Here is a 244,000-nt window from a genome sequence, read left to right as displayed (position 1 = left end):
GTTGTGTCATACATGTGACCCTCTTTGCTGTGTCATACATGTGACCCTCTTTGTTGTGTCATACATGTGACCCTCTTTGTTGTGTCATACATGTGACCCTCTTTGCTGTGTCATACATGTGACCCTCTTTGTTGTGTCATACATGTGACCCTCTTTGTTGTGTCATACATGTGACCCTCTTTGCTCTGTCATACATGTGACCCTCTTTGCTCTGTCATACATGTGACCCTCTTTGTTGTGTCATACATGTGACCCTCTTTGCTGTGTCATACATGTGACCCTCTTTGCTGTGTCATACATGTGACCCTCTTTGTTGTGTCATACATGTGACCCTCTTTGTTGTGTCATACATGTGACCCTCTTTGCTCTGTCATACATGTGACCCTCTTTGTTGTGTCATACATGTGACCCTCTTTGCTCTGTCATACATGTGACCCTCTTTGCTCTGTCATACATGTGACCCTCTTTGTTGTGTCATACATGTGACCCTCTTTGCTGTGTCATACATGTGACCCTCTTTGTTGTGTCATACATGTGACCCTCTTTGCTGTGTCATACATGTGACCCTCTTTGCTCTGTCATACATGTGACCCTCTTTGTTGTGTCATACATGTGACCCTCTTTGTTGTGTCATACATGTGACCCTCTTTGCTCTGTCATACATGTGACCCTCTTTGCTGTGTCATACATGTGACTCTCTTTGTTGTGTCATACATGTGACCCTCTTTGCTGTGTCATACATGTGACCCTCTTTCTCTGTCATACATGTGACCCTCTTTGCTGTGTCATACATGTGACCCTCTTTCTCTGTCATACATGTGACCGTCTTTGCTGTGTCATACATGTGACCCTCTTTGCTGTGTCATACATGTGACCCTCTTTCTCTGTCATACATGTGACCCTCTTTGCACAATCATCTTTAAGCAGTCAGCAGGCTGCTGGGGAATTTGCAGAGCCTGTAAGCCCTGGGATTTGGGGCTCTGTAAGCAGATGTGACCTCCTGCAGGTCAGGTCTCCTTTCCCACACTCAGGATGGCTGTGAGGTCTTTTTTGGTTGCTGTTCTTCACAGACATAGCAGGGGACAAGTGACCCTTGGGCATGACCTGTAGGTTCCCACCAGCAGAAGGAGAGGCCTCCTGAGTAGCTCTTGAAGCCTTCTCAACTGTTAGTTGGGATAACACTAGGTGTCATCAGTGAGGTTTCTAGTTCCAGCAAGAACATCTGCATTTGAGAACCCACAGCAGTGCTGAGGACAGAGAGTTTGCCCAGGACATGGATGATGTTTTCACAAAGTCAGGAAAAGGCTCTGAAATCCCCATCCCAGACAAGTCTAGCCAAGGGTTCATGCTGTCCAGCAAAATCCATGTCAGGATTAGGTTTAATTTTTTTAAGTGCAGAGAAGGCTGTTCCTTAAAGCCTACTTTTATGAAGAACAGAAAGATGATTAAAATGCCAAATGAAATGGATTTTTTTTCCCTGTAGTTGCTCTTCAGCTGTCAGCTGGATCTTATGGAATTTTCCTCTTTTTTTCCCCTTTTCTGTTTCCTGTTCTTTCTTCTCTCTGCACCAATCTCTCCTTGTTGTAGCACTCTGTTCCTAAAATGAAAGAGGAATTGCCTTGTTGCTCAAAGAGGATATTTGCTGTCATCAAGGCATGAACAGCATTGCAGTCCTCAGCTCAGCCTCCTGGTAGGAGAGGAACTTTCCGTCCCCAAAGAGAGCAGGGAACGCAAAAGACAATTTTTAAACCCCAGCAAACCCAAGATAAAGGTTACAAGGAGAACACAGACAAAAGCAAGGAGCTAAAGCTGCCCCTAAGATTTTTTTAGAGAGGTTAATAAATAATAAATAAATTCTTCCTTTGCCTCTGCTCTAACTTTACTCTCCTCTGCTGTGTCCTCCAAACCTCACATAAGAAAAAGGGCTGCTTCTTTTGTGATCACAAAGAAGTGGCATCCAGAGGGACCTGGACAGGCTGGAGAGCTGGACCCAAGCCAACCCAAGTGCAAGGTCCTGCAGCTGGGCCAGGGCAATCCCAAGCACAAATCCAGGCTGGTCAGGGACTGGCTTGAGAGCAGCCCTGAAGGAAAGGCCTTGGGGGTGCTGGGGGATGAGAAGCTCAACAGGAGCCAGCAGTGAGCACTTGCAGCCCAGAGAGCCAAGCAGAGCCTGGGCTGCAGCAAGAGAAGTGTGGCCAGCAGGGCCAGGGAGGGGATTCTCCCCCTCTGCTCCACTCTGCTGAGACCACACCTGGAGCTCTGTGTCCAGTTCTGGAGCCTCTGTTCCAAGAGGGATCTGGAGGTGCTGGAAGGTGTCCAGAGAAGGGCCATGAGGATGAGCAGAGGGCTGGAGCTGCTCTGCTCTGGAGACAGACTGAGAGAGTTGGGGCTGTTCAGTCTGGAGAAGAGAAGGCTCTGAGGAGACCTTCTTGTGGCCTTCCAGGATCTGAAGGGGGCTCCAAGAAAGCTGGGGAGGGACTTTTGAGGGTGTCAGGGAGTGATAGGAGTGGGGGGAATGGAGCAAAACTAGAAATGGGGAGATTCAGATTGGATGTTAGGAAGAAATTCTTCCCCATGAGGGTGGTGAGACACTGGAAGAGGTTGCCCAGGGAGGTGGTGGAAGCCTCACCCCTGGAGGTTTTTGCAGCCAGGCTGGATGTGGCTGTGAGCAACCTGCTGTGGTGTGAGGTGTCCCTGCCCATGGCAGGGGGGTTGGGACTGGATGACCCTTGAGGTCCCTTCCAACCTTGACAATTCTGTAATTCTATGATTCTATAATGATGCTTGCTCTTTTCCTCTCCTTCCTCATCATCTCTACTGCCAAGATGCATGTGGCAGCCAGGAAGAGACAAACTCCAGAAAGATAGAAAGTAATATTATCTGTTTTCTAGGTGTTTGTTTGTTTGTTTGTTTGTTTTTGAGATCCACTCTAAGAGCTGCTAGGGATCTGTTTGTGTTTGAGAATTAAACACACCACATATGCTCCAAATCTTTCAATTCAGCTTTTGCAGATGGCAGCTGGAGTAGTGCTAGAGCCTTTCAGATTCTGGCATCCACACAGTGCAGCTGTAATTTAGGTTCAAAAGCCTCTGTAACATCACAGTGCTACTGGAAACAGAAACTGGCAAAACAAAGCTCAGACACCTGCAAGTGATGAAATGCTGCAGTTCTGCTGAGAAGCAAGTTCTGAGCTGACCCTTTTAGAATCATAGAATGGCCTGGGCCAGAAGGGACCTCCACAGCTCATCCAGTCTGACCTCCCTGCAGTCAGCAGGGACATCCCCAACTAGATCAGGTTGCCCAGGGCCTCATCCAGCCTCACCTTGAGTGTCTCCAGGGAAGGAGCCTCAACCACCTCCCTGGGCAACCTCTTCCAGTCTTCCACCACCCTCATAGTGAAGAACTTGTTCCTCACATCCAATCTCAATCTGCTCTGCTCTAGTTTGAAGCCATTGCTAGCTGGCATGATCCTGTCTCACGTTCTGAAGTTGTCATCCAGATTCTGTAGCTACTTCCTGACTGAAATCTTTTACAAACAGAGCAAGTTTTCCTCCCCACTGGGTGAAGAAAGAGATTTTTCTTCCAAGCCTTCTTCAATTCCCCAGCCTGAATGTCCCTAGCTGGTAATTCTCAGCCATGCATGGTGCTGAGCACTGGCTGTGCTTCCCAGAGCCAGAGTGGGAGGTGGGCAATGCCATCAGGAAGATGACTAAACCTAAACACTGAGTAAATGTTGGGAGGAGGTCAGCACTGCTGGGGAAGGAGGGATTGCAAAAGATCATGTTTCTCTGTTTGTACTTTGTCCTCTGTTGTCCAGCTACAACAGAGGGTTGTGGAGCATCCAGAAGGTGATGCTCAATGGCTTAAAGTCCAGATGGAGAGCAGTGACAGTGGTGTTCCTCAGGGGTCTGTACTGGGACCTGAGCTGTTTAATACTTGTAGCAATGACACAGACAGTGAGATTGAGGCACCATCAGCAGTGTGCAGATGGCACCAAGCTGAGTGGTGCTGTTGATATAACAGAGGGACAGGATGGCATCCAGAGGGACCTGGACAGGATGGAGAGGTGGTGCCCAGGTGAACCTCATGAGGTTCAACAAGAGCAAGTGCAGGGCTCTGCACCTGGGCCAGAACAATCCTCACTGTCAATACAGGCTGGGGGAGGAGGGGAGAGAAAGCAGCCCTGAGGAAAAGGACTTGGGGGAGCTGCTGGATGAGAAGCTGGCCAGGAGCAGGCAGTGTGAGCTTGCAGCACAGAAGGCAAATCCCAGCCTGGGCTGCATCCAAAGCAGCATTGCCAGCAGAGCCAGAGAGGTGATTCTGCCACTTTGCTCTGCTCTGCTGAGACCTCACCTGCAGTGCTGTGTGCAGCTCTGGAGCCCTCAATACAGGAAGGACATGGACCTGATGGAGAGGGTCCAGAGGATGCCACAAAAATGCTCAGGGGGTTGGAGCAGCTCTGCTACCAGGACAGGCTGAGGGAGCTGGGGGTGTTCAGCCTGGAGAAGAGAAGGCTCCAGGGAGACCTAAGAGCAGCCTGCCAGGACCTGAAGGGGGCTCCAGGCAGGCTGCAGAGAGACTGTTTGCAAAGGGCTGCAGGGACAGGACGAGGGACAATGGCTTCAAAGTAGAGCAGAGCAGATTGAGATTGGATGTGAGGAACAAGTTCTGCACCATGTGGGTGGTGGAAGATTGGAAGAGGTTGCCCATGGAGGTGGTTGAGGCTCCTTCCCTGGATATATCCAAGGTGAGGCTGGATGAAGCCCTGGGCAACCTGATCTAGTTGGGGATGTCCCTGCTGAGTGTGGGGAGGTTGGACTGGATGAGCTTTGAGGTCTCTTCCAGCCTGGACCATTCTATGATTTTTCCAGTTCTTTGTCCCTATCTCTGCTTCTGCTTCAGCTCTCCAAGTAGTCCTTAACTAACAGCTCTCTCTTAAAACAAGAGGTGCACAAAAACTGTTGTGGACCTACAGGATGCAGTAGCTCAGCCTTTTCTCAACTGGTTTGCTTTTGAGGTTTGGTTTTGGGTTGGGTTGGGCATTTTTATGGTTGTTTTTTGATATTTGAATTTATTTGGAGTAAACTTTTAAACAACTGCTATTGCTCTTAACTCTCCACCCACAGGGCTGTCTCCTGGAGGCACCAGCCAGAGAATAACAGACAACAGAGTGACCAACAACAACAATTTCACCTACAAACACCAGGATGTTTCCCTCTCCACACTCAGCACACAGGTACAGGCTTTGTTTCTCTGGTTCTCATCTGCTTCCCCATCTTCAGGCTGTTCCCCTTTCCCCCCCCTTGTGTTGTTTCCACCCTTGCAAAACTGCTCTCTCTAGCATTTCAAGAACAGAAAAAGAAGGCAAGCTAAAACCCCTGTGGCATGATCCTCCTTCTTTTTCACCTTTATTTTTTTGTCTAATAAGCCAATGAGGAAGTGTTTGTGTTCAGCCTCTGCACCTGCTGAGATATGCTGTGGCTGTGCCTTTGGGTGTAGCTCTGCTCATCTGCAGAAGGAAGAAAGCAGTCAGCTGCCTTTAAAGATGCTCAAGAGCCATTTTTTCAGGAACATCTATGAGGAAAGGGAGGAATTTGTTCCATACCTTTTATTTTTTTTTTTTTTTCACCAGAATCTGGGGGCTGGCAGTGAAGCTTGGGAAGGGACATTGTCCTTTGGGAGGGGGCTCAAAACTTAATGTCAGCAGAGTAACTCCACCCAGTCCACTTCATATCTTAAAATTGATACTTCACCCCACCACCTCTTTTACTGTGAGCCTCAGGGAATTTATGGAATTGAAAGGTAAAGACAGGCAAAGAGATAAACACTCAGAGCCTAGGAGAGGTTTTTTAAAGCACCAAGAGTCTACAGTTCTTTTCCCATCAAAACTCTCTTGTCACTTGGATAGGCCATTGTTAGGATAAAGGTACACAAAGTCTTCTGCATCCATTACAGGGGACTGCTAATAAATCTGGTTTGATTCCTGCTGACCAGTGCCAGTATCTGAAAGGGGCTCCAAGAAAGCTGGGGAGGGACTTTTGAGAGTGTCAGGGAGTGACAGGAGTGTGGGGAATGGAGCAAAACTAGAAATGGGGAGATTCAGATTGGATGTTAGGAAGAAATTCTTCCCCATGAGGGTGGTGAGACACTGGCACAGGTTGCCCAGGGAGGTGGTGGAAGCCTCATCCCTGGAGGTTTTTGCAGCCAGGCTGGATGTGGCTGTGAGCAACCTGCTGTAGTGTGAGGTGCCCCTGCTCATGGCAGGGGGGTTGGAACTGGCTGAGCCTTGAGGTCCCTTCCAGCCCTGACAATTCTATGATTTCACAGCAGAGCAATTTCCTCTCACTGTGTCTCTGGCAGTCTGAAGCAAGAGTGGCATTCACTGTGGGGATGTGTCCAAATGAACATGCAAGAAGCAAAGGGACACTCACACCCCCTGCCTACACACCACCTCACATCCAGAAGCAAAACTTCCCCCCACCCTCCCCTGTTTGTTTATAAATAGAATTGCATATAAAACCCCAACACTGTGAGCTTGCACAAATTGTCTATGCCAATCATTCTAAAAATTCTTTCCAGGCAAGCAAATCCCTCCCTAAATCCAAGAGATGAGCAAACACAATGTCTTGTGGTATCTTTACACCTTTGGTGACTTCATCAAAGCATACCAGGGCTTTGCAAAAAAATTCATGACTCTGTTTGCAAACTTTAACTCTTCCAGAAAGTTGGGGGCACCTGTTCCAGTTGGAAGGGGGAACTTGAGCCCTGTCCCTGACTGCAAAGACTGAAAGGAAAAGAAATTACCATTGGATGCAAAAGGAAAATCAGGCTGAGGTCTATAGAATTCATTGGGTTGCTAATAGGGATATGGAGCAGAGGCAGAAACAGCTCTTGCTCTCTTTTCTTCTTCTGTCCCTTCTGCTTGCAACTTCTCTCTCTTTCTCTTCTGTAGCATTGCCAGGGGATCTCTGTTTTCACTTCTGTATGAGGTAACAGGAAGGAGGGAAGGAGTGAGGGAAGAGGTGAACAGTCCCCCCTGGATCCATCCATCTGAGGAGTTTCTGTGTTGTTTCTAACTTGTCAATATTTATCTGTTGTACATCTGTTGGAGACTTTGTCCATATTCATTGCATTTCCTATTTCTGGATTGTAGTTTGCTTGTAAATAGAGCTTCACCTGCTTCCATCCCCAACTCAGCTGGTCTGTCAATTTGATTTTGGGGGTAGTTTTCTCTTAATTAGTGGGGAGGGGGGAGTAATTTCAACCCACCACAGCACCTGATGCAATGTCACTTTTATTAGCACTGCTGCTTGGTTTAATTTTGACCTTTGGATTTTAGCTAGGGGATTAAAAATGATGTCCCATAGCACAAATTTTTAAGACAAAGTGCCAGTGTAAAAAAAAAAAAAAATATTCAGAGGTCATACTCCCCTGAAAATAGCTGCACACCAAAACAGATCACTGTGTGGAAAGGACAAGTGTGCATTAGGAGTCCTGATAAGGCATACAATAGGTTTTAGTCTTATCAATGCCTGCAGCCTGAATGGTATCCAAGCACCTCATGAGGTTTTTGCCAGACTCTTTATCCTGGCTTTAACAACTCCTATTCACCAATGAGTAATTGTCACTTTCCCATGGGAAGGTGCAAGACTGTGTGAGAAGAAGGTCTTCTGGGTTTGTACCTGCAGAGCAAACCCACATCACAGTTGTCAGGAGACCCCCCACCTTCTCTGTCTCAATCCAGAGAGGTGTTAAAGACATCAAAATGCTCCCTAGGGATGAAAGGACCAAGTCACTATTCACATCCAGCCATAGGATCATAGAACTGTCAAGGTTGGAAGGGACCTCAAGGATCAGCCAGTTCCAACCCCCCTGCCATGGGCAGGGACACCTCACACCACAGCAGGTTGCTCACAGCCACATCCAGCCTGGCTGCAAAAACCTCCAGGGATGAGGCTTCTACCACCTCCCTGGGCAACCTGTGCCAATATCTCACCACCCTCCTGGGGAAGAACTTCTTCCTAACATCCCATCTGAATCTACCCACTTCTAGTTTTGCTCCATTCCCCCGAGTCCTGTCACTCCATGACATCCTAAAAAGTCCCTCCCCAGCTTTCTTGGAGCCCCCTTCAGATCCTGGAAGGCCACAAGCGGGAGCTCCAACCCTCTGCTCATCCTCATGGCCCTTCTCTGGACACCTTCCAGCCCCTCCAGATCCTTCTTGTAACAGAGGCTCCAGAACTGGACCCAGAGCTCCAGGTGTGGTCTCAGCAGAGTGGAGCAGAGGGGGAGAATCCCCTCCCTGCCCTGCTGGCCACACTTCTCTTGCTGCAGCCCAGGCTCTGCTTGGCTCTCTGGGCTGCAAGTGCTCACTGCTGGCTCCTGGTGAGCTTCTCATCCCCCAGCACTCCCAAGGCCTTTTCTTCAGGACTGCTCTCAAGCCACCATGAAGAGGGGGTCCCACAGTCACCAATGGTGCAGGCTAAAATGACCACCCAAAACTCCTTTTCCAGGCTCAGGAGTTTCTGTTTCTTATTAAGAATGAGGAGGTAGCAGTCAGTGTGATGAGCCAGGCTGCTCCTGTTAAGAGAATGCCTGGAATGTTTCAGAAACTACACTTGAGCCAAGAATTTTGTCTGTGGGTGACAGGAGGGTTTACCTGGATTCAAGCAGGTGGAGAATGACAAAACATTTTTTCCCTGTGAGGGTGACAGAAGACTGGAAGAGGCTGCCCAGGAGGGTTGTAGAGTCTCCCTCTCTGGAGATATTCAAAACCCACCTGGATGTGTTCCTGTGTGATCTGCTCTAGGTGCTCCTGCTCTGGCAGGGGGGTTGGACTGGATGAGCTTTGGAGGTCCCTTCCAGCCCCTCACATTCTGTGATTCTGTGAACTCAAAATGCCTTTCCTTCAAACTGGACTTCTACAGCAAGCCAAATTGTGTTGCACAACCTTGTCCACTGCTTTCCTTGTCCTGCTCATACCTTACAGTCTTTTGTAAAGAGATCAAACACCACCCAGAAAAAAAAAAAAAATCTGAGGTTGTCTTGTCCAGGCTGCTCTGTTTCACTCCAAGCTTTCAGTTCTGCAAGGCTTGCCAACACACAGCCTTAATTGATTCCATTCTCTCTGTGAGTTAAGGATACCCAACCTAGGCATTTAACATCAAAAAAAAAAAAAAATCAGAAAGAGAAGAAAATAGCTTTGGTTGGTTGGTTGTGTTGGGCACTAGCACAGCCAAGGGCATAGGTAACACTTTGTGTTTCCAAACTCACCCTGAGGAAGTGCACAAAGGCTTCCTGCAGCCCCCGTGTGTCTGTTCAGACAGCTCTTTGAAATGGCTCATTTGGGAGTTTCTTACCAGCTTCCCCCTTTTTGGTGAACTTCCCCATTTGCTGCAGTTTGTGTAACAACTTCCCAAGCACTCCTCCACCTGATGCTCACCTCAAGTGCTTGGAATTTCACAGAAGCACAGAATGGTAGGGGCTGGGACGCTCCAAAGCTCAGCCAGTCCAACCCCCCTGCCAGAGCAGGAGCACCTAGAGCAGATCACACAGGAACACAGCCAGGTGGGTCTTGAATATCTCCAGAGAGGGAGACTCCACAACCCACCCTGATAAAGCATCATAAAACCTGCTAAGGACAGGGAAAAATGTGGAAGTACAGGATTCAAGTGAGGAACAGCCATGGGCCATCACTGCCATTAAAGAAGGTCCCAGGCTTTGCTTGAGCTGGGTGCCTTTAAAAAGGAACCACAAAGCTGCAGACCTCCAGAAAGTGCAGAGTGTCCAGGAGGTATACTGGAAAATTGTAATCTGTGTATTCCCTCCCACAAATCCTGCATCTCTATACATCTGGCTGCAAAGTTATTGTTTTTCTTTTTCTTCCCTTTCTCCTGCCTGGATGTAGTGAGCTCCCTTATCTGGTGTGTGGGGGGGGGAGGATGGTTCCAGTCTTATCTGTGGCTTTCAAGGCAAAGCTAATTTTTACTGTGCAATCCTGGCCTGTTTCGGTTTAATGCCAGGGACCAAGGAGAGGCAGTTTCAGACCTGCCCAGCCTGAATCCAGCCTAGCAATGGAGGAGAAGCTTTGGGGCAAATGGTAAACCCCAGGTGGGGAGAAAACAACATTGGCCACAACAACCTCATGCAGCACTACAGGCTGGGGTCAGAGTGGCTGAGAGCAGCCAGGCAGAGAGGGACCTGGGGGTGCTGGGTGACAGCAGCTGAACATGAGCCAGCAGTGTGCCCAGGTGGCCAAGAGGGCCAATGGCATCCTGGCCTGCATCAGGAAGAGTGTGGCCAGCAGGAGCAGGGAAGTCATCCTGCCCTGTGCTCAGCACTGCTTAGACCACACCTTGAGTGCTCTGTGCAGTTCTGGGCTCCTCAATTTAAGAAGGACATTGAGAGACTTGAATGTGTCCAGAGAAGGGCAAGAAGGCTGGGGAGGGGTCTGGAGCACAGCCCTGTGAGGAGAGGCTGAGGGAGCTGGGGGTGTTTAGCCTGGAGAAGAGGAGGCTCAGGGCAGACCTCATTGCTGTCTACAACTCCCTGAAGGGAGGTTGTAGCCAGGTGGGGGTTGGGCTCTTCTCCCAGGCAACCAGCACCAGAACGAGAGGACACAGTCTCAAGCTGTGCAAGGGGAAGTTTAGGCTTAATCTTAGAAGGAAGTTCTTCCCAGAAAAAGAGATTGGCCATTGGAATGTGCTGCCCAGGGAGGTGGTGGGGTCAGTGTCCCTGGAGGTGTTTAAGCAAAGCCTGGATGAAGCACTCAGTGCCATGGTCTGGTTGATTAGTTAGGGTTGGCTGATCAGTTGGACTTGGTGATCTCCAACCTGGTTGATTCTGTCATTGTGTGTGATTCTGTAAAAGGAGTACAGGGGTTTTGGTCTGATTTGGAGGAGGTTTTGTGTGAAGCCTGATGAGCTTCTCACCCAGACCATGCACTCCTGTGTATTTTATATGCTTTGCAATGCTCACCACTATGCACTGTAACACTGTAGTAGGGTAGCTGGTGAATAGATTTTCCATTTAATCTTTCCAGTACTCCAATCCTGTGTGTGGAGCAGTTTGATTTTGCCCCAGGGGCAGCTGGAGCAACAAAACAACAGTTTTGTGTATTTCTGGATTTACCATACCCATACATGGGAGGTTTAAACTCTCTGCTCTTCATGAAGTCAGGCCTTGGTTGTCACCTCAAGTGACAGATTGCAGTCCCCCACCTGCTAGAGATGCCCACAGTGTAGGTAGCTATGGTTTGGCATGTCCATCTTCTTAGAATCCTAGCTCAGGTTGGAAAGGACCTCTGAGATCATCTGCTCCAACCTCCCTGCCATGGGCAGGGACACCTCTCAACTAGACTCAACTGCTCAAGGTCTCATCCAGCCTGCCCTTGAACACCCCCAGGCAGGAGGCATCCATAACCTCTCTGGGCAGCCTCTTTCAGTGTCTCACCACCCTCACTGTAGATATCTAATCCCTCTTTAGATGTCTGTTGCCAAGCTGAACCATATTCTATGCAAGGTGTGATTCCAGAACAATGGATTCCTTCTTTTTCTCAGCAGAAATTTCTGTCTTTTGCTGTTATTCCAACATTTTCCATGCTCTCCACCCAAAAATTTCACAGAATCACAGAATCAATGAAGTTGGAAAAGACCTCAAGGATCATCAAAGTCCAGCCTGTCACCCAAGACCTCATGACTGCTAAACCATGGCACCAAGTGCCACGTCCAATTCCCTCTTGAACACCTCCAGGGATGAATTAGTGCTGAAAAAGATTTCTGTGCTCACTCTGAGGCTCTTTTTGTGATCTTTTCGAGACTCTTTTTAAGGTTATTAGAAAATATCTCTCAAATCTCCTGTGCTGTCTTTGAAGCTGGTTAAAAAGATGAAGACTTCCATACACAGGCTGCAGCCAAAATCCCTGGCTGCAGGAGATCCCTGATCCTGTCTTTGCTCCACCACTGGGTAAGAAACATCTTCTTGTGGCATCAGCAGAGCAGATTCTGCATCTACCTTTATACAGAACCATCACCAACTTCTCCAAGCTGTTAGAGGCAATGGTTTGATACTAGAGCAGGGTAGATGTAGGCTGGACCTGAGGAGGAAGTTCTGCACAGTGAGGGTGGTGAGACACTGGAACAGGCTCTCCAGGGAGGTGGTGGATGCCCCATCCCTGAAGATGTCAAAGCTCAGACCCAAGGCTGCTTTTGCCCCAGCAGATGGCTCTGATGATGAGAGCTGTCCCTAGCACTGTGGGGGCCTGCCCCAGCCCCTGGACCAGTGGTGCATCCAGGCATGGATTAAGGCACTCCTAACACAGCTAATTTCATAGGAAATCACATCACAGAAACATTCAGGTTGGAAAAGCCCCTCAGGATCACCAAGTCCAACCCAGAACCCTACTCTACAAGGGTCACTCCTAAACCATAGCCCCAAGCACCACATCCAAACCACCTTCAAACACAGCCAGGCTTGGGGACTCCACCACCTCCCTGGGCAGCACATTCCAATGCCTGACCACTCTTGATGGGAAAAAATTCTTCCTAATGTCCTCAACCTACCCAGTGGCATCCTGAGGCCATTCCCTCTTGTTCTATGGCTGATTACCTAGGAGAAGAGACCAGCACCAACCTCTCTACAATCACTCATCAAGTTAGCCAGAACATGGGAGCTGTGGAGATGAACTGCCCACGCCACGCAGAGATCAGCAGGGCAGGGTGGGGGAAGTTATGCAAAAGTCTGACTAGACAGACCCAAAAAAAAAAAAAAAAGGAAAACAGTACAAGCCCACACCCTCTGTCTGGTGATCCTGATGAGTGAACAACAGTGGAAACATCTTTATCTGCCAAAGAGAGCGTCTCTCTTCCTTACAAGGAGCTGTGTACGTTCGTCCTTGGCTTTGTGGTCCTCTCAAGTGAAATGAAAGGCTGGTCAAAATTTGTCACTGGAGTGAAATGTTGAGTTTCCTGCCATGGCTCATCTCTTACCTCTTCCTTTCTGGCTGAACAGATAAGGAGGTGGCTCACTGCAGAAGGCTTTGTTTGCTTTAAGAGGCATTTCAAGCATAGTGCCCCAGGCTGTGAAGGTTAACACTGTGGGACAGGGCATAATGTTCCACATAGTCATGTTCTGATTTGTGCAAGAAGGAAAAAAAGTCATTTCTCATGCTGTTTTCCCTCTCTTAAACAGAGATGGATAAAAGCTTTTTAATTTTTTTTTTTTTGCAAAGGTTTTGGTTTGCTGCCTCCTCTCATCTCTTTTTTTCTTTGGTTTGGTTTGTTTTTTTTTTCCTCCTTCTAACAGCAGTCATTTCAAAATAACTCTGATCAGCCTGTTCCTAGTACCTATTTAGGCTTATAGCATTTGAAAGTGGTTTATGAGATGTATGTTCTGCACACACAATGTTTTATTTTCTTAACTCTGTCACCTCTTTTTTTTTTTTTTAATTAATTTTTTTTCTTCTGTTCTTCCTGTCAGCTCAACAGAGATAATTGAATCTAGATGTAAATTTTATGGGTGGAGAGGAAAGGAAAAGAGGAGGAGGAGGGGGAGTCAGGGAAGGAGCAGCAAATTGTTTTGCAAAAAGCCCCTGGGCTGGAGCCATGCTTTTGTTTGAAAACTTAGATATCTACCCAGTGACTGCTAGTGTTAAAAATAACATAATGGTCACAATCTATGAGAACTCTGTCATCTCTTGGGGTTGGTCTCTTCTCCCAGGGAACTAGTGACAGAAAGAGAGGACATACTCTCAAGCTGCACCAGGGGAGCTTTGGGCTGGATGTGAGGAAGAAATTCTTCCCAGATAGAGAGATCGACCTTTGGGATGTGCTGCCCAGGGAGGTGGTGGAGTCACCATCCCTGGAAGTGTTTGAAACCAGCCTGGATGAGGCACTCAGTGCCATGGGTTAGTTGGGTTAGTTGGGTTAGTTAGATGGTGTTGGGTGATAGGTTGGAGTGGAAGATGTCTGAGGTCTTTTCCAACCTGGTTGATTCTGTGATTCTGTGAAACTTGAACATAGAAGGTTTCAGCTCAACATGAGAGAAAACTTCTTTACTGTGAGGGTGATGGAGCAGTGGAGCAGGCTGCCCAGAGAAGTTGTGGAGTCTCCTGGTCTGGAGACTTTCCAAACCCACCTGGATGTGTTCCAGTGTGATCTGCTCTAGGTGATCCTGCTTTGACAAGGGGGTTGGACCTGATGATCTCTGGAGGTCCCTTCCAACCTCTAATATACTGTGTGATACTGTGATAGAAGGACTATTAATCACAGAATCACAGAGTGTTAGGGGCTGGAAGGGACCTCAAAAGCTCATCCAGTCCAACCCCCCTGCCAGAGCAGGAGCACCTAGAGCAGATCACACAGGAACACAGCCAGGTGGGTTTGGAATATCTCCAGAGAGGGAGATTCCACAACCCCCCTGGGCAGCCTCTTCCAGCCTTCTGTCACCCTCACAGGGAAAAAAATAATTCTTCCTCCTGTTTCCATGGAACTTCCTATGCCTCAGCTTCCACCACTGCCCCTTGTGCTGGCATTGGGCATCACCCAGCAGAGCCTGGCTCCAGCCTCTGGGCACTCCCCCTGCACATCTTTATCAACAGCAATGAGGTCACCTCTCAGGCTCCTCCTCTCCAAGCTCCAGAGCCCTCAGCTCCCTCAGGCTCTCCTCATAAGGAAGATGTTCCACTCCCTTCAGCATTTTTGTGGCTCTGTGCTGGACTCTCTCAAGCAGTTCTCTGAGATCCTTCTTGACCTGAGGGGCCCAGAACTGGATATAATATTCCAGATGCAGCCTCACCAGGGAAGAGTAGAAGGGAAGGAGAACCTCTCTCCACCTACTTAACCACACCCCAGGGTGGCCTTGGCCTTCTTGGCCACAAGGGCACATTAATGAAGAGCTCTTAGGGCGATATGCTTGGTCCGTGTTGCCTCAGTCCACACCATTTGATGGATGAGGAACTCCAGCCCATAAAGGCCAATCTGATAATTCTTGTACATGCCTCTGTCTCCCCAGAAAATTGTCATTAATCCCCTAGCTAGTCCACTGAAAACCAGGAATTGATTAAGTGAGCATTGCTGCCCTGCCAGAGCTACGCTGGGAGCAGGCTGGGTTGGGAACAGGAGAACAGTCTGGCTTGGGGATGCTCAGGGGCTGTGTTGTACCCCACAAGAGGGAAGCTTTTTGAGGAGATTTCCCCCCCACACCCACCCCCGCTAGGTTAGGAGTGGTGGAAACCCTGCCCACGACAGGGAGGTGAATTTTTTCTGTAGCCACTTGTCTTGCCCTTCTCTGGATGATTTCAGATACTGCACCGCTGAGTGGGGTTAGTAACTACGAGTTCCTCAGCTCCCATGGTGTTGCAAGCTAGATGAGGTAATACAGAAGTATTTCATTCATTTCCAGGGGCTGCTTTGCTGGCCTTTCTCCACCAGGGCTGTAAACTTGTAAAACTGATGGATCAGTTTCCCAAGGGTCTTTATTAACAAGACTTCTGACTTCTCAGCGACTGGAACAGCCCTTGTAAACTATTCGGACCACGCAAGATGCTTAAAATAAGCTTACAATGAGCGTTCCCTCGGGGGTTATGCTGGGCTGCTTCTCCCAAAGACTCCTTTCTGTCGTATTTAGCACGGGAGAATCGGATGAGACTCCTTGGCTTATCTCTGTCAGCAGGAAAAGGGCAATTCTGAGCGCAGTTACAGCGCTGCCGCTCCCGTCCCCAGAGGCAACCCACACTGCGGTAAGAGGTAGGTTATGTCTTGGGTCAGCCTCACAAATAACCTCGGGGATGACTCGGATCTGGTTCCAAGGAGACGAGGCATAAATACGAATGTACAACTACGTTTTGAACCTAGTTCTGTGAGTATTGAATTCACCTCTGTGAAACGCTGCTGATGTGCCTTTTGTCACGTCGGTGCCATGGACGGAGGCATTGAGTGCACCCTCAGCAAGTGTGCTGATGACACCAAGCTGTGTGGTGCAGCTGACAGCTGGAGGGAAGGGATCCATCCAGAGGGACCTGGACAGGCTGGAGAGCTGGGCACAAGCCAACCTCAGGAGGTTCAACAAGACCAAGTGCAGGGTCCTGCAGCTGGGTCGAGGCAATCCCAAGCACAAATCCAGGTTGGGCAGGGACTGGCTGGAGAGCAGCCCTGAGGAGAGGGACTTGGGGGTGCTGGGGGGATGAGAAGCTCAACAGGAGCCAGCAGTGAGCACTTGCAGCCCAGAGAGCCAAGCAGAGCCTGGGCTGCAGCAAGAGAAGTGTGGCCAGCAGGGCAGGGAGGGGATTCTCCCCCTCTGCTCCACTCTGCTGAGACCACACCTGGAGCTCTGGGTCCAGTTCTGGAGCCTCTGTTCCAAGAAGGATCTGGAGGTGCTGGAAGGTGTCCAGAGAAGGGCCACGAGGATGAGCAGAGGGCTGGAGCTGCTCTGCTCTGGAGACAGACTGAGAGAGTTGGGGCTGTTCAGTCTGGAGAAGAGAAGGCTCTGAGGAGACCTTCTTGTGGCCTTCCAGGATCTGAAGGGGGCTCCAAGAAAGCTGGGGAGGGACTTTTTAGGCTATCAGGTAGTGACAGGACTGGGGGGAAATGGAATAAAGCTGGAAGTGGGGAGATTCAGGCTGGACGTGAGGAAGAAATTCTTCCCCATGAGAGTGGTGAGAGCCTGGAATGGGTTGTGCAGGGAGGTGGTTGAGGCCCCATCCCTGGAGGTGTTTGCAGCCAGGCTGGATGAGGCTCTGGCCAGCCTGATGTAGTGTGAGGTGTCCCTGGGCATGGCAGGGGGGTTGGAACTGGATGATCCTTGTGGTCCCTTCCAACCCTGACTGATTCTCTGGTTCTATGTGAAATCAGAGCCTGGGACTGCCTCCTGTCCCTCACCTGTTCTGCTTCCCTACCTCTGTCCCTCTGCTGTCATTCGGGCAGCCAGCTCCTGACTGAAGCCTTCTTCTCTTTGCTGATGTACAGAGCATAGATAAGGCATCTACATGGGATTTATGTGGGATACGTGACCTCCATTACATGTGGGATACAGGACACATATTTCCTTTTTACACAGGGTTGCCTTCAGGGTTATTTTGGTTTTGAAAGAATAGCTAATATATAATAATAATGTGCACATATAATTTTTTTAACCCAAAAAGGAAAACAAACAAAAGTACAACAACAACAAAAAAACTTGCCCATGCATGCTTCTGGATGATACAAACTGTGCCCTTCCCCTTTATTTTCAGGCAAATAAAAATAAAATGGGAGCAGGAGGACCACTTATTTCACCAGCCCTGCCTCTGAGTGTATAAATAGCAGGCAGCCCTGCACCCAAGGGCTGGTGGAGTGCTTCTCATTCCAGACATCTTTGGCCACCCTCTTATCAAAACAGAAAGGCTGACTTCAAGCCTGCTCTCCCCTGATGGATTTCATGTTACAAACAGGTAACAGGACAGCTTCCATTGTCCTTAAATTAGCCACGTACTTCCAGAGGTCAAAGCGACAGGCTGAGGGCTCAGAAACTCACTTCAGCTAATTGCTGCCAAAATTCCTTCTCCCCAAAACAAGCAGGGGATGGAACAGTCCCGGGTGACAAATGTTCTGCAGAGAGGTGGACAGAAACCATGCCGGGAGGGCTAACTAGGGGTATCGAGCTACAGGGCTGGGGAAGAGCTGAAATGCGAGACAGAGCCCGGGGCCAATTTTAAACCTAGGAGCTGGAGCCACAGAAAGTTTCCTATTAAGAGGTTTTGAGGTTTCAGTCGAGCTGGTGGTGGAGCTGAGCAGTAGCGTTAGGACATGGCTGGCTGATTCCATCCTGCTTAGGAGACTCAGTTTTGTGGCATTGACTCAGTTTTGTGGCATTGAGTGCACCCTCAGCAAGTGTGCTGATGACACCAAGCTGTGAGGTGCAGCTGACAGCTGGAGGGAAGGGATCCATCCAGAGGGACCTGGACAGGCTGGAGAGCTGGGCACAAGCCAACCTCATGAGGTTCAACAAGACCAAGTGCAAGGTCCTGCAGCTGGGTCGAGGCAATTCTAAGCACAAATCCAGGCTGGGAAGGGACTGGCTGGAGAGCAGCCCTGAGGAGAGGGACTTGGGGTGCTGGTGGATGAGAAGCTCACCAGGAGCTGTCAATGTGCAGTTGCAGCCCAGAGAGCCAAGCAGAGCCTGGGCTGCAGCAAGAGAAGTGTGGCCAGCAGGGCCAGGGAGGGGATTCTGCCCCTCTGCTCCACTCTGGTGAGACCCCACCTGGAGCTCTGTGTCCAGTTCTGGAGCCTCTGTTACAAGAGGGATATGGACATGCTGGAAGGTGTCCAGAGAAGGGCCATGAGGATGAGCAGAGGGCTGGAGCACCTCTCCTATGAGGACAGACTGAAAGAGTTGGGGCTGTTCAGTGTGGAGAAGAGAAGGCTCTGAGGTGACCTTCTTGTGGCCTTGCAGGATCTGAAGGGGCTACAAGAAAGCTGGGGAGGGTCTTTTTAGGCTATCAGGTAGTGACAGGACTGAGGGGAATGGAACAAAGCTGGAAGTGGGGAGATTCAGACTGGGCATGAGGAAGAAGTTCTTCCCCATGAGAGTGGTGAGAGCCTGGAATGGGTTGCCCAGGGAGGTGCTTGAGGCCCCATCCCTGGAGGTGTTTAAGGCCAGGCTGGATGAGGCTCTGGCCAGCCTGATGTAGTGTGAGGTGCCCCTGCCCATGGCAGGGGCGTTGGAACTGGATGATCCTTGTGGTCCCTTCCAACCCTGACTGATTCTATGATTATGCTGGGCACCAGCACAGCCCTTTATTTGCTGGAAGTTCTCTGCTGGCATCATTTCCTACCAGCTTTCTTCTTCTGTATTTTTAGAAATAACATGAATTCAGAGGAAAGAGGTGATGGCTAAAAGTTTTCACTTTTTCCCCTCTCACTTTCCTTTTTTCTTTTTTTTTTCCCCAGCTTCCACCAGCCTTCCAGCTGTTGCTTTATTTAGTCTCTAATATAAGCTTCTCTCATGTAGCACAGACACTGCAGCTACTGCTGTGCAGCTTGGGGCATGCATTTAACATGCACACCATGCCCAAGGTGATTGATGTCACCCTCCTGTCACTATCATATTGGCTTTAAAATGAAAGCTTAGAGAAGGAGGAGATTGTATCACTGTGCTTTGCAGGGTTGTCCTCATACAAAGAGCCTGGCTAATACATTGCAGGCACTCCAGGCTCCTCCAAAGTACTGTCAGCTCCTCTTTATCCCTGGATTGATTAATATGACCACATGTCCCACCTGTAGCTGCACAGATGCTGTGAACTGCACAAGGCAGCACTTTGAGCCACTTGCATTCAGTCCTGCTCCACTTGCCATCGTTTATACATTGCCCATCCTCTACAGGAACTGGATGATATATTTTTTCTATAGGTGGGTATAGAATCATAGAATTGTCAGGGTTGGAAGGGACCTCAAGGATCAGCCAGTCCCAACCCCCCTGCCATGGGCAGGGACACCTCACACTAGAGCAGGTTGCTCACAGCCACATCCAGCCTGCCCTTAAAAACCTCCAGGGATGAGGCTTCCACCACCTCCCTGGACAACCTCTTCCAGTGTCTCACCACCCTCATGGGGAAGAATTTCTTCCTAACATCCAATCTGAATCTCCCCATTTCTAGTTTTGCTCCATTCCCCCCAGTCCTATCACTCCCTGACACCCTCAAAAGTCCCTCCCCAGCTTTCTTGAAGCCACCTTCAGATCCTGGAAGGCCACAAGAAGGTCTCCTCAGAGCCTTCTCTTCTCCACACTGAACAGCCCCAACTCTCTCAGTCTGTCTCCAGAGCAGAGCAGCTCCAGCCCTCTGCTCATCCTCATGGCCCTTCTCTGGACACCTTCCAGCACCTCCAGATCCTTCTTGGAACAGAGGCTCCAGAACTGGACACAGAGCTCCAGGTGTGGTCTCAGCAGAGTGGAGCAGAGGGGGAGAATCCCCTCCCTGGCCCTGCTGGCCACACTTCTCTTGCTGCAGCCCAGGATAGTTCTTGGAATCATTCCCACTCAGTGCTTTCATCAGTAAACTAGGTACAAAGACTCCAAGCTTGCTGCTGACATGTATGGGTGACAAAAAGTCAGTAGGCACTGTCAGGAAAATTTAATCCATGCTAGGAGTTCATGTTCACAACAGAGACAGAGCAGTCCTGTAGGACTTCATTCAAAGAAAGGGAGAGTGCACAGGGCAGTGCCTTGGGGGGGTCTCACCAATTGCTGGAAGGTGCAGCTTCCCTTTTATCCTACATTTCCAACCACAAATTTCCCTCTCCCTTTCCCCACTGGCTGAGGTACTTGGAATTGACAGACTTCCTGATACACCTAACACACGTTCCCCTTCACATGTAACCCCCACCCTGATGCATCACACATCCTATGTTCATTTGAGTTAGGTTTTTCATTTCTCTGAGTGGAGAAGTTAATATTCAGTAGCCTATTAAGCCTGGGCTCTGTCCTAAAAGTTCAGAAGTCCAGGCTGTGTTCAGGGTCTGCTAATTTACAGCAAGGTGAAGCACCTAGCAGAAGCCCTTTGTCACTGTCACAGTCATAGGCTGATGCCTAGGAAATTTCTGGAGCCCTTGAGTAGAAAATAGTAGAAAGTAAGTAAAATTACCATTGGGTGTGCAAGGAAAAATAAAGGTAAGGTGTAAATAATTCCCTTGGCTTGCTAATAGGGATAAAAGTTAGTTGCATAAAGAATTCTGTCTCTTTTTTGCTTCTTTTCTTGCTCCCTTCTCTCTCTGGCCTTGCATGCCAGCAGCCCCTTGCACTTTTCCAGAGGGGGTCTTTGTGTTACTTATAAATTGGAAATATATGTAAATATATATCTATATTGTAGATATTCATTGCATTTCATCTTTCTAGATTGTAGTTTGCTTGTAACTAGAGCTTCATTTGCTTCCAAATCCTTCTGAGCTAGTCTGGTGATTTATTTGGAGGATAATTCACCAAATTTATATCTGGGGGGGGAAATTCCCAAACCCATCAGAGTGATTTCCATATAAGATAGATAAAAGTGGGCTGTCTGGTTCTTTCTTTGTTATGCCAACTCCCTCTAACTGACTCTTCACTTGTAATGACACCAACCCACCTTAATCCTATCAGCACCATCAGGAGGAGAGAATATCTGAAGAACCTTATGGGAAGAACAAAAATGCAGTATGGCAAAGGCAACACACAGGGAAGTGATTTATCACTGAGCTGAAAAGAGAAGAAAAGCAGGGGGGAAAAATCAACTGGGTAAATTTAGTACCTCTGGAGCATCCATACAAATTTGGTTGGTTGGTTGGTTGGTTTGGTTTGGTTTGGTTTTTTAAGAGGAGGAAATATTCTGGGACACATCCAAGGAAATGTTTCCAGTGGAAACACTAAATCTATCGCAAAAGATGGTAAGAGCAACACTACAGCATTTCCTCAGTACAGGAAGGACATGGACCTGATGGAGAGGGTCCAGAGGAGGGTCACAAAAATGCTCAGGGGGTTGGAGCAGCTCTGCTCTGAGGACAGGCTGAGGGAGCTGGGGGTGTTCAGCCTGGAGAAGAGAAGGCTCCAGGGAGACCTAAGAGCAGCCTGCCAGGACCTGAAGGGGGCTCCAGGAAGGCTGCACAGAGACTGTGTGCAAAGGGCTGCAGGGACAGGATGAGGGACAATGGCTTCAAAGTAGAGCAGAGCAGATTGAGATTGGATGTGAGGAACAAGTTCTGCACAATGAGGGTGGTGGAACAGTGGAAGAAGTTGCCCAGGGAGGTGGTTGAGGCTCCTTCCCTGGAGGAGGCTCCAGGAGACGTTTAGGCTCAAGGTGAGGAGAGAAAGTTCCTCATGGAGAGAGTTGTTAGATGTTGGAATGTGCTGCCCAGGGAGGTGATGGAGTCCCCATCCCTGCAGGTGTTCAAGAGGAGATTGGACATGGCACTTGGTGACATGGTTTAGTGCTCATGAGGTCTTGGGTGACAGGTTGGACTTTGATGATCCTTAAGGTCTTTTCCAACTTTATTGATTCTGTGAGATATTCAAGGTGAGGCTGGATGAGGCCCTGGGCAACCTGATCTAGTTGGGGATGTCCCTGCTGACTGCAGGGAGGTCAGACTGGATGACCTTTGAACGTCCCTTCCAGCCTGGACTGTTCTGTGATTCTGATGTCTCATGTCCAAGGAAATTACAAATCTCAACAGGTGTAAAGAAAGGCTGCTGAGATCACCAGAAGTGCCATGATATTGCCTTTCAAATGGAGGCAAAGCAAGTTCGAGTAGTTCAGCCCAGGAAAAAGAAGGTTGACAGGGGATATGGTTTCCATCTAAAAATACCCAGAAGTGAAAAAGCAGAGAGGAAGAAAAAGAAACTATTTAAATTTGTCTGTGACTAAACTTAGTCTGGAAAGAATTACAGAATCACAGAACCACAGAAGCATTCAGGGTGGAAAAGACCCTCAGGATCACCAAGTCCAACCACTAACTCTACTCTACAAGGCTCACCCCTAAACCATAGCCCCAAGCACCACATCCAAACCACCTTGAAACACAGCCAGGCTTGGGGACTCCACCACCTCCCTGGGCAGCACATTCCAATGCCTGACCACTGACGCTGGGAAAAAATTCTTCCTCATGTCCAGTCTAAACTTACCTGTCACAGTTTGAGGCCATTCCCTCCTGTCCTATCACTAATTACCTGTGAGAAGAGACCAGCACTAACCTCTCCACAAGGTCCTTTCAGGGAGTTGCAGACAGCAATGAGGTCTCCTCTCAGCCTCCTCTTTTCCTAATTCACCATCCCCAGCTCCTTCAGTTGCTCTTCGTCAGATTTATTCTCCAGACCCTTCCCCATCTTCCTTGCCCTCCTCTGCAGATATGGCTCACTGGCAATGAAAACAAAGAGAGGCAGGACAGCCTTCTGATGGGAACAGCTAGGACCAGAAATGTCCAAGCACCTTTAAGATGTAAATTTGCTTGGGAAGAAACACTACAGCACTTCAGAGGTAAAGGTTTAAGCTTGGGGTTTGGTACCTCTTCACGTTTGGATGACTCCTGGATCCACACAGGGAGGGCACTGAGAGATGAAGGATGCTTTTAGGTGCCTGTGGTCTCTTCTGCTTGTCTTGATTTATTTATAGTGTTTCAGAGAGAAATCTTGGCACGATGCAGGTTTCATTCTTCTGCTAGCAATGCTCAGGTCAGTGTGGCAGCCAGCCTTGAAAGCCCAGCAAGGAGCAGGTATTTTCACAAACACACACAGCCATAGAACCATAAAATTGTCAGGGTTGGAAGGGACCTCAAGGATCAGCCAGTTCCAACCTCCTGCCATGGGCAGGGACACCTCACACTACAGCAGGTTGCTCACAGCCACATCCAGCCTGGCTGCAAAAACCTCCAGGGATGAGGCTTCCACCACCTCCCTGGGCAACCTCTTCCAGTGTCTCACCACCCTCATGGGGAAGAATTTTTTCCTCAGATCCAATCTGAATCTCCCCATTTCTAGTTTTGCTCCATTCCCCCCACTCCTATCACTCCATGACACCCTCAAAAGTCCCTCCCCAGCTTTTTTGGAGCCTCTTCAGATGCTGGAAGTTCACAAGAAGGTCTCCTCAGAGCCTTCTCTTCTCCAGACTGAACAGCCCCAACTCTCTCAGTCTGTCTCCAGAGCAGAGCAGCTCCAGCCCTCTGCTCATCCTCATGGCCCTTCTCTGGACACCTTCCAGCACCTCCAGATCCTTCTTGTAACAGAGGCTCCAGAACTGGACACAGGTGAGGTAATAGCTGTAATGGAATTCATAAATAAATGTGCTGCCAGTCCAAATGTTTAAAATGTGTAACTGTAAACTGCTCTGGTGGACTTGGTTTGTTTTCTTTCTCCCCAATATATATTAGCTGTCTTTTATTTACTGTGGGAATAGCTATTAGCTATTTTTGTGGGCAGGAACTAAAATAAGATTTCCTTGATATGTTCTCAGGTCTTACTGCTTGCATGGTTGGCTTCATTATTTATTTATTTTCTTTTTCTCCCATAGAAATAGAGTTCTAGAAGTGGTTACAAAGGCCTGGAGAGATTTCTTTTACATTGATTTACTTCAATGGTTATAAAATCCAGGTCAGTTAAGTCAATGCAAAAGGAAAGCTATGTTGGATTGTTTGTTTTTTGTTTTTTACTTTGTGTTTTTAGATTTATTTCATAGAATCCTAGAATGCACTGGGTTGGAAGGGATCTCTAGAGATCATCCAGTCCCTGCAGTTGTAGATGTGTTCTTTGCTGTATCTGTTCATGCACTGAGATTTGGCTAGTTTAGACCACATCCATTTTTTCCCCAGGTCAGTGACATGAGCAGGCTGATGTGATTTGACTTGCTGACAGCGACATGGAGTCACAGAATCACAGAATGGTCTGGGTTGGAAGGGACATCCAAAGCTCATCCAGTCCAACCTCCCTGCAGTCAGCAGGGACATCCCCAACTAGATCAGGTTGCCCAGGACCTCATCCAGCCTCACCTTGAATATCTCCAGGGAAGGAGCCTCAACCACCTCCCTGGGCAACCTGCAGCTGTGGTGGCCAAGCCCCAAACAGCATCTCCAGGGTGCACATGCTTGATCTGCAGAACAGCCCTAGTGAAAAGGCTGTGTGAATTAGAGGTGCCAGTAGGAGTAAGGCAGGAGAAGCTGCTGGCTCCCCTCCTGTGATGTCTTTCCGAAGCTGTGTGCCAGGCTGCTCCCGACCTGCCTGTCAAAGTGCTCCTCATGCCATGGCTTGCACCAACACTCTCCCTTGCTAAGGTAATATATCACCTAGAACATTACAGGGGAGGCTGCACCTCTTCTCCCATGACACTGATTAGTGTAAGTAAGTGTAGGGATGACTCTGGAAGCTTGGCTGCCAGCCCGCCAAACCTCACTAAACTGGGGTGTGCTGAGTGCCTCAAACAGAGCTCAGAGACACCACTCAGCAAGCCTGTCCTCCACGACTGATGGTGTGCTGGGTTGAAAATTACCCTCCCCCCAACATTAAAATTGCCAGAGCAGCTCAGTTGGAAGCAAAGGAAGCTCTATTTACAAGCAAAACTACAGTCCAAAATGAAATGCAATGAATATGTACAAACTGTACAATACTTACATCTATTTATAGGGATTTATAGGCATATCATTTTTGTTGGTGACATGGACAGTGGCATTGAGTTCACCCTCAGCAAGTGTGCTGATGACACCAAGCTGTGTGGTGCAGCTGACAGCTGGAGGGAAGGGATCCATCCAGAGAGACCTGGACAGGCTGCAGAGGTGAGACCATGGCAACCTCAGGAGGTTCAACAAGACCAAGTGCAAGGTCCTGCAGCTGGGTCGAGGCAATTCTAAGCACAAATCCAGGCTGGGCAGGGACTGGCTTGAAAGCAGCCCTGAGGAGAGGGACTTGGGGGTGCTGGGGGATGAGAAGCTCAACAGGAGCCAGCAGTGAGCACTTGCAGCCCAGAGAGCCAAGCAGAGCCTGGGCTGCAGCAAGAGAAGTGTGGCCAGCAGGGCCAGGGAGGGGATTCTCCCCCTCTGCTCCACTCTGCTGAGACCACACCTGGAGCTCTGGGTCCAGTTCTAGAGCCTCTGTTATAAGAGGGATATGGACATGCTGGAACATGTCCAGAGAAGGGCCACGAGGATGATCAGAGGGCTGGAGCACCTCTCCTATGAGGACAGAATGAAAGAGTTGGTGCTGTTCAGTCTGGAGAAGAGAAGGCTCTGAGGAGACCTTCTTGTGGCCTTCCAGGATCTGAAGGGGGCTACAAGAAAGCTGGGGAGGGACTTTTTAGGCTATCAGGTAGTGACAGGACTGGGGGGAATGGAATAAAGCTGGAAGTGGGGAGATTCAGACTGGAGTTCAGGAAGAAGTTCTTCCCCATGAGAGTGGTGAGAGCCTGGAATGGGTTGTGCAGGGAGGTGGTTGAGGTCCCATCCCTGGAGGTGTTTAAGGCCAGGCTGGATGAGGCTCTGGCCAGCCTGCTGTAGTGTGAGGTGTCCCTGCCCATGGCAGGGGGGTTGGAACTGGCTGATCCTTGTGGTCCCTTCCAACCCTGACTGATTCTATGATTCTATTTACAATTGATAAACAGCATAAGAACCACCCTGGGCAAACCAGGGGAGAGCTAATAGCTTCCCCTTCCCTGCTCCCTTCCTTACCCCCCCTGTAGACAAGGGACAAGAGAAAGAGCAGAGAGTTGTTTAAGATGCTCAGCCACAACAAAGAACACAGCTAAGGTCAGCAAAGCCAAGCAGAAACCCAAGTTAGTGTCTCCCAGAGCAAGGAAGCTGAAAAGAGAAAGTTAGTTTACATATCTAAGTTTGATGGAAGATACCACACAGTCTCAAGCTGCACCAGGGGAGGTTTAGGCTGCATGTGAGGAAGAAATTCTTCCCAGAAAGAGAGATTGGTCATTGGAATGTGCTGCCCAGGAAGGTGGTGGAGTTACCCTCCCTGAAAGTGTTTAAAACCAGCCTGGATGAGGCACTTAGTGCCATGGTTTAGTTGATTAGATGGTGTTGGGTGATGGGTTGGACTGGATGATCTTTGAAGGTCTTTTCCAACCTGGTTAATTCTGTGATTCTGTGATCTGTCCAATGGGATTGTTTAGAACTTATCATCATTTTCCTTCTCACACCCAATGGTGATTTATCTACCACTTTCTGTTCAAGATCTGTTCAAGAAACTACCACAGATGGGCTGCCATTAAACCACACCAAGCCACAGAGCTCTGCACTAAGGAGGAGGAAATTCAAGCAGGCAGCTTGTGTTTCAAGAGGTAAGAGTGTGGATGATGGAAGATGTGACTCCTGTAAGATGCTTGGCTCAGTCAAGTATGGTAAAGGCAGAGTCTGATGTTGTTTAGTTTTTGGGGTTTTTTTTCCTTCCCATGCACTGCTGTGGTTTGAAGAAGCAGAAGGGGCTATGTTAGTCTGAGCTAGGGTAATCCCAGTGATTAGGAGCTGCACAGGAATTTGGAATAACTGGTTTCAGTTCTTTATCTGGCAGTTTCTCCCATGTGTAAATGTTTATTGCCTCTGATCACCATCTGTAAAAGGAGGGTGACGCTTCACAGCAGGGCTGAGGATGAAGCTGTGCAGGCTGTGAGGTACTGAGAAGCTTCAGATTGGTGTCAGCCCTTGAAACAAGCCCTGTTTAATGTGATAAGTATGTAACCTGCAGTTCCTCAAAAGGCTTCTTGCATTCCCTGTTATGAAACTATTTAGTTGCTGTTTCGTTGATTTGGACTCGTGGAGAGGAAATGTTTACCCTGTAGCACACAAGCTTGTCCCCCACACTCCCTGTGTAGGTGGTCCTTCTTTAACCTAAAACAGAGGGAATAATCCAGACTTCAGTAGTGTGCAGGTTCTCAGGGAACAAGCAGGCTCCAGATGTGTTCACTCAGCCACTACAAAGGAGTCCAGTAAGCACAGAATTGTCAGGGTTGGAAGGGACCTCAAGGACCATCCAGTTCCAACCCCCCTGCCATAGGCAGGGACACCTTGAGGACACTTCCAGGGATGGAGCATCTCCATTTCTCTGAGCCAGCCTGTTCTAGTGCCTCATCACCCTCATAGTGAAGAATTAATTAACTGTGATCTTTCCAAATGCCTTGAAAGGAGCTGCTCCTGGCAATCAGGTGATCACCTGATACACAATCAGGACACCTTGAGTGATGTGTCCAGTTCTGGGCTCCTCAATTCAAGAGAGATGTTGAGGGACTGGAAGGTGTCCAGAGAAGGGCAATGAAGCTGGGGAGGGGTCTGGAGCACAGCCCTGTGAGGAGAGGCTGAGGGAGCTGGGGGTGTTTAGCCTGGAGAAGAGGAGGCTCATGGGGAGACCTCATTGCTCTCTACAACTACCTGAAGGGAGGTTGTAGCCAGGTGGGGGTTGGGCTCTTCTCCCAGGCAACCGAACAAGGGGACACAGTCTCAAGCTGTGCCAGGGGAGGTACAGGCTGGATATTAGGAGGAAGATCTTTACAGAGAGAGATTTGCCATTGGAATGTGCTGCCCAGGGAGGTGGTGGAGTCACCATCCCTGGAGATGTTCAAGAGAAGCCTGGATGAGGCACTTAGTGCCATGGTCTGGTTGATTGGAGAGGGCTGGGTGATAGGTTGGACTGGATGAGCTTGGAGGTCTCTTCCAACCTCTATGATTTTATGACCTCACACTACAGCAGGTTGCTCACAGCCACATCCAGCCTGGCTGCAAAAACCTCCAGGGATGAGGCTTCCGCCACCTCCCTGGGCAATCTGTGCCAGTGTCTCACCAGCCTCATAACAAAGAACTTCTTCCTAACATCCAATCTGAATCTCCCCATTTCTAGTTTTGCTCCATTCCCCCCAGTCCTATCACTACCTGACACCCTAAAAAGTAATACCATGCACTTATCCTGTGCAGACTCCCCTGGGTGATCCTGCTTTGGCAGGGGGGGTTTGACCCAATGATCTCTGGAGGTCCCTTCCAACCTCCAACGTCCTGTGATTCTGTGGTCTCTTTTGTTGACACAATTCACCTGGATTCTTTGGGACATTATAAATAATGAGTATTTTATTAGAAAATATCACTTGAAAAAGAAAAGAACCAATAAAGAAACATTAGGTGGTAGAGTTACCACCAAGGTGGTGGAGTCACCGTCACTGGAAGTCTTCCAGAAAAGCTTCGATGTGGCACTTGGTGCCATGGTTTAGCTGATGTGGTTTTAGGCCATAGGCTGGACTTGATGATCTCAGAGGTCTTTTCCAGCCTCACTAATTCTGTGATTCTGTAATCCTGTAGTTTTTTAATCAAGAAGGCTCCACATGCTAAAATCAAGAAGAAATGAGGATACAGCGAATAAAAGGCCACAAATCCATTTGCAATATTAAGAGCTTTAATGGCTGCCCATCTGGAGTGGGAAGACAAATGCTGTTCATTTCTTCATCAGAGGAGAGCCACAGGCTTCAAAACTGCCCTGACCACTGCCATAGAGCAGGAACTGCAGGCAGAATGGACAACAGCTACAGAAGCAGCAGTGTGAGAAAACATGCCTGGTGCTGGAGGCAGTGGAGAGGAGGGCAAGGAAGCTGGGGAACAGCCTGGAGAATAAATCTGATGAAGAGCAACTGAAGGAGCTGGAGATGGTTAGTGTGAAACAGAGGAGGCTGAGGGAGACCTCACTGCTGTCTGCAACTACCTGAAAGGACCTTGTGGAGAGGTTGGTGCTGGTCTCTTCTCACAGGTAATTAGTGATAGAACAAGAGAGAATGGCCTCAAGCTGTAGGTTTAGACTGGACATAAGGAAGAATTTTTTTCCCATCAAGAGTGGTCAGGCATTGGAATGTGCTGCCCAGGGAGGTGGTGGAGTCCCCAAGCCTGGCTGTGTTTGAAGGTGGTTTGGCTGTGGTGCTTGGGGCTATGGTTTAGGGGTGACCCTTGTAGAGTAGGGTTCTGGGTTGAACTTGGTGATCCTGAGGGTCTTTTCCAACCTGAATGTTTCTGTGATTCTGTGAAAAATGGGGTGCTGAAAAGTGAAGGTGGTTGACACAGCTGGAGGAAGAGCAGGTTTCTACGAGGTGACAAGCAAGAGTAAACTTGTCAGGGTTGTTTTGTTTTGATTTGGTTTTTTGGCTGACAAAGCTGACTTGAAGTGAATAACAGAATGGGTGTAGCTGCCCAGATGGCCGGATTCTGACCCCCTGGCTGGCCGCTCGGTGCCCCATCACTGGCTCCTCCCATGCGGGGAAGTCTTTTGGCTAAGTGGAGTTCCTGTGATGGACAGGATGTGTGTGAGAGAGGATGTAAGCAGCCCCGCGTAGCTTTCCAAACAACAACGGGCAGGAAAAAGAAAACAACAACTCCTCCTTACCCTTGGTCCCCCCCCACCCCCGCAAAAAAAAAAAAAAAAAAAACAAAAACAACGAAAAACAACCCAGACCCACCAAAAAAAAAAAAAAAAACCAAAAAACACAACGCCCCTCCCCCAAATTAAAAATCAAAACTCCCAAACTCACAAAAGACCCAAAGCACCCCCCAAATTAAAAATTAAAAAACCCAACCACACAAAAAAACCCCAACGACCCCCCAACAAATAAACAACCCCCCCCAAAAAAAAGAAAAAAATACAACTCCCCCAAAAAAACAATAAACCAATGGAAAAATAATACAACAATGGGGGAAAAAAATTCCACAAAACACCAAACAGAAAAATAAAAGCCCTTAAATCATAGCAGTTTGAGGCTGTGTGTCTTCACCATGGCCAAAGGGTAACAGCTTGCCCTGTCAAACGTTGACTGCAGCCCCTGCTTCTCAGAAACACTTGGAAAATACCTAATTTATTTCGTTGTTTGACTAGAGCGCTATCTCGGCACTGGCGATTGGCCGTCAGGCTGCAGACGGGGCTGGCATTAACCCCTCTTTAGGGAACAGGGTGACTTTAGGCTTCGCTTTAACGCGGTCCCAGCTACGTGTGGACTGTAAATAACTCGAATTACCTTTACCTCTGGATGGAAAACAAACCCGAAAGCGGCAGGGCAGTAAAAGCACAGCTCGCAGCTGAGTGCCTCAGCGCACGGAAAGCTAATAGAAGATTAACTGCTGCTTAATTGAGAATCATTTCACCGCGCGGTGTTAATCTGCTGATAATTCATGGGCTTGTTTTTACCACTTTACGAGGGCCTTTTTTGTGCTTCAGGACCGCGGGTGATAGTCTCCGCTGGAGTTTTGCGGTGCCCCCATTATTTGGCACCTGAGGCATTTCATTAGCATTTAAACAAGACGTAAACGCCTGAGTGATTTTGAGATAGGCTCTAGCTGCGTGGTTAGCTGACTACTGCATTTAATTAATTTCCAGACTTCTTCCTTCCTTGTTCAGAGAGGAAAATGCAAAGCTCTGTCTGAAATCTGGTGGTAGTAAGAACAGTCAAGCTACAGTTCTGGCTGCTTGCTGAAGTTTCTTGTTCAACGTGCTCTCTCTCATTTCGCTATTCACCTCTAATCAAAAGCTTTTGGGTTTTGGGGTTTGTTTTTTGTTTTTTTTTTGTTTTTTTTTGGTGCTCAAAGAGAAGAATAGTGACCAAGAATGGGGAGATCTCAAACTAATGAGTTGCCTCTAATTGCTGTGCCCTGTCCAAGGGAGGCAAAGAGATTGATTTATCACAAGCACATCATGCTATGGAAAAACGATGGTGGACTTCAAGAGGAAAGCTGCCAGCTTTGAGCTGGGAGTGGCACTGGCCCGAGGTGCCATGGGTGGGTGAGGTGCAATGGGTGGGTAATGTGCATAGTGCCTGCAGACTCACCCAGGGTGAAACTTCCTTCAGTGCCTGCCAGCAGAAGCCTCTCTGCAAGTTCCCCTTTGCTCCTAATCAATTAATGTGATGTGGTCTTCAGATGCTGCACATGCGGATAGCTTGGCCAAGCTATGTCTCCAACAAGAAAAGCTGGAGGCTTTTGGTGGATGAGAAGCTCAACAAGAGCCACCAGTGTTGCACTTGCAGCCCAGAAAGCCAAGCAGAGCCTGGGCTGCATCAAGAGAAGTGTGGCCAGCAGGACCAGGGAGGGGATTCTCCCCCTTTATGCTGCTCTCATGAGACCCCCACCTGGAGTACTGTGTCCAGTTCTGGAGCCCATGTTACAGGAAGAATCTGGAGGTGCTAGAGGGTGTCCAGAGAAGGACCACGAGGATGAGCAGAGGGTGAAACACCTCTCCTGTGAGGACAGACTGAGAGAGTTGGGGCTGTTCAGTCTGGAGAAGTCTCTGAGGAGACCTTCTTATGGCCTTCCAGTACCTGAAGGGGGCTACAAGAAAGCTGTGGAGGGACTTTTTAGGGTGGGAGGTAGTGATAGGAGTGGGGGGAATGGAGCAAAACTAGAAATGGGTAGATTCAGATTGGATGTCAGGAAGAAATTCTTCCCCATGAGGGTGGTGAGGCACTGGAAGAGGTTGCCCAGGGACGTGGTGGAAGCCTCATCCCTGGAGGTTTTTAAGGGCAGGCTGGATGTGGCTGTGAGCAACCTGCTGTAGTGTGAGGTGTGGGACTGGCTGATCCTTTCTGTCCCTTCCAACCCTGACAATTCTACAATTCAAACTGAAATAGAAAAGGATTGTTTGTGCCAATTGTGACTAACCAGCATGGGGCAGGCTAAGTGCAGCATCAACCAGGACCAGAGGCTCTGTACTCTGGAGAGCTGAGAGCAGATTGCTACCCTAGCAGTCAGCACGGGGACACTCTGACCTTGGAGATGTCACATGAGTCATGTTGGGGAGTGGGGTGCTGAAGCTTTTTCTACTCAAAAAAATACAAAAGCATGGGAGTGATCTAAGGGCCTTGTGACATGAAGAAAAATCGCTATGTTGGGGAATTTTTACCTCCACGAATTCAAATCACATGAGAGTTTGTGTGTGTAATGGGGGATTTTCAGTTTTGCCTGATTAGAGATTACTTAACAGGAAAAGAGCAAAGTAAAGAAGGCTTCTAGAAGAGTGGTTGGGACTGCATTAGTGTGGGGTCTAGATGCTTTTATTTTTGAGATGTGGTTTGAGATGGTTTTGTCTCAGTCACAACAACTGAGAAGACAGTTGTCAGTGGGACAATGTTAAAATAGCCCTGTTAAGGTTCCCATAATAGGGGCTTGGGGGACTAGGTAGGCCCTGGTTTCATGTATACCCAGGCACCAGGGGTTTTGGTCCCCTACCCCACCCAGCACTACCTCCAGCCCAGGAGCTCATATGCAAGATAACCTCTGTGGGCATGGGCACAGCAGGGCCAACTTGGTGACCAGCAAAGCAAGGGACAGTGCCTCCTTCCTAAGGAAGGGGCAAGGCAGGGCCATCCCATGATAAGTGCTGCATGTTGTGTTGGCTGGTGATAAGTGGTGATTCAAAGCTTTCTTCTGCACTCTTGCTCCCCAGCAAATCCACCTTTGAAGAGAGGATTGAAATCCTTTGAGTTGCAGTGCTAACGATGCTGTTAATTAGATGCATGTTTCTTTCACTGCCATTTTCACTTGTCATGACTTTTAATGCCTTGTGAAGTGTGACAGCAACCTGTAGCCTCACCTAGCTGTGAGCCTAGCTCTCTCCCACAGCCTGTGGATAATCACACTGAGAGTCTCCGTGGTAAGCAATTGGTTTGCTTGCAGGCAGTAAATGGCATTGCATAATCTGATCGACCTTAGAACCAGTCCGGGTCCTTGCACCCATTCCTGCTCACAGGCTGAAGTGCCAGGAACCCCCCTGGTGGACCCCTTCTCATTTCTAAGCTGAATTTATTCACAGCCACTTGATGTCCCTGTGTCAGCGCTGTCTTTTAGCTCCCTGCTTCACTGCTCTTCCCCACTTTGAGGCAAGTATATCCCTATCAGTCATAGAATTATCAGGGTTGGAAGGGGCCCCCTGGATCATCTAGTTCCAACCTCCCTGCCATGGGCAGGGACACCAGTCCTCACTTCACTCCAAGTGAGGTAAACCAAACTCCCTCTTTTTTTGTGAGTCTCCTGCTTCACCACAGGATGCTCCTGTAGCTGTACTGAAGAGACTGTACATGAGACACGGGGGGGCTACCTAGAGGTTGTGGAGTCTCCTTCTCTGGAGACTTTCAAGACCCATTTCGATGCATTCCTGTGTGACCTGCACTAGATTCTATGGTCCTGATCTGGGAGGGGGCTTGGACTGGTTAGGCCACACCTAGAGTACTGTGCCCAGTTCTGGGCTCTTCAGTTTAAGAAGGATAATGAGATACTTGAACGTTTCCAGAGAAGGGCAACGAGGTTGATGAGAGGCCTGGAGCACAGCCCTATGAGGAGAGGTTGAGGGAACTTGGAGTGTTTAGCCTGGAGGAGACTCAGGGGAGACCTCATTGCTGTCTACAACTACCTGAAGGGAGGTTGTAGCCAGGTGGGGGTTGGTCTCTTCTCCCAGGCAACCAGCACCAGAACATGAGGACACAGTCTCAAGCTGCACCAGGGCAAATTTAGGCTTGATCTTAGAAAGAAGTTCTTCCCAGAAAGAGTAATTGGCCATTGGAATGTGCTGCCCAGGGAGGTGGTGGAGTCACCGTCCCTGGAGGTGTTCAAAAAAAGATTGGATGTGGCACTTGGAGTCATGGTTTATTTGTCAGGAGGTGTTAGGTATTAGGTAATAAGTTGGACTTGATGATCTCTGAGGTCTTTTCCAACCTGGTTGATTCTGTGGACTTGATCTTCGGAGGTCCCATCCAACTCCTGACATCCTGTGAGCCTGTGAGGAGACACTGTGGGGATGCAGTCCTGTTGCATCCCCTGCCCTCCCTCACCCCGGCCCAGCATAGCAGGGCATTCCCTCAGGGACTGCAGCGGCAGGCAAGGACTCAGCAACCCCTCATCGCTAGCCGGTGTAGTCCACAGGTCTGCCTTGAATTATTTGTATGGAAAGCCAAGTGGGGAGAGGAGGGAAGTGTGTGTGTCCCTCTTCAAAAACACAAAACCACCACCACCAACAAAAGAAACAAACAAAAAAGAAACAAAAAAAAAAAAAGAGAAACGAAACAGTCAAAAAAAGGAAACAAACAAAAAGAAAACAAACAAAGAAAAAAACAAAACCAAAACAAAAAAACCCCAACCAAACAAAACAACAACACAACCCGACAACAAAAAATCCCCAACCTAAAATAAGTCGGAGACGTCCGGGAAAGATGCTATTGCGCCTTTCCCACCCCTGCTCCGCTACTCACCCCCGTGCCGTCCCGTCCCGCCGGCGGGCTGGGCAGGGCCGGGCCGGGCAGGGGAGGGGAGGAGCGACGGGAGACGGAAGTGAAAACAAGAGCGGGGAGCCGGAGCCGCCGCCTCGCAGACGAGCTGCGGGTGTCCATTGCCTCTCCGCGCCCTGCGCCGTGTCGCTCTGCCGGGGTGAGTGACAGGGCCGACCGCGGCGTGCGGCGGGGGAGCGCGGAAGCAGGAAAGGGGAGGGTAAGGCAGCCAGCAAGTGGTCGGCAGGTTGGACGGAGTTTTTGGAAGCTTCGCGGTGCTTATTTGAGTTGGTTTCCCTTTTTTAATGTAAATTTTGAAGCGGGACTTGCGGGATGTCGTGGGCTGAGAAGCGGCGGAGCGGGGCTGCCGGCGGTGCCCCGCTGGCCGTGGGCAGCAGGGAGCGCGGTGGGCAGCTCACGGTCCCGGGGCAGCGCCTCGGAGTGCCTGTGGGTGGTTGTCCTGCGGGGCTCCTTACCCTGGGCTTAGCGTGCTAGGGTGCCCGTGGGGCTGCGGGGTGCTTGGTCCCCAGGCTCTGGGGCACCTGTGGGGCTCTTTTGGGCTTGGGGCTGTGCGGGCGCCTTTGACACAGACCCAGCGCTCCGTGGGACTGCCTGGTCTCCCAGCTTGCGGTAGCCGTGGGGTTCCTTGTTCCGGGGCACCTAGAGGATTTCGGTGGAGCTGGGCGAAGGGGGTGCCGAGGCGTGCAGGAGCTTGTGTGGGACTTTGTGCCGATGTTCCTCTCTCTCCCGGCGCAGCCACCCCTCCTGCCCCCCGGCTCCTGCGGCTTTGTGCCCTGGCAGGCAGCAGTGAAAGGCGAGCGTGTCTGCCAGGGTTTTGAAGTTCCCCCTTCCAGAAGTAGATCCACTGAGCTGTTGACCATCTAAGTGAACGTTGCACAACTTCACCTTTAGATGGTTTGTTTGCGTAATGCTTCTCCCCACGTGAAGCCGGCTTGGTGGGTTTGAGATCCTTTCTCCTGAGCGTTGTGCTAGAGTATCTTAAGAAACGCGTTAAATTAAACCTTGACTGGATCTCCTTTACTTGCCTTTCGTTCCTGGTGTTGTCGATAAGCCTGGGGATGCAGACACGGCAGAATCGATGGGGTGAGGTGGGGAATATGGGCGATGCTGCGTGTGAGGCGTTTCAGCATGCAGTCACTTCCCTCCTGTTTGCTGTTGCCACAAAGGAAAAAAGAGCAGCGTCCTTCCAGATATGATTTAATCTTTCTCTAGGTCTGTTATTGCAACTAGCTGTTACTCAGTTAAAAAGAAAAAGCAACCAAAAAAACTAAACCCAACAACAAACTATTTAAGTGCTTCAGTTTTAACTGATTGTTAAAACCCTCTGCCTGTGTCTGTGAACTCCACTTGTGCTGGTCACTAGATGCAGTTTGCTTTTCTGCAGTCTCTTTAATTTATAGTGCCCTGTCACTTTAGTAGGTCTCGTTTAGAGGAAACAAAAGAGAATTTGTATTACTAGGACAGAAATAGGCATTCGGTGCACGGAGGAATTAAAGGGCTTATAATTCTTGCTTTAGTGATGAGTATTAAAGAGTCTAAAGAGTCCTAGCTCGAACTTGGTGGAGGCTTTTTGTTTCTTTTCTTCCTCTTCAGCCACACCAAAGCTCAGCGGTGTTTGTTTTCCCCTCTGTAGCTTGGTGCTTGTGGAGATTTTTAAGAGTGAATTGTGTTAGTGCCTGGGATCAGAGCTGCTCGTGGCTGGATGCCAACAGGCAGGGGTGCGTCAGGAACTGCCCAGATACTCGGGCACCTCTGTTGCCAGCTCTGGCTTCTGCTTCCTAATATATATCTTGTTCTGCCCAGTGCCAGCAGCCCTGTTCTTGTTACCTGAGCGGCTGCCAGCGTGAACAAAATTTGCTGTTTGGTTTAGAAAGGAGTCTCAGCAGTGGAACTCTGAAATTCTGGGGACTGAGCCCAGAAACGTGTTACTTACAGCTCTCTCGGGGCCTGACACTAAACGTCCCTGCAGCCACGGGGGCTGTGCAGCAGCCCAACTCTGATAGTCCGTGAGGGTGGGTTGCGTTTGCAGAAATCCACTGCCTCCACTGAAATCCCGTGGCCTCCCTGCAAAAAACACAAGGGCTCTGCAGAGCTCAGTGGGGTTTGCAGATTTCTGCTTGCCTCAAGGTCCACCTTAAATGTCCCTATGTGAGTATGGAATCTGTCTGTGCCTCGGTGTAGTCTTACACCAGTCCACCCTAGTGTGCTCCTGCCTGGCTTCCACCATACAAAAATAGATGGCATCCACTACCTAAGATGTCATTATAACCTAACTTATCTGAGGTGAAACTGATGCCCTTATCTTTGATGCTAAACGGTGATTAAGTGCCTCTTACTGCCTTTTAAAGGTAATTTGTTGCCCACGTTCACGGGGAAGGAGATTCTTGGTTTTTACATGCTCAGCAGCTGAGTTCTGGCTGTGGGTATTTCACTTTATTTCGCAGCTTTCATTTGAGGGTTGGTTTTAATGTCTGTTTTGTCTGTAGCATTGTTCTACCAATATGAAGCTGTGCTATAAAAATGAAAGAAAAAAAAAGTCCCAGGGATTTTATTTTCTGCTGACTGAGTTCAAAGTTGTTATGTTTTTTGGGGCTGTCAAGACATAACGTGTTTAAGGACGAGTTTTGAGCTGAAGACAGGGCAGCATATGATAATAATTTTGTTAGAAATAAATGTGCCAGGCTTCAATTGAAGGGACACTGTTAATTCATGCTCTCATCTGAACACTTCACTTTTAATAAGATGGGCTATGGTGTTTGTTGGCTTGTGGTTTGTGGGTTTGGTTTGTTTTTGTTTTGGGTTTGTCTGCCCCCTCTTTCCCCCACCCCCCCACACCCCTTAGTGTTTTGTTAGTAAGAGCTAGATGTCAAACCTTTCAGCACCAGAAATTCTCCAAGTCTGAAGTCTGAGTGTATGTTATCAGTTCACCACTTATTTTCCATCCCAAGCTACGTGGGGAATAAAAGCAGTAATGAGAGGCTGCTGGTTTTGTGCTGTGGAAGGGAACGCAGACGCTTTTGGATAGTAGAAAGTGCTGTTTGGGTTTTTCTTTTTAATCATCTTTTAAATGAAAATTTTCATCCTCTTCTGCAGGCATCAGTTGTTTGGATTTGATCCTTGAACACTAGACACAATGAGCAACTACAGCGTGTCTTTGGTCGGCCCAGCTCCTTGGGGTTTCCGACTTCAAGGAGGCAAGGATTTCAACATGCCTCTCTCTATCTCCCGGGTAAGTGCGTTTGCTTCTTGGGGTATTTTAGGCTGTGGCCAACTTGCAGCCTTCAGAGAGGAGTATACAAAGCCATGAATTACAGATGCTGGGGCTTAGACTTGCTCTGTGGCATGGGAGAGCTGGTTGGTAAGCTGGAAAAAGGAATCTTTGTTGTCTGCAGACTCCCAAGGCAATCGTTTTAGGAAGAACGTGTTAATTTGAAATGGTTGTTTTCATCTGCATTTATGTATGCAACAAAAAAAAGAAAGTGCCCAATCTCTTCTCCCACCCAGATGACAAGAGATGCAGAAGCTGGAGCCTGGCAGGATAGGAGCAGGTTTCTGTGCAGGGATGAGTCTGTGCACTCCAAATGATAGGCAGGAGGGAGGGCAAAAAAAAAATCATTCATGTTGCGTTCATTCATCAGTTCTTAGCAGCTTTGAGGATCTTCTGGTGTCTGTTCTTGCACATTCCGCTATTTACAATCCAAAGGGCAGTTGTAACCAGTGGTTCATCAATACCAAGTGCCCAAGTGAACAGGCCAGTTCCTCCCATGCCAGTTTCTCACCAGTGTTACAGAGTGTGTGCTCTGAACTGGTGTCTCCCGGGTAAGTGCATTTGCCTCTTGGGATATTTTAGGCTGTGGCCAACTTGCAGCCTTCAGAGAGGAGTATACAAAGCCATAAATTACAGATGCTGGGGCTCAAACTTGCTCTGTGGCATGGGAGGGCTGGTTGGTAAGCTGGAAAAAGGAATCTTTGTTGTCTGCAGACTCCCAAGGCAATCGTTTTAGGAAGAACGTGTTAATTTGAAATGGTTGTTTTCATCTGCATTTATGTATGCAACAAAAAAAAGAAAGTGCCCAATCTCTTCTCCCACCCAGATGACAGAGATGCAGAAGCTGGAGCCTGGCAGGATAGGAGCAGGTTTCTGTGCAGGGATGAGTCTGTGCACTCCAAATGATAGGCAGGAGGGAGGGCAAAAAAAAAAATCATTCATGTTGCATTCATTCATCAGTTCCTTGCAGCTTTGAGGATCTTCTGGTGGAAAAAGGGGTGGTTGGGTTTGTTTCATAGTTTAAGGACTGCATGAGGAAAACACTTCATATGTGTGCTTAACATCTGTCTTATTTAAGGAATTACTTATTTTTACCTGGACTGCTGTGTCCACCTCTGGGGCACTCAACCCAAGAAGGATAAGCACCTGATGGAGAGGCTCCAGAGAAGGGCCACAAAACTGATTGGAGGGCTGGAGCACCTCTCCTGTGAGGACAGGCTGGGACAGTTGGTGGTGTTCAGCCTGGAGAGGAGAGGGCTCTGGGGAGACTTAGTAGTGGTCTTGCAGTGCCTGAAGGGGTCTGTAGCACTAGGCCAGGGGGCAATGGTTTTAAACTAGGGAAGGGTAGATTTAGTTTGGGCATGAGGAAGAAGTTCTGTAAGATGTGAGTGGTAGGACACTGGAACAGGTTGTCCAGGAAGGTGGTGGAGACCCCATCCCTAGAGGCATTCAAGGTCAGGCTTGATGGAGCTGTGAGCAACCTAATCTGGTTAGGGATGTCCCTTCAGGGGTGTTGGACTAGGGGATCTTGAGAGGTCTCTTCCAACCCTGTGCGTTCTGTGATTCTGTCTGTTCTTGAACATCCCACTATTTATAATCAAAAGTGCTTAAACCAGGGCAGTTGTAACTAATAGTTCCTCAATACCAAGTGCTTAAGTGAACAGGCCAGTTCCTCCCCTGCCAGGTTCTCCCCAGTGTTACAGAGTGTGTGCTCTGAGCTGGTATTCAAACCATTTGAGGAACTAAGTCAAAACAAATGTGATCTTTGTACCCAAGCACTATCTAATTAGCTTCCTGCTTCAAACCCCTGTTTTCAGGAAAGGCTTGTCTTTCAGTGTGGGCTGAGTTTCAAAGCATTCCTGGCATGGCTAAAACATTTTGCATAGAAAATACAGGACAAACTTTGGGGTCCTGAGTTTGGAGGAACATTGGAAATCTCTGGATGAGGAAACTGGCTTCTGATGGCTCTGTACTTGGGCACCTATAAAACTGACTCTCAGCATTTGGAGCCTCTTCTTTGTGACACCTCTTCTCACAGTATATCAGAGGTAGGCAGGGACCTCAAGAGATCGTTGAGTCCAACCTCCCTGCCAGAGCAGGGTCACTTGGGGTAGTCTGCACAGGAGCACATCCAGGTGGGTTTGGAAGGTCTCCAGAGAAGGAGACTCCACAACCTCCCTGGGGAGCCTGTTCCAGTGCTCTGTCACCCTCACTGGAAAGAAGTTTCTCCTCATATTGAGGTGGAATCTTCTATGTTCAAGTTTGAACCCATTGTTCCTGGTCTTATCACTGTGCACCACCCAAAAGAGCCTGGCCCCCTCCACTTGACACCCACCCCTCAGCTATTTATAGACGTTGATCAGATCCCCTCTCAGATCCCTTCTCCTCCTCCTCTTGCATATTCATCAGGTTTGGTGACAAAGATGAATTATTTTTTACACCTGTTGGGACTGCAGAACTGATACTGCCCTGGGAGATGGAGCAGGTTTCTATTTAGGTTGATGCATCACAGGAATATTTTTAGCTAATCTTAACTGGCGGTTCGGCCCTTGCTGGCTCATTTAGACTTGGCTTATCCTATCTGCCTGTGGATTAGGCTGGTGGAGTTAAAATATGGTTTGGCTCTGCAAAAGAGAATTCCATGCTGGTGAAGTTTGGCTCTGCAAAAGAGAATTCCATGTGGCTAACATGGACCCAAGAGCCGTAGAAATGCCTGCACGCAGATGAACACAGCTCCTATCGGAGCTGAAAAAGAGAAGCAGTTGGTTTGCAGACTCCAAGCGGTTTCAAGCAAAACTGGAATTCAGTTGCTTCTTCAGTAGCTGGGTACCCTACACTAATAGAAATTTGAGCTGGTGAGTGCAGATACTGCCCTTCTGATGTGATGGAAGATGTGCTCCCACGATAAGGAATTGCACAAGCAGAGGCTTTTGGCTGTGTAGGGTACTTGGGCATGGTACTGATGAGCAATTAAGTGCTGTAGGCAGGAAACCACAGTAAACAAAGAGTTTTAGGAAAGGGTGGTGACTTTTTTTTTTTTTTTTTAAGCAGCCTCTGCTGCCCTGAAGATCCAGAATGCAGTCTAACTGCAAGTAGGCTTCCCATCTAGAAGTTTCTAAAGGGGAAACCTATGTTGAAATCAGCCTAGACTGCTACTTTATTGCAGGAATCAAATACTCTGTCACATGGAGTAGCCCTAGGGGAATTGGTCTGAATAGCTAAGTATAAAAGCCTCACTTAAGAGATTCCCTAATGGCAAATGTCAGCACCTCCAATAACAGAAGAAAGTGAAAGATGGGGACCAGGGGTGGTTTTAGGACATGAATATCCAATCTATTATACCTCAATGCTGCTGCTTATTTGCAGTTAAGTGAATGGGGCGTTGGTTTTGTTGGTGTTGTGATTTTGTTTGTTTGGTTTTTGCTTGGTTGTGGTGTTGTTGTTGTTGTTTGTCCTTCCCCCTTTGGATCAAAAAAAAAAAAAAGTGCTTAGCTCTGGTATGCCAATCCAGCTTTGGCCTGATAGCTGGAAGAGTTCCATGCCGTGTTCCTGGTGTGCTTAGAACAGCATGTACCATTTACCTCCCCAGCCCTGCTTTTCCTGATGAGGCACAAATGCCTTCCTGCCTACAAGGACTGCTAATGAAATTATTTTAGCAAAATGGTAATGAGACAGCAGATTTGTGTCCTTGGGCAAGGAGGACTTTTATCAGTTTGGTTTGGGTTTGTTTTTGTTTTTTTTTTTTTTTTTTAATTTGTCCTCTAGATGCTCAGGATGAATCTGGCTGCTCTGCTGAGGACTAATTTCTTCCTTGAAACTCCTTGAAATTAAGTTCAACTGAAGTGCAGTTTATGGAGCATGGAAAACACACTGGTTTCTAAAGATGTTTATCTGAAAAGCTAATTCTTCTAAACAATGAACAAATTAAGAGCTTGGATGGGTTCTTGGAGAAAACATGTAGTAAGTCATTCAGCTCTGTATAGAATGCAGTTGACAAACTTTTTTTTTTTCTTTTTTTTTTCTTCCCCCAATAATCACGGAATCACAGAATGTTAGGGAGTGGAGGGGACCTCCAAAGCTCATCCAGTCTAACCCCCCTGCCAGAGCAGGAGCACCTAGAGCAGATCACACAGGAACACAGCCAGGTGGGGGTTTGAATCTCTCCAGAGAGGGAGACTCCACAACCCCCCTGGGCAGCCTCTTCCAGTGTTCTGTCACCCTCACAGCGAAAACGTTTTTCCTCCTGTTTCCATGGAACTTCCTATGCCTCATCTTCCACCACTGCCCCTTGTGCTGGCATTGGGCATCACCCAGCAGAGCCTGGCTCCAGCCTCTGGGCACTCCCCCTGCACATCTTTAGCAACAGCAATGAGGTCACCTCTCAGGCTCCTCCTCTCCAAGCTCCAGAGCCCTCAGCTCCCTCAGGTTCTCCTCATAAGGAAGATGTTCCACTCCCTTCAGCATCTTTGTGGCTCTGTGCTGGACTCTTTCAAGCAGTTCCCTGAGGTCCTTCTTGAACTGAGGAACCCAGAACTGGGCACAATATTCCAGATGCAGCCTCAGCAAGGCAGAGTAGAGGAGGAGGAGAACCTCTCTTGACCTACTAACCACAGCCCTTCTAATCCCCCCCAGGATGCCATTGGCCTTCTTGGCCACCAGAGCACATTGCTGGCTCATGGTCAACCTCCCATCCACTGTAGGACCCCCAGGTCCTTTTCCCCTTCACTGCTCTCCAACAGGTCACTCCCCAACCTCTCCTGCTCCATGGAATTGTTCTTTCCCAGGCACAAGACACTACTCTTGCCCTTGTTGAATTTAATTCAATTTCTCCCTGCCCAGCTCTGCAGCCTCCCTGAATGGCAGCACAACCCTCTGGTGTGTCAGCCATTCCACTCAGTTTGGTGTCATCAGATCTGCATCTTTTATTGAAAGCCAAGCATTAAGATGGCTCAGGTCATGTAACTGTACTGTAAGGCTTCCAGCTGGTTCATTCCGTAGTGGTACTTGTGTAATGAGGTCACTGGCAGAGGAGTTATTTCCTGTGTCCCACTTTCCTTCCTTCCAGTCCAGGTCCCCATCTAGTGAGTTGTCCACATGGATGGAGCATTTGGGACTGGTTTTGCACAGTGTTTGCTTTTTGAGGAATTTGGCATTTTGAACATTGAGAAGCAAGCAAGCTATTTTCCAAGTCATTAATATCTGTGAAAACCATGTTAGTTTGGTGAGAATAAAGGAAAATGATGCTTTGAATGGGCCTGGAGCATGTCAGCTTTGGGTAGAGTCTAGCTGAGCCTTTTGCCCTTGTGCTTTGTTGAGCCCTATGTGTCATGTGAAACGTGGGTTTGATGGATGGACCACGAGATGGATAAAGAACTGGCTTGATGGCTGCACCCAAAGAGTGGCTGTCAATGGCTCCATGTCCCAGTGGAGGCCTTTGACAAGCAGAGTCCCTCAGGGATCAGTCCTGGGACCAGGCTTGTTCAACATCTTTGTTGGTGACATGGACAGAGGCATTGAGTGCACCCGCAGCAAGGTTGCTGATGGCACCAAGCTGTGTGGTGCAGCAGACAGATGGAGGGAAGGGATCCATCCAGAGGGACCTGGACAGGCTGCACAGGTGAGCACAAGCCAACCTCATGAGGTTCAACAAGACCAAGTGCAAGGTCCTGCAGCTGGGTCAGGGCAATCCCAGCCACTGATATAGGCTGGGCAGGGACTGGCTGGAGAGCAGCCCTGAAGAAAAGGCCTTGGGGGTGCTGGGGGATGAGAAGCTCAACAGGAGCCAGCAGTGAGCACTTGCAGCCCAGAGAGCCAAGCAGAGCCTGGGCTGCAGCAAGAGAAGTGTGGCCAGCAGGGCCAGGGAGGGGATTCTCCCCCTCTGCTCCACTCTGCTGAGACCACACCTGGAGCTCTGTGTCCAGTTCTGGAGCCTCTGTTCCAAGAAGGATCTGGAGGTGCTGGAAGGTGTCCAGAGAAGGGCCATGAGGATGAGCAGAGGGCTGGAGCTGCTCTGCTCTGGAGACAGACTGAGAGAGTTGGGGCTGTTCAGTCTGGAGAAGAGAAGGCTCTGAGGAGACCTTCTTGTGGCCTTCCAGGATCTGAAGGGGGCTCCAAGAAAGCTGGGGAGGGACTTTTGAGGGTGTCAGGTAGTGACAGGACTGGGGGGAATGGAACAAAGCTGGAAGTGGGGAGATGCAGATTGGATGTTAGGAAGAAGTTCTTCCCCATGAGAGTGGTGAGAGCCTGGAATGGGTTGTCCAGGGAGGTGGTGGAAGCCTCATCCCTGGAGGTTTTTGCAGCCAGGCTGGATGAGGCTCTGGCATCCTGCTGTAGTGTGAGGTGTCCCTGCCCATGGCAGGGGGGTTGGAACTGGCTGAGCCTTGTGGTCCCTTCCAACCCTGACTGATTCTATGATTTCCAGTGAAATCAAGTCTGGTGTGAGTATGAAAGAAGTTACTGCCGTGGGGGCCTAGGGAAGTGGTCTTTTCAATCAGGCATGTGGGGTTGGGGAGAAGCAGCAGAGAAACTGCTGGCCAGTGCTTACCCTGTGGGTGACTTTGTGCTTCTTCCTGCAAGCTGCCGAGAGCCGGCAGTCGCTGGCGTGGCTCTGCTGCTTTGCTTTGCTGCCACGTTGGGAGGCTTTGCCCCAGATGCAGCTGTTTTTGAAATAGATCTATTAAACAGATGTATCAATATTGAAAGGTGCATTCCACTACTTTGGGCTTCCTGGCACAGGGGGAGAGAGAGTGGCTGAGGTTGCTACGTTTGCTGTCTGCTCCTGCGTGTTGCAGGAGCTACCAGGGCTTAGGAAATGGCTGGGATCAGCCAAGACCCAGCCCAGAGGAACACTTCTGGCTTTGTTTTCATTCTGTTTATGAGATGTACTTTGCTGAGGATGACAAATGAGCTCCCAGTGCCAGAGTCTGTATCCTTTCCATTCCTGAAGCAGCAGCAGTTTTTTTTTTTTCCCTTTGGGAAGTAAGTGGAATGTGGACAGCTCTAAAGCTCCCAGCTGCCCAAGTGGCTTAATGTGAGCAAGTTGCCTGAGAATCCTGAAAGTACTGCTTAGTGCTTCAGGATTTGCATAGTTGCTTGCAAGCAATGTCTTCCTTTAGATGGGAAAGAGGCATCAGTTGATGCAGACATGATTGCCCAATTGCCTCTTTTACCACAGAATGGTCCAGACCAGAAGGGGCCTCCAAAGCTCATCCAGTCCGACTGCCCCGCAGTCAGCAGGGACATCCCCAACTAGATCAAGTTGCCCAGGGCCTCATCCAGCCTCACCTTGAATATCTCCAGGGAAGGAGCCTCAACCACCTCCCTGGGCAACCTCTTCCACTGTTCCACCATCCACATGGTGCAGAACTTGTTCCTCACATCCAATCTCAATCTGCTCTGCTCTAGTTTGAAGCCATTGTCCCTGGTCCTGTCCATGCAGCCCTTTGCAAACAGTCTCTCTCCAACTCTCTTTTAGCCCCCTTCAGGTCCTGGCAGGCTGCTCTTAGGTCTCCCTGGAGCCTCCTCTTCTCCAGGCTGAACACCCCCAGCTCCCTCAGCCTGTCCTCAGAGCAGAGCTGCTCCAACCCCCTGAGCATTTTTGTGTCCCTCCTCTGGATCTGCTCCATCAGGTCAATGTCAAAGGAGGGGACTCCAGAGCTGCACACAGCACTGCAGGTGAGGTCTCAGCAGAGCAGAGCAAAGTGGCAGAATCACCTCTCTGGCTCTGCTGGCAATGCTGCTTTGGATGCAGCCCAGGCTGGGATTTGCCTTCTGTGCTGCAAGCTCACACTGCCTGCTCCTGGCCAGCTTCTCATCCAGCAGCACCCCCAAGTCCTTTTCCTCAGGGCTGCTTTCTCTCCCCTCCTCCCCCAGCCTGTATTGACAGTGAGGATTGCTCTGGCCCAGGTGCAGAACCCTGCACTTGCTCTTGTTGAACCTCATGAGGTTCACCTGGGCACCACCTCTCCATCCTGTCCAGGTCCCCCTGGATGCCATCCTGTCCCTCTGGTGTATCCACAACACCACTTAGCTGGGTGTCATCTGCACACTTGCTGATGGTGCCTCAATCTCACTGTCATTGATAAAAATATTAAACTTCCTTGTGCTGAAAACTGGGAGAAAGGGCTGTGTGTCTTCTGATCATTTCCTTCCCTTGTCTACCCTGCTATGCAGTTTAAAGCAAAATAGGCCATTGATTGAGTGAGGTTGGGAAGAAGGGAAGGCAAGGGAGAAGAAGCAGAAGAAAACTGTCTGCATCCTGTCTGTTCATGACCTTATTTCTCAGACAACCTTCTCAGACCAAGTAGGAATCTACCATATTTTAAAATACTGTGTCTACTGAAGTCATTCCTCCAGAAGTGAAGCTGGCTGTATTGAGGGGAAGGGAAAAAAGGAACCAGAGAGCTTGTAAGCTGAGGGATGTCTGATGGGTACAGATTCTTTTTTACATTAAAAAACTGCTGGTAACTCTTTTTTTTTTTTTTTTTTTTTTTTCCTTTCTAGGTGACAGTTAAGTTACAGGAGGAGTAGTATAAGCTAAATATTGAATGATGGCAAAACTAAAATATTTTTTTGTGATGTCCACTTCTCAGAGACAGATGTAGTGTGAGGGGGAGAAAAACCTAAACCAAATCCCCCAAAAAACTCTTGATTAGATGTTTAGAGCAGATGAAAAATTGGCAGTCCTTCCAGAGGCCAAAAAGCAGAGCCATTTAGTGAATAGTAACTGCAAAAAGAAGTTAGACATGGGTTTTTTTGGTTTTTTTTTTGTTTTTTTTTTTTTTGTTTTTTGTTAGTATCTGGCCCTGGAGGTCTGACAACTTCTGTCAACTTCCTCACCATTCTGAGATGCTATTTTTAGTCTAGCTGTGTTTTTTCTCATCATTCATTGGCTGCTGGCTATCAGAAGGCATTGTGAGGAGAGACGTGGTGTTGAAAGGTTGGTTTGTTTGGCTTTGGTATTGAGCCAGGAGATAACATTGTTGGCTTCCCCCCCTCCCCTCTTCCCCATTTGTTTGGACTTTTTAAGAATAAATTTCATAAGGGAAAGTGTGAAAGAAAAAATAGACTCAGACTCTTTTGTGTCTGAAGCAGTGGAAATGTGGAAAAGGTGATATTCCTCTTGCCGGTGGACAAAAAGCAACTGAAAAAAAAAAAAGGGCTATGCTTTTTTTTTTTTTTTTTTTAACAAATCTGAGAAATGAAAATATAGCAGTGGGTCCAGTTTGGTTCAATATCTTTATCAATGACCTGGCTGAGGGCATGGAGAGTACCCTCAGCAAGTTCTGATGATACCAAACTGGGGGAGAGGCTGACACCTGTCAGGTGTGCTGACATCCAACCAGAGCTGGACAGGCTGAGAGCTGGGGGCAGGAACACCTCAGGAAGGTCAAGAAGGACAAGGGCAGGGTCCTGCAGCTGGGGAGGAATAACAGCAGGCACCAGGACAGGTTAGAGGCTGCCCTGCTGGAAAGCAGCTCCACAGAGAAAGACCTTGGAGTGCTGGTGGGCAGCAAGTTCTGCATGGGACAGCAATGTGCCCTTGTGGCCAAGAGAGCCAATGGGAGCCTGGGGGGCAGCAAGAAAAGTGTGGCCAGCAGGGCTAGGGAGGTTCTGCTCCCCCTCTGCTCTGCCCTGCTGAGACCACAGCTGCAATCCTGTGTCCAGTTTGGGGCTCCCCAGGTCAAGAGAGACAGAGACCTGCTGGAGAGAGTCCAAGGGAGAGCAGGATGCTTAGGGGACTTGAGCATCTCCCCTGGGAAGAGAGCCTGAGAGCCCTGGGGCTGTTTAGTGTGGAGAAGAGAAGGCTGAGAGGGGATCTGATCAATGTCTATCAATAGCTGAGGGGTGGGGGTCAAGTGGAGGGGGCCAGGCTCTTTTGGGTGGTGCACAGCAATAAGCCAAGGAACAAGGGGTTCAAACTTGACCAGAGAAGGTTTCAGCTCAACATGAGGAGAAACTTCTTTGCAGTGAGGGTGACAGAGCCCTGGAGCAGGCTGCCCAGAGAGGTTGTGGAGTCTCCTTCTCTGGAGACTTTCCAACCCCACCTGGATGCATTCCTGTGCAGACTCCCCTGGGTGATGCTGTTTGACAGGGGACTGGATGATCTCTGGAGGTCCCTCCCAACCTCTAATGCACCCTGATACTGTGATATGTTCACTTCCACAGGTGGCCTTTATAAGAAGAGGGACTTTATAAGAAGGGGTGCCCAGGGCTAAGGCTGCTATCACATGAGTCATTGAATGGCTCAAATCCTCAGGGCTGTAAGATTAAGGAAAAATATAACAGAAGTGTCTGTTCAGGTTTTCTTAATGTAAGATGTCCTTAATCTGAATTTGTGGAAAGGGGAAGTCCCTTTTCTAAAAAGGAGTTGACAAGAGTAGAAAGCAAAGTCTATGAACTTTGGGCATAGAGTCCTTTGAGGTGCCAGCAGCTTCAGCTCCCACATTGACTTCAGGCTTGCTTGTATGAAGGTTTTTATGCTGTCCTGCTGCCCTTACGTGTGGTGCTGAAGGGTAAGAGGTTGAGTGTCACAAGCCTGTTTTAAATGCAAACAAGCTACTGCTGTATGTGTGTGGGTGGGTGGTGGTGGGCTGTATGGGTCTAGACTGGGACTATTATGGTCTCGTGACTATGTTTACTTCCAGGAAACAATCTTGAAAGGGTTTTCTTTCAGGAGCATGCTCATGCTGGTAGTGCTGTGGCAATTGAGTCTTACCCTCTTAAAAGAGAGGCATTAGGATAATCATAGAATGGTCCAGGCCAGAAGGGACCTCCAAAGCTCATCCAGTCCAACCTCCCTGCAGTCAGCAGGGACATCCCCAACTAGATCAGGTTGCCCAGGGCCTCATCCAGCCTCACCTTGAATATCTCCAGGGAAGGAGCCTCAACCACCTCCCTGGGAAACCTCTTCCAGTGTTCCACCACTCTCATGGTGCAGAACTTGTTCCTCACATCCAATCTCAATCTGCTCTGCTCTAGTTTGAAGCCATTGTCCCTCATCCTGTCCGTGCAGCCCTTTGCAAACAGTCTCTCTGCAGCCTTCCTGGAGCCCCCTTCAGGTCCTGGCAGGCTGCTCTTAGGTCTCCCTGGAGCCTTCTCTTCTGCAGGCTGCACGCCCCCAGCTCCCTCAGCCTGTCCTTGTAGCAAAACTTCTCCAACCCCCTGAGCATTTTTGTGTCCCTCCTCTGGACCCTCTCCATCAGTCCCATGTCCTTCCTATCTTGTGCTGTGTTTGTGCTGTAAGAACAGCCTCTCTAATGACTTGCTTAACACTAGACATAGATGGAAATGAAGTCCAGGGAGAAGTAGAAAGAGGCAGCAGAGGGAGAGAGAGAAATAAACTGTGGGTAGTGTCAGGTTTCGTACAGCTGTGAGGAGGGGCAGGTGCTACCCTGTGACTGAGTGTACTCAAACCCCCGCCAGCTGTGTGTGCTAAGCACTTCAAAGCAGACCTGAGGTTTGAAGGTGGGGAGTGGAGGCCACCCTTACTGGACAGGCTGGAAGAAGTCTGATTTGAATGACTTGTGTAACCCTGACCAGGGGCATTCCCATCCTCATTTTTCCATTTCCCTGCTTCATTCATCACTCTGCTCTCAATCAATGCTGTTGGTTGATGTGTCCTGCCACATTGCAGCTTTCCATCCTCTGTCACTGAGACACCAGTGCAGTTCCCATCACATGTGGAGAGAGGTAGTAGAGGGACAAAACGCCCTGTTAGAAATTGAAGACTCTGTTGTGATGCACACCATCAAGGCAGCTGAGCAAGGGTGGAATACACTCAGGAGTTTTGCTGTATAGTTAGCAGCTGCAGAGCACAAGGAGATTCTTAGTCACAGAATGGTCTGGGTTGGAAGGGACCTCCAAGGGTCATCTAGTCCAATCCCCTCTGCAGTAAGCAGGCACTAGATCAGGTTGCCCAGAGCCCTGTCAAGCTCTTCTTTTATTCTTGCTCCTCCTTCAAGGAGCATTTCTTGATCACCTAACGCTGGAATGCTGTGAGACTTAGCCATCACAGTCTCACAGTATTATCAGAGGTAGGAAGGGACCTCAAGAGATCATTGGTCCAAACCCCTGCCAAAGCAGCATCACCCAGGGGAGTCTGCACAGGAATGCATCCAGGTGGGTTTGGAAAGTCTCCAGAGAAGGAGACTCCACAGCCTCTCTGGGCAGCCTGCTCCAGGGCTCTGTCACCCTCACTGGAAAGAAGTTCCTCCTCATGTTGAACTGAAACCTTCTCTGTTCAAGTTTGAACCCCTTGTTCCTTGGTTTATCACTGTGTACCACCCAAAAGAGCCTGGCCCCCTCCCCTTGACCCCCACCCCTCAGCTATTGATAGACATTGATCAGATCCCTCTCAGCCTTCTCTTCTCCAGACTAAACAGCCCCAGGGCTCTCAGGCTCTCTTCCCAGGGGAGATGCTCAAGTCCCCTAAGCATCCTCCTGGCTCTCCCCTGGACTCTCTGCAGCAGGTCTCTGTCTCTCTTGACCTGGGGAGAGCCCTGGACCAGGCTGCCCAGAGAGGTTGTGGAGTCTCCTTCTCTGGAGACTTTCCCAACCCCACCTGGATGCATTCCTGTGCAGACTCCCCTCGGTGATGCTGCTCTGGCAGGGGGGTTGGACCTGATGATCTCTGGAAGTCCCTTCCAGCCTCTGATATACTGTGAGACTGTGATACAGTTTCTCTCTCATTCTGAGTTAGTCTTGCATTAGAAAGCTCAGTTCTAAGCAGCTAAGCTTTGTAAAAGTAAAAGCAAGAGAAAATGATATCTGGCAGTTGGAAGCATTTGGAAGTATCTGAGCTCTCCTACAGTTTTGAGAGCCATGTGAGCTCTCACAATGGCTGTCAGCTGTGCCTGTAACAAAAGCCCTGAAGTAACATCTAATGCCTTGTGTGAAGCCTCAGAGGCTGAAAAGTGGCTCTTGCCAGGTCTTTAGTGGTCCTGTTGGAAAGGTCAAATGGTTTGCATGTTAACTGGATATGAAAGAGGCTTGGCTTACCCTGGCCTATATTAAGGGATGACCTAATCTGTTATCTAGTTCTTCTCCTAGCAAGTGATTGAACACTGTGAAGTACTTAACCATTAGAAGGCAACAGAAAGAGCTATCTTGTGTCAATTATTTCATGGTTCTGGTGAAGCCTTGAATGATGACGCCAGGATGCTAGTCCTGGTTTAATCTAGAGGGTAGCAGTTTCAGGAGGGTAAAACTCTTTGCTTGTAAAGGTTTTGTGCTTATGAGTTGTAGAATCATAGAACTGTCAGGTTTGGAAGGGACCTCAAGGATCAGCCAGTTTCATCCCCCCTGCCATGGGCAGGGACACCTCACACTACAGCAGGTTGCTCACAGCCACATCCAGCCTGGCCATAAAAAACCTCCAGGGATGAGGCTTCCACCACCTCCCTGGGCAACCTCTTCCAGTGTCTCACCACCCTCATGGGGAAGAATTTCTTCCTAACATCCAATCTGAATCTCCCCATTTCTAGTTTTGCTCCATTCCCCCCAGTCCTATCACTCCCTGACACCCTCAAAAGTCCCTCCCCAGCTTTCTTGCAGCCCTCTTCAGATGCTGGAAGGCCACAAGAAGGTCTCCTCAGAGCCTTCTCTTCTCCAGACTGAACAGCCCCAACTCTCTCAGTCTGTCTCCATAGGAGAGGAGCTCCAGCCCTCTGCTCATGCTGGTGTTGTGGGGAAAATGATGGCTGTCTCTGTTCAGTGTGATCTTTGGTGGGTAACAGCCCTTGAGGTTTTTCAAAACGAATTCTGTAGAGCAAAGACAAACTGCTGTAAATGGGGGGGGGATTGGTGGAGGGGATGAAGCAGATACAAAGATGTTTTTGGTATTAAAAACTACTCTATCACATTATGGAAACTTGAAACTCTAGCTCTAGAACACTTTTGTATAGAAGCCTTTAAGGAGGGGAAAAAAAAAAAATAAAGGCAGCTTAGCTGTGCAAACATTTCCTCCACCAGACAGACCAGATTAATCTTCAAGTTTATAACACATCTGCTCTTACAGCTTTTGGGTGGGGTTTTTTTTTTTTTCCTTGTCTTAGAAGTGACAAACCAGGCATAGTTCCAAGTGCAGTGCAGCTCAGCTAGCAAGTGAAACTTTTCTTTCTTTGCTCTGAAGTAAGAGGCCAAAGTTATTTGGCTTTTTGGGGTGGTTTTTTTTTGTTTTTTTTTTTTTTTTTTTTTAGGAGAGGTTGAGGTTCCCTTGCCAGTGATGTCTACCTCTTCTCTGTGGTTCTGGGCTTAGCTTGGCATATTCAAAGACCTGGAGATGTCTACCTCTTCTCTGTGGTTCTGGGCTTAGCTTGGCATATTCAAAGACCTGGAGATGTCTACCTCTTCTCTCTGGTTCTGGGCTTAGCTTGGCATATTCAAAGACCTGGAGATGTCTACCTCTTCTCTCTGGTTCTAGGCTTAGCTTGGCATATTGCAAGACATGGAGATATATCTCACAGTATATCAGAGGTTGGGAGGGACCTCAAGAGATCATCAGGTCCAACCCCCCTGCCAGAGCAGCATCACTTAGGGTAGCCTGTACAGGAATGCATCCAGGTGGGGTTGGAAAGTCTCCAGAGAAGGAAACTCCACAACCTCTTCTCTCTGGTTTTAGACTTAGCTTGGCATATTGAAGGCCATGGAGATGTGTCTCACAGTATATCAGAGGTTGGAGGGGACCTCAAGAGATCATCAGGTCCAATCCCCCTGCCAGAGCAGGAGCACTTAGGGTAGTCTGCATAGGAATGCATCCAAGTGGGACTGGAAAGTCTCCAGAGAAGAAGACTCCACAACCTCTTCTCTGTGGTTCCAGACTCAGCTTGGCATATTGAAAGGCATGGAGATGTCTACCTCTGTGGTTCTAGACTCAGCTTGGCATATTGAAAGATATGGAGAAGTAGGCTAGTGGGGTGGTCTCCAACTTGCTCATGCATGCTGGCAATTTCTTCAGTGCTGCCTGCAATGTTGGCAGCTCATTAAACTGAGGGTTAGTTTGTGTCATGCTTCACACTTCTGTATGTGAACTGGCCTCCACCCCTCTGTCAGTGGTAATCACTGGCTGAAGAAGGTTGGCAGCAGCAGAGAACCCCTGGTTGCATTTCCATGTTGGAGCTCAGAGCCAACTCCATGGATGAATCTCTTCTTTCTAAGCAGGGATCGAAAGAGCAGTGGAGGCTCACTCAGCCCAGCAGGCTTGGCTGCAGGCAGTGATGGTGGCAGCTACCTGAGAACAGTGGAGTCTAGAGGTGCCAAACCCAGACTGCTAGGACATGTCTGTCAGTGTCCTAAGCTGTGAAAACTGCCACTGAATGCTGATTAAATTACAGCTTTTGTCAGCTATGGATGCAATCTGTTCTCTCCACTTTCCAGCTGTCATATTTTGGCAACTGGCTCTGAGCAAAAGTCATTGTAGCAGTGGCTTGTATGACTCTCTTTTGAAAGCATGCTCAATTTGTAAATTAAATCATTTTGCTGTTGGGCAGGTCAGGTGTAATCCTGTACATGCTGAGAACCCAAGCCTTGGCACTGCAAAAAAAGAAAAAAACAAAAAACCACCACCAAACTCTGAAGCAGAAGTGTGGTTTGGAGTATGTGAATTGTCTCCATGAGTTGACTCCTGCTGAAGTCCACTGCTGCTCAGCACCCTGCAATGTTCAGTCTGCAGTCTCACAGTTACCAGATGGAAAGAAAGACTCAGTTGCTTGGAGGAGACAACCTTTCCCAGCCAACTTGCTGTTTTTTCACAAGGATGTGCTAGGCAGTGATTGGCAGCCATAACAGGGCTGGCCAGCAGAGATGCTTGCAGGACATCCTCAAAGCCTGACTAGGAACAGACTTTTAATCAGCCACTCAATCTCCATCACTGCACCTGCAGGGTTTAGGAGCATTTGGGCATGAGAAGTCTTTGCACATTACACTTCAGGTGGGATTTTACTATCATAGACCATAGAATGGTTCAGGCCAGAAGGGACCTCCAAAGCTCATCCAGTCCAACCTCCCTGCGGTCAGCAGGGACATCCCCAACTAGATCAGGTTGCCCAGGGCCTCACTGAGCCTCAACTTGAATATCTCCAGGGAAGGAGCCTCAACCACCTCCCTGGGCAACCTCTTGCACTGTTCCACCACTCTCATGGTGCAGAACTTGTTCCTCACATCCAATCTCAATCTGCTCTGCTCTAGTTTGAAGCCATTGTCCCTCATCCTGTCCGTGCAGCCTTCCTGGAGCCCCCTTCAGGTCCTGGCAGGCTGCTCTTAGGTCTCCCTGGAGCCTTCTCTTCTCCAGGCTGAACACCCCCAGCTGCCTCAGCCTGTCCTCAAAGCAGAGCTGCTCCAACCCCCTGAGCATTTTTGTGTCCCTCCTCTGGACCCTCTCCATCAGGTCCATGTCCTTCCTGTATTGAGGAAATGTTGTAGTGTTGCTCTTATCCTCTTACCTCTTTTTGCAGTATGCAGTTGTTGCACTGTTAAGCTGGAATTCAGTACCTCAGGGCAGGTCCTTTTTTGGGACAGTGTTGTAAGATTTTAATCTTCTGAGCTATTGATGGAGAGAATTGATCTTATCAACAAAACATATGTGGGTATCTTTTTTTTTTTTAAGAAAAAAAGCCAACTTTTTTTCTCTATCTCTATAAATGTAAAATTCCTTTTCAGTGTGAAAATATTGATGCTTGAGGTTTGTACTTTAATCTTCTGGGAATATCTGCCTGGATAGATGTAGCCCCATCTCTTTTGTGTCAGAGAGAATGTGGCTGGTTGAGTAGCTCCTCTGTGAGAGCTTTTTCTTCCATTGACACATCCACATACACTTGAACCTTTCAAGTGTGGACACTGCTGAGTATTGCAACTTCCAGTGACATTAATTTGTTTTGATAGCTGACCTGAATGAACACTGCAGCTCAGAGCAGTTTATGACTCTGTCCTGAATGGGGTGGGATTAAATAGCTGGAAATTGCTTGAGTAAGGGTTTAGGGCAAAGCAGGCTGTGTTGGTGCATTACTTTGCAACCTCCTGCTGTTGGAGAAGACTAAACTGCTGGGGTTTTGCTTGTGCAAACATAAAGGCACACTTTTGGCATGGTGGTGGAGACTGATGGGTGTAAATAACAGTGTTTGGGAGCTGTAGTCACTGATTTCAGCTGGTCCCAAACCTCAGCAACAGGATATGGTGTCTCAAGTGCTTCTGGGAACTCTGAATGCCTCCTGTGTCACTTGCTTTGCAGTGTGTGCAGCTCTGGACTTGATTTTCTTGCACATCTTAATCTATGCCTGTTGGGTTAGCTCAGTCCTCACCATTCCTGCTCCCTGACTGCTGTGGCTCTCTTTAGCAAAGAGATTATGGCCAGAGGACCAAATAAGGCTTTGCAGACACTCTCCTGTCCTCCTTTGTCTTGATAATGATTACCTAGGACAAGACAGCCTTTACCTTCCAGCATGGGCTCTTTCACTTGAAAGAAACTCCTGTGTGACTTCAGGTGGGGGCTGCAAAGAAGGGCACTGGTGAGACCTCACAAGAGGGGATTCCTCATGAAGGAAAAAAAAAAACCCAACCAAACTAGTACGTGGAATAAGGTGATTAGAAAAAGAGCTCTGTGGAGTGTGTAACTGCTGTGATTATGGTGAAGTGTGGTGGAAGAGTGGTGACATGCAGATAGTTTAGACACAGAGGCAATGACAGTTCCCAGAACTGAGACTAATATTACCTAAATGTAATGGGCAGTCTGAGCTGGGAAGTGCCTGACTTTGGCATTTCACATTGCTGACCACTCAAACTGCAGCAGGACAGGTTGGGAGGGGATCTGCTGGAGAGCAGCCCTGGGGAGAAGGACCTGGGAGTGCTGGGGGACAACAAGTTCTGCATGGGACAGCAATGTGCCCTGGGGGCCAAGAAGGCCAATGGGGTCCTGGGGTGCATTCAGAGGAGTGTGTCCAGCAGATCCAGGGAGGTTCTCCTCCCCCTCTACTCTGCCCTGCTGAGACCTCACCTGGAATATTGCATCCAGTTCTGGGCTCCCCAGTTCAGGAGGGACAGGGATCTGCTGGAGAGAGTCCAAGGGAGGGCTTGAAGGATGCTGAAGGGACTGGAGCACTGCCTGGTGAGGAGAGGCTGAGAGCCCTGGGGCTGTTTAGTCTGGAGAGGAGAAGGCTGAGAGGGGATTTAATAAATGTTTCTAAATATCTGAGGGCTGGAGGTCAGGAGGGAGGGGACAGGGACAGGCTCTGCTCAGTTGCACCCTGGGCTAGGACAAGGGGCAATGGATATAAACTCCAGCACTGGAGGTTCCACCTCACCATGAGGAGGAACTTCTTCATTGTGAGGGTCCCAGAGCACTGGAACAGGCTGCCCAGAGAGTTTGTGGAGTCTCCTTCTCTGGAGACCTTCCAGCCCTGTCTGGATGTGTTCCTGTGTGACCTGTGCTGGATTCTCTGGTCCTGCTCTGGCAGGGAGGTAGGACTCGATGATCTCCAGAGGTCCCTTCCAACCCCTAACACCCTGTGAGCCTGTGAATCAGAGTTGACTTTCCAGTGCCATTTTTTTTTTTTTTTTTGAGTTTCTGCCAAGGAAGTTTGATTCTTTCAATTTATCACCTGTTTTAGCATAAAGAGGAAGAGAGTTTTGCAAGGACGCAATTTGTACTACCTTTGTTTTTGTGATTTTTTTTTTTTTTTTACCCCCACCTTGCTTTTCTTAGCCTGAGGACATCTATCCTAGCACTGAAATGAGTCTGCCAGGTGTTTTTGCTGCTAGTTGTCACTTAAGACGTGCCATTCAGAAGCCTTTATTATAATTAATTGTGACATTAACAGGGTTTATGGTTCAGAAAAGTGTCTGATGGGATAGACATGAAAGGAATGATAAGATCTAAGGACGAGAAGAAGTGAACCCCACACTGCAAACCCCCAGAAATCTGTTAAAACCAAATGTATGGAATGTTTGTCAGGAAGCTCCACAGGATGAAAGCTTTGGACTGTGTCTACCTAGATGATGTGATATTTGCAGGGATATCTTGCCTCAGCTTGGAATTGCATAATTCCTGCTTTCGGAGTCTGTCACCATCCTTTTTTCCCCCTGATATTTTCTTCCCATGCCAATCCTTGCCAGACTGTGGAACATATCCTGGCTTTACTGTGCACTGGGCTTCTGTGTAATGAGAAAAGCCAGGTCTTTTGGTACAATTGCAGGGAATGTTTCAGCATCAAGAAGCAAACTCCTCTTTTGTATGCAGCAGAGAGCCCTCGGGTACCAGTTGATTCCTGAACAGGCACGCTTTGGGTTGCCAGCTTAAAAAGCACTTCTGACTCCTTCTTCAGGACAAATTCTGTAGCTGCTGTTACATGGGAGGTAGTCAGATTGGTCTAGGGGTGGCTTCTGACATTTAAGCTGCTGACAGACGTGTGACTACCTACCCTGGGCATGCAGACTCAACTAGGTATTTCAGTTTCTTGCTACTCCATTCATGGGGCTGTTCTTTGGACCCTGCCAGAAGGTCCCTGCTGCTCTCCCAGCTTGGTGGTAACAGTAGCAGCTCTTCTCTCTTGGCCAGTTCAGGCTGTTCTGATTCAGAGGAGCACAGAAAGTTTGTTTCATTTGCCCATAAGGCTGTTATAATACAACAGAATCATGGAGGTCCCTTCCAGCCTGGACTATTCTAAAGCTCATCCAGTCCAACCTCCCTGCACTCAGCAGGGACATCCCCAACCAGATCAGGTTGCCCAGGGCCTCATCCAGCTTCACCTTGAATATCTCCAGAGAAGGAGCCTCAACCACCTCCCTGGGCAACCTTGGTTCCAGTGTTCCACCACCCTCATGGTGCAGAACTTGTTCCTCACATCCAATCTCAATCTGCTCTGCTCTACTTTGAAGCCATTGTCCCTCGTCCTGTCCCTGCAGCCCTTTGCAAAGACTCTCTCCAGCCTTCTTGTAGGTTCTCTTCAGGTCCTGGCAGGCTGCTCTAAGGTCTCCCTGGAGCCTTCTCTTCTGCAGGCTGAACACCCCCAGCTCCCTCAGCCTGTCCTCAGAGCAGAGCTGCTCCAACCCCCTGATCAATTTTGTAGCCCTCCTCTGGACCCTCTCCATCAGGTTACAGTCTCACAGTGTATCAGAGGTTCGAAGGGACCTCAAGAGATCATCAGGTCCAACCCCCCTGCCAGAGCAGGATCACTTAGGGTAGTCTGCACAGGAAGGCATCCAGATGGGTCTGGAAAGTCTCCAGAGAAGGAGATTCCACAACCTCCCTGGGCAGGCTGTTCCAGTGCTCTGTCACCCTCACTGTAAAGAAGTTTCTCCTCGTGTTGAGGTGAGGGCTCCAGAGCTGCACACAGTACTCCAGACGAGGTCTCAGCAGAGCAGAGTCAAGTGGCAGAATCACCTCTCTGGATGTGCTGTGTCGATGCGCTGGTGTCAGACTCTGGATTGGGTTGAAATTGTTGCAAGAATCCCTGAATGCTGCATTGAAGATTCCAGAAAAGCAAGTTGAAAGACCCAGGAGAACTTCAGAGTGTACCTTGGCATTGAGATGGTGAGATTAAATACAAAACACTACTCCTTTCTAGGGCCTGACTCATGGGTTTTGAATGTGTGAGGGTGTCACTGCTAGCTCCTGTGGTCAAGTAGCATCACCAATGCTTCAGGACTTCTGGGCACAGAGCTGTGCCAAATATTTCTTTTATGTTTAGTGGGTTTTTCCCCTTCTTTGTTTTCCTAATACCCCAAACCATTTTTTTTTTTGCCTACCTGGCATGCCATGGGTTGCACATGTGTTAATGTGTTAAACCTCCAAATTCATAATGGTGCACCAGATCCAAGAATGTAAAGGATGTGGCCAAGGTGTTGCTGACTGGCTAGAAAGCTCTTTTAGTGGGACCTTGCATGTGTGTGAAACTGCAGCTGCTGAGAAGTGAATTGCAGAGCTGTTGGCTTGCTCAGAGACCTTCAGAAATAAATAGGAGGTGGCATGTGTAGTAGAATTTGACCCTGGCAGGAAAATAGGTAGGGCGGAGCAAACAGTTATCAGCGGTGGCTCTGGCTTCTGGTGGCAGCAGAGGCAAAGAAAAAGAAGGAAGAGGGGCTTGGGAATCATGAGGGATTTGAATAATTCTTCCTGCCTGACAGGAAGCCCTTGATCATAAATGAATTCTTCTCTGACAGCCTGCTCTCTGGGGGAAGTTTCTATTAATGTTGGTGAAGCATTGTGAGTTGAGGCATAGGAAGGTCCATGGAAACAGGAGGAAAGGAGGAAGAATTACTGCACTGTGAGGGTGACAGAAGGCTGGAACAGGCTGTCCAGGGGGTTGTGGAGCCTTCTTATCTGGAGATATTCAGCACCTGCCTGGATCTGTTCCTGTGTCACCTGTTCTAGGTGATCCTGCTCTGGTAGGGGAGTTGCACTGGATGATCTCTTGAGGTCCCTTCTAGCCCCTAACACTCTGTGATTCCGTGTCCCCCGAGGCTCCGTGTCCCGAGCATTGAAGAGCAAAGGTGTTGGGGAATTGCCTTCACTGGGACTTGATGGGATGCTGGGCTGTGAGGAGCTGGCACATCACCCTCTGTGCTGCACAGCACACTGGTGGTGTGGGGAGGAGTGGGCAGCTGGGAGCCTTGGCCTCGTGAATACCTTGGCCATGACTCGCCAGAAGTGCTGAACAAGGTCCCTTTGTGCCTTCAAATGAGAACCTGAACTGCTAAATACCTTTCTCTCCTTACTGAGTGTGCAGGTGTGAACAAGTTGCTCAGTGCCCTGTTCTGTGGGGTGGTGAAATCAGGAGGTTGAGTGCTGTCGCCAGCAAGCAGTGGGTGGTGATTCTCTCCTGCCTGCAGTACCTCCAGATGAACAAGATGGAGGGTGGATAGAATCATAGAATTGTCAGTGTTGGAAGGGACCTCAAGGCTCAGCCAGTTCCAACCCCCCTGCCATGGCAGGGACACCTCACACTACAGCAGGTTGCTCACAGCCTCATCCAGCCTGGCTGCAAAAACCTCCAGGGATGAGGCTTCCACCACCTCCCTGGGAAACCTCTGCCAGAGTCTCACCACCCTCCTGGGGAAGAATTTCTTCCTAACATCCAATCTGCATCTCCCCATTTCTAGTTTTGCTCCATTCCCCCCACTCCTATCACTCCCTGACACCCTCAAAGTCCCTCCCCAGCTTTCTTGGAGCCCCCTTCAGATCCTGGAAGGCCACAAGAAGGTCTCCTCAGAGCCTTCTCTTCTCCAGACTGCACAGCCCCAACTCTCTCAGTCTGTCTCCAGAGCAGAGCAGCTCCAGCCCTCTGCTCATGCTGGTGGTGTGGGGAAAATGATGGCTGTCTCTGTTCAGTGTGATGTTTTGGTGGTAACAGCTCTTGAGATTTTTTCAAAAGGAATTCTGTAGAGGTTGAGCACTGTCACAAGCAAGCAGTGGGTGGTGGTTCTCTCCTGCCTGCAGTACTTCCAGATGAAAAAGATGGAGGGTGGAAAGAATCACAGAATTGTCAGGGTTGGAAGGGACCTCAAGGATCATCCATTTCCAACCCCCCTGCCATGGGCAGGGACACCTCACACTACAGCAGGTTGCTCACAGCCACATCCAGCCTGGCTGCAAAAACCTCCAGGGATGAGGCTTCCACCACCTCCCTGGGCAACCTGTGCCAGTCTCTCACCACCCTCATATATACATTTACTTCTGAAATTTATCTGTTGTGACTGTGCTGAATCCAAACTGCTGTGCTGTGTGGAATCAGCTCTTCAATGAATCAAGCCTTGAGCTTCCTATTTGTCCTTCAGGAATTCCTGAACCAGCTTCCCTGGTTTCTTGTGGTTATGGGGGAGGCAAGTCTTTAGACAGTGAAAAATATGGATTGCTCTAGAAAGCTGCTTTGCTTGTTGTGTTTACTGCTGTCTTAACACGTGTTGTGTGGGAAGTCCTTGGAAGTAGGAGATAGATCATGGCAAGCAAGATCCTGAGGAAATGTCAGAGGAAGTAGATATGTGGAAAAAAGCAACCTGAATCTCTCCTAAAGATCACAGGATGTTAGGGGCTGGAAGGGACCTTCAGAGATCATTGAGTCTAGCCCCCCTGCCAGAGCAGGACCATAGAGTCCAGCACAGATCACAGAGGAATGCATCCAGATGGGTCTGGAAAGTCTCCAGAGAAGGAGACTCCACAACCCCCTGGGCAGCCTGTTCCAGGGCTCTGTCACCCTCACTGGAAAGAAGTCTCTCCTCATGTTGAGCTGAAACCTTCCCTGGTCAAGTTTGTCTCCATTGTTCCTTGGCTTATCACTGTGCACCACCCAAAAGAGCCTGGCCCCCTCCACTTGACCCCCACCCCTCAGCTATTGATAGACATTGATCAGATCCCCTCTCAGCCTTCTCTTCTCCAGACTAAACAGCCCCAGGGCTCTCAGGCTCTCTTCCCAGGGGAGATGCTCAAGTCCCCTAAGCATCCTCCTGGCTCTCCCTTGGACTCTCTCCAGCAGGTCTCTGTCTCTCTTGACCTGGGGAGCCCCAAACTGGACACAGGATTGCAGCTGTGGTCTGAGCAGGGCAGAGCAGAGGGGAGCAGAACCTCCCTAGCCCTGCTGGCCACACTTTTCTTGCTGCCCCCCAGGCTCCCATTGGCTCTCTTGGCCACAAGGGCACATTGCTGTCCCATGCAGAACTTGCTGCCCACCAGCACTCCAAGGTCTTTCTCTGTGGAGCTGCTTTCCAGCAGGGCAGCCTCTAACCTGTCCTGGTGCCTGCTCTTATTCGTCCCCAGATGGAGCAAAGGTGCAAGCACCCTGCTCCTGTTACCACTGGGGCTGCTTTCCCATTGAAAAGTGAGTTTGAGTGTCAGAGTGGACTTTATACCACAAGGTAGACTAGCTTTTGGATTTTAAATGACCACATTGTGGGGGAAAAAAAGTATTTGAATGAATACCTTCCCAGTAAGTTATACTCTTACCTTAATATATTTTCCTTTCTTCATGGGGTTTGCTCTCTGTATACATGAAGATGACAACTGACATGATGCCTCCTTTCTGAACTGTGCTGCTCAGCAGTTCTGGCAGCTCTGTATGTGTGGAAAGCTGTACAGTGACAAATCTATTTCTCATACCTTTTGCAGTCTGCTTTCTGTCAAATGGAAAAATGTAATGCCCCCTGAACTTTCCTCCTGTGGCTCACTCAGGCAGTAATTTACTTGAGCATTTCCTGTGCACTGTCTCTGGGTACAGAGCTCTTGCTTTCCATTTTGCTGTGTTTCAGAGCTCCACTAGGGTGTTACCTCATTAATTCCCAAGCTCCTTTGGGCATTTCCTGGGATACCCCAGACTTCTATGCTGTGCCCCTAGTTGGGATGGTGCAAACTTGTGGAAGGGAATTTATTTGGGATCTGAAACAAAATCTGGCAGGGAGAAATTGAATGAAGTTCAATAAGGGCTAAGGTAGAGTCTTGCACCTGGGAAAGAACAACCTCATGGAGCAGGAGAGGTTGGGGAGTGACCTCTTGGAGAGCAGTGAAGGGGAAAGGACCTGGGGGTCCTAGTGGATGGGAGGTTGACCATGAGCCAGCAATGTGCTCTGGTGACCAAGAAGGCCAATGGCATCCTGGGGTGGATTAGAAGGGCTGTGGTGAGTAGGTGGAGAGAGGTTCTCCTCCTCTTCTACTCTGCCCTGCTGAGGCTGCATCTGGAATATTGTGTCCAGTTCTGGGCCCCTCAGTTCAGGATGGACCTCAAGGAACTGCTTGAAAGAGTCCAGCACAGAGCCACAAAAATGCTGAAGGGAGTGGAACATCTTCCTTATGAGGAGAGCCTGAGGGAGCTGAGGGCTCTGGAGGTTGGAGAGGAGGAGCCTGAGAGGTGACCTCATTGCTGGTGATAAAGATGTGCAGGGGGAGTGCCCAGAGGCTGGAGCCAGGCTCTGCTGGGTGATGCCCAATGCCAGCACAAGGGGCAGTGGTGGAAGCTGAGGCAGAGGAAGTTCCATGGAAACAGGAGGAACAATTTATTCCCTGTGAGGGTGATGGAGTACTTGAACAGGCTGCCCAGGGGGGTTGTGGAGTCTCCCTCTCTGGAGATATTCAAAACCCACCTGGATGTGTTTCTGTGTGATCTGCTCTAGGTGCTCCTGCTCTGGAAGGGGGGTTGGACTGGATGACTCTTCAAGGTCCCTTCCAGCCCCTAACATTCTATGTTTCTGTGGAAAATCTAAAGCCAAACTTGGAAGCATGCTTCACACTGTGTATTTGTTTTGCAATGCTGCTGATGTTTCCTGTGTATCTTAACAGTTTCATGATTTTCCTGCTTACACAGAAGTCTGCCTACAAAGAGTTACAGCTTAGAAAAGAAAAGCTGAGACAATCCTGGTGTTTTTTTTTTTTTTTTCCCCACATATTTAAAATATATTTTGATTCTAGTAAATGAATGTTTTCATAAGTGATGAATAGAAACTTTGTTTTCAGCAGACATTTCCTGGCTTTTATTAATGTGTGTTGGCTTCAGAAAACTACAGACAAATGAAGAGTATGGCAGGGAGCTGATTTGTCTGTTGAGTGAATAGTTGGCTTTACTTCAGGCTGCATGAAGAGCTTTTTGTTGTTGTTTGTGAGCAAATCCCCAATTCTAGTTCACTTCTCTCCATTGTCCTTTAACATATAAGCAGGGGCTCAGCCCTGAGCTCTTGGACATGCAGGTACTGGGCTCCTTACAGTTTGCAACCAAGATAATGATTTCTGCCTTCTCCTCATTTTCTTCTTCACTTGGGGACTTAATACTAATTATGCAAGCCTAAGTAATTCAGCTCAGCACATTACAGTTCCAGCTGTAAACTGGATATAGACTCCAGCACAGGAGGTTCCACCTCACCATGAGGAGGAACTTCTCCACTGTGAGGGTCCCAGAGCACTGGAACAGGCTGCCCAGAGAGGTTGTGGAGTCTCCTTCTCTGCAGACTTTCCAGACCCATCTGGATGTGTTCCTGTGTGACCTGTGCTGGATTCTGTGGTCCTGCTCTGGCAGGGGGCTTGGACTCAATCTCTGGAGGTTCCTTCCAACCCCTAACATCCTGTGAGCCTGCTTCAGTGTGCCAATATGCAGCCTTGCTGCAATGCAAAGGGCTTTTGTGGAGGCAGAGCAGAAAGAAGTGCTGAAACACTGCTGAGATGTCATAGAATGATAAAATTGTCAGGGTTGGAAGGGACCTCAAGGATCATCCAGTTCCAACCCCCTGCCATGGGCAGGGACACCTCACACCACAGCAGGTTGCTCACAGCCACATCCAACCTGGCTGCAAAAACCTCCAGGGATGAGGCTTCCACCACCTCCCTGGGCAACCTCTTCCAGGGCCTCACCACCCTCCTGGGGAAGAATTTCTTCCTAACATCCAGTCTGAATCTACCCATTTCTAGTTTTGCTCCATCCCCCCCAGTCCCACCTTCAAAAGTCCCTCCCCAGCTTTCTTGTAGCCCTCTTCAGATCCTGGAAGGCCACAAGAAGGTCTCCTCAGAGCCTTCTCTTCTCCAGACTGAACAGCCCCAACTCTCTCAGTCTGTCTCCAGAGCAGAGCAGCTCCAGCCCTCTGCTCATCCTCATGGCCCTTCTCTGGACACCTTCCAGCACCTCCAGATCCTTCCTGGAACAGAGGCTCCAGAACTGGACCCAGAGCTCCAGGTGTGGTCTCAGCAGAGTGGAGCAGAGGGGGAGAATCCCCTCCCTGGCCCTGCTGGCCACACTTCTCTTGCTGCAGCCCAGGCTCTGCTTGGCTCTCTGGGCTGCCATGCAAGGTCCCACCTTTGGTGCATGGAGGACAGTACAGTGATGACAGCACCTGAAGAAAATAACCCTTCTTTTCTCTCAGCATGAAAACCTTCTTTTCTGACAGCAAAGCTAGAGTCTTGTCTAAATATTTTTCCTGGCTAGCCTGCTTTCAGAAATTTATTTTAGAAAGGTGATGTTGAGCCCAGAACTTCAATATTTTGACATCTTTTACTTGGTTAATGTTTCTTTACTGCAGCCACTTGAAAAGTTCCTATTTTTTTTCTCTCCTTTATAGAAAGGTGAAATAAGTAGGTAGTATTATCCTTGCAAGTAAACCTTCCCCTTCCATTTCACTGCTGGTTTTAATGCTGATTAAATGAATTTGTTTCTCCTGTCTCTTCTCCTTCAATTGTTGTGAAAATTTGATCTCTCCTCAGACCTGAAATAGTTTTGCAGTGGGGGAACAAAAAAAGGGGGAAAAGAGGAAGGGGAAAGGAAAAGAGGAAGGGGAAAGGAAAAGAGGAAGGGGAAAGGAAAAGAGGAAGGGGAAAGGAAAAGAGGAAGGGGAAAGGAAAAGAGGAAGGGGAAAGGAAAAGAGGAAGGGGAAAGGAAAAGAGGAAGGGGAAAGGAAAAGAGGAAGGGGAAAGGAAAAGAGGAAGGGGAAAGGAAAAGAGGAAGGGGAAAGGAAAAGAGGAAGGGGAAAGGAAAAGAGGAAGGGGAAAGGAAAAGAGGAAGGGGAAAGGAAAAGAGGAAGGGGAAAGGAAAAGAGGAAGGGGAAAGGAAAAGAGGAAGGGGAAAGGAAAAGAGGAAGGGGAAAGGAAAAGAGGAAGGGGAAAGGAAAAGAGGAAGGGGAAAGGAAAAGAGGAAGGGGAAAGGAAAAGAGGAAGGGGAAAGGAAAAGAGGAAGGGGAAAGGAAAAGAGGAAGGGGAAAGGAAAAGAGGAAGGGGAAAGGAAAAGAGGAAGGGGAAAGGAAAAGAGGAAGGGGAAAGGAAAAGAGGAAGGGGAAAGGAAAAGAGGAAGGGAAAGGAAAGAGGAAGGGAAAGGAAAAGAGGAAGGGGAAAGGAAAAGAGGAAGGGGAAAGGAAAAGAGGAAGGGGAAAGGAAAAGAGGAAGGGGAAAGGAAAAGAGGAAGGGGAAAGGAAAAGAGGAAGGGGAAAGGAAAGAGGAAGGGGAAAGGAAAAGAGGAAGGGGAAAGGAAAAGAGGAAGGGGAAAGGAAAAGAGGAAGGGGAAAGGAAAAGAGGAAGGGGAAAGGAAAAGAGGAAGGGGAAAGGAAAAGAGGAAGGGGAAAGGAAAAGAGGAAGGGAAAGGAAAGAGGAAGGGGAAAGGAAAAGAGGAAGGGGAAAGGAAAAGAGGAAGGGGAAAGGAAAAGAGGAAGGGGAAAGGAAAAGAGGAAGGGGAAAGGAAAAGAGGAAGGGGAAAGGAAAGAGGAAGGGAAAGGAAAAGAGGAAGGGGAAAGGAAAAGAGGAAGGGGAAAGGAAAAGAGGAAGGGGAAAGGAAAAGAGGAAGGGGAAAGGAAAAGAGGAAGGGGAAAGGAAAAGAGGAAGGGGAAAGGAAAAGAGGAAGGGGAAAGGAAAAGAGGAAGGGGAAAGGAAAAGAGGAAGGGGAAAGGAAAAGAGGAAGGGGAAAGGAAAAGAGGAAGGGGAAAGGAAAAGAGGAAGGGGAAAGGAAAAGAGGAAGGGGAAAGGAAAAGAGGAAGGGGAAAGGAAAAGAGGAAGGGGAAAGGAAAAGAGGAAGGGGAAAGGAAAAGAGGAAGGGGAAAGGAAAAGAGGAAGGGGAAAGGAAAAGAGGAAGGGGAAAGGAAAAGAGGAAGGGGAAAGGGCAAATAAGACTTAGATTTAGCCAGGATACAAAAAAAATAATAATAATAAAAAAGGCAAGGACCAAAACATAAGCATTCATACCCTTAAGGATGTCTTTCAACAAGCTCTTCCTTATCACCAGTTTGCTGCAAAATTTACTTTGCTTCTCCTTAGAAAATATTTTGAGTTATTAATGGACTTTTAAACTTTATTTAAGACACCTTTTATTTCTTTCCTTTTGTCAAGAATGTCTTGACCTTCTTGGAGGCCAATTTGTAAGTCGCTGCAAGGATTAAGCAGGCTCATGTTGACATAAGTAGGCTTTGACATTCATTTGGTTTCAGTGTAGGCATTAAAAATGTGGAGGTGCCTGTGTCTGCATGCTTTTAGTGCTGCAGAATGATGAAGGGAGAGATGTTGCAACACTGAGGTTTTGTTGGGGTTTTTTTGTTTTGTTTGTTTGTTTTTTTGTTCAAAGTACAAGCTGACCTGCTGCCTGCGAGCACTGGAAAGCTGTCATGCAAGACCTTGCTGAAGGCGAAGTCAGAGGTGGTTTCACAGGCTCACAGGGGTTGGAAGGGACCTCTGGAGATCTTTCCAACCCCTCTGCCAGAGCAGGACCACAGAATCTAGTGCAGGTGGCACAGGAATGCATCCAGACAGGGCTTGAAAGTCTGCAGAGAAGGAGACTCCACAACCTCTCTGGGCAGCCTGTTCCAGTGCTCTGGGACCCTCACAGTGAGGAAGTTCCTCCTCATGTTGAGGTGGAACCTCCTGTGCTGGAGTTTATATTCATCGCCCCTTGTCCTGTCACAGGGTGCAACTGAGCAGAGCCTGTCCCCTCCCTCTTGACCCCCCCCAGCCCTCAGATAGTTATAGACATTTATTAAATCCACTCTCAGTCTTATCTTCTCCACACTAAACAGCCCCAGGGTTGTTTAGCCTCTTAGCCTCTCCTCACCAGGCAGTGCTCCAGTCCCTTCAAGCATCCTTGTAGCCCTCCCTTGGACTCTCTCCAGCAGATCTCTGTCTCTCTTGAACTGGGAAGCCCAGAACTGGATGCAGTATTCCAGGTGGGGCCTCACTAGGGCAGAGTTAGAGGGGCAGGAGAACCTCCCTTGAGTTTCCTTAGTACAGCTTTTTTATTCATGCATACCAGCTCTGAAACAGAGATGGTAACAAATATCTGCAGAGGTCAGCCCTATAAAAACTTTTCAGCACAGCACCCTTACCACAGCCTTCAGAAGCAGTATATATTTATAGATAGCTGAGCTGTTCAGTTTAGGGCAGAGTTTTGTCTCTGCAGGCACCCAGTGCAACCCTTGGCCCAGGATCAGAAACTTGCTCTCAAGCAAAGAAGCCTCTGTGCTGGCACTTGCCCAGGGAAGGGATGGCTCAGGCCATGGGGTGTGGGGCACCTTCATTTATGCCATGGCTCACTATAGCCTGACCCTTTTCCTGCCTTACAGCCTTGCAAAAAGTGGGAATCACTAAACTCTGCTTGAAGCTTTCCCTATCTTACAGCCTTTCAAAAAGTGAGGATCACCAAACTCTTCTTGAAGCTTTCCCTGCCTTACAGCCTTTCAAAAAGTGAGGATCACCAAACTCTTCTTGAAGCTTTCCCTGCCTTACAGCCTTTCAAAAAGTGAGGATCACCAAACTCTTCTTGAAGCTTTCCCTGCCTTACAGCCTTTCAAAAAGTGAGGATCACCAAACTCTTCTTGAAGTTACCATGAAAACCAACCTCCTTTGTGTGTTTTCAAGTTCCTTCCATCAGCAGGGTCTCAAGCAAGGAGTGATTAGTTTTGCTGTCAAATACAACTTAAAGAGTTGTCAGGTCCTAATTTTTCTGCTTTTGGCTCTAATATTCTATGAAGCCTAAGGACGCACAGAATTTGTTAACCCCCCACCATGAAGCAGCAATGGCCTGCAGTTGTTGTTTTGCTATTTGGTTGTCACATTGCCCTTTAATGTCAAATCTGTGTGCAGGCAATGCCACTGCTATGGGAAAATCCCTCCCTCCTCCTGCCTGACCCAGGTTTCTGCCCCTGGTAGGGATGTCCCCAGTCCTCCAGGCACAGCACTGGCACTGTTCCTGCCCTGTCTCTTCTGCCTTCTCATGTTTTCTTGTATTGCCTGCTGTGGCTGGCCCTGAGGAAGCACCTGAACCCTTCAGATTGCACCAAGTATTCATATTTCTGCCTTGAAATGAAGCTTTTGTTCACACACACACAGCAGTGAAGCCCAAAGCTGGAAATCACAGTTAACTTCAGCTGTAAGTTCGATTTGTTTCACTTACTGTCAACTTGATCTCTGGTCAACCTGAGACCCTTTGCAAAGCATCTGTGGCATTTTTTGTTTTTCACTGCCATGATCCCATTCCTGCACATCTGGGTTTGGCAGAAGCATCAATTAAATCCTTTAATTCTTAAAACCCTGCAGCTGTGGCCTTCTGGTAGCTCCATTTCACTGGAGAGCCGGGGCTGAAGCTTGAAGGTTCATTCTAAAGCAGAGCTGTAAGATAATCTGTAGGCACAGTATCAAAGTGACGTGCTGGGTTGATGTGCTCTGGTTTTAAATAACTTGCATTCATCTCCCTTGAGTACTAGATGAAAGCTGAGACCCTCAGTCAGCAGCCCACAGCACAGTTGGAGCTTGCTGTACAACACGTAGGCTCTGGAGTGCCTGTGTCCATTTTTGTCACTTGTTCCTTTTCTTTCTTTTTTAAGCAAGAAGTCACCAAATTGAAGTTCTAACTGGAGACAAAGCTCTTATTTCCTACACCATATCCATCTAGATGACAGACTGTGAGCCTTTTCATTCCTGTTCCTTGCCACCCTGTGGTCTTTTGTAGAATCATAGAATTGTCAGGGTTGGAAGGGACCTCAAGGCTCAGCCAGTTCCAACCCTCCTGCCATGGGCAGGGACACCTCACACTACAGCAGGTTGCTCACAGCCACATCTAACCTGCCTTAAAAACCTCCAGGGATGAGGCTTCCACCACCTCCCTGGGCAACCTGTGCCAGTGTCTCACCACCCTCATGGGGAAGAATTTCTTCCTAACATCCAATCTGAATCTACCCATTTCTAGTTTTGCTCCATTCCCCCCACTCCTATCCCTCCCTGACACACTCAAAAGTCCCTCCCCAGCTTTCTTGGAGCCCCCTTCAAATCCTGGAAGGCCACAGTAAGGTCTCCTGGGAGCCTTCTCTTCTCCAGACTGAACAGCCCCAACTCTCTCAGTCTGTCTCCAGAGCAGAGCAGCTCCAGCCCTCTGCTCATCCTCATGGCCCTTCTCTGGACACCTTCCAGCACCTCCAGATCCTTCTTGTAACAGAGGCTCCAGAACTGGACACAGAGCTCCAAGTGTGGTCTCAGCAGAGTGGAGTTGCAGTCAGTATTTTCTCACCCCTGCCACTGACCTGACTGCATATACCACCCTCAGCCCCTGTGCTACTGCCACTGCTCAGCCCTTCACATACTGTGCTAAAAGAGCACAAAATCTTCTTTGTTTCCATTTCTGGTTTGTTAATGCTCCCAGTTTTCAATTAGTGTCAGGGGTATGTGTGTCCTAAACCTTTCTAAGGCTGGAACAATCCTCACTATCAATACAGATTGGGGGAGGAGGTGTTAGAAAGCAAAAGGATTTGGGGGTGCTGCTGGATGAGAAGCTGGCCAGGAGCAGGCAGTGTGAGCTTGCAGCACAGAAGGCAAATCCCAGCCTGGGCTGCATCCAAAGCAGCATTGCCAGCAGAGCCAGAGAGGTGATTCTGCCACTTTGCTCTGCTCTGCTGAGACCTCACCTGCAGTGCTGTGTGCAGCTCTGGAGCCCTCAATACAGGAAGGACATGGACCTGATGGAGAGGGTCCAGAGGAGGGCCATGAAAATGCTCAGGGGGTTGGAGCAGCTCTGCTCTGAGGACAGCCTGCAGAAGAGAAGGCTCCAGGGAGACCTAAGAGCAGCCAGCCAGGACCTGAAGGGGGTACAGGAAGGCTGGAGAGAGACTGTTTGTTTGCAAAGGGCTGCAGGGACAGGATGAGGGACAATGGCTTCAAACTAGAGCAGAGCAGATTGAGATTGGATTCTAGGAACAGGCAGTTTGCTATGAGGGTGATGGAACACTGGAACAGGTTTCCCAGGGAGGTGGCTGAGGTTCCTTCCCTGGAGATATTCAAGGTGAGGCTGGATGAGTCCCTGGGCAGTCTGATCTAGTTGGGGATGTCCCTGCTGACTGCTCCTGGATGAGCTTTGGAGGTCCCTTCCAGCCTGGACCATGCTAAGATTCTAAGTACCTATAACTGCAGGGGGTTGTGTTAATGGAGTGTCAAATGCAGCTGCATAAACTGGAAGTTAGAGCACATTGTTCTTCTGGTGAGCTTTGCATGATTCCACCACAGGGATGTAAGAGTTTCCCCCACCTATTCTGGGAAGTACTTTGCCTTTTTATTGCTACTATTAGACTTGATGATGTCCTGGGAGGTGCTGCACATGCTATCTGCCCAGGAACACTTCACCTCAGGAATCCTTGGTTCCTCTGATATCTTCCTTTCCTTATCTCCCTGTGCTTCCTTTTACTGTGCTGATGTCTTTTTTTTTTTTGCCTAGCTTTCCCCTGAACTGTAATCAGCAGACTGAAGGTTGTGACAAGTTCTTTTGTTTTCCAGCAGATTGTGCTTGATCGCTGGCGTTTCCAACCTGCCACTTCTGCTTCTTGAGTTACTACATCAGGCTTGCACTGCTCAGGATGATGAAAACCAGCCTGCCCTTGTCTTCTCTGCACCAGGGGGAGGAATAATAACAGCTCTGTTCTGCTCAGTGAGCGGTGTGGTTAGTGTTTAGGAAGTGCACGTGGCAGTAAAGCAGCAGCAGGGAGGTCTGCTGTGTAACCTCAGGCAGGTTAATCACTACACATGGTGATATTTCAGCTTCACTGGGTATTAATCAACCTGCTTGGGCTTTCATTCATTATATATATATATATATTTTTTTTTTTGCATTTGTATCTTAGGCTGGACTGGAAAAGAACATTTAAAAAAGAAAGATGACAGTACCACAGTACATTAGAGGTTGGATGGGACCTCCAGAGATCATCCAGCCCAAACCCCCTGCCAAAGCAGGCTCACCCAGGGGAGTCTGCACAGGAATGTTGGACTGGATGACCTCAAAGGTCTTTTCCAACCTGTGTGATTCTCTGTGTGTATGTTGTGACCCATGTGTCTTGCTAACATCTAGCCCAAACTTTGTCTAACATCAGCTGGAGTTCTCCGTAGGCATCTGCAGTCTAGCATCATGGTCTCCTGGAGGGTACCCAAACCTGTGCACTTTATTTCTGTAATCAGATCCTTCCCTTGGATAGAGGCTGAGAGATTTCTTGTGGTAAAGAACTGACCTGTGAATGCCAAGTCTGTTTGAGCTCCAAGTAGTATATGTGTTGTAAGAAGGAACTTTGGTGTCTTCATTTGACTTCATAATCGTCCCCCAAGGTCACAGGAGAAGGGGCAAAAAGGAGAATGTGTAAAGCTCTGCCAGCCTAGTGTTTCCCTCACCTCATTTGTAAGGGAAAACGAAGGCTAGGTTTCTGAGAAGATGTTTTAGTTACAAGGTTTCTGGCTTTATTAATTTTCCTGGTTTGGTCATGCTTGCAGTTCCCTCTCTTTTTCTTCTAGGGTTTGCTTTTGTTTAGTTGATGAGATGATTTGGTTTAGTTGATGAGATGGTGTTGGGTGATAGGTTGGACTTGATGGTCTCAAAGGCCTTTTCTGACCTGGTTGATTCATTGATTCTGTGATGAATATCTGCACTATAAGAGCAATGCAAAAGGTACTTCTGTGACCTGAAAGACTTGAGAACCAACTCTTTTTTGAGAGGCTGTTTTATCTAAGGTTAATTATTTACAAGCAGCTGAATAGGAGCCAGCAGTGTGCCCAGGTGGCCAAGAAAGCCAAAGGCATCCTGGCTGGGATCAGCAATGCTGTGTCCAGCAGGAGCAGGGAGGGGATTGTCCCCTGGGACTCAGCTCTGCTCAGGCCACACCTGGAGTGTTGTGTCCAGTTTTGGGCACCTGAATCCAAGAGAGATGTGGAGGTGGTGGAGAGAGTGCAGAGGAGGGCAAGGAAGCTGTGAAGGGTCTGGAGAATAAATCTGATGAAGAGAGACTGAAGGAGCTGGGAATGGTTAGTGTGGAAAAGAGGAGGCTGAGGGGAGACCTCATTGCTGTCTACAACTCCCTGAAAGGAGCTTGTGGAGAGGTTGGTGCTGGTCTCTTCTCACAGGTAATTAGTGATAGAACAAGAGGGAAGGGCCTCAAGCTGTGACTGGATAGGTTTACAGCGACATTAGGAAGGCATTTTTCCCAGCAAGAGTGGTCAGGCATTGGAATGTGCTGCCCAGGGAGGTGGTGGAGTCCCCAAGCCTGGCTGTGTTTGAAGGTGGTTTGGATGTGGTGCTTAGGGCTCTGGTTTAGGAGTGACCCTTGTAGAGTAGGGTTCTGGGTTGGACTTGGTGATCCTGAGGGGCTTTTCCAGCCTGAATGTTTCTTTGATTGGCATTGTTGAACTGCTAAATAGTAACTTTGTTAATGCATTCTTCATTTTTGCTCAGAAAGAGATTGTGCTGAAGATGTTTGTCTCTTCATTCAGTTCTTGTGCCTGTATGACTTGACCTGGTGCCACGTAGCGTAGTGCACAGGGATGAGAATACCATGGGGTACAAAAAGATACCACATTCTTCTTAAGGTCATGCCTGAAGAGGTTTAAGGACAATCTCACTGGGAAGTTGGAGGGATAAAAAAAATGCATCTCCCAGCTATATGTTGCAGGACTTTCTATCTCACGGTTCATTTCTTAGCCCCTCCCAAATATTGTAGCCAAAAATCAGTGTCTTCTGTCTTGAAGATCTGTTTAGCAAACATTCACAGCATCACAGTATATCAGAGGTTGGAAGGGACCTCCAGAGATCATCAGGTCCAACTCCCCTTCCAGAGCAGCATCACCCAGGGCAGTCTGCACAGGAATGCATCCAGGTGGGGTTGGAAAGGCTCCAGAGAAGGAGACTCCACAACCTCCCTGGGCAGCCTGCTCCAGGGCTCTGTCACCCTCACTGCAAAGAAGTTTCTCCTCATGTTGAACTGAAACCTTCTCTGGTCAAGTTTGTCTCCATTGTTCCTTGGCTTATCACTGTGCACCACCCAAAAGAGCCTGGCCCCCTCCACTTGACCCCCACCCCTCAGCTATTGATAGACATTGATCAGATCCCCTCTCAGCCTTCTCTTCTCCAGACTAAACAGCCCCAGGGCTCTCAGGCTCTCTTCCCAGGGGAGATGCTCAAGTCCCCTAAGCATCCTCCTGGCTCTCCCTTGGACTCTCTCCAGCAGGTCTCTGTCTCTCTTGACCTGGGGAGCCCCAAACTGGACACAGGATTGCAGCTGTGGTCTCAGCAGGGCAGAGATTCAGTGCATCACTGCTCAATGAAGTCCTAACTCACTTCAGGAGGACATAATGTGTCCTGTTAAATTATAGCTCTAAAAGCATGAATGTTAGTCAGAGGTGCTGGATGCATCTTGCTGTTACCTGTGGGGAGAGAGCAGATACTGTGGAGGCTTGCAGGAAGGCTTGGTTTGCCATCTTCCTCACCCTGGGCAGTAGGTGCTGGCATCTATGTGTTTGCACTTGATGATGTTGCAGGTATCTTCCAACCTGGTTGATTCTGTGATCTCCTGCATGATGATACTGGCTTTGCCAGCAATCCCATCTGTGGTAAGCTTCCAAATGGGAAGAAGACATGAAGGCGGAGTGACCCTGCCAGGATAGTTCTCCTGCACTGCTTTCCAGTATCTTTCTTGGCTATTGGTATTTCACTTTTTCTTTTAGCCCACCCTGAGTAGATGAAGAGGTTTCCTTTGGTTTTGAGAGGCTGGATTAGTTGTGTAAGTGTGTGGGATTTGGACTGACATGGAGAGTATCTTTTGAGGACAAGCTTTTGGCATTGGACAACACCCCTGATGATTTATTCTGAATACCTTTTCAATTTGAAAATAGCTTTCCCATATTTCTTTTGCCACAGGGTACAGAATCAGCTCCAGACTCGCAGCTGTCAGCAGAGCCTTGCTTGGGAGTGGCCTACACAGACCTGAGATACACAAAATTCAGTAGCATTCATGGTAGCACAGTGACACAGAAGAAAGAAGTTGTGATGGCTGCAAGTTCTGGGGGGGAGAGGGTGGCTGACACCTGTCAGGTGTGCTGACATCCAACCAGAGCTGGACAGGCTGAGAGCTGGGGGCAGGAACACCTCAGAAAGATCAAGAAGGACAAGGGCAGGGTCCTGCAGCTGGGGAGGAATAACAGCAGGCTCCAGGACAGGTTAGAGGCTGCCCTGCTGGAAAGCAGCTCCACAGAGAAAGACCTTGGAGTGCTGGTGGGCAGCAAGTTCTGCATGGGACAGCAATGTGCCCTTGTGGCCAAGAGAGCCAATGGGAGCCTGGGGGGCAGCAAGAAAAGTGTGGCCAGCAGGGCTAGGGAGGTTCTGCTCCCCCTCTGCTCTGCCCTGCTGAGACCACAGCTGCAATCCTGTGTCCAGTTTGGGGCTCCCCAGTTCAAGAGAGGCAGAGACCATAGAGTCCTTCAGAGCAACAAGTCTGCTAACACCTTCCTGTTTGGAGCTGCAGTAGGGAAGTTTTGCAGGGAGTTTACATTCAGTCTGAAATGTCTGTGACGCCTTTGTTAATCAAATGGGAAGAAGAATTTACTTTAAATGAGGCTCTTCATGTTGCAGTCAGAGTATTAGTCCTGAAGAGCTTCCTATAGTCTCTGGACAGCTGTTTTTTGTCATCTGCTGACTGGAAAAAAAAAACAATGAAAAAAAAGATATTTTCTATGTGGTCCTTTCATACAGGTTCCCAGCAGAAAAGAAAAATGCCTTTTTATTTATACAGATGTTTGTGTGTGTATAAAACAAATATTTATGCACTGGATAAAAACCTGGCTGATGGCTGTGCCCAAAGGGTGCTGGTGGATGGGGTTAGGTCTGGTTGGTGCCCAGTCACCAGTGGTGTCCCCCAGGGTTCAGTCACTGGGGCCTGTCCTCTTGAATGTCTTTATCAATGATCTGGATGAGGGCATTGAGTGCACCCTCAGTAAATCTGCAGATGGCACCAAGCTGGGTGGCTTTGTCCATCTGCTAGAGGGTAGGGAGGCTTTGCAGCAGGACCTGGGCAGATTAGACCCAAGGGCCAAGGCTAATTGTATGAAGTTTAACAAGGCCAAGTGCCAGGTCCTGAGCCTGGGTCACAACAACCCCATGGTGAGCTACAGGCTTGGGGATGTGTGGTTGGAAAGCTGAGACTCAGAGAGGGACCTGAGGGGTTCTGGTTGGCAGTGGATTAAATATGAGGCAGCAGTGCCCAGGTGGCCAAGAAAGCCAATGGCATCCTGGCTGGGATCAGAGCCAGGGTGGGCAGCAGGGACAGGAGGTGATCATCCCCCTGTGCCCAGCACTGCTGAGGCCACACCTCGAGTGCTGGCTTCAGTTCTGGGCCCCTCACTACCAGAGGGACAGTGAGGGGCTGGAGAGTGTCCAGAGAAGGGCAACGAGGCTGGAGAAGGGCCTGGAGCCCCTGGGCTGTGAGGAGGGGCTGAGGGAGCTGGGGGTGTTGAGTGTGGAGAAGAGGAGGCTGAGGGAGACCTCCTTGCTCTCTGCAGCTCCCTGAAGGGAGGTTGGAGTGAGGAGGGGACAGCCTCTGCTCCTTGGGGCAAGGGACAGGAGCAGAGGCAATGGTTCCAAGCTGCTGCCAGGGGAGGTTGAGGCTGGCTGCTAGGAAATATTTGTTCCCAGAGAGGGATCTCAGCCATTGGAATGGTCTGCCCAGGGCAGTGCTGGAGTCCCCATCCCTGGAGGTGTTTCAGCAGTGTGTGGAGCTGGTGCTTAGGGACATGGTTTAGTGCTGACCCTGCAGTGCTGGGTGGAAGGTTGCACTGGATGAGCCTGGAGGTCTCTTCCAACTGGATGTTTCCTGTGGTATTTATTTAAAAGAATGTGTGGCTAAAACCATCTGTAGTAATATAGCCACTGTTTTACATGCATCCATAAATAAAACCACTGTTCCAGGTGTGGGGTTTATATAATATATATTTTTATGTATATATATATATATATAAATCCTGTAAAAGTGGTGTTTAAATGCAAGCAAACTGCAACAGTGTGGGGGGTGTGTAGATCTCTTAAGTTCAAAATGGAAAATCAAATTTGAAATTATTCTAGGTTCCCATGACCTTTATTAGCCTGTGGCATTGATTTTTGTGCCTTAGCTATAAAAAAACTGGTATGAATTTATTAAAACAGTGTTTAAAATGTGTTTCTTGTTTGCTGAGGGGTTTTATTGGACTTTTTTTTTTTTTGTCTGCAATATTTTATACTTTGGGGTTTAAGCCAACAAATGTCTGGCTGAAAACAAATGTCTGCTGGAATATTCCCTTGGCATATAAAAGGCAAGATATCCTCTAGGACTTAACTAATCTCTCCTATTTCTGTTTCATTTCTTTGTGCCTAGAAGTTTGTGTTGGACTAATCTTGAGGAGTTCTCTCTCTATTGTGTTAAATAAAGGCCTGTTCATGTAGGAGTCTGCTTTCATTCATCTGCATTAAAAATCTCATCAGCATATTAGAAATTATTAGAATTATTAGAAATAATTGGTTGGATTGTTTTGTTTCGTGCACTTCAGGGCATGCTTGTCACAGGGTGTTAGGGGTTGGAAGGGACCTCTGGAGATCATTGAGTCCAACCCCCCTGCCAGAGCAGGACCAGAGAATCCAGCACAGGTCACACAGGAACACATCCAGACAGGGCTGGAAAGTCTCCAGAGAAGGAGACTCCACAACCTCTCTGGGCAGCCTGTTCCAGTGCTCTGGGACCCTCACAGTGAAGTTCTTCCTCATGGTGAGGTGGAACCTCCTGTGCTGCAGTTTCTATCCATTGCCCCTTGTCCTATCACAGGGCACAACTGAGCAGAGGCTGTCCCCTCCCTCTTGACCCCCAGCCCTCAGATATTTATAGACGTTTATTAAATCCCCTCTTAGTCTTATCTTCTCCACACTAACCAGCCCCAGGGCTCTCAGCCTCTCCTCACCAGGCAGTGCTCCAGTCCCTTCAGCATCCCTGGAGTCCTCCCTTGGACTCTCTCCTGCAGATCCCTGTCCCTCCTGAACTGGAGAGCCCAGAACTGGATGCAATATTCCAGGTGAGGTCTCCTCAAGGCAGAGTAGAGGGGGAGGAGAACCTCCCTGGATCTGCTGGACACACTCCTCTGAATGCACCCCAGGACCCCATTGGCCTTCTTGGCCACCAGGGCACATTGCTGTCCCATGCACAACTTGTCCCCCAGCACTCCCAGGTCCTTCTCAACAGGAGAAGTTGCTGGAGAGAATCCAAGGGAGAGCCACAAGGATGCTTGGGGGACTTGAGCTTCTCCCCTGTAAAGAGAGACAGTCTCACAGTTTATCAGAGGTTGGAAGGGACCTCCAGAGATCATTAGGTCCAACCCCCCTGCCAGAGCAGCATCACCCAGGGTAGTCTGCACAGGAATGCATCCAGGTGGGTTTGGAAAGTCTCCAGAGAAGGAGACTCCACAACCCCCTGGGCAGCCTGCTCCAGGGCTCTGTCACCCTCACTGTGAGGAAGTTTCTCCTCATGTTGAGCTGAAACCTTCTCTGTTCAAGTTTGTCTCCATTGTCCCTTGGCTTATCACTGTGCACCACCCAAAAGAGCCTGGCCCCCTCCCCTTGACCCCCACCCCTCAGCTATTGATAGACATTGGTCAGATCCCCTCTCAGCCTTCTCTTCTCCAGACTAAACAGCCCCAGGGCTCTCAGGCTCTCTTCCCAGGGGAGATGCTCAAGTCCCTTAAGCATCCTTGTGGCTGTCCTTTAGATTCTCTCCAGTGCCATGGTTTAGTTGATTGGATGGTGTTGGGTGATAGGTTGGACTTGATGATCTCAAAGGTCTTTTCCAGCCTGGTTCATTCTGTGATGCTAAATGTGGCAAAACTTTCTGTGAAGAGTGGATGTGGTGGCTCTCGTTGCTGGGCCTGTGTTTCACCTTGAAGGTGAACTTCTGCAATTTTTGGAGATTGCCAGTTGAGGATGGCATTCAGGTGAGCTGTGCTCCTTGGACAGATGATTGGGTCAATAAGCAATACTCAGTGTCTGAAAATGCCTTCTTTTTCCTTTCTTGTGGTGTGACTTACTGTGTCTTGTTTTGAAGCAAGTTGGTGGTTTCCTTTATGTTTATGGATGCCTCGTGTTTATGAATGGGAGAATCACAGGGTTGGAAGGGACCTCAAGGATCATCCAGTTTCAATCCCTCTGCTTTCAGGAGACCCCTAAGAAGAGTGGTTGTCTATCCCCAAACTGCCATACATGGGTCAGATTTGGGCTCATCAGAGATGTGAATCACAGAATTGTCAGGGTTGGAAGGGACCTCAAGGCTCAGTCAGTTCCAACCTCCTGCCATGGGCAGGGGCACCTCACACTACAGCAGGTTGCTCACAGCCACATCCAGCCTGGCTGCAAAAACCTCCAGGGATGAGGCTTCCACCACCTCCCTGGGCAACCTGTGCCAGTGTCTCACCACCCTCATGGGGAAGAACTTCCTAATATCCAATCTGTATCTCCCCATTTCTAGTTTTGCTCCATTCCCCCCAGTCCTATCACTCCCTGACACCCTCAAAAGTTCCTCCCCAGCTTTCTTGTAGCCCTCTTCAGGTACTGGAAGGCCACAGTGAGGTAGCAGAACGTTGCAGAAAAAAACTTCATAGAAGATGCCTTCAGCTTTTTCTTTTTGACATAGCATCATGATGAGGCTTCCACCACCTCCCTGGCAACCTCATCCAGCATCTCACCACCCTCATGGTGAAGAATTTCTTCCTAACATCCAATCTGAATCTCCCCATTTCCAGTTTTGCTTCATCCCCCCCAGTTCTATCAGTCCCTAACATCCTAAAAAGTCCCTCCCCAGCTTTCTTGTAGCTCCCTTCAGATCCTGGAAGGCTACAATGAGGTGTCCTGGGATGCTTCTCTTCTACAAGGACTGGTGTATGATGATGGATTCAGTTTGTAGTAGTGTTTTCTTGCCACTGGCTGTCAGTTTTTGTCAGATGAGGTTTTTGGTTCATGCTTTCCTGCTTTTAACTCTCTCTCTGCTTTGCTTTCCTTCGTGGGACAGCTTCATTTGGTTTATTTCCTTCTTACTACTGCCAACTCTGAGGCTTGTCTTTATCCTATGAGAGGAACTCCTGGGGGAAAATAAAAAAAAACTGAAAAAAAAAATAATCAGAATACATTTAAATTTTACAGTATAACATCTTAATCTGTTTGTATTTCTAAACTGGGTGTTCTGGAAAGCGTGGGGTGACTGCATCCTGTTTGAAGCAGGGAAAGATACATCCCACGGAGAGGCACTAAATCATAGGTCATGAAAACAATATGGTACATGTTGGGCTGCTAGGGCTGTTAAGGAGATGGATATTCAGTTAGCTGGACTAACTTTATCTGTAAATGAACATCAATAACCCTGTTTGGGAATTGAGGGAGTGCATACAGTAGTATATGCTCTGCAGACATCTTCCTGTGTATGGCCTTTGCAGCATGGAATAAATCTCTTCTTTGGCTAGAAGCTGAGCGCAGTGGCTTATGCCACTTTGCACTTCAGCTCTGTTGGAGAAAAAAAGAGTTGCTTTGTGTTTTGAGTTTGTTCAGGAGGGCCCCCACCAAGAAAACTTGCTAAGTAGCTTTCCAAAAGGTTTCTTCCAAACGAGCCAGGCTTCTGTTCCTGATCCAAATCCCACAACTCCTGAGGTGATGCCTGGTCAGCAGTCCCTGGTTCATTGTGTCATTTTGTTGTGGAGCTAATTTGTCTTGGCCATCCAAAAAAAAAAAATAAAAAAAAAAATCCAAACAATTCCACAACTGGATGGGAGAGCCTCTACAGACTTGCAGCTCCCAAAAGCTCAAACAGCCATGCAAAGTTTACGTCTAGCTACGTTTTCATTCCATTTCCTCTTTCTGTCTCTAAGAAATTAAGTAGGCAATAATTTTTACCCACTGGCATCTATTCTCCTAGGGGAAAATATCTGGATTACTTCTGTAAACTCTCTGAAAAGAAGAATAACCTCCAGAGAGAAGACAGCCAGCTGAAATATAGAGAGCTCTGAGGCATGCTGGCAGCATGAGAACATCACTGAGCTCCTTGTCAGAAGGCTTAGTGAGAGTTACTTACTTAGAGTCCTAAATATCTGCAGACATTCTGGCACTTGACTGTAGATCATTTTCCATCATTTAAGTATTTGGAAAGCATTTTTTTTTTTTTTTTTGTAATTGCTCTTCTTGTGAATACAATTTTAGCCATGAGGACTGAATGATTTTTTCCTTCATCTTTTGACAACTTGATTTTCAGGTACTGTGCCCTTATTTCTTCTCCAAATCACAACATTGGTTGTCTCCTGTAAATCAGGAAATGTTGCCCATCCCATCTCAGTGACAAGCTTTTGTTCTTATTGATACTTAAGTGGCTTGGAGAAGTAAGACCAGATGCTTAGTTTTATTAGATGCTGATAGAGCTAAAGTTTCAGAGAGTAGTTCCCTTATTCCTCTGGGGAAGTAAGTGTGAACTGTGACTAATTTTAGTAATCCTTTGAATTCCAGTGGCTCTTTGCACATTTGGAGTGTCAATACCTGACTAAAATCAGAAATCACAAACATTGATCACACCCTCAGGATCACCAAGTCTGACCTTTAACCCTGCTCTACCAGGGTCACCCCTAAACCATATCCCCAAGCACCACATCCAAACCACCTTTAGACACATCCAGGCTTGGGGACTGCACTACCTCCCTGGGCAGCACATTCCATCCTGGGCTGCAGCAAGAGAAGTGTGGCCAGCAGGGCCAGGGAGGGGATTCTCCCCCTCTGCTCCACTCTGCTGAGACCACACCTGGAGCTCTGGGTCCAGTTCTGGAGTGTCTATTACAGGAAGAATCTGGAGGTGCTGGAAGGTGTCCAGAGAAGGGCCATGAGGATGAGCAGAGGGCTGGAGCTGCTCTGCTCTGGAGACAGACTGAGAGAGTTGGGGCTGTGCAGTTTGGAGAAGAGAAGGCTCTGAGGAGACCTTCTTGTGGCCTTCCAGGATCTGAAGAGGGCTCCAAGAAAGCTGGGGAGGGACTTTTGAGGGTGCCAGGGAGTGATAGGAGTGGGGGGAATGGAGCAAAACTAGAAGTGGGTAGATTCAGATTGGATGTTAGGAAGAAGTTCTTCCCCATGAGGGTGGTGAGACACTGGCAGAGGTTGCCCAGGGAGGTGGTGGAAGCTTCATCATGATGTCAAAAAGAAAAAAAAGCTGAAGGCATCTTCTATGAAGTTTTCTGCAACTCCAGCACAGGAGGTTCCACCTCAACATGAGGAGGAACTTCTTCACTGTGAGGGTCCCAGAGCACTGGAGCAGGCTCCTCAGAGAGGTTGTGGAGTCTTCTTCTCTGGAGACTTTCCAGCCCCATCTGGATGTGTTCCTGTGTGACCTGTGCTGGATTCTGTGGTCCTGCTCTGGTCCCCAGTGTGGAGTCTCCTTCTTTGGAGACTTTCAAGTCCTGTCTGGGTTTGGTCCTGCCTGACCTGCTCTAGATTCTATGGTCCTGCTCTGGCAGGGAGGTTGGACTCGAAGCTCCCCAGAGGTCCCTTCCACCCCCTAACATCCTGTGATTCTCTGCTTCCTTATGTCCTGCAGTGACTTGGCTGTTTGAAGGGAAGGGGAAGAGAGGGCAAAGGTAAAACCTGCTTATGGAAGAGCAGAGGTGCAAGGAAACAGTGAGCAGTCAAGCCACTACAAGTTAGAGGTGGCAACACCTACTAAACCTTCCCACCTGTGGATACTGTTCCTTCCTGTTAACAACCTGTCCTAGGGCAAGTGAGAGGGACTGAGGACTGCTGCCCTGGCATTCAGACTGGTGTTAGCTGATTGACAAAGAGAAGAGCACACATCCAAAAAAGGCCTGTGTGCAGTTAGCCAATGTTGTGAATTGGTAGTTTGGGATCCTTTTCTTCATCAACTGGGTGAAAAGTGAGGTTGAGGCTATGTGGGGCCTCTGCTGGTTTTAGCAGCTGATATCCTCTTGTACTCTGAAGCCACACAGCTCTGCATTTGGTGTGTGCAAGGATGGATAGTGATGTGTGTGTGTGCATGCAGCAGCTCCTTTGAAGTGCAAAAGCAAGGGGTGGGTGGTTGGCTTAGTTGGTTGTTTGTTTTGGGTTGTTTGGGATTTTTTTGTTTGTTTGGGGTTTGTTTTGGTGTGTGCCAAAGATTGAAATGTAGTAAGAGGAGAAAGGTTTCAAACCATTTTGTCTTTTCCTTAAAATGTGAGCTCACAGGCATGCTGAGCTATCACAGTGTCACAGAACATTAGAGGTTAGAAGGGACCTCCAGAGATCATCCAGTCCAATCCCCCTGCCAGAGCAGGACCACCTAGGGCAGGTCATATAGGAATGCATCCAGGTGGGGTTGGAAAGTCTCCAGAGAAGGAGACTCCACAACCTCTCTGGGCAGCCTGCTCCAGGGCTCTGTCACCCTCACTGGAAAGAAGTTTCTCCTCATGTTGAGCTGAAACCTTCTCTGATCAAGTTTGTCTCCATTGTTCCTTGGTTTATTGCTGTGCACCACCCAAAAGAGCCTGGCCCCCTCCACTTGACCCCCACCCCTCAGCGATTGATAGACATTGATAAGATCCCGCTCAGCCGTCTCTTCTCCAGACTAAACAGCCCCAGGGCTCTCAGGCTCTCTTCCCAGGGGAGATGCTCAAGTCCCCTAAGCATCCTCCTGGCTCTCCCTTGGACTCTCTGCAGCAGGTCTCTGTCTCTCTTGAACTGGGGAGCCCACACTGGACACAGGATTGCAGCTGTGGTCTCAGCAGGGCAGAGCAGAGGGAGAAGCTCTGTTTGTGTAGAGGGAAAAGTGAAACTCTCTTAGTTTTTGTTTTATGTAATTTCTGAATGTGGGACTGCAGTGGTGCACCACTCACATTAAAATAGATGTTGCTGTCAGGATTGCTGCTGAGGAGAAGTAAGGGAGCTGGAATTGCCATGTAAGAGATGGTTTTGGGGCTTCTTTGCTGGCAAAATGGCTCAATGCCTGTGGGCTCTTCCCATTCATTTCCTATGTGCTACAACGAGTCCAAGGTCTTTTTTGGGTTGGCTTCTGCCAAGCCACTGCTGCTCTGTGGTGAGGGAGCTGCTGTGTGTGGAGGGAAGAGGATGAAGGAAAGCTGGAATTCTTGGGAGGACAGGCTAGGAGGCATGGGTAGCCCTCTTGCCAGGGCTGAGGTGGTGTCTGCTGTTGGAGTCCACAGCCAGACTAAGGGCTGTGGTTGATACTTTGCCCTATACCATTTTTCTTCCTCTTAGACATGTTTTCTCCCTTAGACATGATCTTTAATGATTATTGGTGGTGTTTTCTCCCTTAGACATTCTCCAATGATTATTGGTGGTGTTTCCTCCCTTATATGTTATCTCCAATGATTATTGGTGGTGTTTTCTCCCTTAGATGTTATCTCCAATGATTATTGGTGGTGTTTTCTCCCTTAGATGTTATCTCCAATGATTGTTGGTGGTGTTTTCTCCCTTAGATGTTATCTCCAATGATTGTTGGTGGTGTTTTCTCCCTTATATGTTATCTCCAATGATTATTGGTGGTGTTTTCTCCCTTATATGTTATCTCCAATGATTATTGGTGGTGTTTTCTCCCTTAGATGTTATCTCCAATGATTATTGGTGGTGTTTTCTCCCTTAGATGTTATCTCCAATGATTGTTGGTGGTGTTTTCTCCCTTAGATATTATCTCCAATGATTATTGGTGGTGTTTTCTCCCTTAGATGTTATCTCCAATGATTATTGGTGGTGTTTTCTCCCTTAGATATTATCTCCAATGATTATTGGTGGTGTTTTCTCCCTTAGATGTTATCTCCAATGATTGTTGGTGGTGTTTTCTCCCTTAGATATTATCTCCAATGATTGTTGGTGGTGTTTTCTCCCTTAGATATTATCTCCAATGATTGTTGGTGGTGTTTTCTCCCTTAGATATTATCTCCAATGATTGTTGGTGGTGTTTTCTCCCTTAGATATTATCTCCAATGATTGTTGGTGGTGTTTTCTCCCTTAGATATTATCTCCAATGATTATTGGTGGTGTTTTCTCCCTTAGATATTATCTCCAATGATTATTGGTGGTGTTTTCTCCATTAGATATTATCTCCAATGATTGTTGGTGGTGTTTTCTCCCTTAGATATTATCTCCAATGATTGTTGGTGGTGTTTTCTCCCTTAGATATTATCTCCAATGATTGTTGGTGGTGTTTTCTCCCTTAGATATTATCTTCAATGATTGTTGGTGGTGTATTCTCCCTTGGACATGATCTTTAATGATTGTTGGTGTGCTGTGTATGGCTGTGGTGGGTTGGAAATTCCCCCCAAGGTTAACTTTGCCAGACTTTACCTTTAAAGGCATAGCCCTAAAACCAGTGCAATGGCTTAGGTTGTACCTTTATAAATCAGTCTGGAAGCCTCTTTACAGTTATGGGGAGAAGAAGGATAGAAATGGAAAAATAGAGGAACAAGGACAGCCTTGTGGAGAGAGGTGAGTTCAGGGTTTCCTGTCAGTGTTACAAAACAGTTGGTTAATCAAAAGGGTTTTTGGATCTAAGGTAATTTTTATTCCTAGCTGGTTTGGAGAAAAGCTTTGGCTTGTTTGTAGGGCTTCACCACAGCCCCTTTTTATAGCTGGTTGTGTCAGTGGTTTCCTCTGCAAAGCCTGCATTAGGGTTCTTATAAGCCAGCTGTATGAATTTGATCTGGACTTCAGTGTGGACATTCTTGATTTGGAAGTGAGTAGGGAGGCTGCCTGGCTAATCTGTTGGCTATGTGAATAGTGTGGCTGTAGTAAAGGCTGTGAGGAATATGATACAGCTCTTGCTTTCCATTGAGCACAGGGGAAGCTTATTTGCCACAAAGAGCAGGTGTTCCCAGAGCTCTTTTTATTTTATTTATTTATTTTTGTTTCCAATGCAGAAGTGGTAAGCTAGACCCTGTGTCCCAAACCTGTCAGGAGTCTGGAGTGTAAAGTGTGCTGGAGGCAGTGCAGAGGAGGGCAAGGAAGCTGTGAAGGGCCTGGAGAATAAATCTGATGGAGAGAGACTGAAGGAGCTGGGGATGGTTAGTGTGGAAAAGAGGAGGCTGAGGAGAGACCTCATTGCTGTCTACAACTACCTGAAAGGAGGTTGTGGAGAGGTTGGTGCTGGTCTCTTCTCACAGGTAATTAGTGGTAGAACAAGAGGGAATTACCTCAAGCTGTAGGTTTAAACTGGACATGAGGAAGAATTTTTTCCCATCAAGAGTGGTCAGGCATTGGAATGTGCTGCCCAGGGAGGTGGTGGAGTCCCCAAGCCTGGCTGTGTTTGAAGGTGGTTTGGATGTGGTGCTTGGGGCTATGGTTTAGGAGTGAGCCTTGTAGAGCAGGGTTAATGGTTGGACTTGGTGATGCTGAGGGGCTTTTCCATCCTGAATGATGCTGAGATGCTGAGATTTGGTTTTGCTTCCTTCCCAGGAGGGAAGGATGAGAGGAAAGGCTTTAGTGAGCTGCACCATTAGGTAAGAGCAGAGCAATACTCTGTTTGTGCTCTTGGTGTTCAGGTGTCACAGCTGAGTATGCTGACCTGCTGTGGATGGTGTGGGGCTGGGGCCACCCCTCAGGATTCACCTTGGATGTGCACAATTCATGTGAAGGAGCTGGTGCCACTGCAGAATCATCATGGAATCATAGAATTGTCAGGGTTGGAAGGGACCTCAAGGATCATCTAGTTCCAACCCTCCCCTTGGGCTTTGGGGCAAGATTGTGTGTCCTCCAAAAATGCAGTAAGGGCTCTTGTCTTGCAGTGACTCACCAGGGGGCTTCCAGTGTACTTTGAGCTCTTGTTTGAGAGCAGGTTGTTAACGTGCTGATTGTTGGTGCAAAGTGTACTTTGGTCAGGTGAAATGAGGCTAGGGATAGACTGGGTAGTGGCAGGTGATGAGTGTAAATATTGGAACAGTTTATTGCAGCAGGGAGGTAGAGCCCCTGTGGTTTGGATGTCTGTGTGAAAAGGCAGTGCTCTGTGATTAGAGAGGTGGTCTGCTTGTTCTGGGATTCTGCAAAGGTTGGGGTTTTTTACCTATTTAAAACATTCTTTTATAGGGAAGGATGTAGACTGACTTCTGCTTCCAATATGCAGTACCTGAAGAGATCCTACAGGAAGGCTGGAAAGGGACTACTCACAAGGGTTTATAGTGATAGGACAAGAGGGAATGGTTTGAAGCTGAGAAAGAGTAGGCTCAGACTGGATTTTAGGAAGAAACTCTGCAGTATGAGAGTGGATGATCAGAGGGCAGGAGCACCTCTCCTGTGAGGACAGACTGAGAGAGTTGGGGCTGTTCAGTCTGGAGAAGAGAAGGCTCCGAGGAGACCTTCTTGTGGCCTTGCAGTATCTGGAGGGGGCTCCAAGAAAGCTGGGGAGGGACTTTTGAGGGTGTCAGGGAGTGATAGGAATGGGGGCAATGGAATAAAGCTGGAAGTGGAGAGATTCAGACTGGACATGTGGAAGAAGTTCTTCCCCATGAGAGTGGTGAGAGCCTGGAATGGGTTGTCCAGGGAGGTGGTTGAGGCCCCATCCCTGGAGGTGTTTGCAGGCCAGGCTGGATGTGGCTGTGGCCAGCCTGATCTGGTGTGAGGTGTCCCTGCCCATGGCAGGGGGGTTGGAACTGGCTGATCCTTGAGGTCCCTTCCAACCCTGACTGATTCTATGATGAGACTCTGTTATAGGATGTCCAGGGAGGCTGTGGATGCCTCCTCTCTGGGGGTGTTCAAGGCCAGGTTGGATGAGGCTCTTGAGCAGCTGAGTCTAGTTGAGAGGTGTCCCTGCCTGTGGCAGAGAGGTTAGAACTGGATGATCCTTGAGGTCCCTTCCAACCCTAACAATTCCATGATTCTTTGTCTTTAAACTGAATTACTGTAGCCAACCTAAAATATTAGAGGGGTAAAAGTCAAGCTGGAGGGATGTCAGCCTATTGGGAGCAATGAATTGTCTGCAGCTTTCTGCATAGAACACTGAAGGATGTTTGTGTGATGGGGGTGATGTTATTTACTGTAAGGCTATGAAGGAGCTTATTTGGGACAGTGGTTGTGGTGCACTCTCACCCAAGCTGGTTGCAGCTGGCATCTGATTCAAGGCAGGCAGTGTGGAAAAGATAAAAGGCAGCTTCCAAGGTCCTGCAGCTGGGTCAGGGCAATCCCAGGCACTGATATAAGCTGGGCAGGGACTGGCTGGAGAGCAGCCCTGAAGAAAAGGCCTTGGGGGTGCTGGGGGATGAGAAGCTCAACAGGAGCCAGCAGTGAGCACTTGCAGCCCAGAGAGCCAAGCAGAGCCTGGGCTGCTGCAAGAGAAGTGTGGCCAGCAGGGCCAGGGAGGGGATTCTCCCCCTCTGCTCCACTCTGCTGAGACCACACCTGGAGCTCTGTGTCCAGTTCTGGAGCCTCTGTTCCAAGAAGGATCTGGAGGTGCTGGAAGGTGTCCAGAGAAGGGCCATGAGGATGAGCAGAGGGCTGGAGCTGCTCTGCTCTGGAGACAGACTGAGAGAGTTGGGGCTGTTCAGTCTGGAGAGGAGAAGGCTCCCAGGAGACCTTCTTGTGGCCTTCCAGGATCTGAAGGGGGCTCCAAGAAAGCTGGGGAGGGACTGTAGGAGTGATTTACCTCAGCAGGTGCCTGATCATGAAATGTCTCTGCTGCTTGCCTCCCCCTCTGTTTCCAAATGAGCTTCCCAGAGTGCAGAGGCATGAAACTACGTAGGAGGAAACATTTCTGGTTCAGCAGATTTGTAGCTTGTAAGTGTGCTGTGTAACATCAAAAAGAAGTGTGAGTGTGTGTCCCTTTTTCTTTTCCTGTAGGTATAATTCATGCTTGATTTAAAAAACTTGCCTTGTATTGTAAATACAGAACTAGTAGAGCTCCATCAGGGATTGGAAGAATAGTTATCCTGCTTAGAAGTCAGTTTGGCAGGTAGCCAGGTTTTGAATTTTAATGCTGTACTCCTCTCTGCATAGGTATTGTTGCAGTGGTTCCATTAGTTTGCATATGTTCATTAACTAAAGCTATCTTTTAAGGCTGAGCTTTTTTTGCTGTTATAAATGAAGTGTTAGGGGGAGTTGGTTGGTTTGGTTTGCTTTTTACTTTTGCCCATCAGGCTGAAACAAGGAGATTACACTTGCTGGCCAATAATGTTTATCCAGTTGGTATTATTTCCACAGAATCATTGAGACTGGAACAGACCTCTGAGATCATCCAGCCCAGCCTATGACCTAACACCACCACACTGACCAGACCATGGCACCAAGTGCCACATCCAAGCTTGCCTTAAACACCTCCAGGGATGGTGACTCCACCACCTCCCTGGGCAGTTCATTCCAGTCTCTAATCTCCCTTTCCATCAGGAAGTGCTTCCTAACATCCAACCTAACCCTCCCCTGGCACAGCTTCAGGCCATGCCCTCTTGCCCTGGCACAAGTTGCCTGGGAGCAGAGCCTGACCCCCACCTGACTACAGCTTCCCTTCAGGTGGTTGTAGAGAGTGATAAGGTCCCCCCTGAGTCTCCTCTTCTGCAGGCTGAACACCCCCAGCTCCCTCAGCCTCTCCTCATCAGCCTTTCCCTCTCCAGTCCCTTCCCCAGTCTGGTTGCTCTCCTCTGGACCTGCTCCAGCACCTCAAGATCTCTCTTGCAGTGTTGCTCAGAGCTGCACACAGTGCTGGAGGTGAGACCTCAGCAATGCTGAGCACAGGGCAGAATTCCATCCCTGCTCCTGCTGCCCACACCATTCCTGATCCAGGCCAGGATGCCCTTGGCCTTCCATGCCCCCTGGGCACACTGCTGGCTCCTGTCCAGCTGCTGTCCCCCAGCACTGCCAGGTCCCTCTCTGCCAGGCTGCTCTCCAGCCACTCACCCCCAGTCTGTAGCTCTGCATGGGGTTGGTGTGACTAAAGTGCAGGACCAGCCCTTGGCTTTGTTAAACCTGATTCTGTTGGCCTCAGCCCAGCCTGCCCAGGTCTCTCTGGAGAGTCTTCCTACCCTCCAGCAGATTGACTTTCCCCCCAGCTTGGTGTCAGCTGTGAATGTACTAATGGTAGACTCAATGTCCTCATCCAAGTCATCAGTGAGGATGTTGAATGGACCTGGGCCCAGTACTGGTCCCTGGGGCACACCACTGCTCACCAGACACCAACTGGAGGCAGTGCTGGGGTACACCAGAATCTTTTCCAAGGTGTGCTCTGCTGAATCCATGAACCCAGGAGTTTCTATAGCATATAAACTTTCACCAGTTGTCCTAGAATCCACTATCCTAACCCTGCCTATACCTAATGCTCATACAGTAGCTATGGATAATATAACTCCAGGGTCACTTGGCTTTATTTGTTGTCCATGGCCCTCCAAATGGCTGGTGATTGCATCTTCTCTGGTGCTTATATCTTCTCAGGCACCTTCAGACGTGTGCCCCCCACGTCACTTATCAGATTCTCAGCTTCATCTGACTCTTTGTTTGTCAAGCAAAAGCAGTATCATCCAGCAGCCAGCTCCACAAGTTTTGCCAGGGGCTGAGCAAAGAGTTCTTACTTGCTCAGTGTGGTGGTGTTAGGTCATAGGATGGATTGGATGATCTCAGAGCTCTATTCCAGCCTCAATAATTCTATGAGAAGAATACCAATTGGATAAACATTACTGGCCAGCAAGTGTAACCTCCTTGTTCCAGCCTGATGGGCAAAAGTCATAGAATCATAGAATCAGTCAGGGTTGGAAGGGACCACAAGGATCAGCCAGTTCCAAGACCCCTGCCATGGGCAGGGACACCTCACACTACAGCAGGCTGGCCAGAGCCTCATCCAGCCTGGCCTTAAACACCTCCAGGGATGGAGCCTCAACCACCTCCCTGGACAACCCATTCCAGGCTCTCACCACTCTCATGGGGAAGAACTTCTTCCTCATGTCCAGCCAAGTAAAAACTTCTATTTAAAAAAAAAAAAAAATCACTTACCTCCACAAAACTATTTGGAATCACATTTACAAAACTGCAGCAGTTCTCTGGGAAAAAAAGCAAACAACACTCTTGTGGGTTGAGTTGAATCTGCTGCTGTTATCCACACTGTGCTCTTTTCATGCCAGCTTCAAAGAATGAAAGTCCTGGCTGGAGCAAAGTACTGAGGGGCTTTGAAGTTCAGAATTGAAACATGGGAGGCTTCCTGCTCTGGTTGCTGCTTCTGGGCTGTCAGGTGTGGGCTCTTTTCTGCTGGGATAGGTGGGAGTGGGTTGGCCTCAGTGGTTTTGGTTTTCTCTTTTTTTTTTTTTTTTTTTTTTTTTGTTTTTTTTTGTTTTTTTTTTCCTCCCATGTATTTCACTGTGCTGCTTCTGCAAATAGGCTAAGATAAGGTAATCATTGTATTATGGGATTAATTAGATTATTAGCTAAGGTAATTATGCATTGTGATTGTGGTAGCTTAGCTAATATTAAACTCTCATCTTTTTATCTCAACCTTGTGTGTTACCTTCCCCCCTCCCTTTTGTGTGGGGGAGCAGGCAGAGGTTAGAGCTTGTGCTAAGCCATTACAAATACCAACAGGTTTGAAGTTTCCCTCTTTGGAGTCTTTTGGTGTTGAAGCTTAGGTAATATTGTAGTTCACTGATGACTGATGCCAGATAATTTTACTAAGCTGAGATTACATTTGCAGTTGAAGAACAACATCATTCATCCAGGAGAAAAGAAAACAAAAACATCCTTCTGCTGTGTTCAGTGTAGATGTTTATTTTTATATTCTTGCTCTTATAATTAAAATCTTCCTGCATCTGTAGTAAAATTCTGCCCTTGCAGCTTCAGTTCCACTTCATTAGGAGTAGTTCACAAGCCAAAGATGCTGGCTGGTACTCTCAGGGAAGACTTTTGCTCTGGATGAGATTTCCTGGAAGTCTCATCCTCACCTGTCTTGGTTAGATCTCATATCTGAAATCACAGGAAACATCCAGTTGGAAGAGACCTCCAAGCTCACCCAGTCCAACCTTCCACCCAGCACTGCAGGGTCAGCACTAAACCATGTCCCTAAGCACCAGCTCCACACACTGCTGAAACACCTCCAGGGATGGGGACTCCAGCACTGCCCTGGGCAGACCATTCCAATGGCTGTCTCCCATATGTTGCTTGCAAAGAGTTTTTCACCCCCAGCAGGAAACAGTTTAAAGAGTGAACTCTACAAAGTCAGGTGATTCATTGTGAGTTGTGGTGTGTTGGCTACCAGAATCAATGGAAAATGTTTGTGATTTGGTGGATTTTTTTTTTTGGGGGGGAATGGGGGGGTATTATTGTTTTGTTTTGTTGTTAGGGTGTCAGGGAGTGATAGGACTGGAGGCAATGGAACAAAACTAGAAATGGGTAGATTCAGATTGGATGTTAGGAAGAAATTCTTCCCCATGAGGGTGGTGAGAGACTGGCAGAGGTTGCCCAGGGAGGTGGTGGAAGCCTCATCCCTGGAGGTTTTTGCAGCCAGGCTGGATGTGGCTGTGAGCAACCTGCTGTAGTGTGAGGTGTCCCTGCCCATGGCAGGGGGGTTGGAAGTGGCTGAGCCTTGAGGTCCCTTCCAACCCTGGCAATACTATGATTCTATAATCTCTGTTTTGACTACTGTATGAGGTACAGGGAAGGAGAAGGGGGTGGGGAAAAGGAAGGTTGTGAGCAGCGCCCCCCCGGGCTGCCCAGAGGCATCTGGGAACAATTCAAGGAGGGGTGGGGGTCCTTGTGTTGCTTCTTACTTGTAAATCTATGTAAACATATTTGGTATCTATTCATTGCATTTGATATTTCTGGGTTTTGCTTGCTTTGCAAATGCAGCTTCATTCTGCTTTTCAAACCAGCTGAGCTACTCTTGGTGACTTAGTTTTGGGGGTGATTCTCTGAAATTTGGTTGGGGGGTGTAGTCTCAAACCCCCCCACACCTACTTTCAAAGTCTTCCTGCTGGACATTTGTGGATTGCTTTTTCTTCATCACAATTACAACTTGGGAGCATCATGGACATGCATGTCTGTTCAGAGAAAGCTTGATTTTATTCACTGGAGGAGTCCAATCACTGAACACAGTGATCCACTTGACCTTTAGCTTTTAGTGCCCTTAATGTTCCTTTCCCTTTTCCAAGCTTGCTGGCAAATGTCAGCATGCTGTCAGAACCCATTTTTAGGGATCTGTTTATGGCAGGTTCCACCCCTTAGCCAAAGGTTTGAGGAACTTCCCTATTAATAGCTATGCTGGGCATAGCTTTCCATATGCTTGTGGGATTCCCTGGTGTGTGTGCTTTATAGTAAGAAGGTCTCTTAGCTCAGAATTTGAGTATCAGCACCAAAATTTTGGAGGGATTTTGGCTTTGCTTTGGAGGAGAAGGCTGCACTCTACAGGTAGCAATTCTGAACCAATTTAGCTAATCAAGAAGCTTTGCTGAAATTAGTGCCACCTCCTTTTTCCTCTCTCTTCTACTTTTCTTCTTCACATGGGACTTGCTCTGCTTTCTCTCGTTAGCACCCTTCAGTTTCAATTCTGAGAAACTCAGCAATCTGAGTTTCTCCCCCCAGGATGGGGAGTTACCTCCAGGATAAATTGCCAGACTAGCTCAGAAAAGGCTTGGAAGCAGAATGAAGCTGTATTTACAAAAGAGTGAGCTGAATATGAAATTATCTAAGGTGATAAGACATCTACAGACTATATTTACATATATTTGACAGGCAGAAGTACCCCTCTGGGCTCAGAAAATATTTGGAATGCAGAATGGAGCTGTGTTTACAACAAGTGAGCTAAATCTGAATGAAATGAAACAAGGTGATAAGACATACACAAAATGTATTTACATAGGGCCATGATGATGACCAGAGGGCTGGAGCATCTCTCCTATGAGCACAGGCTGAAAGAGTTGGCCTCATGAGAACTCTGATACAGGCTGGGCAGGGACTGGCTGGAGAGCAGCCCTGAAGAAAAGGCCTTGGGGGTGCTGGGGGGATGAGAAGCTCAACAGGAGCCAGCAGTGAGCACTTACAGCCCAGAGAGCCAAGCAGAGCCTGGGCTGCAGCAAGAGAAGTGTGGCCAGCAGGGCCAGGGAGGGGATTCTCCCCCTCTGCTCCACTCTGCTGAGACCACACCTGGAGCTACTGGATCCAGTTCTGGAGCCTCTATTACAAGGAGGATCTGGAGGTGCTGGAAGGTGTCCAGAGAAGGGCCATGAGGATGAGCAGAGGGCTGGAGCTGCTCTGCTCTGGAGACAGACTGAGAGAGTTGGGGCTGTTCAGTCTGGAGAGGAGAAGGCTCTGAGGAGACCTTCTTGTGGCCTTCCAGGATCTGAAGGGGGCTCCAAGAAATCTGGGGAGAGACTTTTGAGGGTGTCAGGGAGTGATAGGACTGGGGGGAATGGAGCAAAACTAGAAATGGGGAAATTCAGATTGGGTGTTAGGAAGAAATTCTTCCCCATGAGGGTGGTGAGACACTGGAAGAGGTTGCCCAGGGAGGTGGTGGAAGCCTCATCCCTGGAGGTTTTTGCAGCCAGGCTGGATGTGGCTGTGAGCAACCTGCTGTAGTGTGAGGTGTCCCTGCCCATGGCAGGGGGTTGGAACTGACTGAGCCTTGAGGTCCCTTCCAACCCTGACAATTCTATGATTCTGTAGTATTGAGGGACCAGCTGCCATTTGGAATCTGAAGAGCTGACAAGTTTTTCTACATCTCAGGCCTCCCCTTTCACCAGAAGAATGTGTTGACATATACTGAACACCAAATGGAAGGATTTTACTGTGGGGTTTTTTTATATGTTGGGGATTTTTTTTCTTTGCTACGGTTGCTAAAAATTGCTACTTGTGGAACATAGACTGATCTTGACTAATGCCAGCTGTGGTCCACTGAATGTGACATTTCCTGCTTTCAGCCTGTATGTTTTCAAGTGGTGTGCTTTTGGAGTGTTGAATTTGCATTTGTCTTTAGCATCAGGCAGTACATTTTCCTCAGTTGAAGTATTTGTCCTCAGATGCTGTCCAACATATATGTCATCATCTCTGAGGCTTTAGAAAGCCTTTAACCATATTGTACTTCTTTTGCCCAGGGAGGTGGTAGAAGCCCCAGCCTTGGAGGCTTTTAAGGCCAAGCTGGATCCTTGGGAAGAAATTCTTCCCCACGAGGGTGGTGAGACACTGGCAGAGGTTGCCCAGGGAGGTGGTGGAAGCCTCATCCCTGGAGGTTTTTGCAGCCAGGCTGGATGTGGCTGTGAGCAACCTGCTGTAGTGTGAGGTGTCCCTGGCCATGGCAGGGGGTTGGGACTGGCTGATCCTTGAGGTCCCTTCCAACCCTGACAATTCTGTGAGTCTGTGAAAATAGAAGAATGAACTAATAAATATTGCTTGGTACAGCAACTTTCACAAGGACATATTCACAAAGGAGAAAACATAGATAGCTAGATGTGTGTGTATATATGTGTGTGTATATATATATATATATATATACACACACACACATATATAAGGGGCCTCCAAAGCTCATCCAGTCCAATCCCTCTGCAGTCAGCAGGGACATCCCCAACTAGATCAGGTTGCCCAGGGCCTCATCCAGGCTCACCTTGAATATCTCCAGAGAAGGAGCCTCAACCACCTCCGCTGGAAACTTATTCCAGTGTTCCACCACCCTCATAGTGCAGAACTTGTTCCTCACATCCAATCTCAATCTGCTCTGCTCTAGTTTGAAGCCATTGTCCCTCATCCTGTCCCTGCAGCCCTTTGCAAACAGTCTCTCTGCAGCCTTCCTGGAGCCCCTTCAGGTCCTGGCAGGCTGCCCTTAGGTCTCCCTGGCGCCTTCTCTTCTGCAGGCTGAACACCCCCAGCTCCCTCAGCCTGTCCTCAGAGCAGAGCTGCTCCAACCCCCCGAGCATTTTCATGTCCCTCCTCTGGACCCTCTCCATCAGGTCCATGTCCTTCCTGTGCTGAGGGCTGCAGCCCTGCACACAGCACTGCAGGTGAGGTCTTGTGGGAGCAGAGGAAAGTGTCATATCCATATCTACCAGTTTCTCTGTATGAAGCTGCACTGTGAATAAAATGCTGTGGTGCTGTGTTCAGAGGATGTAAGGACAATCAGCCAGGTTTCTGAGCTGTCACTCTGCTGCTGTTTCAGCTGAACGACGGCGGGAAGGCAGCCCAGGCCAACGTGGGCATAGGCGACGTGGTCCTGACCATCGACGGGATAAGCACGGAGGGCATGACTCATCTAGAAGCACAGAACAAGATCAAGGCGTGCACAGGCAATCTGAACATGACCCTCCAAAGGTAAGAGACCTTTCCATTGAGTTATTTAAGGGAGTTAATCATCCTTGGCAGCATAAAAACCTGGAGGTGATGTGGTGAAGCACCTGGGGTCCGGTCGCCACGGTTGTGAGGTGTGCTGCTGGAGCCTGAGATGCATCTTGGGTTTTATGGCATTTAAAAGAAAACTTCACAGTGTGAATCAACAAAGATATTTTTAGGAGGTGGCTTGTGGCACCTGTTGTGTGCTGGATGGAGCCTAGCTTCCCTTCTTTTTGAGTTTCAGTTTTGTGAAGGTGTGGAATTAAAAACAGGTCCTCTGCAGGCTCTTCTCTCTCCCCCTCCCCAGCTGAGTAGGGCACTTGGGGTTTGGGTCATGTCCTACATCCCCCTGTTTCTTGACATACACAATGATGTTTCTGAAGAGTTTGCCCTGAGTTTTATGGATAAAAATACAGCTCCTCAGAGGCACAAAGAGAGGTTTCCTGAAGGGATAATACTGTTGCAGAATAGCAGCATCCCTTTGCTAATTACAGCATCTGCTGTAGAACCTTACAGAATCACACACAGAAAACATCCACTTGGAAGAGACCTCCAGGCTCACCCAGTGCAACCTTCCACCCAGCACTGCAGGGTCAGCACTAAACCAGGATGCCATTGGCTTTCTTGGCCACCTGGGCACTGCTGCCTCATAGTTAATCCACTGCCAACCAGAACCCCTCAGGTCCCTCTCTGAGTCTCAGCTTTCCAACCACACATCCCCAAGCCTGTAGCTCACCATGGGGTTGCTGTGACCCAGGCTCAGGACCTGGCACTTGGCCTTGTTAAACTTCATACAATTAGCCTTGGCCCTTGGGTCTAACCTGTCCAGGTCCTGCTGCAAAGCCTCCCGACCCTCAGGCAGATGGACAAAGCCACCCAGCTTGGTGCCATCTGCAGATTTACTGAGGGTGCACTCAATGCCCTCATCCAGATCATTGATAAAGATGTGTTTGCGAATCTTTGAGGAGGATTTGCCTTTGAAGCCATCACATAATGAGTATAATATTTTTTTTGTTGTTGTGCCAAATTACACAGTGGCAGAGTTCCTTGAGGAGTGTTGGTTGGGGGACATAAATGTTCTCTTTAAACAATTTGCTACTTTTTGGTAAATTCTTTTGCCCTTAATGAAAGGATCACCTCTCTCTGAGAGTTCATGAGTATAAGAATAAAAGAGATGATGTGGCTGTAGGTCTGAGAGATGTCCAGCTCTCCAGGGTGGTGGTACTTGTTTCCAGCCCTAGGGGATGTGTGGTTATCATAGAATCACAGAATTGTCAGGGTTGGAAGGGACCTCAAGGATCAGCCAGTTCCAACCCCCCTGCCATGGGCAGGGACACCTCACACTACAGCAGGTTGCTCACAGCCACATCCAGCCTGGCTGCAAAAACCTCCAGGGATGAGGCTTCCACCACCTCCCTGGGCAACCTCTGCCAGTGTCTCACCACCCTCATGGGGAAGAATTTCTTCCTAACATCCAATCTGAATCTCCCCATTTCTAGTTTTGCTCCATTCCCCCCATTCCTATCACTCCCTGACACCCTCAAAAGTCCCTCCCCAGCTTTCTTGTAGCTCCCTTCAGATACTGGAAGGCCACAAGAAGGTCTCCTCAGAGCCTTCTCTTCTCCAGACTGCACAACCCCAACTCTCTCAGTCTGTCTCCATAGAAGAGCAGCTCCAGCCCTCTGCTCATCCTGATGGCCCTTCTCTGGACACCTTCCAGCACCTCCAGATCCTTCTTGTAACAGAGGCTCCAGAACTGGACACAGAGCTCCAGGTGTGGTCTCAGCAGAGTGGAGCAGAGGGGGAGAATCCCCTCCCTGGCCCTGCTGGCCACACTTCTCTTGCTGCAGCCCAGGCTCTGCTTGGCTCTCTGGGCTGCAAGTGCTCACTGCTGGCTCCTGTTGAGCTTCTCCTCCCCCAGCACTCTCAAGGCCTTTTCTTCAGGGCTGCTCTCAGGTCCCTCCCTGCCCAGCCTATATCAGTGCTTGGATTGCAAATCTCATGAGGCCCAAGAACCAAATTGCTTTGGGGGAAGGAGGAAACGTTTTGAACGCAATTGGTAAAAAAAAAGAAATGAAAAAAGAAAAGGAGAACAGGTGTTCCTGTTCTTCTTGGACTAGATAATCTTTTGAGGTCCCTTCCAACCCCCTACCCAGCCTATATCAGTGCTTGGGATTGCCCTGACCCAGATGAAGGATCCTGCACTTTGTTTTGTTGAACCTCCTGAGGTTGTCATGGTCTCACCTCTGCAGCCTGTCCAGGTCCCTCTGGATGGATCCCTTCCCTCCAGCTGTCTGCTGCACCACACAGCTTGGTGTCATCAGCAAACTTGCTGAGGGTGCCTCAATACCATTGTCCATGGCACCAACAAAGATGTTAAACAAGCCTGGTCCCAGGACTGAGCCCTGAGGGACTCCCCTTGTCACTGGCTGTGTGAGTGCTTTTCTTTCTTAAGCTCAGCACTTTTTCCTGTGTCTTGTCTTAGTCTTCTGTAGTTTGGTGCTCAGCTGTCATTTGCTCAGTCTCTGAGGTAAGGAGTATTTTGTGGTGTGGTTCATGCCTAGGGCACCTTCTCATGTGAAACATGCTGTAAATGCAGCATGAAAAGTTTCTTGGTGGCAGGGGAGTACTATTGCAGGTGATCAGAAGAGTCACACACTGGCTGCTGGGTCAGTTGCTTTTCTGCCTAGCACGGAGGCAGCAGGCAGGTTGTGTAGAAATGCACTTTCCAGGAGCCCACTGAGTCACTCCAGCAGGCAGCTGGGGTTGTGAGGCTTTGACACACTTACTTATGTGGCTGGGAATGGATGGGCAGGGTTAATGGCAGGTACAGGAAAGCAATAGCAGGTGTGTCTCTGTCAGGCAATAACTTGTCTGAGGCTGCTTCTTGTTGGCTGCAGGGATGAGTAGCTTGAGAATGGAATTAATCATGAGTTAGACCAGTTCCCTCCTGCTCTCACCCTTCCTAGCTAGTGAGGCATCTGACTCACCAGGGTCAGCTACCTGACAGCTGAAGGCTAAGATAGGATCAGACTAGCAGACATCAAAGGAATAGCTTCTGTCCCAGCATCTGGGGGTGGGACAGATGTCCTCTCTTGTGGCTCTGCTCATCTGTGGTCTCCTGGTCTCAGCTGTTTGGAATTCTTCCCAGATCTCATGAATCCCAAGCCACAGATGGTATCACAGTACATTAGAGGTTGGAAGGGACCTCCAGAGACCATCCAGTCCAGACCCCCTGCCAAAGCAGGGGAGTCTGCACAGGAATGCATCCAGGTGGGGTTGGAAAGTCTCCAGAGAAGGAGATTCCACAACCTCTCTGGGCAGCCTGCTCCAGGGCTCTGTCACCCTCACTGCAAAGAACTTTCTCCTCATGTTGAGCTGAAACCTTCTCTGGTCAAGTTTGTCTCCATTGTCCCTTGGCTTATCACTGTGTACCACCCAAAAGAGCCTGGCCCCCTCCCCTTGACCCCCACCCCTTAGCTATTGATAGACATTGATCAGATCCCTCTCAGCCTTCTCTTCTCCACACTAAACAACCCCAGGGCTCTCAGGCTCTCTTCCCAGGGGAGATGCTCAAGTCCCCTAAGCATCCTCCTGGCTCTCCCTTGGACTCTCTCCAGCAGGTCTCTGCCTCTCTTGAACTGGGGAGCCCCAAACTGGACACAGGATTGCAGCTGTGGTCTCAGCAGGGCAGAGCAGAGGGGGAGCAGAACCTCCCTAGCCCTGCTGGCCACACTTTTCCTGCTGCCCCCCAGGATCCCATTGGCTCTCTTGGCCACAAGGGCACATTGCTGTCCCATGCAGAACTTGCTGCCCACCAGCTCTCCAACGTCTTAGTACTGTCTTAGTTCTGGCTCCTCTGCTTGTGAAAACTTCTTTGCTCTGATTGCTGTTTAGGAAGTGATTTGCTTGGATTGTTTATTTGTTCTTTATAGCCTGGGTGGAAGTGCTTCTTGAGAGTCAGATTGGCTCATGCCAACTGCAGATGCTGGCTGCCCATGGGAAGGACAGCTTGAAGAGTATGAACAGGGTGGCAAGATAAGCCATTACAAAACTGAGGGAATCTCCATGATTCTATTCTTATGTTCCTTCCTCTTCTCCCAGCATAAAACCAAATTAACTAAAACATTTTGAGCTCTTGTTGTTCAGATGAAGGATTGAAGAGATGCTGTCAATGTGAAACAACCTTGGTGCTATAGATAGGAATGTCTAAGACATGTCTCACTTTGGTTTTTACCCAGGGAGGTGGTGGAGTCCCCAAGCCTGGCTGTGTTTGAAGGTGGTTTGGATGTGGTGCTTGGGTCTCTGGTTTAGGGGTGACCCTTGTAGAGTAGGGTTCTGGGTTGGACTTGGTGATGCTGAGGATCTTTTCCTGAATGATTGTGTGTCAGAGGCAGGGCTGGCTGTGTTGTTAGGGAGTGACTAACCAAAATAAATGGTAGTCATTTGAAAAGGAAAGGAGGTCTTGCTTTGGCTGTTTGCAGGGGCTTTTGTGTGTGTGTGTGGTGAAGATCCAGATGATAGTTGGTTAGGAAAGTGGTGGTGTACCCTATGGGTTAGACACCCACTGAACCCAAGTTTGGCTCCAGCTGAGGTTGATGGCTTGCAGCATTGCAGCTTGCTGGCTGCAGTGGCAGCTTGCCTTTTAAAAGCCATCAAGGAGACTCACTCTGAGTCTGCATGGCAAAGAGAGGAAACTTCATCATCAGCTTCCTTATTATGAATATTTGGAGTTGATAAGCTTTTGTACTGCTGGTTAGGTTTTCACTTCCTCTGTGCTTCATGTGGAAAAATAAAATTAAAAGGACCAAAATAAGGGGCAAGTAGTAGCTTTCCTGGGAGATTGGAAGGGATACTTTAAAGCCATGCCTTCAAAGACTTGACTTTCATGTCCAAAGCAATATATCCCATAGCAAACTCCTGGAGAAGTTGGCAGCCCATGGCCTGGGCAGGTGCACACTGTGCTGGGTTAAGAACTGGCTGGTGCCCATGACCAGAGAGTGGTGGTGAATGGTGCCACTGCCAGCTGGCAGCCAGGCACTAGTGGTGTCCCCCAGGGATTGCTGTTGGGCCCCATCCTGTTTAATATCACAGAAGCACAGAATCAAGAAGGTTGGAAGAGACCTCAAGGATCTTCAAGTCCAACCTGTCACCCATGACCTCATGACTACTAAACCATGGCACCAAGTGCCACGTCCAATCCCCTCTTGAACACCTCCAGGGATGGTGACTCCACCACCTCCCTGGGCAGCACATTCCAATGGCCAACCACTCTCTCTGGGAAGAACTTTCTCCTCACCTCCAGCCTAAACCTCCCCTGGCACAGCTTGAGACTGTGTCCTCTTGTTCTGGTGCTGGTTGCCTGGGAGAAGAGACCAAACCCCTCCTGGCTACAACCTCCCTTCAGGTAGTTGTAGAGAGCAATGAGGTCTGCCCTGAGCCTCCTCTTCTCCAGGCTAAACACCCCCAGCTCCCTCAGCCTCTCCTCACAGGGCTGTGCTCCAGACCCCTCCCCAGCCTTGCTGCCCTTCTCTGGACATGTTCAAGAGTCTAATGTTTCAAGAGTCTTTATTGATGATCTGGATGAGGGGATAGAGTCCACCACTAGTAAGGTAACTTGTGGCAGGACAAGAGGGCATGGCCTGAAGCTGCCCCAGGGGAGGGTTAGGTTGGATGTTAGGAAGCAATTCCTCCCAGCAAGGCTGATCAGGCACTGGGATGGACTGCCCAGGGAGGTGGTGGAGTCACCATCACTGGAGGGAGGTGTTTAAGGAAAGCTTGGCTGTGGCACTTGGTGCATGGTTTAGCTGGTGCCACAGTGTTGGGTCATAGGCTGGACTTGATGGTCTCAGATTTCCAGCCTCAATAATTCTGTGACTGCTTGTTTCCCCCCTGATCATTTTAAAACCACAGGGTTTCCCAGGCATGTGCTAGTTTAACTATCTTTGACTTACAACACAGAAGCGTGAGGGAGTAGCACAGAGTAGCACACCCCCCCTCCCCAAAAAACAAGTGATATGAATAGCAGCAAATTCAAACTCTCAACCTATGACACTGGAAATGTTTGGTGATGTGCTGATAGGACTCGGAACCAAAGTTCAGGTGAGCCCTAAGGCTGGGTTGTGTGGTTGGAAAATTCAAGCATTAAAACCTGGGACACTTATTTTATCTCCCTGTCTGCCTGAATCTTTATCATACTCTCTTCTTCCCTGATCTATCTGTTTTTTTTCTTTTTTATTTTTTACTTTCAGGAAGTGTAAAGTCTAGACTTCTAACTTAAAACCAGCTGAAATTCTCATGATTTGAGATGCAGTGATAGGGGGGAGAGGGGGAAACCATTATGGATCATTTGCTTTCTGTTCTCTAAGTTCATTTTTCAAGTGATCCAATGCAGAAAGAGTTTTCTCTAGCAACTTCTAGTTCAGCTTTTTTACTCTACTATTTGTATTGCTCCTAGTTTTGCTTTTATTAGAGAACAGTATGCCATTTATGATATTACCATATGATTTCAGTATGATATTACTATTTATTGTCTGGAGAGTCCCACTCTGCTTTGGGGATGCCCAGGGGAAAGAAAGCTTTGCTGTGTTGAGGAATGTGTGTTCTGGAAAAGCAGGGCCACAAGGATGAGCTCCTCTCTTATGGAGACAGGCTGAGAGAGTTGGGGCTGTTCATTCTGGAGAAGAGAAGGCTCTGAGGAGACCTTCTTGTGGCCTTCCAGTGTGGTGGAAACAAAGAAGATTTTGTGCTCTTTTAGCACAGTATGTGAAGGGCTGAGCAGTGGCAGTAGCACAGGGGCTGAGGGTGGTATATGCAGTCAGGTCAGTGGCAGGGGTGAGAAAATACTGACTGCAACTCCACTCTGCTGAGACCACACTTGGAGCTCTGTGTCCAGTTCTGGAGCCTCTGTTACAAGAAGGATCTGGAGGTGCTGGAAGGTGTCCAGAGAAGGGCCATGAGGATGAGCAGAGGGCTGGAGCTGCTCTGCTATGAGGACAGACTGAGAGAGTTGGGGTTGTTCAGTCTGGAGAAGAGAAGGCTCTGAGGAGACCTTCTTGTGGTGTTCCAGTCTCTGAAGGGGTCTCCAAGAAAGCTGGGGAGGGACTTTTGAGGGTGTCAGGGAGTGATAGGACTGGGGGGAATGGAGCAAAACTAGAAATGGGTAGATTCAGATTGGATGTGAGGAAGAAATTCTTCCCCAGGAGGGTGGTGAGACACTGGCAGAGGTTGCCCAGGGAGGTGGTGGAAGCCTCATCCCTGGAGGTTTTTGCAGCCAGGCTGGATGTGGCTGTGAGCAACCTGCTGTAGTGTGAGGTGTCCCTGCCCATGGCAGGGGGCTTGGGACTGGCTGAACCTGGAGGTCCCTTCTAACCCTAGCAATTCTGTGATTCTATATTACCATTTGTTGTGTGGAGAGTGCCATTCTGCTTTGGAAGTGCCCAGAGGAAAAGAGAGCTTTGCTATGTGAGGAATGTGTGTTCTGGAAAAGCAGGTGGATAAATGGCTGGGGGTTTGTGCCCACTGTGAAGACAGGGAAGGGAAGCACTTTGATGTAGACCAGGTTTTAAAAGACTTGAGTCCTTTGCTCTTCAGGTATTGATGAAACATGCTTCTGGCTTATGGGGTAACTGTAGTTATGAAATTTCATAAAAATAAAACCCAGCAGTGTGGGGAATGGCACTGTGGATCCCAGGAGACAGCCTTGGCCACTGTAGCAGGGGGATCTGAAGTCCTGAAGTTGAGAATTTCTGAACTTTCTCCATAGAAAGATGAGAAAATAATAGAACTGCTAAACCAAATGTCAGGAGAGGCTGTTAGACTAAAACCAAAAGGAGCACAAGTGTGGAAAGGGCTTTGAAGAATCAACAACAGAGGCTTCCCTTGAAATGATGGTTAAGTCATGCTTTCAGATTTATGAGTCATGGTTTCCTTGGAGTGGGTGTTTTGTTTCCATAAACCATATAAGGATGAGCTTTAAGGAAGCTATGCTAAGAATGCTCTCAGAAGTCTTCTTTTTTCTCCAGCTTTGGTTTACTGGCCGTGGTTATTTCCCTTACATAGGCATTTTGACTTCAGTTTGGTTCCTCAGTGATTTGCTGCCATAGCATAGAAGAAGGTTAATTGTCCTGTGGCAGTTGTAGAGAGGCAAAAAATGGATTCCAAGCATAACAGCTTCAGAGTAATTTTATATTAAATCCAAAATCAATTTTTTGTTCGAATTTTTAATTTTTTTTTCTGTTACTTCTTGCATAACTCTTATTTCAAGGATGTCAGAAACTGAATGTTGGGAGATTAATCACAGAATCACAGAAACATTCAGGTTGGAAAAGACCTTCAGGATCACCAAGTCCAACCATTAACCCTACTCTACAAGGGTCAGCCCCAAACCATAGCCCCAAGCACCACATCCAAACCACCTTGAAACACAGCCAGGCTTGGGGACTCCACCACCTCCCTGGGCAGCACATTCCAATGCCTGACCACTCTGGATGGGAAAAATGCCTTCCTAATGTCCCTGTAAACCTATCCAGTCACAGCTTGAGGCCATTCCCTCTTGTTCTATCACTAATTACCTGTGAGAAGAGACCAGCACCAACCTCTCCACAAGCTCCTTTCAGGTAGTTGCAGACAGCAATGAGGTCTCTCCTCAGCCTCCTCTTTTCCACACTAACCATTCCCAGCTCCTTCAGTCTCTCTTCATCAGATTTATTCTCCAGGCCCTTCACAGCTTCCTTGCCCTCCTCTGCACTCCCTCCATCACCTCCACATCTCTCTTGGATTCAGGTGCCCAAAACTGGACACAACACTCCAGGTGTGGCCTGAGCAGAGCTGAGTGCCAGGGGACAATCCCCTCCCTGCTCCTGCTGGACACAGCATTGCTGATCCCAGCCAGGATGCCTTTGGCTTTAGCTGTTTCAGTTATCTGAGAGTTCATCACTGAAAATGGAGGGACAAAGTATTGCATCCCAGAAGTTCCCATGTGTTTGCAGTGACTCAAGTGACAACTAAAGATTCAGTTGCTGAAACAAATACTACATTGTGCAAAAGACACAGGAGGTGCAAAAGCAGGTTTACCCAAGCATATAATGTGCTTCTGCTGTAAGCAAGAACTAGCAAGATGAAATTCAACACAGAAATATGTCCAGATGGTAACTACTGTTACTGGGAGTCTGACCATTCCCTAGCAGCAACCTGCAGGTTGCAGACTCCTCAAGTGAGTTGTGTGTTAGCTTTAAACTTAGGTGATCTTTGTGGTCCCTTCCAACCCTGACTGATACTATGATTCTAAGTTGATTTATGTTCTCGGTCTTGAAAAGCCTTTTTATTGCTGTTATGGGTGGAAGCAGAACGTGGGATACATGCTCAAGCTTCTCCCCTTTGAAGAAGTGCTACAGGGGGCTACAAGGGTGCTGAGGGAACTGAAACACATCTCTTTTAGGAGGAAGGACTGAGAGAATTGGGGCTCTTTAGTCTGAAAAGGGGGAGTGGAACATCTTCCTTGTGAGGAGAGCCTGAGGGAGCTGAGGGCTCTGGAGCTTGGAGAGGAGGAGCCTGAGAGGTGACCTCATTGCTGTTGATAAAGATGTGCAGGGGGAGTGCCCAGAGGCTGGAGCCAGGCTCTGCTGGGTGATGCCCAATGCCAGCACAAGGGGCAGTGGTGGAAGGTGAGGCATAGGAAATTCTATGGGAAACAGGAGGAAAAATATTTTCCCTGTGAGGGTGACAGAAGACTGGAAGAGGCTGCCCAGGGGGATTTTGGAGTCTCCCTCTCTGGAGATATTCAAACCCCACCTGGATGTGTTGCTGTGATCTGCTCTAGGTGCTCTGCTCTGGCAGGGGGGTTGGACTGAATGAGCTTTTGACGTCCCTTCCAGCCCCTAACATTCTGTGATTCTCTGAAAAGGAGTAGACTGAGGGGGGGGAATCTCATAGAATCATAGAATTGTCAGGGTTGGAAGGGACCTCAAGGATCATCCAGTTCCAACCCCCCTGCCATGGGCAGGGACACCTCACACTACAGCAGGTTGCTCACAGCCACATCCAGCCTGGCTGCAAAAACCTCCAGGGATGAGGCTTCCACCACCTCCCTGGGCAACCTCTGCCAGTGTCTCACCACCCTCCTGGGGAAGAATTTCTTCCTAACATCCAATCTGAATCTCCCCATTTCTAATTTTGCTCCATTCCCCCCAGTCCTATCACTGCCTGACACCTTCAAAAGTCCCTCCCCAGTTTTCTTGGAGCCCCCTTCAGATCCTGGAAGGCCACAAGAAGGTCTCCTCAGAGCCTTCTCTTCTCCAGACTGCACAACCCCAACTCTCTCAGGCTGTCTCCAGAGCAGAGCAGCTCCAGCCCTCTGCTCATCCTCGTGGCCCTTCTCTGGACACCTTCCTGCATGTCCATATCCCTGTTGTAACAGAGTCTCCAGAACTGGACACAGAGCTCCAGGTGGGGTCTTAGCAGAGTAGAGTAGAGGGGGAGAATCCCCTCTCTCACCCTGCTGGCTGTGCTAATTTCATCAGTGTGGATCAATGCTGAAAGGTTTGGGTGTCAGGAGGATAAGACCAGTCCTTTTTAAGTGCTGCCAGTCACAGGAGAAAGGTTACAGATACAAAGTTGAACATAAGAAATTCCATCTAAACATGAGGAGGAACTTGTTTAATGTAAGGGTGATGAAGCACTGGAATAATCTGCCCACACAGGTGGTGGAGTCTCCATCTCTGTAGACATTCCAAACCCCTCTGGGCATATTCATGTGTGACCTTCTCCTGGTAACTCTGCTTTGGCAGAGGGGTTGGACTGGAGGCTTTCTGGAGGTCCCTTCCAACCCCTACCATTCTGTGCAACTCTTCCTAAGTAATCTTTAACAGCATAGATGCTTCCAAGTTGTAGACTGAATTAATTTTCACAAGTACATATAATTTAGGAATACAGGAACAAAAACGAAACAAATCTTCATTGTGGAACTCTAAAGAAATCTCTGGAAAACTGCAGGAGTTGATTTTGCTGACTGTGGATATCAGTGTGATGTGCAATAAAGCTTCTGTTTAACAGGCAGCAGTGCCAGCTTCCTGCATGAGGGCAAAGTGCTTGCTCTCTGCTGACAGAGTGATACCAAAGCAACCTTGCTGAGGTAAGTGATCATAGAATCAGTCAGGGTTGGAAGGGACCACAAGGATCAGCCGGTTCCAACCCCCCTTCCATGGACAGGGACACCTCTCACTAGATCAGGCTGGCCAGAGCCTCATCCAGGGCTAAACACCTCCAGGGATGGGACCTTAACCACCTCCCTGGACAACCTATTCCAGGCTCTCACCACTCTCATGGTGGAGAATTTCTTCCTCATGTCCAGTCTGAATCTCCCCACTTCCAGCTTTATTCCATTCCCCGCAGTCCTATCACTCCCTGACACCCTCAAAAGTCCCTCCCCAGCTTTCTTGGAGCCCCCTTCAGATCCTGGAAGGCCACAAGAAGGTCTCCTCAGAGCCTTCTCTTCTCCACACTGAACAGCCCCAACTCTCTCAGTCTGTCTCCAGAGCAGAGCAGCTCCAACCCTCTGCTCATCCTCATGACCCTTCTCTGGACACCTTCCAGCACCTCCAGATCCTTCTTGTAACAGAGGCTCCAGACCTGGACCCAGAGCTCCAGGTGTGGTCTCAGCAGAGTGGAGCAAAGGGGAGAATCACTTCCCTGGCCCTGCTGGCCACACTTCTCTTGCTCAGCCATTCCATGGTTCTATGAATCATACCCCAGGTAATCTGGGCTGCAGCACTCTTTTCCAGATCTGTAGTGGCCATAAAAGTTTGCTCCATGCACTTTTTACCTTCTCTCCCCCCACCTCTTCTCACACAGATGATGTTGAGAGGCATAATACTTATTTGTTTTTTTTCCCCTCTTTGGGCAGGAGTTGCTGTTTGGCTTAGGTTCCTTTCTAAAAAAGGCAGAAATTCAGCCATGGACAGGTTAACATTGCTTTGCCCATCAGCCATCAAAATCTTATTTCCCAGTTAAGTCCTGCTTTATAATTATTCCAAGGAAAGGTTCATAGCTGTGTTTCAGGAAGCTCTTTTGGTAACTGTTTTCCTGGCATTTATATACAATCCTCACAGCATGCTGTAGGGTGCCTTTTTTTTTTCCTTCCTTTGAGTTCCAGCAAGCCATCATCAAAATGATGTAGGTAGGATTTTGTTATTTTGTTTCATTTGAAGCAATCTTCTCAGAGTATCATTCGTCAAGTGGCCTTTGATACAATTCTGTCTTTCATTCCCTTATATAAATAAATAAAATTCAATAAGGACAAGGTCAGGGTCCTGCATCTGGGGAGGAATAACAGCAGGCACCAGGACAGGTTAGAGGCTGCCCTGCTGGAAAGCAGCTCCACAGAGAAAGACCTTGGAGTGCTGGTGGGCAGCAAGTTCTGCATGGGACAGCAATGTGCCCTTGTGGCCAAGAGAGCCAATGGGAGCCTGGGGGGCAGCAAGAAAAGTGTGGCCAGCAGGGCTAGGGAGGTTCTGCTCCCCCTCTGCTCTGCCCTGCTGAGACCACAGCTGCAATCCTGTGTCCAGTTTGGGGCTCCCCAGGTCAAGAGAGACAGAGACCTGCTGGAGAGAGTCCAAGGGAGAGCCAGGAGGATGCTTAGGGAACTTGAGCATCTCCCCTGGGAAGAGAGCCTGAGAGCCCTGGGGCTGTTTAGTCTGGAGAAGAGAAGGCTGAGAGGGGATCTGATCAATGTCTCTCAATAGCTGAGGGGTGGGGGTCAAGGGGAGGGGGCCAGGCTCTTTTGGGTGGTGCACAGTGATAAGCCAAGGAACAATGGAGACAAACTTGAACACTGAAGTTTCAACATGTGGTGCTTGGGGATGTGGTTTAGGGATGACCCTTTTAGAGCAGGGTTCTGGGTTGGACTTGGTGATCCTGAAGGTCTTTTCCACCCTGAATGTTTCTGTGATTCTCTGGTGCAAAACACAGTGTAGGCTTTAGAGTTTCATCCTATAATGCTGTTGTTATTCCAAATTCTAGGAAGTGAAATCCAGCTTTGTCTAATGGCTGAGTAACAAAGCACTATGTATATATGTTGATCTTTACATCCCCACCTCACAGTTTCCCATAGGACATGTTTGGGCCTGATAGTGCCTGGGATTTGTGTAGTGAATGCTAACCCTGAAAAAGAAGAGAAATGAGTGGATAACAAAAAAATAAAAAAAGAAGGTATGGTTGGCTTTGTCTTAGAGGAAGGTATTGGCTCAGGGAACCTGTCAGTCTGGTATCCAGCCCTGTTGTGACTGGTATCTGGTGACTCAGCAGATGAAGGGAGATGAGAAGTGAGCCATGCCTTTGAAACCCTGGCATGGTGGAAACTTGGGTGCTTCCACACAAGATGTGGGCTTGATTAGCATAAAGGCTTGCAACTGCTAATTAAATTGGGGTCTTATGGGCGTTGGTTCGTAGGTCTCTCAACAGGACTCTCGTCCCACACAGCCTTACAACAGCAGGGTGCACTGTGCAGGTGGAAAGTGTTTGTCACACTGATTTCTTTTTTTTTTTTTTTTTTTTTTTATTTCACTTGAACATTCACAGAATCATAAAATCATAGAATGTTCCAGGCCAGAAGGGACTTCCCTGCAGTCAGCAGGAACATCCCTGACTAGATCAGGTTGCCCAGGGCCTCCTCAAGAATCAGCTTGAATATCTCCAGGGAAGAAGACTCAGCCACCTCCCTGGGCAACCTCTTCCAGTGTTCCTCCAGCTTTATGCACAGGGTGGGCCCACTTTCACCTAATGCATGGTGAACTTTTCAGAAAAAAATTGTCAGTGTTCACAGAATCACAGAATGTTAGGGGCTGGAAGGGACCTCCAAAGCTCATCCAGTCCAACCCCCCTGCCAGAGCAGGATCACCTAGAGCAGATCACACAGGAACACAGCCAGGTGGGTCTTGAATATCTCCAGAGAGGGAGACTCCACAACCCCCCTGGGCAGCCTGTTCCAGTCTTCCTCTCACAGGGAAAAAATTCTTCCCCCTGTTTCCATGGAACTTCCTATGCCTCAACTTCCACCACTGCCCCTTGTGCTGGCATTGGGCATCACCCAGCAGAGCCTGGCTCCAGCCTCTGGGCACTCCCCCTGCACATCTTTATCAACAGCAATGAGGTCACCTCTCAGGCTCCTTCTCTTAAAGTGTATTACAGATTTGAGGAATCCAAAATGTTAATGAGCACAGTGGCTCCAGAGGGATCTAGTACTTCTCGATCATTAACAGACTACTTTTCCTTTGCAAGGAAAGCCACTTGACATCAGCAGACTTTTAAGTCTCAGTGAGATGTGGAGCCACTAAAACAGATGTACTGGGCTCTTAGCATAAGGAATAACAGTTTTTGCAAGTGTGAAAATGTGTAATGTTTTCCATTCCAGGCCTCTCCAGTACTGAAATTTGTAAGTGTGCCTGCTGTTACTAGTGATGATGGAGTCCCTGGGCCAAAATAGTTTCCAGTTATCTCTGTTCCAAGTTTGGAAAGGAAGGTGATGGCTGCTTGAGGAGTCATTTTCAACACAGTCTTGTTAACCCCTAAGAGAGCACCCCATTAGCATGATGGTTAAGTGAATGCTGGGGCTGATGTTATTTGTGCTGCATCTGGATTAGATGGTGTTGGGTGATAGGTTGGACTGGAGGAGCTTGGAGGTCTTTTCCAACCTGGTTAATTCTGTGATTCTGTGTTATTTTTTTTTTTTTTTTTTGCTATAGAATAGAATCAACCAGGTTGGAAGAGACCTCCAAGATCCTCCAGTCCAACCTATCACCCAGCCCTATCCAATCAACCAGACCATGGCACTAAGTGCCTCATCCAGGCTTCTCTTGAACATCTCCAGGGATGGTGACTCCACCACCTCCCTGGGCAGCACATTCCAATGGCAAATCTCTCTCTGTGAAGAACTTCCTCCTAACCTCCAGCCTAGACCTCCCCTGGCACAGCTTGAGACTGTGTCCCCTCTGTTCTGGTGCTGGTTGCCTGGGAGAAGAGCCCAACCCCCACCTGGCTACAACCTCCCTTCAGGAGTTGTAGACAGCAATGAGGTCTGCCCTGAGCCTCCTCTTCTCCAGGCTAAACACCCCCAGCTCCCTCAGCCTCTCCTCACAGGGCTGTGCTCCAGACCCCTCCCCAGCTTCATTGCCCTTCTCTGGACACCTTCCAGTCCCTCAACATCTCTCTTGAATTGAGGAGCCCAGAACTGGACACAGGACTCAAGGTGTGGCCTGACCAGTGCTGAGTACAGGGGAAGAATAACCTCCCTGCTCCTGCTGGCCACACTATTGCTGATCCAGGCCAGGATGCCATTGGCTCTCCTAGTTGCCTGGATTCTTGGAGCTGCCTGCAAAGGATCAACCTGGAATAACTTAATTAGAAAGAGAATATTGCTGTGAGATTTTTGTGCCTCTTACACTTGGCTGAAGGAAGCTTTCCTGGAGGGAAGACCTCATTGCTCTTTGCAGCTACCTGATGGGAGGTTGAAGTAAGGAGGAGGCAACCTCTCCTTTGCAGTGTCAAGCAACAGGACCAGAGGAAGTGGTTCCAAGTTGCACAGGGGAGGTTGAGGCTGGCTGCTAGGAAATATTTGTTCCCAGAGAGGGATCTCAGCCTTTGGAATGGTCTGCCCAGGGCAGTGCTGGAGTCCCCATCCCTGGAGGTGTTTCAGCAGTGTGTGGAGCTGGTGCTTAGGGACATGGTTTAGTGCTGACCCTGCAGTGCTGGGTGGAAGGTTGGACTGGCTGAGCTTGGAGGTCTCTTCCAACCAGATATATTCTGTGATTCTCTAGTGCAATTTAAGCAAGTTGGAGGAAGGGCAACCTAAAGTTGTCCTAGTGGCAGGGCTGCTAGACTAAGGTGGCACAGTGCTGTGAACTGGTATCTTGGACTTCTGTGGAAGTTGGGATGAAATAAAGTTTCTGGCTGTCCATCTGCCTTTCTTTCCAAAAGAGAAATGGAGAAGGGTTGCAGCTTGCTCTGTGGCTTTGTCTTAGGGTGTAATTTTATAGCTTTGCCTTTACTTGTAATTGTGGACACTTTTCTTGGTTGAAGTAGAGTTTTTCCATCCCTCCTCATTTATTAGCACTAGAGAATGGCTCCTTGTTGGCTGGAGGGCTGTGCCCAGAGAGTGGTGGTGAATGGTGCCACGTCCAGCTGGCAGCCTGTCACTAGTGGTGTCCCCCAGGGATCAGTGCTGGGCCCCATCCTGTTCAATATCTTTATTGATGATCTGGATGAGGAGATAGAGTCCACCATTAGGAAGTTTGCAGATGACAGCAAGTTGGGGGCAGGAGTTGATCTGTTGGAGGGTAGGAGGGGTCTGCAGAGGGACCTTGACAGGCTGGACAGATGGGCAGAGTCCAGGGGCATGAGATTTAACAAGTTTGAGTGCCAGGTTCTACACTTTGGCCACAACAACCTCATGCAGTGCTACAGGCTGGGGATAGAGTGGCTGAGAGCAGCCAGGCAGAGAGGGACCTGGGGGTGCTGGGTGACAGCAGCTGAACATGAGCCAGCAGTGTGCCCAGGTGGCCAAGAGAGCCAATGGCATCCTGGCCTGCATCAGGAATAGTGTGGCCAGCAGGAGCAGGGAGGTTATTCTTCCCCTGTACTCAGCACTGGTCAGGCCACACCTTGAGTACTGTGTCCAGTTCTGGGCTCCTCAATTCAAGAAGGACATTGAGAGACTTGAACATGTCCAGAGAAGGGCAACAAGGCTGGGGAGGGGTCTGGAGCACAGCCCTGTGAGGAGAAGCTGAGAGAGCTGGGGGTGTTTAGCCTGGAGAAGAGGAGGCTCAGGGCAGACCTCATTGCTGTCTACAACTACCTGAAGGGAGGCTGTAGCCAGGTGGGGGTTGGGCTCTTCTCCCAGGCAAGCAGTGACAGAACAAGAGGACACAGTCTCAAGCTGTGCCAGGGGAAGTTTAGGCTGGATACTAGGAAGAAATTCTTTCCAGAGAGAGAGATTGGCCATTGGGATGTGCTGCCCAGGGAGGTGTTGGAGTCACCATCCCTGGAGGTGTTCAAAAAAAGCTTGGATGTGGCACTTGGAGCCATGGGTTAGTTGTCAGGAGGTGTTAGGTTTTAGGTAATAGGCTGGACTTGATCTCTGAGGTCTTTTCCAACCCTGTTGATTCTGTGACTCTGTGAGATACCCTCAATAGCTGCATGCTGTAGGTGAGGCCAAAAGGAAGTAATGAGGGTGAAGTGTGGAGTAACCACAAGCATCAGATATTTTTTTTCCCTCACCATCCTTTTCCTTGTATAATTTGCCCAAATGAGTTCAACCTTAAAAAATCCTAAGAATTCATCTGAGCCTTCTCATGATGCACAGTGCTGTTGCTGTTTGTGTTTTTAAGCACCATAAAAGACTCATCTCGTGGTGAGTCACCAAGTTAAGCTACCTCTTGACATATTCAGGATTTTTTCCTTTTTAGTCTATTTGTCTCTCAATCTGCATGGCTTTTTTGTGTTTGAGGTTTTTTTGTTTGGCAGGCTGGGCTTGGTTTTGTTTTTTTTCTTTCTCTCTTTCTTTTGTTTTTTCTTTTTCCCAAACTACTTTTCCTGAACAGGATCTGTCAGACTGTGCTGCTAATACTTAAACAAAAATGTGCAAATCACAGAAAACATCTGGTTGGAGGAGACCTCCAAGCTCAGCCAGTCCAACCTTCCACCCAGCACTGCAGGGTCAGCACTAAACCATGTCCCTAAGCACCAGCTCCACACACTGCTGAAACACCTCCAGGGATGGGGACTCCAGCACTGCCCTGGGCAGACCATTCCAATGGCTGAGATCCCTCTCTGGGAACAAATATTTCCTAGCAGCCAGCCTCAACCTCCCCTGGCTGCAGCTTGGAACCATTTCCTCTGCTCCTGTCCCTTGCCCCCAAGGAGCAGAGGCTGTCCCCTCCTCACTCCAACCTCCCTTCAGGGAGCTGGAGAGAGCAAGGAGGTCTCCCTCAGCCTCCTCTTCTCCACACTCAACACCCCCAGCTCCCTCAGCCCCTCCTCACAGCCCAGGGGCTCCAGGCCCTTCTCCAGCCTCATTGCCCTTCTCTGGACACTCTCCAGCCCCTCACTGTCCCTCTGGTAGTGAGGGGCCCAGAACTGAAGCCAGCACTCGAGGTGTGGCCTCAGCAGTGCTGGGCACAGGGGGATGATCACCTCCTGTCCCTGCTGCCCACCCTGGCTCTGATCCCAGCCAGGATGCCATTGGCTTTCTTGGCCACCTGGGCACTGCTGCCTCATATTTAATCCACTGTCAACTCCCAGGTCCCTCTCTGAGTCTCAGCTTTCCAACCACACATCCCCAGGTCTGTAGCTCAACTTGGGGTTGTCATTACCCAGGTGGATACAGAATGTGCTATTGATGGTCTAATACTTTCTCCTGGTTTAGGTTGCTGTAGATTGCTGATGGTCAGGAAGGGAGGCAAATGGGAAAAGTGATAGAAATGGGCAGGACCCAGGTGATGGTTGGGCTCTGTGATGGTAGATTTGGAAGTCTTTCAGTATGTGATTAGAAGTTCTTGTTGCAGGCATTTCAAACTCTCTGCACCTCTGGGGCTGGTCAAGCCTGGAGGGAAGGCTTGGAGAGGCAACCAAGCTTTGTGTAATTACAGAGAATATTTTTCAGGACTGTGAAGAAATTCTTCCTTACTGTTTGCATCAGTCTGTAAAAATCTTAAACCTTCTACAGGTCCTTGGTGGATTTTTCTCCTTCTTCACAGATGTTTTCTCTTGGAGAGAGCTGTTGGCCCAAGAAAAATGCTTTTGGTCCCTGAATTTTCCTTGGCCCAGGAAAAATGCTATTGGTCCCTGAATTTTCCTTGGCCCAGGAAAATTACTATTGATCCCAGAATTGTACTTGGCCCAGGAAAAATACTATTGGCCCCAGAATTGTACTTGGCCCAGGAAAAATACTATTGGCCCCTGAATTGTACTTGGCCCAGGTAAAATACTATTGATCCCAGAATTGTATTTGGCCCAGGAAAAATACTATTGATCCCAGAATTGTACTTTTCTCCTCATCATGGCTTACCAGGACAGTATATTTTAGTAAGCCAGCATCCCTGTAATGACAGTTTGCAGGCTTGTGTTGACTTGCAGCTGTTAATAATGAGCATTTCCTGCAGTCAGTGAGCCAGTGCTTTCAGAGTTCTTGTGTTTCAGGTAAAGAATTTAAATGTTTCCCCCCCCCCCCAACTCAGCTCTCCAAATCCAGACTTCTGTGCTAATAACCTTGACAGAGTGTGTAGGTTCTTCTCTGGGACTGCTGGCAATTTGGCATTCCCAGTCTCAGGTGAAACTGGCCAGGAGCAGGCAGTGCGATCTTGCAGCACAGAAGGCAAATCCCAGCCTGGGCTGCATCCAAAGCAGCATTGCCAGCAGAGCCAGAGAGGTGATTCTGCCACTTTGCTCTGCTCTGCTGAGACCTCACCTGCAGTGCTGTGTGCAGCTCTGGAGCCCTCAGTACAGGAAGGACATGGACCTGATGGAGAGGGACCAGAGGAGGGACACAGAAATGCTCAGGGGGTTGGAGCAGCTCTGCTCTGAGGACAGGCTGAGGGAGCTGGGGGTGTTCAGCCTGCAGAAGAGGAGGCTCCAGGGAGACCTAAGAGCAGCCTGCCAGGACCTGAAGGAGGCTACAGGAAGGCTGCAGAGAGACTGTTTGCAAAGGGCTGCAGGGACAGGACGAGGGACAATGGCTTCAAAGTAGAGCAGAGCAGATTGAGATTGGATGTGAGGAACAAGTTCTGCACCATGAGGGTGGAGGATCACTGGAAACAGGTTTCCCAGGGAGGTGGTTCAGGTTCCCTCCCTGAAGATATCCAAGGTGAGGCTGGATGAGTCCCTGGGCAACCTGATCTAGTTGGGGATGTCCCTGCTGACTGCAGGGAGGTCGGACTGGATGAGATTTGGAGGTCCCTTCTGGCCTGGACTGTTCTATGATTTCTGGTTTGACCTGTGCAACCCCTCCGCTACCTGTTTGGAAGTTGAGGGGCTTGTTAGCTAGGATGTCAGTTTTGGTGTCATTGACCTTCCACATTTATTTTAAGCTGTGCCTATAGTTAACTGAGTGAGTGATTCGAGGAAACAATGTGAAGTTGGCCACAGTTTATCTTCCCTCCTTAAAATAACACAGATATCTCCAAAAAGTGGCAGGGTCTGGAGTGGCATTCTAATTCTGCTGGCACACATTGGAATAGCCAGCTTGGGGTATCACAGGCAGGCTTCAGTTTTGAAGCCTTGCAGAAGCCTGATAAATAGAGGCTGGGCAGTGACTGGGTGGAAAGCAGCCCTGAGGAGAGGGACTTGGGGGTGCTGGGGGATGAGAAGCTCAACAGGAGCCAGCAGTGAGCACTTGCAGCCCAGAGAGCCAAGCAGAGCCTGGGCTGCAGCAGGAGAAGTGTGGCCAGCAGGGCCAGGGAGGTGATTCTCCCCCTCTGCTCCACTCTGCTGAGACCACACCTGGAGCTCTGTGTCCAGTTCTGGAGCCTCTGTTACAAGAGAGATCTGGAGGTGCTGGAAGGTGTACAGAGAAGGGCCATGAGGATGAGCAGAGGGCTGGAGCTGCTCTGCTCTGGAGACAGACTGAGAGAGTTGGGGCTGTTCAGTCTGGAGAGGAGAAGGCTCTGAGGTGACCTTCTTGTGGCCTTCCAGGATCTGAAGGGGGCTCCAAGAAAGCTGGGGAGGGACTTTTTAGGCTATCAGGTAGTGACAGGACTGGGGGGAATGGAACAAAGCTGGAAGTGGGGAGATTCAGACTGGACATGAGGAGGAAGTTCTTCCCCATGAGAGTGGTGAGAGCCTGGAATGGGTTGTCCAGGGAGGTGGTTGAGGCTCCATCCCTGGAGGTTTTTGCAGCCAGGCTGGATGAGGCTCTGGCCAGCCTGCTGTAGTGTGAGGTGTCCCTGCCCATGGCAGGGGGGTTGGAACTGGATGATCCCTGTGGTCCCTTCCAACCCTGACTGATTCTATGCCAAGCTTTTGAGTAGCAAAGTAATGGGCTTATATATAAACAGGCAGTCATCAGAAGTGCCTCACAACCCATGCCAGCCATTGTGAGCAGCTGCCCTAGGGAAATGTAGCTGTTAAAACTCCTCCACGCTCCAGAATCACAGAATGGTTTGGATTGGAAAGGACCTTTAAAGGTCATCTAGTTACCCCCCCACCTGCAGTCAGCAGGGACACCTTCCACTAGATCAGGTTGCTCAGAGTCCCATCCAACCTGATCTGAAATGGTTCCAGGGATGGGACATCTACCACCTCTCTGGGAAACGTGGGCCAGTGTCTCACCCCTCTCTGTGTAAGAAATGTCTTCCTTGGATCCAGTCTAAATTTCTCTCTTTTAGTTTCAAACCATCTCCCCTTGTCCTGTCACATCAGGCCCTGCTAAAAAGTCTGTCCCCAGCTTTCTTAACAGCCTCTTTAAGTACTCAGAGGCCACAAGAAGGTCTCTTTGGAGCCTTCTATTCCCCAGCCTGAACAACCCCCACTCTCTCATGTATTTGTCTGTTGCAAATGTTACTCATGGTATCCTGCGGTGCGTTAAAATAAGTGTGGCCAGCAGGGCTAGGGAGGTTCTTCTCCCCCTCTGCTCTGCTCTGCTGAGACCACAGCTGCAATCCTGTGTCCAGTTTGGGGCTCCCCAGTTCCAGAGAGACAGAGACCTGCTGGAGAGAGTCCAAGGGAGAGCCAGGAGGATGCTCCCTAGCCCTGCTGGCCACACCTTTATTGATGCACCCCAGGATCCCATTGGCCTTCTTGGCCACAAGGGCACATTGCTGTCCCATGCAGAACTTGCTGTCATTAAGTTACAGCAAACCTGGCCTGTGTGAGTCACTGAAAAAAAAACCCCAAACCCAAACAAAAACCCCTTTTAAGTTGTTTGTACCAGAAACTGGAAAGGATTTCACAGGGTATGAGAGTGTGAAACACTCAGTCCTCCTGTCCAAGTGATTGAAGTCAAGGCTGAGGGTCATTAGTTGCCAAAATCTTTCTAGTGACTGGGGCAGCATATTTTTTATTAAATCCATAGCCCTGCAGCCTGCATGAAGCACATAAAATTCTTCACATCACAGATGACAAGAAGTAGTTTAATTCATCACTTTGTATGTTCCTTTTCTTTACAAATTGCTTCTCTTGGCATTTCTTTATGTAGCTGAGAGGTTGTTTGGTTTCTGCTTGTTAACATGGATTTAAAAGCATTAAGCAGAGGATGATTTAGTCAAGACAAAGATGGGAATATTGACTTAATCAAGCCAGTGGCAAAAGGGAGACAAGAATCCTGGGGGTGCTCTAACCTTTTCTAACATGCTGGTGTGTAGCTGTAAAGATAATTGGCAGCAACAGCTAATGTTCTCCTGTGCCTGTTGCTGAGGCATGTTTTGTGCCTGGGAGCATTGGAGGGCTGGAACACCAAGCTGAAGAAATTCTTTCCCTGTGATGCCAACCAGCCTTGTCATCATCATTGTCATCATGCTGCCTGTGTCTTGTTTGCCACTTGGGTTTTTTATTAGAGGAAGCCCTTCAGCAGCCTCTGATTCAACTGCAGAAAGCTGAAGGAGACTGAGGGCAAAGCTGTCAAATTGTCAAGTTAGGAAGGAAGGGGAAGCCTGCACTTCTGAGTGAGGGCTTTCCTAGTGGAAGTCTACTGTGCTTTGTGTGCACTGTAATTTCCTGGAGGAAGACAGTAGCACAGATCTCATTCTGCCTGCATTACCAATTAACAAACAGCCAATAACATCCAGAGGCTGGCATGACTGTAGTGCATTGGGGCACTGAGCAGGACTTCTGGGGTTTTGTTCCTTATAACAGTGACATGAAGCAAGTCCATAGTAGGAAGCTACAGACCTGGGGATGTGTGGCTGGAAAGCTGCAACTCTGAGAGGGACCTGGGTGTTGACAGTGGATTAAATACGAGGCAGCAGTGCCCAGGTGGCCAAGAAAGCCAATGGCATCCTGGCTGGGATCAGAGCCAGGGTGGGCAGCAGGGACAGGAGGTGATCATCCCCCTGTGCCCAGCACTGCTGAGGCCACACCTCGAGTGCTGGCTTCAGTTCTGGGCCCCTCACTACCAGAGGGACATTGAGGGGCTGGAGAGTGTCCAGAGAAGGGCAATGAGGCTGGAGAAGGGCCTGGAGCCCCTGGGCTGTGAGGAGGGGCTGAGGGAGCTGGGGGTGTTGAGTGTGGAGAAGAGGAGGCTGAGGGAGACCTCCTTGCTCTCTGCAGCTCCCTGAAGGGAGGTTGGAGTGAGGAGGGGACAGCCTCTGCTCCTTGGGGGCAAGGGACAGGAGCAGAGGAAATGGTTCCAAGCTGCAGCAGGGGAGGTTGAGGCTGGCTGCTAGGAAATATTTGTTCCCAGAGAGGGATCTCAGCCATTGGAATGGTCTGCCCAGGGCAGTGCTGGAGTCCCCATCCCTGGAGGTGTTTCAGCAGTGTGTGGAGCTGGTGCTTAGGGACATGGTTTAGTGCTGACCCTGCAGTGCTGGGTGGAAGGTTGGACTGGGTGAGCTTGGAGGTCTCTTCCAACTGGATGTTCTCTGTGAATCTGAAAATAACAGAAAGTCAAGGAAACAGTGATTCTCTGCAAACACTTGCTGCTGCTTTTGAGTCTCCAGTGCTAGTGCAGTCCATTGCATTCAACAGTTTAATGAGACTGCCAGAAAGCCAGCAAGCATGAAGAATAGCCATTGGACCCTGGTCCAAAAGTCTCCTGATCAAAAAGTTTCTAAAGCCCTGTTGGTTTGCTTCCCAGAATCTGAAGTAGCCTTGGGATTTGGCAGTGGCTCCACAGTCATGTGTGAGCAGTGGTGCTTCCTGTGCTCCTGGCCAAGTCTAGATAAATGGAAAAGCTTGCAGTCTGGAAACTTGAAACAATTCTCAGAGCAGGATTTTCCTACCTGGGAATTTGGAGTAGGGTGTGAAGATAGAACTGAGAGTGAAACTTTTGGCCTCTTTGTCAGAAAACAGTCTGGAGAAGAGAAGGCTGAGAGGAGATCTGATCAATGTCTATCAAGAGCTGAGGGCTGGGGGTCAAGTGGAGGGGGCCAGGCTCTTTTGGGTGGTGCACAGCAATAAGCCAAGGAACAATGGAGACAAACTTGACCAGAGAAGGTTTGGGCTCAACATGAGGAGAAACTTCTTTCCAGTGAGGGTGACAGAGCCCTGGAGCAGGCTGCCCAGAGAGGTTGTGGAGTCTCCTTCTCTGGAGTCTTTCCCAACCCTCTGGATGCATTCCTGTGCAGACTCCCCTGGGTGATGCTGCTCTGGCAGGGGGGTTGGACCTGATGATCTCTGCAAGTCCCTTCCAACCTCTAATGTACTGTGATGCTGTGAATGCTGGGGGGCAGGGGGTTGTGTTTGATCTATTGCCTGGGTTGTGTGACATGCTTCATGCTGTTTGTTCCGAATCCTCTTTGGAAAATCAATTCAATCTTGCTCCTGTTATCCCGGTGTTAAGAATGGGAAAACAATATTTTTTTACTTTTCTCTCTGCTGTGGCTTCTCTATGGCTCAAAATCTGGTCATGTACTGGCAGTTTACCTGCCCCAGTGATGTCCAAGTCACAGGATCACAGAAATATTCAGGTTGGAAAAGCCTCAGGAACGCCAAGTCCAACCCAGAACCCTACTCTGCAAGGCTCACCCCTAAACCATAGCCCCAAGCACCACATCCAAACCACCTTCAAACACAGCCAGGCTTGGGGACTCCACCACCTCCCTGGGCAGCACATTCCAATGCCTGACCACTCTTGATGGGAAAAAGTTCTTCCTAATGTCCAGCCTAAGCCTACCCAGTCATAGCTTGAGGCTGTTCCCTCTTGTTCTAACCACTGTCCATCCTATCTGAGGGCACCGTGTAAATCTGTTGTTGTTTTCCTTCATAAACACTCATCTCCTTGTTTGGGTTCCACAGATGATGTTGCTTTGTCTCTATTATTGACACTTTTGCTTTTCAAGCATAGAATGTGCCTCCCACCTGTTGCTTTCCTTTGGGAAAGCACATTTCCATTACATGCCTGGTTTGTGATGCTAACTTGCAGGCATTCTTTAATTATAAAAAGGGCTATGTGATGATCTGCCAAGGGACAGTTGTCTCTAAATGGATTAAAAGAAGCTTGCACAGTTTGAATGTGGGCTGTGCCCTTCTGGTGCTGAATATAGTTCAAGTCAGCTTGACCTGGCTAACCAGTGTGATTTTATGCAGGTTAGTGTGTATTTTCTAGGTTTCAGGTAGCTTGGTTTTTGCACCTCTGTGAATGTGGAATGGAAAGAATAGGAAATAAACTAAGGGGTATCTGTGAGATTTGAGGCATAGGAAGTCCCATGGAAACATGAGGAAAAATTATTTCACTGGGAGAGTGACAGAGCACTGGAAGAGGCAGCCCAGGGGGATTTTGGAGTCTCCCTCTCCGGAGGGATTCAAACCCCCACCTGGCTGTGTTCCTGTGTGATCTGCTCTAGGTGCTCCTGCTCTGGCAGGGGGGTTGGACTGGATGAGCTTTGGAGGTCCCTTCCAGCCCCTAACATTCTGTCATTCTGTGAAGTGACCTTTTGTGGCATATTAAGGGCACGGACCCCCAAAGGAAAAGTGATTAACTCATTTTCTTCAACCCCCCCACGACCAGTGTTGTCAGATAAACTGTTCCTAAGCATCAGCCCAGAGGAAAAACTGAGGCTCTCTTTAAATAAAACCTGTCCTCTGCCATGCAAGATCAGCTGTTGAGAATCAAAATTGTGGTGTCCTGACTCATCGAGCAGGCTCCTGTTACCCTCCTCTAGTGAAGAGTGGGATGAGAATAAATGGATGGTGATTGACAGGAAAATAAATGCCTTCCTGAAAGGTAATGGTAGTATCATGAGTGTGCCACAGCCTAAGGAAGGTGGTGATGGTTTGGGAATGCTGGGAAGAGCAGAGGGGGTTTTAGGTATACAGGATTTTCTAGAGGGGTTGGAAAAAAAGAGGAATAGAAGTTGAGAGGCACTGATGCAAGTTTAACTAGATGGATCTCTGTTACATCACCTAATAGAAAGCTTAGTTGCAGCTTGTGGTGGGTTGAAATTATCCCCCCCAGCCCCAAAATAAATCACTCAGAGCAGCTCAGTTTGGGATGGAAGCAGATGAAGCTCTGTTTACAAGCAAACTACAATCTAGAAATAGGAAATGCAATGAATAGGGACAAACTATACAACAGATGTACAATAGATAGATATTGACAGTTTATAAACAGCACACAAACTCCTCAGACCCCCCTGGATGGATCCAGGGGGACTGTTCACCTTCTCCCTCACTCCCTCCCTCCTTCCTGTTACCTCACACAGAAGTCAAAACAGCGATCCCCTGGCAAGGGCACAGAAGAGAAAGAGAAGTTGCAAGCAGAAGTGAGAGAAGAAGAAAAGAGAGCAAGAACTGTTTGTGCCTCTGCTCTGTATGCCATTAGCAATCCCAATGACTTCTATAGACCTTGGCATTATTTTCCTTTTGTATCCAATGGTAATTTTATTTCATTTTCAGCCTTTGCAGTCAGGGACTAGGCTGAAGTTCCCCCTTCAAACTGTAACACAGCTGCAGAGTCAAGTGCCTATTAATAGCTGCATTGCACAGCTGCACTGCCTTCTGGGCTTTTCTGCTCCTTTGTTTTCCAAGCTTTTGAGAAATGCCTGCCTTGGGAGAAGCCCAGGGGCTTGTCAGTGGAAAGCCCAGCCCGTGGCACAGAACCACAAGACCCCATGAGGGTAATAAAAATACCTCCTGGGGCCTGTCCCCTGTTTGCTTGGTACAGCTGGAGGCGTGTGTGCAGCGTTGTGAAGAAACCTCAGCAGGTTTGGGGGCTGGCAGATGTTTTGCATCTGGTTTTGCATCAGTGCTCACTTGCCCACAAAATCAGTTCATTGCTTCATGTGCTCTGAGTGTGCTCTGAATGTTATCCCAAAGTTATTCTGAGCTGAAAAGAATGAAAGTTTTCTTTTTTTTTTTTTTTTCCTGGAGTTGGACTGTTGGAAGGGGAAGCTCTTTAATTTAACTGGATCCATCAGGGTCAGATGGGGGATTATTAATTTTTCTCTTCTTTCACAGTTGTTGCACCTTTATAGTATCATAGAATGGTCCAGGCCATCAGTTGATGCAGACATAATTTCCCAATTGCCTCTTTTATCATAGAGGGGTCCAGGCTGGAAGGGACATTGAAAGCTCATCCAGTCTGACCTCCCCACAGTCAGCAGGGACATCCCCAACTAGATCAGGTTGCCCAGGGCCTCGTCCAGCCTCACCTTCAATATCTCCAGGGATGGAGCCTCAACCACCTCCCTGGGCAACCTCTTCCAGTGTTCCACCACCCTCATGGTGCAGAACTTGCTCCTCACATCCAATCTCAATCTGCTCTGCTCTAGTTTGAAGCCATTGTCCCTCATCCTGTCCCTGCAGCCCTTTGCAAGCAGTCTCTCTGCAGCCTTCCTGTAGCCCCCTTCAGGTCCTGGCAGGCTGCTCTTAGGTCTCCCTGGAGCCTCTTCTTGCTTCTGGAGTGTTAGAGTTTCCAGTACAATCGATTCCTTGGCCAGTGGATTTACGACAGCAATGAAGTGTTTCAGATCTCTGCTGCTTTTCCTTAGCTTTTGCAGTGAAGAAAGTATTTTCCAGCTACAGCTCGTACTCTGGTGGTTGCTCCTTTGAGTTCCCTTTCCCTTAGCAGTGTGGTAAGACCTGTTGGCAGGCTAGCTTCAGGTTTTCTAGATGCAGTAGATGGAGGTTTCCTCATAAGACTGCTTTCAAGTTCAAGTTGTGAGCTATCTAAAGCTGTAGTAGACAGCTGTGTCCAGATGTGCAGGGCTTTTCTCAGCACGTTAGACATGCTGGTAAGGCAGTGAGCTTAGATGTGTCACACAATCACAGAGTGTTAGGGGCTGGAAGGGACCTCAAATGCCCATCCAGTCCAACCCCCCTGCCAGAGCAGGAGCACCTAGAGCAGATCACACAGGAACACAGCCAGGAGGGTTTGGAATATCTCCAGAGAGGGAGACTCCACAACCCCCCTGGGCAGCCTCTTCCAATCTTCTGTCACCCTCACAGGGAAAAAAAAAAATTTCTCTTGTTTCCATGGAACTTCCTATGCCTCAACTTCCACCACTGCCCCTTGTGCTGGCATTGGGCATCACCCAGCAGAGCCTGGCTCCAGCCTCTGGGCACTCCCCCTGCACATCTTTAGCAACAGCAATGAAGTGTGGTAGTTTTATGCAATGCCTTTAAAAATTTTCACAGGTCTTGAACAGAAAGTGGTAAAATATAAATAAATCACTATTGGGTGTAAAAAGAAAAATAAAGATCACAGTATATCAGTGGCTGGAAGGGCCCTCCAGAGATCATCAGGTCCAACCCCCCTGCCAGAGCAGCATCACCCAGGGGAGTCTGCACAGGAATGCATCCAGGTGGGTTGGGAAAGTCTCCAGAGAAGGAGACTCCACAACCTCTCTGGGCAGCCTGCTCCAGGGCTCTGTCACCCTCACTGCAAAGAAGTTTCTCCTCATGTTGAACTGAAACCTTCTCTGTTCAAGTTTGTCTCCACTGTTCCTTGGCTTATTGCTGTGCACCACCCAAAAGAGCCTGGCCCCCTCCACTTGACCCCCACCCCTCAGCTATTGATAGACATTGATCAGATCCCCTCTCAGCCTTCTCTTCTCCACACTAAACAGCCCCAGGGCTCTCAGGCTCTCTTCCCAGGGGAGATGCTCAAGTCCCCTAAGCATCCTCCTGGCTCTCCCTTGGACTCTCTCCAGCAGGTCTCTGTCTCTCTTGACCTGGGGAGCCCCAAACTGGACACAGGATTGCAGCTGTGCTCTCAGCAGGGCAGAGCAGAGGGGGAGCAGAACCTCCCTAGCCCTGCTGGCCACACTTTTCTTGCTGCCCCCCAGGCTCCCATTGGCTCTCTTGGCCACAAGGGCACATTGCTGTCCCATGCAGAACTTGCTGCCCACCAGCACTCCAAGGTCTGTCTCTGTGGAGCTGCTTTCCAGCAGGGCAGCCTCTAACCTGTCCTGGTGCCTGCTGTTATTCCTCCCCAGCTGCAGGACCCTGCCCTTGTCCTTCTTGACCTTCCTGAGGTGTTCCTGCCCCCAGCTCTCAGCCTGTCCAGCTCTGGTTGGATGTCAGCACACCTGACAGGTGTCAGCCTCTCCCCCAGTTTGGTATCATCAGAACTTGCTGAGGGTACTCTCCATGCCCTCAGCCAGGTTGTTGATAAAGATATTGAACCAAACTGGACCCAGTACTGATCCCTGGGGGACACCACTGGCCACAGGCCTCCAAGATGAGTCTAAACAATCCCATTGGAGAGATACCTACCATAAGATTTGTTTCCCAAAACAATTTATCTCTTCTCCCTTTTTTGGGTTGGGAGATACTAACTTTGTGCTTCTGCTGGCTTCTGCTTGACCTTGGCTGCATTGTTTTCACTGTTACTAATTTCTCTGTTTCTGACTCTTGTCCCTTGTGTGCAGGGGGGTAAGGAGGAGGCAGGGAAGGGAGAAGCTGTTGCAGTTTCCCCTGGTCTTTGCCCAGGAGGGTCCTTGTGCTGTTCATTAAGTATAAATCCCTGGAAAAATTGTATATTTTGTACATATTCCTTGTATTCCATTGTAGGTTGCAGTTTTGCTTGTAAATACAGCTTCCATTTGCTTCCAACTGAGTTGGTCTGGCAAAGTTAATGTTGGGAGGGAGATTTCAACCCATCACATTAGGTCAACAGGTTAACAATACCCAGAAACGAGAAAGTGTGGCAAAAGCCAGGAGGACCTGTAGCAGAAAAGTTAACTTCCGTCAAATGCATGTTCATGGAAGTGTTCCTGTAATAATCCTGTACCTGGCTGCTGTGTCCCAGTGGTGGAAAGGCTATGACTCTCCTCCTGGCAGTCTGCTAGCTCCTGCACCTTGAGGATAGATGTTCATCCCTCACAGCTGGCATGACATGGGAGAGAGGAAAGAAGTGTCTGAGGCACTGGATGGGAAAGATTATTTGCTTGTTTGGTGGTGGTAAGTCACACTCAGGAGTCAGACAAAGGCTTACTGATGTTCCTGACTTAATGGGAAAGACTTCAGCCCATGGCATAGCCTGTTAAAACCAAGAGAGCTCATCCTTTCTAATATATTTAGCATCCTGTTTCTCTCTGGGTGATGTTTGCCCTCTGCCTGTGTTTTCTGGAGCAGCCTCAAGCTCGGTGACTTCCCTGATAGCCATGCAGTTGTAGCAGGCTCTCCCTGTGCTTGAGACCATGCACAGCTCCAAACACCTGAGATGGAAATTCAGAGGTTACAGGATTAGGCTGCTCATATTGTTGCTGTATCATTGTTAAGCTGATAAGAAGCCAGAAGTATGAGGAAGCAGCTGGGGTTTGGCTAAAGACACCTATGCAGGGTGGTCTGGCTGAGTGATGCCACTTCCCATGCTGGGTGATCTGGTACAGGAGGTGGCTCTTCTTTGTTACTTCTGCCTGGCAATGGAGTTAAACCCAGCTGGAGGCTGGTCACAAGTGGTGTTCCTCAGGAGGAACCTGAAGCGTTGGGACCACTTCTGTTGAACATCTTTATTGATGACCTTGATGAAGACACAGAGTGTGTCAGCAGTAGGTTTGCAGATGACACCAAGGGAGGTGGCAGTGGTGATCTGCACCAGGGGAGGGAGGCTCTGCAGAGGGACTTGGAGAGATTGGATCCATGGCCAACATTAACAGAATCAGCTGCAACAAGGCCAAGTGCCAGGTCCTGCCCTTGGGGCACAACAACCCCAAGCAATGCTGCAGGCTTGGGGCAGTGTGGCTGGAAAGCTGCTGGCAGAAAGGGACCTGGGGGTGCTGATGGCCAAGCAGCTGAAGAGGAGCCAGCAGTGTGCCCAGGTGGCCAAGAAAGCCAAAGGCATCCTGGCTGGGATCAGCAATGCTGTGTCCAGCAGGAGCAGGGAGGGGATTGTCCCCTGGGACTCAGCTCAGGGTGGGCCACACCTGGAGTGTTGTGTCCAGTTTTGGGCACCTGAATCCAAGAGAGATGTGGAGGTGCTGGAGCCAGGGCAGAGGAGGGCAAGGAAGCTGTGAAGGGCCTGGAGAATAAATCTGATGAAGAGAGACTGAAGGAGCTGGGGATGGTTAGTGTGAAAAAGAGGAGGCTGAGAGGAGACCTCATTGCTGTCTACAACTCCCTGAAAGGAGCTTGTGGAGAGGTTGGTGCTGGTCTCTTCTCACAGGTAATTAGTGATAGAACAAGAGGGAATGGCCTCAAGCTGTGACTGGGTAGGTTTAGACTGGACATGAGGAAGAATTTTTTCCCATCCAGAGTGGTCAGGCATTGGAATGTGCTGCCCAGGGAGGTGGTGGAGTCCCCAAGCCTGGCTGTGTTTGAAGGTGGTTTGGATGTGGTGCTTGGGGCTGTGGTTTAGGGGTGACCCTTGTAGAGTAGGGTTCTGGGTTGGACTTGGTGATGCTGAGGGTCATTCCAAGCTGAATGTTTCTGTGAGTCTGTTAGCTCTGCTTCCACTCCCTTTCTCAGTTGTGCCTGAAGCCATGGATGGGTGAGCTGCTTTGTAGAGGAGTGATGGACTTAGCTTCCATAACAAGTCCAATAGAATAATCTAATGGCTCTCTAAATTGCCAGATTCCTAATAGGAGAGACAAAATAAACATATCAGTAGTTCATTCCCAAGCATGCACTTAAGGGTTAAAAATAAAAACCCCAAATAAGGACATGTTGGGGACTGAGGAGCTGTTTGTCATGAATTCCTGTTAAAGTAGATAAGACCTGACTTTCAAACTTACTTGGGCTGGGCCATAGACAAAAGGAGGTAATTTAAACATTAGTCACCCTATTGTGGAAAGCACTGGAAGAAATAATTTAGTGCTCAGTTTCAAATCTCCTGAATTATAACCTAGATTTGATGAAAGATTGGAAGTCAGCATGAAGTTGAGCTGCTGAGCTTTTATTTTCCTTGTTTGAGGGCTTTGGAGGACTGACTGGGTCTGTGTGCAATTCATTATGCTGGCTGTTTTTATAATGTACCTTCACAGGATCACAGAAAACACTCAGGGTGGAACAGACCCTCAGGATCACCAAATCCATCCCAGAACCCTACTCTACAAGGGTCACCCCTCAACCATAGCCCCAAGCACCACATCCAAACCACCTTCAAACACAGCCAGGCTTGGGGACTCCACCACCTCCCTGGGCAGCACATTCCAATGCCTGACCACTCGTTTACTGAAAAAACTCTTCCTAATGTCCAGTCTAAGCCTACCCAGTCACAGCTTGAGGCCATTCCCTCTTGTTCTATCTGTAATGACCTGTGAGAAGAGACCAGCCCCAGCTTGCTGGGTTAGAATTAGTTTCTAACAGGTAACTTCTAAAGAAAATTAAATATACAAACTCTGGTTTATTGAAAGCCCTAGAAAGAAGAGTTGGTTTTGTCTTGTTATTGGCACTTAACAGTTAGGTGGATGGTGTTGCCAGGCAGCTTAAGGAAAGGATTCTGTTTAAAACAAGGCAAAACTGATTGTCAAATGCTCCAGCACTGAAGGTAATGTGTAGGAAGGTCTTATATACAAGCTCTGAATTTTCCTGACACTTGTGAATAGCCAAGCAGTGGCAAGATGGGATTCCTGCCTACCAGACTTGATAGTTTGGACACACTGAGCCAACCCCTTGCTCCTCTAGAGCTTTTCTAGGACAACCAGCACTGATCTGCCATAGAGAATTGTAAGGTGCTGGCCATGCTTGGTATTGAGGAAGCTTTGCCTTTTTTTCCTCTGACCAAGGGAGTCATAGGCAAGCACAGACAGACCTCCTGCTCTAGTCCAGTGGTGGTCATACACAAGGTCTCTTCAGGATCACAGGATGCTAGGGGTTGGAAGGAACCTCTGGAGATCAGCAAGTCCAACCCTGCTGCCAGAGCAGGACCAAAGAATCCAGCACAGCTCACACAGGAACACATCCAGATGGGTCTGGAAAGTCTCCAGAGAAGGAGACTCCACAACCTCTCTGGGCAGCCTGTTCCAGTGCTCACAGTGAAGAAGTTCCTCCTCATGTTGAGGTGGAACCTCTTGTGCTGGAATTTCCATCCATTGCCCCTTGTCCTATCCCAGGGTGCAACTGAGCAGAGCCTGTCCCCTCCCTCTTGACCCCCAGCACTCAGATATTGATAGACATTGATCCAGATCCTCTCTCAGTCTTCTCTTCTCCAGACTAAGCAGCCCCAGGTCTCTTAGCCTCCCCTCAAAGGACACATGCTCCAGGTTTCTAAACCTTCTGCCTTCCTGGAGTGAGAAGCATGTTTGAAAAGTCCTCTGGGCAGTCAGAAGTGACTGAGATAAATTCCATGGTGTTTTTTTTCCCCCAGCTTTTCGTTTGGTTTTGCTTGAACAGAATAAAATATTGTCTGCCTGTACTTAAACTCTCTTTACAAATGCATTTGGTAGGGTTGCCACAGACCACAGGAAGGAGACTTATGAGCAGTGGTTGTCTTTGGGAGGTCTGGAAAACAACTAATCCTTTGTGGATAGGAATACCAAAGCAGAGGGCAGCTTGTTTCTCTCCTAGAATGTCAGCAGTGTTTGTTTTAACACATACTGGTCAAATCCCAGATGTTATTTAAATTTAAGGGGGAGGCCCCACGTTTGATTTGGCCAGCTATCAAATTGCCACTAAAAGCAAGAGCATAACTTCTCATGGGCTTCTACCTGTCCTAATGCCTCAGTATAACCTGGTGTGAATGGTGAGAATGTGAAGGTATTATACAGCCTATCCCAAAACTGTAAATATTGTCATTTAGGTTATATTAATTCTCCAGCTTTAAATTTGCTTTACTGAAGATGTAGACTCTGTTGGAAGTGACTAATGACCTAATATTCCTAGGCTACATGTAATGAAGTAAGGTGTTAAGTATTATCTTGAGGTCCTATTCTGTCAGGAATGAAATACTGATATTCTCAGTGTACTCCATTCACAGAACCACAGAATGCTAAGTCTTGGAAGGGACCTTGAAGGGTCATCCAGTCCAACCCCCCTGCCAGAGCAGGAGCACCTAGAGCAGATCACACAGGAACACAGCCAGGAGGGTCTTGAATATCTCCACAGAGGGAGACTCCACAACTCCCCTGGGCAGCCTCTTCCAGTCTTCTGTCACCATCATAAGGAAAATTTTTTTCCTCCTGTTTCCATGGAACTTCCTCTGCCTCAACTTCCACCACTGCCCCTTGTGCTGGCATTGGGCATCACCCAGCAGAGCCTGGCTCCAGCCTCTGGGCACTCCCCCTGCACATCTTTATCACCAGCAATGAGGTCACCTCTCAGGCTCCTCCTCTCCAAGCTCCAGAGCCCTCAGCTCCCTCAGGCTCTCCTCATAAGGAAGATGTTCCACTCCATCATTTTTGTGGCTCTGTGCTGGACTCTTTCAAGCAGTTCCCTGAGGTCCTTCCTGAACTGAGGGGCCCAGAACTGGACACAATATTCCAGATGCAGCCTCACCAGGGCAGAGTAGAGGAGGAGGAGGAGAACCTCTCTCCACCTACTCACCACAGCCCTTCTAATCCCCCCCAGGATGCCATTGGCCTTCTTGGCCACCAGAGCACATTGCTGGCTCATGGTCAACCTCCCATCCACCAGGAGCCCCAGGTCCTTTTCCCCTTCACTGCTCTCCAGCAGGTCAGTCCCCAACCTCTCCTGCTCCATGAGGTTGTTCTTTCCCAGGTGCAAGACACTACTCTTGCCCTTGTTGAATTTCATTCCATTTCTCCCTGCCCAACTCTCCAGCCTGGCAGAACTTGAGGGCATTTGCCCTTTTCCTATCACTTGTTCCTTGAAGAAGAGACCAGCCTCCACCTGGCTCCAACCTCCTTCAGTAAAGAGCCAGAAGGTCTCCCCTCAGACTCCTTTTCTCCTTACTAGACAACCCCAGCTCCCTCAGCTGCTCCACACGAGACTTGTGCTCTAGACCCTTTGTCAGCTTTGTTCCGTTCTCTGGAACACTCCAGCCCCTCAGTGCCCTTCTTGGAATGAGTGGCCCAAAACTGAAGCCAGGATTCAAGGTGTGCCTTCTACAGGAGGGGTGCTCACTCTTCTCCTTTTTGCAATGGCTGCAGTGGATTCCAGTTTCCAGTGAGAAGCACCTAAGGATGATTTTGCTTCCTCTGCATTGCATGCACTGGGATGTGTGCAGGTTTGCAGTCTCAGGGCCACACATGCAAGTGATGGCAAGGAGCTGAAGCACTGATTTAGCAACTGGTGTTGCCCTGGCCAGCCTTTGCCTTTCTACAATACTGGGGGAAACATAGTTGTGTCATAGAATGGTCCAGGCAAGAAGGGACCTCCAGTCCAACCTCCCCACACTCAGCAGGGACATCCCCAACTAGATCAGGTTGCCCAGGGCCTCATCCAGCTTCACCTTGAATATCTCCAAGGATGGAGCCTCAACCACCTCCCTGGGCAACCTGTTCCAGTGTTCCACCACCCTCATGGTGCAGAACTTGTTCCTCACATCCAATCTCAATCTGCTCTGCTCTAGTTTGAAGCCATTGCCCCTTGTCCTGTCCCTGCAGCCCTTTGCAAGCAGTCTCTCTGCAGCCTTCCTGGAGCCCCCTTCAGGTCCTGGCAGGCTGCTCTTAGGTCTCCCTGGAGCCTTCTCTTCTCCAGGCTGAACACCCCCAGCTCCCTCAGCCTGTCCTCAGAGCAGAGCTGCTCCAACCCCCTGAGCATTTTTGTGTCCCTCCTCTGGACCCTCTCCATCAGGTCCATGTCCTTCCTGTATTGAGGGCTCCAGAGCTGTACACAGTATTGCAGGTGAGGTCTCACCAGAGCAGAGTACAGTGGCAAAGAGCAAAGTGGCATGTTGGTGATGGCATATAAGCAACCTTAAGAATGTTTTTGCTTTTCTATTGTGAGCCAGAGGAAGACTGATAAGAAATTAATTAGGTCTGTTGCAGGGAAGGGGCTTGGGTCTAAGGGAAAGAGAAATATGTTTGGGTTATTCTTATTTTCTGTCCTTTAAATTACATCTGCATTTGTTTTTGTTCAGATAACCCCTCGTGAAAGTCATGACTTCTTCTGCATGTTAAACATTTTCTGCTTGTCATCTTTTTCGTTCATGAGTCTGGTAATTTATGAGAAGGAAATGGGGTTAGCTTTCTGTGCTGTCAGCTCTCCAGAAATTAAAGGAAGCAAACCAACAAAACTGCAGGCAGCAATGGCAGAACTGCTAAAATAACAGGGTTTTGGAAGGGAGATCTGACCAGTGACTGTTCAGGGATCATAGAATCATAGAATTGTCAGGGTTGGAAGGGACCTCAAGGATCAGCCAGTTTCAAACCCCCTGCCATGGGCAGGGACACCTCACACTACAGCAGGTTGCTCACAGCCACCTCCAGCCTGGCTGCAAAAACCTCCAGGGATGAGGCTTCCACCACCTCCCTGGGCAACCTGTGCCAGTGTCTCACCACCCTTAGGGGGAAGAATTTCTTCCTAACATCCAATCTGAATCTCCCCATTTCTAGTTTTGCTTCATTCCCCCCAGTCCTATCACTCCCTGACACCCTCAAAAGTCCCTCCCCAGCTTTCTTGGAGCCCCCTTCAGATCCTGAAAGGCCACAAGAAGGTCTCCTCAGAGTCTTCTTTCCTCCAGGATGTAGTAGCTGTTGCCAGAAACTGTATCTTGTTTGATCTGCTCAGGAAAAGGAGTTTTGAAAATGAGAGTGATGTGAAAAAAAAAAAATCCTTCCTTTCTTCTTTCCTCCTCTTGGAAAGGCTTAGTTCAGAACAGCAAATAGGATTTTGTGGAAAATCTGAACAAACTGGACTTCATTACAGCAGTGGAGGTTTTGCAGCAGGTTCTTCCTGTATCTCACACCAGAGTTTATCAGCAGTCCTTTAAGTGACAAAGAGGCCAAAACCAGCATTAGTACTGCTCTTGTGAGCTCCCCTTGTGTGTAGAGGAGCTCATGAGGACAGTCACCTTGTTGTGTTTTACCCATTGCATTTGGCATTTGTTTTGTAAGTTTTGAATATTAAACAGTACCTTTATTAAGGTTTCTTTGTGACCTGCATTAGATTCTCTGGTCCTGCTCTGGCAGGGTTGTTGGACTCAAAGATCTCCAAAGGTCCCTTGCAACCCCTAACATCCTGTGAGCCTGTGATTAAGGGACAGAAGGACTAGGGATGGTGACACTCCAAATGTCTTGGAATTAAGCATCAACGAAGCTTTAGGGATTTATTGGCTGAATGTTTGGGCCTTCTAGTTGAGATGTCAAAAAAAATACCCCAACATCCTGGCTGCAATGAAATTACTTCCATAATGCTAATTACTGGTATCACAGTGGTTTTGGCGATGATTAGACTTTGAATATGTGCCAACTTGCACTCATAGCAGAAGCATGAAATACTGCAGGTTTAGCTTTTAAATTGTCCAGCAGGGCTAGGGAGGTTCTGCTCCCTCTCTACTCTGCCCTGCTGAGACCACAGCTGCAATCCTGTGTCCAGTTTGGGGCTCCCCAGTTCAAGAGAGACAGAGACCTGCTGCAGAGAGTCCAAGGGAGAGGCAGGAGGATGCTTAGAGGACTTGAGCATCTCCCCTGGGAAGAGAGCCTGAGAGCCCTGGGGCTGTTTAGTCTGGAGAAGAGAAGGCTGAGAGGGGATCTGATCAATGTCTATCAATAGCTGAGGGCTGGGGGTCAAGTGGAGGGGGCCAGGCTCTTTTGGGTGGTGCACAGCAATAAGCCAAGGAACAATGGAGACAAACTTGACCAGAGAAGGTTTCAGCTCAACATGAGGAGAAACTTCTTTGCAGTGAGGGTGACAGAGCCCTGGAGCAGGCTGCCCAGAGAGGTTGTGGAGTCTCCTTCTCTGGAGACTTTCCAACCCCACCTGGATGCATTCCTGTGCAGACTCCCCTGGGTGATGCTGCTTTTGGCAGGGGGTCTGGACTGGATGATCTCTGGAGGTCCCTTCCAACCTCTAATCTTCTGTGTTTCTATGATTTGCTTGGGTCCTTTTGTTGTGGAGTTTTTAGTTGTTTTTGTTTTTTTTTTTTTCTTTGTTTTTTTTTTTTTTAATGGCTGAAATACCTGGAGAGGGAACAAATAAAATGAGAATTTAAGCAGTGAATAGTTCTTGCTGGGCATATTGCTCCCAGCAAAGAGCAAACTAATGCATTTTCCTAAAAAGGCTGTGCTGGAAGCTGGAATGTTTTGAATTGCATTAAATGTCACCAAAAAGTATTCATCAGAGAGGAATGGCTTGTGGTATGTTTAAAGAGCAAATCTGATCTTTTTTGGTCAATAAAAAACATTTACTCAGGCTAAATATAACTATTTCCTGGAAGAACCAGCTGGGGAGAAGCCTGTGTAAAACCTTGGTGCACTTTGGCATTTTCAGTATTAGACAGTAAGTGGCTCCTGCTGCTTCTCTTTTCATTGTCTGGAATAATTTGTAGGAACCTTGAAACCCTAACCACTTGCCAAGGTATTTTAGAAGCACAGAATTGTCAGGGTTGGAAGGGACCTCACACTACAGCAGGTTGCTCACAGCCACATCCAGCCTGGCTGCAAAAACCTCCAGGGATGAGGCTTCCACCACCTCCCTGGGCAACCTGTGCCAGTGTCTCACCAGCCTCATGGGGAAGAATTTCTTCCTAACATCCAATCTGAATCTACCCATTTCTAGTTTTGCTCCATCCCCCCAGTCCTATCACTCCCTGACACCCTCAAAAGTCCCTCCCCAGCTTTCTTGGAGCCCCCTTCAGATCCTGGAAGGCCACAAGAAGGTCTCCTCAGAGCCTTCTCTTCTCCAGACTGCACAACCCCAACTCTCTCAGTCTGTCTCCAGAGCAGAGCAGCTCCAGCCCTCTGCTCATCCTCATGGCCCTTCTCTGGACACATTCCAGCACCTCCAGATCCTTCTTGTAACAGAGGCTCCAGAATTGGACACAGAGCTCCAGGTGGGGTCTCAGCGAAGAGCCATAGAGGAGGAGAATCTCTTTCCTCACCCTGCTGGCTGTTTTGTGTGTGCTGTTTACAATGAGCATTTATGCAGAGCTTTTGTGTCTTTGCTTTGTTTGTATGGTATTGAAAACATTGCATGAATTAACATACTCTACTAGTGTTAACTGAGCCAGAAAATGCCCTGCTGCAAGCCATGCTGCTCTTCTAGTAAGCAGTTACCAAGGGCAAGTGTTTCATTTACTTCTGAAAGGCTTCATCATCAATCATTCATAGCTTTAATGTGCTCAAACCAGCATGAAACCCTAATGTGCTTAATTGCTAGGTGGCAAGTGAAGTGTTAACAGCTGTAGGGATCTCCAAGATTCTGTGGCTTAATTTCTTTGTTGCTATGGAATTTGGTAGTATCTATCCAAACCCTAAGGGAGGGATTTTCTTAAACATCTGTGTTGGACACGTTTTGGTTTTCAACTTGAAGTGTTGTTGTCCTGGTTGAGTTAGAATAGAACTGATTCTGTTCTGTGATTTTACTTCTCAGCTCAGTCTCTGCTGGGTGACTGCACTTTCTGAAGCTAACAGCATCTTACCTGATGTCTTTCTATGACAGGATGATTGACTATTGGATGAGGGAAAGGCTGTGGATATTGTCTGCCTAAACAGTGGAAAAGCCTTTGATGCTGTTCCCCACAGAACTCTCATGGCCAAACTGGCTGCTCATGGCCTGGCTGAGCAATGCTGTGCTGGATAAAGCCCTGGCTGGGTGAAAGGGCCCAAGGAGTGGTGGTGAATGGAGTTAAACCCAGCTGGAGGCTGGTCACAAGTGTGCTCCTCAGGGGTCAGTGTTGGGACCACTTCTGTTGAACATCTTTATTGATGACCTTGATGAAGACACAGAGTGTGTCAGCAGTAGGTTTGCAGATGACACCAAGGGAGGTGGCAGTGGTGATCTGCACCAGGGGAGGGAGGCTCTGCAGAGGGACTTGGAGAGATTGGATCCATGGCCAACATTAACAGAATCAGCTGCAACAAGGCCAAGTGCCAGGTCCTGCACTTGGGGCACAACAACCCCAAGCAATGCTGCAGGCTTGGGGCAGTGTGGCTGGAAAGCTGCTGGCAGAAAGGGACCTGGGGGTGCTGATGGACAAGCAGCTGAAGAGGAGCCAGCAGTGTGCCCAGGTGGCCAAGAAAGCCAAAGGCATCCTGGCTGGGATCAGCAATGCTGTGTCCAGCAGGAGCAGGGAGGGGATTGTCCCCTGGGACTCAGCTCAGGGTGGGCCACACCTGGAGTATTGTGTCCAGTTTTGGGCACCTGAATCCAAGAGAGATGTGGAGGTGGTGGAGGCAGTGCAGAGGAGGGCAAGGAAGCTGTGAAGGGTCTGGAGAATAAATCTGATGAAGAGAGACTGAAGGAGCTGGGGATGGTTAGAGTGAAAAAGAGGAGGCTGAGGAGAGACCTCATTGCTGTCTGCAACTCCCTGAAAGGAGCTTGTGGAGAGGTTGGTGCTGGTCTCTTCTCACAGGTAATTAGTGATAGAACAAGAGGGAATGGCCTCAAGCTGTGACTGGGTAGGTTTGGACTGGACATGAGGAAGAATTTTTTCCCATCCAGAGTGGTCAGGCATTGGAATGTGCTGCCCAGGGAGGTGGTGGAGTCCCCAAGCCTGGCTGTGTTTGAAGGTGGTTTGGATGTGGTGCTTGGGGCTATGGTTTAGGGGTGACCCTTGTGGAGTAGGGTTAATGCTTGGGCTTGGTGCTTCTGAGGGTCTTTTCCAAGCTGGATGTTTCTGTGATTCTGTGGTTGTGGTTCTGTTTCAGAGTGTGTTTTGCTCTCAGTGATAACACTCAGTGTTTCTAGATTGGTATGTAGTCACTGCTGAATTTTGTGCAGGGGGTATAAAATAAAAGCCCACACCTGCAGGGAGGAGCAGACAGGACAGGTGACCCTAAACTGATTATTGAGGCATCCATTCCATATACATCACATTCAGTACAAAGCTAAAGGATCCTGAGGTTCAAGCTCCCTTTTTTAGTGGCCAGTGTTCAAGGAGGACTCTATCTGTTCTGCCTTATGATCCATGAGTTTGTGAATCCAGTCCCAGAATTCAGCTCCTGGATTTGGTTCCATCTGGCACTGAGTCCACTCTGGGACATCTGCCACAGCATCAGTGGTCACAGTCACTAAGTGCCAATAGGGCATTTGGGTTGGAAAGTCATTCTTCCCCTGTGCTCAGCACTGCTTAGACCACACCTTGAGTGCTGTGTCCAGTTCTGGGCTCCTCAGTTTAAGAAGGACATTGAGAGACTTGAATGTGTCCAGAGAAGGGCAAGAAGGCTGGGGAGGGGTCTGGAGCACAGCCCTGTGAGGAGGGGCTGAGGGAGCTGGGGGTGTTTAGCCTGGAGAAGAGGAGGCTCAGGGCAGACCTCATTGCTCTCTACAACTCCCTGAAGGGAGGTTGTAGCCAGGTGGGGGTTGGGCTCTTCTCCCAGGCAACCAGCACCAGAACAAGAGGACACAGTCTCAAGCTGTGCAGAGGGAAGTTTAGGCTGGAGGTGAGGAGAAAGTTCTTCCCAGAAAGAGTAATTGGCCATTGGAATGTGCTGCCCAGGGAGGTGGTGGAGTCACCATCCCTGGAGGTGTTCAAAAAAGGCTTGGATGTGGCACTTGGAGCCATGGGTTAGTTGTCAGGAGGTGTTAGGCAATAGGTTGGACTTGATGATCTCTGAGGTCTTTCCCAACCTGGTTGATTCTGTGATTCTCTATATTTGTAGATATTCTCCTTTATTGTTGCTGTTTTCATTGAAGCAGTTTTAGTTCTGCTTTCCAATCTCCCTTCTTCCCATCCTTTCCCCCTAGGGGTTAATAGACTCTGTCTGTCATTCACTGGCTGGCCCAGCCCTGACCCCCTGACACATGTGCATTTCCTTTTGTGCTGTCTTGTCTGCCCACCATGCATTTTTCACATTCAGGGCTTGGGGGCTCAGCGTGCTGGGTGTGCACTTTCTTGATGCACTCTAGGATAAATCACAGATTGTAGGCTGATTATGGTCTGAAGGCCACAAGGCCAAGTTAAAATGTTCAAAGTATGTCTGGAACACACAAATTTATGTCCTTTTTTCAAGTATGTTTTGGGGCAATAAAATAATATTATGCTGTCTGACTCCAGCATTAAAAGAACATTGGGAACATTTCAGTTATGTAAACCTTTTTTCACCCTTTTTTTTTTCCTTTTTCTTCTCTTCCTATCTTTTTTTTGTTGTTGTTGTTTTGGAAGGTGAATTTTGTAAGAGGATGTCTTCAAATCACATTGGAAGCAGTCTGAAATAATTTTAGCTCAGTGCTGTACTGATGAATGAAGAGTGGTCTTACCCACTGCAAACTCAAATATGGTAAAATAAATTAAAAAAAATAACTATGGTATTTTTATGAGACTGAGACTTCAAGGTTCAGCTTCAGCAAACAGAAGTGTGGCCAGCAGGGTGAGGGAGGTAATTCTCTCCCTCTGCTCCACTTTGCTGAGCTCTGTGTCCAGTTCTGGAGCCTCTGTTACAGGAAAAATCTGGAGATGCTGGAAGGTGTCCAAAGAAGGACCATGAGGATGAGCAGAGGGCTGGAGCTGCTCTGCTCTGGAGACAGCCTGAGAGAGTTGGGGTTGTTCAGTCTGGAGAAGAGAAGGCTCTGAGGAGACCTTCTTGTGGCCTTCCAGTATCCAAAGGGGGCTCCAAGAAAGCTGGGGAGGGACTTTTGAGGGTGTCAGGGAGTGATAGGACTGGGGGGAATGGAGCAAAACTAGAAATGGGGAGATTCAGATTGGATGTTAGGAAGAAATTCTTCCCCATGAGGGTGGTGAGAGACTGGCACAGGTTGCCCAGGGAGGTGGTGGAAGCCTCATCCCTGGAGGTTTTTGCAGCCAGGCTGGATGTGGCTGTGAGCAACCTGCTGTGGTGTGAGGTGTCCCTGGCCATGGCAGGGGGGTTGGAACTGACTGAGCCTTGAGGTCCCTTCCAACCCTAACAGTTCTATGATTCTAAGACTTTTTTTCCCCTCAAGCATGAAATACAGTAACTAATTCAAACACTGAATGTGTTGGGTTCTTTTCTTACTGTCAGATCAGCTTAATGAATGCACAAAGCATTCTAAGGTACTTGATTAAAAAATGTATACCTAAGATAGGGAAAGTAGTGTGTTTCCTTCTAACTCTGGCCGTAGAAGTGAAAGAAAAATGTCCATGTGTTGTCTTTTTGGTTTTTTTTTTTCCTTCTTCCTGTTGCTTTTGTTGCTGCCAATTGACAACTTTGCAATTAGGAGTGATTAATGATGGACCTCACTTCTTTGGAGGGCTGCAGGTCAGCTCTCTCATGGGCTGCATGCTCTGTGGGAAAGGGGAGAATGGATCTTTTCCTCAGAGCACACAAAACCCTCTCTGTCTCTGGAAATTACTGCTGATGTGGACATAATGTGTGCCAGCAGCAATGCACAAATGCTGAGGGTGACATGCAGAAGACTATCAGGCATGTTCTTCTTTTGTTTTTCCCTGCCAGCATGTTGTGTGGATTACATGGACCTCTCTTTTTGTAAGCTAGCTACTGAACCTGCAGCATCATTGCTGTTCCTGGAATCAGAATTGTCAGGGTTGGAAGGGACCTCAAGGATCAGCCAGTTCCAAACCCCCTGCCATGGCCAGGGACACCTCACACCACAGCAGGTTGCTCACAGCCACATCCAGCCTGGCTGCAAAAACCTCCAGGGATGAGGCTTCCACCACCTCCCTGGGCAACCTCTGCCAGTCTCTCACCACCCTCATGGGGAAGAATTTCTTCCTAACAATCTGAATCTCCCCATTTCTAGTTTTTCTCCATTCCCCCCAGTCCTATCACTCCCTGACACCCTCAAAAGTCCCTCCCCAGCTTTCTTGGAGCCCCTTTCAGATCCTGGAATGCCACAAGAAGGTTTCCTCAGAGCCTTCTCTTCTCCAGACTGAACAGCCCCAACTCTCTCAGTCTGCCTCCAGAGCAGAGCAGCTCCAGCCCTCTGCTCATCCTCATGGCCCTTCTCTGGACACCTTCCAGCACCTCCAGATCCTTCTTGTAATAGAGGCTCCAGAACTGGACACAGAGCTCCAGGTGGGGTCTCAGCAGAGTGGAGCAGAGGGGGAGAATCCCCTCCCTGGCCCTGCTGGCCACACTTCTCCTGCTGCAGCCCAGGCTCTGCTTGGCTCTCTGGGCTGCAAGTGCTCACTGCTGGCTCCTGTTGAGCTTCTCATCCCCCAGCACCCCCAAGGCCTTTTCTTCAGGACTGCTCTCCAGCCAGTCCCTGCCCAGCCTATATCAGTGCTTGGGATTGCAAATCACATGAGGCCCAAGAGCCAAATGGCTTTGGGGAAGGAGTAAACATTTTGAACAAAATTGATAAGAAAAAAATGGAGAGCAGGTGATCCTGCTCTGATTGGACTAGATAATCTTTTGAGGTGCCTTCCAACCCCTAACAGTATGTGATTCTGTGAGGAAATGAAAATAGCCAAGTTGTCAAGTCTAGCTCTCCTGTGTTTTCCTGAATTAGAAAAGCTGCTTTAATGCAACAGTGGCATTCCTCTGGAGGTCAGTCTCCAGTTAGGCAAACCCTTGCTACTCCCTGCCTAATTGTCTTTTGGAAAGGAGAACCTGGCTTCAGTTCTTCTAAAGGCTGTTTAGAAGATTTGTTGGAGAGGGTGGTTGTGTGATTTAAGGTGGGATATGAGTGGTGGTTTTTGGATCAGTAAGGGTCCCAGCTTTTCTGAGCAGCCTCAAAATATGGCCACAAATGTTTTGGAGCGTTGCAAGAAGCCACTTGCCAACCAAAATGGCATGAGAAGACTCAGCAATGTTTGGAGACAAAATGTTAGTGGCAGAGTTTTGGCTGAGCTTTGAATTTTTATAAATTTTTATGAATTGTGTGTCTGTGTGGTTTTGTTTATATAAAAACAAATCTGAAACAAAACGCCAGACCAGTCAGATGCCTTTACCTGTAACGTTGTCAGTTCACTTCACTTATAACTTGGGGATGTGGGGTTGGAAAGCTGAGACTCAGAGAGGGACCTGAGGGTTTCAGTTTGGCAGTTGGTTAACTATGAAGCAGCAGTGCCCAGGTGGCCAAGAAAGCCAATGGCATCCTGGCTGGGATCAGAGCCAGGGTGGGCAGCAGGGACAGGAGGTGATCATCCCCCTGTGCCCAGCACTGCTGAGGCCACACCTCGAGTGCTGGCTTCAGTTCTGGGCCCCTCACTACCAGAGGGACAGTGAGGGGCTGGAGAGTGTCCAGAGAAGGGCAATGAGGCTGGAGAAGGGCCTGGAGCCCCTGGGCTGTGAGGAGGGGCTGAGGGAGCTGGGGGTGTTGAGTGTGGAGAAGAGGAGGCTGAGGGAGACCTCCTTGCTCTCTCCAGCTCCCTGAAGGGAGGTTGGAGTGAGGAGGGGACAGCCTCTGCTCCTTGGGGACAAGGGACAGGAGCAGAGGAAATGGTTCCAAGCTGCAGCAGGGGAGGTTGAGGCTGGCTGCTAGGAAATATTTGTTCCCAGAGAGGGATCTCAGCCATTGGAATGGTCTGCCCAGGGCAGTGCTGGAGTCCCCATCCCTGGAGGTGTTTCAGCAGTGTGTGGAGCTGGTGCTTAGGGACATGGTTTAGTGCTGACCCTGCAGTGCTGGGTGGAAGGTTGCACTGGGTGAGCTTGGAGGTCTCTCCCAACCAGATGTTTTCTGTGATTCTGTTATTTCAGATATGAGATCTAACCAAGACAGGTGAGGATGAGACTTCCAGGAAATCTCAGTTTTTTATGATCTGTCAGTTCTTTACCTTAATGCATCATGATAGTTCCTTTTCTTCTCACCACCCCGCAGTTGTTTCAATGCTCCCATTGTTTGGAACAAATCTTTCTTTGTGAGTTCAAGTCAAAATAACCTTGCTTTTGAAGACCAAAGACTGCAAAAAAGTTTCTGTATCATTCAGCTTGCTAAATCCTTCAGAAGGAAGCTTTCTTTTTTAAGGTTATGTGCTATTTAAAAGGCAATTTATCTATCCAGAGCTTTTGAGTTAGGTGACACAGTTTCTTAAGACATGATGGGAAATGGTAAGAAAATGGGAGCTAAATTCTCCTATCTAGTGCTAGGGTATTATGAATTTATAAATCAAGTGGCACTTGATGATAGATTCTAGATTTCCTAACATTGTATTTGGCTAAATTAATCTGGGGTTATTTTTGGCTTTTCCTTGTAATAACAACTGTGTCATGGGTTTAACTTGAGTACTTCTTGTTTCCTTTAGAGGGATGCTTTAGGAAGTCAGAGAGTGATAGAACTAAGGGGAATGGAGCAAAACTAGAAATGGGTAGATTCAGGTTGGATGTTAGGAAGAAATTCTTCCCCATGAGGGTGGTGAGAGACTGGCACAGGTTGCCCAGGGAGGTGGTGGAAGCCTCATCCCTGGAGGTTTTTGCAGCCAGGCTGGATGTGGCTGTGAGCAACCTGCTGTAGTGTGAGGTGTCCCTGCCCATGGCAGGGGGGTTGGAACTGGATGATCCTTGAGGTCCCTTCCAAACCTGACGATTCTATGGTTTATATATCTGTGCATGCAGTTGGTGAGTTGGAAGAGGGAAATGCTTAAAGAACTTGGAGTTTACAATGATGTGTGGTTTTTTTTTTCTCTTTCAGAGTGACTTCTATAACAAAACCTGATCTTATTCATGTACCAAAGGTATGTTCATCATCTTCATCCTCATCACAACCTAGCATGTGGCACTAACTGTTACCCATCTGTCAAACCCTGCTGTTGATAAGCACTCTCATTCAAACTTGCCTCTCAATGCTTGACTTCCATGTGCTACATTATGAGTATTACAGCAGTTGAATCTTTGAGAGATTGACCTCACCAAAAAAAAAAAAAAATAATTGAGAGACCTGCCCAAAAATTATTAAAAAAATAAGAAGAAAAATGAGTAAAAGTTTTCATACAATTATTGGAACCTTTTTTTTTAGAAGGATATTGTTGAAGTGTTTCCTCTATCCCTACGAGAGAAACAGGAGTTGTGCTTTATTGGTGGTTCTTAGTTGGGTTGGTTTTTTTTGTTTGTTTGCTTGTTGGTTTTTATTGTTTTAATGGGCACTGAAATTTTCCTTTCTATTTGAAAGATACTTATCTAAATATTAGGATTTGGGAGAATAATTCCTCTCATTTTCCTTAGAGCCCTAGGGTTGGGTTCGGTGTTTTTTGTTTGCTGCTTGTTTTTTTATTGTTTTAATGGGCACTGAAATCTTCCTTTCTATTTGGAAGAAATATTATCTAAATATTGGGATTTGGGAGAATAATTCCTCTCATTTTCCTTAGACCCCAGGGGAGTTTCTTGTACTCATGTTCTTCTAAATCATAATTTTTTTTGTCATGCATTAGTTTCAACCCTACTCCCCCATCCCCCCTTTTTTTTTTTAATGAGAAGAATGTTTGCAATCCTGAAAATGCTTACAAATGGCCAATACTTAAAAATCCTCTGCAATGGACAGAAATGATGAGTGGTATTTATAGTACCCACTGTTCTGCAGACTGTGATTTGAAAGGCCACAGCTTGGGAACCATGATGTTAAAATATAGCTCCCAGAAAGGGGAGAAAAAATTAAAAAAAAAGAATACGTTGGGATATCTGTGTGGAGTGCAACTGGAAAAGCTCAAAGTCCCAAAGCACTGGCCCCTAATAAATGAGCTCCAGTGCTCTAGTTCCACTCCTAAGGGCCACATCAACAGATCCATACATAGTGTGTGTACACACACACATGCTGGGTGTGTCTGGGGAACATGGATATCCCAAATGGGGTTTGAGGAGTGGAATGTGGATTTTTATTAAAAAAACACTGATTTTTTTTTTTCCCACATGAGTTTACCCCAGTGGGTTTTTGCAATGAAGTGATTCTTCAGTTGCTCTTGGATGTGATTTGTGGGGTGCCTATTTTGGATGATCAGAGGATTGGAGCTCCTCTCCTACGGAGACAGACTGGGAGGGTTGGGGTTGTTTAGTCTGGAGAAGAGAAGGCTCCGAGGAGACCTTCTTGTGGCCTTCCAGTATCTGAAGGGGGCTCCAAGAAAGCTGGGGAGGTGTCAGGGAGTGATAGGACTAGGGGGAATGGAGCAAAACTAGAAATGGGTAGATTCAGATTGGATGTTAGGAAGAAATTCTTCCCCATGAAGGTGGTGAGGTTGCCCAGGGAGGTGGTGGAAGCCTCATCCCTGGAGGTTTTTGCAGCCAGGCTGGATGTGGCTGTGAGCAACCTGCTGTAGTGTGAGGTGTCCCTGCCCATGGCAGGGGGGTTGGAACTGGATGATCCTTGAGGTCCCTTCCAACCCTAACAATTCTATGATATGATGAGAGGAGTTAGCATCATGGGATTCCATGTTGACTGTGCATGCCTGGATCGTTCCCTTTCCTAAAACGCATGGCTCACTGTTTTTTTTTTTTTTTTTTCCTTTCTGTACATTTCCTGGCTGCATTCTTGTTAAGGCTTGCTTCTGTGCTTCTTCCTTCGGTGCTGAGCAGGTTCTCCGCCCCGAAAGCAGCGAGGAACACCCCCCCCTTCCCCTTCCCCTCCCGCTGAGGAATGTGCTGCATGCGTTTGGTGCGGTTTTGTGTGTTCCCTTTTTGTTTTTCGTTTCGCATAGGGTGAACCTACCGAAGTAGTTAAGCCTGTGCCCATTGCCTCTGCTGTTGCACCCAAAGTCACTGCCGTGCCAAGCGTGGCTTACAATAAGACACCGAGGCCGTTTGGAGCTGTAACCTCCTCCAAAGTCACCTCCATCCCATCACCATCCTCCGCCTTCACCCCAGCTCAGGCGGCGGCGGCGGGTGCCGGCCCGGCGCCGTTTGTCGCGCCCGGACTGCATGTTACCAACGCCGGGCCTAAGGCTGGGCAGGGGGCACCCGTGCCGAGCGCCGCTAAACCTGCCGTTAATGTCCTACGGCAGCCCCCTGCCGCCCACCCTGCGGCCCCCGCTGCCGCCGACGGCGCCCAGGATGTAGCCGAGGGGCCGCGACGAGGAGGCGGAGAGAACCAGGGGGAGAGTAAACAGCAAAATGGGTAGGTGGGATTTATTTTTTTTAATTTCTTTTTTTTTTCCTTTTTTTTTTTTTTTTTTTGCTGTTGTGAGGGTCTTTCCTCACAGGCAAAAAGCTGGGCTTGTGTAAGGGCTAAGTAAGACATGGCTTTTGGAGGACTATTAGCGCTCAGGAGTGAATGACTCAGCTTCCAAGTGATGCTTTGAGGGCTGAGCCAGCCCTTCGGGGATGATGTTTCTCAGGAGTGATATGCTCGGTTTCTAGAGTGTCACAGCTAAATTGGGTCGGGACCACAAAATTCACGACCAGATGGATTGTGTCAGCTGTGTTCTGGACCTTACAACAAGCCTGGTGTTGATTCCAATGTCTGTGTCTCACTCTCTATTGATTCCTGACTGAAAGCAGCAGGCACTCAGAAGTGCAGAGCAGGATGTCAAGAAGGGTCAGGGGATGCTGTGGGATGGCTGGGAATGGGATGCACTGAAAGACCAACTGTGGCACCGACAGGATTGGTGGAGAAAAGTCCCAGAAGGGAGGCAGATCATAGAATTGTCAGGGTTGGAAGGGCCCTCAAGGATCATCTAGTTCCATCCCCCCTGCCATGGGCAGGGACATCTCACACTAGATCAGGTTGCTTCTCTGTACAAAACATGAGAAAGTTTAAGAAACCTTCAAGGAAGCTGGCAAGGTTTAGCAGATTCTTTGCAGCATTAAAATGTAAATACCACAACTTGAAGTGTTACTTCTACCCTAGAAAAGCAGCACAGATTTAAAGCCTGGGTAATTTTTGTATTCAAATAGTTTGCAGGGCTTTTTTATGTTGAAGTTGGATGTTGGAGGCCTAACATTTAAGGGATTGTAAGGCTGCATAAAATGTTTTGCTTATACTCCCTCTTGTATAGCATCTGGACCAATCAACAATGGATTGATTAATTAATCTGAGCCCAGCAGTGATCCTGGGCACTCAGACCTGTACCACTGCCCTGTTTTGGTGGCACGCTTCTGGCCAGGGCTGCCTTGGGCTCTCCCAGCACTTCCTGGGCAGGGCTTGTGAGCTGCAGCATCTCTGAGACTGGAACCCAGCATCTGCTGTGCCAAGGAGAGAGGAGTGCAAGCAGTCTCATGCCAGCTGGCCTCCACGCCTAGCAGCAGTGTCTGGCAGATTGAATTAGGTAACAAGAAGGGCAAAAGGGGAACTGTAGGTTTCTCATAGATCTCAAGAACGTGAAACCTGTGGTTACTATTTCTCATCCCTCAAGGGACAGGCTGGAGGAATAGGCCTAGTGCCTCTCTCCTCTGATGTTCTCTTAGGATATAAAGTATGTGAAGAAGCCTGCAGAAAGGTAAACATCCACATCAACTAAAGACAAAATAAACTGCAGTTTCAGCTGAACATCTCCCAGAGGGTGGGAATTTTGCTAGGTGCCTGTTCTCTTTATGTTTGTAGTATCAATATTCTCTCTACATGGACTCATATGATGCTGTTGGTATGGTAGCATCCAGCTCTTTTCTTAAACAGCTGGTGGCCAGAGTCCCTGATGCATAGAAGTGGGATGAAATCAGAAGATCCCCAGGACTTACTCGATGCTGGTTGGTAGACCTGTTGAATACCCTTGGCAAACCATCTCTCTTATCTTTCCAGGAATGTTGTTTCAGCAAATAACTGAGTAAGGAGTATTCAAAAGCAGCAATTAGTACTGAAAAAGTGGAACAATAGCAACGAAATTAAGGCTTCCAGGAAGGAAGTGCTGCAGGCTAAGTGTAAACTTGACATTAAGGATGGGTTCACTACTTAGAGCAACTGTTACTGCCCCACCTTAGGTTTCAGAAAGAATAATACCAACTGGATTGGTTAGTCTGGGATAAATTCTTTCTTCTGTGTTTTGTATTATTCTTCTCCATAAGTAGCACTGCTGAGCAAATGGAGTTCTTCAGACATGCACCTCGTTGTCCTCAGCATTTCCTCCCTTCCTACTTGTTCCCTTCAGTCGGGACCTAAACTATTGGCTTTCACTTCAGGATGGGGAAGGAAGTTTTGTTTCCCTTGTTTTAGTCTTGGCTTAGAAAGAAAGCAATTTGCCTTCACTAGGCTGCATGCAATTATGCTTTTCTCAAGACCCTTCTTGCCAGCTCTTGCATGGAAATGTGCCTGCTGCTTAAAACAGGTAAGATGTCCACAGGCTTCACTCAGTTGAAGCTCAGCTAGGATAATATTTTTTTTCCTTGTAGGTTCTCTTGACGATTCTAAGTTTGACTTAGGTAATATAAGGCTTTGCCAGAGCTTGAATTTGGAAAAATCCTGTCATATTTCAAGAAGCAAAGAATGTATTAACACATCAAATACTTCTTTTTTTCCCTTGCAGATAACAACAATGACAAAGTTAGTATCAACAGCACTGGAGTGGAACTATGGTTGTTGTTTTTTTTTCCCCTGTTGGAATAACCAGCATGTATTCTTGTTTTGCAAAATCACAGCTCTCACAGAGCTTTATTATTTACATTTTGCAAACCAGCTTCAGCTTTTCTGAGTAACTTCATAGTGCAGCAGAGTTTTGTCTGCATTGGACATGATGTGATCCTTGCTTATTGCTGTGTGTTAGATTTTGCAGGGTTGTTTTTTTTTTAATTCTATTTATTTATTTGTTTGTGTGGTGTTTGTGTTGATAAATTCTTTGTGCATCTGTGGCTGATTGGTGTGGGAGTGTTGATAAATTCTTTGGTGCATCTATGGCTGATTGGTGTGGGTATATTGATGAGTTCTTGGTGCATCTATGGCTAGTTGGTGTGGGTGATACAACTAGTAAATGGTGAAATACAGTATAAAAGCAAAAATGGTTTGGGAATTGTGGAGTGAAGGGATGGATACTGAAGTTCATTACCATGAGGGTGGTGGAACACTGGAACAGGTTACCCAGGGAGGTTGTTGAGGCCCCATCCATGGGGGTGCTCAAGGTGAGGCTTGACAAGGCTCTGGGCAACCTGACCTAGATGGGGATGCCCCTGCTGACTGCAGAGAGGGTTGAACTAGATGACCTTCGGAGGTCCCTTCCATCCCAGACCATACAATAAAAACAAGAGTAGCATCCATGTAGTGTGATTTGTGCATGCTGGAGGTTTTACTGGCTTGCCTTTCCCCCCCTTGCCTCAAAGCTGACTTTCGGGAGAGCCATGCCGCTGGATCTTCCTTTGTCTCTGGCACCACCTTGTTGCCTCACTGAGTCATTACCAGTAGACTCATGCCTTGAAAAAGGGCCTGCTAGGCTCCACAAGAGAAGTCAGCAGGATACTTTGTTTGTCACACCACGTTCAACACGTGTAAAAGGCTACTTATTTCACTGTGGCAGTGGCTAGAATGCAGCCAACTGCTTGCAAATAGTTACATTTCCCTGCAATTCCATACCTTTAATTACTGCTTTACATCTCTGATTTTAATTTTTTTCACTATTAACTGCTTTGATGCTTTACTTAATTTTCCTGTGTGTTACTTGTATGCTCTGTCCTGGAAAAGCCATTGTCCTGCTTGTATACCTCTCCCTCTTTCAGTAACTTTGATATGTGCTACATGTACTTCACTAACACTGTGTTGACAAATTCCATCTCTGCATGACACCTTTCATATCATTCCCTGAAGTGTTAAGGATGCTTTTAAGCCTACTTATGGCCTTCCATTTAATGGGCCTAATTCTTAGCTCCTTGACTGAGAGGGGATTTAATCAATGTCTATCAATATCTGAGGGCTGGGGGTCAAGAGGGAGGGGACAGGCTCTGCTCAGTTGCACCCTGTGATAGGACAAGGGGCAATGGATAGAAACTCCAGCACAGGAGGTTCCACCTCAACATGAGGAGGAACTTCTTCACTGTGAGGGTCCCAGAGCACTGGAACAGGCTGCCCAGAGAGGTTGTGGAGTCTCCTTCTCTGCAGACTTTCTAGACCCATCTGGATGTGTTCCTGTGTGACCTGTGCTGGATTCTGTGGTCCTGCTCTGGCAGGGGGGTTGGACTTGATGATCTCTGGAGGTCCCTTCCAACCCCTAACACCCTGTGAGCCTGTGAACTAGTAATTTGCACCATTCTCATTCATATTTTCCACCTTTCTTCACCAGAAGCTCTTTGGAAAGTGGGGAAATAGTTGCAAAACTAAAAGGGATTTTTTTTTTTCAGGTTTGTTGTAGTATTTTTAAATTGTTTTGCCTTAGGAGCTAGTCTTGCGCTGTCCATCTCCTGTGAATTATGTGAAAATCAACACACATTTAAAGAGTATTAATAGGAATATATTAATATTTATGAATGCTTTTGGGATCACTAATGGAGAATTTGGGGGTAATGCCTCCAGGATGACTCTTCTGTTCTCATTTCCCACACTGAGCAGTGCCATTACAGTTTCTTCACATCAGTTACTTGCAATCCTGTGCTGTTGCAAGTCTGCCAGTGGAGGGATTGATGACAGCTTGTGGGTTGCTGTGGGGAAAAAGTGCCAAATGAAAGGATCAGTCTGCTCCTTTGAATTGCAGAGAGGGTATTGAGCATCAGCATCTCCATGTCATGCTCCACCATGTCACTACCCCTGCGCTTTCAAAAGGCCTGGTTCTGATCCGAGTTTTGCCGAGTACTAAAGACTTGGTGTGTACTGAGTGGCACATTTAGCTCTTTGCCTCTTGTGAACCAAAGGGAGAACATGATGAGGGGCACTTGAGCTGAACTAGACTTGCCCTGTTTAACAAAATATATTTCCCCCTGTAATCCCTGTGAGGAAATTGGTGTGAGCTTAACGCAAGTACGATAGCTCTGTGACTTTGTCAGCGGAATGTGAATATCGCTGTTAATCGGATTTCAGTGCCCCCTCCCCAAAAACTAATTTGAAAGAATAATGAGCTGCACTTCTTTTTCAGCATTCTGACTTTATTTCACACTATTTTCTTTTTTCTCCTTTTCCTGTTTCTGCTGGGAAAAATCTTTCTCTTGCTGTCTTACTCTGTCATCTCCAAGGAAAAACCCACCCAAACGGTAAAGGCTTAAGCATGTAAATGTCGCAGTAATACTGTCTTTTGCTGTTTAAAATGTTTCACCAGCGAGACAAGGAAGAATATTTCAGTTGGCTTAAAGTCATTGTAAAGCTCTGGTTGGTTCAGAGAACTGAATCTGTGTTTGATACATCCTGGGCTGCATCAAAACAGCATAGCCAGCAGAGCCAGAGAGGTGGTTTTGCCACTTTGCTCTGCGAGACCTCACCTGCAGTACTGTGTGCAGGTCTGGAGCCCTCAATATAGGAAGGACATGGACCTGATGGAGAGGGTCCAGAGGAGGGCCATGAACATGCTCAGGGGGTTGGAGCAGCTCTGCTCTGAGGACAGGCTGAGGGAGCTGGGGGTGTTCAGCCTGGAGAAGAGGAGGCTCCAGGGAAACCTAATAGTAACCTTCCTGTACCTGAAGTGTACAGGAAGGCTGCAGAGAGACTGTTTGCAAAGGGCTGCAGGGACAGGACAAGGGGCAATGCCTTCAAACTAGAGCAGAGCAGATTGAGATTGGATGTTAGGAACAAGTTTTTTCCTATGAGGGTGGTGGAACACTGGAACAGATTGCCCAGGGAGGTGGTTGAGGCTCCATCCCTGGAGATATTGAAGGTGAGGCTGGATGAGGCCCTGGGCAACCTGATCTAGTTGGGGATGTCCCTGCTGACTGTGGGGAGGTTGGACTGGATGACCTTTGGAGATCCCTTCCAACCCAGACCATCCTATGACTCTTCTATGAGCCTATGTGCCTGTCTAGCTCACTGCTGCACACCTGCATGCAAACGCAGGAGCTGCCGTTGAAACGTTGCAGAAAGTCACCCTTCTGCTTGTGTCTCTTGTAACTGCCCCATCCCACATGGCCTGGGAAGGTTTTCAGTCACTGTTCTCTCCTCTCCCTGAGGCAGCCCCCCACGGAAGCACATTGTGGATACCGATATGGAGTTTTACCACACGCCCACCCACAGTGATGCCAGCAAGAAGCGGCTGATTGAAGACACCGAGGACTGGCACCCCCGGACAGGCACCACCCAGTCCCGCTCCTTCCGCATCCTGGCCCAGATCACCGGCACTGACCACAGTGAGTACTCTGCTGGGAACAAAAGGGAGGGCCTCGGGCAGGTGGTTTTAAAAAATGGGGACAAGGGGAAATATGAGGACACGCTGAGAGAGTTGGGGCTGTTCAGGCTGGAGAAGAGAAGGCTCTGAGGAGACCTTCTTGTGGCCTTCCAGGATCTGAAGGGGGCTCCAAGAAAGCTGGGGAGGGACTTCTGAGGGTGTCAGGGAGTGATAGGACTGGGGGGAATGGAGCAAAACTAGAAATGGGTAGACTCAGACTCTGTTGCCAGGGGCAGATTTAATTACATCAACTGTTGATTCTCTGGCAGAATGCCTCTAGAAGCCAGTGATAAGGTATTCTGAAGTAAAGGTGATTGTCCATGTGTGAGCAGAACTAGAAATGGGTAGATTGAGATTGGATGCTAGGAAAAAGTTCTTCCTTATGAAGGTGGTGAGACACTGGAAGAGATTGCCCAGGGAGGTGATGGAAGCCTCATCCCTGGAGGTTTTTGCAGCCAGGCTGGATGTGGCTGTGAGCAACCTGCTGTAGTGTGAGGTGTCCCTGCCCATGGCAGGGGGATTGGAACTGGCTGAGCCTTGAGGTCCCTTCCAACTCTCACAATTTTATGATTCTAACTTCCATTCATCTTCCACTTCATGACTCACCTTTCTTAATGCTAACATGGGAAGGGAAAGGGCAGAGACCAGCAGAGCTACCTGTCAGCAATCCTGATGGCAAAGAGGCTCTTTTATAGACACACTTCCTTTCCATTGGGGCATGGAACTGAGCCTTATAACTTCCTGTTTCAGTGAAGGCTTTGGCAGAGGGGAGAATTTCAGTGTAATAAAACTGAAATTCTTTAGGCCATTAGGCTGGGTGCCTCCAAACAAAAAGAAACTACAGAGTTGAGCCCCCAGTGCCCAGAGTGCCCACCCCAGTGGGTGGACACAGGCAAGAGTGGATTGCTACCCATCGATCCTGTACCCTTATCCATCTGGCTGCAGAGTTATTGTCTTTCTCTTTCTTCCCTCTCTGCTCTCATGGGAGAGAGATGCTCTCTTATCTGGTAACATGAGGGAGCATCAGAGGCCTCTTTGGCCTGAGTAATTTTCTTTTTCCTGTGCAGTCTTGGCCTGTTTAGGCCTAATGCCAGGGTAAAAAGTTGGGGGGGAGGGGGAGAAAGAGCCTTGGGGTGTTGGTGAACCCTAGCTGGGGAGAATGGGAGTGTTGGGGTTTTGGTCTGGTGTTAGGATTAGATTGGGAATTTCTTTGATCTTTCTATGCTTTGCTGTGTTCACCACTATGCTTCGTGGGTTTTGTAGTATATGAATTGCTTTTCCATTTAACCTTTCCATGACTATCCAATCCATTTGTGTCAGCATTCTTCCTTTGCCCCTTTTGGAGCAATAGAGCCAAACTGTCCTGCTCTAAACTAGGAGAGTGGTACAGTAGTGCCTTCAATGCCTTAAAAAATAACACTTTCCTAATTTGTTGCAGTGAAAGAACCAGTACAGGAAGCTGCAAAGAAGACAAAGTGAGTTGATGTTTCGCATTTTTATTACTTGCATACATTGTTATTTCTTTTAATACTTTAATCCTTTTGCATGTCTTCATTCTTAACTGATAGTTTGGTGCATTTGTGTGACACCCGGGTGGTGTGGTTTGTTTTTTGTTTTTTTTTCCTAAGTGTTGCTTCTAGTTTTGCCTTCTGGCTTGGCATGTAAAAATTTGGATTTTTTTGTTGTTGTTGTGACCAACCTTTCTAAATCTGGTGGTGAATTAATGACTGTGCAGGAGTTTGAAGATTTCCCTAAGCCTGAACCGATTGGGTTGGGGTTTTTTTTCTGTGCAAGATCAGCTTTGTCGACATGCTGTTCCTTTTCCTAAACCTAACCAGGCAGTGGTTTGTTTTGTGAGTTTGATTTGTGTTCTTTGATTTGTGAGTGTGGATCAGATTGCAAAGCATAGCTGGAAAAAATGGTACTGCTCTGGACTGCAAATGGGGGGCAGCTGCCTTCTTTGGGCTAAGTGCTGATTGTGGTGGGTGGGAATTACCCCCCAAAATAAAACTGCCAGACTGGCTCAGCTGGAAAGCAAATGAAGCTCTATTTACAAGCAGACTAAAATCTAGAAATATGGACTGCAATGAGTATGTACAAAATACACAATATTTACATCTATTTACAATTTATACACAACACAAGAAGTCAAAACCAGGGGGCTGGACAAAACCAGGGGGCTACCAACAGCCTTCCCCCTCTCTGCTCCTTTCTCCCCAACCCTGTACAGGAGAAAGAAAGAGAAGAGCAGAGAGTAGTTTGTTAGTACTTAGCCACAAGAAGAACATAGCCAAGGTCAGCAGCAGCCAAGCAAAAGCCACCAGCTGGTATCAGCTAGAGCCAAGAAGCTGAAAAGAGAGAAAATTTAGTTTATACAACTAACTTGCTGTTACTTATCAGACCAAAGGGATTATTTAGACCTTATCATTTCTTTCCCCTTTTACATCCAACGGTAATTTATTTACAGTCTACCACTTTCTACTCAAGATCTGTAGAAAATTTTCCTAGGCAGCAGCCTAAAACTGCCACAACTGCTCCAAATGAGAAGCCACTTGTGGCTAAATCTAATGGTTCATGCAGCTCAGTGGGAGTTGTTCTACTGACTTGGCCTAATGCTCCCTCCAAGCTCTTGACAGAGAGAGGAAGGCAGCATGTAGACAGGAATAGTGCATGGAGATTGCATGCTGGCTTGTGAAACTGCTTGAGACAACCTTTCTTCCTTTCTTATTTTTTTTTCTTCTATCACTTCTGTTTTGTTTTGTTTCTTTTTCCACAGGGAAAAGGTTCCCATCCACGTCCTTAGCCCCAAATATACAAAATTACGTGACTGGCACCATGAAGTCTCAGCACGTGCTCTTAATGTCCAGTGATTTTACCCAGGCTGCAAAAGCAAAAAAAAAAAAAAAAGAAAAAAAATATAATAAATAAATATAAATAAATCCTTCCTTCTTCTTTTCCATCTGCTTTGCAAAAAAAAAAAAAAAAAAAGAGCGAAAAAAAAGAAAATGTATTTCACTAGCCTTACTGTAAGAGAAGTCCTATCCTTTTCTATTACTTTTTCTAACACTTTCCTACTGATGTGTAAAAAAAAAAAAAAGGGGGTGAAAATGTTTTTGTGCTGATCACTAGTTGGCAAAAAAACTTCCTTTTCCTTCCCCCCTGGTATTTAAAACAGAACAACTCCTGGTGACTGAATCTCCCAACATGCAGGAGATGGCTGCTGCATTTATTGCTCTTTTGCCTTAAAGGAGTCATTTGCCTTGCTGAGTTTGAGTTTACTGTAGGTTGTTAGAAAGCAGAAAATTATGACAAATGGAGAAGAAGTTGTGGTACTTTGATTTTTTGGGGAAGGGGTGTGGTGTTGGAGGGAGAAGACAAAGAGGAACTGTATGCACTTGCTTCAAACAAGAATAATTAGCTTGGATCTCAGCAGCCTTTCAGCAGCGGGTCAATTTTAGAGTGGTTGTAAATGTTTTACAATGCAGAGGCTAACCTTTAAATGACAATAATAATAGTAATGCTACTGCAATGTTGTGATTTGAAGTGCAAGCTCAATAGAAAGATTCTGCTTCTTAAACTGAGAAAATGTTCGTATTGTGGAAATCTTAAAAAAAAAAAAGAACAAAAACCCAAACAAAACCCCAACCAAATATACCTGAAAAATATGTTGCTGTGTACTTCTAAGAGCCTCAACACATCCTCTAACAGGAACAAAATAAGAGAGTAGTATTTATTTATTACAGAGTGAAGCTCGTAGGCTTTCTGCTGTTTTATTTATAAAAGCTTCCTGGCCCTGTGATTCTCCTGTAAAATACTGTATTATAGTAGCTACACAGTCAGTAATTTATGCTTTCTGAAGCTTTAAGAGTATTTTAATAAAAGTTGCTTTTATCTTAGCTGTCTGTTTTTCTTCTGAGTCTCTTGAGTTCCTTGGCCTTAGCGCTCTCCTATGCGGAGCTGCGTAATTTCCTTACACCTTCATCCCTCTGGATCGTACAAAGCTGTCACGAAGAGGAGAGTTCCTGGTTGTGTTTTTTAAAAGGGGGCGTGTTTGTGTTGGCAAAATCAATGTGAGATTTGCAGAAATCAATAAATTGTTTGGGCTTTTTTTCTGGGGGGGAGGTGGGGCTACAGGAGTAAGAGTTCTAAGCGCAGTGTTTATGGAACTGGAGAAGTCTCGGACTGTAAAGGTGAATTGTAAAGCACACACAGAAGCCTAATCTTTCATCATTTCTTAATGAGAAGTGTTGCAATTGGCTTGTAGTTTCTGCAGGTGACCTACAGATCTTACTGGTAGAATTGGTGTGAACAGAATCATGTCCAGTCCAAATGCTTCTGCAGACTTTTGGTGGGGGGGGGGCAGTCGGGTTATTTTTGTTGCGCAGCTTGGAAAAGCAGAAGGAATTGAGACCTTTGGAAGCATTTTAAGCCTGTGTTTCCTTTTCAGATGGCTTATACTGCTGTGCAGTGCAACAGTAGCTTATAGTATTTGTCATTTTATGTCTAGGAAAAGCCCAACAGAAAATGGAGACTTCAGGTAATAGCCAAGTTGTCTGACACTAACAGTCACCCACGTGGATGCCTAACAGCATACAGTACAATTAGATTTGCACTGGTAATGATAGACTAAGGCACGTCACATCTTACACACCATTTGGGTTCCCCCCCTGGGGACAGCAAGGCACTTTAAGAGTGTTTTGACTGAGAACTGGCAGGCAGTTTGACTGCCCCCATCTGTCTTGTTACTTGGTAGTGAGCACTGTTACTAAACCCCCAAGTGTGTTACTAAACCCAAGTGTGGAGCCGACCGCGCACCCAACACAGTTTAATCATCTGATAAATGCTGCATATTAAAGTAGGAATATGAAGGAGTGTATTAAATGTTTTGCTGGGTTCAAAGATTGGAAAGGTGGGAGTTTCAGAGGCCAGCAATGCAAGGAAAACTATCATGGTTATCCCTTTGGACTCTCTGTATAGTTTTCTTCAGAAAGACAAAGTGGTTTGAACCCTCCAAGTGTTCCTATTTTGTTTTGAGATAGGGTTGGGTGATCGGTCGGACGTGGTGATCTTGGAGCTCTCTTCCAACCTGGTTGGTTCTGTGATTCTATGTCATTAGCTGCTGGAAGTATATTCACATGAGCATTTAACTTACCATTATGCTGATCTGTCTGCCCAGTTCTTTTCCCTTTGAAGGGTGTTGCTTTATTGAGCCCTCACTGAAATGTGTCAGTTTCAACTCTTAAACCAGTTGCATAAAGCTTAGAAAAGCAGTGTGGCCTTTAGCTGGAGCCAGTGCAGAGGAGGGCAAGGAAGCTGGGGAGGAGCTGGAGAATAAACCTGATGAGGAGTGACTGAAGGAGCTGGGGATGGTTAGTGTGGAAAAGAGGAGGCTGAGGGGAGACCTCATTGCTCTCTACAACTCCCTGAAACGACCTTGTAGAGGGGCTGGTGCTGGTCTCTTCTCAAAGGTAATTAGTGATAGAACAAGAGGGACCAGCCTCAAGCTTCACCTAGGTAGGTTTAGACTGGACATTAGGAAGGATTTTTTCCCAGCAAGAGTGGTCAGGCATTGGAATGTGCTGCCCAGGGAGGTGGTGGAGTCCCCAAGCCTGGCTGTGTTTAAACATCTAGGTGGGGTGGATGTGGTACTTGGGGCTATGGTTTAGGGGTGATCCTTGTAGAGCAGGGTTAATGGTTGGACTTGGTGATGCTGAGGGTCTTTTCCAACCTCAATGTTTCTGTGATTATGTAATGTTTATAGATGTGTTTTAGCAACTGATTAATTCTAATTCTGTAGCACTCTTCTTTTCCACCATGTTTTAGATGTTCACTTCTAACAATCTCCTTTTGACCAACCAAGTACAGATCTGGGTTTGGCCTTAAATTGTGCAGTCAGTGCATTGTCCTGAGTAAGGATGCATCTGGATTTCCTAGATTTGTAGTTCAACTAATCCATAGCCACTGGGAAGCAGTTGTCTTGCACTTGGTCAGCCCTGAAAACAACCTGTTTACAAATCATGTTTTAACTCTGTGTTATAAATATCCATAAAGCATCCCTGCAGGTCTGCCTAATGGAACAGGGTCCCAGGATATCTGTGTTAATAAAAACTCTGGAGCTGCCAAGACTTTGGAGAAGCCACCTGTTCCAGAATTCCCATCTATACCTTTACCACCTATGAGGTCTGCTCCTTGGTCTTTCCTAACCCTATTCAATAATTTTCAGCACTTAAGGTTCCTTACTTGATTGAGATTTTTTATTTTTCATCCTAATATAAAAAAAGAAAGGAAGGAAGAAAAAAAAAAAGGCAGCAATGCCTGCTCCTGTGGCTGATTTAGGCCACTCAAAACTAGTGTGTGATTGATTTAGTCTAGTCAAAACTAGTGTGTGATTGGTCTCTACCTTGTAGTTTACTTTCTTGTGTCTCTATTAGAGTGAGATGTTTGATGGATGCTTTACTTGAAGTAGAAGGCTTTGAGATAGTGTTTTCTAGACTTAGTTTATGTTTGCTGTCATGACTGTAAGGAAGAAAGGATTCAGAAAAGAATATTGTGAAACACCCACTCCAACTTTCACAGAATTAACAGCCTAAAAACTGTGTAAAGCTTCAGGGAGTCAACCCCACTAGGACTTGTGTCTGTTCCTTTTCTAGTCAGTGACATCATGTAATGCTAAATATCTGTGCTCCATCTTTCTAAAAGTAAAAGCACTATTTGGCTTTCTGAGTTTATAAGCAGCAGGACACTTGTCAACCTTCAGTAAAAGGGGCAATGGGTGGAAGCTGAGCCATAGGAAGTTCCATGGAAACAGGAGGAAAACTTCTTTCCCTGTGAGGGTGACAGAAGACTGGAAGAGGCTGCCCAGGGGGGTTGTGGAGTCTCCCTCTCTGGAGATATTCCAAACCCACCTGGCTGTGTTCCTGTGTGATCTGCTCTAGGTGCTCCTGCTCTGGCAGGGGGTTGGACTGGATGAGCTTTTGAGGTCCCTTCCATCCCCTAACATTCTTTAATTCTGTGTATTATGCCTCATTTTATCCCCCTATTTGTATTTCTGTGGGGTTTGGGTTTGAGGTGGGTTTTTTCCCCCATTTCCTAACACTTCCCTGCAGTGTCTCCTGTTCAGCATGCTCTTTCACTGTGGGTTAAAAATCTCTTTCTCTCTGTCTGCATTTGATTTGGTTACTGTGAATGGAGTGAAAACAGTGCTAGGTCAGCACCTGCAGCTGCTCTTTGGCCGATAGTGGAGTCTTCTCCTGGCAGTCTCCCCTCTCCTAGACTTCCTGAACATCTTGCTGGAGAAGCTCCTGGGAGGTAAATCATTCAGAGGCAATTCTGATTCAGTTAATCATCTACCTGTATGTTGCTCTAGCCTGGATTTGTCTGTCTTTGGGGAGAGAAGGTTGTCTGTCGCTCACTTAAAATGAAAAGTTGTTAATCTGGCTGGTTATTGGCTGGAGGGCTGGGCTCAGAGACTGGTGGTGAATGGTGCCACATCCAGCTGGCAGCCTGTCACTAGTGGTGTCCCCCAGGGATCAGTGCTGGGCCCCATCCTGTTCAATATCTTTATTGATGATCTGGATGAGGGGATTGAGTCCATCATCAGTAAGTTTGCAGATGACACCAAGTGAGGAGCAGGTGTTGATCTGTTAGAAGGTAGAAGGGCTCTGCAGAGGGACCTTGACAGGCTGGATGGGTGGGCAGAGGCCAATGGGATGAGACTGAACAAGGCTAAGTGCAGAGTTCTACCCTTTGGCCACAACAACCCCAAGCAGCACTACAGGCTGGGGACAGAGTGGCTGAGAGCAGCCAGGCAGAGAGGGACCTGGGGGTGCTGGTTGATAGTAGCTGAACATGAGCCAGCAGTGTGCCCAGGTGGCCAAGAGAGCCAATGGTATCCTGGCCTGCATCAGCAATAGTGTGGCCAGCAGGAGCAGGGAGGTCATTGTACCCCTGTACACAGCACTGGTTAGGCCACACCTTGAGTGCTGTGTCCAGTCTGGGCTCCTCAATTCAAGAGAGATGTTGAGGGACTGGAAGGTGTCCAGAGAAGGGCAATGAGGCTGGGGAGGGGTCTGGAGCACAGTCCTGTGAGGAGAGGCTGAGGGAGCTGGGGGTGTTTAGCCTGGAGAAGAGGAGGCTCAGGGCAGACCTCATTGCTGTCTACAACTACCTGAAGGGAGGTTGTAGCCAGGTGGGGGTTGGGCTCTTCTTCAGGCAACCAGCACCAGAAGGAGGGGACAGAGTCTCAAGCTGTGCCAGGGGAGGTCTAGGCTGGGTGTTAGGAGGAAGTTCTTCCCAGAGAGAGAGATTTGCCATTGGAATGTGCTGCCCAGGGAGGTGGTGGAGTCACCATCCCTGGAGATGTGCAAGAGAAGCCTGGATGAGGCACTTAGTGCCATGGTCTGGTTGATTGGATAGGGCTGGGTGCTAGGTTGGACTGGATGAGCTTGGAGGCCTCTTCCAACCTGGTTGATTCTATAATTCCTGATGGGTACCATTCACTTACATGTGCCCAAGCACCAATGTTCTAACATGAAACAAAGCTGCTCCTTTAAAATGCAAAACTGAATGCCAGACCCCTAGACAGAGACTTGTGCTTGTGAAAAACACAGAGGAACATCCTGTTGACCATACCTGTGCATGTTTTGTGCAACAACAAACCCAAGATATGAGATTGACATTTTCTCCTTCAAAGTAATAGTCTCAACCAGCTGAGAAAGCTGAGGTGCAACATGACAATAAACTATGTCAAGTCTCTCTCTGTTTTGTAATGCCCTTTTGAGGTTATTGTTTGGGTTTTTTTTTTGATGTCTGGGAGAAGAGGGTATTTTCAGGAGCTGACATGGGATTAGTCAGGAACGACTTTGAAATAGGCTGTCCAGGGAGGTGGTGGAGTCCCCAAGCCTGGCTGTGTTTAAAGGTGGTTTGGATGTGGTGCTTGGGGATATGGTTTAGGGGTGAACTTTGCAGAGTAGGGTCAATGGATGGACTTGATGATCCCAGGGGTCTTTTCCAACATGAAGGATCTAGGATTCCTATGAAAGGATGGTGGGTGAGGGCAGAGTTTTGCTGGGACGAGAGGCCAGCACCTTTTTCATAGCTGTCAGAATTCCATACAGAGCAACTGCTGTGTGCCATGTCAGACTTTCAGTAACACAAAATTAGGTCATCCAGAGGTCAGGAGACTTCCTTTTGCCACTCAGGCCCTATGCTGGTTGTCAGTGACTGGCACAGATCTTTATTTTCCCAAGGGGTGTTCAGTCTGGGTTTCTTTTTGGCTGAAGCTCTGCTATTTTGTCACAGTGTGAGAGCTGGAATCCCCCTCCCACACCAACAAGGACCAGGCTGGCTCAGTCTGGAAGCCAATGAAGCTGTATTTACAGGCAACACTGCAGTCCATGATGACATGCAATGGATATGTACAAATAGACACTACTCATGACATTTACAAATATGTACAATCAACAGAAAAACACAACCAAGCCCCCTGGCTTCCCCCTAAGGGGCCAAGCCAGAAGGACTCCCCCCAGACCCTCTGGCAGAAGGCAGAGAAAGCCAAGAAGCAGAGAGGCTGTCAGACTTAGCTTGGAAGGTCAGTATGCAGGGGGTGAGCTAGAAAAGCAGCCAGAAAAGCAGCAGGCAGGCAGAGAGGAGACTGCCCAACCTTGATTTGAGTAGAGATTCTTAAAGATTTCTCTCTCTCCCGTGGAAGTGTTCAGAACAATCATTATTTTGCTTTCTTACACCCAGTAGTGATTTGTTTCCATCCTTTCACTTTCTGTGCTGGAACTTTGGGAAGAAAAATTAAAGACACAACCTTTAAAACCATTACACATTTGTGCCACCCGCTCCAGAATCACCAAGGAGGAGAAGGAGCTTGCTATGAAATGTGTGAAGGCTCTGGACTGGATTAGTGGCAGTCTTTGTACTGTAAAGCATAATTCTCTTGGGTTTTTTTTAGTTCTTTATTGACAGCCTAAACTGGTTAGGTGGCAATAGAGCCAACTACTGTAATTTACAGTGTTATCATTCAGTTGCACAGATGCAGCATCCTCCTCTGAGCTGAGCAGTAAAATATTTTATGAGCAACTGCAGCCTTTTCAGAAAGTTGCAAGAAGTCACCTTAAAAAAAAAGTCATTCTGGCAACTTCAGACCACAGAATTTGGCACTTCCTGAGAAATATATAACTAACAGAAAGCAGATCCAGTGCCAGCAAGCCTTTAGATGGCTCTTTTGTGTAGGTGCTTTTTACAGCCCTACTTTTATCTTTCCTATTAATGAAATTATTCCTGATAGTCATACATGCAAAGACGACTTATGAAACAGTAGATATCAATCTTGATTTTTTTGTTTCTTTTTTGTTCTGGACTTTTTATGATTAGTGAACAGTCAAAAATACTCTCTGCAGAAACTCTAATCTGGAAGAGTAATTCCTTGCTCCTTTTCTGGTTACTGCCAGAGCACATGAAAAATGGAAATACAATAAGTGTGTATGTATGAAAAGAAGATTGGGAGTCAGTTTGCTCCCTGTGGAGCATAAAGTCAGTGTGATTTACTCCCTTTCTCCTTACCTTCTTCCCTTTGTTGTGACTTAAAAGGCCTCACAAAGAAGCTGTATGAAGTTTTAGAGAACTTGAGGGTCTTGTCTCTGCACACCTCTGTTTTGTTGTGAATTGACCTAACTGCTGCTGTCCTCTCCTCAGCTTGGCCAGATCTCCTCTTTTAGGGCAGGACTGACATTTCTACAGCAGTTTTGCTGACAATTTGCCTCAGCTGCAGTCATCACCCAGAAAGGAATTTGCAAGACAAGTGTTGCTTATTTGCAGTGTATTAGAAGGGCTGTGGTTAGTAGGTAAAGAGAGGATCTCCTCCTCCTCTGCCCTGCTGAGGCTGCATCTGAAGTTTTGTGTCCAATTCTGGGCCCCTCAGTTCAGAAGGACCTCAGGACACTGCTTGAAAGAGTCCAGCACAGAGCCACAAAGATGCTGAAGGGAGTGGAACATCTTCCTTATGAGGAGAGCCTGAGGGAGCTGAGGGCTCTGGAGCTTGGAGAGGAGGAGCCTGAGAGGTGACCTCATTGCTGTTGATAAAGATGTGCAGGGGGAGTGCCCAGAGGCTGGAGCCAGGCTCTGCTGGGTGATGCCCAATGCCAGCACAAGGGCCAATGGTGGAAGTTGAGGCATAGGAAGTTCCACGGAAACAGGAGGAGAGTTTTTTCCCTATGAGGGTGACAGAAGACTGGAAGAGGCTGCCCAGGGGGGTTGTGGAGTCTCCCTCTCTGGAGATACTCAAAACCTGCCAGGAAGTGTTGCTGTGTGATCTGCTCTAGGTGCTCCTGCTCTGGCAGGGGAGTTGGACTGGCTAGTGAGGGGTCTGGAGCACAGCCCTGTGAGGAGAGGCTGAGGGAGCTGGGGGTGTTTAGCCTGGAGAAGAGGAGACTCAGGGGAGACCTCATTGCTGCCTACAGCTACCTGAAGGGAGGTTGTAGCCAGGTGGGGGTTGGGCTCTTCTCCCAGGCAAGCAGTGACAGAAGGAGGGGACACAGTCTCAAGCTGCACCAGGGAAGGTTTGGGCTGGATGTGAGGAAGAAATTTTTCCCAGAAAGAGAGATTGGTCATTGGAATGTGCTGCCCAGGGAAGGGGGGGATTCACTGTCCCTGGAGGTGTTTAAAGTAAGACTGGTTGAGGCACTTAGTGCCATGGGTTAGTTGATTAGATGGTGCTGGGTGACAGGTTAGACTTGATGATTTCTGAGGGCTTTTCCAACCTGGTTAATTCTGTGATTCTGTGATGGTTTGAGGTCCCTTCCAGCCCCTGACATTCTGTGATTTAATTGGCAAACAAGTGTCAGGTTGGGTGGAAAAGGAGGTTTCAGACTGACAGAACTAAAACTCTCAGATCTTTTACGGTTGGCTTGGTTTGGTGACAAGCAAAGGAAGTAGAGTTTCTAATATCCTGGTTGTGCTCTCCTTCAAGTTTGTTGTCTGGTTTTGGAGTCACTATTTTGCCCAGGTAGTTTAGGTGTATGGTTAAGCAAATCTGGCTTTCAGCTCTCACCTTTGGCTGTAAAAAAGCTCCCAAAAGTACTTTTGGTACAATCTGATTCCTAGGGCTTGAGTATTGGGTTCCTAGGAAAGAAAAACAAAAAGTCCTGGTGTGCTGCTCAGTGGTTGTTGTGAAAGCTAGAAATAGACTGTTTGGTGTTTTTAATGAAATGAAGAGATGTTTGTTCTCCATGTATTGCCTTGTTATAATTACATGTGACATTTACATCAACTAGGAAAATACCTGCAGAGTTCCCTGCTCCAGATGCAGGAAGCTTTCTGACAGCTGAGAAAGCTCTTCCTCCCCCTGAGAAGTGCTCTGTGGCCACACAGACCTCTGCGTTCCCCTTGCCCACTGCCGCTTCAGCAGCCCTGCCTCTGGAAACAGCCCTCGGGCTGCCACCCACTGCTGCCAGGTACATCCCTGCCAGATGCATTAAAAAAGGCATGATCAGAAACTATCATTTTCCATCTAGTTTCACCTGATTTTTGGTTTTATTTTCCTGATGATAGTCCTGTCAAGATGGAGCAGTTGACAAGTGTCTCCTGGCCATGACTCTGCTCTGGAGATGTTTGTAGCCATTAGAAATCTGAGTAGCTTTTAGTTGTAAGTTAGGAAAATGTTATCTGTTATGGAGGTGGAGAAACCAGTCATGGGCAGGAGTTGCCCAGGCTAGGGAAGGAGGTGATGGAAACCAGCCCTGAGGAAAAGGACTTGGGGGTGCTGCTGGATGAGAAGCTGGCCAGGAGCAGGCAGTGTGAGCTTGCAGCACAGAAGGCAAATCACAGCCTGGGCTGCATCCAAAGCAGCATTGCCAGCAGAGCCAGAGAGGTGATTCTGCCACTTTGCTCTGCTCTGCTGAGACCTCACCTGCAGTGCTGTGTGCAGCTCTGGAGCCCTCAATACAGGAAGGCCATGGACCTGATGGAGAGGGTCCAGAGGAGGGACACAAAAATGCTCAGGGGGTTGGAGCAGCTCTGCTCTGAGGACAGGCTGAGGGAGCTGGGGGTGTGCAGCCTGGAGAAGAGGAGGCTCCAGGGAGACCTAAGAGCAGCCTGCCAGGACCTGAAGGGGGCTCCAGGAAGGCTGGAGAGAGACTGTTTGCAAAGGGCTGCAGGGACAGGATGAGGGACAATGGCTTCAAACTAGAGCAGAGCAGATTGAGATTGGATGTGAGGAACAAGTTCTGCACCATGAGAGTGGTGGAACAGTGGAAGAGGTTGCCCAGGGAGGTGGTTGAGGCTTCTTCCCTGGAGATATTCAAGGTAAGGCTGGATGAGGCCCTGAGGAACCTCATCTAGTTGGGGATGTCCCTGCTGACTGCAAAGGGGGTTGGGCTAGGTGAGCTTTGGAGGTCCCTTCCAACCCAAACTATTCTGTGACTCAGTTGGAAGCTGACTGTGTTGTGCAAAGTTGGAGTTGCAGGGTGAATAGACAGTGTCAAAGTGTGACCAAAGGTTTTTGAGAGAAGGCTCAGTGGAGTGTATCCTGTATGATGCTTCACCGTTCCATGTTTTATTCCCCTGGCATTTAGAGATCAGTCATCCTTGCTTGTTTTGGGTGTGTTTCTCTTTTGATTGCCTAGCAGCCAAAGGTTTTTGGAGAAGAATACAGGCATGAACTTGTGTTGTGAAGGGACATGAGAGTATAGGTTTGCCAAGAGGCAAAGAAGGTGCTTCCCTCAGTAATTAATGCTTTGGGACATTAAACCAAACCTATTCTTTCATATGGGCAAGTAGGTCTTTTAAGAATCCTTAGATGAACTCTTCCTAAGCTTTCATTAGCATTGCCAGAGTTTCTAATAAGTGTTTGATTAATGACTTTGTTCTTCAACTGCTTTTGGGCAGGCATGAAGCATTTCTGCCTCCCTGTGAATCAAATTCTTTCAATAAAACCTTAAGCTGTCTGTCTAAATCATCTGTAAGTCATACAAGGTAAATTATTTAAGGTGTATCTACAGTAGACTGCCAAATGCAAGATCCTGCAGCTGGGTCAAGGAATCCCAAGCACTGATATAGGCTGGGCAGGGGCTGGCTTGAGAGCAGCCCTGAAGAAAAGGCCTTGGGGGTGCTGGGGGATGAGAAGCTCAACAGGAGCCAGCAGTCAGCACTTGCAGCCCAGAGAGCCAAGCAGAGCCTGGGCTGCAGCAAGAGAAGTGTGGCCAGCAGGGCCAGGGAGGGGATTCTCCCCCTCTGCTCCACTCTGCTGAGACCACACCTGGAGCTCTGGGTCCAGTTCTGGAGCCTCTGTTCCAAGAAGGGTCTGAAGGTGCTGGAAGGTGTCCAGAGAAGGGCCATGAGGATGAGCAGAGGGCTGGAGCTGCTCTGCTCTGGAGACAGACTGAGAGAGTTGGGGCTGTTCAGTCTGGAGAAGAGAAGGCTCTGAGGTGACCTTCTTGTGGCCTTCCAGGATCTGAAGAGGGCTCCAAGAAAGCTGGGGAGAGACTTTTGAGGGTGTCAGGGAGTGACAGGACTGGGGGAATGGAAAAAAAAAAAAACCTAGGAATGGGTAGATTCAGATTGGATGTGAGAAAGAAGTTCTTCCCCATGAGGGATGTGAGAGACTGGCACAGGTTGCCCAGGGAGGTGGTGGAAGCCTCATCCCTGGAGGTTTTTGCAGCCAGGCTGGATGTGGCTGTGAGCAACCTGCTGTAGTGTGAGGTGTCCCTGCCCATGGCAGGGGGGTTGGAACTGGCTGAGCCTTAAGGTCCCTTCCAACCCTGACAATTCTGTGATTCTGTGATTTTCAGGGAGCATTTTTGCATTTAGATTTGAAAAGTGGCATAAAGTGTAGTTAAGTGTTTGAAGTGTTTTGTTGGTGTCTCAAAATCATTTTAAAAATACAGAGCAATTACTTGGATGATCTTGAAATTTAGAAATTACTTTGGAGCCAGTCTGGCTTTCCACTTTTTTAAGTGTTTGGTTTGGTGTTTTTTTTTTTTTTTTTTTTTTTTTTTTGTTTGTTTTGTTTTTTTGGTTGTTTGTTTTTTTTTATTCTTCTACCTGTTCACATTTTTCTCAACAGAGTTCCCAAGTTGGGAAAATGAAATGGGGGTGAGGAGCTTAAGACCTTAGATTCTCTATCAGCAAGGATTACCCAAATTTCCATGTTTATTGTGAAAAAGGGAGTAAGCTAAATATTCTTCAGGGTACTTTCTGTCAGCACTACAGACACTTGAATGGATCCACATTTGAGTGTCCTGGGCCCTGGTTTTGCTGGGAATGAGCCACAGGTGCGAGGCACAGTTTAGGATGGGGAAATTGAAGTCTGATATATGCTGAGTGATGACTTAGAGTCATAGAATGGTCTGGGCTGGAAGGGACTTCCAGTCCAACCCACTTGCAGTCAGCAGGGACATCCCCAACTAGATCAGGTTGCCCAGGGCCTCATCCAGCTTCACCTTGAATATCTCCAGGGATGGAGCCCCAGCCACCTTCCTGGGCAACCTGTTTCACTGTGCCACCATCCACATGGTGCAGAACTTGTTCCTAACATCCAATCTCAATCTGCTCTGCTCTACTTTGAAGCCATTGTCCCTCACCCTGTCCATGCAGTCCTTTGCAAGCAGTCTCTCTGCAGCCTTCCTGGAGCCCCCTTCAGGTCCTGGCAGGCTGCTCTTAGGTCTTCCCAGAGCTTCCTCCATACTGAACAACCTTCAGCCTGTCCTCATAGACTTCCTGAGGGGAAAGTTTAATTTGTGGGTGAACTAAAACTTGCTGCTGTCCACATTAGCATTCAAGTGACTAATGCATTGCCTGATGTGTCTGTGAGCTGGGAACCCTGCAGCCACAGAACTTCCAGCCTGGCACCGTAGCCTGGTACCATAGCCTGGTACCATAGCCTGGTACTGTACTGTGTCTCTGTCAATCTTTCCTGCTGTCTCTTTTTTCTCCTCTGCCTGTTCCAAGCTTCTGTGCTAGTAAAGCACTGCTGGAAAATCCTCTGGAAAGCGTGCCTGATGTCAGACCTGCTCCTTCTCCTCTCCTCTCTCCTTTCAAGCAGAGATCAAACATTAAGAGCGTGGCTGCTGCTGCCGTGTCTGCTGCCCTTGCTGTCCGGGCCAGGTAGACATCAACTTTCAAAGCAACATTTTATAGCTTGGTTTAAGACTTCAAGCTCACACAAGAATAATCAGTCCCTGGCAGGGTGGTGAAATCAGCTCTTTCACAAAAGCAGAGAGGGTAAGTTGTTAGACTATGTCCAGGGCTCTCACACCCTGTTAGCTTAGCTCCAGACTGCTGCTGTGAACCTGGGTGAGTAATTCTCCCTTTCTGATCCTCCTCATATCTGTTTTATGGGACAGTCAGCAAATGAACTGTAAATAATAGTTGTGTTGCGTGGGTGACAAAGCATAATCTGCATCTTTGAGTAACTTTTGGATGCTTGACAATAATCCTGAGTCCTTTACTGCATTCCTTTTTATAAAGGTTTGCTTCTCCTCTGGAAAGGGATCTGGGAGTCCTGGTGGACAAGTTATCCACAGGACAGCAATGTGCCCAAGAAGGCCACTGGGATCCTGGGGTGCATTCAGCGGAGTGTGTCCAGCAGATCCAGGGAGGTTCTCCTCCCCCTCTATTCTGTCCTAGTGAGGCCCCACCAGGAATATTACATCCAGTTCTGGGCTCCCCAGTTCAAGAGGGTCAGGGATCTGCTGGAGAGAGTCCAAGGGAGGGCTACAAGGATGATGAACACTGCCCTATGAGGAAAGGCTGAGAGACCTGGGGCTGTTTGGTTTGGAGAAGAGAAGGCTGAGAGGGAATCTGATCATTGTCTATAAATATCTGAGGGCTGGGGTCAGGAAGGAAGGGGCAGGGACAGCCTCTGCTCAGTTGCACCCTGAAATAGGACAAGGGGCAATGGACATAAACTCCAGCACAGGAGGTTCCACCTTAACAAGAGGAGGAACTTCTTCACTGTGAGGGTCCCAGAGCACTGGAACAGGCTACCCAGAGAGGTTGTGGAGTCTCCTTCTCTGGAGATTTTTCAAGCCCTGTCTGGATGTGTTCCTGTGTGACCTGCACTGACAAGGGGGTTGGACTTGATGATCTCCAGAGGTCCCTTCCAACCCCTAACATCCTCTCATCTCCAGTTTTAAATCATACATCCTTATCAGTAAAAAAATCTTAAGCATGCTGTGTATCTGTATTTATGTATTTCTAAAATACAGAAATGTCTTAATGGACTAATATATTCCATACATTATAAAACATACACCAAACCAGAGGTGGTAAAAGGATGAGAAAAAGTGAAATGCAAAGTATTTTCCTATTTTACTTTAGGAATGTTAAACATAATAAGAAAACTTCCTTCTAGTGCAGCCCGTTTTGGATGCAGCCTCCAGTTTGGAGCCTGCTTATTTAGATGTAGTTTCTACATCAGTTATTATCCTAAGTTTATTTTCTCCATGCTACTACAGAACTTACAGGTTTTTTCACAAGAGTTTTTGGCTTTTTGGGGGTTCCGTGTGTGGTGGGTTGAAAATTCCCTCCCAACATTAAATTTGCCTGACCAGCTCAGCTGGAAGCAAATGGAAGCTGTATTTATAAGGCAAAACTACAACTTACAATGGAATGCAATGAATATGTACAGAATATTCAATATTTACAATATTTACAGGGATTTACAATTAATGAACAGCACAAGGACCCCCCCTGGCCAAAGACCAGGGGAAGCTGCAACAGCTTCTCCCTCCCCTGCCTCCCCTTTACCCCCCTGTACACAAGGGATAAGAGAAGCAGAGAAGTTAATGCCAGACAAAACAATGCAGCCAAGGTCAAGCAGAAGCAAGTTAGTCTCTCCCAGAGCAAAGCAGTGAGAAGAGAGAGAAAGATGATTTTGGGAGCCAAATCTTCTGGTAGATCTCTCTCCAATGGGTTGGTTTAGAGCAACCGTTATTTTCCTTCTTACACCCAGTAGGGATTTATTTCCATTTTACTACTTTCTGCTGGAGATCTGTTTGAAAATTTTTCAAGCCAACAGCCTGGCACTCCCACCCCATGCAAACTGGAAGGTTGGGTGGTCACCCAGTTTGTTTCTGTGGTCTCGCTAGGCTCTCCGATCCTGGCGTCTACCGCTCGCTCTTGGATGCTCTGCTCATCAGCCCTGTCACTAAGCCTCCTCTGCCGGCCCTTGGGCCATCCAGGAAGTCCACAAGTGCTCTGGAGTTAGGAAAGAGCAAGAGGTACTGCCTGAGTGTGGTGCATGGTTGGCACTTTGGGCTTGCCAGGGGACTGGCTGCTTGTTCAAAGCTCTTTCTGTTGTCTGCACGCTCGAGCGGTCTGCCTGGTGTGGTCTTTGACACGAGGTCGCCGACCCTAAATCCTAACCCATTTCACCTCTTTGCAGAACTAATCTGCACCCTGGTCCTGCTGGTGGCGTTTGTGCAAGTCCACTGTACTAAGCAAAAGTTTCCTCATTGGCACTACCAGGTGCCCTTCTGAGATGCACAGTGCTGTTTGGCAGGCCTCCAAAGCAGGCACCATCACTTGAAATAGCTGACTGGAGCGAGTGCAGAAGAGGGCAAGGAAGCTGGGGAAGAGCCTGGAGAAGAAATCTGATGAGGAGAGACTGAGGGAGCTGGGGATGGTTAGTTTGGAAAAGAGGAGGCTGAGGGGAGACCTCCTTGCTCTCTACAACTCCCTGAAAGGAGCTTGTGGAGAGGTTGGTGCTGGTCTCTTCTCACAGGTAATTAGTGATAGAACAAGAGGGAATGGCCTCAAGCTGTGACTGGGTAGGTTTAGACTGGACATTAGGAAGAATTTTTCCCCATCAAGAGTGGTCAGGCATTGGAATGTGCTGCCCAGGGAGGTGGTGGAGTCCCCAAGCCTGGCTGTGTTTCAAGATTGTTTGGATGTGGTGCTTGGGGCTGTGGTTTAGGGGTGACCCTTGTAGGGTAGGATTAATTGTTGGACTTGGTGATGCTGAGGATCTTTTCCATCCTGAATGTTTCTGTGATTCTGTGAAACAAGATCTTCTGGCTTGAAGCCTCTAGCCAGGTGAATTATTTGCAACAGTTCCTTGAGCAAGTAAGCTCAAGGCACAGTAAGCTTTAAGGGTGCTCTGGAAACAAGGAGCTGCTATTTTTCAAAGCTCACTTTTAATGTACAAAATCAAATAACTGGCACGTGGTGCAGCAAATAATTGTTTAAAACTTATTTGCTGTCTGGGCCCTTTGTTCCAGCACAGGACTCTCTGTTCTACTTTCTGACCACAGCTATGTTAACTCTGTGGAAAGCTGCTTTCATGTACTGGCATTCAGCCTCAAAGGCAGAAATCTCTTTTGTTGTTTTGCAGGACTGTATGTGTTAAGTTCTGCTAAGGAAGAAATAATTCGTGGCCTTTGTGTACTTAACTTGGATTTTCACAAGGGTTAAAAAGCCCTTTTAGAGTTTAAAATGTACTTTGATAGTATTTTCACCTAATCTTTGAGTCATTTTATAAAGACTAGTTAAGATGTTCCTTATTTACAGAGCATTAGCAAGGAACTTTAGCTCTGCATTGCCTTACTGAGAGGCAGACAAAGCAGAAGAAAAGAATGAAGAAGTGAACTGTGGTTCTTGTAACTTTCACTAACATAGTCAGAAATACACCAAGACAGACACATTTGGATTCACTGATAGAGAAAAATGGAGTCACTGAGCTGGAATTCTCTTCCTGAATCAAAAGGAAAGAGCAGGACTGGTTTCAACAATTATCCCATGGTTTTTAGATCTGCCTCCTATAACACCTTCATGCACCTAACTAAAGATAAAGCCCAACTATGAGTAGAGCTGAGATCCACTGGATGTAAGGCATTTCTGTTGACTAAGAAGTGTTGGATCTTTCCCTCCTGTTTCATGGTTTCCATGGTGACCTCAGGCACCAGAAAAGGCTAAAGAAGTCCTAATGTTGGGGATGGAAATGGGTAATTAATATTAGATACCAACAGATAATCTTAGGTTGTGTCACCTTTTCTGCTATGGTGGCATACCTGTTTTAAAAAGAAAAAAATGCTAACAGAACTGTAGCAATATAACCTTAAATACAATGGTTATTTATATATACAATCATATATATACATTTATATAAGGTTATTTATAGTTATATATATACATATATAAGGGGTGTGTGTGTGTGTGTGTATATATATATATGTAAATGCATATTTATCACAGTATCACAGTATATCAGAGGTTGGAAGGGACCTCCAGAGATCATCAAGTTCAACCCCCTACGAGAGCAGGATAACTTAGGGGAGTCTGCACAGGAATGCATCCAGGTGGCTTTGGAAAGTCTCCAGAGAAGGAGACTCCACAACCCCCCTGGGGAACCTGTGTTCCAGTTCTTCCTCACTGTAAAGAAGTTTCTCCTCATGTTGTGCTGAAACCTTCTCTGTTCTAGTTTGTTTCCATTGTTCCTTGGCTTATTCCTGTGCACCACCCAAAAGAGCCTGGCCCCCTCCCCTTGACCCCCACCCCTCAGCTATTGATAGACATTGATCAGATCCCTCTCAGCCTTCTCTTCTGCAGACTAAACAGCCCCAGGGCTCTCAGGCTCTCTTCCCAGGGGAGATGCTCAAGTCCCCTAAGCATCCCTGTGGCTCTCTGTTGGATTCTTTGCAGCAGGTCCCTGCCTCTGTTGAACTGAGGAGCCCAAACCTGGACACAGGATTGCAGCTGTGGTCTCAGCAGGGCAGAGCAGAGCAGAGGGGGAGCAGAACCTCCCCAGCCCTGCTGGCCACACTTTTCTTGCTGCCCCCCAGGCTCCCATTGGCTCTCTTGGCCCCAAGGACACATTGCTGTCCCATGCAGAACTTGCTGCCCACCAGCACTCCAAGGTCTTTCTCTGTGGAGCTGCTTTCCAGCAGGGCAGCCTCTAACCTGTCCTGGTGCCTGCTGTTATTCCTCCCCAGCTGCAGGACCCTGCCCTTGTCCTTCTTGACCTTCCTGAGGTGTTCCTGCCCCCAGCTCTCAGCCTGTCCAGCTCTGGTTGGATGTCAGCACACCTGACAGGTGTCAGCCTCTCCCCCAGTTTGGTATCATCAGAACTTGCTGAGGGTACTCTCCATGCCCTCAGCCAGGTTGTTGATAAAGATATTGAACCAAACTGGACCCAGTACTGATCCCTGGGGGACACCACTGGCCACAGGCCTCCAAGCTGACTCTGTGCCACTGATGACAACCTCTGAGCTCTGTTGTGGAGCCAGTTTGCAATCCACCTCAGGGACCAACCATCTATACCACATCCCCTGAGCTTTACTTACTGTATTTACTTTATATATACATTTGCATATTTGCATATGTAAATATATATAAAATATAATACATAATATATATTATATAACATATATGATATAATATATATTACAATGTAATATATAATATATTATATAATAGAAAATATAATGTATAATTTACTTATTTTCATATGTAAATACAACCTAATACAACCTTATATTCATATGAGGTTATATATCCTTATATATTTATATAAGGTTATGTTTATATAAGGTATGTATATTTGCAGACACACACACACATATATATATTCATATATATAATTATAACCAATGAACTGTACTTATGAGGAGTTTATTTTTTTTTTCCCATGCACTCATCCAAAGGGAAAATCTCTCCAGGAGTTCTGATGCTTGTGCACTATGCTTGAGGTCCAGGAGGTGTTGCCAGAAAGGCTTTAGCTCTGGTGTTTATTTGCTGGTGCTGGTGCTTCAGAAGAGCAAATAATGTTGGTGTAAATTTGTTCCCTGACTTTTCCCTCTTTTTTCCTTCAGGCACTAATGTGCATTATGACATAACAATCTGCCTTCATCTCTGGGCCACAAAAATGGGAAGAATCCCCACGTTTTGCAGCCTCTCCCTGTGTTTATCCATCATTTGGTCACTATACAGAGATAAACTTTTCTGGGTTTGAAGGTTTATTTTTTGGGGATGCAAACAGATGTATCTGCTAGCATGCTGGTTTTAAACCAGAGGAGGGTAGATTTGGATTGGACATTAGGAAGTTCTTTATTGTGAGGATGGTGGAACACTGGAACAGGTTACCCAGGGCAGTGTTGGAGGCCCTATCCCTGGAGATATTCAAGGTCAGGCTTGCTGGAGTTCTGACCAGCCTGATCTACTTGGGGATGTCCCTGCTTACTTCAGTGAGTTTGGACTATATGACCTTTTAAGGTCCTTTCCAACCCAAAACATTCTATGCTTCTGTGATGCCTAAACTGTCTCTACCCAATTGCTGTCCCTCTAGGGCTACCCAGCAGGAAAGGCAGCAGACCTTAGTTAAAGTGCAGGTTTGGAGGTTTTTCTCTGTTCTGCTCTTCCACCTGGCAGAGAACAGAGCTGTGCCAGGGAGCCAGAAGGTGTAGTGGGAATAGAACATACAAGCTTGCCCAAAAGACCTTATTGGCCTTAGATATATCAAGTTCAATGGTGTCCTGGTTTTGAGCCACGAGCTGCTCAGGACCAGAGGACAGAAAGATATTTTACTTCTTTTAGGAGACTCAAAATGCTGCAGACTGATTGGAAGTTTAAATGGAGGAACATCTCCTTTATGAGGAGAGACTGAGGGAGTTGGGGCTCTTTAGCTTGGAGAAGTGGATACTGTCTGCAGCAGTGCTTTTTGCAGTATATCTCCTCAAAATCTGTTGATTCAAAAAAAAAAAACAAACTTGTACCCTAAGCCTTTAGGGAGTCTAATGGATACTTTAAATGTCTCCATTTGCACTATGCAAATGCCTTTAAATGTTTGTTTTAACATTTGGACATAACAGAATGCAGGGCCTCACTGTGTGCTTCACTGGATTTGGTGCATGCTGCTTATTACAGCAAATCCATCAAGAGCACAGCACAGCTACTGCTGGTAGCAGAAGCCTACAAATGCAGTAGCTGTTACTCATTAAACTGAGCACTCAGATGGATTCTTCTAAACTGTGAATCTTGTTTTTTGTTTTTTTTTTTTTTCTCCATACCTTACCCAGAAAAAAAGCTTTTAAATCCATCAGTTATTAACCCTGTAAATCTAGAGGAAAAAAAAACACAAAAAAACCCAACCAACCAAACAAAAAAAACCCAAACAAACAAAAAGCAACCTCAAAGGTTCTGAATTTGCTGTTTGACCTTTCGGGTTCTTGCGTGGCCAAGGCAATATTGTGCATGTGCAGTGCTTGTAAAGGAAAAACAGCCCAGGGATTTTTGCTTTGCCAATTTGGCACAATCCTCTGATCCTGTGAATGACCCTGGTGGAATATGCATGGTGCACATGTGTGTTGCAATTTTGTTCTTTTTCACTAGAAGAAAGAACACAAGGTGCTAACTGATGTGGGTTTCCAGATTGCACAAACTGTGTGTTTGGAATTGTTCTGGCTGCGTTTTGCGGTGTTGCTGAATTAATTTCCTGGGTTTGTGGTGCTCTTGGTGTGCAAATGACCTTCATTAGCAATTGCTCCTTTGAAGACTTTTTTTTTTTAATGAAAATTGTCAGTTTTCCAAAGGCAAATATCAATTATACAAATACTGTTTTGAGCTCTTCAGTTCAACAGAGGCAGGCACCTGCTGGAGAGAATCCAACAGAGAGCCAGGAGGATGCATAGGGGACTTGAGCATCTCCTCTGAGAAGAGAGCCTGAGAGCCCTGGGGCTGTTCAGTGTGGAGAAGAGAAGGCTGAGAGGGGATCTGATCAATGTCTCTCAATAGCTGAGGGCTGGGGGTCAAGTGGAGGGGGCCAGGCTCTTTTGGGTGGTGCATAGGAATAAGCCAAGGAACAATGGAGGCAAACTTGAACAGAGAAGGTTTCAGCTCAACATGAGGAGAAACTTCTTTCCAGTGAAGGTGACAGAGCCCTGGAGCAGGCTGCCCAGAGAGGTTGTGGAGTCTCCTTCTCTGGAGACTTTCCAACCCCACCTGGATGCATTCCTGTGCAGACTTCCCTGGGTGCTCCTGCTCTGGCAGGGGGGTTGGACTGGATGATCTCTGGAGGTCCATTTTAACCTCTAATGCACTGTGACACTGTCACACTGCCTAAAATTTTGTCATGATAACTTCCTCATTCTTGAACAGCCTCTGGGAAGGAGACATGAAAGATTTTCTTGCTGGCAATGTAATTAGGGGCTACTTACACTATATGTGAATTGTGATTCAGTGCACTTTTCATCAGACATGCCTTTAAAGGAGTTCTGCTAACCCTTAACATAGAAAAGCAGCTGTAAACTGCTGTAAAGTGGCAACAGGAAATTGGAATAATGAAACTTATAGCTCTTGGAAAATGCTTCATCTTTTGGGGGCACACTGGTCCATAAAAGAAAATCACACAGAATTCAGTCAGTTTTAGGTGGATTTTTTTTTTTTTTGTTAACATCTACAAATATAATCTGTCTGTGTGAGTATTTGCCTGCTCCAAAGGAAAAGGAAGACAAAAAAAGTCCAGTTCTGGAGCCCCTATTACAAGAGGGATATGGACATGCTGGAAGGTGTCCAGAGAAGTGTCACCAGGATGAGCAGAGGGCTGGAGCTGCTCTGCTATGAGGACAGACTGCAAGAGTTGGGGCTGCTCAGTCTGGAGAAGAGAAGGCTCTGAGGAGACCTTCATGTGGCCTTCCAGGATCTGAAGGGGGCTCCAAGAAAGCTGGGGAGGGACTTTTTAGGGTGTCAGGGAGTGACAGGACTTGAGGGAAGGGAACAAAGCTGGAAGTGGGGAGATTCAGACTGGACATGAGGAAGAAGTTCTTCACCTTGAGAGCAGTGAGAGCCTGGAATGGGTTGCCCAGGGAGGTGGTTGAGGCTCCATCCCTGGAGGTATTTAGCCCTGGATGAGGCTGTGGCCAGCCTGCTGTAGTGTGAGGTGTCCCTGCCCATGGCAGGGGGGTTGGAACTGGATGATCCTTGTGGTTCCCTTCAACCCTGACTGATCCTTGTGGTTCCCTTCCAACCCTGACTGATCCTTGTGGTCCCTTCCAACTCTGACTGATCCTTGTGGTCCCTTCCAACCCTGACTGATCCTTGTGGGTCCCTTCCAACCCTGACTGATCCTTGTGGGTCCCTTCCAACCCTGACTGATCCTTGTGGGTCCCTTCCAACCCTGACTGATCCTTGTGGGTCCCTTCCAACCCTGACTGATCCTTGTGGGTCCCTTCCAACCCTGACTGATCCTTGTGGGTCCCTTCCAACCCTGACTGATTCTATGATTCTATAAAAAGTCTGGGAGCCTACCAATTTCACAGTAAGGGTTCTACTTCAGCCTGGGTTATGCCAACACAATTATTTTAAATGGAAATTGGGAAGGGGTTTAGTTGAGTAATTTCTGCCCAAAGTCAAAAGAAGCAAGTGTCCAGATGTTTAAAAAAAAAAAACAAACACAACTTTGTGAGAAAAAAATTAAAGGCATAGTCTTAAAACCATCACACAAATACAACTTCCACAGCACTGTGCAGGGGTGATCACCCCAGCACCCGTGGTGACAAGGGCAGTGATGCTGCTCTGCTGCAGCAGGAGGGTGCAGGGATATTGTTCCCATTTCAGAAGCTGAAGCACGAAATGCATTTCATTTTTAACTCCTTTGTTTCTGAACAGTGATTCCCTGGAGGCTCCCCAGCCTGCTGCTCTCACAGCCACCTCAGCAAGGAGCATGCCTGCCCGCCAAGAAAACATAGACACAAGACCTGCTCCTGCTAGCACCGCATCTGCTGCAGCCCTCAAGCCAACAGGACCCCTGGGTGCTGCCAAGTACTCGGGCTGGCAGCCTACAAACCAAGCAGGTAACTCTCAGTGAAGGTTTTTCTTGTTCCTTTAAAGACTTTTGGGTAGCTCAAGAAAACATACTTCACCCGTGGGTGTAAAAACAACAGCCTTCAACCGGTTATTTGTTCAGGGTACAGGCCAGCTGGTTTAGAAGAGGGAAGAAAAACAGATGGGAGCAGTTCTAGTAAACCAGTAGCCCTTTGTCAGCAGCCTCACGGATGTGTTTTCACAAACAAGCAAAATCAGATGTCTCTCAGCTTTGTTCAAAGCTTGTGAGGTGTCCCTGTACATGGCAGGGACAGGGGTTAGAACTAGATGGTCCTTGAGGTCCTTTCCAACCCTAACAATTCTATGATTCTGTATCAATCACATACGCACATCACCTTGAGTGCTGTGTCCAGTTCTGGGCCCCACCATTCAAGAAAGATGTTGAGATGCTGGAAGGTGTCCAGAGAAGGGCAACAAGGCTGGGGAGGGGTCTGGAGCACAGCCCTGTGAGGAGAGGCTGAGGGAGCTGGGGGTGTTTAGCCTGGAGAAGAGGAGGCTCAGGGGAGACCTCATTGCTGTCTACAACTACCTGAAGGGAGGCTGGAGCCAGGTGGGGGTTGGGCTCTTCGCCCAGGCAGCCAGCAAAGGAACAAGAGGACACAGTCTCAAGCTGCGCCAGGGGGAAGTTTAGGCTTGATCTTAGAAAGACGTTCTTCCCACAGAGATTGGCTATTGGGATGTGCTGCCCAGGGAGGTAGTGGGGTCAATGTCCCTGGAGGTGTTTAAGAAAAGCCTGGATATGGCACTTCATGTGGTCTAGTTGATCATTTAGGGTTGGGTGATCAGTTGGGCTTGATTCTGGGAGGTCTCTTCCAACCTGTCTGATTCTGTGATCACAGCTTCAACTTGTTGCTTCCTTTGTGGTTGTGTGACCACAGACCATACCCGGTGCCATTTCAGGGCTGGGGCTATCAATAGATGTGTGTGTGCCAAATGATGGTTTCTGAAGTAGATCTTAATTGAAAAATAAAAACAAACAGAACCCCAAATCAAACAAAAAGGCATTTGAGTGGTTACATATTCGGGTTAGATATTTGGCATTTGTAGGGTTTTATGTGAGCAGGGTGCCAGAGTATTGTGTTGGTTTGTGATCTGTTGGTTTATTTGAAGGTGGATTCTTGCAAGGGCAATTTGCATTGCTGCTACTGCTTGAAAGAGTCCAGTGTAGAGCCACAAAAATGATGGAGTGGAACATCTTCCTTATGAGGAGAGCCTGAGGGAGCTGAGGGCTCTGGAGCTTGGAGAGGAGGAGCCTGAGAGGTGACCTCATTGCTGTTGATAAAGATGTGCAGGGGGAGTGCCCAGAGGCTGGAGCCAGGCTCTGCTGGGTGATGCCCAATGCCAGCACAAGGGGCAGTGGGGGAAGCTGAGGCATAGGAAGTTCCATGGAAACAGGAGGAAAAAAATTTTTCCTGTGAGGGTGACAGAAGACTGGAACAGGCTGCCACAGGGTTGTGGAGTCTCCCTCTGTGGAGATATTCAAAACCCACCTGGATGTGTCCCTGTGTGATCTGCTCTAGGTGATCCTGCTCTGACAGGGGGGTTGGACTGGATGAGTTTTTGGGGGTCCCTTTCAGCCCCTAAGATCCTGTGATACTTCTGAATGTAGTTTGGTGATTCTTACCCCTTCAAACCTGCACTAAAATGTCTTATGCCTGGAAAATGTGCCATGTTCTCAACACACCTATGCTATAACCCTATCTGTGTTAAGCTATGCAATAAGTGTATCCATCTACCTGTATTGCTGCAATATCCCATGCAGTAATTTGGGATAATCACAAGCTCACAGGATGTTAGGGGTTGGAAGGGACCTCTGGAGATCTTCAAGCCCACCCCTCCTGCCAGAGCAGAACTGTAGAATCCAGCACAGGTCACACAGGAACACATCCAGATGGGGCTGGAAAGTCTCCAGAGAAGGAAACTCCACAACCTCTCTGGGCAGCCTGCTCCAGTGCTCTGGGACCCTCACAGTGAAGAAGTTCCTCCTCTTGTTAAGGTGGAACCTCCTGTGCTGGAGTTTATATCCATTGCCCCTTGTCCTATCCCAGGGTGCAGCTGAGCAGAGCCTGTCCCTTCCCTCCTGACCCCCAGCCCTCAGATATTGATAGACATTGATCAGATCTCCTCTCAGTCTTCTCAGGAAACTTTTTGCTTAAACTGAATCAGTCTTTGGTGCTGAACTAAATTTAGTAGTAATTTCCAAGGCTCTAGGAAATCTCTAATACTAATTAAGCTTTAGCTGGATTATTTATTCATTTATTTATTTTTGTAACAGTGAGATGAATATTCTTGACTCTCTTCTTGGCAAAAATCTAAGATGTTAAACATTGCTTGGGGGTTGGTTTTGGTTTCTTTTTTTTTTAGTTCCAGTTTTAAGGATGCTTCCTCTTTAACCACATATCTAGTCCAGAAAAAAGAACTACAGAGGCTGTGGCATGAGAATGAAGATTCCAACATAAGGTGTGAATGTCATTATGTGTTCTGAGATGGCATTTAGAGCAGAGATTTGTTTTGGTTTGGCTGTGCAGTTCTGCTAGCAAGCCTCAGGATGGCAGTACACTCATTTCAGTCCTCCCTTGCCTGGTTCCCCAATCCACTCTTAAGAACAAAGTGAAGACTTAAATTTATATCAGTTCCATTCTAGTACTGTTTTAATTCTTGGACTTAGCCAGCACTGGAGGGAAAAAAATACTCAACCCTTTTTAAAATTCCCTTTCTGGTAGCATGGGTATTTAGGGCAAATGTTTCTGGGAAGATGCATTTTTTGGTAAGTGACTGATTGTGCTCCATGGGCTGCTCAGAGGAGGTGCTGGGGTCAACATCCCTGGAGGTGTTTAAGAAAAGCCTGGATGAGGCACTCAGTGCCATGGTCTAGTCGATCAGTTAGGGTTGGGTGATTGGCTGGACTTGATGATCTTGGAGGTCTCTTCCAACCTGGGTGATGCTGTGAATCTATGACATATGCTGAGGGAGCTGGGAGTGTTCAGCCTGGGGAAGAGGAGGCTCCAGGGAGACCTAAGAGCAGCCTGCCAGGACCTGAAGGGGGCTCCAGGAAGGCTGCAGAGAGACTGTTTGCAAAGGGCTGCAGGGACAGGAGGAGGGACAATGGCTTCAAACTAGAGCAGAGCAGATTGAGATTGGATGTGAGGAGCAAGTTCTTTCCTATGAGGGTGGTGGAGCACTGGAAGAGGTTTCCCAGGGAGGTGGTTGAGGCTCCTTCCCTGGAGATATTCAAGGTGAGGCTGGATGAGGCCCTGGGCAACCTGATCTAGTTGGGGATGTCCCTGCTGACTGCAGAGGGGGTTGGACTGGATGAGCTTTGGAGGTCCCTTCTGTCCCAGACCATTCTGTGACTCATCTCCTAACAGCAGCATAGCTGTTGCTGTTCTTCTGAAATGAAGTAAATGCTGTTTGGTGTGCAGAAAAAAAATTTGCCTGTAAAGATTAAAATACAAAATTAATTGTATTTAAGAAATACTTCATAAAACAGCCACTTAAAACTTTTTAAAGGGGTAAATGTATTCAAGAGTAATTCCCTGAAGCTAGAAACTTCTTTGCTAATGCCTAACTTCACCAAGGAGTACTTCTGTGAATAAAATTATGCACTTGCAGGTTTGTAGAAGCAAGATGGTAATTAGCTCTGGGATTCTTTTTCTGTCCCACTGATTGCACCTGCACAGAAACCAGCTTGGGGTTTTGGTAGTACCACACCCATTTTCAGGATCTTGGTAGGTGTTTCACTGCTAAATCCTACTGGAATGCTTTAACATTAACACCAGTCTAAAGTTTAAAAGGGATTTAATTCTTTTGAATGATGGGCACAGGAATGAAAAAGAGGATGCATTAAATTGCACTGAATTCCATACTTCTTTGAAAATCTGTGCCCATGCTCTTGGATAATTAGAGGTAGCAAGCAAGTAACTGAAGGGGGAAGACAGAGATTTCTTGGTTGTTATGTTCCAGAATAGCTTAAAGAAAAACCTTAAGATATCTCCTCTTCTGAGGAGACCTTCTTGTGGCCTTCCAGGATCTGAAGGGGGCTCCAAGAAAGCTGGGGAGGAACTTTTGAGGGTGTCAGGGAGTGATAGGAGTGGGGGGAATGGAGCATAACTAGAAATGGGGAGATTCAGACTGGATGTTAGGAAGAAATTCTTCCCCATGAGGGTGGTGAGACACTGGCACAGGTTTCCCAGGGAGGTGGTGGAAGCCTCATCCCTGGAGGTTTTTAAGGGCAGGCTGGATGTGGCTGTGAGCAACTTGATGTAGTGTGAGGTGTCCCTGCCCATGGCAGGGGATTGGGACTGGCTGATCCTTGAGGTCCCTTCCTACCCTGACAATTCTATGATTCTATGTCCATACTGGTAGGAAAAGTTGGTGGAAGACAACGGTCATGAGGGTGTCAGCTCTGTGCTGTGTTGCTATAGGGTCCTGAGATGAATTAGAATCACCTTAAAAACCTCCAGGGCTGCTCACAGCCACATCCAGCCTGGCATTAAGACCTCCAGGGATGAGGCTTCCACCACCTCCCTGGGCAACCTGTTCCAGCATCTCACCAGCCTCATGGGGAAGAATTTCTTCCTATCATCCAACCAGAATCTACCCATTTCTAGTTTTGCTTAACTTCCAAACAAGCAGAATTCTTACCCCCTCCAAAAATACTGGAAGAGCCAAAAAAAAACCCAAAACCCAAAACCAAAAAACTCTAGGAGAAAGCTGCATTGAAAACTCAGTTTCATAAAATGGGAGAGGACAGGGAGGAAAACACAGCAGTGCAAATGGCAGCTGCTCTGGAATTAGCAGTGGCAGAAGGTACAATGTCCCAGATGAGAGAGGAGCATAACATGCTGCCATAGGAAGCCAAGTCTGTGCTTGTTCCCTGTACATGGAGCTCTTTGCTGAAATGCTGAGGAAAAAAAAGTTATCTGGGTGGGGGTGTCAAAATGTGCTTAGGTTTTGTTCAGCATCTGCATTTTCTGACTTCATCAGTCTGAAGATGCCTTCCTCTTACAGGACAGGCTGCAAATCAGTGAAGAGGTGACAAACCTAGCACACCTGTGAACACTTTGATTGAAATTCCAGGAGTTGCCAAGGTGCCAGAGGCTTGCCCAGGGGTTATCTCACAGGCTTCACTGCAGGAGGTCTGCTCCCTAAACTTGCCCTAGGCTCACCTCTGGTCTGCTGTGCTATGCATTGCCCATGTCCTTCAAGAAGCTGATAATGCAGAGCTAGCAGATGGGAGGTACCTAAGCCAAGATGAGACAGGCATCTGTTTTAAACCAAAACCTAAACATGCAAGGTTCTGCTGTACCTGAGCTTACTCAGGCAAGGCTGCAACCAGCAGTCTGATTCAGTGCTTGAGTGTTTTGTTAAAATTAGTCAGATGCTGAACAAAAAGAAAGGCTCATAATAGTTTCGGGAGATGTTTGGACTGCAGTCATCAATCCTGCTGCTTGTTTGCAGTCTGCAAGCATCAAGTTTTCTTTCAAGTCAAACTGCCAGCGCTTCGCAGGCCAAAGGAAATTTGTCTTGGTAGGTTGGAAGCCTGACAACATTTTTGAACAAAACCCCTTTGATTTCACAGTTGAAGTCTAGCTTAGGAAATGATTAGGAGGAGGACAGAATATTAAGTAAATGTGTGTCTCAGAAGGCTGTTAATAGGAGAAACCTCCTTGGAGTAGTCTGCTGGCTCTGGTAGCACTCTTCCTTCTGATGAATATTGTGTGTACCACCCAGCTGTTTCCATAGCAAGGCTGGCACGTCACAGGATTTTGTTTTGTGTCTGGGGAAGCTGTAATCTGCTGTTTGATGGCATGGCATGAGTGTTACTAGTCCTTTTAATTTATTTATTTAAGATGCCTGACTCCACAGATCACTCACTTAGTCAGGCAGCATCTTTCTTTTTAATCAGCTGGAATCTCCCTTTCTTGGGACAGGCCACTGTAGAACACCCTTTTATTTTTTTTATTAAAAGTAGTGTGATTTCTTCTCCTCCTCGTTCTTTTTTTTTTTGTTTTGTTTTCTGTTTGTTTTTGAGATTGTGCAGAGATGGTTTAAGTTGTCAGAGGGTTTTTGTTGGACCTGAGGTATGAGTTCCATCAGTCTCTCTTTCACAACCTGGCAAGAGATGTCTGAGGTAGCAAACCTAGATGCTTCAGGCACTGGGTTTTTCTGCACAGAAGTCAATTGATCTCACAGCCTTGGAGCTGAAATATTCTAATCTACTGTTTGGGGGCTCTCACAGGGTACCCACAAATGCTACTACAATAATCACCCTCTCTGAAGGTAACAGAGGTTTTGGTCCCTTTTGGAATCCTGATATTCTTCAGTGGTTTGGTAGAGGAAATGATAATTACAGAATTTCAGAATGCTAAGGGTTGGAAGGGACATTGAAGGATCATCCAGTCCAACCCCCCTGCCAGAGCAGGAGCACCTAGAGCAGATCACACAGGAACACATCCAGGTGGATTTCAAATGTCTCCATGAAGGAAGATTCCACAGCCCAAGTCCAAGTCTTCCAAGTCTTCTGTCACCCTCACAGGGAAAAATTCTTCCTCCTGTTTCCATGGAACTTCCTATGCCTCAACTTCCACCACTGCCCCTTGTGCTGTCCTTGGGCATCACCCAGCAGAGCCTGGCTCCAGCCTCTGGGCACTCCCCCTGCACATCTTTATCAACAGCAATGAGGTCACCTCTCAGGCTCCTCCTCTCCAAGCTCCAGAGCCCTCAGCTCCCTCAGGCTCTCCTCATAAGGAAGATGTTCCACTCCCTTCAGCATCTTTGTGGCTCTGTGCTGGACTCTTTCAAGTAGTTCCCTGAGGCCCTTCTTGAACTGAGGGGCCCAGAACTGGACACAATATTCCAGATGCAGCCTCACCAGGGCAGAGTAGAGGGGGAGGGAGGAGAACCTCTCTCTACCTACTAACCACACCTCTTCTAATACACCCCAGAATAAGGGATGGGTGCCTCATGCTTTCTTTTAATGCATGGGTAAGAAGCTGGATAAGCAGGATCAAAGCTTGGCTTGTCAGCTAAACAAATGAAGAAGTCTAATCTGGCACATGGAGGAGCAGGTGGTGCATGCACTCCATGCAGCAGTCCCATCAGCCTGGGCAGTCCAGAGAATGTGTTTGCCACCAGCCTCTCTTGTCTGTGGTGTTGATTTTTGGTTTTTTCTTTACTTGTTGATAGAAGTCTAATTGTGGCTGTTACTGTGTGAAGTGTACAGGCTGGAATTTGTGGTCGTTCTGACTTCATTTTTGGTGAGCTGTGATGTCCTCCTGTTCACCCACTGGGGGGAGAAGCTTTTTATGAGATTAGAGTAAGTTTCAAAACAATTACTCAGAATATCCTGCTTATATCAGTGTAGCACTGTTTGATAACTGTTACCATATGCTTATGTAGCAATCCTCATCCCCAAGGAACCCCAAAGTATTTGGGGAGAGCATTTGGGAGTTGAGGCTGTTCATTCTGGAGAAGAGAAGGCTGCAAGGAGACCTTCTTGTGGCCTTCCAGCATCTGAAGGGGGCTCCAAGAAAGCTGGGGAGGGACTTTTGAGGGTGTCAGGGAGTGACAGGACTGGGGGGGATGGAGCAAAACTAGAAATGGGGAGATTCAGATTGGATGTTAGGAAGAAATTCTTCCCCAGGAGGGTGGTGAGACACTGGCAGAGGTTGCCCAGGGAGGTGGTGGAAGCCTCATCCCTGGAGGTTTTTGCAGCCAGGCTGGATGTGGCTGTGAGCAACCTGCTGTAGTGTGAGGTGTCCCTGCCCATGGCAGGGGGGTGGGAACTGGCTGATCCTTGAGGTCCCTTCCAATCCTGACAATTCTATGATTCTGTGATTTCTCAGTCCTGGTCCATGTGCAACCACATGATGCATGCACAGGAATGACTTGAACTTGCCACCACCAAGCAGTTTCTTCTTGGGTGAAATGTAACAGCTGCTTATACCCCAAGGCATCTTGAAAGGAAGTGAATGGAACCATGGAAAATGGAAACTGCTGGGACAATTTCAGAAAGTAATAATGACTCAGTAAATGCAGATACACAAACTGGGGTCTGGCTAGGAGATGAACTCTTCACACAGAACAGGAAAGGATCTGAATGATCAGAAGCAGTCAGGACTTCTGACATTGTTTCTCACATCAGATGCCCTCCAAGAGAAGCCTTGAAAGATGCTGGGAAAGAGGAGGTAGAGCTGCTGGTGCAATGGGGACCAGAAAGGCCAGGAGCAAGGCACAGTCCTGGCTTCTCACACAGGAGCTGGGCAAGCAGCATCTTGCTTCACTCACAGGGGTCCAGCAGGCTTGTGAGGGTCCCATGGTGAAGCGGTACAGCTGTTGGCCAGAAAAGCTGCTTTGCTGCTTGGGAGGGTCTCATTGCCATCACTAACCTTCATTCTCCCTGCCTTGTCAGCTGGGTATGAGGAGGGGATGGGAAGGGTCTGCAATAGAAGCATCCAAAGCTTGCAGTGTTAAGTGACCGGTTAGGTGTGTGTGCCAATTTCCTTATTCCCAGGGTCTCTCTCAGCCTGATACCACTGGGATGTAATAATCCCCTTCCAGCAGAGCTGCGTGGCAGTGTAGACATGTTCTGCAGTGCCCACAACTGTCAGTTGCCTAATCCTGAGCCAGCACATGTGTTATGCACATGCTCCCTCCAGCAGAGGGAATGCACTTGGAAGCTAACTGTAAGCATAGAATAAGTGCTCCCCAGGCAACTTTGTTTCAAAAATTCTTCTGTTTCCTTGCAGTTGTTTTCATGTGTTTTGTAGACTTCCAGTTGCCATCTCTGGAGTTAGTGTACTGTCTTGTGCCTTTTTTTTTTTCCCTTTATATTTCTTTTTCTTATTTCCTGTTCCCTTGCTAATGATGGAACTTTAAAGGCAGAATAAAACACAAGCCTGCTCCTAGGTGTTATTTGACATCCTGTCCTGCGTGTATGGGCTATTTGGGTCTTTGTGGTGGTCTTTGTGACTTACTGTGCAGAGGTTTGCTGAGGAAAACAGGGTAAAAATGCAGCTGGTATCAGACTGAGGAGGTTAGCCATCAGGTCAGACTGTGTGACTCGGGGGAGAGGGAGGGAGGCAGCAGGACTTGCTGTGCTATTGCAAAATGCTTGTCCTTCCTAGACTAAGGCCTTGCTGAAGGTTCATGAAGGGATGAAACTGTGGCATTTTCTGTTCTAGTCAGCTTTGGGTTTGTGTGTTTCATTTATAGTTACCATAGCCTCTGTCTCAGCTCTGCTAAGCTTACAAGCCACACTTAGTGGCTAAGTTAAGTTGATGTCCTTTGGCTTTGGGAATATTTCTGCACAGAAAAGTCAAGTGAACTCTTGTGTCAGCATCACCTTGTTCATAAAAGTTCTTTCTAGGGCCAACTCCAATTTGTTTCCCTTGTAGAAGAGGAAATTGAAGGCAGGACTAATTATTACAGGGGTTCAAGGGCCTGTGTGTTCATTGAGGACTGTGGTATTGACTCAGGGAAGAAACTGGGAGTCACACTACAAGTTGTTAGGGGGCAAACCCTTTAATGTTGTAAGAGGCAATCCCAAAGCATAAACAGTTGCAGTACTTCTGACTGGCAAAAGTTATGAAAGATGGCTTCTTCATGTTGCAGTCACCATTCATAAAACCAGAAAGCCTCATCCTTGAAAGCAGTTTGAGTGACAGGCCAAAACACAAAAGCTTCCTGATCCTGGCATATAAACTGCTGTTAATTTTTCATCTAATCTAAATGATCGTATCATCAGGTGACAGCAAAACCACAAGTATTTATTCTTACAGCTTAAGTGATGTGAAGTCACTTAGCCAAGCAAAACCCATTGTGAAACCAGAGTCATTCATAATTGTCAGCCCTAATTTGATGGTAATATGAAATTATAACTCCTGCAGACAGGGTGGGGGGGAGGGGGAAAGCAGCCAAATATGTTGCTAAAACTGGAATGTTGATGTTTGCAAGTGTGCTGATGACACCAAGCTGTGTGGTGCAGCTGACAGCTGGAGGGAAGGGATGCCATCCAGAGGGACCTGGACAGGCTGGAGAGCTGGGCACAAGCCAACCTCAGGAGGTTCAACAAGACAAAGTGCAGAGTCCTGCAGCTGGGTCGAGGCAATCCCAAGCACTGATATAGGCTGGGCAGTGACTGGCTGGAGAGCAGCCCTGAGGAGAGGGACTTGGGGATGCTGGGGGATGAGAAGCTCAACAGGAGCCAGCAGTGAGCACTTGCAGCCCAGAGAGCCAAGCAGAGCCTGGGCTGCAGCAAGAGAAGTGTGGCCAGCAGGGCCAGGGAGGGGATTCTCCCCCTCTGCTCCACTCTGCTGAGACCACACCTGGAGCTCTGTGTCCAGTTCTAGAGCTTCTGTTCCAAGAAGGATCTGGAGGTGCTGGAAGGTGTCCAGAGAAGGGCCATGAGGATGAGCAGAGGGCTGGAGCTGCTCTGCTATGAGGACAGACTGAGAGAGTTGGGGCTGTTCAGTCTGGAGAAGAGAAGGCTCTGAGGTGACCTTCTTGTGGCTTTCCAGTATCTGAAGGGGGCTCCAAGAAAGCTGGGGAGGGTCTTTTTAGGCTATCAGGTAGTGACAGGACTGGGGGGAATGGAACAAAGCTGGAAGTGGGGAGATTCAGACTGGGTGTGAGGAAGAAGTTCTTCCCCATGAGAGTGGTGAGAACCTGGAATGGGTTGTCCAGGGAATGGGATGTCCCATCCCTGGAGGTGTTTGCAGCCAGGCTGGATGAGGCTCTGGCCAGCCTGCTGTAGTGTGAGGTGTCCCTGCCCATGGCAGGGGGGTTGGAACTGGATGATCCTTGTGGTGCCTTCCAACCCTGACTGATTCTATGAAGAAGGTGTGCAGGTCCTCAGAATGATGCAGTAATGTGCCACCTGCTTGTTGGATGCAGAATGCCCTGGAGTACCACAGCATGGGGCCTGCTGAACAGAAGAATCAACTCTGGGTTGCAAAGATGATGTTTGTGACCTGGGTCGATTTTCCTCTGGTTTGATGTTGCTAAATTCTTGTGCTGTTGCCCCAAGCTGTGCACCTGAAAGAATTTGCATGTATAAATCACAGAGATGTATGTTCCTTTTAGCTAGATGAAGAGGTTATTTCTCTCTGTGATTATTTCACACATGCTGAGTGGGAACATCCACCAGCTTCCAGAATTAGATCATCATCATCATCATCTTTGATTTCCTGTGAAGTAACTGGCCCTTTATCCTTCTTTGGCATACTGGATCAGTTCCCCTTCATTCTCTAGCACCAGTTCAGAGCAGTGATGTGTCCTGTTCAGATCATAGAATCAGTCAGGGTTGGAAGGGACCACAAGGATCATCCAGTTCCAATCCCCCTGCCATGGGCAGGGACATCTCACACTACAGCAGGCTGGCCAGAGCCTCATCCAGCCTGGCCTTAAACACCTCCAGGGATGGGGCCTCAACCACCTCCCTGGGACAACCCATTCCAAGTGTTTCACCACTCTCATGGGGAAGAACTTCTTCCTCATGTCCAGCCTGAATCTCCCCACTTACAGCTTCATTCCATTCCCCCTAGTCCTGTCACTACCTGAGAGCCCAAATGTCCAGGTGCAGGATACCCAAGGGGTATGCCTAATATTTGTTCACCAGCTGAAAAGACAGTATTCCTCTGGGACCTGAAAGGGCCTCTGGGAAAGCTGGGGAGAGAGTTTTTACAAAGGCTTGTAGTGATGGAGCGAGGGGAAATGGCTTGAGGAGGGAAGATTTAGGCTGGATATTAGGAATAGTGAGGGTGGTGAGACACTGGAACAGGTTGCCCAGGGAGGGCATGGATGCCCCCTCCCTGGAGGTGTTCGAGGCCAGGTTGGATGGGGCCTTGAGGAACCTGGGCTAGTGTGAGGTGTCCCTGCCCATGGCAGGGGGGGTTGGAACTGGCTGATCTTCGAGTTCCCTTCCAACCTCACCCAGTCTGTGGAATGTGTTTTTATCATTATTTGATCTTAAACATCAGCTCCATGAAACTGATGTGATTGAGACCAGACAGTTGTGTTCTCCACACACCTACTCAGGCCATCAAGGTCAGAGGAGAAGCTGAAAACGAGGAAAGCAAAATGTTTTGGGAAGAAAACTCCCAAATGGGTTTGTAAGCTGTCATTTCAGAGAAATGAAAGGCTGTTGGACAGGAGGTCTTCACTTGCTCTTTCTCCTCAGGTGTAACAGTGTGAGAGCTGAAATCCCTGTCCCACACCGACAATAACCAGGCTAGCTCAGTCTGGAAGCAAATGCAAGCTGTATTTACAGGCAAATCTACAATCTAGGATGCAATGCAATGGATGTGTACAAATAGACACCAGTCACAACAGTTACAAATGTATACAATCAACAGAAAAACACAACCAAGCTCCCTTTGCTTCCCCTGAGGGGACCTCCCGAGGGGCCTCCCCCCCAGACCCCCCTGGCAGAAGGCAGAGAGATAGAAGCAGAGAGGCTGTTAAGTTAGCTCTCCAAGGTCATTGTGTTATCTCCAGCCAGAAGAGAAGCAGCAGCAGCAACCAGACAGCCCAGCAAGTTGCCCTGACTGCCCCAACTTTGTTTTGAGTAGTGGTTCTTAAATATTTCTATCTATCCAATGGAAGTGTTTAGAACAATCATTATTTTGCTTTCTTATTTCTATTTACACTCTTTGGCTTTCTCTGCTTGAACTTCGAGAAGAAAAATTAAAAAGGCAGTTTCAAACCATCACACCAGGGCATGTTTTTGGTCAAAGCCACACCAGTTGTGCCAAATTTGTGAGGGTAGGTGATGTAACAGATCAGAAGGAGACGGGCTGGGTGAGCCCAAACCACCATAGTCATTTGAATTAAGATGCTTTCCAGCTAATTTAGCCAGAGTCTTTCAGATGAAAGGCTGGCTGCTAGCTCAGGAACTCGCTCCTCCAGTTGCAGGGACTCTTGAAACTGGACTGGGGTGGCACCTGTTGCGATTTTCCACGGGGATTGCATACCAGCCCTCAGCAGCATTTAGAGACATGATAACAGTTTAATCCATCCTGTCCTGCCTTTAGTCAGCAGCAGGGATTTAGCTCTGGCTGCACTTCCAAGGCTCCATAGGAAACAAAAGGAGAACTGCTGAACACAAGACTTTGGGGAGATTATTTTTGTGGGGTTTGATTTTATTTTTTTTTCCCCTCTCCCCTCTCCCCTCTCCCCTCTCCCCTCTCCCCTCTCCCCTCTCCCCTCTCCCTCTCTCCCCTCTCCCCTCTCCCCTCTCCCCTCTCCCCTCTCCCCTCTCCCCTCTCCCCTCTCCCCTCTCCCCTTTCCCCTTTCCCCTCTCCCCTCTCCCTCTCTCCCCTCTCCCCTCCTCTCCCTCTCCCCTGCCTTCTCTCTCCCCTCTCCCCTGCCTTCTCTCTCCCCTCTTTTCCGCCTTCTCTCTCCCCTCTTTTCCGCCTTCTCTCTCCCCTCTCCGCCTTCTCTCTCCCTCTTTTCTCCCCTCTCCTCTTGCTTGCCCTGTGGCTTTCTCCACTGGACTTGTGTGATTTCAGGTGGGCCTGGGAGTGGATGTGGTGTTCTGTACAGTTAATGTCATGAGCTGACAGCTGAGCTTTTCAGAGACATTGCTTCACAGAACCGTAAATTGTTACGGTTGGAAGGGACCTGAAGGATCATCTAGTTCCATGGACCATGGGCAGGGACACCTCACATCCAGCCATCTGTTTGCTTTGGAGGGGAAGCAAGAGAGACGAAGATCTCTTCCTCGACAGATCTCTTAAGCAAAGTCAGAGAAGTTGAATGTATGAAGCTTTATGTTTCCCCTTTATAACACAGTAGTTTGCTAGCAGCGTATAAATCACCGAGTTAGAGCAGTTTAAAACAAAGTGCTGGCACTCCCACTGCTCAAAGTAGCCTTGTTATTTATAGGTATTACATGAAGCCTGATGTTATGTTTAAGTGAGTGTTCAGCAGCTCAGGTTGTTGTGTAGTTGCTACGCACCAGAGAACCTCTGTCAAAGTGACTTTGGCACCGTCTCATATCCGCCTCTCTCCCTTTGTCTCCCAAACCTTTTGCCAGTGTTTGCAGTTATCCATGTGCTCAGCAATGGAACAGCCTATTGTTAGTCTAACCAGGGCAAAGTCACACTGGGGGTTTTGAAAAAAAAAAAAAAGGGGGGGGGGAAACCCAAAACTAAACCCCCCCACTTCTTTACCTTGCCTAAAACTTTGTTAAATATTAAACTAGGCATAGCAAGGAATTCAGTGAAAGCAAACACTGGAGGTTTGCTAAGCTTAAACCTAATAAAGCAGAAAGTTAATAGGCAGGTACAGAGTGTTTTCTGGTTTGGAGAAGTCAGCTATGACAATACACAAATGCAAATCAGCGCTGCTTTAGAAGGTTAAATTAAGGAGAGTGAAGGTGAAGTCTCCATAACTCCCAAAATTTTACACCAGGGAGCTTTTCATGACTTTTCAAGACAACTCAGACCTCTCTGGCACTCAGGGTAGAACAGATCATAGAATCATAGAAACACAGAATGTTAGAGGTTGGAAGGGACCTCTACAGATCACCAAGTCCAACCCCCTGCCAGAGCAGCATCACCCAGGGGAGTCTGCACAGGAATGCATCCAGGTGGGGTTGGAAAGTCTCCAGAGAAGGAGACTCCACAACCTCTCTGGGCAGCCTGCTCCAGGGCTCTGTCACCCTCACTGGAAAGAAGTTTCTCCTCATGTTGAGCTGAAACCTTCTCTGGTCAAGTTTGTCTCCATTGTTCCTTGGCTTATTGCTGTGCACCACCCAAAAGAGCCTGGCCCCCTCCCCTTGCCCCCCACCCCTCAGCTATTAATAGGCATTGCAGGGCTCTGTCACCCTCACTGCAAGGAAGTTTCTCCTCATGCTGAGCTGAAACTTTCTCTATTCAAGTTTGTATCCATTCTTCCTTGGCTTATCATTGTGCACCATCCGAAAGAGCCTGGCCCCCTCCACTTGGCACCCACCCCTCAGACATTGGTAGACATTGTAGGGCTCTGTCACCCTCACTGGAAAGAAGTTTCTCCTCATGCTGAGCTGAAACCTTCTCTATTCAAGCTTCAATCCATTGTTCCTTGTCTTACTACTGCACACCCACGTGGAATGTGTAATTCTTATACATTATTTCTTTTGTTTCTTTATTGTATTTACCTGTTATAATATATAATTACTTAGAGCACTCCTGAAAGTTGCTGCCCTCTGTCCCATCTGCAGCAACGAAGTCAGCACCCAGGAAACACGTGGGGAGATTTGAGTTGTGAGGCAGCTCTGGAGTGGTTTCTTTTCCCATCCCCACGCAGTCATCATCTGCAATTAAAAATGTCTGTGCACTTGGCCAGATCTTGGGTAGCCAGGGCACCTCCCCAGCACTCTTTGAGAATGGAATGTCTGTTCAATTTTCTGTGTTCACTGCTGCTGATATTTATCTTCTCTGTGAATTAGTATTTACTGGTTCCTTTTGAGCAAAGAATGCAGCATTTTGCCTGGAAGGTATTTGTAGCTTTTCTGTATGGTAGAGGCTGATCATAGAATTATAGAACTGTCAGGATTGGAAGGGACCTCAAGGATCATCCAGTTCCAACCCCTCTGCCATGGGCAGGGACACCTCACACTACAGCAGGTTGCTCACAGCCACATCCAGCCTGGCTGCAAAAACCTCCAGGGATGAGGCTTCCACCACCTCCCTGGACAACCTCTTCCAGTGTCTCACCACCCTCCTGGGGAAGAATTTCTTCCTAACATCCAATCTGAATCTCCCCATTTCTAGTTTTGTTCCATTCCCCCCAGTCCTATCACTGCCTGACACCCTCAAAAGTCCCAAAATAAGGGAGATAAATAAATTTTCATTTTTCCCTGGAACATAGAAGAGATGAGAGAGGAAGACTAGCCAAAGCTTAACAGCTGCACAAACTGTTTTGTTTTTAGCAAAGCTGCATACTGATGCCCTGATGCAGTGATGGAAAGCTTCAGCATTGCAGTTGGAGCATCATCCTGCACAGTCTCTTGTCATTGCTTGGCTGATTCTTCCTGGGTTTCCACTCAGATCTTCAGTATGGCTGCACTCTAGCCAGGTCACTAAGTAAATGCTCACAGCTTCTCTTGCTTGGGGTTACAAACAAAAGGTTATGGAAATGTGTTTTCTTTCTCAGTGTACTTGAAAAGGCACTCTCCACTTGATGGGAATAACTGCTCCCATAAACTCATGTGGCTTCTAGGTTACCAAGGTACCTATATCAATAGAAAAGTAAAGAGCTGGTTTGTTTCTTCATTACTCTTAGCAACAGTATTTGTCTTTGTAAATGTATTTTGTGTACTCCTCAAAAGCTTATGTCTGTTAGAATCATAGAATTGTCAGGGCTGGAAGGGACCTCAAGGCTCAGCCAGTTCCAACCCCCCTGCCATGGGCAGGGGCACCTCACACTACAGCAGGTTGCTCACAGCCACATCCAGCCTGGCTGCAAAAACCTCCAGGGATGAGGCTTCCACCACCTCCCTGGGCAACCTCTTCCAGTCTCTCACCACCCTCCTGGGAAGAATTTCTTCCTAACATCCAATCTGAATCTCCCCATTTCTAGTTTTGCTCCATCCTCCCCACTCCTATCCCTCCCTGACACCCTAAAAAGTTCCTCCCCAGCTTTCTTGGAGCCCCCTTCAGATGCTGGAAGGCCACAAGAAGGTCTCCTCAGAGCCTTCTCTTCTCCAGACTGCACAACCCCAACTCTCTCAGTCTGTCTCCAGAGCAGAGCAGCTCCAGCCCTCTGCTCATCCTCGTGGCTCTTCTCTGGACACATTCAAGCACATCCATATTCTTCCTGTAACAGGGGCTCCAGAACTGGATGCAGTACTCCAGTTGGAGTCTCACTAGTGTGGAGTAGAGAGGTTAATGGCTGGACTGGATACTAAAGGTGTTTTCCAACCTAAATGATTTCACAGTTACTCACCCTGCAGGCTCTCTGACCATAGGGCTCTGGTTTGCTTTCATGGCTTTTGATTCCTTACTCATGAGTGCTTTAGGGCTGTGTTGCAGTAATGCAGAGCAGTGTTTTCCTGCCAAACTTTGCTCTTTCTGCCACTTCTGCAGCTCTAAAATCCTGAGCAGAGAGGGAAGTGTGTGGCTGCATATGTGTTTGAAAACATCAGGGTTTTGTTGGTGCCTTCACTTTTGTGACTGTGACGTTTGGAGAACTTCAGACTGGCAGCAGGGAGTGATCTAGATTAATATTTTCAGTTCCTTTAGAAACAGGTTCTCCCCTTTGTATTTAGAGGTGTGCTTTGCTCATACACTACTGTGTCTCAAGTTCCTGTACAGGTTGTGTTGAATATGTGCTCCTGTTTAATTTGTTACTAATGATGTATGACTGATGGCTGTAAAATGTTTTGGGTAGGTGTTTCTCTGCTCATGCACTGATATTCTTGGCTTCAGCTGCTGTATCTAGAGCAAAAGGATGCCCTCATAGCTTGTACATTCTTTTGCCTGACTTCTTCAGTGTGTTGAAATTTGCCCACTGCTTCTACAAGTTAGCCAAGGCCATTCTGTGTTATTTCACAGGATGTGATACATGGGGTGGTTCTTTCCCAGGTGCAAGAAAGAGCATTGGGTGGTGCCCAATGACAGCACAAGGGGCAATGGGTGGAAGGTGAGCCATAGGAAGTTCCATGGAAACAGGAGGAGAATTTTTTTCCCTGTGAGGGTGACAGAAGACTGGAACAGGCTGCCCAGGGGGGTTGTGGAGTCTCCCTCTCTGGAAATATTCAGAACCACCTGGATGTGTTGCTGTGTGACCTGCTCTAGGTGCTCCTGCTCTGGCAGGGGGGGGTTGGACTGGATGAGCTTTCAAGGACCCTTCCAACCCCTAACATTCTGTGATTCACAGACACTTCATAAAGCAGGTAGGACTTTATTGGTGGGGAAGGAGGGGAAAAGAAGTGCTTTTTGATTTGTTCCTTTGAGAAGGCTGATATACACTGAACCAAGATTTTAGGCCAATGTTGCTGGATGCTTGTGTTTCAAGATAATTTGCTTGGTCCTGAAAGATGCTTTTGATATTTCTTTGCCCAGCTCCTGCCAGTGGATGGACATCGAACAGTACTAAACCGCTTGGGACAACTGCCCCGAGTGACAAATGTGCAGCAGCTCCTCAGCTAAATGAACAAGACACTTTGGTTCAGAGGGCAGAGCATATTCCAGCAGGAAAACGCACTCCCATGTGTGCACAATGCAACCAAGTCATAAGGTTTGTATCGCTCTTTGCTGGGTTAAAAACTGGGTGGGTGGCTGGGCCCGAAGAGTGGTGGTGAATGGAGTGAAATCCTGTTGGGCAGCTTGGTGTTGGGGCCAGGTCTTTTTCACAGAATCACAGAATCAGCAAGGTTGGAAAAGACCTCAGAGATCATCGAGCCCAACCTGTCACCCAGCACCTCAGGACTAACTAACCCATGGCTTCAAGTGCCACATCCAAGCCTTTTTTGAACACCTCCAGGGATGGTGACTCCACCACCTCCCTGGGCAGCACATTCCAATGGCCAACCACTCTCTCTGTGAAGAACTTTCTCCTCACCTCCAGCCTAAACCTCCCCTGGCACAGCTTGAGACTGTGTCCTCTTGTTCTGGTGCTGGTTGCCTGGGAGAAGAGACCAAACCCCTCCTGGCTACAACCTCCCTTCAGGGAGTTGTAGAGAGCAATGAGGTCTCCCCTGAGCCTCCTCTTCTCCAGGCTAAACACCCCCAGCTCCCTCAGCCTCTCCTCACAGGGCTGTGCTCCAGACCCCTCCCCAGCCTTCTTGCCCTTCTCTGGACACGTTCAAGTCTCTCAATGTCCTTCTTAAATTGAGGAGCCCAGAACTGGACACAGCACTCAAGGTGTGGTCTAAGCAGTGCTGAGCACAGGGCAGGATGACTTCCCTGCTCCTGCTGGCCACACTCTTCCTGATGCAGGCCAGGATGCCATTGGCTCTCTTGGCCACCTGGGCACACTGCTGGCTCATGTTCAGCTGCTATCACCCAGCACCCCCAGGTCCCTTTCCACCTGGCTGCTCTCAGCCACTCTGACCCCAGCCTGTAGCACTGCATGAGGTTGTTGTGGCCAAAGTGCAGCACCTGGCACTCAGACTTGTTAAATGCCATCATGATGGACTCTGCCCATCTGTCCAGCCTGGCAAGGTCCCTCTGCAGAGCCTTTCTACCCTCTAACAGATTCCTGCCCCCAGCTTGGTGCTGTCTGCAAACTTATTAATGATGGACTCAATCCCCTCATCCAGATCATCAGTAAAGATACTGAACAGGATTGGACCCAACACTGATGCCTGGGGGACACCACTAGTGCCTGGCTGCCAGCTGGATGTGGCACCATTCACCACCACTCTCTTTTTAATATCTGTTTTAGTAACCTGGATGAGGGAGACAAGGGTGCAATCAGTAAGTCTGCAGATAACACAAAGCTGGGTTGCTGGAGGGTAGAGAGGCTCTACTGGGGGACCGTGACAGGCTGGATCAGTGGCCCAAGGCCAGCTGTATGAAGTTCAAGAAGGCCAAGTGCCAGGTCCTGCACTTTGATCACAACAACCCCATGCAGTACCTGTTGGCTTGGGACAGAGTGGCTGGCAAGCAGAACTCCCTGCAGGTGTTGCTCAGCCCGAGCCAGCAGTGTGCCCAGGTGGCCAAGGTGGCCAGCAGCATCCTGGCTGGGATTAGAAATAGGGTGGCCAGGAGGACTAGGGATGTGATTGGCCTCGCATACTCAGTGCTGATGAGGCCATGCCTTGAATGTTGTGTTCAAGCTTGGCCCCCTCACTACAAGAAAGACATTGAGGTGCTGAAGCTGGTCCAGAGAGGACAGCAAGGCTGGTGAAGGGCATGGAGAACAAGTGCCATGAGGAGCGGCTGAGGGAACTGGGGCTGTTTAGCCTGGATGAAAGGAGGCTGAGAGGAGGCCTTGTTGCTCCCTACAACTACCTGAGAGGAGGTTGTAGTGAGGTGGGTGTTGGTCTCTTCTCCCTAATAACAAGTGGTAGGAGGAGAGCAAGTAGTCTCAAGTTGTGCCAAGGAAGGTTCAGGTTGGGTAGTAAGAAACATTTCCCCTCGCCAAAAGGTTTCCCAAACATCTGAGGTCGAATCCTCATCCTTGGAGGTATTTAGAAGGTGTGGAGATGTGGTGCTGATGGCTTAGAGGTGGATTTGGCAGTGCTAGGTTAATGGTTGGACTTGCTACTAGAGGTGTTTTCCAACCTGAATGATTTTACAACTCCTCACCCTGCAGAGGCTCTCTGACAGTAGGGCTCTGGGTTTTGATTCCTTAGTCACAAGTGTCTTAAGGCTTTGTTGCAGTAATGCAGAACAGTGTTCCCCTGCAAGGAAGGAGAGTACTGATGGAGGTAAAACACTGTGAGCTGCTAACAGTCCCAGCCTTACAGCCTGCTCTACAGAGAGCCAGAAAGCTGGCTGTGGAATTAGAGTAAAAATAAACTCAGCAAGTTAGATTTCACTTACACACCCATTCCAATGAAGCTGAGGATTAGCTGGTTGGAAACCAATCAGAGACTGTAGTCTTAGACTAACTTCTCATGAATGTTCACTAATGGAGTGCCCCAGGGATGAGTACTGGGTCTGGTCCTGCTCAACATCTTCAGCAATGACTCTGATGAGGGGACAGACAGAGTCTGCTCAGCAAGTTTGCTGATGGTACCAAACTGGGAGGCTTGGCTGAGACAGCTGAAGGCTGTGAGGCCATTGAGAGACTTGGACAGACTGAGAGCTGGGCAGAGAGGAACCTAATGAGGTTCAACAAGGATGAGTGCAGAGTCCTGCACCTGGGAAGGAAGAATAAACTGCAGCAGGACAGGTTGGGAGGGGATCTGCTGGAGAGCAGCCCTGGGGAGAAGGAGCTGGGAGTGCTGGGGGACAACAAGTTCTGCATGGGACAGCAATGTGCCCTGGGGGCCAAGAAGGCCAATGGGGTCCTGGGGTGCATTCAGAGGAGTGTATCCAGCAGATCCAGGGAGGTTCTCCTCCCCCTCTGCCCTGGTGAGGCCACAACTGGAATATTGCATCCAGTTCTGGGCTCCCCAGTTCAAGAGGGACAGGGATCTGCTGGAGAGAGTCCAAGGAAGGGCTCCAAGGATGCTGAAGGGACTGGAGCACTGCCTGGGGAGGAGAGGCTGAGAGCCCTGGGGCTGGGTAGTGTGGAGAGGAGAAGACTGAGAGGGGATTTAATAAATGTCTACAACTATCTGAGGGCTGGGGGTGAAGAGGGAGGGGACAGGCTCTGCTCAGTTGCACCCTGGGATAGGACAAGGGGCAATGGATATAAACTGCAGCACAGGAGGTTCCACCTCAATATGAGGAGGAACTTCTTCACTGTGAGGGTCCCAGAGCACTGGAACAGGCTGCCCAGAGAGGTTGTGGAGTCTCCTTCTCTGGAGACTTTAAAGACCCTTCTGGATGCATTCCTGTGTGAACTCTGCTGGATTCTATGGTCTGGCAGTGGGGCTGGAGTCCAAGATCTCTGGAGGTCCCTTCACAACCCCTAACATCCTGTGAGCCTGTGATTTATAAATCAGAACACATCCAGGCAGGTTTTTAATCTCTCCAGAGAGGGAGACTCCACAACCCCCCTAGGCAGCCTCTTCCAGGGGGTTAAAATTTTTCCTCCTGTTTCCATGGAGCTTCCTCTGGCTCAGCTTCCCCCACTGCCCCTTGTGCTGTCCTTGGGCATCACCCAGCAGAGCCTGGCTCCAGCCTCTGGGCACTCCCCCTGCACATCTTTATCAACAGCAATGAGGTCACCTCTCAGGCTCCTCCTCTCCAAGCTCCAGAGCCCTCAGCTCCCTCAGGCTCTCCTCATAAGGAAGATGTTCCACTCCCTTCAGCATCTTTGTGGCTCTGTGCTGGACTCTCTCAAGCAGTTCCCTGAGGTCCTTCCTGAACTGAGGGGCCCAGAACTGGACACAATATTCCAGATGCAGCCTCAGCAGTGCAGAGTAGAGGGGGAGAACCTCTCTCCACCTACTGACCACAGCCCTTCTAATCCACCCCAGGATGCCATTGGCCTTCTTGGCCACCAGAGCACATTGCTGGCTCATGGGCAACCTCCCACCCACTGTAGGACCCCCAGGTCCTTTCCCCTTCACTGCTCTCCAGCAGGTCAGTCCCCAACCTCTCCTGCTCCATGAGGTTGTTCTTTCCCAGGTGCAAGACTCTCTCCTTGCCCTTGTTGAACTCCATTCCACTTCTCCCTGCCCAGCTCTCAGCCTGTCCAGGTCTCACTGAATGGCAGCACAACCCTCCTGTGTCAGCCACTCCACCCAGTTTGGTGTCATCAGCAACCTGCTGCCAGTGCTCTCTGTGCCCTCCTCCAGGTCATTGATGAATAGATTGAACAGCTCTGGTCCCAGCACTGACCCCTGAGGGACTCCACTAGACACAGGCCTCCAACCAGACTCCATCCCATTGACCACAACTCTGATTTTTTTTTCCTTTCCTGGGCTTTGGATTTATGTCTAGTAAATAATATGCACTTTCCTTTTTGTTCCTATCACTTCAGTTTGAAACTAAACCCAAGCACAGCAATCCCCTGATGTGCTTCATCTTTCTCTCCAGTGCCTTTTACAGCACCTGTAGTTGAGCAGAATGTGCTGTGGGGGTCTCAAACCACAGCTCTGACCTCCAGAGATCATTCCTGAGCAGCCCTTAAGTCACTTGCTGCTCCTCCCTGCTTTCCCACCATTCAAAAGGATGAGCTCTACTCCCCTGTAAGTCAGGGAGGACAGTGGTCTGTGGAGGAACCTTTGCTCCTTACATACACCCGAGGAGAAACTCTGGAGCCAGCCCTACTTGACAGTGCTTAAGCTATTGCCACCTAGTGTAAGTGACACCTCCTCATGAATAGTAACTGAGCCTCATGTTTAACTTCTTTGTAATTTGCTGCTGGCATTTCAGTCCTTAACTTCTCTCCACATGTGAGACGCCACCTCAATTATTCAAAGCAAGCCTTGGGTCACTTGAGGATGGCTTGGGGTGCATTATGCCAACTGTGCCTCCTGTTTGCAGTCTGAAGGAGTGCAGTGGCACTTGGAATTGGAGTTTTAGCATAATTACAGTTCATGCCCTTAGTGGATTGTATTACCTATGAAAAGGGAGGAGGAGGAGGATCGAGTGGCATTGCATTGTGCATCTGTTTTGAAGCCAAAATGCATTGTGGAGTTGGTTACTTTACCCTTAGGCATAGAATAACCAAGGCTGGCTGAGCTAAAGCCATTTCTTAGAGACATCTTATAAGTTTTTAATACATCTTTAATTATTTATTCAGGGATTGTCTGAGGGTTCCATTATTTTCCCCCCAAAGCTTCATTGAGTGAGCTTTTCATTCCTTGTCGAAAAGAATCAAAGCTGGAGGCAAAGTCAGCTCCCCATGGTCTGCTTGCTGTGACAGCCTCACAAGTGGCTGATGTTGCCTGATGAAGACTTCTGGTTCCCAGGCAGTCACACTTCTTTTGAAGTTCAAAGGTGTTTTCCTGGATCTCCCAGGGATCCACTTGAGAGAGTCCAGAAGGATGCTACAAGGATGCTGAAGGGACTGGAGCACTGCCCTGTGAGGAGAGGCTGAGAGCCCTGGGGCTGTTTAGTCTGGAGAGGAGAAGACTGAGAGGGGATCTGATCAATGTCTATCAATATCTGAGGGCTGGGGGTCAGGAAGAAAGGGACAGGCTCTGCTCATTTGAGACCTCAGATAGGACAAGGGGAAATGGATATAAACTGCAGCACAGGAGGTTCCACTTCACCATGAGGAGGAACTTCTTCACTGTGAGGGTCCCAGAGCACTGGAACAGGCTGCCCAGAGAGGTTGTGGAGTCTCCTTCTCTGGAGACTTTCCAGCCCCGTCTGGATGCATTCCTGTGTGACCTGTGCTGGATTCTCTGGTCCTGCTCTGGCAGGGGGGTTGGACTCAATGACCTCTGGAGGTCCCTTCCAGCCCCTAAAATCCTCTGAGCCTGTGATCTGTGATCCTCTCCATTGAGAATGGACTCTGGTGTGTCAGCTTGTGATCTGTGATTTGGCTTTATCACCTTTTCACCTTTCCTTTAATAGGAATAAGTATGAGTGGTGCTTCCCTTCAGCATCTGCTATACAGAAATTATACATTGTGACATTGTCAAGTGAGGAGAAAAAAGAAAATTCCCAGAATGGAGACCGTGGTGTTGTTAACTGTGAAGTGATTGGCCTCCTTAGCAGATGTGAAAATCCTTTTGATCTCTCTAGCACCAACTTTCAGTTCTAGCTTGCTGTCATAATAAAAGCCACATGAGAAGCTAGATTGTCAGGTTATCAATACATCATGACCCTACTGCTGAAGTTATATTTAGGTACCAGGGTAACAATAGTGACATTGTGATTATATCACAGTATCACAGAGCTTGGAAGGGACCTCCAGAGATCATCAGGTCCAACCTCTGCCAGAGCAGCATCACCCAGGGCAATCTGCACAGGAATGCATCCAGGTGGGGTTGGAAAGTCTCCAGAGAAGGAGACTCCACAACCCCCCAGGGTAGCCTGCTCCAGGGCTCTGTCACCCTCACTGCAAAGAAGTTTCTCCTCATGTTGAGCTGAAACCTTCTCTGGTCAAGTTTGTCTCCATTGTCCCTTGGCTTATTGCTGTGCAGCACCCAAAAGAGCCTGGCCCCCTCCACTTGGCCCCCACCCCTCAGCTATTGATAGACATTGATCAGATCCCCTCTCAGCCTTCTCTTCTCCAGACTAAACAGCCCCAGGGCTCTCAGTCTCTCTTCCCAGGGGAGATGCTCAAGTCCCCTAAGCATCCTCCTGGCTCTCCCTTGGACTCTCTCCAGCAGGTCTCTGTCTCTCTTGACCTGGGGAGCCCCAAACTGGACACAGGATTGCAGCTGTGGTCTCAGCAGGGCAGAGCAGAGGGGGAGCAGAACCTCCCTAGCCCTGCTGGCCACACTTTTCTTGCTGCCCCCCAGGCTCCCCTTGGCTCTCTTGGCCACAAGGGCACATTGCTGTCCCATGCAGAACTTGCTGCCCACCAGCACTCCAAGGTCTTTCTCTGTGGAGCTGCTTTCCAGCAGGGCAGCCTCTAACCTGTCCTGGTGCCTGCTGTTATTCCTCCCCAGCTGCAGGACCCTGCCCTTGTCCTTCTTGACCTTCCTGAGGTGTTCCTGCCCCCAGCTCTCAGCCTGTCCAGCTCTGGTTGGATGTCAGCACACCTGACAGGTGTCAGCCTCTCCCCCAGTTTGGTATCATCAGAACTTGCTGAGGGTACTCTCCATGCCCTCAGCCAGGTTGTTGATAAAGATATTGAACCAAACTGGACCCAGTACTGATCCCTGGGGGACACCACTGGCCACAGGCCTCCAAGCTGACTCTGTGCCACTGATGACAACCACTTTGCAATCATAGTCAGATGTTGCCACTTGGATCATCCCATATCTTTGGATGAAAGAAACATGGGTCTGGAGCACCACCTTAAAAAATAGAATGAAATATTTTTGTTTAGTTTAGTTTTGTTTATTTAGGGTTTTTTTTGTGTTTGGGGGTTTTGGTTGGCTGTTTTTTTTGGGGGGGAGGGATTTTGGTGGTTTGTTTTGTTTTTGAATGGGGAAGGCTGAATGAGAACCACTGCAGCCATCTTCCTAGCTACTACTTATCAGGCTGTGTGAGTGTTATGGGCCCCCTTACTCAGGTTGGGGTTTTAAATTCCTTTTCAGATGAATACAAGAAATAAATTATCTGTGAAGACAGACTGAGAGAGTTGAGGCTGTTCAGTCTGGAGAAGAGAAGGCTCTGAGGAGACCTTCTTGTGGCCTTGCAGGATCTGAAGGGGGCTCCAAGAAAGCTGGGGAGGGACTTTTGAGGGTGTCAGGGAGTGATAGGACTGGGGGGAATGGAGCAAAACTAGAAATGGGGAGATTCAGACTGCATGTTAGGAAGAAATTCTTCCCCACGAGGGTGGTGAGACACTGGCACAGGTTGCCCAGGGAGGTGGTGGAAGCCTCATCCCTGGAGGTTTTTGCAGCCAGGCTGGATGTGGCTGTGAGCAACCTGCTGTAGTGTGAGGTGTCCCTGCCCATGGCAGGGGGATTGGGACTGACTGATCATTGAGGTCCCTTCCAACCCTAAGAAGTCTATGATTCCAAATACCTTTCATTATTGGAAGGTATCATTTTGATTGCAAAAATTATGCATGGAGTCATGAGGTCTTGGGTGACAAGTTGGACTTTGATGATCCTTGAGGTCTTTTCCAACCTTATTGATTCTGTGATTCTGTGACCAGGAACACCTCCAAGTTCTGAATATCAAGTTTTAGTGTATTTTATGTGTTTTTTGGTTTTGTTTTTTTGAGGGGGTTGGTTGGTTTGTTTGTTTTGGGGGATGAGGAGGGGTGGGAGGGGTTGTTGTTGTTTTGTTTTTCTTTTTCCATGTGCTTTGGGGCAGCTTTTAAGTCACTGCTGGTATCATGAAGCTGCAGCATCAGCTTGGCACAGTTGAACTACAGCTTGATGAGAAGTAAAACTGGATTTAGCAAGTGCTCTTCTGCATCCACTAATGGAAGACCTCAGAGACATTCTGCAGGGCACAGCCACAGATTATCTGGGGACACTGGAAGAGAAACTCTGTCGACTCACTCTAAGGCTGTTCCCCATCCATCTAAGTGCCTGTGAGCTGTCCTGAATGGCTGACTTCCAACATGCAAGAGCTGTAAACTCTGTAGAGCTCAGTGCAGCAGATTCTCTAAGAGTTCTTTCCCCCTCCCCTCAGCAGGGTGCTTGCTTTCCATTGTAGAGCTAGCTGAGCCTATCCTTTCAGTGCAGATGGCCAGGCAACTCGATCCTACCTGGAGGCAGGAGAGCCTCTTTGGTGTCAGCTGTGTGTTAATGACTGGGTTCCATTAGCCTGTGCTGACAGGGTGCACTGAGAGCACTTTGTTGTACATGAGGGCTTGTATTGTTTGATCAGTACATAACTGAAAGGGCATTGATGTAAAAAGGTGCTTGTAGAGCAGCAGGAGGGGGGAGGGGGTTAGGTCAGTGTTTGCACTGCTCAGGCATCCTCAGGGAGCCAGGGCCAGAGCGCTGAGCTTGACCCCAGCTTCCTCCTTAAAGGGCTACGAGCTGCAGCTCTGCAGGAGCCCTTCTGCACTGCTTTCCTCCCAACAACCAACAGTCAGTAGGGGAAACTGCCTCAGAGTCAATAGGTTTGTCCTCTCAGCAGGTGTATGTAGCTCGAATTGGGCCTTTTTTTGTTGGCTGAGAAATAGCCAGGTTTGTCTTGCCTGTTAACTGTTGGTGCATTCAAGCCAGACAAATGATATTAAAAGCATAATTAGTTCATGTTTGCAATTAGTTTTGTCTGTGTTAGAAGATGGTCCTATTTTAACTGGGTTCTGAATGAAAAGGAAAAAACAAGAATAGGAAGACCTCCCCCCTCAAAAAAAACCCAGAAGACCAAAACTTAACCAAAACCAACAAAAAACAACAACAACAAACCCCCCCCCCACAAAAACCAACCCAAAAAAAACCTTCCCCAACAACTAGGGTGGGTTATCCTCTAAGAGATTTGTTGGGGCAAGACAGCAATGTTTGTCTCACAAGAAACTGATGTTATTGGCTCTTAATGAGGCTTATCAAGACCAAGTGCTGGGTCCTGCAGTTTGGTCACAACAACCCCAAGCGATGCTGCAGGCGTGGGGAAGAGTGGCTGGGAAGCAGCCTGCTGGAAAAGGATCTAGGGGTGCTGGTGGATGGCTGAATGTGAGCCAGCAGTGTGCCCAGGTGGCCAAGAAGGCCAATGGCATCCTGGCCTGGACCAAAACCAGTGTGTCCAGCAGGAGTAGGGAAGTGATTGTGCCCTACCCTGTGCTTGGCCCCAGTGAGGCCACAGCTTGAGTAGTGTGTTCAGTTTTGGGCACCAGAGTATAGGAAAGACATTGAGGTTCTGGAGCATGTCCAGAGAAGAGCAGTGAGGCTGATGAGGGGTTTGGAGGGTGTCATCTGAGGAGCAGCTCAGGGAGCTGGGGTTGTTTGGTCTGGAGAAGAGAAGGCTAAGGGGAGATCTTACTGCTCTCCAGAACTACCTGAAGGGAGGTTGTAGTAAGGCTGGTGTTGGTCTCTTCTCCCAAGTAACTCGTGACAGGATGAGAGGAAATGGGTTTAAGTTGTGCTAGGGGAGGTTTGGATTGGATGTTAGGAAAAGCTTCTTTGCTGAAAGGGTGGTGAAGGCATTGGAATAGGCTGCCTAGGGTGGTGGTGAAGTTGCCATCCCTGGAGGTGTTCAAGAAGCTGTAGGTGTGGTGCTTCAGGATATTATAGTTTAGTGGTCACGTGTGGTGGGTTGAAAATTCCACCCCCCCAACATTAACTTTGCCAGACCAGCTCAGCTGGAAGCAAATGGAAGCTGTATTACAAGCAAAACTGCAACCTACAATGGAATGCAAGGAAAATGTACAAAATATACAATATTTACAACATTTACAGGGATTTGCAGTCAATAAACAGCACAAGGACCCCCCCGACCAAAGACCAGGGGAGCTGCAATAGCTTCTCCCTTCCCTGCTTCCCCCTTATCCCCCTGGACACAGGGGACAAGAGACAGAAGCAGAGACATGAATACCAGGCCCAACAATGCAGCCAAGGTCAAGCAGAAGCAAGTTGGTCTCTCTCAGAGTGAAGAAGGGAGAAGAGAGAGAAATTGTTTTAGGAACCAAATCTTGTGGTAGATATCTCTCCAGTGGGATTGTTTAGAATTATCTTTGTTTTCCTTCTTACACCCAATAGTGATCTATTTATATTTCACTACTTTCTGTTCAAGATCTGTTGAAAAGTTTTAAGGGCATAGCCTTAAACTACCACATCATGGTGGTTGGCTCATGGTTGGACTCACTGATCTTAAAGGTCTTTTCCAGCCTCAGTGATTCTATGATCAATGGATTCAAGTCTGCATCTGTGGCCTCAATATCAATGCACACTGAAAGAGAGTTGATTGTGTCACCGAGTCAAATATCTGTTTGCAGGAGGTGTAAATAATTCAGAACACTGGGAACATCCTTCCTCTTCACTTCCCTAGCAGCCACTTCCCAAGCATTGTCTTTAATGTAGTTCAAAAAGTAAGATTTCTGAGATGCAGTGAAGCAAAGAGAAGAATTAGTATTTATTGTGGGAGATAGTTGGGGGGGAATAGATAGAGTCAACACTTGATGCTTTCTTGGACCTTTAGGAGGAAAGAGGGAGGGAGTAGTGGATGTTCATGTTTCTGCCCCTGTGCTCAGCTCTGGTTAGACCACACCTTGAGTGCTGTGTCCAGTTCTGGGCTCCTCAGTTTAAGAAGGATATTGAGACACTTGAATGTGTCCAGAGAAGGGCAACAAGGCTGGGGAGGGGTCTGGAGCACAGCCCTGTGAGGAGAGGCTGAGGGAGCTGGGGGTGTTTAGCCTGGAGAAGAGGAGGCTCAGGGCAGACCTCATTGCTGTCTACAACTACCTGAAGGGATGTTGTAGCCAGGTGGGGGTTGGTCTCTTCTCCCAGGCAAGCAGTGACAGAAGGAGAGGACACAGTCTCAAGCTGTGCCAGGGGAAGTTTAGGCTGGAGGTGAAGAGATAGTTCTTCCCAGAAAGAGTAATTGGCTGCCCAGAGAGGTGGTGGAGTCACCATCCCTGGAGGTGTTCAAAAAAAAAGCTTGGATGTGGCACTTGGAGCCATGGGTTAGTTGTCAGGAGGTGTTAGGGATTAGGTAACAGGTTGGACTTGATGATCTCTGAGGTCTTTTCCTACCTTGTTGATTCTATGATTTGTGGGCAGTGTAGTAGTGGCACTGGGTGTGGTAAGCCTATCAACAACTTCTGCAGGGACATTTACTGACAAAATCTTTTTTTTTTTTTCTAATCAGAGGACCCTTCTTGGTGGCTTTGGGAAAGTCCTGGCACCCAGAGGAGTTTAACTGTGCTCACTGCAAAACCTCCATGGCTTACATTGGATTTGTGGAAGAGAAAGGGGCACTGTATTGTGAGGGCTGTTATGAGAAGTTCTTTGCCCCCGAGTGCTCAAAGTGCCAGAGGAAGATCCTTGGGGTAAGTGCTGAGCACCTGGCCTGGTTTTCAGGGGCAATAAGTACAGCATTCAGTGGTTCTCTGTCAGGGAATTCCCTTTTACCTGGCCCAGTTTGCATACTTCCATACATCCTGTGATATACCTTTGCAGCTCCCATCACACCTGGAATATCTTTTTGGCTCTTCCACATTCAGCTCCTGCTTTCCTGAAGCTGTTCTGTAGCTGTTGGTTTTCTTGAGCAAAATGCTTTTAACTGGCAGCTTTTTACAGAATTGGAGGGAGGAGGGGAAAAAATAATTAAAAAAGGAGTTCTGCTTGGCTGAAGTGAACACATTGGTTGGCTAGATGTGAAGTATTGCAATATTGCCAGTGGTAATGTAGACAGTAAGATCCTACCCAGCACTAACACTGCTGATTTCAGCCTGCCAGCTGAAAGTCCACTGCTTCACTGCAGACAGTAATGTGCCTGAGATCTTGTGAAACTGGGGTCACACAGGGCTCTGGCAGTGCCAGATTTTGGCACTGAAACATCTCCCAAAGAACATACAGCAGTCAGAATTTCCCATGTGATGTCTCCTGGTGCCTGCAGGGACAGGGTGAGGGGAAATGGCTTCAAACTACAGCAGAGCAGAATTAGATTGGATGTTAGGAACAAGTTCTTCCCTATGAAGGTGGTAGAAGAGTTGAAGAGGTTGCCCAGGGAGGTGGTTGAGGCTCCTTCCCTGGAGGTATTCAAGGTGAGGCTGGACAAGGCCCTGGGCAACCTGATCTAGTTGGGGATGTCCCTGCTGACTGCAGGGAGGTTGGACTGGATGAGCTTTGGAGGTCTCTTCTGGCCTGGACCATTCTATGATTCCATGATAAGAGAAAGCTCCAGGGAGACTTTACTGTGGCCTTCCAGGATCTGAAAGGGGTTGGGGAGACAGCTGGGGAGGGACCTTTTAAAGTGTCAGGTGGTGATAGGACTGGGGGGAATGGAGCAAAACTGGAAATGGGTAGATTCAGATTGGGTGTTAGGAAGAAGTTGTTCATTATGAGGGTGATGAGGTTGCCCAGGGAGGTGGTGGAAGCCTCATCCCTGGAGGGTTTTGCAGCCAGGCTGGATGTGGCTGTGAGCAACCTGCTGTAGTGTGAGGTGTCCCTGCCCACGGCAGGGGGGTTGGAACTGGCTGATCCTTGAGGTCCCTTCCAACCCTGACAATTCTACAACCTTCACAGACTTGAGGAGGCATTGGAGATGCTGCTTTCCTTATAATTGGGGGACCTATATTGATGACATCCTAATTAAAACTGCAGAGGTGAACAAATGAATTGGCTAAATTTGTCCAAATCTAGATGGAAAATGAGAAGTTGCTGCTGACAGACAAGGAGATGCACCATAGCTAAAGCACCTCATCGACAGCAGGGGACATTGTGCCCCACTCATTCTCTCAGCAGCAGTGGGAGACTAAGTATTGCTGAGACACACCAGGCGTGGAGGCAGGGTCACCACAAGCTCGTCCTCACCTGGAGCTGATGTGTTCCTAACACTTTCTCTGATCCACACAGGAAGTGATAAATGCTTTGAAGCAGACTTGGCACGTCTCCTGCTTCGTCTGCGTGGCCTGCCACAACCCCATCCGCAATAATGTCTTCCACTTAGAAGATGGTGATCCCTACTGTGAGACGGGTAAGAGGCCACGGAGCCACAGCCTGCTCTGACTGTGTGGGGAAGCAGAGCTTCATAAAGGGGGCAGGGGGTGGTGGTGGGGGGGTGGGATTACCTTTTCATGGGCTTCACAGAATCACAGAATGTTAGAGGTTGGAAGGGACCTCCAGACATCATCAGGTCCAACCCCCCTGCCAGAGCAGGAGCACCCAGGGGAGTCTGCACAGGAATGCATCCAGGTGGGGTTGGAAAGGCTCCAGAGAAGGAGACTCCACAATCCCCCTGGGCAGCCTGCTCCAGGGCTCTGTCACCCTCACTGGAAAGAAGTTTCTCCTCATGTTGAGCTGAAATCTTCTCTGTTCAAGTTTGTCTCCATTGTTCCTTGGCTTATTCCTGTGCACCACCCAAAAGAGCCTGGCCCCCTCCCCTTGACACCCACCCCTCAGCTATTGATAGCCATTGATCAGATCCCTCTCAGCCTTCTCTCTCCACACTAAACACCCCCAGGGCTCTCAGGCTCTCTTCCCAGGGGAGATGCTCAAGTCCCCTAAGCATCCTCCTGGCTCTCCCTTGGACTCTCTCCAGCAGGTCTCTGTCTCTCTTGACCTGGGGAGCCCCAAACTGGACACAGGATTGCAGCTGTGGTCTCAGCAGGGCAGAGCAGCAGAGGGGGAGCAGAACCTCCCTAGCCCTGCTGGCCACACTTTTCTTGCTGCCCCCCAGGCTCCCATTGGCTCTCTTGGCCACAAGGGCACATTGGTGTCCCATGCAGAACTTGCTGCCCACCAGCACTCCAAGGTCTTTCTCTGTGGAGCTGCTTTCCAGCAGGGCAGCCTCTAACCTGTCCTGGTGCCTGCTGTTATTCCTCCCCAGCTGCAGGACCCTGCCCTTGTCCTTCTTGACCTTCCTGAGGTGTTCCTGCCCCCAGCTCTCAGCCTGTCCAGCTCTGGTTGGATGTCAGCACACCTGACAGGTGTCAGCCTCTCCCCCAGTTTGATATCATCAGAACTTGCTGAGGGTATCTCAGCTTGATAAAGACATTTCACAACTGCCCATACAAACTCCTGTAAGTTTGATAGGTCAGTTCAAAGCAGTACCAAATTCTGCAGGTATTTGGAGCAGAATTCAGCAGATATTCAGCAGAAGCTAGGGATAGTTTGCTCAGCAGGAGCAGCCCCTTTTATCATTGGGTTTCCATGTTGTTCCCATTAAGGCCTTACATGTGGCTATCAGTGCTAACAGCTCAATGTTATTTTTAGAGTGGCTTCCTGTGGTTGGCTTTCAAAGAATCTGGAGTTCATGTAAATCTGCTTACTTGCTCCACTGGCATTTGCTTGGTTTAGTTACGTGTTTTACTCCTGATAGCCCTCCTGCACAGCTCAGAGGGATTCCAAGAGCAAGCAGTCTGCTCAAGAAGCTTTTTGCAGAGTCCAGGGTAACATCTGCTCAACATGAACTTGAAATGAAAACTTCCAACCACAGCAGACTGCCAGGGAAAACACAGAGTGACACAGTGATAGTGCTTGAAAGCCTGAGGAGCAATATCATGTGGCTTAGAAGTTCAGAAGGATTCTGGTTTGGTTTTTGGAACTGTCCAGCTAATCAGAACCTTTAATTTTTTTTTTTTTTTTTGTTTATCAGTATGAATAATTTTTATTCATATTAGTTTCCTGGTTTATTTAAAACCTTCCATGTACCCTTCTGGGCTAGAAATAGATAGCATTTATAAAACCATTCCCACAGGATGGAAAAAAACCAAAATTGTAACAGAATTGTTCGTTCTCACACTGAATGCTCTTTACTACAATCACAGGATGTTAGGGGTTGGAAGGGACCTCTGGAGATCATCAAGTCCAACCCCCATGGCAGAGCAGGACCAGAGAATCCAGCACAGGTCACACAGGAATGCATCCAGATGGATCTTGAAAGTTTTCAGAGAAGGAGACTCCACAACCTCTCTGGGCAGCCTGTTCCAGTGCTCTGGGACCCTCACAGTGAAGAAGTTCCTCCTCATGTTGAGGTGGAACCTCCTGTGCTGGAGTTTATATCCATTGCCCCTTGTCCTATCCCAGGGTGCAAGTGAGCAGAGCTGTCCCCACCCTCTTGACCCCCAGCCCTCAGATATTTACAAACATTGATAAATCCCCTCTCAGTCTTCTCCAGACTAAAAAGCTCCAGGTCTGTGTTGGAGGAAGCATTGTAGTTTGACTAGAGGTGGGAATGGATGTACCAGGAAGAGATGTAGCATGAAAACCAAGAGACCTGTTTGTAGCTAAGATTTCCTTCTGGGTTGACCCCACAGTTGTCAGCAGTGGGTGCCATGGGGAGTGCTAGGTATTGAAAGGATGAGGAAAGCAGGCAAAGTGAATCCACCATTTCTCTGTCAGAGCAGCTTTAATCACAGTCTCACAGTATATCAAAGGCTGGAAGGGACCTCCAGAGATCATCAGGTCCAACCCCCCTGCCAGAGCAGCATCACCCAGGGGAGTCTGCACAGGAATGCATCCAGGTGGGGTTGGAAAGTCTCCAGAGAAGGAGACTCCACAACCTCCCTGGGCAGCCTGCTCCAGGGCTCTGTCACCCTCACTGGAAAGAAGTTTCTCCTCATGTTGAGCTGAAACCTTCCCTGTTCAAGTTTGTCTCCATTGTTCCTTGGCTTATTGCTGTGCACCACCCAAAAGAGCCTGGCCCCCTCCTCCTGACCCCCACCCCTCAGCTATTGATAGACATTGATCAGATCCCCTCTCAGCCTTCTCTTCTGCAGACTAAACAGCCCCAGGGCTCTCAGGCTCTCTTCCCAGGGGAGATGCTCAAGTCCCCTAAGCATCCTCCTGGCTCTCCCTTGGACTCTCTCCAGCAGGTCTCTGTCTCTCTTGACCTGGGGAGCCCCAAACTGGACACAGGATTGCAGCTGTGGTCTCAGCAGGGCAGAGCAGAGGGGGAGCAGAACCTCCCCAGCCCTGCTGGCCACACTTTTCTTGCTGCCCCCCAGGCTCCCCTTGGCTCTCTTGGCCACAAGGGCACATTGCTGTCCCATGCAGAACTTGCTGCCCACCAGCACTCCAAGGTCTTTCTCTGTGGAGCTGCTTTCCAGCAGGGCAGCCTCTAACCTGTCCTGGTGCCTGCTGTTATTCCTCCCCAGCTGCAGGACCCTGCACTTGTCCTTCTTGACCTTCCTGAGGTGTTCCTGCCCCCAGCTCTCAGCCTGTCCAGCTCTGGTTGGATGTCAGCACAGCCTGACAGGTGTCAGCCTCTCCCCCAGTTTGGTATCATCAGAACTTGCTGAGGGTTCTCACAATCTCCTCAGCCAGTTTGTTGAGTGAAGTGTTGGCAGCTACAAAAGGAAGCAGTAGGATGCAGAGGGGCCTGGAAAGGTTGCACCAAGGAGCTGAGGTCATCTGTGTGAGCTTCACCAAGGCCAAGTGCCAGGTCCTGCACCTGGGCCACAACAACCTCATGAATGCTACAGGCTTGGGGGAGAATGGCTGGAGAGAGGTGTGGGGAAAAGGACCTGGGGGCACTGACTGACAGGAGGCTGAACATGAGCCAGCAGTGTGCCCAGGGGGCCAAGAGGGCCAAGGGCATCCTGGCCTGGCTCAGCACCAGTGTGGGCTGCAGGAGCAGGGAGGGGATTGTCCCTCTGCACTCAGTGCTGGGGAGGCTGCACCTCAAGTGCTGAGCTCAGTGTTGGGGACTGCAGCACAGGCAGGACCTGGAGGGGCTGGAGCTGGGACAGAGAAGGGAACTGAGCTGGTGAGGGGCTGGAGAACAAGGTGTGAGGAGAGGCTGAGGGAGCTGGGGCTGGTTAGTCTGCAGAAGAGGAGGCTGAGGGGAGACCTCATTGCTCTCTGCAGCTGTGTGAAAGGAGGTTGCAGAGAGACAGGCACAGGTCTCTCCTCACAAGTGCCAGGAGAGGTTTAGGTTGGACATTAGGAAGAATTTTGGACTAGATGATCTTTTGAGGTTCCTTTCAGCTCCTGGAATTCTGAGATTCTGTGAAAGGGATGTGAGGCACTGGCACAGGCTGCCCAGAGAGGTGGCTGTATCGCCATCCACATGGGATGTAGTTGATCTAGTTAAATATTTCTCTGCCTATTGCAGGAGGGTTGGACTAGATGACCTTTAAAGGTCCTTTCCAACACAAAGCATTCTGATTCTGATCCCTGGACATATTTAAAAGCCATCTAGATCTGGTGCTTTGGGGCAGTGGTGTGGTGACAGGCTTGGTGGAGTGGGAGAAATGGCTGGAATGGATGATCTTGGAGGTCCTTTCCAGCCTGGATGAGTCTATGATTGCTGGCTCATTGACATGAGTAGGATAACATCTTGGTCCTGCTGAATCTGTGGAGCAGCATAGGAAAGGGATAGGTGAGCAGCATCCCCCAGTGTGACAGCAGGGTGAAATTTCATCCTGAAGCAATCTGAAACCCCTTAATCCTGGAACCATTTGATGACTCCAAAACAGTACTGAAGGAATCAATAACTCCCCTTTGGGTGGAAAGCTCATGACTGTGGGGTTTTTTTCACTCTCCTCTCCTCTCCTACTACTGAATGACCTGTGGGTTGTGCAGTGCATTGATTTGTGCTGCTGTTACAGCTCCTGTGCACAAATCCACACTTTTCTCTACTGTGAGCAGGAAAAAGTGGGATAAAATAAGAGCACTGCACTCCTCACAGAGTTTATTTCTGAGGGAGAAGGTTGCTAGCATGATTCAATGGAGCCAATGGTTCTGTGAGGTGTTCTGGGCAGTGATAGGTCATAATATCTCTGGCTCCCTGACTAGATGTTCATTGGAGATCTCTTCATTCTTCAAAGACTTCCAGTGCAGCTGGAGTTAAGAGTCTGTGACTGATTTTAAAGAAATAAAGAGGAAATGTCATTGCCAAACTCCCTTCTGCCTAGTGCAGAGGAGGGTTCTGATTTTATTGTCTGTGCTTGAAGTTGCAACAAGCATCATGCTATCAGCTTGAAGCTGTTGTAATCTGCAAAATGTTTTTCTTTTTGGGTGGTGATGCTAAAATTGAATTAAAAGTGCCAATATCTACAAACTTTGAACTTTTTTGAAGAGTTTATTGACCTAGTTTTGAAAGTGCTGTGTGCAGGAAGCATTGATAGGGGCTGCATGAGAACTATGCCTTGGAAGGCTCCTGTGCTATCACAATTCAAGCATGCAAAAGAAAACTGATGCCCTTCAGCCTGCCTTATCTATTGCCCTTTCTTCAGGAGAAAAGCCAATAGACTTATCAACACAAACCACAGGCCAGCTTACAACAGGCTTTGACTGCTGGCACCAGGAAAATATCAGTAAAAGATTCTCTGTGAACAAGAATGCAAAGAGCTGAAACAATGCTCGTGAGTCTGTGCCCTTCAGGGGTTTTGTACAGATGTCTTCTGCTATTTGACTTTTTTTGCTGTCTTTCTTCTTCTTAAATGCTTGCTCATTCATCCCAGTAGCATGGATTAATGAAGACCAGTAATCAAAATTCATTCACAGGCTCATAGGATGTTAGGGGTTGGAAGGGAGCTCCAGAGATCATCCAGTCCAACCCCCCTGCCAGAGCAGGACCAGAGAATCCAGCACAGGTCACACAGGAACACATCCAGATGGGGATGGAAAATCTGCAGAGAAGGAGACTCCACAACCTCTCTGGGCAGCCTGCTCCAGTGCTCTGGGACCCTCACAGCGAAGAAGTTCCTCCTCATGTTGAGCTCAAACCTCCTGTGCTGGAGTTTATATCCATTGCCCCTTGTCCTGTCAGAGGGTGTAGCTGAGCAGAGCTTGTGCCCTCCCTCTTGACCCCCAGCCCTCAGATATTTATAAACATTTATTAAATCCCCTCTCAATCTTCTCTTCTCCAGTCTAAAAGGCCCCAGGTCTCAGCCTTTCTTTCAGCATCCTTGCAGCCCTCCCTTGGACTCTCTCCTGTCCCTCTTGAACTGGGGAGCCCACAACTGGATGCAGTATTCCAGATGTGGCCTCACCAGTGCAGAGTAGAGGGGAGGAGAACCTCCCTTGATCTGCTGGACACACTCCTCTGAATGCACCCCAGGACCCCATTGGCCTTCTTGGCCCCCAGGGCACATTGCTGTCCCATGCAGAACTTGTTGTCCCCCAGCACTCCCAGCTCCTTCTCCCCAGGGCTGCTCTCCAGCAGATCCCCTCCCAACCTGTCCTGCTGCAGTTTATTCTTCCTTCCCAGGTGCAGGACTCTGCACTCATCCTTGTTGCACCTCATTAGGTTCCTCTCTGCCCAGCTCTCAGCCTGTCCAAGTCTCACTGAATGGTCTCACAGCCTTCAGGTGTCTCAGCCAAGCCTCCCAGCTTGGTGTCATCAGTGGTGAAGCTGTTTCTTGGCAGTGCAGCCATCGAGGGCTTTGCTTCACCAGAGCACTTGGGCTTTCTGACCTGATGAGATAGATGCCTCTTACAACAATGCATTTTGAAGTCATCATACAAAGCACTGTCTTGATAAACCAAACCAGGACTTTACTCTTGGCTTTGACATGTTGTATGCCTCTGTTGGCTCTGCTGCAATAAGCACTGGAGCACATCTGTGTAACCCAGCAAATATCTCCTTGTACTTGACTTAACCATTCCTTATAAGTCTTCTTCAAAGCAACCCCTAGCATCTTATTTCTTTTATTTATTTCTTTTTATTTATTGTTCATATTTCTTATTATATTTCTTCTATTCCTATTAAAGATGGAGCAGGCTGCCCAGAGAGGTTGTGGAGTCTCCTTCTCTGGAGACTATCAAGCCCCATCTGGATGCCTTCCTGTGCAACCTGTGCTGGATTCAATGGTCCTACTCTGGCAGGGGGGTTGGACTTGATGATCTCCAGAGCTCCCTTCCAACCCCTATATTTGCTGCTCTGTCTATAGTTCATCTTAAGAAGATTTAAGATTCACTGTTGCATGACATCATGTTTTTGCCCTGGCAGCCCTGCTATCCCAAAATGCCTCTTGTGTTGCAGTCCCAGTGCTGATGTCTTCTGTTTAGGGAAACAACACATCTCCTTCTTTGAGTAAGGTGTTTGAGAGTTGGAATAAATGAAAAAGACCAGACAAGGTCTCCACAGGTGGACAGTGATGGGCTGGGGTGACTTGTAGCCCTTATAGATGGCTCTATGCAGAGAGAAAAGAGCATCAGGCACCAAGACTGTGGGGATGGGGGTGGGCACCTCCCAACCAACTCTAGACATCTACTTTATCCTGATAGTCTGCCCTGCTCTCTCTTTTGCAAGCTCTACAGTCAGTGGCAAATATGAATGCTTTGGACCTTTGTTTTGGTTCTTGCTCTCTAAGGAACTTTCCTCTGCTGACTCTAGGGGAGCCTCCGGAGGCACCAAATCGATGTGGTGCTGCCTAAACCTGAGTGGTGTGAATACCCTTCACTATTCCAGGCACTAATAACCATCCTGACATCCTACTGATCCTTTTTGCTAAATGCAGTAAATACATTGCCTAAAGCCTCTGGTTTGGTTGATCTCTTGTGTTGTTTGTTTATTTTTTTTAAAAAACCCTGAAATAAACTCCAGGGACTAGAAAACTATTCTAACTTCATCCAAATTGCAAGACTGTGTTTGGGACAGAAGCCTGACTACTTGAACAGAGTCCATCATGATGGCATTCAACAAGTCCAAGTGCTGGGTGCTGCACTTTGGCCACAACAACCCCAAGCAGCACTACAGGCTGGGGTCAGAGTGGCTGAGAGCAGCCAGGCAGAGAGGGACCTGGGGGTGCTGGGTGATAGTAGCTGAACATGAGCCAGCAGTGTGCCCAGGTGGCCAAGAAGGCCAATGGCATCCTGGCCTGCATCAGGCATAGTGTGGCCAGCAGGAGCAGGGAAGTCATCCTGCCCTGTGCTCAGCACTGGTCAGGCCACACCTTGAGTGCTGTGTCCAGTTCTGGGCTCCTCAATTCAAGAGAGATGTTGAGATGCTGGAATGTGTCCAGAGAAGGGCAATGAGGCTGGGGAGGGGTCTGGAGCACAGCCCTGTGAGGAGAGGCTGAGGGAGCTGGAGGTGTTTAGCCTGGAGAAGAGGAGGCTCAGGGGAGACCTCATTGCTGTCTACAGCTCCCTGAAGGGAGGTTGTAGCCAGGTGGGGGTTGGTCTCTTCTCCCAGGCAAGCAGTGACAGAACAAGAGGACACAGTCTCAAGCTGTGCCAGGGGAAGTTTAGGCTGGAGGTGAGGAGAAAGTTCTTCACAGAAAGAGTAATTGGCTATTGGAATGTTCTGCCCAAGGAGGTGGTGGAGTCACCATCCCTGGAGGTGTTCAAAAAAGGCTTGGATGTGGCACTTGAAGCCATGGGTTAGTTAGTGCTGGGTGATAGATTGAACTTGATGATCTCTGAGGTCTTTTCCAACCTTGTTGATTCTATGATTCTGTGATACTTTGTGTAGTGCAGCCTGGCACTGGGACAAATACTTTGACAGGATGTAGGCTGGTGTTTGTGCCTTGCTGAGGACATGGTTGCTTTCAAGGCAGAGCCAGGGAGAACATGAGCAGAACCCATGGGGTTGCTCTACAAGGAGTGCATTTGTCCCCAGAGCAAATTTCATTTCCTCGGTCTCAAGGAAATGAAACACCAGGAAGATGGAAGCACTCCTCACTTGAAAGAATGAAGAAAGAGATGAGAATCAGTGAGGAAAGGAGGGCATCTAGGAGTGATCTAGGAGCTTTTTGTGCAGTGTTCTCAGTATTGTAAACCCAGGCAATTGCAAAACCCCTGCCAAGGACAGAAAAGCACAAGGGATGCGAGGGCTCAGCCTCTCTGCTCCGCACATGCTTTGTCTTCAGATCTGCTTGTGTTTGTTTGCAGATTACTATGCTCTCTTTGGTACCATGTGCCACGGCTGTGAATTCCCCATTGAAGCTGGAGACAGGTTTCTTGAAGCTCTTGGCCACACCTGGCACGACACTTGCTTTGTGTGCTCAGTAAGTACAGCCGGGCTGCATTGCAAACAAAGACCCCGTGGGCAGCAGTGCTGGTGCTTAACCCAGCCAACAGAGGAGTTAACAGCTATAAACTTGGTTCAGTTTTGAGCCCAAACAAAAGGCACTTTCTCAGTTATTTGGAAGGCTTGTGGCTATTGTGAGCCTTTGGCACCAGCCCAGAGGAGTTGGCCTGGGTTGCAGTCGTGTCCTAGCACTTAACCCATGATGTTTGCTTCCTCAGGGCAAGCACTGAAAGCCATGCAGGGCTGCATTTCTAAGGTAGCAAGAGTATTTCTGACTGTGGAGTAGAGACTGTAGCCAAAGTATCACTGCTGATGCAGTATGACCAGAAAACAAAAAGCCCCACTCCTAATGATTTTCTTCTAATGATTGGATTTTTCTTCTAATGATGATTGAATTTTTCATCTCCTAACGATTGGATTTTTCTTCTCCTGATGATTGGATTTTTCTTCTCCTAAAATGCTTGAACCTAACTCTGCTCCCAGTTGAGAACCTATTGTTTTAAAGAGAGAAAGGTTATGCTGGCATTAACCAGTAGTATGCCATGCAGAAGAATATCCCTAAGGAAAAGGTAATAATTCTCATGCTTTGAATGCATTTGTGCATGGTGCTGTGGTTGGGCTTCCTGAGCAATGCACAGTGTGATGCACACGTCTGAATTGGGTGATCTTTCTCTCTTTTTTTTTTTTTTTTATCCCATTTCAGGTGTGTAGTGACAGTTTGGAAGGTCAGACTTTCTTCTCCAAGAAGGACAAGCCCCTGTGCAAGAAACATGCTCACTCCATTAACATCTGATGCTGGAAGCTCCTCTCGTGTGACAAGTGTACTGAGCAGAATGAAAGGTTAAGATGGCTGTGTTCAGTTGTTGGTTCAAATTATTTATCTAAGAGTTTTCTAGAATGGAAGGGAGATATAGGAACTTGTGGAGGGGGTTGTGTGCTTCTTTTTCAAATGCTTAGCAGTTAGGGGGTTGCTTCATAAAAAGGTAGGCATTGGGGGTTGCACCCAAGCCACACTTTAGAGTGCCTTGCCCTCTACACTTGGTACATAAGGATATTGGTTTCATCATTTTATGACCACATTTAAACCTGAGAAGTAAAACATCCTAGAAAAACAAATATCTGATGCTCCAAATCTTAGGTGTGCTGCTCTTCAGCAAATAAAAGGAGGTTGGCTTCAGCAACCCAACTCACTTTAAAGCCTTGAAGTATTGCAGCTTCAGCTCCAGGAAAAAGAACCTCAAGCAAAGCTAACACGACACAGAATGTATAGTTCAGCAACTGGTTTTCTCAGCTGACACTTGTGTAGGTGAAGCCTCTTGCACAGTTGCATGTACCTATGCCTTTGCAGTCAAATCTTTGATGGATCTGCAAAAGCCAAAAGATGCTTAGGAAGAAGTTAAGCGGAGCAGTGGCTCTGCTGTTGAACAAGAACGATTAGGTTGGACTTGATGATCTCGAAGGTCTTTGCCAACCTGGTTAATTCTGGGATTCTGTGGTTTAGAAGATGCCACTTAGAAAAAGAAGTGAATGTGAGAATTTTCCTTAGCTCATGTACTAGCCATAGAAAAAATCCTAGCGAAGCTCTGCTTGACAGGATGGGAATCAAAGAATGGTCCAGGCTGGAAGGAACCTCCAAAGCTCATCCAGTCCAACCTCCCTGCAGTCAGCAGGGACATCCCCAACTAGATCAGGTTGCCCAGGGCCTCATCCAGCTTCACCTTGAATATCTCCAGGGAAGGGACCTCAACCACCTCCGTAGGCAACCTGTTCCAGTGTTCCATCACCCTCATAGTGAAGAACTTCTTCCTAATATCCAATCTAAATCTGCCCTTCTCTAGTTTGAAGCCATTGCCCCTCATCCTGTCCCTGCAGGCTCTTGCAAACAGTCATAGAATCATCATAGAGTCATAGAATCATCATGTAATCATAGAATCAGCCAGGTTGGAAGAGACCTCCAAGCTCATCCAGTCCAAGCTATCACCCAGCCCTATCCAATCAACCAGCCCATGGCACTAAGTGCCTCATCCAGGCTTCTCTTGAACACCTCCAGGGATGGTGACTCCACCACCTCCCTGGGCAGCACATCCCAAAGGGCAATCACTCTCTCAGTGAAGAACTTCCTCTCTCTCCCCATCCATCCTATAAGCCCCCGTCAGGTACTGGAAATGCCAGGCCAGACCTTAAAATGGAGCAAGGATTTCCAGTGTTAGGTTTGTAGTTCAGGTTTTGGATAGTTTTAAGTGCCTTGGAAAAGGGAAATTTGCCCTGAGCCTACAAGGATCAGAATGTGAGGCTCTGGTGTTGAATGAGCTGAAGTGCAACTAAGGACATTGTTTTTCTGTCATTACATCCTTTACCATGCAGCTCATGAATATGTATGTTGGTGGCATGCCAGGTAGCATACCCATAATTGACTTTCTTGCTCAACTGTTCAGATTTTTATTAGTTTAGGGTTTATTTCTCTCTCTTTTCCTCCAATGTAGGGGAAAAAATATATTGTTGAATAATATAATCCTGAGTTAGGCAGCTCTGTATCTCTCAGAAGGGAGCAGGGAGACAATGCTGTCATGCATTTATCATGAGATGTAGCTGGCTCTGTGGCTTGATAGGAATCTCACAACCATACAGAGAGTCAGTGCAAGGCCAGCTAAATCCCACTTGCCTTCAAATTAGGGCTTGAGTGGTATGGAGCAATTGTAGGCAGAGAGGGAAGGGGCTGGTGGCCCTCTGCACAGGGTGAGTTCTGCCCAGCAGAGTTGCACAACAGAGAGTTGAGTAAAGCAATGGCAACAGGGAATGGGAGCAAAAGAGAGGGGAAGGAAAGCCCAAGTGCTGTGCTGAAATATGAAAAGATAGTGGCTTTGCTTATTCATTCAGGGAGACAGGTTCATATTGGGGGGCTGTTTCACTTTTATAGAATCAGTCAGGGTTGGAAGGGACTACAAGGATCATCCAGTTCCAACTCCCCTAGCATGGGCAGGGACACCTCACACTAGATCAGGCTGGCTCTATGGAGCCTCAGATCAACCTGGACTTAAACACCTCCAGGGATGGGGCCTTAAACATCTCCAGGGATGGGGCCTCAACCACCTCCCTGGACAACCCATTCCAGGCTCTCACCACTCTCATGGGGAAGAACTTCTTCCCCACGTTCAGCCTGAATCTCCCCACTTCCAGTTTTGCTCCATTCCCCCTGGTCCTGGCACTCCCTGACACCCTCAAAAGTCCCTCCCCAGCTTTCTTGGAGCCCCCTTCAGATCCTGGAAGGCCCCTAGAAGGTCACCTCAGAGCCTTCTCTTCTCCAGACCGAAGTTCACAGAATCACAGAATGTTAGGGGTTGGTAGGCACCTTGAGAGATCATCCAGTCCAACCCAGTTGTTTGCCTTTAATACTACCACATTTCTTTTATTTTTTTCTCCTTTTTTTTTTTTTTTTAACTCCTGGTGGTACAGAAGCAGTGGCATAAAGCTGTTTAATGTGTTTATGCTCTTGTAGATATGCCCTTTGGCAAGGCTGGCTGCAAATCAGAAGGGTAGCTGCAAATTGGACATGACCCAGTCATGTATGAGCTGGGTTTGCTTTTGAAATCAGGTGAAATGTAAGAGCCATGAGACCTGGATGCTAGGTTTCAGTGGAGCTATGTTGCACATGCATGAGGGAAAAGGATGGGAATGCACAGGAATAAGGTGTCAAGAGATTTCTGCCAATCAAACCTTGCTGGTTTAAAGTAGGAACAGAAATTTTTCTTTTTTTCCAGTTTGTCAGAGTCCTTCAAATCAAAATTTTCATTTTGTGCAGTTTCATTGTTTTAATTGGAATTGCAGTTTAAGATTTTTGTGTGTGATGGGTTAAAATTACACACACACACACACACACCCCAAAATAATTGGGAGAAAAATTAGCCCCAAAATCAAATTGCCAGACCAGCTGAGTTTGGGATGGAAGCAAATGAAGCTCTAGTTACAAGAACTACAATCTAGGAATATGAAATTCAATGAATAGGTACAAAATACCCAATAGGTGTACAATGGATATTTACTCTTTATAAAGAACACAGAAACTCCTCAGACCCCCCTGGATGGATCCAGGGGGACTGTTCACCTCCTCCCCCACTCTTTTTTCTCCTTCCCATTAGAATCATAGAATCGTTAGGTTTGGAAGGGACCACAAGGATCAGCCAGTTCCAACCCTCCTGCTATGGGCAGGGACACCTCACACTAGATCAGGCTGGCCAGAGCCTCATCCAGCCTGGACCTCACAAAGTAGTCAAAACAGAGGTCCCCTGGCAAGGCCACAGGAGAGGGAGAGAAAAAAGTTGCAAGCAGAAGAAAAGAGAGAACCAATTGTTTGTGCCTCTGCTCAATGTGCCCATTAGCAATCCAATGAATTCTATAGACCTTAGCATTATTTTCCTTTTGCATGGTTAATTTATTTCACTTTCAGCCTTTGCAGTCAGGGACTAGGCTGAAGTTCCCCCTTCGTATGCTCTTAGGTTTGAAGTTTTGGAGTTCTTAATGAACCTAGAGGGGCAAAAACCTGGAAGGCTCTGAGGAGCACTGCTTCCTTTAGCTGCTTTGCCTTTTAATGCCTGCTTTTCTCTATTCCTTGAAAATGTAAGGGGAAGCATGGAGTCACTGCTAACATAAGGAATATTTCATAGCTCTACTGAATTCTATCAATCAGCTCAAAGGAACATAATTTTTATCATTAATAAGTGAGATGTTAGTAGAGCACTTTATAATAATGCCATTTATCTCACTGTGTATTTATTACCTTGTGGGTTTGGTTGGGTTTTATTTTTGGGGGGTTTTTGTTTTCGTTTTGTTTTCTTTTTGTTTTCTTTTTTGTTTTATTTTTTGGGGGTGTTTTTATTTTCTTCTTTGTCTGTTTAGGATTCATTCATACTGGTAATCACTGTATTTTGTTTTTAAGCCTGTATATTTAGGTCTAGAATCTTCTGGTCTCTGTGTGTCTGTTGTGTGTGTGTGGGCTTATATATACTTAGCTCTGTATGAACACATCTAGGTGTGCATTGAGAGGCATGCAATATATATGCACATAGACATACAAATATTTGACTGCAGACCTGGCCTAGCAAAACTCAGCCCTGCTCCATCATCATTTGGGAGCTTTCATGAGACTCCCAACTCTCTTTTGCACGAGAGAATGTTAGAGAGCCAAGAGAGACATTTGCCTAACCTAATGACTGTAGGTTGTTTTGGGTTGTTTGGGGTTTTTTTGCCTGCATTTTCACTGCTTGTGAGAGAATTAGGTTTAACTGTGGGTGAAGGCAGAAGATCTTTGTGGGTGAGTGGTGGAAGCACAATGGCAATAGCAGTATGTTGTAACTGAATGATTCAGAAATACCTGTAAATATAAAATGCTTAATATAACAATGCAATAAACTTCAAAGCAAAAATGGGCTTCTTGTTGTTCAGTGTCTGTTGGTCTGTTCAGTTGTGTACCTGTTTCACAGGATCACAGAAACACTCAGGTTGGAAAAGACCCTCAGGGTCATCAGTTCCAACCCAGAACCCTACTCTACAAGGCTCACCACTAAACCACAGCCCCAAGCAGCACATCCAAACCACCTTCAAACCCATCCAGGCTTGGGGACTCCACCACCTCCCTGGGCAGCACATTCCAATGCCTGACCACTCTTGATGGGAAAAAAAATTCTTCCTTATGTCCACTCTAAACCTCCCCAGTTGCAGCTTGAGGCCATTCCTTCCTGTTCTATCACTAATTACTTGAGAGAAGAGACCAGCACCAACCTCCACAAGGTCCTTTCAGGTAGTTGTAGACAGCAATGAGGTCTCCCCTCAGCCTCCTCTTCTTTCAAACTTCATGGAGCTGCTTGCACCATAAGAGAGGCTTTGCAAATGAGGGTAAGTAGGAATCAATTCACAGAGTATTTGTTTGAGTTTCCTGTTGTCTTATTTTTTTCTCATTGTTTTATGCTAAACAGCCAGCTGCTAAGTCCTGGCAATTTCCTTGCTTTGTGTTTCATAGTGCTTGGCATCAAATTTTTGGCTGTTTGTGTTTGCAAATTTAATTAAAACAAGCAAACAAGAACAAATAAACCCAGCACAAAAATCTCGAGCTCTCTACCCATGGTTTGTGGTTGGTGGATGTTTTCTTTTATCTGATTCATAACGAGTTTAAAAAAAAGTGATGGTTCCATACAGTAACAGATGTCATTTGAGTTGTTTGTTCTTCACTTTTGTGGGTCCTTTACAGCAAAGGACTTCCTGCTGGACACCTAACTTGACCATGAGCAAGTGATGGAGGACCACCAGCCTCTTGGGGTCCGTTGGGCAGAGTATTGCCAGCAGACTGAGGTATGTGATGATCCTTCCCTGCTTCAGTCTCTGTGAGATAGAGCTAGTGTGCTAGGTCCAGTGCTTCTCTTGGCAGTACAAGAGAGGCATGGATGCACTGGAGTGAAGAGCTGGAGGCATGGATGCACTGGAGTGAAGAGCTGGAGCCATGGATGCACTGGAGTGAAGAGCTGGAGCCATGGATGTACTGGAGTGAAGAGCTGGAGCCATGGATGCACTGGAGTAAGAGCTGGAGCCATGGATGCACTGGAGTGAAGAGCTGGAGCCATGGATGTACTGGAGTGAAGAGCTAGAGCCATGGATGCACTGGAGTAAGAGCTGGAGCCATGGATGTACTGGAGTGAAGAGCTGGAGCCATGGATGCACTGGAGTGAAGAGCTGGAGCCATGGATGTACTGGAGTAAGAGCTGGAGCCATGGATGCACTGGAGTGAAGAGCTGGAGCCATGGATGTACTGGAGTGAAGAGCTGGAGCCATGGATGCACTGGAGTGAAGAGCTGGAGGCATGGATGCACTGGAGTGAAGAGCTGGAGCCATGGATGTACTGGAGTGAAGAGCTGGAGCCATGGATGCACTGGAGTGAAGAGCTGGAGCCATGGATGCACTGGAGTGAAGAGCTGGAGCCATGGATGTACTGGAGTGAAGAGCTGGAGCCATGGATGCACTGGAGTGAAGAGCTGGAGCCATGGATGTACTGGAGTGAAGAGCTGGAGCCATGGATGCACTGGAGTAAGAGCTAGAGCCATGGATGCACTGGAGTAAGATCTGGAGCCATGGATGTACTGGAGTGAAGAGCTGGAGCCATGGATGCACTGGAGTGAAGAGCTGGAGCCATGGATGCACTGGAGTAAGAGCTGGAGCCATGGATGCACTGGAGTAAGAGCTGGAGCCATGGATGCACTGGAGTGAAGAGCTGGAGCCATGGATGTACTGGAGTGAAGAGCTGGAGCCATGGATGCACTGGAGTAAGAGCTGGAGCCATGGATGTACTGGAGTGAAGAGCTGGAGCCATGGATGTACTGGAGTGAAGAGCTGGAGCCATGGATGTACTGGAGTGAAGAGCTGGAGCCATGGATGCTCTGGAGTGAAGAGCTGGAGCCATGGATGCACTGGAGTGAAGAGCTGGAGCCATGGATGCACTGGAGTAAGATCTGGAGCCATGGATGCACTGGAGTGAAGAGCTGGAGCCATGGATGCACTGGAGTGAAGAGCTGGAGCCATGGATGTACTGGAGTGAAGAGCTGGAGCCATGGATGCACTGGAGTAAGAGCTGGAGCCATGGATGCACTGGAGTGAAGAGCTGGAGCCATGGATGCACTGGAGTGAAGAGCTGGAGCCATGGATGCACTGGAGTGAAGAGCTGGAGCCATGGATGCTCTGGAGTAAGAGCTGGAGCCATGGATGCACTGGAGTGAAGAGCTGGAGCCATGGATGCTCTGGAGTGAAGAGCTGGAGCCATGGATGCACTGGAGTAAGAGCTGGAGCCATGGATGCACTGGAGTGAAGAGCTGGAGCCATGGATGTACTGGAGTGAAGAGCTGGAGCCATGGATGCACTGGAGTGAAGAGCTGGAGCCATGGATGTACTGGAGTGAAGAGCTGGAGCCATGGATGTACTGGAGTGAAGAGCTGGAGCCATGGATGTACTGGAGTGAAGAGCTGGAGCCATGGATGCTCTGGAGTGAAGAGCTGGAGCCATGGATGCACTGGAGTGAAGAGCTGGAGCCATGGATGTACTGGAGTGAAGAGCTGGAGCCATGGATGCACTGGAGTGAAGAGCTGGAGCCATGGATGCACTGGAGTGAAGAGCTGGAGCCATGGATGCACTGGAGTGAAGAACTATGGAGATGATGAAGACCTGGAAGCATTTGTCATAGAAGGAGAGGCTGAGGGAGGTGGTACTGCTCAGCCTGGAGAAGAGAGGGCTCGGGAAGGATCTCCTCCATGCATACAAATACCTGGAGGGATGAGTGAAGAGGATGGAGCCAGACTTGACACAGTGGTACGTAGTTCCAGGAGAGCTGTGAGGATGGTCAAACACTGGTGCAAGTTGAACAGAGAGACTGTGGAGTCTCTGTCCTTGGAGTTACTCACACCTGGACACAGCCCTTGGACTAGTCCAGTTCCCTCCCAGCCTGGGTGAGTCTGACTCTCTTTGTCTTTTCTCAAGATGGAATGGAGGTATTGAACACTGTGGAACACATAACAACACAAAAGTCAATACTGGGCAATTGCTTATTTGCTATCTTTACTTCATTCTGCCACCCATCTAGAACACTTCTCAGTGCTTGCTGAGAAGTGTCCCAGTTTGAGCTGGGCGCCTTAAGAAAGCCTCAAAGTTGCAGTCCTCCTTCTGGATGTGTGCTGGAATGTGTAATCTTTGTGTTTCCTCCCACAAATCATTACAAAGCTGGCTCAGAGGTCAGTTGCTTTCTCTTTCTTCCTCTGCGTATCCCTGGTTGCAGTGAGCTCCTTTACCTGGTGTGGGGGAAGGATGGTTTCAGTCTTCTCTGCAGCCTTCAAGGCCAAACTCATTTTTGTTGTGCAACATTGACCTGCTTGAGCCTAGTCCCAGGGACTAAGGGGAGGCAGTTTCAGCCCTGGCCAGCCTGAAACCAGCCTAGCAGTGTGGAAAAAGAGCCCTGGGGCATATGTTGAACCCCAGCTGGGGAGAAAAGGAGTACTGGGATTTGGTCTGATTTGGTGGAGGTTTTGGTGTGAAGCTTTGGGCTTCATGAGCTTCTGTGTTTAAGCCCAGAATACGCATTCCTGTGTATTTGATACGCTTTGCTGTGCTCACCACCATGCATTGGAACATTGTGGTGGTGTAGCTTCTGAAAGCTTTGCCGTTTCAACTTTCCAATACTCCAAGAGGTCTGCTGTTGCCACAGAGGCATTAGAGCAGTGTGTCCCACTCTGAACCACCACAAGGCTGGGCTTGATGACCTCTGAGGGCTTTTCCAACCTGGTTGATTCTGTGTGAAGCAGTGTTCCGTATTTTCCCTAAGTTGAGGCTGTTCAAGGAAATTCTGCCTGCCCTGGCAAGCATTATCTGGTCCTGTGCTTTGCCTTGGCACAGATCAGTCTCCACTTTCACAGGCTCACAGGATGCTAGAGGTTGGAAGGGACCTCTGGAGATCATTGAGTCCAACCCCCCTGCCACAGCAGGACCACAGAATCCAGCACAGGTCACACAGGAACACATCCAGATGGGTCTTGAAAGTCTTCAGAGGAGGAGACTCCACAACCTCTCTGGGCAGCCTGTTCCAGTGCTATGGGATCATCACAGTGAAGAAGTTCCTCCTCATGTTGAGGTGGAACCTCCTGTGCTGTGGTTTGTATCCATTGCCCCTTGTCCTGTCACAGGATACAACTGAGCAGAGCCTGTCCCCTCCCTCTTGACCCCCAGCCCTCAGATATTGATGGACATTGATCAGATCCCCTCTCAGTCGTCTCTTCTCCAGACTACAGCCCCAGGGCTCTCAGTCTCTCCTCCCCAGGCAGTGCTCCAGTCCCTTCAGCATCCTTGCAGCCCTCCCTTGCACTCTCTCCAGCAGATCCCTGTCCCTCTTGATCTTGGGAGCCCAGAACTGGATGCAATACTCCAGGTGAGGTCTCAGCAGGGCAGAGTAGAGGAGGAGGAGAACCTCCCTGGATCTGCTGGACACACTCCTCTGAATGCTTTCACCAGGGGATGCTTAGCAGACTGCTCTAACCTGGCTAAGGACTCCACGAGAACACCAGCAGGATAAGACTCTGCTTAGCTGAGTGTCTCCTAACCAAGCAACTGAGCTGATGTTTCCTGCCTTTATTTACACAGGGAAAGGGAAACACTGCACACAGCTATATAAAACACTGCCCTTTGGTGTGTTTAGGCTGCTGAAGGAGACAAACCCTGAGTCTGTTTGCAAACAGGGCCTGAAACTCCAGGAGCCAGACTTTGGAAGGCATCGAGCCTGCTCTTGACGTTTTAACGGCCAAGGGTTTGGTTTCTATCAAACCACAACGTCAGGTGGCAATAAAATCCACTGGCAAAAAAACAAATGAGAGAGAGAGAGAGGGAGATCTGTCATTCATTCATTAAGACACTGTAATCCAGTGTAAGAGTTCTAGGCTTAAAACCCTACTGCTGTGTTTTGACAATAAATCCACTTTCCTCGCTCAGCACAGCACAAATCTCTGCCACTCCTCCTGAGGAGAGGCTGAGGGAGCTGGGGGTGTTTAGCCTGGAGAAGAGGAGGCTCAGGGGAGACCTCATTGCTGTCTACAACTACCTGAAGGGAGGTTGTAGCCAGGTGGGGGTTGGGCTCTTCTCCCAGGCAAAGGTGAGAGAAGGAGAGGACACAGTCTCAAGCTGTGCCAGGGGAAGTTTAGGCTGGAGGTGAAGAGATAGTTCTTCCCAGAAAGAGTAATTGGCTGCCCAGAGAGGTGGTGGAGTCACCATCCCTGGAGGTGTTCAAAAAAGGATTGGATGTGGCACTTAGAGCCATGGGTTAGTTGTCAGGAGGTGTTAGGGATTAGGTAACAGGTTGGACTTGATGATCTCTGAGGTCTTTTCCAACCTGGTTGATTCTGTGATTCTTGTGCTGCTGTTTGCTAGTCCAAATGGCTGGCCCTGGATGAGAGAGGTCTTCAAAGGCTTCCTCCCAAACTTGCAAATAAATCTTTTCACCAGCTTAATTGAGGCTCAGGTTTTGCTTTCTCAGGACATTGTTTAATATCTTGCTCTCAGACAAAACTCTTGGTTATATCAGAAACACATAGGAGCTAATTTATTATTAACAGCCTGGTGTTAATTGGGGGGGGAAGGGGGGGGGAGAGAATTACCAGAAATAGTTTGCTTGATGGAAATTTATTGTGGGATCACCCTTTACTGGTGGCAAAAGAGGAGTCACTGAAAGAGTGTGGCTCCTTCTCCAGAACCAACTAATTAATAAGGTGCCAAAAATTCCTCTGAGAAAGCTTTGGTCCTGACTGTGGGAACCTCACAGAGCAAATGGTTCCTATGAAGTGTTTAAAATTTTAACAGAGGGAAAGAGAGAGGAGGAAAAAGCTGCCCAGGAGAAGTCTCAAAAGCACTGTGGCTTTCTCTTGAGTTTATGAAAATAAATCTTCAGCTCTGTTCCTAAAGCTCTTTAAAGAATTGCCTTTTTCCCAGGCAGAAAAGCCAACAGGTAAGTTTATCATCTCCTTTGCTATGGTTCAACCTGGGTTTTGGGTTTCCCTGTGCAGCCTGCACACTGCAGCTTCTCATTTTATCACTGTGGCTTCTAATGAGCTCTTTATTGCTCTGCCTAAAGGTTGTTCTTGCTATCATTTGCCATGAAAGCTGAGATTAGCAGAGGTAGGAAACTTGTGTTGATGACTGGAAAAAAAAAGGCTCTCCACCTCTTCACCTGGAGCACTGTGTCCAGTTCTGGAGCCTCTAGTACAAGAAGGATCTGGAGGTGCTGGAAGGTGTCCAGAGAAGGGCCATGAGGATGAGCAGAGGGCTGGAGCTGCTCTGCTCTGGAGACAGACTGAGGGAGTTGCCCAGGTGGCCAAGAAGGCCAATGGCATCCTGGCCTGCATCAGGCATAGTGTGGCCAGCAGGAGCAGGGAAGTCATTCTGCCCTGTGCTCAGCACTGGTCAGGCCACACCTTGAGTGCTGTGTCCAGTTCTGGGCTCCTCAATTCAAGAAGGACATTGAGAGACTTGAATGTGTCCAGAGAAGGGCAAGAAGGCTGGGGAGGGGTCTGGAGCACAGCCCTGTGAGGAGAGGCTGAGGGAGCTGGGGATGTTTAGCCTGGAGAAGAGAAGGCTCAGGGGAGACCTCATTGCTGTCTACAACTACCTGAAGGGAGGTTGTAGCCAGGTGGGGGTTGGGCTCTTCTCCCAGGCAACCAGCACCAGAACAAGAGGACACAGTCTCAAGCTGTGCCAGGGGAGGTTTAGGCTGGAGGTGAGGAGAAAGTTCTTCCCAGAAAGAGAGATTGGTCATTGGAATGTGCTGCCCAAGGAGGTGGTGGAGTCACCATCCCTGGAAGATGAAGAGGGATTGGACTTGGTGCCATGGTTTAGCAGTCATGAGGTCTTGGGTGACAGGTTGGACTTTGATGATCCTTGAGGTCTATTCCAACCTTATTGATTCTGTGATTCTGAGTTGGGGCTGTTCAGTCTGGAGAAGAGAAGGCTCTGAGGAGACCTTCTTGTGGCCTTCCAGTATCTGAAGGGGGCTCCAGAAAAGTTGGGGAGGGAATTTTTGAGGATGTCAGGGAGTGATAGGACTGGGGGGAATGGAGCAAAACTAGAAATGGGGAGATTCAGATTGGATGTTAGGAAGAAATTCTTCGCCATGAGGGTGGTGAGACACTGGGAGAGGTTGCCCAGGGAGGTGGTGGAAGCCTCATCCCTGGAGGTTTTTGCAGCCAGGCTGGATGTGGCTGTGAGCAACCTGCTGTGGTGTGAGGTGTCCCTGCCCATGGCAGGGGGGTTGGAAGTGGCTGATCCTTGAGGTCCCTTCCAACCCTAACAATTGTCTGACTCACATCTCTGATGAGCCCACATCTGGCACATGCATGGCAATCTGGGGACAGAAAACCACTCTTCTTAGGGGTCTCATGGAAGTTTTACTTGTGTGAGAGCAGCATGTTACAAAATGGAGTGCAAGCAAGAAGGTCTCTAAAGAAATTCAAAACCCCCCTGATAACATTTATACATAGCTGATTTGAACAACAACAAATTCTATAAGTTGGGTTGGTTTTTTTTTGATAAATACTGAAGATAATAAGGTATGAGGGTGGTGGAACATTGGAAGAGGTTGCCCAGGGAGGTGGTTGAGGCTCCATCCCTGGAGATATTGAAGGTGACGATGGATGAGGCCCTGAGCAACCTGATCCAGTTGGGGATGTCCCTGCTGACTGCAGGGGGTCAGACTGGATGAGCTTTAGAGGTCCTTTCCAGCCCAGACCCTTCTATGATTCTAATAAAGGGCTTCTGTGTTTGCACTTGGAAATACCCTGAGCTCTTCAGAAACACCCAGCATTTTGGCTGGGTTTTAAAAGGTTTTTCCTGTCCAGTGACAGTAAGGATTGTGTCATTGTGTCTGCAGCCTCCATAGGATGACAGTTATTTATCTTACAGATGGGCAGTGCCTCTGGTTGTTGCAAAGTGTTTCAGCACAAGATAATCCTGTCAGGTGTGTCCCTTCTTTCTCTGGGTGATGTATCAAGGAAATGTCAAATCTTCCTCTGGTAAATATAAACTTGCAGGAAATGTTGGCAGGCTTTCTGAAATGGCAAGTTTTCAGAGTCACAGAATGCCAGGGGCTGGAAGGGACCTCCAAAGCTCATCCAGTCCAACCCCCCTTCCAGAGCAGGAGCACCTAGAGCAGATCACACAGGAACACATCCAGGAAGGTTTTTAATATCTCCAGAGAAGGAGACTCCACAACCCCCCTGGGCAGCCTCTTCCAGTCTTCTGTCATCCTCATAGGGAAAAAAATTCTTCTTCATGTTCACATGAAACTTCCTATGCCTCAACTTCCACCAGTGCCCCTTGTGCTGGCATTGGGCATCACCCAGCAGAGCCTGGCTCCAGCCTCTGGGCACTCCCCCTGCACATCTTTATCAACAGCAATGAGGTCACCTCTCAGGCTCCTCCTCTCCAAGCTCCAGAGCCCTCAGCTCCCTCAGTTCCCCCACCCTCATGGTGCAGAACTTGTTCCTCACATCCAATCTCAATCTGCTCTGCTCTAGTTTGAAGCCATTGTCCCTCCTCCTGTCCCTGCAGCCCTTTGCAAACAGTCTCTCTGCAGCCTTCCTGGAGCCCCCTTCAGGTATTGGCAGGCTGCTCTTAGGTCTCCCTGGAGCTTCCTCTTCTCCAGACTGAACAGAGAATAGACTAATAGAGGGAGGTTGGAGTGGGGAGGGGACAGCCTCTGCTCCTTGGTGGCAGAGGAGCAGAGGCAATGGTTCCAAGCTGTGCCAGGGGAGGTTGAGGCTGGCTGTTAGGAAATATTTGTTCCCAGAGAGGGATCTCAGCCATTGGAATGGTCTGCCCAGGGCAGTGCTGGAGTCCCCATGTGCTGGTTTGAGGCCAGCCAGAACATCTCTTGCCCCGAAAGGGACAAAAGAATGACACATGCAAACGGATTGGAGAGTGGTGGAAAAAAGTTAAAATGGAAAAACGAATTGGTGAAGCTACAGAGAACTACAAGCTACAAAGCATAGTGACAAAGAGTATCCCAAAGCATACAGAACCCCTCACAGAATTCCCAAAAGCTTCCCAGTCCTCCCTTCCTCCCACCTGAGGGTCTACCCAACCCCTCAGGGCTCTTCCTTCCCCCCCCTCCTACTGCTAGGCAAGTCTCAGGCTGGCCAGGTCTGAGACTGCCCCCCCCTCCATTCTCCTCCTGGCATTAGGCCTAGACAGGCCTAAGAGGCCTTGAGGATACTCCCCCGGCATTACCCGATAAGAGAGGACATCTCCCGTGGGAGCAGAGGGAAGAAAAGAGGAAGAGAATGACTTTGCAGATGGCCTTATAGGGTGCAGGATTTATGGGTAGAAATACGCCGTTTCCTGTGGGCACCCAGGACACCAGAGGTGTATCTCATGTAGCAGTGGCAGGGGGCACCCAGCCTAAACTGCCACACCCCATCCCTGGAGGTGTTTCAGCAGTGTGTGGAGCTGGTGCTTAGGGACATGGTTTAGTGCTGACCCTGCAGTGCTGGGTGGAAGGTTGGACTGGATGAGCTTGGAGGTCTCTTCCAACTGGATATTTTCTGTCATTCTGTCAAAATCAACCAGGATGGAAACTGGAAATTAGTTTCTTCATACAGTAAACATGTTTGTTCCCATGGTGTACAGCACTTTCCTGTCTTACTCCTGGAAAAGGTGTGCTGAGCAGCAGTTTTGTAGTTGTACTTTCAGTCACCATAGCGGCAGAAAGGGAAAAGTGAGCTGCAGCCAAGGCTGGAGATGGATAATGGTGGCAAGGGGAAGTGAGTAGGAAAGAGTTTAGATAAAGGCCAAAAGCCTGTGCAACTCTCACATCATTTTGTCAGTTACCACAGGATGTTAGAGGTTGGAAGGGACCTCCAGAGAACATCAAGTCCAACCCCCCTGCCAAAGCAGGACCATGGAATCCAGCCAGGTGGCACAGGGACACATCCAGATGGGTCTGGAAAGTCTCCAGAGGAGGAGACTCCACAACCTCTCTGGGCAGCCTGTTCCAGTGCTCTGGGACCCTCACAGTGACGAAGTTCCTCCTCATGTTGAGGTGGAACCTGCTGTATGGTCCTGTGGTCTCTTGTCAGATGTTCATGAGAGCTTGGTATTGAAAAGGGGAGATGGTCTGGGGAGGACAAGGTAAAACAGCAGGCACGAGTTGAGGATGCTCCTAAGTGGAGCACAGACCTTGCAGCCTGTGGGAGGAGACTTTGTTCCCTCACTTATGCTGCACTTGCAGTCGTCACCACATTGTGCACATTTTTCTCATGCCAGCTTTTTCCTCTTTGAGGCCAAGTAACTTTTTCATCTTCCCGAGGTAGCGGAGAGCAGCACAAATAAATCCTCTTTGGTCATCAGCTGGTCCTGGGCTACCCAGAGGCTGAAGTGAGGGTTCTGTAAGGTTACCCATTGCAACAGTCTCACAGGCTCACAGTATATCAGAGGTTGGAAGGGACCTCCAGAGATCATCCTGCACAGGAATGCATCCAGGTGGGTTGGGAAAGACTCCAGGGAAGGAGACTCCACAACCTCCCTGGGCAGCCTGCTCCAGGGCTCTGTCACTCTCACTGGAAAGAAGTTTCTCCTCATGTTGAGCTGAAACCTTCTCCGGTCAAGTTTGTCTCCATTGTTCCTTGGCTTATTGCTGTGCACCACCCAAAAGAGCCTGGCCCCCTCCCCTTGACCCCCACCCCTCAGCTATTGATAGACATTGATCAGATCCCTCAGCCTTCTCCGAATGCCAGCTCTGGCTTCAAATTACATTGTCCCATCCTGTGCTGTCTGTAGGCAGCAGTCCTGTCTCAAATTCCCCCTGGGCTTTGCTTCTGTGAACTTCTTCCAGCTCCTGGCTGAAGTCCTTGTGGAGATTTTGCAGAGCAGCTGCAAGCCTCTGTGAGTAGGAAATGCACCTCGACCTGCTGCAGGTCCCCACAGGGGATGCAATGGCCTGGAAAATCTCATCTGATCATTGAAGTTAAGCTTTTCACCTATTGCTGCATGCCAGATGGAAGTGCTGTTCTCTGCATGCTGTTTTAAATGCTGTGCAAGGGAGCACTGAGTGTCTGAGCTAACCTGTGCCTCACTGGGCTGGCTCCAACTGCTCTGGGAGCTGGCAAACTTCTGGAAGCTCTCTGCTGTGGCTCACAGTTAAACAAATCCACCACTCCTCCTAGTTCCTGGATTGTGTATCTTAACCAGCACTACTCCAGGGTGTAGATTTCATATCCTTCTCTGTGTCAGCCAGAGATGAAGGAGGATCTGCAGAACTAATCCAGTCTGAATCCCTGCTTTGTGCTTTCTGTTAGTGCTGCCTTGCTTGGAGTCCCTATCCATCTGGGAGAGCTCCCCAGCCCTTTCCCTCCCACCTGCCCCAGGCTGCACTACACAAAGTATCACAGAATCAACAAGGTTGGGAAAGACCTCAGAGTTCATCCAGTCCAACCTGTCACCCAGCACCTCCTGACAACTAACCCATGGCTCCAAGTGCACATCCAAGCCTTTTTTGAACATCTCCAGGGGTGGTGACTCCACCACCTCCCTGGGCAGCACATTCCAATGGCAGATTACTCTTTCTGGGAAGAGCTTTCTCTTCACCTCCAGCCCAAACCTCCCCTGGCACAGCTTGAGACTGTGTCCTCTTGTTCTGGTGCTGGTTGCCTGGGAGAAGAGCCCAACCCCCACCTGGCTACAACCTCCCTTCAGGTAGCTGTAGACAGCAATGAGGTCTGCCCTGAGCCTCCTCTTCTCCAGGCTAAACACCCCCAGCTCCCTCAGCCTCTCCTCACAGGGCTGTGCTCCAGACCCCTCCCCAGCCTCCTTGCCCTTCTCTGGACACCTTCAAGTCTCTCAATGTCCTTCTTAAATTGAGGAGCCCAGGATGATGGGGCCAGAACAACTGGAGTCCATCTGGCAGGAGGAGCTTGTGCTGGGGCCACCCTGCTGCTTACCTGCCCCCAGCTGCTGTTTGGAATGGCCAGGTACCAGCTGTGATTGGACTGAGTGGTGGCTGGTTGGTGAGGATGCTGGGGGGAGTGAAATGCCTCACCTGGTGCCCTGGACCATGGATTCAGGGTAGATTCACACTACAGATGAGGAAGACTTTTTTTTTTTTTCCAGTGAAGGTGGTGAAACATTGTAACAGGTTGCCCGGAGGGGTGACAAATGCCCCATCCCTGGAAACATTCATGAGCCAGCAGTGTGCCCAGGTGGCCAAGAAAGCCAAAGGCATCCTGGCTGGGATCAGCAATGCTGTGTCCAGCAGGAGCAGAGAGGGGATTGTCCCCTGGGACTCAGCTCTGGGGAGGCCACATCTGGAGTGTTGTGTCCAGTTTTGGGCACCTGAATCCAAGAGAGATGTGGAGGTGCTGGAGCCAGGGCAGAGGAGGGCAAGGAAGCTGTGAAGGGTCTGGAGAATAAATCTGATGAAGAGAGACTGAAGGAGCTGGGGATGGTTAGTGTGGAAAAGAGGAGGCTGAGGGGAGACCTCACTGCTCTCTACAACTCCCTGAAAGGAGCTTGTGGAGAGGTTGGTGCTGGTCTCTTCTCCCAGGTAATTAGTGATAGAACAAGAGGGAAGGGCCTCAAGCTGCGACTGGGTAGGTTTAGACTGGACATTAGGGGAAGGTTTTTCCCATCCAGAGTGGTCAGGCATTGGAATGTGCTGCCCAGGGAGGTGGTGGAGTCCCCAAGCCTGGATGGGTTTGAAGGTGGTTTGGATGTGGTGCTTGGGGCTATGGTTTAGGGGTGAGCCTTGTAGAGTAGGGTTCTGGGTTGGACTTGGTGATCCTGAGGGTCTTTTCCAATGTGATTGTTTCTGTGATTCCATGAAATAATCATATTTAAGCTCAAGATTTGATACATTAGGACACAAGAAGCTAGAGCAAAACCTGTGGAGCTGAAGCAGAGCCTAACCACAGAGCCCTCCTTGCAAATGGAAAATCTCAGGACTTAAAGACTTCTCTGGTGAATTCAAGAAAACAAATCTCCTGATATGTTACTAGAGTCTTAACAGCTGGCCAGAAGAGATGAATGGAAGACGACAAAGAGAGACAGAGAAGGAATTGCTGATACTGTGGTACTTGGCAGTTCAAGCAAAATAGGATTAAAGAGGAAATTGATTTCAGGTGAGGTAAGCTCAACATTTTCCTTTTTTTTTTTCCTTAATTTTTTTCCCCCCACAGATTAGATGAAATTATTTGCTTCACTCTTCTCATGTAAGTTAGGCAGTGACATTAAGCAAACTGCTTATCTTGCATTCATTCCAATCAGCCTGCTTTCAATTTTCTTTCTCCTGTGAGGGTGTGTTGGATGGATACTGCCACGCAGATGTACACAAAGGATAGAAAACTTTCTGCTCTGACTCATGCACTCGTTGAACATGCAAGCTGCAGCCCTTCTGTCATTCCTGGTCATTAGCTCTGGACAGAAGAACTCTGTTGCAGCACTTCCTTTGGAGCTGGAATATGGAAATGCCCATTGGAACAAGGCAGAGACTGCAAGCAGCATAACTCTTGTGGTGTATTGTGTCCAGTTCTGGGCCCCTCAGGTCAAGAAGGACCTCAGGGAACTGCAGAGACCCACAGAAATGCTGAAGGGAGTGGAACATCTTCCTTATGAGGAGAGCCTGAGGGAGCTGAGGGCTCTGGAGCTTGGAGAGGAGGAGCCTGAGAGGTGACCTCATTGCTGTTGATAAAGATGTGCACCCACCTGGCTGTGTTCCTGTGTGATCTGCTCTAGGTGCTCCTGCTCTGGCAGGGGGGTTGGTCTGGATGAGCTTTGGAGGTCCCTTCCAGCCCCTAACATTCTGTGATTCTGTGAATTCTAGGGATGAGGTGTCAGGAAATGATAGGACTTAGGGGTAATGGAAAAAGAAATGTGTAGATTCAGGTTGGATGTTAGAAGTTTTTCCCCATGAGGGTGGTGAGACACTGGCACAGGTTGCCCAGGGAGGTGGTGGAAGCCTCATCCCTGGAGGTTTTTGCAGCCAGGCTGGATGTGGCTGTGAGCAACCTGCTGTAGTGTGAGGTGTCCCTGCCCATGGCAGGGGGGTTGGAAGTGGCTGAGCCTTGAGGTCCCTTCCAGCCCTGACAGTTCAATGATTCTACTCCCCTAGGTGATCCTTCTCTGGCCAGGGGGGTTGGACCCAAGGATCTGTTAAGGTCCCTTCCAACCTCTGGTCTACTATGATACTGTAAAAAATGCTGCAGAAAATTCTGCTCTGCTGAGAATTTGAAGCCTCTGTAATGCACCATCTGTGTACCTTAGAAATGTCAGAGCCCTTCCCAGCTGCTCTCACCTGCTTACACTTGATGCATGGCACTTCCATGTAGCCAAAAGTGCCCTTCCTGAGTTATAAGTTTCAGCAGGGATTTACAGCCCATGTTGCAGGAATGGTTCCCACTGGCATGTGGTGTGAGTTTCCCCAAGTGGGGGCTGAGATGAAGGGAAGTCTTACCTCAGATCTCCATGTGATTATTTGCCCACCTGTGTGGTCCTTCTTTGCATATTGCCAGGGTAGGAAGCAGAAAATGGCTTCAAAATGTCCAAGCTTTTTAGTAAAACAAACAAACAAACAAAAAACCCAGTGAAATCTAAAGCTAATATTACTTGGGGAAATAAAAAAAAAGAAGGATTAATTAAATGCCAGTGAAGCCAAAACACTACCTCTGAGGGCACTTCCTGGAAAGCAGTTAAAGGGATTGCTGCACTGCTTGCTTGCTGGGTGCTGGGATGGTCACGAGGGCTGGTTTGGTTTTGTGTTTTGTTTTTGCTTTTTTTCCTGAGACCCTAAAATTGAGAATCTGGAATGAGAGAGGTGACTGGACCACAAGATGGATAAAGAACTGGCTTGATGGCTGCACCCAAAGAGTGGCTGTCAATGGCTCCATGTCCCCGTGGAGGCCAGGGACAAGTGGAGTCCCTCAGTGAGCAGTCCTGGGACCAGGCTTGTTTAACATCTTTGTTGGTGCCATGGACAGAGGCATTGAGTGCAGCCTCAGCAAGTTTGCTGATGACACCAAGCTGTGTGGTGCAGCTGACAGATGGAGGGAAGGGATCCATCCAGAGGGACCTGGACAGGCTGCAGAGGTGAGCCCATGGCAACCTCATGAGGTTCAACAAGACCAAGTGCAAGGTCCTGCAGTTGTGTCAAAGCAATCCCAAGCACAACTGGGCAGGGACTGGCTGGAGAGCAGCCCTGAGGAGAGGGACTTGGGGGTGCTGGGGGATGAGAAGCTCAACAGGAGCCAGCAGTGAGCACTTGCAGCCCAGAGAGCCAAGCAGAGCCTGGGCTGCAGCAAGAGAAGTGTGGCCAGCAGGGCCAGGGAGGGGATTCTCCCCCTCTGCTCCACTCTGCTGAGACCACACCTGGAGCTCTGTGTCCAGTTCTGGAGCCTCTGTTCCAAGAAGGATCTGGAGGTGCTGGAAGGTGTCCAGAGAAGGGCCATGAGGATGAGCAGAGGGCTGGAGCTGCTCTGCTATGAGGACAGACAGAGAGAGTTGGGGCTGTTCAGTCTGGAGAAGAGAAGGCTCCGAGGAGACCTTCTTGTGGCCTTGCAGGATCTGAAGGGGGCTCCAAGAAAGCTGGGGAGGGACTTTTGAGGGTATCAGGTAGTGACAGGACTAGGGGGGGGGGGGATGGAGCAAAACTAGAAATGGGGAGATTCAGATTGGATGTTAGGAAGAAATTCTTCCCCATGAGAGTGGTGAGACACTGGCAGAGGTTGCCCAGGGAGGTGGTGGAAGCCTCATCCCTGGAGGTTTTTGCAGCCAGGCTGGATGTGGCTGTGAGCAACCTGCTGTAGTGTGAGGTGTCCCTGCCCATGGCAGGGGGGTTGGAAGTGGCTGAGCCTTGAGGTCCCTTCCAACCCTGACAATTCTGTGATTCTCTGATTCAGTGATTCAATGATTCTTTGATTCCTGGCGTGTTCCCACCCTCACTGAGCACTGCAAACTATGGCAGTGGGGTGGATAGGAGAAGCTGGTAGGGATTGCTCTGTCATCAATGAACATTTGAGTCCTTTGCTCTTGGCTGCCTCCCAACTGCCCTCCACCTTCTGCACCTGCCCTTGCCCCTCACCCCTTGCACCAGGGCGGTTGTCCTTGCTTGCAGAGCCAAGGCAAAGAAAATATGCCCCCAAAAGGCAGAAAGGTTTGCTCATCTGTTGCTTCTAGCCTGCAGTCTTTGTTCATGACAGCTACTCTATTGGGGGCTTTCTTGGAATACACAGCTATAAAGGGGAAAGGGAGTTCTCAGAAGTATCATTGCAGCTCCCTGTGCCTGTGACAGATGCCAGCACGTCCAGACTCTGAGCTCAGTACCCAACCTTGGTCTCACCTTTGAGGCACTCCACTTCCTTCCTCCCCACACACAAAAGGTGATGGGCTAAAAAGTGCAGAGGACAGGGAGCTGGCAAAAGAATGAGATTTGCCATGTGTGTGTGTGACAGCATTTGTCACTTCTCCCAGGAGATGCTTGTGAGCCAGTATGAAATGACTGTGTTCACATGCAGCTTAAAAAGACAAATGTGTCCTTGAGGTGATCAGCCTGCAAACATCCCATGCTAGCCCAAGGTGTAGAAAGGGCTTTTTGTTTTCTTTTCTTTTTACAGTACCACAGCTTCCTGCTAGAAGCAGCTCACTTCATGTATCACAGTATATCAGAGGTTGGAAGGGACCTCCAGAGATCATCAGGTCCAGCCCCCTGCCAGAGCAGCATCACCCAGGGGAGTCTGCACAGGAATGCATCCAGGTGGGGTTGGAAAGTCTCCAGAGAAGGAGACTCCACAACCTCCCTGTGCAGCCTGCTCCAGGGCTCTGTCACCCTCACTGCAAAGAAGTTTCTCCTCATGTTGAGCTGAAACCTTCCCTGGTCAAGTTTGTCTCCATTGTTCCTTGGCTTATTGCTGTGCACCACCCAAAAGAGCCTGGCCCCCTCCCCTTGACCCCCACCCCTCAGCTCTTGATAGACATTGATCAGATCCCCTCTCAGCCTTCTCTTCCCCAGACTAAACAGCCCCAGGGCTCTCAGTCTCTCTTCCCAGGGGAGATGCTCAAGTCCCCTAAGCATCCTCCTGGCTCTCCCTTGGACTCTCTCCAGCAGGTCTCTGTCTCTCTTGACCTGGGGAGCCCCACACTGGACACAGGATTGCAGCTGTGGTCTCAGCAGGGCAGAGCAGAGGGGGAGCAGAACCTCCCCAGCCCTGCTGGCCACACTTTTCTTGCTGCCCCCCAGGCTCCCCTTGGCTCTCTTGGCCCCAAGGGCACATTGCTGTCCCATGCAGAACTTGCTGCCCACCAGCACTCCAAGGTCTTTCTCTGTGGAGCTGCTTTCCAGCAGGGCAGCCTCTAACCTGTCCTGGTGCCTGCTCTTATTCCTCCCCAGCTGCAGGACCCTGCCCTTGTCCTTCTTGACCTTCCTGAGGTGTTCCTGCCCCCAGCTCTCAGCCTGTCCAGCTCTGGTTGGATGTCAGCACACCTGACAGGTGTCAGCCTCTCCCCCAGTTTGGTATCATCAGAACTTGCTGAGGGCACTCTCCATGCCCTCAGCCAGGTTGTTGATAAAGATATTGAACCAAACTGGACCCAGTACTGATCCCTGGGGGACACCACTGGCCACAGGCCTCCAAGCTGACTCTGTGCCACTGATGACAACCTCTGAGCTCTGTTGTGGAGCCAGTCTGCAATCCACCTCCCTGACAGCCATCTGAGCCACATCTCCTGAGCTTTCCTGTTAGGATATTATGGGGGACAGCCTTAGTGCAATCAAGGTAGATGACATCCACTGCTCTTCCCTCATCTACCCCTTTGTTAGTGGTTTCATAGAAGGCTATCAGACTAGCCAAGCAGGATCTCCCCTTGTTTTGTGTGGGTTTGTCTTTAGAGAATGGAAAGTAAAATGTCTTGGACAAGGATTTGTCTGAAAGCAAACCAACCAACAGAGGAAAAAGTTCTTTGTGCAGAAAATATTGTTGGATATTTGAGGATGAATAAATGGGAATGGGTTGGGATATTGGACTTCAATTTCAGCCAGTGGTTGGCAGTCACTTTCTCTGGATATCCTCTTTCCTTGCTGACATTTCCCCTGAGCTATTCCAGCATAGAAGGTTTATGCAAGTCCACTTGGCTGGTTTGCAGTTCTCTGCATGGTTCAATGTATTCCACTTATTAAAAATTTTAAAAGTAGGTGGGGAAAGAGGAAATTTCTGGTTACCATATAACAATTTTTTAAGTCAATGTGCCTGGACTCAATTTTTCAGGGCATTTTTCCAGACACCTAGTGAAGCCAGAAAATAAAAATAGCCAGCAAGCCAAGGCCTTCCCTATAAATTCCTCTGCAACCCAGCAGAAGAGTCATGGCCTCCATCAGGTTCTTTTCTATCATCATTGAGGGGAAGATGAAAAAAACATATCCAAGACACAGAAAAAATGGAAGTGTTGTATAAACCTGCTGGTGGTGACTGACTCTGCTGTAGCAGAAAGAGTTGAAATTATGGAATCATAGACTCATAGAATGATCCAGGCTGGAGGAGACCTCCAAAGCTCATCCAGTCTGACCTCCCCATAGTCAGCAGGGACATCCCCAACTAGATCAGTTCCCCAGGACCTCATCCAACCTCACCTTGAATATCTCCAGGGAAGGAGACTCAACCACCTCTCCCTGGGCAACCTCTTCCACTGTTCCACCACCCTCATGGGGCAGAACTTGTTCCTCACATCCAATCTCAATCTGCTCTGCTCTAGTTTGAAGCCATTGTTCCTCATCCTGTCCCTGCAGCCTTCCTGTAGCCCCCTTCAGGTCCTGCCAGGCTGCTCTTAGGTCTCCCTGGAGCCTTCTCTTCTCCAGGCTGAACACCCCCAGCTCCCTCAGCCTGTCCTCAGAGCAGAGCTGCTCCAACCCCTGAGCATTTTTGTGTCCCTCCTCTGGACCCTCTCCATCAGCTTCATGTCCTTCCTGTATTGAGGGCTCCAGAGCTGCACACAGCACTGCAGGTGAGGTCTCAGCAGAGCAGAGCAAAGTGGCAGAATCACCTCTCTGGCTCTGCTGGCAATGCTGCTTTGGATGCAGCCCAGGCTGGGATTTGCCTTCTGTGCTGCAAGCTCACACTGCCTGCTCCAATTAAAGTGATCTTTTGGGTAACAGCAGAATAATCAGGGCTGACCAAATGGCCAGCTGAGTTTTGCTTGGTGAGAGAGCACTGAAACTTCACCTGAGGATTTCTATTTCCTTACAGCTGGCCACAGGAAGGGCAGCAGTCTTGGCACAGATACCAGGCTGCATGTACAGAGCCATGGCTGGAAGCAGTGTGCGCAGTCCCAGGGGGGTTCAGGTGAGTTCACATCCAGGCAATGAGAGAAAAATCTTGGATTGGAGCCTGCTCCTTTTTGAGCACGTGTGCTTTGGCTCATAAATAAGGAAAGCTTCACATGGGTAATTTTTTTGTAGAGTTCAACTCCTGCAAGATGAAGTGGGTGAAAAGTGGAAGCAGAAACACCTGAGAGGGGCATGTTTTTCAGTTCTTGGGAGTTGTTTGCCCTTTTGAGGAAATGTAGTCAGAGGAGGTACATATTAAAAACAGTGCAACCTGTGGGTTTGCCAAGGAGACTGTTCTGATAGCCTTCTATGATGCCCTAGCTGAAGGGGTAGATGCAGGGAGAGCAGTGGGTGTAGTCTACCTTGACCTTACCAAGGCTTTTGACACTGCCTCCCATAGCATCCTTGTGAGCAAGCTCAGGAGGTGTGGGATAGCAGAGCAGACACTGAGATGGATTAGGAACTGGTGACACAATAGAGTCCAAAGAGTGGTGGTCAGTGGTGCCAAGTCCAGCTGGAGAGCTGTGAGCAGTGGAGTCCCCCAGGGATCAGTGCTGGGTCCAGTCCTGGTCAACATCTTCACCAATGACACTGATGAGGAGACAGACAGACAGACAGAGTCTGCTCAGCAAGTTTGCTGATGACACCAAACTGGGAGGCTTGCCTGAAACACCTGAAGGCTGTGAGGCCATTGAGAGACTTGGACAGACTGAGAGCTGGGCAGAGAGGAACCTAATGAGGTGCAACAAGGATGAGTGCAGAGTCCTGCACCTGGGAAGGAAGAATAAACTGCAGCAGGACAGGTTGGGAGGGGATCTGCTGGAGAGCAGCCCTGGGGAGAAGGAGCTGGGAGTGCTGGTGGACAACAAGTTCTGCATGGGACAGCAATGTGCCCTGGTGGCCAAGAAGGCCAATGGGGTCCTGGGGTGCATTCAGAGGAGTGTGTCCAGCAGAGCCAGGGAGGTTCTCCTCCCCCTCTAGTCTGCCCTGGTGAGACCTCACCTGGAATATTGCATCCAGTTCTGGACTCCCCAGTTCAAGAGGGACAGGGATCTGCTGGAGAGAGTCCAAGGGAGGGCTGCAAGGATGCTGAAGGGACTGGAGCACTGTCTGGTGAGGAGAGGCTGAGAGCTGGGGCTGGTTAGTGTGGAGAGGAGAAGACTGAGAGGGGATTTAATCAATGTCTGTCAATATCTGAGAACTGGGGGTCAGGAAGGAAGGGACAGGCTCTGCTCAGTTGCACCCTGGGATAGGACAAAGGGCAGTGGATATAAACTCCAGCACAGGAGGTTCCATCTCAACATGAGGAGGAACTTCTTCACTGTGAGGGTCCCAGAGCACTGGAACAGGCTGCCCAGAGAGGTTGTGGAGTCTCCTTCTCTGGAGCCTTTCCCTCCCTGTCTGGATGCATTCCTGTGTGACCTGTGCTGGATTCTGTGGTGTTGCTCTGGCAGGAGGGTTGGACTTACTTGATGATCTCTGGAGGTCCCTTCCAACCCCTGACCTGTGATCCTGTGAGACTGATTGAATCTTATTGTGTTGCC

General features: G+C 48.4%; 1 protein-coding gene across 2 annotated transcripts; it reads left to right on the top strand.

Moving 5' to 3' along the window:
• Window positions 1-34,804: 34,804 nt before the first annotated feature.
• PDLIM5 (PDZ and LIM domain 5) lies at window positions 34,805-223,007 on the top strand. 2 transcript variants are annotated; one of them, XM_054383212.1, is made up of 14 exons: window positions 34,805-34,853; window positions 37,808-37,943; window positions 95,784-95,935; window positions 142,607-142,649; window positions 147,357-147,373; window positions 149,980-149,997; window positions 150,908-151,080; window positions 152,557-152,593; window positions 176,721-176,905; window positions 194,987-195,161; window positions 206,822-207,002; window positions 208,531-208,651; window positions 217,456-217,571; window positions 218,298-223,007. In XM_054383212.1, exons 2-14 carry the CDS (start codon window positions 37,848-37,850, stop codon window positions 218,385-218,387), a joined length of 1,404 nt encoding a protein of 467 aa, XP_054239187.1. In that variant the 5' UTR covers window positions 34,805-34,853; window positions 37,808-37,847; the 3' UTR covers window positions 218,388-223,007. The 2 variants fall into 2 exon arrangements, with proteins under 2 accessions (XP_054239187.1, XP_054239186.1); XM_054383211.1 differs by lacking the exons at window positions 147,357-147,373; window positions 149,980-149,997 and adding an exon at window positions 144,600-145,015.
• The last annotated feature ends 20,993 nt before the right edge of the window (window positions 223,008-244,000 follow it).

The sequence above is a fragment of the Indicator indicator genome, chromosome 8, assembly GCF_027791375.1.
Source record: "Indicator indicator isolate 239-I01 chromosome 8, UM_Iind_1.1, whole genome shotgun sequence".
NCBI classification, from domain to species: Eukaryota; Metazoa; Chordata; class Aves; order Piciformes; family Indicatoridae; genus Indicator; species Indicator indicator.
This window is presented reverse-complemented; position numbering and strand designations above follow the sequence as displayed.

Excerpts from the sequence above, each read along its gene's own strand:
- PDLIM5 (XM_054383211.1), top strand. The coding sequence starts at position 37,848 with ATGAGCAACTACAGCGTGTCTTTGGTCGGCCCAGCTCCTTGGGGTTTC. Across the intron at positions 142,650-144,599 it reads ATCTTATTCATGTACCAAAG|GGTGAACCTACCGAAGTAGT; the intron begins GTATGTTCATCA and ends CGTTTCGCATAG. Across the intron at positions 152,594-176,720 it reads GAAGCTGCAAAGAAGACAAA|TGATTCCCTGGAGGCTCCCC; the intron begins GTGAGTTGATGT and ends GTTTCTGAACAG.